The sequence below is a fragment of the Podarcis vaucheri genome (assembly GCF_965113315.1).
Source record: "Podarcis vaucheri genome assembly, chromosome: 14".
Lineage (NCBI taxonomy): Eukaryota > Metazoa > Chordata > Lepidosauria > Squamata > Lacertidae > Podarcis > Podarcis vaucheri.
The window spans coordinates 6670690-6918016 of record NC_138752.1 but is presented as its reverse complement, the minus strand read 5'-3'; the positions used below and the strand labels follow the sequence as shown (position 1 = coordinate 6918016).

The following is a 247327-nucleotide window of genomic DNA, read 5'->3' as shown; positions in this document are numbered from 1 at the left end:
GGATTATCCTGTTGGCCAATCAGGTTGCGGATTCACTTCCACCTGGAGCTGAATTGGGTGGCTCCTGTGGACGAATCAGACTGCTGCCTTCTGGATCCTATTGTTCTAGGATGAATCAGTCAGCTGCCTTCTGGATCCTATTGTTCTAGGACCAATCAGACTGCTGCATTTTGGATCCTATTCAACTCAGTTCTTAAAGAAATGGGAGTGCCTGATCACCTCATCTGTCTCCTGAGAAATCTCTATGTGGGACAAAAAGCTACAGTTAGAACTGGATATGGAACAACTGACTGGTTCAAAATTGGGAAAAGAGTACGGCAAGGCTGTATATTGTCTCCCTGCTTATTTAACTTATATGCAGAATTCATCATGCGAGAGGCTGGGCTGGATGAATCCCAAGCTGGAATTAAGATCGCTGGAAGTAATATCAACAACCTGATATGCAGATGACACAACCTTGATGGCAGAAAGTGAGGAGGAATTAAAGAACCTCTTAAGGAGGGTAAAAGAGGAGAGCGCAAAATATGGTCTGAAGCTCAACATCAAAAAAACAAAGGTCATAGCCACTGGTCCCATCACCTCCTGGCAAATAGAAGGGGAAGAAATGAAGGCAGTGAGAGATTTTACTTTCTTGGGCTCCATGATCAGTGCAGATGGTGACAGCAGTCATGAAATTAAAAGACGCCTGCTTCTTGGGAGAAAGGCGATGGCAAACCTAGACAGCATCTTAAAAAGCAGAGACATCACCTTGCCACAAAGGTCCGTATAGTTAAAGCCATGGTTTTCCCAGTAGTGATGTATGGAAGTGGACGATCAAGAAGGCTGATCGCTGAAGAATTTATGCTTTTGAATTATGGTGCTGGAGGAGACTCTTGAGAGTCCCATGGACTGCAAGAAGATCAAACACATCCATTCTTAAGGAAATTAGCCCTGAGTGCTCACTGGAAGGACAGATCCTGAAGCTGAGGCTCCAATACTTTGGCCACCTCATGAGAAGAAAAGACTCCCTGGAAAAGACCCTGATGTTGGGAAAGATGGAGGGCACAAAGAGAAGGGGATGACAGAGGACGAGATGGTTGGACAGTGTTCTCGAAGCTACAAACATGAGTCTGACCAAACATGAGTCTGTGGGAGGCAGTGGAAGACAGGAGTGTCTGGCGTGCTCTGGTCCAGGGGGTCACGAAGAGGCGGACACGACTAAACAACAACAACAGTCAACTCAGTACATAACAGCGGCCAACTTGAAGGGCTTTATAAAGGGGTGAGGTAAAAGTCATGGGGGACAAAGGCTATAGGGGACAAATAACTCGGACACACGACTGCTTTTGAGGGTGTCTCTCGCTCGTGGGCTTCCCATAATGGGCACCTGGTTGGTCCCTGTGGATGCCGGACTGAATGGCCCCTTTGGCCTAATCTAATGAGAGAGCATAATTCTCATGCTCTCTCAGAGGCACTGACTCTGCTTGCCAGTCAGGCTGAACCTGTTGAATTGCCTGCCAGGCAACTATCCAAAGCATAGGAGCCCTGCTGCCAGGAATGCCACATTCACTTGGGACTCTTCCTTTTGTGGCTGCTATCTTGTTCTACACACCCACCCAGGACACAACACTCCCTTCTGGCTTGGGGAGAGTGAAGAGAAAACAGATGAAGAGAAACCTCAATTCCCGCCGCCCCCATCCCTTGTATAAAGCGTCCCAAATGTAGCTGAATGGCTGCCTTTTGTGCCCTTAAAACTCTTGGGCTCACATTTGCAGCCTGATTCAGCTACAGGCCTCAGCTCAGTTTAACTCCCCTCTTAAAATCTGTATTATTTTAATTAAATAAACCAGCTAGTTGATGGAATTTACTCTGTTTCCTTCCCTTGCAACCTTTCTTTTCGTGCAAAGGATTTTTCAACACTGCCTCAGGAAGCTGGTTCTGGACATTTGGGCAGATGGAGTGGAGATGTCAAACTTCTGCAACACATAGATACTTATCCAAGTTTGACAATGCTTTAAAATGTCATATTTATTCATATTTTTCGTGTGAAAGCTATTCGTATACTTTACTCGAATCCAGGATTACCCACCAGATCTGCCAATCCCCAAAATTAGTTTTTTCAGAAGACCATGTTCAAGTCAGTGGAAAAGAGCTCATCACTTTGACAATTGAAGACAGGCTAATATTTTATTTTTCAGCCAGCTGATAAGGCTAGAGAAATGGCAGGAAAGGGTGGCAGCATTATTTTTTCTGAGGCTGCTTTCCATTCAGAATTGTTACATCAGGGAACAACTGTAACTTACCGTATACTTTCAACAAGTCACATATTTTCTGGGACAAGGAGTGTCTGAATGGGAGAAAGAGAAAAAGCAGCACAGATTTTTTTCTGACATAAATTCTGTTTGTTAAGGCATTCCACTCTAAAGCTTTATAACTCTTAATTTGCTCTTCATTTCAAATGGGACTATTTCACAAGCTGCTATGGTTTTCTGTAACATGCCCCTCCTGGAAACTACAGCATATAAAAGGTTAGGGTGTCAATTGAGAGATAGCCTTTCCCCCTTTTATTTATTTTTAGCTTGCTAGCTTTGTGCCTGGCGTGCTCTGGTCCATGGGGTCACGAAGAGTCGGACACGACTAAACGACTAAACAACAACAACAACAACAGCTTTGTAATGGGCAATGATGCTTAGCTGATGAGTTTAGTTGAAGATGCTTGCTTAATGGCTTCTGATCACTTGCTGTTTGTCAATGAATGCCAGTGACTGGTGACTGCTGACCTAGATGGGATGTAAATATAATAAAACATTTTAATCACATCTGGAGATAAGTTGTGGATATTATTTGGAACCACCATGCCTGCACTGAATTCTAACAAATTTCAAGCTGCAGTCTCCCTGCACTCTTCTTGCCCCCACAAAATAATCTCAGTCTCAAAAGTTGATTTTTCAGAATTATTTTACTGAGGTTCATTAAAGATACATGTCAAGAAGTACAATTAACACAAAGAAAAAACAATAAACTGAATAAAATGCAAACTATTAACTATTCAGGTGGCCAGCCCAGGGTGTAGCTATGCAGCAGTAAGGGAAAAAAGGTCAATTGCACTGGAGAAATACCTTCAATCAGCAAAGTATGGTGTGTATGATCAATAAAGCATTAATCTCTCTCAATCAACACCCACTGCTCTAATTACCCAAATTTGACCATCAATAACGACTGGCACATTTATATTGCTTTGTTTTTTGTTTTGTTTTTCTTCCTCATGAGATTTCACATAGGAAAAAGCAAGTATCATAAAAGAACTATTCAAAATAATGAAGAAAGCCAACTATTCTGTTGCTGTGGAATGGTGAGAGATGAGTGGCTGACAATGGATGCTTGTTCCTTCCAGTGTTGCTGAGCCAATATGGCTTCTTAGTATTCTGGGAAGCTGCAGGCTATAAAGCAAGCCAGATGATGACTAGGGCACAAGTGATACAAGTCTTGTTTTGACGTTGCCCAAACACCAGTTAGGGCACAGAACTGTGCTTACCATGCTGCAGTACAGGTGGCAAAGACGACACATTTTGCAAATTGCACTGCATCCTCAAATAGCCAGCCAGCGGAACACTTTCAGTCAGTCCAGAAGTTGCCAACTCCCAGTATGGGGAAGAACCCGTGTTATCCTTAAGGACCCACTAGCTATACTTTTGATGGATAAAGCCACTCTACTTTCAAGAGAACTTGACTTCGCAGTTGTTGCAGTTCCAACTGAAGTATTAAATGCCAAGCCATTCAATCAGGAAACCGTTTAAGAAATCACCAATTTCTTTGTATCAGGTAAAATGCTGTTCCTTCCATCTGTGCTAAAACTATTATTATTTATTAGTATTTTTATCCCACCCTTCCTTCCAAAGGAGCCCAGGACAGCAAATGCACAAATGATAAATAAATCTAAAAATATTCCCAATGCTAATTACACAGAAAGAAGTTGCTTACATGGACATTATGGGATGAAAGCGGGAATGCTTACAGCATCTACCAGTTTTTAATTTTGATGGACAGTTCAACTGCCTTGCTTTCATTTTCATTTATACAGACAAAATTATTTGCAAAGGGCATAGCACTGATATTTAAGAGATCTGGTCCATTTGCAGTATATTTTCCATGGCTGACATCTACACTCAGCTAACAATGGCAACTAGTGACAGAAGCAAAGTTGAATAATGGGGCAATGTATAAATGCTTATATATAGGTGCTTATGGGTCATTCCTTATATCTGAAGCTCCCTCAAAAAATTCTAACAAAGCCTGCTTTTCATTTGGAAGTGGAAAAGGCAAAGTTCTTTGGAAGAACTTAAATGGGCGAGTATCAGTTACTATACAATAAGGAGAAATAGTGCAGTGTTATTTATTTCACTAAAGGTTAGTTTTGTCATTTGTAACCTTTAATGAGTCCATGGATCCTACAGATTAGGGCTGCAAACCCTATACTCAGTTTCCTGGATACAAGCCTCACTGAACTCAATGAGACAACTTTTGAGTATGCATTTATAGTATTGTGCTGCAAGACTATAGTTGTGTGCACACTTAGTTAGGAATACATCCCTCAGACAGTAGGATTGCTCAAGATTGGGTTGTGCATAGCTGTTTTTAATTTTTTGTTAATTATCTGTAGATATTTGCTCATGCTGGTGGCCAAGACGCTGTAGAGATTTTGTCATCTCGCTTTTTGACGATGCAGTGACTTATTGATTGGTACCGTTGCCTCATCCATCACTGGCACACACTTGACTCAAAAGGTAGTGACACATTTGATTTCCTTCCACCCCCACGTTGCACAAAGGCTTAGAGCAGACTATTAAAAATAATGTACTGCCTGTATCTGAAGCAAATAATGTTGTCATCGTTACTTAAACCTTTTTGTGCACCAATCCTAAAAATGCTGACATGCCTATGTTGGTAAAATTGATGTGTCTGTACCAGAGCAAGTAGATGTAAGATGACATTGATGTGTGTTTTTTTCCTTTCTTTGTGTCATGCCCCACACTACCTCCTGTGGCACATGTAAATCACCTCCCGTAACATGCAAGCTCTTGAGTTTGTGCAAATACTCTTTATATTAATTTCTGTTTATCACATTTTTATCCCATACTTCTTTCAAGCTCAGAGCAATATATGTAGGAGGTTGTCTCATTTTATGTTCACAACAACCTCAGGGTCAGAGCTAAGGGTCTGAATATAGCCACATGCAAACACAATATGCTAGCTGCACTGTACATAAACAACCTTCAGTTATTTTGGTGGACCAAAAACAAAGACTTGAATGACTAAGATGAAATAAAGTTACTAACAGAATTAATACTTCTAAAACCACCTAGTGATCTAACCCCCACTGCTGTCAATGCATTAAATCTGTTGCTATTGCATCCTTGATAGCTGACCATCCCCTCTCTGCAAATAAAGCTCTACCTTTCTTCAAGGTAGGCTGTTCACTGTTGAACAACTCTTACAATCACACCATTCTTCCTGTTTTGTTTATCTCCTTTTTCCTGCATTTTAAGTCATTCATTTGGTTCCTACCAACTGGATCAATGGAAAACCTATTTGCTCCATCATTTATGTGAGAGCCTTTGAACTACCGGTATTTGAAGCCTCTTTTCCAGGCTCAACACACCCAACACCTTCAACCTTCCCTCACTGTGACTTAGTCTCCAAGTCCCCCTCACCATCTTTGTTGTTCTGCCATCACATTTGTTTTAATGTTGTATGCTTGTGCATTTTAAAGCCCTGCTATGTTAAAAGAAGTTTGGAAGGGTAAGATGCAAATATCCTAATAACTATCTCGTTGTACCTTTTTTTTTAAAAAAAAAACTAATTTAAAGTAACTCATCCTTGGTGATTCCTGTTTGAGTGAAAGCCAGCACAAAGAGTTGCCATCACACACACAGCCATCACACACACCTCAGGGCTGCTATGCCTTGGAGAGATTTGTGCAGACTATAAGAACCGGGTGGCGCTGTGGGGACGCTGTGTGGAGGAGCTGGGACGCGGGTGGCGCTGTGGGTAAAACCTCAGTGCCTAGGACTTGCTGATTGTATGGTCGGCGGTTTGAATCCCCGCGGCGGGGTGAGCTCCCGTCGTTTGGTCCCAGCTCCTGCCCACCTAGCAGTTTGAAAGCACCCCTAAGTGCAAGTAGATAAATAGGTACCGCTTTATAGCAGGAAGGTAAACGGCGTTTCCGTGTGCTGCGCTGGTGCTGGCTCGCCAGCTGCAGTTTCGTCACACTGGCCACGTGACCCAGAAGTGTCTTCGGACGGCGCCGGTTCACGGCCTTTAGAGCGAGATGAGCACGCAACCCTAGAGTCGGACACGACTGGCCCGTACGGGCAGGGGTACCTTTACCTTTATAAGAACCATGGCCAAACACATGCACATGCATGCTGAGTACAGCACACACACCCCAGTGATTCTTAGATAACTGTCATTCAAATACATTTTGCCTTGGACAATGGAGACAGAACATAGCCATTGTGGCTAATAGACACTGATAGCCTTATCCTCCATGAATTTGTCTAATCCTCTTTTAAAGCCATCCAATGGGATCACTACCTCTTGTGGGAACTAATTCTATAGTTTAAGTATGCACTGTGTGAAGAAGTACTTGTCTCTGTCCTAAATCTTCCTACCATGTATAATTCTATACACCTCTTATGTCTCCTCTTACTCACCTTTTTTCTAAACTAAAAAGCCCCATATGTTGCAACTTTGTCCTCCTGATAATTTTGGTTGCCCTTTTCTGAACCCTTTCCAGCTCACACAATATCCATTCTGAGGTGAAGTCACTAAAACTGTACATACTTTTATTTTCAGTTCCTTTCCTAATGATTCTTAATGTGGAGTCTGCCTTTTTTCAGCTGCTGTACAATGGATCAACATCTGTATCGGAGCATCTATTACAACCCCAGTGTTTTATTCCTGGGGGGGGGGGGGCACCACCAGTTCAGATCCTATGAGCGTATATGTGAAACTAGGATTCTTTGCCCCAGGTCCAGCCCTTTACACTTGTTTGCATTGAGTTGCATTTGTCATTTTACTTCCCGTCCCGCCAGTTAGGAGAAATCCTTTTGGAGTTCCTTGCAATCCCTTTTTGTACTTTGTCAAAAGCTTTTTGTAAGTCTAAGCACACATATTAAGCTATCAACATGCTTATTGACATTCCCAAAGGCATCTAAAGGGTTAGTGAAGAAGCAGCTGTAGTGGCGCAATAATTCTGTATTTAATATTGCTTTCCAGCCTGTAACTGGGGATCTTTTGGCCATCCAGATGTGGCTGAACAAAAACTCCAATCTTTCCTTCGCATGGTTGCTGGGGCTAATGGGAGTTGTAGTTCTGCAACACCCAGAGGGCCAAACGATTCCTTTTTGAAAATTGATGCCACTTTTTCAGGTATGGAGGCTGATCTTAAGGATAAGTTGCATGTTTTTGTTACAAAGCCAACAGGAGAAGTCGAAGCAACACAGCATCTGGTGGAGCCTCCAGGACCTGGCTATTCTGAGGGTGCCAGAAGGCTCGGGGTTGCTTTTCCTCGGCTGGCCCTCTGGAAAGAAGCGAAGCCTCCCCTTCCCGCCGAGACTCAAGACTAACTGAGGCAGCCGGTGTGCCTGAGCCGGAGTTAAAACCCCGCGCCCCTCTTGGGTGCCCTTACGCGGGGGCAAGTCCCGCTGCGCTCAGAGCGGCGCTTACTCCCAAGGAAGCCGGCTGGAGCCCAGGTCCCTGAAGCGCGCCTGCGGGAGGAAGTAGCGCCGGGGCCGCCCGCCCACCTGGGCTTCCTGGCTCCTCGGCGCCCGCTTCTTCGCTCGCTGAGGCTAGAAGAGGCGGCCGGGACCTGGCAAGGAGACGAGGCCGACCGCCGGAGAAGCAGCGCCCGCTTTCTCCCTGCTCCAGGTCTTTACCTCACAGAGACTTAAGTGAGGGCCGCTGGCCTCATTAAGGCGGCGGCGGCAGCAGCAGCACTCGTCAGGCAGAGAAGGGTTAATCGCCGCCGCGCTCTTCGCGGCGCTGCTGCTGAGGTTGCTGTTGCCGCCGCCGCCAAGCGCGGAGGGATACAGAGCAGGAACCTTGAACGTGGCGGTGCTGAGGCCCCGAAGCCCAAAAATGTCTGCCTGAGGGGAGGCCCCGCAAGTTCCGTCGAGACGGGGCGGGGGAGCAAGAAAGGCAGACCGGCAGGCGCGGGCGGGGGAAGGAAAGGGAGGCCGCGGGCGGCAGTCGACGGAGCGGCCGAGCGCGAAGAGGGCAGGAGGAAGAAAGAAAAGGAAGGACGCGCTGAGGGAGAGGAGAGCGCGCGGCATTCTCGCCCCTCCGCTCCGTCTTCCTCCGCTGCTGCTGCTTCTCTCCTGACTGACTCCGGGGCGGTGGTGACGCTGCCGCCGCCTTAGAAGGAGAAGAGCCACTTGGACCCGGGCAGCGGGGCCGGGAACCGGGTAAAGGCAGGCAGGCGTCGCGGAGGGAGGGAGGGAGGGAGCGGGAGAAGCGGGCAGGGGTGGGGACCGAGGGGAAGGGAAGCCGGTGGCGGCCGGAGGGGGCTCCCTCCCCGCTCGGAGGGAGGAGAAGCGGGGACGCGCACGGCCCGGGGCGCGCGCCTGGGCAGTATCGCGCCCGGTGCTGAGAGGCTCCGGCGCCCTTTTTTGGGAGGCGGCCGGGGCCGCGGGATGGGCGGGCAGGAGACCCCCTCTCGGCGCGGGGGCGGCAGGGCTGCTCCTCTGGCTCTTCCGCGGAGGCCGGCGGGGCTGTTCCAGGAAGAGCGGCCCCTCCGCGCCCCCAACTAGCGGCCCCTGTTCCTCCACACGCGCCGCCGCCTCCAGTTCTCTCCCCTTAAACTCCGGGTTCGTGGCGGCGCTTCGCTGGCGCGGAAGTGGCTGGCGGAGAGGTGGGCGAGAGACTTATTGTTCGCAGCCTGGTCGAGGGGAGGGAGTCGAGCGCCTGCCCGCCTTTCCATCGGCCCAGCCGCTCACTTCCCCGCTCGGCCTGCTTGGAGGACTTTGCCTCCGCTTCGTTCTTCCCCTTCTGGGCTGCTCCTGTTAGGCATCCCCTCTTGCCCGCTTCCCGAGCCCGGGCTTCCAGCTCAGCGGCGCGCCTTTCTTCCCCAAGGCGAGGATTAAATTCTATGGATGCGAACATCTCTGGGATGGAGGAGGGAGGGAGGAAAGAAACTTCCACGGAGTTGGCTCTGCTGCTGCTGCTGCTTTTGGGTGCCTTTGAGATGCGGGGGAAAGAAGAACGATCTTTGGCTTTGCGAGGGGCTGCTCAAGGCTGAGGATGCCGCCCTCCTTGTTTTGGTTAACGCGCCTCTTCCTTTCCCTTTTGTTGCCGCTTAGGACTCTTCGTAAGTGGATGAAGATGAATCCTCAGCAGCAGCGGATGGCCGCTATAGGGACAGACAAGGAACTGAGCGACCTGCTGGACTTCAGCGCGGTAGGATATTCTTCGAAGTCTTCTTATGGCTTCTCCACGGTAAAGCGGACCGAGAAGTGGGGCAGCTGCGTGCAGGGCTCGGTTGCTTCTGGCTCAGCCAAAGGGGAAACTTGGATGTAATAACTAAACTCCCGTATTGAAGGCTCTGGGTCAGTCATCTTAACTGGTTAAAATCCAGCTGACCCATAGATAGCCATTGGGTAGCTCTTCTCGTTTGTTTTCTACAGATAGCTCAAAGGGTGTTTGTTTTTTCTGTAAAAATGCAGTGTAGGTAATGGGGAGGGGGACCCCAATCAGCTTAATCCTAATCCTATTTGCTCAGAAGAGTGGGACCTGCCTTCATGTATCCATAATTAGGGTTGTAGTCTGGGTTCAATTCTGTGCATGTTTGCTCAGAAGTAAACCTCATTGAGTTGAATTGGACTTACTCTCAGGTAAGTCTGTGTAGGATTGCAGCCCTAGTATCTTTACTCCTGTTTTGCAATGTAATATTAGATTGGAAGCAAGTCATGATGTCCCACAATGTCTTACATTATTATTTTTTTAAATCAAGTGTATTTTGTGAAAGTAAAATACAGAATACTTACTTGGCTTTGCTAGGTTATCCTGCACTTGTAGTATTTTGACCAATAGACCTATTATATTGAGTAATAAACTGGATATGTTACTGACCTTAAAAATTGTACCACTAATTCTCTGTGTTATGAAACATTTTTAAGCACAGTTAATGCTATTAATTTTTCTATGAATGTATTCCCAGCTTTTTTTACATTCGAAATATACATAACTGAATTAGTTTTCATTCCATGCTGACTGAAATGCATCCACTTGTTTTGCAGATGTTTTCTCCACCTCTTAATAGTGGGAAAACTAGACCAACAACACTAGGAAGCAGCCAGTTCAGTGGATCAGGTAAGAGGCATCTGAAAAACATAAAAGTTCAAGAGCAATGCTGTTGTATTATGTTATATATAAAATCTTAATTTGTATATGACAAACTTTTGTGGATGAAATATATAGTTTTCAAGGAGTTAAAACAAATGCAGTATAAACTTTAAAAATGAGTTAGTTTTCTGCTGGAATCTCTAGTTTGTTGATGCTGTGGAATGAGTTTAAAGGTTAATTCAATTGAGAATATTGGGTTTGCAAGAAGACAGGTATTCGTGAAAATGTGGATATTCAGTTTTTTTGTCAGTAATTTGGGATTATATTATTTCTTTTGAATTTTAAAAAACTTTTAGTGATTTAAGTAACACTAACATAAATTCAGAATATTGACGTTGAAAGCCTTTTGTGTAATGTATACAAAATTAAGGCATAAAGCAAGACTAGAATAAAGTACAGCTAAATAGGGAAAACAGTGTTTCGTTTCTAGAGTTCACCTGGTCAAATTAAGTAGGAAAAGAGAGGCAAATGTATAATGTATATTGACCAGATTGAACAGATGTGTATTTATGTGTGCATAAACCATTTAAATTGGGAGATGAAGTATTTGCTGAGGAAATAAAATTTGAAATTGAGCTGTATTGAAGATAATGCTTTTCTTTTAAAATGCTGTAAATTGCAATGGCAGCAGTGCAGAGCTGTTATTCTGTGTTCCAGTGCTCCTACAACCTTGTGCCTAAAACATGTTTTCTGGCATTCTTCTCTCCTGCATATGTTACGTATACTTTCATATCCTACTTTAAATTCACAGTAGGCATAATTGAGCTGCAGATTTGAAATAGATGACTATTTTAGTTTGACCAGTGTAGAATGATATGAGATTGCATTATTGGAAAGCATTTTCGGAGAATTGTGTTGATCTGTTGTACTTGTTGTCTTTTATAGATAAGGAAAATAAGACATATTATCAAATGCTACATTATTAGTTTTGGAAGCATTGTTGTATTTTTATTTGTGTTGACTTCTAATTGTCAGGGGTAATCTAGTAAGTATTTCCATAATCTAACTGGGAATCTGAGTCTTGTCCTTCCTCACAAATCTTTGGTATTCTATCTAAACTTGAATTACCCAAGGAGATTAACTTCTGAATGGCTAAAAAACAAGCAGGTCTGTCTACTAGTTTTGAGTCTTTTAATATTGTTGCGGCAAAGTCTGAATTAAACTCTCAACAAGTATTGTTGAATGAAAAATAATATTTAGATTGCTGTTGGATCATTTTAAAAAGGTTTTGGTATATTTCATAGTAGACCCAGTGTAGACATAATGCTTCCTGGTGTCTAATCATAGTGAAGTGATTTGGAGTGCCTTGTGTGCTTGCAGTTTTCTTTGTCATGAGGGCATTTCTTCCCCTACTTCATTTAAGAAATAACTATTAATAGCATTGTATCTACATCAGTGATATTGTTAATCATAGATAAACCAAACATAACTTTCAAACTTGTAACAATGGTTATTGGACTGCTGTTGGAGAATACAGATAAAGAAACATAACTGTGTTTTAATTTTCCTGTACAGCTTGATGTGGAGTTGCAGGTATATGCCATTTTTCTTTGGGAAATGAATATGGCTGCAAACAGAAAGCTTCCCAAGGCTTTCTAATTTCCTAGAAAATATCAGCTGCAAGCAGCTGCAATTGTAGCATAGTATACACAGTTTTCTGAAGCAGAGTTATGGAAGCAGAGAATGACAATCTGTTTTTCAGCATAAATATGTGAGAGGCTTATTGTATTGAAATATATGCCATATTTATGATATAACCTTAAACATATATTTTGAGAGGTTTGTCTATAATTTCAAAATGTGTAGATTTCATGTTCACAAGTAACCCTCACGTCTGCATCCTTCATGTTAAATATTAATGTAAATCTTCTGGATCTCAGTAGTGGTTTTGTGCTTTGTGCTCAATTTGTTAAAACCTGTTACATGAACCTGAACGGAATTGTCTCTTTCAAAAACCTATAATCTAAAACTGAGACTTGACAAAATCTTCCAGTAGTTGAATTTTATGTGCATGTGAGAGACATTAATTTTTTAACTTGTTGCAAATAATTTGCAGTCACATGAAGTAAGTTAGGAATCCTGTGCACATTTATATCAGAATAAGTCCCCTCAGTGACTACTTAAAAAAGTCAACATGGAAGATTGTGGCTGTAAAATTTGCTAGAGACATTAAGGTTCAGTTATCTACAGAAAACTTTCATCATTTGTGTCTTGCTGATGGTGAAACAGTGCTGCTACTAAGAAGAGCTCTGATAGATCAGGCCAAAAGCATATCATGTCCAGCATCCTGTTCTCACAGTGGCCAACCAGATGCTTATGGGAAGCCTGCAAGCAAGACCCAAGTGAGATTCAGAGGTCTATTGCCTCGGACAGTGGAGGCAGAACATAACTACCATAGCTAGTAGACATTGACATTCATATTAATGAATTTGTTCAATCCACTTTCAAAGCCACCCAAATTGGAGGGCATGGCTACCTCTTGTGGGAGCAGATTTCATAGTATAACTCTATGCTGTGTGAAGAAATACTTTTTTGTCTCCCCTGAATCCTCCAACGTTCAACTTCATTGGATGGTTCTAGCTTCTAGTATTATGAGAGAGGGAGAAAAACTTCCAATCTGCTTTCACGACATCATACATAAACTCTATCATGCCCCCTTAATCCTCCCCCCACCACAAAACTAAAAAGCCCCAGGTGTTGTAACTTTTCGTCATGGAGTTGTTCCAGCCCCTTTATTATTTTGGTTGCCTTTTTCTGAAAAAAATCCAGCTCTAAAATAACCTTTTTTTGAGGTGAGGCAACCATAGCACAGATCACATAATACTAATTATGTTATGACTATGCTGGCTGGCTGTACATTTCCAAGCTCAATTCAAAGTGCTGGTTTTAACCCATAAAACTCATTATGGCTCAGGATCCAAATATATTCTGGAATGCCTCGCCTCTCTTCTGTTGTTTCTATAAAATGCCATTCTGTCTTTCCATGTGTCTTCACCAGTCTGGTTGATTTGTACTAAGGTCTAAAGGTCTACTGTCTGCTTGTGTGAAGCTTGCCATTTGCTTCACAGACAGTAGCTTGTATTTGACGACTGGGCTTCTTAGCTTGAATACTCAGACACTCTTACCTGGTTAGTGGGATCAATTCCAGTTTGTTTTGGAAGTACTTAGTCCCTACCTTGCTTTCAGTCTGTGTGCAGCAGGAGTGGGAGCGGCCGCCAAGACCATATAACACCGGTCTTGAAAGACCTCATTGGCTCCCAGTACGTTTCCGAGCACAATTCAAAGTGTTGGTGCTGACCTTTAAAGCCCTAAACGACCTCGGTCCAGTATATCTGAAGGAGCATCTCCATCCCCATCGTTCTGCCCGGACACTGAGGTCCAGCTCCGAGGGCCTTCTGGCGGTTCCCTCACTGCAAGAGGCCAAGTTACAGGGAACCAGGCAGAGGGCCTTCTCAGTAGTGGCGCCCGCCCTGTGGAACGCCCTCCCATCAGATGTCAAAGCGATAAACAACTACCTGACATTCAGAAGACATCTGAAGGCAGCCCTGTTCAGGGAAGTTTTTAATATGTGACATTTTAGTGTATTTTTCATCTTTGTTGGAAGCCGCCCAGAGTGGCTGGGGAAACCCAGCCAGATGGGCGGGGTACTAATAATAATAATAATAATAATAATAATAATTCTTCAGTCCCCAGGGGCTGCTGTTCTCTTGTGGCAGCTTTTAGCGGCCACTAGTCCCTCTTAAGGGGTCAGAGGCAAAAGTGGGTGGAGAAGTGGGTACAACTCTTAAGTAGGCTGCATTGCAGCCATGCAAATGTCAAAAGCCTCTAAACACCTGTAGGCATTACCACAGGTCAAAGGCACAGTCCAGCCAGGACAAAGATTTTGAAGAGGATGCAGGGCTAATGAGGGGTATGGCCCTGGGGCCAGAGCACTGTATTTGGACCCTGTGTATGAGAATTTCCTCCTTGGCATAGACACTGCCTCAATCTATAGATGATTCATTCCCAGTTGTACTTCGGGGCTTGTTACTGTTACCAAGATGTGATAATGATACACTTACTGGGATTTCGTGAATATTAGTAGCACATTCCCTTTGCAGGGAATCAGCAGTTGGATGTTGGCTTCCTGGGTTTTTGTAGGTGTGGGTTTTCTTCAAGGGGAAGGGTTTCTTACAGAGATGTGGAACAAAATGCCATCAGTATGCTCATGGCACGCAGTTGCGTCTCAGATGGCAAGTTTCTTACTTTATGGCAGATGCCATATGCATGGTTCCTATAAAAATATTGTTGCTTGTGTTTTGCTTCCTGATGTTTAATCACTGATAAATTGTTTTATGTCTTGTTAGCCCTCTTGAGCTTCTCTGAGGAAATGCAGGCTATAAGGATATATATTACATATATGTTTGTGTGCGCACACTCACGCAGGCATTGGCAGTGTATAGAAACACACTTTAATGAATGAAATCTGGGAAGAAGGCTGTAACGTTCTTTCTTGGGGGTGGGGCTAGTGACAGCTGTTCATGACGTCATAGCATTGAGGCTTGACTGTTGCAGTTGGCTTGATGGAGTGGCACTTTATACACTGTTTGGCAGCTGTATTTGATAAAGACCAGGGTATCATTGCTTTCTGCAGTATCAGTTGATGTCAGTAATGCGGATTTTTTTTTTTTGGGGGGGGTTGTTCTGCTCAGAATGAATGCATATCTGATTTAATGTTTTTATTTACCCCACTTTCCCCCCCCCCTAAATATCTATTTTTCAATTTGATTCTAAATATCTGGAAACATTTTCTAGTAGCCAAAAGTAATTGAGATACTTGTTTAGAAAATAGATAGATAGATAGTGCACTTAGTGGTTTAAGTATTGTATTCAAAGCTCTACTTAGAAATTGTTTCTGTTGGGATGTTTAGAAATATTTCAAAATGGCAATGCAGTAGTATTAGAGTTTAAGAAATATGTGAAGATGTTAAGAACGCTTAAGTTGCTGACTTAAATCATACCTGAAGAGCTAAAGACATAGATATAATATTTCTGGGAATTTTGGAATCACTGAGAAAAATATTTTTTCTGGGGGTTGAAAGCCAGAAATGTATACATTACTTTGTTAGCTAACCTTCACTAACAATATATATAACTTACCTAAAATATTCAGTTATACTAGCATATTTATGACATTTGCAGAGCAATCCTTTGCATGTTTACTCAAAAGGAAAACCTGCTCTGTTTAGTGGTGAGTGTACATAGGATTGTAGCCTCAAAAGTATAGTGTCTTGGGCTGCAATCCTGTACCCACATAGCTGGCAGTAAACTCCATTGAATTCAGTGGGGTTTACTTCTGAGTAGACATGTATAGGCTTCTTGTTAGTTTTGTAGCAGGATGTTTATGTAGTAAAAGGATGTGGGTGGCGTTGTGGTCTAAACTACTGAGCCTCTTGGGCTTTCAGATTAGAAAGTCAGCAGTTCGAATCCATGCAGTGGTGAGCTCCTGTTGCTCTGTCCTAGCTTCTGCCAACCTAGCAGTTCAAAAGCACATGACTGCAAGTAAATAAAAATTTACCACTGCAGCGGGGAGGTAAACAGCATTTCCATGTGCTCCGGCACTCGTCACGGTGTCCTGTTGCACCAGAAGCAGTTTAATCATGCCGGCCACATGACCTGGAAAGCTGTTTGTGGACAAACACCGGCTCCCTCAGCCGGAAAGCAAGATGAGCGCTGCACCCCATAGTTGTCTTTGATTGGACTTAACCATCCAAGGGTCCTTTGCCTTTATCTGTACCTATGTAATAGTAGTTTGAGAGGAGAGGTGAAAAGGTTGACCACAAGGGAAGAGCCAGGTCAGTAGAGCAGCTTTTAGAATATTCAAACTTAAATCAAAAGAAGGCAAAGATCAATTTGCAAACAGCAAAGGGATGGTAGTATAAAGATGGCAGCACTTCTAGGTATAGAGATGCATATTGGACTTGAATGTTGCATGTGTCTGTAGTAAACACAAACTGCCATGCTCTAAGGTTGTAGAGTAAAAAAGTACTCATACCATTCAGTTTGAGTAAGGAAAACATTGCTTTAAAAAGTATCTCATTTATTTTTTTAAAATGCCAAATATATATTCCCCCACCAAAATGTCATCTTTTTCAACTAGAAAATCGGGTGGGTGGGAAGGCCTAGGAAAAAAGTCCTGTTTCTCCCCACCCCGATTTCAGGGTTTACCACATTGTATGCAATCTAATATACTTAGGCAGCCATGTCTGGGCTGAGATTATTTCCTAGGTGACTTGCTGTGCCCCAGAGATTCTGCAGCAAAGTGGCAGTTGGATCATCTGGGAACTGGGAGAGAAGCATGTAACATTTTTGTCCCCTCAGCACCTCGTGCATCAGCCACTAGGGCTGAGGCAGATAGAAACATCGGCAGCAATCACCCAGTGGGAAGTGGTGGTCTGTGTGGAACTGACTTCAGCCATCAGTTCTAGGCCAGGAGATTGCAGAATGGCATTTGTTGTAACATACAGAACAAGGAGATTTAATAAAAACACACCTTTGTCTGCTGTAGTTTCTATTGTGTCAATGTTTATTTCATTATGTTTTAAATACATGGTAAGTCATCTCAAGAACTTCAGTTAGTAAGTGGGGTATACTTAATAATATAAATATAGATATATACATGCTTCCTATGAATAGTCACCTGAAACAGCTAGGCACAACTTTACTGTTCAGTTTTTCTTTTATCCATCCCTGCTACCTTCTGTGACTTTATTCATATTGTGAGTGAATTTTTAGCTCTCCGTGTTTAAATGTCAGTAAGTGGTTTTTATCTCAAGCTCCTCTGAAGAAAGGCAGGATATAAGTGTTTTAAATAAATCTGAGTGATGTGTTTGCTTGTTGTGTTAAAATGTTATGAGACATTGCATTCTAAAAGTAGGTGGAAATTCTAGCCTACAATAATTAGTTGCTGGGAGCAAATTATATTGGTGCATCATTCTTCAATTCCTAGTTACTGCCTGTGAGTAGTATCTGACAAGCAAAACATGGACTTGGCTTTTACAAGCTGAAGAAAGCACAATATTCTCTGTGTGCTACTGTAATCTTCAGATTGACAACAGGCTCACATAAATTTTCTGTTCCCTGGAAGATTGCCAAGGGTGGGCTGGCTTCTGAAGCCATCAACAAACTTCTATTATGATGGGACTTGCAAATTTTTTAAACCAGTTTTTACTCTGGGTTAAAAATGTGATTGTTGGTTTGCATTGTATCTACATAATACTTGTTTCATATTTGAATATTGTACTTATGGCTTTTTTTAGTTTAATATAATTATAAATGTTAAAGTTTGAAAATTTGCAATGGGGATTGCCTTGGAACCATAAATAATCTGTTCTATATTCATTGGAGGAAGAGAATGGGTATAATAATTATAGTAGGACAAATTCTTTGTTTATTTGGGCTTTTGAAACTTGGGTTTTGAGTTGCATCTGACACTTGAAGGAAGTACTTGAACCTGAGATTGTGTCTAATGTCATGAGGTCTCTGGGAGACCTTTAGGTGGGTCGTCATTATTTTTCTGGAGAATTCAGGAGTTGTCTTTTTAGAAAGCATTTAAAGCAGTGGTAGCTAAACTGCAGCCCTCCAGATATTGTTGGACTCCTAATTGCCATCCGTCCCAGCCATTATGGCCAATGGTCAGCGATGCTGAGAGCTGTAGTCCAGCAACATCTGGAGTGCCATTGATTAGACCAGTGTTTCCCAAACGTTTTTGGGCAACGGCACACCTGTTTACCGGAAAAAAATCTCGCGGCACACCACCATTAAAGCCCCGTCCCGTGACGTCAGCGCGCAGCGTCACGCCGGGAGGGACGCACAAAAGTGAACGTTTTTTCCCTTCCCCTTGCCGGGGTGGGAGGAGGCAGCAGAGCGAGGGACTGAGGGACGGCGGCAGCTGAGGCGGCGGCGGCTGTTGTGGTGGTGGCGGCGATAGCGGGCGGAGGAGAAGCCGTCGCCGGGAGTTGCTGCTGCTGCTGTTGCTGCTGCTGCCCGGACATGCCGGCCTCTTCCTCCTCCGCTGTCTCGCGCTCCTCCCTTTTGCGCACGCTGCCCCACCGCTCGGCACCACCACCGCGGAGCCGCCCCCGGCTCGACGCGGATCCTCGCCGCCGCCGCCTCTCGCCACCCGACTCGCCCGCCTACCTCCCACGGCACACCAGCCGGTGTCTCACGGCACACTAGTGTGCCGCGGAACACCGGTTGGGAAACACTGGATTAGACATACCTGTTTTAGAGAGATCTTGGGTTGTGCTGAATATTTCCATGGGAAAATTTAAAGAGAGTTGTAGATAAGCCAACTTGTTACCATGTCAAAAGATAAAAAAAGAGTCTGTCTGCCTCTAACCCTTGTCTTTTCTTGGTGATGAATGCTGCTTATGACTCAGCCACTACAGTGGTACCTCAGGTCTGTGCATGTGCGGGTTGCGATTCGCCGCTTCCGTGCATGCGCGTGATGTCATTTTGACCATCTGCGCATGCGCGAGCGGCGAAACCCGGAAGTAACGCGTTCCGTTACTTTCGGGTTGCTGCAGAGCGCAACCTGAAAGCGCTCAACCTGAAGCAACTTCAACCCGAGGTATGACTGTATTAGTAATTGCTTCACTCTCTAGTGTGGTGTAAGCATGCATCAGTTTCTAACTTTGAACATATTTTTTTGAAAGTTTAGTTTATCTTAGCATTTTGTGAGTGACACAATGATTTTTGGCTAACCGTAATGGTCAATTTCTTTTCTTGCAGCAAGGATGAGATAATTGATGATTTTATGACTTGAATGAATGTTTTGTATCTCTACATTTAGAAAACAAAGCTGTGGTTACAAATACAACATTCAAAAGCATAAAGGACATACTTTTGGTGAAGATGTTAACTGAATACTAAGGAAAAGAAACAAAACAAGCTTTTGTTACATTTTATAATGTGGCGCTATGTATGAGCTAACCATGCTTCTAAATGTATCCAATTTGTAGAACTTGTTAGGGTTTTACATGTTGTGGGGATGGTATGGGAGCTGTGCTGAAGAAAGAAAAGTCTTAACATTTTCTAAATAAAACAGAAAAATTTCATTATCTGCTAGGTCCAAGGGTCCCTTTTGATCATACTATCAAGCTTATCTGGATTTGTAAGCGCATTGGTTTTTTAAAGGATTTGAGTAATTTTAATATCTTTGCTGTTTTTTTGCGTAATAACCAGCCTTATATAACCAATGTGCTTGAAGTTTGATTAATACATGAATGGGTTAATGCCACAGAGTAAGCTGTCTTGCCAGGCTTAGCTAGGTCACTCCCCCTCACTTTGAGAGGAAAGTAATCAAGTCCTTTGTTCTCCTTCAGTCTACTTGAAAAGCTCAAGGTGATGTGGTATAAACTGATTGCTCCAAGTTCAGACCGCATGGCTTTTACAAGCTATTATTGAGTTCTATACCAATAATTCAGAAACTTTCACCACTGTAACCGCCTCTCTTTTCTTACTGATGTATGGAAAAGCACATGAACCTGACCTGCAAAGAGTTTGTAAGTAAATCATTTTTAACTTACATGTGGTCTTTTTCTATGCTAGAGGAAGAGGGTAATTTTGGAAAGAACTCACAAGGGCATTTTGAAAGGTCTAATGGCCTATATTTCCATGATTACCTTTGCTGCATATTTTCATAGAATTGTAGAGTTGGAAGGGACCCAAGGGTCATCTAGTCCAACCCCCTGTGATGCAGGACTCTTAGCTAAAGCATCCATGGCAGATGGCCATCCAAACTCTGTTTCAAAACGTTCAAGGAAGGAGAGACCAACACCTCTTGTAGGAGTCTGTTCCACTGTTGAACAGCTGTTACTGTCAGAAAGTTTTTCCTTTCTTGTAATTTGAAACCATTGGATAGAGTCATCTCCTCCAGAGCAGGAGAAAACAAGCATGCTCCCTCTTTCATGTGACAGTCCTTAAGATATTTGAAGATGACTATCATTTCTCCTCTCAGTCTCCTCTTGAGCCTGGAAAAGTGGAGACTTGAGAGGAGAAATGATAGTAAGTTTAGCCTGGAAAGACCCAGCTCCTTCAAGCGTTCCTCGTAAGGCTTAGTTTCCAGAGCCTTTGATCCATCTTGGTTGCCTTTCTCTGCATATGTTCCATCTTGTCAATATCCAATCTGTTCAGGTCATTTTGAATTCTGACAGTCTTCTGCAGCACTAGCTACCCCTCCCAGTTTGCTGTCATCTGCAAATTGGATGAACATCCCCTCAATTCCTTCATCCAAGTCATTTATAAAGATGTTGAACAACAATGGGCCCAGGACAGAACCCTGCAGCACCCCACTTGTCACTATTTCCCAGGATTATGAGGAACCATTAATGAGTACTTATTGGGTTTGGTCAGTCAACCAGCTACAGATCCACCTAACAGTCACCTTACTCAACCCACATTTTACCAGTTTCCTCATGAGAATATCATGGGGGAATTTGTCAAAAGCCTTACTGAAATCAAGATACACTATGTCTACAGCATTTCCCTGTTCCACCAAGTTTGTAATTCCATCAAAAGAGATCAGATTGGTTTGACATGACTTATTTTTGAGAAACCCATGCTGGGTCTTGGTAATCACAGCTTCCTTTCCTAAATGCTCACAGACTGACAGTTGGATTATCTGTTCTAGGACCTTCCATGGTATTGATGTCAATCTCACATGTCAGTAGTTCCTGGGTCTTCCTTTTTCCATTTTTTGAAGATTTGATTTTAAATCTCTGCTCAGGTTCTCTCGACAAAGAGTACTTGTCCCAAACCTGGGTATTGGCATCCAAGGAATTCTCCTTTTATGTACCTTTTTATTTTCCTTGCCAACCAACAGTTTTTGCATTTAACTTGGATTTAATTTTATCACTATTGTTGTTTTTATTCTTTTAAATCTATTTTTGCAGTATTGTAAAACATCTAGAATGTCTAATGAGACAAGTGGGTGATGTATAAACATAAAGTGCTGCTCTGCATTAAGGAAGGGGCCTGGGGAAATTAAAAGTTAGTTTCAAATGTGCTTGTTGCAGGATACCACTATTGCAATGGCATTATGAGTGTTGCTTCACAAGAATGTTGGCTCATTTTGTCAGGAAAGGAAGGCTAGAACAAAGCACACTTGAAAGTTCCCACCAACGCTCCCCGCCCCCGGGCCATCTTTTAAATTGATGTGGGAATGTCTCTCACTACACTGGTACAAGACCTCCAGAAATCTTCCTTGTATAGAGCCATATGTCATATGCAAATGCAGTAAAAATTGTTGATTAATGACCTCACCTTGAAAGTTATTTTGCAGCTCCTACTAATGGAGCTGTGATGATAAATTGAAATTGACAGCTGCCAATTTCAAGTGATAAAATTGACTGCTAAAATTTAAGATTCTTTCTTTGGAGCCTCTGAGATCAGAGATGTTTGAATATGACACTCTTTCTGGCGGCATATGCAGTGACAAGAAAAGGCTCCAAATTTAAAAAGTGCTGAATTTTGCCTGCAAAGTAAGAATCTTAGGATTGTGCTCCTAGTTTTCCTTCCTTTGCAGCCATTCACTGAACATGAATGTGATACCATACCTGGGAAATGTGGCGGAATTTCACCCCAAGCAACCTGGAAGCCCAACCTCCAATGCCTGATGGGCCTAAATAGGATTGTGGCAGTTGTGGTTGGTGAGGTGGTACAGGTAGGGTGGCATTGCTCATCTCCCTTCTGAACACTGAGTGTCTTCAGTTCATCAGAGGGAGAGCTGTGGGGAGTTCAGTGTGTTGTGACATGCTGCCAATCCAACACGTCTGTCACCATTCCTGCAGTGTAGTGAGCTTCCTGTGACTCCCTTCCAGTGACAGGCAGCAATGCTTAGTGTTCGGAAGCAACAGTGCCCTACCTGTGTGCCATACTCAGTACTACCAACCAGTGGCATGGAAGTTCCTCACCAGTGCTGTAGATGTCCCTCTTAAATTATATCTTGTAAAGACACACTTTTGAGATGTTTATGAGTTCAGGTTTATCATATCCAGTGATATCCCTAAGTTCCAGCAGATCCTGCCATAGAAGCTGGATTTTACCTTTTAGAGCCCTAAAAGGTATTGATTTAACACTGTTGCCAACCCAAGTCATCCTGTCAGTTGAGATGCTAGAGGGCCCTCAACGGATGTGATCTTGGACAGGAGCTGTTTGGGCTATAAACTGGAACTGTCTCTTCCAGCTCCTACTTTATGGGAGTCTCTCCCAGTGAAGCTTGCTGATATCTGTTCAACACTGTGAACCTTTATACAATCTTTATAAAACTGGTCAAAACTGGCTTATTTACCTTATGTTTTGTTTGTATTTAATTGTTACTGTTCTTGTTCTACAATAAAAGGGTTGGAGTTTGAGAATAATATACAGGCGGCAACCATTTTGCATAGGTGTTTTATTCTAGGGCATAGAATATTTTTTTCAGGCACCTTTTCCAGCCAGCTAATATTACCATAACGCAGAAGATTCATGTTAATACAACAATTGAGGAGTCTTTCTTCAAGTTACAATTAACCTTATATTAAACTGAAAACATGAAATTTAGACATTAATACTTCTAAACCTTGTTACAGTTAAATGTAATCAAATGAATTTATATGCTTGATCATTATTATATGCATATGTTCTTTTATAAAGTCGTGGTGTTTAAAACCTTTGCAGCCAAGTAGGCACAACAAACTGCTTGTCAGGTGGGAAAAATATTCCCAAATCAATTTCCTCTGGAAAACAGCCTTGTCCATTGTTATCTTCTGAAGTTAATGGATTAAATTCACTTTGACAGTTGGAGACATGTACCAGTGTCTTGCCTGTGGCCATGATCTAATAATCATGGATATGGTAACAAGTTGTCTAACGATTCTGTGATCAAGGTGTTGTTTGCTTTGTTTTTGACAAATGTATTCTGCTTGCAAAAATGGGATTTGGCTAATAAGAACGTATTGCTCGTTTTTTATTCTACATAAAAGAGGAGTGGTGGTGGAACTAGTCCTAAAAAAATAAAGGGATTGACTCAGTGGATTGGATCCAGATTAAGTCAGTTGTAATTGAATCCCATTGAAATCTGCTAACTTAGCCTGGATCCAGCCCAATGAGTTCTCCTTAGCTTGTTATTGGGGGATGAAGTTTAGAGGCAGAAGAAGTCTCATTTAATGACACTGTGAGCCAAGACTGACCAAAAAGTAGGTGGAAAAAATGAAAGGCATTGCACACAGTTGACCTTTTAATAGAGAGAGGGAGAGATTAATGATTTGGAAGATGCCTTTATGGTAACTTAAAAGTGGTTGAATCGTACTGGAAGTGAAGTTGGGCAACTGTCCAACTGCTTCTTGGGATTAACCACATCTGCTTCTTAGTGTGCATCTCTCATTTAATTTATAATACTTTCTTTAACAATATGAAAAAACCCCTCAAACATTTTAAGAGAATAAAAACTTATTGGTTACTTTCAAATCTGTTAATTGACCAGCTATTTTCTATAGGTATATTTTCTATAGTTTGTATAGTCAGCTTCATTTTACACAAATTCTGAAGCTGTATTGCTGTTATGGAGATGGGTGGGGTTTTTTTGCCTTTTATAAAGTAAATGTTATAGGATAGCAGGGTTTCCGTTCTGTAAATGCTTCTGTGAATTCACAAAAGCCATGGTATCTCAAAACTGAGCAAGTATGTGAGGATTGTTCATAGGTGAGAATATCAAAAGCCAGCTTTCATAATGACTTTTACTTAGTTGCAATGCTGTTCTTTTGATTAGTGATAAAATCAGTTATTGTCACTGATCTACTGTCTGTGATCCTGTGTACAGTAACACATGTGTCTGCTTTTTAAAAAAGCTGCCTCCCAGATCTCAACTGGTTTCCCCTGATGGTGAGATTCTTAAATGCTATAACTCGTATGTGAAAATTATTATATTTTGTTCTGTTTGGCTCAATAGTTGCATGGTTTCTTACATATGCTCCATAACTTGTACGGTTAACTTCTGCCCTCACTACCTGTCCCAGCTCTACTGTCTCAAGTAGAATTGTCATTGATAAACCAATAAATTAGATGACTAGTTTCAGTCTTGTCAGATAAACAGCGTTTTAGAATCTGTGGTGAGTTTCTTTTCCTATGAATACCCTAGCATGGATAATTATAGAGAGGGCATATTCAATACCTATTTTTGGTAGGTGGCGCTGCCTCTAGGTCTGTAGAAATGAAAGGATCCACCTTCAGTTATAGGTTGCATTTCCCCCCTCTTTTTCTTTTTTCTTTAATAAATTTGCATTCTAATTTTTCTTCTTTTTACACCTGTATGTATGTGATATGTTAAAAACCTTGGTGGGAAATACAAAAAATATGTGTCTGGTGAGCCACCATCTCAGCTTTCCTAATGTGAATTAAATTCTGCTATTTTAAAGAATAACATTTCCTTTTCATTATATTAGTGCTCTACATTTGTATTTGGGGCTTTTGTAGTACTGTTATTTTTCATATTGCTTCCAACTTGCTTAATCCACAGTTATTGCATAATTGTTCTTGATATTATTTTCTTCACTTGTTTTGGAAAACAAATCCCCTTACTCTAACTTGACCTTGAGAGTCACCAGTAAATAAAGTCAGTTCATAAAGCTGTTGGCAATATTATCCTGACTGTCACTTTCTCCTCATGTCTTTTGCAAAGGCCTCAGCGATTACCCTAGAATCATAGAATCATAGAATCATAGAGTTGGAAGAGACCACAAGGGCCATCGAGTCCAACCCCCTGCCAAGCAGGAAACAGTGTAACTTTATTTCATAATTCAAAATACCCTCTCCTCAAAATTGTGTTAAATGTTTTGTCATGGTTACAGTTAGACACATACTGTAATTACCGTATTTTTCAGTGTATAAGACTAGGTTTCCCCCCTAAAAAATTATATCCAAAATTTGGGGGCGTCTTATACATGGATAGATCTCCCTCCATTTTCTGAAATCAGAGTCCCCCAAAATAGGGGGTGTCTTATACATGGGGGCGTCTTATAGACGGAAAAATATGGCATATTGCTTTGCTGGTGCCTTTTCTATAAATGCAATCTACAGTAATAGTATTTACAGCTTTAGGATGAACGTATGTGGGAAATAGAATGCAATATATTTGAAATTTGACTACATCAGATGGGGATGAATGGCTTCTAGTCCTTTTAACACTAGAAAGGATTTGGCATGCACCACATTTCAGCACATCTGTCTTGGTGTCAGTGTTACTTCAACCTCACACTTGTGTTAGTTATGTATGGCACTGGAGTAGCTTTGAATTGTGTTAACTTTCTGGTGAGTTTCAGGACAAAGCCATGGTAGTAAGTAAATGTATTTTGATGAACACAGTCCTTGCACAGCTGCCTAGTCACTGTTAATGTTACCTTGTGTGGCATGCATGATTTTTATACTAAAATGCATAGGAAGCCAGTTGGAAGGTGCTCACATGACACAGAAAATACACCACAGAAGTAATAATTCAGCATTATAATAGTTAAGCTTCCGGGTTCTGAGCAGAAGCAGGAGTCCTTTTTAAAGAATGATAAGTTCTATGGGTATAAAATGTCTTTACAGTGCCACTGTTTGCTAGATCTGTTAAACTACCAGAGATATAAAGTATGGTTCTCTAGATTTAGAAATATTTATATTGTGCATTTTACAGTGTTAGCTTCCTATAATTGGTTTTAGTTGAGTACAAACCCCCATTCACATTTTTTAAAACCAACCTTTATGGAGATTTTACATGAGTTTGAAAGTAAAAATAAATTCAATAGCTGGTTTTTAAGGCAAACTCCACTACAGATGACTCTCAAGCGGTGTCCACAGCACTGCCCTATCCTGTTGTGTTGGATTAGTTTCCATTAGTAAGGTTTGAGGATGTGGACAAGGTGCTTGGATTGGTTCTTCTGGATCCTTTGCTGTCTTTTGAGGCTAAGGTGGCCTCAGTGGCATGAAATGCCTTCCATTGGCTTTGGCTGGTGGCCCAGCTTGTGCCCCTATCTGGACAGAAATAGCCTAACTACTGTTGTCTGTACTCTGGTAACCTCTAGGTTAGATTACTGCAATGTGTTATACGTAGGGCTGCCTCTGGAGACAGTTCAGAAACTTCAGCTGGTACAGCCAGGTTGCTCACCAGGACAAGATAGTTTGAGCATACAACTGCAATCCTGTTAGGCATCAGGTGAAAACATTGTTCTTCAACCAGGCTCATTAACATCCTATATCCTTTTAAATGTGTTGATGGAAGGGGGGCTATTTGTTTGCTTTGGTTTTGTTTTTATTATTATTTTGTTTTTATCTTGTGAGCAGCCCTGAGATCCACGGATGTAGGGTGGTATACAAATTTAATAAATAGTAATAATAATAAATTATAGCTAATGTTTGTTGAAACAAGCCAAAGTTAAGATTAACTAACTGTGGTTAATCAAAAATGGAAGTGAAGGTTTCTAATTTCCTCCTTCTAACTGCACTGGAAGAGGCAAGGAACAGTACATGAACCAGAGTCTTTCTGTATCTATTTTTTGTCACCATAAACCATGGGTTTAGCCAAAGCAGAGATAACACCAAAGAGTGCAGTCTGATCTATAGATTTCAATTTAGGGTTTGTGTGGCTTAAAGCTCACCATGGCTAACTGGACTTGATTGAGAGTGTATAAATATTATTACCTATATTATCAATCTTAAAATAGCCATGTAAGTAAGAGATGTCAGGATTACTTCCACTTCTTTGTTGCAATTGGACTTGCAAAAGCTAAGAATGTACAGTCGTACCTCATTTTGTAGCTGGGATCCATTCCGGAGCCCTAGCCGAAAAGGACGCAGGGCAAAGTGCCGTGTCTGCGCATGTGCATGGAGTGGTTTGCGTTTCTGTGCATGCGTGAAGCGCAATTTAGCGCTTCTGTACATGTGCGAGTGGCAAACCCGGAAGTAACTTGTTCCGGTACTTCCGGGTTTGCTGCAGACGTTCGCCGGAATGGATGCTAGACGAGGTGGATGTTCGCGGAGGCATTACCGTAGTAGCTTGCAGTGGTGCCTCGCAAGACGAAATTAATTCGTTCCGCGAGTCTTTTCGTCTTGCGATGTTTTTCGTCTTGCAAGGCATTCGTCTTGCGGGGCACCACTGTACTTAAGGCAAGGTGAAATCTAAAACGGATTCCTTGGCTCATGCTACTACTACTAATATTGCAACATTGTCTTTACTGAATAATATTACTGTGTAACATTTCCCAGTTCTGATTTCTCTACCCTAATTAATCACAAAACTACAAGTTTGTACTGAAATTTAGCATGTTTTGGTTTAAGCAAAACACATTAAAAAAATTATGATTTTCATTTATAACAAATAAACATTTCAGCAAAAAAGGAAACAATTCTTAGATATCAATCTTCAACTTCCCTCCCCCTTTCTGTGGTTCCATAAATTTGTTCTCTTTCTTTCCCCCTGCATATCCCAATTAAGTCTGTTTATTCTTTAAGCAATATGTATATTTTGCTCTACAAGTTTAGCATGGATAGCATTCTCCCTGATATGTGTGGCCTCTTCTTTCATGGAATGAAATGTTGATTAAGGTGTTTCCTTTTTAGTGTTACAGTATGCCATGTTGCAAGTTGCTGACAAAGTTACAATTTTTTTGGTCTAATGACCAAAAAACCAGCTGAGATTTAGCTCCTGTATGTATTATTGGAGAGGCCAGAAATAGGTTTCATGCAATAAGTTTCAAATCTCCTGAATAAACGACATTTCTCTCCAAGTTTAACTACCAGAAGAGATGGAGAACAAATAAAGAACCTAAGCAAGGAATTTAGTAAGAACACATCATGACTTTTTAACCAGTGGGTGGTATTCAGATAAGTTTTACTCAGAGTAAACAAACTGCAATTAATGAACATGTCTAAGGTAGAGCCATTAATTTCAGTGAGTCTGCTCAGGATAAAACTCAGTTGAATACCATCCAATGTTTTTATTCAGTTTTAAACAATTTCTCATAGAACAAAAGCACATACATGTACACTGAACAGACAGTGATCAGTCCTTTAAACAATGCAAGAACAGAAAGCTAGGGATTCAGTCCAGTCACACCACTTGGAGCTGTAAGCAAGTCCTGTCAGTCAGTACTTCCTCATGAAAATTCATATAAATACAAAGCCCAAATATCAGACAATTTTCCTTCCAGTTGCTGCTGTTGGGTTGCTTTCTCAAATGCAGCTAATGTTGAGAAATCTTCTAAGCACTGCACAGTCAGTAGTGGAGAGCATTCTTCCAGGTATTTGTCACCATCAATACATGCAGAATCCAATCTCTGCTTCTCTATCAAGTTCTGGAAGATGTGGTGGTGGATCCAATACTTTCTGAAAATTATTTTTGTTGTATTAAATGCAATCTGAGATCTGAAGAAGTTACCGTAAACTTCGCTCCAAAACACGCACTTTTTTGCTCCGAGAAAGTAAGGGAAAATGCCTGTGCGTGTTAAGGAGCGAATGCACGGATCAGAGCCATGGCTGCCGTCAGTCAGGCAAAGCGGGAGCCACTTACACGCTCTACGAGGCTCTCACTTTGCTTTCTTTAAAGCGACCTGGAGCCAGGAAGGAGGGAGGGAAGGAGAGCCATAGCAGCAAAGCCGGCAGCAGCCGCTTACACGGGAGGAGGGACAGACGCTAGCAAAGGTCTGCGCGCTCTCTAAACAGAGCAATGAGGCTGCAGAGAGACGGCAGGAAAGATAAAATTTAAGCAACCAGCAGCAAAATAAAACCAACCTCGAGCTCTGAGCCAGCGCAGTGAAAACCAGGAAGTAAAAAAAAAGGCTGGGGAGGGAATGAGGGAGAGGGGAAAACTTTGCAAATCCCCGTGTCTCAGCTGATCGGCTGGGATGGAGCAGCTTGTTTTCAGGCAGGATAGATTTGAGCATTGTCTGGGTCCTAGTGCCCCTACCGCTTTTTTGTGCTCCATTCTATTGCTGCTGGTGGCTGCTTATCATTCAGGCTGCAAGGAGGAGCACTTTTACACAGCTAATGGCGAATCCCCTGCAATCCAAGTCCTCCTCACTTGCTCAAATCTATTCCGCCTCAAAACAAGGAGCGGAAGGAAAAGGCTGCAAACTGTTAAATGGAAAAAAACCCAGGCACAGGGCAAATACCTTAAGTATACCTTTAAAGCAATAATAATAATAATAATAATAATAATAATAATAATAATAATAATAATAATAATAAATTTTATTTATATCCCGCCCTCCCCAGCCGAAGCCGGGCTCAGGGCGGCTAACAACACTAAAATAGTGCAACATTATAAAAACATCATAAGAATTAATTAAAATCAGAATTGATGGCAACCATAAACTAAAGTATTGTAAGGATTGCCAAAGGAGGGAGTCAGGCTGTGCCCCAACCAAAGGCCTGGTGGAACAGCTCTGTCTTGCAGGCCCTGCGGAAAGATGCCAAGTCCTGCAGGGCCCTTGTCTCTTGTGACAGAGCGTTCCACCAGGTTGGAGCCGCAGCCGAAAAAGCCCTGGCTCTAGTTGAGGCCAGCCTAACCTCTCTGAGGCCTGGGACCTTCAAGATGTTTTTATTTGAGGACCGTAAGTTCCTCTGTGGGGCATACCAGGAGAGGCGGTCCCGTAGATACGAGGGTCCTAGGCCGTATAGGGCTTTGAAGGTTAAAACCAGCACCTTAAACCTGATCCTGTACTCCACCGGGAGCCAGTGCAGCTGGTATAGCACCGAATGAATGTGATCTCGCAGCGAGGACCCCGTAAGGAGTCTCGCTGCGGCATTCTGCACCCGCTGGAGTTTCTGGGTCAGTCTCAAGGGCAGCCCCACGTAGAGCGAGTTACAATAATCCAGTCTGGAGGTGACCGTCGCATGGATCACAGTGGCTAGGTCAGGGCGAGAGAAGTAAGGGGTCTTTCCCTCCCTCCTCCCCGTGGAAAAGCTCCTTGTCCCTTGAGTTCTTTTCCTTCCTTCCCTCCCCACTTAAAACGTGGTTACAAAGCACGGATCCACATGGATCCTCAGGATTTTTGCATTGGGCTACCCCAAACTCACTGTCAGATCACATGTCTGTGGCCACAGCATGAACCATAAAAATCATACATCCACTGTTTCATTTAGAATATTTTTTCCTCGTTTTCCTCCTCTAAAAACTACATGCGTGTTATGGTCAGATGCGTGTTATAGAGCGAAAAATACGGTAATTGCACAGACACCAGAATATCCTTCCATTGCCACTCATGCATCGGTTATTCCAAACGTTCATTACATTCCTGTCATCCACGTAAATCAAAGTTGGTTTTGTCAAATTAGAGCTTTATATAGAAATAACAGATTTTGATCACCTCAACACATCTTTCAAAATCTCAAGTACTCAGAGTATAATTCCGTCTTCCATCTGGGTGAATGAACCACCAGCCAACTTGTTTGCATTGAATATTTGTCCTATCCCAGGGGTTTTCAACCAGTGTGCCGTGGCAGCCTGGGATGCCTTAAATGACTCATCAGGGTGTTGCGGGCAACACTAGCCTCTGTCCCTCTTTCCTTTCCTTTCCTCCCTCTGATGCCCTCTTGCATCTGCCTCCCAAAGGCTGGCACAGCTGTTTATGACAGCAGCCCTGGCTATAAGCTCCACAGGCAAATGGTGCCTCTGGGAGGCACCCCTCTTTGGGGCAAGGAGGGGCAGCTCAGAGATGGCAGCGGTAGCTTCCCGGAGGACTCCCAAGGAGAGGAGAGGAGGCTGAGGGAACACTCCACAAAGGAGGGTGTTCAAAAAGGGGTGAGGGGCTGCTGACTCTGCATGCAAGGGGTGACATAGCTGGACTCCTGAGCCCCATAGGGGTTCCGCAGAAAGAATGGAGTTGGTTAAGGGAGCTGTGGACTCAAAAAGGTTGAAAACCTCTATCCTAGCCTATCTGTGTTCTGGACACTCACAGCCTCAGATGTGTTTGATGAAGAAAGCTAGATAAGGAGCTTTAACTGGGAGGTGTTACATCACACATGGAGCTACTGTATATTAAAATTATATTATATTACTAAAAATTGTAACTGCTGTTTCATTGCATATCACCTTGAGATGATTGTAAAAGGTGATTACAGGTGAACAAAGCGAAATGTATATAATGTTGTATTTTCTTGATATGAAAAATCTGAAGACGTTCCGCTGCCACAGTCCCCCCCCCCTGCATTTTTAATCTTTTAAAATGCTAACTTGGCTGTTCTGATTTCATACATATTTAAGCCATGGTAACTCAAGCTGCTGAAGATGCTGATTCACAAATATTTCTTTATATCTGTTTCTTGAAAACTGCATGGTGTAGTCAAAACTTTATATTATACTGAAGGATACCAATATTCATTTTGTTGTGCTTAATTTCATTTTTAAATTTTTGTTATACATGTGAGCGCGCACCCCCCGTATTTATCCATGTATAAGACAACCCCTGTTTTTTTGAACCCAAAATCAAGAAATGAATATTTTAAACATCAAACAGAACAACCTTGATATTTTATTAAATATTCAAGTCACTGGCGTAGCAACCCCCGCCAGTGTCTGGGGCAGCGAGGTGGTGTGGTGCACGGGCAGCAGCGGACCATGGCCCACTAGCACCCGAGGTCACCCAACACTCGGGTTGTTGAGCTCCCCCCCCCAAAAAAAAAAATTTCTATCGTGTAACAGCAAGCTATTATGCTGCTTTGGAACACACATTTGTAAAAAAAAAAAGTCTTACTAGCTTTCTAACGAAATGCCTGAAGTAACTGATATTATAGTTTGATGTTTTGTTTACTCTTTTATGTTCTGCTCCAAGAATTGGTATCCTAATTAGAACCCAATAGGGCATGTATTCACAAAATATGTTTTTAAAAATGTGGTTCCCATTGAGATCCCAATATGAAATTTTGCAGGTAGCTCCTAGAAATAATCAATAATCCATACATTTTTGACATTTTTAATCATACTAAATTTTTAAAATCACACTTTAAAATTTAAAATTTTGTAACTTAACTTTAAAAATTAAAGTAAATCAATCATATGACATATCCCATTAAAGCCCATGAAGTTCTGAAGAGATTGGTATTTTTAGTTTTGAAATATCTCAATTATGGGCTGAGCTTTTGACATTTGTGTGTAGTCAGGCAAAGCCAAAATTGTCATTCTTTTGAATTTTCAATCCCTTATAACAGGATGAAATGAAAATTTAAATTTTTAGATTTAAACTTAGTTTTGATAATTCAGCAAGTGTACAAAATATTAAGAAAATTGGATGATGTGGTAAAAAAAACCTGGATCACTTGATATGGAATGACCCAAGCATCTTATTTTCCTCCTACCCTTTGTTTGTTTGTTTGTTTTAAGAAATGAAGGGCCAACAGTTCTTAAGGTTCAGTTATATTTTTTGGAATGGCAAAAATATAATAATTGTAATGACTGGAATTTCTTCTGTTGCTATGAGATACGTTCTATCAATGTATGTCTGTAGGACCTACTTTTATATATATTTAGAATGGCTATATTTGTCTTAGGTGATAATTACATGAAAAATTCAGAGGACAGTTCCTTTGGTGTCTGTGGTGCTAGGGCATTGCTATTATTATTATTGGTCTATGAGAACTTATGCTGTCAGGTTGTCTACTGCTGGAGAAGAGTTTCATCTTCTGTATTTATTTTATTTAAAATATTTATTTGTGACTCTCGGATGAGCTAACAAAGAATCACATAAAAATATAGTAACATCCCACAAGTCACAGCATGAAGCTAAAACAGCAGCATAGAAGAACAAAACAAACTTGAAAGGCCTGGGCAAGTAAAAACATTGTAGTGTAATGCTGAAAAGAAAGTGAAGGCTGCACCTGGCAGAACTCTGGGAACTGTGTCACACATGTAGGGTGAAAAGGCTTGTCTTTGGTCCCCCTATGCTTTTCTTTTGGATGATGTGGAGGCATGGAGCCAGGAGTTGTTGTATCCTAAAAGTTGAGGTCTGAAGGTGTCTGATATAGCTCCACCTGACTGGAAGGTGCCTTGAGAATCTTATGTATGTTCTCTCCATTTTTTGGGAAAAGGACAAATACAAGAATTCTTAGGCAGGAAGAGGAAAATTGATGTTTTGTTTGACTGACACCACTGTCTATTCTATGAACAGTGTCTCACAACTGTTTTCGCCTTAAAAGGAACTGCCGCATGCTGCACTTGTTTGTTTGCTATTTTGAATTCAGGCATCGTATTAGTCGCCTGAATGATTAAGGGATACTGCAGTGGGAGTGTTTATTAGCATTCTAATACTTTACAATTACATTGCTAATACAATTAAAGCATTGTGGCTTTGAAGTTAATTGCTTGGACACTGATTGATGCGTGTATATGTCTCCTTCCAAAAATTGCTTCCACGCGTGAATGTAATGCACTGGGAATGATGTTGGGTCTAACCAGAAAATCTCAACCTTAATGGTTATATAAATGCTTATGTAAATATTTTATAGAATTACTCAACACACACAGAGAGAAAAGGAACTAGCTTCACAGTTGCCCAACAATCTCCCACTAGTTATGTCAGAAATTTTATTACCTTTACATGAACTAGTGTTTCAAATAAATATTTGCCATCATATATAGCGGGCCTCCCCAGGGTGCTTAAACTGGTAAGCAGAAGAGCTTATTTATTGCATTTATATCCCACCTTTTCTCCAAAAAGCACATGATTCACCCCTCCTCAATACCTACAACAACCCTGTGACGCAGGTTAAGAGGCTCTGATTGGCCCAAGGTCACCCAGTGAGCTTCATGACTGAGTGGGGATTTGAACTGATCTCCCAGGTCCTGGTCCGAATCTCTTACCCCAACACCACACTGGCTCCCTAGAGTACTTCGGCTATGGGGCAGCTTTATAAATTAAGTAGGTAAATAAGTAGGGGAAAGCAAAATGTTACTTAGAGAAGAATCTGAAATATTTCCCTTGAAGCATGAATTTGTTTTTTTATGGATTGTTTAATTTTATATTTTAATGTGTTGTAAACTGCTTTGAGATTTTTTCCTTAAAATACAGTGGTGCCTCGCAAGACGAAAAGAATCCGTTCTGTGATTCTCTTCGTCTTGCGGTTTTTTCGTCTTGCGAAGCAAGCCCATTGACGGATTAGCGCTATTAGTGGCTTTTAGCGGCTTATCTGCTGATCGGATCAGCTGATAAGCGGCTTAGCGGCTTAGAAAAAGGGGGGAAGGGGGGAAAAACCAGCAGGAACTCGCAAGACATTGTCGTCTTGCGAAGCAAGCCCATAGGAAATTTGTTTTGCGAAGCACCTCCAAAATGGAAAACTCTTTCGTCTAGTGAGTTTTCCGTCTTGCGAGGCATTTGTCTTGCGGGGCACCACTGTATAAAGCAGAATAGAAATGAAATGATAAATATAAAAAAAACTTTATTGCAAAAATAGACATTCCATTGTGGCAACCGCAACCAAGGTTTAAGATCCATTTGGCCTGAGTTTCTAACACTGCCAAGGAGCATTGCGATATCAGTAAATTTGACAGCCAGGTTAAGAGAGCTGGCATGAAGTTTAGCACCAACAAAAGGGAGGGCCTTTTTAGATGCCGAGAAAGCATTTGACAATGTCTCCTGGGACTTTATCTTTAAGGTTTTGGAATATATGGGTTGTGGAAACACTTTTATAAAAGGAGTTAAGATAATATATACTGATCAGCAAAATTGATAATAAATAATGTATTGACAGAGAATTGTAAAATAACTAAAGGAGCTAGATAATGTTGCCAGCTGTCACCTTTATTGTTTATAACAGTTTTATAACTTTTGGCGCAAAGAATAAGATGTAATCAATAAATTAAAGGTATAAGGGTGGGACAGAGACAATATAAATTAATTTTGCAGATGACGTGGTGGTATCTGTAAAGGAACCAATAGAGTCAATCGCAAAAGCACTGGAAGAGATAAAAAAAAAAGGAGAAACAGCAGGTCTTAAAATTAATAAAGATAAAACAAAATTTCTGGTAAAAAATATGAATGATGAGAGTAAAAATACATTACAAAGTTTATCAGCCTTAAAGATTGAAAAGAAGACTAAATATCTGGGTGTGTGGTTAATAGCATTGCTTAAGAATGTATGTAGTTTACAGAAGAATCCCCGCTTACGCGGGGTTGCTGTTCCCAACTGCCTCATGCACAAGTGCCTTCTGTTCCCGGCCTAGACCCCTTTCGGCACTGACCAGTGTTAAAAACCCAGATATATCATCAAATCGCCAAATGGCACCTTAAACCTAGGTTACGGTTGCCACAATGGATTGTCCAGGGTCTTCCCCCACCCCCAAGAGGTTTGTTGTTGCCATTCATTTCATTTCTGTACCACTTTATATTTAAAATTACAAATCCTAAAGCAGTTTGCAACATATTAAAACATCAAATAAAACAATCCAGAATAAAACAAATTCAAGCTTCAAGGAAAATATTTCAGATCTTTCTCTAAGTGACATTTGTTTTCCCCTGGCACCAACCTGGCACCCAGAGATCTCCACGTGGTTGCAGTTGGACCTGTGCCAGACACAAAATGTGTCCGGTTAATTTCTAGCACTGACACTGAAAATGGTGTGCGTGTTGATGTCAGAAAATGCATGTGAGGTGGTTTTTCTGATCACATAGCTGTGTTAAAAGTCTGTAGGAGGGTCAGGTTGTATTACAAACTAGTGTACTACAGAGTTGGAAACAGAATTAGGTTTGCTAGAGAATCATTTTTAAAGAAGGTGACAGTTGAAAACTGGACTAGTGCAAGTGCTGCTAATTAGACATGGAGGTGGGTGTAATCACAAAATAGTACAATTTCCTAACATTTGAATGACCAAATGTAATATCTGTAATCAAATGGGGATGATAACTGCATTAAAATGACCACCTCCCTCTCCCTCTTTTAGATATTTATTAATAAACGAGTAGTTGAGTTTTTTTGTTTTGTCTGCATAATACTTAACATTCATATGGATTGTAACTCCTATATTTTTATCAGTTAGTATTACCATCACTTGAGGTTTAAACATTTACAAAGTAATATGTGTGGTATAGTATTATTATTTTTACTTTTCTTGGAAAACGTAGGATTTTGAGCCTGTGAACTCCCCTTGAATAAGGGGATGACGCCATTAAAAAATTCTATTTGTTGCTGTCTCCATCTGCTTGCAGGGAACAACTGCACCCAAGCGTCTTGGATGATATAGAAGAACTCCATGAAACAGAATAAGCAAGTAAGATATTCCCCCCTAATGTAGAGGCAATGGAACTGAAAGATGTAGCATGGCATCTAACCAGACTTCCCTGGGAGAAAAGAATGGAAAGTCATATTTTAGATCAGATGCTGTGACCCATTTTTTTAAAAAATTTTTTTTGCTAGTGCTGTCCATGAAGCTGCTGCTCAGGATATAGCTAAAGCCAAAGTCAAGAATATTTTTTTTTAAGTGCCAGCAACCCATGGAACAAGGACTTTAGATTACTTTTTCATTGGCAGAATCTTCCCCTCTCCACAATCGTGGAGGCAGTTTCTAAATAGTTTGTGATGGTACATGGTAGTGAGCTATTCAATGAAAATTTTTAAAACTCCACTAATCAGGTTAAAGTCTCCTGCAAGAACCTAAGCAGGTCTTTGGATCCTACCCAAAGTAAACTCTGTTTCATGCTTCTACTTTAGATCTAGCAAAGAGGGAATATGAGTAAAACAAATACCTACTGTTATACTCTTAGACTTTCTTATAGTGATTGCTGGCCTTCCAGGGCACTGTATCATTGCAGTGTATAAATTTTACCACCCAAATCAATTTTGCTTTATATTAATTGTCTGCTTTTCACTTGATAAAAGGATTTTTGGGAGATGGACTCTAGGAAGAAAGTTTGCCTACTGATATATATGTTAATTTTGTTTAGCTGCTGTTGGACTTTAAGATGACATGCAAGCATAAGGATTATTTTATGCTAGAACTGTGCGTTTCTGCAGATTTAGAAACTTATAAAATGTCACTTAGGTAATATTACTCTTGAGTTTTAGGTTTACTGTTACTTATTTATGCTTGAACTTACAAACAAGTACTGTGCCTGCCCAGTGAAATGCAGTGTTTCTAAATATTAATTTGTAGCATATACTCTTTATAATGTAATTTAAATAATACAGTGGTGCCCCGCAAGACGAATGCCTCGCAAGACGGAAAACCCGCTCGACGAAAGGGTTTTCCGTTTTGGAGGTGCTTCGCAAAACAAATCTCCTATGGGCTTGCTTCGCAAGACGACAATGTCTTGCGAGTTCCTGCTGGGTTTTTTTTCCTTCCTCCCCCTTTTTCTAAGCCGCTAAGCCGCTTATCAGCTGATCCGATCAGCAGATAAGCCGTTAATAGCGCTAATCCGTCAATGGGCTTGCTTCGCAAGACGAAAAAACCGCTAGACGAAGAGAATCACAGAACGGATTCTTTTCGTCTTGTGAGGCACCACTGTATGGGGAAAAATAGAATACTATATATGCTGTACATTTCTTGCTGATCTACTTATTTAATATTTAATGAAATTGTGTCACTTTTTATGGGTCATTGGTCATTTTGATTGACTTACACAGCCCTTGGATAACCTAATTTAATTCCTGTTGAAGAGAGAGTGAGGAAGGGGCTTGGATCTACTACAACTTTAAGCTGCAGCGAGGTGGGGAATAGGAAACCTATTACGGGCATTTTCTCAATAACTTTGTGTCTGCATTCTAATATAGTAAAATATTGTTCAACCATTGAATGCTGCTAGTTGTAGAGAGAATTGTAGACATGTGATTTGGGCCAGTTCCTCCTGCCCCTTCTCAGTTTCTGAGCTGACTTGCTAGAGCATGAGGTGCAATAAAAAGATTCTTTAAAGTTTTTTTGGGCAATCCTTTGTTACCATGTAAACTAATCTCGGCAGAGCATAGCAGATGTAAAAAAGTAAAGGTAAAGGGACCTGACCATTAGGTCCAGTCGTGACCGACTCTGGGGTTGCGGCACTCATCTCGCTTTATTGGCCGAGGGAGCCGGCGTACAGCTTCTGGGTCATGTGGCCAGCATAACTAAGCCACTTCTGGCGAACCAGAGCAGCGCACGGAAATGCCATTTACCTTCCCGCCGGAGCGGTACCTATTAATCTACTTGCACTTTGACGTGCTTTCGAACTGCTAGGTTGGCAAATGTACCTAAGTACTAAAATTCCCAATGAAAGTATATAGGAAAAGTGAATTACTTTGAAATATTGTCATATTTGTTAATGATGAATATATTATGCTTGAACAGGGTTTTCCTCAGAGTATTGTCTCCACATTCTGACTTATTGTGCCATCAGTTGGCAGATGGTGGGGGTGAGACTACCTACCTAAGTTGAGCCACTACCCTGCAAAAACTGCAGCCCTGGGTGTAGATTGGCCTCTCATTCCAACTCAGATCTGCTTTGGGTGCATTGTTTGTCAGTAGGGGCTTGTTCTGAAAGATGAGTTCTCTAGCTTTCTACTCCCAGGGCATACCAGAGGGCTGAAAATTACTGAAGCCATCAGTCACAGAATGGCAGTACAGGATTAGGGCCAGCAATATAATGGTAGCAGATAGAAGTGACTATTGGCACAATCAGCAAGACAGTTACTGTCGTTGGTAGGGCCTTCTCTGTGGTGATCCCCTGGCTGTTGAACTCCTTCCATTGGAGGTTTCATTGTGTCTCTTTGCAAGTGTCAAAGACATTTGGGTGAGAGGCGTCACTGAGACTTCTATTTTATCTTCACTGCAGATTGGTTATGTCTTATTTTAATGACTGAATATTGTGGTTTGAGTTGGATGTAAGTTAATGCTTATGAAATTGTCTTGATATTAAACACACACACACACACACACACACGCTCACGCACACACCTCACATATTCAAATGGGTAGACAGACACACATTCAAACAGCCTCACTGCTCTTCTGTTGATAAGTAGATGGGTGAGGTAGAGTTCCACCTGAAAGTTGGCTGCAGCCACTGATGGTACCTGAACTATAGTTCCAGAAATGCTTATCTGAGGCATCTCTTAGAGACTAATTTCCACTAAAGGGGAAACACTAAAAATGATGGGCTTTGCAGGCTGGAATGTGTGTGTATAGAGATCCATACTCTAATGTTCAGGGTGGAACTCACTTTGTCTTTGGGAAAAGAAGGTGCTTGTAGGAGCATCAGGTCTCTTGAGTTTGTTTCCTTGTGTTGGTGAGAGGAATGTGGGATTTGGACTGGCCAAGATTTATGAGTTGCCTGGGAATATAGGAAAGACTATGTCATATCAGCTAGGACTGCCAGTTTTGGTTGAGTAAGTAGGCCAAATTTAGTTTTTCATCACTGAATCAGCTTAAGATGGTAGCAACTAGGAGCATGTATTTTACTACAGTTGTCCCTCACTTCTGGAATGCTAAGGAAGTCTTAATCTCAGCCAAGTTTTCACAAAGGTTGCAAAGCTTAAATTTCACCTGGCATTTAATTCAGTAGTATGGTGTGTTCAGTTAATTGTTAGTTGAAGTGGTGTGGGAGGGGAGTAGTTCGTATACTTGCATCCTATCAGTCTCTCGGGCTAGGCAGTATTTGTATGCTGGGTCCTGATTGTATTCATTTATAGTTGTTTCCCCCACAAACATCTAATGAGGAAAGAGAGAAACTAGTGTAATTCTTACTCATTCTGCTCCATGGAGGAAATAAGCCATAGCTGTCAACGTTTCCCTTTTTTAAAGGGGAATTCCCTTATTCTGAATAGGATTCCTTGCAAGAAAAGGGAAAAGTTGACAGCTATGAAGTAAGCTGTTGCTTCTCCCCTTATTTTGTGCTGGAAGCAGCAATGAGGATGGCTGGCAACTTGTGAGAACAAATTGCCACAAATGGCTGGCAATTTGTGGGAACAAATTTACCTGTTCTTCAAGAGAGAATGGGAAGGAAAGAAGACATGGTTTCTGTCCCTTGAGTTCATAGAATCATATAATGGTAGAGTTGGAAGGGATCCTGAGGGTCATCTAGTCCAGCCCCCTGCAATGCAGGAATCTCAGCTAAAGCATCCAGGACAGATGGCTATCCAACCTCTGCTTAGAAACCTCCAAGGAAGGAGAGTCAACAGCTTCCTGACAGAGACTGTTCCACTGTCGAACAGCTCTTACTGTCAGAAAGTTTTTCCATATGTTTAGTCGGAATCTCCTTTCTTGTAACTTGAAGCCATTGGTTTGAGTCCTACTCTCCAGAGCAGGAAAAAACAAGCTTGTTCCGTCTTCCATGTGACAGCCCTTAAGATACTCATTGGGCTTCTGCAGATTTTGCCAGCAATGCCTCACCACTGCTGTTGCTCCCTCTTATTCAAAACTTAACAGGAAAGGAGGGAGGCAAACCCTCTTACACACCCACCACCCAGAAGTAAAGAAGGGGCGTATTTTCTCTCTTCCAACTGTATATTTGTCAGAAGGAACAGCAGTAATCTGTTGCTTGTACCTTCTGCGAAAGCCCACTTCAAGGCCACAAACAGGGCATGAAGGCAGCAAGCCTCCCCTGATGTGTGCCATTAGTTGGCTTGTGCCTCGGAATCTATAGGCTCCATTTTTTGCAAATAGCTATTGATAGAAATAAGAACACCATGCATTGTTTAATTGGATTAAGCTGCCAGCCTGACATGTGTTACAGAGACCTGGCTGGATGTAACTGAATTGACAAATGACTGCTTACACCTAAGATCTACCTACACCTACCTAAGCTTAAGATCTAGTGTTGAATGACAATACGCTTCTGAATACAAGTTGTTGGGAATCCTGAGTGGGAAGAATACTATGGCACACTGATTTTGCCCATAGGCATCTGGTGGTCACTGGGTGAACAGAGTATGGGACTTAAATAGTTATTTGACCTAATATAGTAGGCTTTCCCTCTTATAGGTGGTTTTGGCCCCAATGGGACCCTCATGCAACAAACGCCTAGGTTTTGAAGATAATGGAACAGTTGCAGCTGCAGGGACAGTCAGGTTTTGAACGGAAATGTATGTGCTTCGTACTTGTATCCAGTGTACTACTAGCCTGTGACCTCGTTGAGCTTGTAGATGTGATTTTTTACACTAACTGCTGTGCTTCAGATGTATTATGATTAGTGCTGTTTTGTGTGATTTTCACGATTTGTTCCACACACTCCATTTCTTATTTGCCTTGTCAGTTTTACCTCCAGATTTCAATATTGCATTAGGATATTCACTCTTGCCTTTCTCCACTGCTTTTCCAGGACCCCAACCAGGAATTGGTCCCAACATGGACCTGTTCAGGACTCGGTTCACACCTGGTTACAGGACTGAATAAACTTTGTTCATCCTGTTGAATGACTTTTACTGGGAGAAGGACAGTAAAGGGAGTATGAACCTATTGCTTCTACAATAACTTTCAGCAACTTTTGAAGCTATCAGCCATGGTATCTATACCACAGAGTTGTATTGGATGGTTGTCCCTCGGTTCCCTGAGTGTTAACTGTTACAGGGTCAGACCTGTCTCGAATGCTGTATAACATCTATATGAAGCCTTTGAGAGCAATTACTGGGAGATTTGGAGCTCTGTTTCTCTGTTACAGTTTAGTCAGTGGGGGGGGGGGCTGTGCAAGTTCTGGGCCAGTGTCTGGATACAGTGGTGGGCTGGAGGAAGGAGGCCTTGTTGGTCTTGGATCCAGGAAGTGGGTAATTTGCCTGTACTGGATCCTGTTACAGTTCCTTTGAAGGAGCAGGCATGTAGTTTGAGGGTACTCCTTGATCCAATGCTGCTACTGGAGGCTGGAGTAGCCAGGAGTGCCTTTTACCAGCTTTGGCTGATGCACCAGCTATAAACTTTCCTGGACAGGGATAGCCATGCCACTGAGATCATGGTGAGCCACAGAGACCCATGTGGTGGTAACATATAGACTGGATTACTGTAATGTACTGCATCTGGGGCTGTCCTTAAGGTTGTGTTGGAAGCTGATGCTGGTACTGATGCATAAGGCCAGAGCTGGATTCCTGAATGAAACTATGTACTGCAAGCGTATTATACCACTTCTGAAAAGAACTGCCTGTCAATTTGCTACTGGGCCAGGATTCTCATTAGTGAAACAAGTAGGTACATCACCTCCCCAATAGCATATTTAACTAATCTTGAAATAGCAAAACATGGAAGAGCTTTCACTCTGCCTCGTTGCCAGGCTCTCCCTTCAGCCATCCAGGAGGGCTGTTTTAGGAAGACACCTTATGAGGAGACAAAATGCCCCTACAGCTCTGGGCACATAGAAACAATTGAACATGTTTTTCTGCACTGCCAGTATTACACAAACATACGTGCTAGGTTTATCTTGCCAATAATACACAAATTTCCAGGACACACAGGGCAATTCTATATCTCTTTACTGCTCCAAGATATAAATCCTGATATAACATATTCAGTTGCCAGATATAGTGCTGCTATGATTGACATACGTCATAGGAGGTCTAAAATTGAAGGTTTGCTTTACATGTTTTACGTGTTTTTATCTTATGTCGGTCTACTGTAATTGAGAGAATGAGTAGTCTACTTCTGCAGTTGCCTTATTGCCTATCTAGAATGTTTTCTTTATGTATGGAGGTGCTCTTACCTTATGCTGGTCTAAGACCACAATAAAATTTTGGATTGGGCCAGGATTTATGACATGTTGATGACTTACAAAACCCTAAACCGCTTGGTTCTATGCTATCTGAGAGAATGCTTCCTCCCATATAGATCTGCAGGTGAGGCCCTTCTAGTTATCCTATCATCCCAGACCACTGGTCATTCTGACTAGAGCTGCTGAGAGCCGAGAGTCCAAAACATCTAGAGCAGGGGTTCTCGAACTTTCTATCCCCAGAACCCACTTGAGGCAGCTGAAAATTACTGAGGCTCACCAGTCAGAAATGGTGGTGCAGGAAGGAGCAGAGCCAGTCACAAAATTGTGGCAGATGTAAACACAGTTACTGACAGCACATTCTACTGTTATCTAATCCATATTTGGAAATTGCTCATCTTTTCTTGACCTAAGTACGGACATCTGCCCTTTTTGGTGCATTTCGGCATCTCTTTAGCGTTGCTGTTGGAACGGCACTAGTAACCTCGCGTTGGATTGTGGCAGCTCTGCGATTGGGTGATGGAAAATTGTCTGTCCCCAAAAGGTGCGAGTTCCTGCACCTCTTTTTGTAGAAAAAAAACCACTGCCTGGAGGTATGGTGATTCAGCCTCCCCATTTTAGGCAGGAGGTTCTAAGTGAAGAAGTGGTTTCTTTCATCACTTCTTCCTGATTCATTTCTTTCCTCTCTTATCCTATTAATTTCTATTCCCAGTTTATTATTTAATAGTAACCTTTTTTCTCACTTTTCAACACCTCTCGCCCTTTCTTCTTCACTTCAACACCCCCCCCCTTCTGTTTCCTGGCCACTTTTACTCAGCATGCAGAGAGTTGCTAGTGCTTTCATTGATCCAACCAAAAGGCGCTGGCAAGGCTGGGGAGCACAACAGGCAAATGGGTGACAGGAGAGGCAGATTGCAGCCCTGAGACCCACTGTTTGAGCATCACGACAGAGGCCACCAGAATCTCCATCCCTCAGCAGGGAAGCTGGGTCTCTACTCCGCCTAGCAAGAGGAGTAGTGTGTGCCTTAAACCTGCATAACAAAAGCAAGAGTAAAACCACCTGAATCTTATCATTTGCTGAATGGAGTGCAGTCCTTTACTCTGCAATGCCAGCTGAGAGGTGGCCGGGGCTTATGCCTTGCAGATCGGCAGGAGGAAACGGCCATTTACTTTGCAGTAAAACAGGGGTTGGCAAGGTTTATCTTGCCTGGGCCGGATCGGTCCCGCGGAGATCCCTCTGTGGGCCAGATTGCGTGCAGACGTGATTTCCAGCGCCACGGAAGCGAGTCCCCATGCTGCGTGGGCAACTCGGTTCAGGGGCAGCTCGTGGGCTGGTCAAATTACCTCTGGGGGCTGCTTCTGGCCCATGGGCCTTAGCTTGGTGACCCCTGCAGTAAAGGCTTTACTTTGCAGTAAAGTGCTGCTGCCTGCCTAGTGGGGAGGGTCTGCAAGGCCAGCTGGGCAGTACACTCTTGTGAAAAAAATATGAAACCTTTATCGCAGTCTGGAGTTCCTACTGGTAAGGGACAAAGTATCAATATTTTGCCTATCCCTACTGCTCTGGAAATCTTGGTCCAAACAGCTGTCCGGCTGGGGCAATGGGAAAATTTGATTCTCAATTCCAAAGTCTGCGTGGACTATTTCAAAATCAATTAAATATATGGTGGAGCATATTTAGCACATGGATTTTGAAATAACTCTTTGTAGTTGCAGATCTATTTGGATGTGCTGAGGTTTTTCACTGTAAAGAAGCAGATTATAATATAACATAAATAGAAGTAATTAGAGATTTTTATCAGTTGCTTCGGAATGTTGTCATTAGAGAAATATATTATGTGAAAAGAGTTGTAAAACAGATAATATGTAGGCCTCATTGCAGGAAATGTAAACAATTCTTTTAAATAATTAAGGAGCGCAATTGTTCCTGTAGTTGTCTTATGTTATAGGTAGGATTTTGAATTTTGATGCTGAAACTTTGTAAAACTGACACGAATTGTTTATTTCCTACTGTATTCCATTGCTGCTGTTGTGCTGATCACAAACCTTGAAAGTGTGGGGGAGAGGACTGTTATTATGTTGACTATTTTATTACTAGGCTGTCTGTCAGTATGCTTTTTATTATGTTTTGTCAGGTATATTTATTATGTTTTGAGAGGTATATATCCCTTAGAACATCCCAATTTCTTGCCAAGGCTTTACAAATTTGTGCAATAAAACAAAGGGGGAATGGGAAATGATTTACCTACTAAAAGTCAGGGAGTAGAAATGTAAACCACTATTAGTAGCAGTATTCTTATTACTATTTTTATGTGTGTAATGGCTATTCTCTAAACACAATAAACCGAACTATGTTATGTTGTTGGTGTTCTGTAATATGTTTTTAATGTTGTACATCGCCTTGGGATCTTTCAATAAAGGGCGGTATATACATTGAATTAATAATAATAATTTTAAGTCAGGTTTTTAAAAGGATTCAATAATTTCACATTCTGTCTTTTAAAAAGTTGATTCTTGTCTGGTCTAGCTTGAATTCATTCTGCTTAAGCAATATTGTTCTAAAGCTGCTGGAAACATTGTGAGCGGCTGGTGTAGAATTCCACTGGAACATTACATATTCCATCTACATCTATTATTAAATAACCACACTAATGATGGCTGTGGAAGCTGTCCCTCACATCACACACAAGTATTGTACGGCAGATAACAAAAATAGGGGCTATTGCTATGCACCATTTGCTTTTCCTCTGCCGCTGGTTGTTTCATGCAAGGTTGTTCATAAATCAGTCCATATTTCACACAACCCACATACCTTGATAAAAGCCTGTCAAATATATATGCATTGGTGGCCTGTCTTTCCCCACTTCCAGAACTTAAATAGTCATTATGTTGTATGAAGCCTTTGAGGAAGTAGGCAAATAGAAACCACTCTTCATGGTGCCTGAAGTGTAGGTGAGTTCAAGAATAACCTGAGACTGAGATTAAGCTCAAAAAGTTTTATTTAAACACCAGGAACAGGAATGACAAACGGGGGCACACAACCTAGTATATATACCTTAACCCAGCCTAGGCAACACAACCCCACATAGGTCATCTTGTTCTGTAACTAGCGAATCACAACACTGGTCCTTTCGCAGCAGGGGATTGGCTGCCTGTCAGCTACCAATAATCTCCTTGGAGAGTTTTAGAATCCTTCCTGTCTTTTGTTAGGCAGCTGAAGCTCCAGGAGGCATTAAGGCCTAGACCTGCAATGGTATAGACACAGCATGGATTTGGCTTACAAAGCATGAATACCAGACCCTCCAAATGCCTCTATTTTCCAGGAACGTTTCTGATTTAGAGAAGACGTCCCAGTTTCTGATTTGATCCCAGAATGTCCCGCTTTTCCTTAGGACGTCCCTATTTTCATCGCAGAAATGTTGGAGGGTATGGTATGCTACCCCTGAGGCAAGAAGAGAAGTAAATATACAACCTTTAGAAGGCATCTGAAGGCAGCCCTATATGGGGAAGTTTTTAAATGTTTAATGTTTTATTATGTTTTTATATGTGTTGAAAGCTGCCCAGAGTGGCTGGGGCAACCGAGTCAGGTAGTCAGGATATATATTAAAAAAATTGTCGTCATTGATGCCTATGACCTGCAGGAACACCTGCCAGCAGCTATGGAATGCCTGAAAGGGCTCAATGCAACCTCCTAGTTTAATGCCCTGTTCTTGGTAGCAGGGTCTGTTCACAAGCTATCCATATTTGAGTGTTCATTATTATATCTATGTATGTTCCCCTAATAAATATTATTATAAATAGAAGAATTAATCTGACTCGTTAGTTATTTGTTCTGTATTTTATGTTTTTATAGTTTTATGCTGTTTTAATCATTTTAGTATACACTGCCTTGATTTTGTTATGAGTTGACAATTCATGAATATTTTTATAAATAAAATAGTAAAATAAAAATACTGCTAGATTTTGTAAAAAGTCTGTTTCCGGATTTTGCTGAATCTTGATATTTTCATGAGTCAGTTTTCTACTTTCTGGGTACCGGGCAAGCAAATATATTTTTGTTTTGTGTTTGTTGTGGTGGTGGTGGTGGTTGTGTTATTTCTTGTTTTGTCTGAGGAAGAAAAGGGTTATATATGCCAAGAGATTGCTTTTGTCTTTGTCAGTGCCAGCCACCACACTTTCTCAGCTCCTGGATCAAGTACAGCAAAATTAATACAGCGCTGTCATCTGCAAGATGTGACAAAGTTGTAGAGGTTTTCTGCTCTGGCAAGAGTGTTGAGAAATCACACCTCGTACCTCATGCAGATGATTTACAGTTATACTGTGGCTATACCTTATGGCATTAAATTATAGCTGCCAATTAACAATAAATATGACTTCGCTTTTCAGCAGGTGATACTTCCTTGAAAGCAGTCATTCTTAGTTTGAAATTTCTCTTTCAACCTGCCTTGCTCATTTTAGAGCAATCTTAAATGAGCGTTAACATGAATATTTTGTCCTTTGTCTATGCTATTAACCCATGAGCCAACTATTTGACATATATGCAAGCTGAGAGGAAAAGAAATTTACAACAATTACCGTATTTTTCGTCCCATAGGACGCCCCGTCCCATAGGACGCACCTAGTTTTTTTGGGGGGGGAAATAAAGGAAAAAAATTTCCCCTTTATTCCCCCCCCCAAAAAAAACCAGGTCGGGGAACAGCGGGATGGCGACGCTGCGCCTCCCCGCTGTCCCCTGAGCTTGTGGGGCTGGCCAATGTCTGCCCGGCACGAGGGGCGCTCTGCTTCAGGGTGCTCCACGCGCTGGGCGGCAGGCTGCTATCCGCAGCCTAGGGAGCCCTGCGGGAACTCCCGCGGGCTCCCCAGGCTTGCTGATAGCTTCCTGAAGCCTGGAGAGCGAGAGGGGACGGTACGCACCGACCCCTCTCGCTCTCCAAGCTTCAGCGAAAGCCTGTATTCGCCCCATAGGACGCACACAGATTTCCCCTTCATTTTTGGAGGGGAAAAAGTGCGTCCTATAGGGCGAAAAATACGGTAACTTTTCTTTTTCTTAAAAAAAAGTTGTTTATTTTTCATGGTACAGAAGGTACATTTTGAGAAAACACGTGTTACAACAGTAGGCAACAATCAACTTGTCCTGATAAAATTAGACTTTTGTCACACTGTGTAATAAATTAGTCTAAAATATCACACCACATTTTCCCATGAGTGTTGGGTGGATTCCTGCCACAGTCTGAACAATTGATGTATTTAATAAACATTTGCCATGTGGATTGTGTTTGTTCTTTGCTGCTCTGACCTGACATGTTAATTTCTCAGCCAATGCTATTGACCATACTCTGGTGTACCTAGAATAGATGTTAACACCAGTTTTCCAATATCTTGCTATCTCCATATGGGCAGCTTTCAATAGAAAGACTAAGTGGTCATTGTTAGGTTAATCTTGAATGGGTTGGGTCAGTGCTTTTTTTTCTGGGGTCCCGCAGGGATATGCATACCCCTAAACATTTTGTGAATCTTTGTACTTTTGTCCATTTATTGTATTTATTTTTCCTGAGTTGAACTATAAAATGGTGATTTTCTTGAGTCAAAATGAGAGTACCCCTAAACATTTTTGTAGGAAAAAAGCACTTGGTGGGATCATAAGCCCAAGTAGTGTTAGTGCATACATGTCAATAGTTTTGTTATATATCAACCTTATTTCTTTGACGTCAGCACTCCAGAAGGGTTTGATGATGTTACAAAACCACCACATATGGAAATATGTACCTTTGACTGTGCATCCCCTCCAATACCTTAGATATCTGGGATAGCATCACTGGTTTATAGTGCCATTTATGCAAAAGTGTTCATAAGGATTCCCTGATTTTTGCAGAAACCGATTTCAGCAGGCTCCTGACCACAAAGACATCCATTTTTCATTTCGTATTTTGACTTCTAGGTCCATCTCCCACGTCATTTTTGTGTACAAAAGATTGCCATATTCTAGGTTTATTAAAGCTTTATAAATTGAGGAAGCTATGCCCTCAGAGAAAGAAGAGAGGAGCGAGGTTAACAAAGATGTGTTCTGTTGCTGTTAGGTTCCTGTTTGCCTAAGTGGAAATATCTGGATTTAACAGGAATCTTAACAGCTGATTGAAATGGTACCATGACCATTTAAGGTTTGGCATGTCAACTATGAATTGTTCTTTTCATAGAGGAATACCATTTGCAAAAAAAGGTATTTTAGCGTATAAAAGTCTGCCATCTGTTCCCAGCCATTCAATCTAAGCATTGTCCTGCTTTTTTAAAAGATAGTTGGAAGTGAAGAGTAATAAGGGGAGATATCAGAGAAGCCAATTTTTTAATTTCTGTTTTCCAAACATTCAGTGTGGTGTGGAGGAAAGGGTTTTCAATGGTATGCGTTTCAGTGAGTAAAGAGGGTAGAAATGGACATGCTCTGTATACTGGATCTGAAATTTCTATACAGTGGTACCTCTGGATGCGAATGGGATCCGTTCCGGAGCCCCATTCGTATCCAGAAGCGAACGCAACCCACATGTGCGCGGGTTGCGATTTGCCGCTTCTGCGCATGCACGTGACGTTATTTGACCGTCTATGCATGCGCAAGCGACGAAACCCAGAAGTAATGCGCTCCGTTACTTCCGGGTCGCCGCAGCGCGCAACCCGAACATACTTATCCCGAAGCTACTTCAACCCGAGGTATGACTGTATCTAGCCATGGTTTACCCTTTTGTCTGTGGATCAGTGACATCAAATGCTTTAATTGGAAGGTACTGTAATAAGTTTGGAGGTGTGGGATTCTGAACCCGCCACTTTAAACATGGATACATATAATTCAGGAGCCTGGTTGCATTTTTTGTCCTTTGTGTATGAACTTTTTTACTGAGCCCTGCCATATTTTAAATTGTTTGGGTGTAATCCTACTTGGCAGCACTTGAAAAAGAAACACTGCCCTGGAATCTTTGGATAAAGGGCAGTATATAAATTGAACAGATAACTTGAACAGCAACAACAATCATCATCATCATCAGATAACTACCTTTACAGCAGCTATGAGTCCTGACCATGATAAATGTAGGTCTTTCCAAGATCTAAGTTCTTGTCATAGCTGTAAAAGAAATGGTGTGAAGTTTGTTTTTTAAAGTTGACAGATTTTTAGTTATCTGCAGTTCCATATATTTTATTACCTTGCTGCAGATTTAAAAACCTGTCTGTTTTTGCATGATTAAATGGTCAAAGGGAGAAATACCCATATACATTATTTTTTATTTGGATTCATTGATTTTTGTCACTTTACCATAATTGCTTAGTTCTTTCATTAATACAGGTATTGCAGCTTTTGGATTAGATAGCATAATTGCTCTATCATTTGCAAAAAGGCTTATTTTATGCATTTCCTTTTTTTTACTTGCAACAATTACCTTTAATCACTAAAAGCAAACTCCTTAGTGGAGGACTGAAAGGTAAGCAATAGAAAAATCAGTGTGGATCTAGGAATTACTGTTAGCTTAACTTGTGTTCATGGTAAATTGGTGAAAAGTGCTATCCAAAGCTAAATATATATAAATAGCACCTTTCTGAGGAGAAACCAGCATAGCTTTTACAAATGGAAGATTAGCCATTTTCCTAGCTTTTAGAATTCTTCAACTGCATTGGCATATAGATAGAGAAGAGTGGTAAATATTATACACTTGGACTCCAGAAAAGAGTAGAAATAAATAGACCATTTTCACATGTAAGAATGTGGTATCAGGCTCTGTATTGAGACTGGTGCCACCTAATATTCATGAGTAAGTGGGGGTCATGCTGGACAGTGAGATAGTCAACTTTGAAGATGCTGCCAAATAATTCAGGTTGGAAAGCAGATAGAAAATAGAATCTCCAGCCTGTTCTAATAGTCATGAGAATAGCATGTTAGATTCATTGTGTATATAATGTAAAGCAAATCACATAGATGATAAAAGCCCCAGGACATCTAAATAGGGTGTGATTATTCAGGATAGAGATCACTGGAAATGGTCACCTGTGGCACTGATGAATGCAAATTTTGTTGAGGACAGATTGAGAATAAAATAGCAGATAACATAATGATCTTATACTAGTGTATGGAATACTGTGAATAGCTATGGTTGCCCATTGGGGGGAGGATGTGAATGGGTAGAGAAGTTGTATTCCTCCTTTGGGGTCTTTCTCAGTGGGGTTCAGGGATGGTAAGAGTACTTCTTCACACCACACATGTTACTAGGGAATTCACTGTAATTACACAATGACTGAGGTGAGGAATGGGTTCTAACCAGTGGGCCGCATCCTGAGCTCCCTGTTGTCCATGGACCACTTGGACAGATACGTGACTCACCTGTCAATCATCTGATGTCAACATGACATCAGGTGACTCAACTACAAACGGAAGAATCTGAAGCACATTTTTACATGCACTCCTGGTTATTTCCCCCCCTTTTGCTTCCCAGCTTGAACTCAAATTGCAAAGTAACATCCCTGCTTAAAGTGGGGCTTCGGCACGGCTGACCAGTGCCGGCTGCAAGCTCTGCTTTGGAAAGGGATTGCATGCAGGAACTCTTGAATGTAGCCAATCCCAATGGATTTTGCAGCTACTGCCAGTCAAGTGATCAGCACCATGGCAAACCTTGCTTTTAGCAGGAAAAGTTGTTGAATGCAAAGTTCTGCTTGCCAAGGAAAATTGGGAGTGCACTTTAAGGCTCTTGATCATTCTTTTGCAGCCACAACTTTAACTATCCACGCCTGTCATTACATATGATAGCAGGTGGGTGTGGCATGGGGAAAACAGCAGTTGTGGGCTACATTAGGGCCCCTGCCTGGTCTAATTAGACTTTGGGGGGGGGGACAAGTGCTTTTTCATTCTTGCAGTGTAGAATTAACTATCACAAGATGTAAGGATAGCCACTAAGTGCTTTCAGAAATAGGTCTGTTAGCCATGATAGCTAAACACAGCCTTCATTTTCAGAAGCAGTGCATCTCAGTGCCAAATGCTAGGTACAAATGGAATATGACCTTTATTGTAATGTTCTGCTTCTGAGTTTCCACCCTGTCCACCCTTAGAAAGAAGATGCTGAAATAGATAAACTATTGTTCAGTTTAACCTCCTGCGCATGAGTGTACACATTTGTCTAACTTGATTTTGTCTAAACCTGACTACAGTATTGGGCCAATGCTAAGTGGGTTTGTATAGAATTTAAAGCTATTTATATGCCATTAATAGTCCAGGAATGCCGTTGTCATACTATACTGAGGTACTGTGTTGTAGTAGTGTCTGAGTTTCCATAAAATGAACAGTGGGTACAACATAGATGTTATATGCATTAATAAGAATAAGAATAATATTTAGGAAACAATTAGCTGAAACCTGTTTAATGCAAAAAGCTTTGACCTAATCACTTACTAAAGTTTCTCAAGGAACCTTGGTAGCTAGTAGGTAAGAGGATCACATGATTTCAAAACAAATGGATAGAAGAGAAGGAAGCAAAGGACTGGTTAGGCATTTGTAACTGTCTGGTCCAAAATTGGGTGCTTTATAATTTGCTCATGAATTATTTGTAGATTAGGAAAACTAAACCAGCAAAGCTCACTGATAACAACAAACTTCATGGATAGTTAGACTATAGACCTGAGTTAGGGAATATGGTGCCATTCAGATGCTACTGAACTACAACTCCCAACACCCCTTTACTGTTGGCCATGCTGACTGGGGATGAATGGAGCTGAATTCCAACCTCATATAGAGAGCCACAAATTCCCTGCCTAGAATAATGCCTACAAACTGGGTGAGTGCATAAGAGAATAGCAGGTATAAAGCAATGCATACTGTGGGGGAAATAATTTTCCCTCTCCCTCCCCCTCTGCATAAACACACACCCTCTAACATTTCTCAAATGAAAATAGGGATGTCCTATTCAATGACGGTGATGATGATAATAATAATTATATTTTTTTAATATGTATCCGGACTACCTGACTGGTTGCCTCAGCCACTCTGGGCAGCTTTCAACACATATAAAAACATAATAAAACATTAAACATTTAAAAACTTCAGATGCCTTCTAAAGGTTGTATATTTACTTCTCTTCTTGGCTCAGGGGTCACATCCGATACTCTCCAACATTTCTCTGAAGAGGGATGTAGGGATGTCCTAAGGGAAAACGGGCCATTCTGGGATCAAATCAGAAAATGGGATGACTTCTGTAATTCCGGAACTGAGCGGTAAACGTGTGTTTTTGTGTGTGTGTGTACACACACACACACACACACAGACAGACAGAGGTGGTGATGCTTCTAACTTGACATGAAATAACCAGGAGAAAGACTTTTGGGCAGAAATGTCAGTACAGCATGTGTAGTAATGAAAAAGGCAGGCAGTAGGGAGGAATGAATGAAGAGAGAAAAGACAGCCTTTATGAATCTGGTGTGTCTATATTTACAGTGCTGTGGGTGGCTTTGGTTCTCTGTAGACGAGGATATCTAATAAGTGACATAATTGCATACCATATCCAGTGCAACTCAAATATTGCATTTTTCCGTGTAAGACAATGGTTTTAGCTAAAAAAAAAATAGTCAAAAATTGGGAGTCATCTTATACACAGATGGTGAATGCACAGGGGTTAAAAAAAACCAACACACTCTTGCTTGCCAGCCGGCCAAAAAAAACGGGATAATTTAGCTCAGGCAGCAAGCAGGCATGCACACTCTGTGGAGCCCTACAGCAAACCCGGAAGAGCAACCAAGCTGACGCGAAGCGAGCAACGAAAGAAGCAAGGCAAACCCACTAACACACACCCAATCCCAATGCTCTCATGATCCAATGCTTGCAAGCCCTCTGAGCCCAGAGAGGGGAAAGAGATACCACAAAGCAGGAGCAAGCAGACCAACGATGCACAAACACACCAACAGCTGATGGGGTGGGATGGAGGGCGCGGTGAATGAAGGGCTGGATGGGCTGCCCTGGTGTGGTAAAGCACGTATGAGCTTAGCCTCACCAGCACAAGGAGAAGTAGATCTTGGAATTAGATCTTGGAGCACACACAAACAAGCTGCACACACTGCACAGAACTGTTTTGTGGTTAAGGGGTGCTAGCCCCAGTTAAATCAGCTTGCAAACGTCCAAGGATTAAACCCAAACCAGCACCCATGCCCCTAATTCACTCACTCACCCAGCCACCCCAAAAACGACAGTCACTCTCCATACAGCACATGCAAGATTCACCAATCACTGACCCTGCACACTCCTTCCTGGGGAGCCTGGAAATAATGTGGATGTGACTGCCACCATGCAGCTGTTTAAGTTCCCTTCCTCAGTGTGGTGCTTCGAGCCATCTCTTACTGCTCAGGTTGATTGAAGGCTAGGATGCTAGCAAAGGAAAGGGAATGTGAGGTTGAGCAGGTAGGGATGTCCCCAGCTGCAAGGTTGTAAAGTCTGCAACAACAGGCGACAATCCAAGCAGAGCCAAATTAAACCAATTAAGAAAATAAACTGAGCAGCTAAATCCAGAATGTTGATTTCTCAATTTTGGGTTGAAAGAAATAGGGATCATCTTATACATGGGGGTGTCTTATACATGGAAAAATACATGTCTTATACATGGAAAAATACATGTCTTATACATGGAAAAATAGTGGTTATCACAACTGTGTAAAGCAATTCATTCGTATTTTCATGATATGCTTGTATGACAAGATACAGGCAGCCCCCCATTTATGCACGTGCAGTATGTGTGTGAGTGTATATACATGCATTGTGCCGAACCTGGAAGCAATATAAATATGTCACTAAATTGTCACTAAAAGGATGGAATGGTGGCAGAGTGTCGTTTTTTTCAGTGTGTTGCAATTATACTCTATTTCACTGATGCACATGGTGCCTCGGAATGTAATCCCTGCGTAAATGGGGGGCTGCCTGTACCTTGTCATACAAGCATATCATGAAAATACGAATGAATTGCTTTACACAGTTGTGATAACCACTAGCATAAATGGTTTTTTAAAAAGATTGGATAAATAAATGTGTGTAAGGTGGTGGTAATGAAGCAGTACAAAGCCTATTAACAATGACGGCCAGAATTCCAATTGGGTAAAATGGATGTCTATTTCTTGATTACAAACGCTGTGAATAAACAGGATGGGAATTGGTATCACAACCTGTTTCTCTTGGGTGTACTTCTTATCAATACTGAAAGATAGAAAGCGAAGAGATTTTTTTTCTATCATAACAAGCATAGAATCATAGAATTGTATAATTTGAATTGGAAGGGACATCTAGTCTAACCCCCTGCAACATCTGTGACAGGTGATCATCCAACCTCTGCTTAAAATCCTCCAGTGAAGGAGAGTCCACCACCTTGCAAGGGAGTCCATTCCACTATTGAACAGCTCTTATCATCAAAAAGTTCTTCCTGGTGTTTAGTCGGAATCTCCTTTCTTATAGCTTGAATCCTACCTTCCAGAGCAAGAGAAAAACAAGCTTGCTCTGTCTTCCATGTGATAGAATGATGGTATACATCTAATTTCCCTCAATCTTTGCATTATATTATATAGTCTGTGCTCTTTCTTTCTGCTGTTAGGTATGGGAGAACGAACGGGTGCTGCATCTTGGGGAGCAAGTGGTCAATCAAGTCCTTCATATGAACCTACAAGGGTAAGAGTATAATTTGACTACAGTTGATTATAGGCAGAAGTATGGCTAACAAAAGAGCATTTATTGTATATGCATACGGTCTGTGGTTCAGAGGTGGTACCTAAAACTAATCTATCAGCAGACAAGAAAACATTAGTAGGCAATCTTCCTGCCCATACCTGTATCTTGCAGGATTGCTTGAGTGGTGAATTGATGAACATCTTTGCACAAATTAATTATTAATTGCATTTTTAAAGAATTTCTTTAAAGAAAATGATTATTTATCATCAGTGATGGAAACCAATCTAGATATGCAGGAGATCTGGGCTCGCCCCTTCCCCCTCTCTGCAGTTACCTGAGTAAAATCTGTTCATGGAACAGCTTGCCACTTTCTGCAAAATATCCAGGTACCCAGGCAGTCACCACCCGTCTCTACATTACAGTTACAGACATTTTAAAAAGTGGCAGATCCTGTTCATGGATCTCCTGTAATGTATTTAAGATACAATAAAACTATAAAGTTTTTAACAATAGTAGCCTTTGTTAATTCCAGTTATTTTAAATATAATACAGTGTGAACATAATGCTCTACAGAATCAGTAATATAGTATGCACATTTAAAATAGTTTAATAAATGTTAAATAAAAGATCACAGTTGTTTGCTTGAGGGGAAATGATTACCTTTTTACTTTGAGTTAGGATACGTCAGGAGGGCAGGGGTGGGGAGCCTCTGGACATGAAGATGTTGTTTTAGCCCAATTGCTAATAACCCTGGCCACCATGGCGAGTGGTCAGGAATGATGAGAGTTTTAGCTTAGCAGCATATGGAGTGGCACAGGTTCTCCACCACTCCTGTAGAGCAGGGGTGGGCAACCTAAGGCCCGGGGGCCGGATCCAGCCCAATCGCCTTCTCAGTCCGGCCTGCGGACGGTCCAGGAATCAGCGTGTTTTTACATGAGTAGAATGTGTGCTTTTATTTAAAATGCATCTCTGGGTTATTTGTGGGGCATAGGAATTCGTTCTTTTCTTTTTCAAAATATAGTCCGGCCCCCCACAAGGTCTGAGGGACGGTGGACTGGCCCACAGCTGAAAAAGGTTGCTGACCCCTGCTGTAGAGTGTCCTCTATACTTCAGTGAGATCAAGAGACAAAATTGCACCAGTGGCTGAATTAGAGAGAGCTTTGCATTCCAGGGGTAGGCAAAAATTGCAAGCGCAAGGGGCGTCATATCTGACATAGGCACATCTTTTTCTTGCTTTTGTTATATTGGGCAAGACACAGTTTGAGATGCTGGCTTTGCATTGTTAAGATACAAGAGATTTTCCCCTGCCATATGGCAGATACTTGTGCATCCATTGAGCATTAGTTTAAAATGTCAGAGACTTCGGTGTGCTATGTGACAGAAGGTACTGACTGCTATAGACATGCAGATGGTCCCTGGGTGTCTTGTCTCTTCCTGTTCTAAGTTCAGTCCTTGTCTCCTCTAAAATGAATTGAGATCCTGTGAGGTTACTCCACTGTGTTAACCTTGTTGTTTATGTTGCCTTTATTTATTTATCTAACCCTCTTTTAAAGTCATTGAAATTGATGGCCATCACTGCATTGTTTGGGAGTGAATTCCACAGTTTAGTCCATTTCCTAACATTCCCTAACATGGAATTCAATATTTTCACAGCTGCTGTACCTCATTGACCATCCACTGTGATCCCAAGGTCTCATCTCTGGTCAATCACCAGCAGTTCAGACTCCCTGAACTGTGTATATGTAAAATGAGGATTTTTGCCCCGATGTCTTTTTTCTTTTTAATGTACAAACCACTTTGATATGTTTTGTAATTTAGCAGTATATAAATACTTTTATAAATACATGATCATCACTTTACACTTGAATTGAATTGAGTTTACTATTTTACTCTCCATTCACCCAGTTGGGTGAGATAAGAACATGAAGAAGAAGAGTTTGGATTTGATATCCTGCCTTTCACTCCCCTTAAGGAGTCTCAAAGCGGCTAACATTCTCCTTTCCCTTCCTCCCCCACAACAAACACTCTGTGAGGTGAGTGGGGCTGAGAAGTGTGACTGGCCCAAGGTCACCCAGCAGCTGCAGGTGGAGGAGTGGGGAAGCGAACCCGGTTCACCAGAATACAAGACTATCGCTCTTAACCACTACACCACACTGGCTCCAGCTTGCTGGCTCAGGCTGATGGCCCGTCTAGTCCAGCATCTTTTTTCTCACAGTGACTATCCGGATGCCTGTGGGAAACCCACAAGCAGAACCTGAGCACAAGAGCACTCTGCCTTCCTGTGGTTTCCAGAAACTGGTACTCAGCAGCATACTGCATACTGCTGCTGACAGTGGAGGCAGAGCGCAGCCATTGTGACTAGTAGCCACCGATAGCCTTCTCCTCCATGAATTGTCTAATCTCCTTTTAAAGCCATCCAAGTTGATAGTCATCACTGCTTTCTGTGGGAATGAACTCCGTAGCTTAACTATGTGTTGCATGAAGAAGTATATTTCCTTTTTATATGTCCTGAATCTTCCAACATTCCCCTTCATTGGATGTTCATGAGTTCTAGTGTTGTGAGTGAGGGAGAAAAACTTTTGTCTATCCACTTTCTCCATTCATGGATAATTGTATAAACATCTATCATGTCAGCTCTGACTTGCCTTTTTTGTAAACTAAAAAGTCCCAAGCACAGCATCAACCTTTCCTCATAAGAGAATGCTCCATCCCCATCATCGTTTTATTAGCCTTTTGCTGAATACTTTCCAGCAGTACAATATCCTTTTTGATGTGAGGTGACCACATCCTTTTGGAATTCCTCACAATCACTTTTTGTTTTTATATCCCTGAACAGTTTGGTGATATCAGTAAGGCTGGCTATCCCACTGCTCCTCCTAATTCCATATCTGTTATCAAAACAATTTTGTTGACTGCAGAGACACCTGGAAGGCAATTGCATTTCTTTACAGACATGTTTTCAGTTGCTTCTGAGGGCAATTAGAGTTTTGTAGTCTCTAGAGGAAAATGTGCCTAGTTTCTCTCAAGGTCCATTGTGCCAGGGTTATTCCAATGTTGCTTCTACAGTGCAATATTCAGGGACTTCATTCAAACAATTCATAAAGAATTGTTTTAGTTTGTATACTCCAGATTTGTGATTATTACTACTTTTTCACGTTCAAGACAGAATTGGTTCAGCCAGGGTGGTGGTTTGTGTGACAAAACAAGCCTGCTAATTTCTCATGTGAGGGACTGCACAGGGACCATGAAGAAAACAGGGTTGCTTACCTCTAGCTGTTCCTAGAACGAACCCTTTTCCAGTCATATGTCACACTTTCTTGCTCTATCATATGGACTCTGTCTCAGGTCCAGGTGGTAATATCTATTAAGGGTGCCTGTACTATGGAGAGGGTGAACAGAGTGTCCCTTGCTTTTGCGCAAAGCACATGGCTGAAAGCAGGGGAGCTCCAACCCTTCCTTTTAGAACTTCTGGAAGGTTCCACCTCTTGTCCATGTGCAAATGCAGCTCCATATATAGGAGTGCGAAACAAACTACCAAACACTTGAACAGTTCAGTAAGCAACCTTTTTGTTGTTGTTGTTAAGCATAATCATGAAATGCCAGACTTTTGTTTTAAAGTGAGGTACAATATGAAAAATTTTTGGGGAACAAATGTTATTTTAATTTTGCCCTAATTTTTCTGAATATTTCCTTGCTTACAGGAAAATGGTGGCCTCCTTGGAAAAAGCTCAGATCTCTCAACAGCTCTTGAGAAGCTGAAACATGAGGAGGTGGGATTTGTTTTCTCTGTAATTATTTGCGTGCATCTGGGGTTCTAAAGTGAAAAAGATGGTTCTCAAAAGTTTGAGTTGCTCAAAGGTGGGTTCAAAGTTCTAGTAGTAGAAAGGCTTGTGCAGCAGACAGCCACAGACTCTTCTCTTAGCAGCAGAAATGTATTATTGCAGCCATCTAAACTACTATGCTAAGCAGGGAAGCTGCAGAGCACAGGCAAGGGACACAGTGCACCTCTGGCTATAGACACTTCATCTCCATCCTCCTCTCTTCATAGGAAGAACTCTGGTGTACCCTGCTTTAGTCTTCTTCAAATACCAGTGTTATGTTATGTTACCAGTCCACAGATCCTTGTCAGCAGCAGGTTGCATACATCACTGGGTGTGTGCAGGATTTTGTATGCACAGCTGGGTGGGGCTGGTAGACACAGTGTAAGTTTAAAAGGGGCAGGTTGTTTCAGAAGGGACGGTATGAGTTTAGAGGAGAGGCCACAGAGCACCTGCTTTGCATACAGCAGTTTCCAGATTCTAGTTCTGGCATCTCTAGTCAAAAGGTTCAGACCACTCTCGCTCTCCAGGCTTCAGGAGAGCCCCAGCGCCAGCCCCACAAGGTCGGGGGACAGAGGGAGGCGGAACGCCGCCACCCCGCTGTCTCCCGAAGTGGTTTGGAGGCTGACGGCGGGGAGAAGAGCGCGTGCGTCTCCCTGCTGTCCCCAGACCTGATCTCAAGGCGGGCGGTGGGGAGAAGAGCGCTTCTCCCCGCTGCCTGCCCCACCAATCCGGGGACAACAGGGAGACGCAGCGAGTCTCTCTGCTGTCCCCGGACCTGATCTCAAGGCGGGCGGCAGGGAGAAGAGCGCTTCTCCCCGCTGCCTGCCCCACAAGCGCCTGGGGGGGAAATAATTTTTTTTTTCTTTATTTCCCCCCCCCAAAAACTTGATGCGTCCTATGGGCCGGTGCGTCCTATGGGGAAAAAAATACGGTAAATGTGTACACCGCACTATGCCCAAAGCCTTCAGGTTGGTTCACAACATAAATTCTAGGCTAGATGGACAAATAGTCTGAACATCAGCAAATTCTTACATTCCAAGACAAAGGCCCAAATACAGAAACTTTTAGGAACACTGAATAAATGATCCATGCTTCTTCATTTTTATTCCACATATAACAAAGTTTTCTCAGTGAAGTTTGCAAAATATCACTTTTAGAAACAACAATAAGACATGTAATGTAATAATTGGTATAATGAATTAAAACAACTCTTGAGTTGTTAAGCATGGAGGATAAAACAGTAAAGCTAAGAACATGATCTAAAATCTTGCTGGGTCTCACAAAGTCTGGAAAATAAAAAGGGTCTTGTTGGCACCAAAAAGTTAAAGGTCAATATCAACACTGATTTGTGCTTGGAAATAGTCTGGGAGCCATTATAGGGATTATAAATTTGTAGAACCCAACCCCGTTTGGTTACCTTTCGGCCATATTTGAGACCAGCTGAAATTTTTGGACCATATCCAGTCTGTTCCTTGTACAAAATACTGCAGTATTCCACACAAGAGGTTACCAGGATGTAACCAAGTGAAGCAAGGCTATACCTGGTCAGCTAGTCGTATACAGTGATACCTCGGGTTAAGTACTTAATTCGTTCCAGAGGTCTGTGCTTAACCTGAAACTGTTCTTAACCTGAAGCACCACTTTAGCTAATGGGGTCTCCCGCTGCCACCGTGCCACCGGAGCATGATTTCTGTTCTCAACCTGAAGCAAAGTTCTTAACCTGAAGCACTAGTTCTGGGTTAGCGGAGTCTGTAACCTGAAGCGTATGTAACCTGAAGCATATGTAACCCGAGGTACCACTGTAGCTGGAATATACTCCTGGAACTATGATATACAAAATGTCTGGTATCAGTTGCATGCAAGAGTCCTTTTTCACCAACTGATCTGTGGCTAAGACCTCATTCTTTACTTTACAGTTCACTAGTTTCTAACTTCAAGGCTTTACTGGCTGCAGGTTGTGCTCAGTGGAGGTGGTAGAAATGTCACCTAATGGAAAAGGCATTCTGAAGCACAGTTTTGTGGGTACAGTTCGGGTGGCTTGTGTTTTTATCAATAGTTACTTGAGAAGCCTGCCAACTGTTTCTTAGAAACAATTTCCTTCCCAATCTCCCTTATCTTAATGGCTTTCTCAGGAACTCCCTGTCCCTGAGGGGGTGCTACAGAAGGGGCTCCTGTGACTGACTGGTTTTCTTCTACACTCATCCCCCACGATGAATGCGTTCGTTTCCCAGTCTTTCCCACCCTGTGTTAGCTGTTTTTTGAGTTGTGGAACCCTCTGAGTAGAGAGCCATATGGATGTTATGTTTTGTGGAGAGCCAAGCACACTGTTCATACTACATTTACAAGCTTATTACTTTATTTTAGTAATATCTGAAGTTCATCAGTAATGGTGAGTGGGAAGGGGAATATAGACAACTATGAGCGCCTCATTTTAAATTTAGACGCTCATTTTAATGTTTTATTTCAAAGACTGTCAACCAGCTTTTGTTGATTGTTTTTAAACTTCATTTCCTCCAGGCTGTTTATAATAGCTAGGCTCCTGTCTTTATTTGCATGCTTTTCTCCCTCTCTAGCAAAGCCGATAATGCTAGTTTTAATATTGTGCATTGTTTCTCCTGTGTTAACATGCCATTGCTAACTAGGATGACTCTAGAACACAACTGTATTCTTTAGCAAAGCTTCAGCAGTATTTAGTGGCTTCAGTTAGCTATAGATGGTGATTCACTTCTCCCCACTGTTGGTGTTTTATTTTTGGTTCTTAAAAACTTGAGAGTTGTGACTTGTTACTTTGAGTCTTGCTGCGTTAATTAGATAAAAGATCAAATCATTAGAAGATTTTGCTTGATATATGGTGTACTCTGCAAGTTATTTTGTTCAGCTAGTGTCTTATAATATTCTTCTGTACTTGAATATAAAATAAACTGCAGTCAGTGACCTTGGCTAGGAGCCTCTCATTTCCTGGGCAGCTGCTGCTACTTGCTGGCTGTCTGACAGATGGGGCCAGGTCATGGATACCGGAGGACACCCTTGTAGTCATAAGCAAGTTGTAAATGTCACTAAGATTTTTTCTGAATGTCTATCACATGTGTATCGCTGATTCTGAAGTAGGTAAAGTGAGTAATCTTCTGGGGCTCCCAGAAGATAAATGCTCAGGCAGTATAGCAGAAAGTTGTGACATGCATCTATAAGCAGTTGTAGGAATCTGACAGATATTTAGCCCTTAGTTACTAGCCCTTTGGTTGAACTGACAGCAGCCTGCAAAGATAGGGAGGCCTATTTCAGCCCCATTAATGTCGTCTTGAATTCAAGCCCACAGCCTGGAAAATGATGAATGTTCAGTGATTGATGATTTCAGAGCCCTTAGGGATTCTGGGTGGTTTCTTATTGCTGCAGGCCAGAGCAATTTACTCTCTTGCTTGAGCCTGTCTTAGAAGTTGTTTAATGCTTCAATGCCAAGAGATTTAAAGAACCTGGTTATGTGACATTCTAACCAAAACATCAGTAAATATAAAAATTATGTTTCCTCCCCTTCCAAATCCTATGCCCTCAAATTCTGATCTGAGAAGAAGGTACCTCCCCACTCTTGTACAATGAAACAGAATAGCAGCAATTTGTAGATGCTTCCTGTCACCATCCCTGAAGTTATTTAACAATTTTTTTACACCACTTGATTGGAGTAAAACCTAAGCAGCTTATAAGAGATATTAAAATTACCAATAAAAAAACTTTTAAAAGCTAAAAACCTATACAATAATTACGGTAAATTAACAGTAAAAAAGATTAAAACATCTGTAACAAAGCTCTGAGCCCAGCTTTGGCTGGGGAGGGCGGAATATAAATAAAATTATTATTATTATTAATGTCTCAATAGGCTTGTCTAAACTAAAATGTTCTATGCAGGCACCAAAAATAGTACACCGACTATCAGCTATTGCACCTACTTGATGCAGATAGGCAGGGAGTTCCAAAGCAGATGTGCTGCCACACGAAAATATTTTGTTTTCTTAACAACCGTGGAACAAGTACCTGTAACAGCGCCAGTTCTGCAGATTGAAGCAGTATGTATGGGTCAGATGGCGGGGAGGAGACAGTGGGTGGGGAGGAATAAATGTGGCTAGCAAAATATGAATTACATGGACTTAGGCTTAACTGCACTTGAGGATGAGGCTTGGATTCTGTTCATATTATATTTTCTCCCTGAGTTTGAATTTGCAAAGATAGCAGGAGCAGGCCATTGGCGCTATTCCCATCCTGCCTCACTACAGGTGGTGTTGAACCACCCCTGAAGGTCTTGGTGACTGCTGCATGCTTTATAATTCCACGATTGTGGAAGTAATGTGCTGAAATAAATGTGTTTGGTGACTTCTTCTGTGGTGAGGAACAGGCTAGAAATCCCTGGGAGGTGGGGAGAGCACATGGTCCCTGGGCCCAATCCCAGAGTTTCTCTGGATGATACAGTCTTGATAGTACCATGTGCTATATATATTATAAGATTCCAAATCAACAGGTAACTTCATGTGGCTATGTGGCATTCAAAATAGTGAAATTCCTTCTCTAAATCTGTCATGATGCCATAATTTCAGCCACTGCTAATTAATTTCTAGGAACTTTTCTGCTTGTAGATGTGGCTAGACCTGAATCTCAAAATTTGCGTTCAGGACACTTTGTGAGCCTTGCAATCAAATTATTATTATTATTATTATTATTATTATTATTATTATTATTATTATTATTATTATTATTATTATTATTATCAAACCCTTTGGAGCCTCTTCTTTTGAAGTTCATTTATAGTGTTGTTTTTCTTGTACAATTAAAGGGAAAAGGGAGTTTACGAAGTGCTAAGAGGCTCAGCATTTGTGTGTTTGTTGTGATTTGCAGATTTGAAGACCAACCCACTGAAGAATGACCGACTGTATCTCTGCATTTAATTAGAAGAGTATCTTTGAACTCAATTAGTAGTGCTGCCCAATAATCTGTTAAATACTCTGTTCTTTTCCCATAGGGTTTTACAGACAGCCCTCATTATGGTGATCACTTGAATGATAGTCGATTAGGCCCCGATGAAGGATTGTCCCCGACACCTTTCATGAACTCAAATCTGATGGGTAAGTAGGTAATTATTTGTGAGTAGCCCATCAAAGCCCCTCTGGCTTTGAGATATTTTTCTTCCCATTTAGTAGATGGATAGTAGTTCCTGTAAACATAAGGTATTTGCACTTCACATTTGCTTTACAGGGCAACTTCTTAGTCTAGGGATTTTATACTGCTTTGTGAAAGAGGCCAAACCACCAACAGTAAATCTAATATGTATCTTTGTTCTGTTGCTTTGAAAAGTATTTGAATGCTTTCTATTACGCTTTATCAAAACTTGGAACTGCTTTTTCTGTTTTTCAAAGTATAGTTACATCTTGATGATTTAGTAACAGCAATTCCAGCCAAAAAAGGCACAACGAAGATGAACAAGAGCTTTCGTGAGCTAGGGTCCACTTCATCCTGTGTGTTGTGAAGATGGCTAAGAGAATGCTTAGCTGTTGGATAGGTTGTTTTCTTTGTCTTAAAATGCTGCTTTAATTGCTTTCTTTTTTGTGTGACCTAAATGTAGCAATTGCACTGATTTGTAGAATATATGTTGAGGCAAGTTGGTTTAGCTTTTTCCTGTAGCCTAGGAATTCTTCATAATGTTACTTCGTCTGCTAAACTGATGTTGTCTGGTGCATGTGACCTATTTGTGTTCTTGATGATATTGTCCTTTTAAGACACTGCCACACTAATCTAAGTAGATTACATAAATCCAAATCCTGGTGGTCTTCTGTAGATCTTTCCATTTTACCTTTGTTTTCTGCTTTAGTCTTCCACAAACAGAGAAACAAATGGCTGGGTTGCTCAAAGTACGTTCATAAGCAGAGCTGACCATCAAATGCCTGTTCCATGGCATGAAATCTTAACAGTAGCAACATTTACTCCAAAGCTAGCATCCTGTTTGGAAATCCCCCTCCCCCATTCATGGTAAGAGTGGGAGTTGTTTAAAGCCTCACAAACATCATCCCTGCTGACCTCCCCAAAGATAGAAGAACAGTGTCTAAACCAGAAGATCTTGAAGTTAGGTGAAATTCTTGATTATAATTTTGTGCTTCATACTCTGAGGAATTTACTTCCCATCATCCCTGCTACATTTGTCATACATGTCTTTTGCTACATTTATTTTCATACTCTTGCCTGGCAGCAGGTGAAATTTTTCTTTAGGCTGCTGTTCGTATTATAAGATTGTATGACAGCTTTAAGTGGAAGGCTGTATTGATGTTTATGTTTACTTTTTAATATAAATGTCATTGGAGTTGTGAGATATTCTTAGAAAGGCGGTTGATGTGTTTTACAATATTACAGCAAATTTGATGCTGGCTGCATTTCTTGTACCAGAGTCTCAGACTGTTTGAGGCTCCAGTTTTTGGTGATTTGAGCTTGATGATTTGCTCACCCTTGCTCAACTGGAGTACAACAATTGCTTTTCACAGTTCTTTAAACTATACAGTATTAGAACTGAGATAACAAACATATTTCATAATTTCTGTCCTGGCGTACAAGCACTATTAAAAACAGAGAATTATGTGTCAACGGGATATTGTTTCTGTATATCATATTCAGCCATAAGCATGTTTGCTTGAAAAGATAGCAGATTATGAATTGCCACTGTCTTTGATGATGGAGCTATTAAACACTTTAATTATCTTGTACATTGCAGGAGCTAGAAATTTTGTCTAACAAGAGTTGATAGTGATTCAGTAATGAACAATTTGCTGTGGAAAGATGCATTTTAATATTCATTTAGACATTTTAAAGTGCTTTTGTCAGAGGATGTAAAGCTGTTATGTTGAACTGAATTGTGTTCATCCCTAATTCCAGAATTAGCCTGTTTATCTTGTCAGTGTGAAAAAAGTGTTTTCTTTTCAGTTCAAGAAACACAATTGAGTTGTTCTGGTACCAGAGTGAGATAATGGCATTATATGAACTTGTAACCAGGTTGAAATGTGCTCAGGGTAATGTTGCCATATCTGGAATTTCATTGCTTTCATTAAAATAGGTACAGTACAAATGTAACTTGCCTTTCATCTGCAAGATACCAGAGCTGAGTACAATGCACAAAACCAACCGTATATTGGACAATACAAAATTACACCAACAAGGCAGTTGAAAACATGTTTTAAAAAGTCACGAGTGTTCCATAGGTTCATGGCTTCACTTTTCCTTTCATGTGAATTTCCCCACTTCCAGACCTCACCATGCTTGAATGTGCACTTGCTCCATCTCCCTCCCACATGAATTTTCCTTTCCTGTTCCCCTTTCATTGTGAACATAGGTATAGTTTTTAAAAAACCATTTTTTTAGTTTAATAAGCTGAGAGTCATTCCCCATACGCAGCTGCTATGCTCCTTCCTTTGCAGGAGTGAGCAAACAAGCAGGGAAGTCTTTAGTTAATTATAACTTTCCATTGCATTCAAACTGGGGAACTGTTGTTAATGGCTTCCAAACAAGCCAGAAAATAAAGTCAACTTTAAACCATGAGGCTCATCCATATCTTGACATATTAAATCAAAATATGATTGGCCAAATGTGGCCATTATGACTGCACTATGGCTAATGTTGACAGTGAGTACCTTTTGAACTAGGGTGGGATGAGGAAGGTCAGGCCCAGGCCTCTCCATCTAGCCTTCAAGACTTGCCCAGAACAAAAACCCTCCCCAAACCACACCCATCACCAGCCCTGCTCTTCACTCTCCGTAAATGTTTTTGCCTGGCTGGAGTGTGTTATTGAGCTATGTTAATGCCTCTTTCCTTGATAGAGAGATGTGCGTGAGTAGAAAGAAAACTTTTGCACATCTAAAATAAAGTCTCTGGTACAAAGGTAAGTGTCATATCTGTTCCACCCATGTTTGCCTTTTGTCATCGGAACCCTAAATCACCCTGCACACAGCTTACTGGGAGCAGGCATTGTGGCCTGGTGCAGCTTGTGGAAGAAGCATGCAGCCTTGGGAACCTTCTGCCCAATGCAAGCTGATATGCACAACTTGCAGCCAGTTAGAGGGTAGGAACTGGGAGCTTTGATTCAATCCCCTTGTTGTTCACCTTCCAGGGCGCATAGCTTCTAGACCAGAGAGAGAAAAGACTTCAGAGGTCTGTCCTTCCCCAGGAGCATAAAAGAGGCAGACCCACTCAGCTGATTCCACTTTGGTATTAAGGTTGAGCTTCCCACCCTGTAATGTTAACGTTGAATGTTAACGTTGTTAAATTTTGAATCAGTTTTCAGATTGTCACAGCTTTGCTTCGACAGAAGAGACATTGGGTTGGATCCTTTGAAGGGAAGTGTCATGGGAGGGGCTTGGAGGGTTTTTATCCAGAAGACCAGCTCATGACAGGGGAAGTTTGCTATAATCAGTTCATGCTGTGGGGAACCTCAGCAGTGTCCGACCCTAGCTGTTGAAAGTCAGCTCATCAACCAGCAGGCTGGTTGATCAGGTAGATACAGGCTTAATGCCTACGCCAACCCTGTTGCACTGTAAATTGTGTCTTATTTTTATCCAACCTAAAATGGTGCATGTTGTTATTGGCTGCTTGCTTGCACCCCTCACAGCTACACTGCATATGGGTCTGCAACGATGTTTTGAAGTTGGCTTGTACCACTAACCATGTGGCTCTAAAACTCACCTATCTTGATTTATGCACTTCAACATGATATTCCTAGTCTATTTACAAGTAGGCAGAATAGGACAATTAAACATTAGGCCAAGCAAACCATGAAGAGAATCAGCTTCCTGGTGGTTTGGAAGACCCAGCCTGGATCCCCGGTGGTGAGATAGGGAACATATGAGGGAGATATGCATGAAAGGGTGAGTGCTAGCTAATAATCCGGTGCAGAAATGGGTAGTTACTGATACTGTGGTGCAGGAGTGCTCCAAGATCTGCCCTGTTTCATAGAATCTGAATAGAAACAGATCCACACAAAATCCAACTCTTTTAGTCAGAACGAAGCCTACCAGCTTTTTATCCAAAATGCAATGACCTGAATGTCTTCGAGTCCTTTGCCCATTCAGATAAATAATCATGTTACTCTACATTAATACAAGGTTGCTCTGTATTAACCCTGCTTTTGTCAGGACAGATTTAACACTAGAGGAAGCTTCTGATATTTAATCTGATTCTGGAATTAGGTCATACTACAGCTTGCTTTTAAGGAATCCTTATACAGTACTTTTTGATTGAACAAGTGTGTGGCTCACACTATTGATGGGAGCATGCATACATGTGTGCTTTCTTCTGGTTGGTTGCAGTGCATCTATTTTCCATCAAAGGTTACATCTGATGGTGTCAAATTGCTAAAAGCTACGTAATTGGGTATCACATAATGTAAATGGTTAGAAATGAGTACCTTGATTTAAGGCTGTTTGACGTGAAAGAAGGGAAAAGAATATTGTGCTTTTGTAGTAGACAACAGTTGTTGGTGGATGTCGTGATGATGCAATTTGGAAGAAATGTTGAGTGGGGTGTGTGTGTGTGTGTGTGTGTGTGTGTGAATCCCTGGTGAACCAAATTACCTTCTTCTAAGAACTGCATTAATTACTCTGGCCTGCAGTTATAATTTTCTCTATCTGTGATTTGATTTACCAGTAGAAGCTGACTTTTAGCTTAATCCTGTTTTCCATTGCTGTGTAGAATAAGGGGAGGGGTTGAATTTGAGCTGGAAATGATATACTATTGTCGAGTACCTTGAGACATTTAGAAATGAAAGCCCTGGTACAACTTTTAAAAAATATTTGTTTGTTTGCTCTTGTCACACTCTGGGTCTGAATACTCTATAACTGTGATTCCTAGCTATGGTTCGCCTTTTGGACAGAAATGACTTGTCTATTATACCGCCATGCACTGCTAACTTCCAGTTTGGATTTTTGCAATATGTTTTATGTGGAGCGACCCTTGAAGATGACTTTGAAACTTCAATAGGTTCAAAATGCAGCGACCAGATTACTGACTGGGTTTCTATTTAAAATAGCTGCACTGGTTGCCAGTTTGTTTCTGGGCCCAATTCAGGGTGCTAACGTAAGTGTTTTAAGCCCTAAATGACAGAGCCCCCAGATATGAAAGATTGCCTCCTTCCCTACTGGACGCTCTTGGGTGTCGAAATCTTCAGAGGGGGCCCTATTATGAAACTCCCTCCCCACAGAGGTGCCTCTGGCTTTTTCACTAGGCAGTTTTCAGCAAAGGCTGAAGACACACCACTTTCCCCTGATGTTTGACACTTGAGATGCATCACAGCCACCTTATTTCTGCAATTTTAAGTTTTTTTAAACTGTTTTTGCATTCTGCTTGAATTGTTGTAACGCACCCTGGAGCTTTAGGGTGAAGGGCAAGAGGAGGAGCATGATGATGATGATGATAATGTAACTTTTCATATTGGTTTGTGTATAATCCCTCTCCTTTATCACTTAAAGGTAAAGGTAAAGTTACCCCTGCCCGTATGGGCCAGTCGTGTCCGACTCTGGGGTTGCGCTCCCATCTCACTTAAGAGGCTGGGGGCCAGCGCTGTCCGGAGACACTTCCGCGTCACGTGGCCAGCGTGACGAAGCTGCTCTGGTGAGCCGGCACCAGCGCAGCACACGGAAACGCCGTTTACCTTCCCACTAGAAAGCGGTACCTATTTATCTACTTGCACTTAAGAGTGCTTTCGAACTGCTAGGTGGGCAGGAGCTGGGACCGAACGACGGGAGCTCACCCCGTCACAGGGATTTGAACGGCCGACCATGCGATCGGCAAGTCCTAGGCGCTGAGGTTTTACCCACAGCGCCACCCGCGTCCCTCCTTTATCATTTAGGGTAGGTTTAATCCATTAAGGCTCCTTATTGACATCTTGCATGCTCAAACTCTGAATTTATACATTTGATCTGACTTTAAAAAGTCAAGTTACTTGCCTCTGATGAAAGGGATGACGTGGTATGGCCTAATATGCTCATATAATTTATTTCTCCCCAAGTGTTACATGAATTGAATTTTGCTCACAATGAAGACATGCTGTCATCTATTTTTCATTTTCCTTTTATGGAAACTTAATGGGTTTCAGGAAAATTAAATTACATGATAATTCAGTGCTGGTAGTGTATACAGAGCCTTTTTACCCTTGGGTTTTTATACATCTAAGAGTACGTTCAGCTTGTTTTACACACACACACACACACACACACACGTGTTTATGGTAATATTTCAGTCAGATGGCTTTAAGCGCAGTAATACCTGAAGGCTTTATACAAATGTATCTGTATATTGCAGCAGGTGTCCATTTGTGCCCCCCCCCAAGGTTCTCTCCCCCTTCCCTGTTAGCAGCTGTGGCAGTCTGAGGAACAGCAACCGCCATCAGGTGTAGGACATTATAATTCACAGGTCACAAGAAGTTGCCACGTTGATATTTCTGTCTTTGTACAAATCCTCTAAGGGGGTCATCCTCCGTGACCATCTTGCTGCTCTCAGCACTGTAGAGACACTGCCTTTGAAGTCAAGTGCAAAGAAATTGTGGAGTGAGCAGGTGTAAGGATACAGGGGTTTTTTCACTCAAGGGAGCATACAGATAATCTGAAAAGACAAGTGAAGATTTTGATCTGCCGGTTACATATGCTTAGAGAGAAAAATACCACTATGGTTTTGAAAAGTGTCCTATTTAATTTTTAAAACATAGAACTAACATTATTTTTCTTTATTTGAATATCAACAGTAAAAATGTTCAGAATGCTGCATACTATTTCAATTTCTTAAAATTAGGCCAACCTACTACAAGACTTGCAAAAACGTTTTCCTTGTTTAATATGGAGAAGCAAACCACATGAGCGCTGGTTCACATGTAACGCTCAACCAGCTGGCTTCATTTTTTTGCTTTCACTGCTATAGGGAGGGAGGAACCAAGGGATGACTGCTTGAGGTATGTGCCCTGTATGTAGTGTGAAGGGTTTTAAATATTGTTAATGCTTGTTTGAAGGTGACATATATTTTAGTGTAATACTGAGTATTAACACATAAAAAATAATTTTAATAATAACTTATTTGTACTCCGCCCATTTGACTGGGTTGCCCAAACATAATAAATCATAAAACCTAAAAAACCTAAAACCTATACAGGGCTACCTTCAGATGTCTTTTAAAGGTTATATAGTTACTCATCTCCTTGACCAGGGGTCAGCAAACCTTTTCAGCAGGGGGCCGGTCCGTTGTTCCTCAGACCTTGTGGGTGGCCAGACTATATTTTATGGAGGGGGGAATGAACAAATTCCTATGACCCACAAATAACCTAGAGATGCATTTTAAATAAAAGCACACAGTCTACTCATGTAGAAAAACCAGGCAGGCCCCACAAATAACCCAGAGATGCATTTTAAATAAAAGGACACATTCTACTCATGTAAAAACACACTGATTCCCGGACTGTCCATGGGCCAGATTTAGAAGGCAATTGGGCTGGATCTGGCCCCCAGGCCTTCGTTTGCCTACCTCTGCCTCTGCCAAGACATTTCAGAAGGATCTTATAAAGCTGGGACAACACCCAGCGAAATGACAAATGAAAACTGCAAATCAGTGCACACTAAACAGAATACCCCAGTGGAGTTCTATATTAGTTGCATTCATTCAAGGAAGATCTTGGAGTCATTTTCCATGTATCTTTCAGAAAGGCAAATCCTAGGGCTTGCTGATCAGAAGGTTGGCGGTTTGAATCCCCGCGATGGGGTGAGCTCCCGTTGTTCGGTCCCAGCTCTTGCCCACCTAGCAGTTCGAAAGCATGTCATTGAAAGTAGATAAATAGGTACCGCTCTGGCGGGAAGGTAAACGGTGTTTCCGTGTGTTGCTCTGGTTCACCAGAAGCAGCTTAGTCATGCTGGCCACATGTCTGTGGACAAATCCCGGCTCCCTTGGCCAATAAAGCGAGATGAGCGCCGCAACCCCAGAGTCGTCCATGACTGACCTAACCGTCAGGGGTACCTTTACCTTTACTTATTAGGGATTATTAGGGAAGGAATATGTAACCATGCAGAAATCATTGTCCTCTAGCCATTCCGCACTTCTAAGAGATCTTTGGAACTCCCTGCCCATTGACACCAGGCAGGTTTGCTGTACTCTTTTTCGGGACCTGCTTAAAATGTTTTTGTTAAGGCAAGTCTCTCCAGACATGTAGAAGCTACATGTGTTTTCTCTCTCTTTAGATATTGTAGATATTTTGCAGTGGCAATGTGCTGCAGCCCCCAGCCTCTCAGATGTCTTTTTGTATGGATTTGCTCGTAGAAACAAATACTGTGCTGACCTGGTACAGACTATGTCACTTCTTACATTTTAGTTCTGTAGGCAAAAACGGGAGAAGTACACTGTTTACAGTTTCTGTTTATTGTTAAAATTCAATGAAAATTTACTTTTTAAAAAACATAAAGACTAAAACTATGTTATACTAAAGACCCATTGGTGTTGTGGCAAGTTAAGAGTACTGGAGATCTTTGAGATGTCACAGCAATAATTGAAATAAGTTACAGTAAATTATTTGTTACCTTCTATAGAAGCAGCAGGCATGAATGCAGTGTGGAGATGCAGAACATGACGCTGACATAAAACTTCTTTGACATATTTTTCTGTCCATTGGAAATAAGACTGGATTAATACAAGTAACGGGTGGAAGTATTCGGAGTTTATAATCTTAGTAACCTCACGATACTTGGTATAGCCAAGTATGGTCCTAGGATTTCATGGACATAAAATTTAGGAGATAATAATTTGTTAGGGGAAGTTTTGGTGGTTAGTGAGAGGCTTCTAGTACAAAGTTGGAAAGATCAATCCAGCAATCAAACAGTGGACTAGCATCTGGGGAGAAACTTAATATATAATTGTAAAACAAAGGTGGACACTTGCCATTCTATCTGGATGAAATATGAAATATGTTCCCATTATTCTGCCTCTTGATGCCATATATGTGTTGGTCAAAAAAGGAAAACAATGTAAACCTTCTGGGGATATAAAGAGATAAAAGAGCAATCATCCAGCAGGTCTGTATAAGTACTCGCACTCCGTAGGCTGGCTGCCAGATTTTACTTTTTTATTCCCTGTCCTGCTCTGCTCTTTTGCCCCAGGAATGATTGGTCTGAATGCAAGATGCCACACAGTGGCAGTATGGGGCTACACTGACGAGTGAGAAAAGCTTTAATCAATTATCTTCGTTTATAATAATTAAAAAATGCATAGGTACTACACTAGAAAAGTTGTCAAAATAAATATTTTGCAGTAGTCTAAGGTGTTTGTGTATTCACACATTAAAATTTGCCCCTTTAGCTCCACTAGCCTAGTATTTTTTAATGGCTTCTTTGTGTGAAAATGGAATCGTATGTGGATTTTGCTCCAAAATGAATGATATTGTCACTGATCTTGGACTGAGCAAAATATCCTCCAAGGCAGAAGTTTTCAGCTTCAAGTCGCTTTCGTCTCCACTCCTTACAGTTTCAGCTCCGTGACTGTACTTCAAACTGCACTCTTATTAATATGCACAACCTAAAATGCTTTCAATAGAAGGTTATTAGAATGCTAGTTTGCATCCTTCAGTGAATGAAATGATGTGTGATTATGAAGTCATCAGGCATGGACCAGTAAGACTCGAGAGAGCCTCCCCCCTCTGAGGTCCTTAGGGTGCCATTGATTGGTGACCATGTGTTTGTGCCCGATAGACTGTGAAATGGTGTGTTGCTACACGGCTGTGTTGCACCTGCGCCCCACCAAGGTGATTGATTGGTTTGGTCATGTGGAATGTTCCCATCTGGTCTGCAGTAATGTGTTCTCCCCCACCCCCAGCAAATAGCAAGCGCTGCCTTAATAACTATAGCAAGTAGTCGCAAAAGGCTAAGGAAGATGTTCCTTTTTAAAATAGACTAGGATTTCAGGCCACACTTTCTCCCATTTCTGTGGTATGCATTTTTGGTTTTTGGTTTTAAAGAAACCAACGACAGTATGCTCACACACACTTTAGAAGGCTGAGCAATCATTTGTAAATAATAGTTGATATCAAAAATAATTTGAGGGACCCGCATCGGAGGTCTAACCCCCATTTCCACAGAACACCTCTACTGTCTGATTAATTTATTATCCTTAAAACCTCACTTTTTTTAATTGGTTGTTTTATTTATCGTTAACAATTTTGAAATCTAAATAGCAAAAAATATTATGTGGTTGTCTTAGTTTTCTCTCTCAAAGATTCATTTATAATATTGGGCAGTCTTGTTTGCTATTTCTTAATCTCAGTTTTTTCATAATTGATCTATTCATTCCATCTAATGACTAATTACATATCAGACCACTTCATCAGCAGTATTCATCACTGTAGAATGTAATAATGACATTTCAACAAAGGAAAAAATAAATATGCAAATAAGAACTCATTAACATTTGCACGAGCTGTTTGAATAATCACATTGCTTACAAGACTGTAATTAACCGAAATTGATGCTGTGTTCAGGATTTGATGGTGTGTTTTCTCAGCATTTTATTGTTACTACTCTGGGGGCTGGAACGAAGTTCTGCTCTTCTTTGAGCCTCATTTCTGACTTGATGTGATGGGTTGTGCCAGGTACCAGAGACTTTGGGGAGTTTTTAATTCATCTATGACCTACCCTCAATGCATATGAAGATATTTGATTTAAATGGCCTTATTTCTAATGAAGCACTGTTAGACTTCTGTAATTATGCAACAACTATGGGGAAGAAGGAACCATGAGAATTAGAAAGTGCTCATTTTTAACAGCATTGTTACACATACCACATTATATTGATTTAGGAGTATTATTTGCATGCAGTATATTATGCAAATACAGATTTGTTCCACAAAATGATTTTGTGTCGGGAGGCTTGAGTTTAGTGTAATTGAAAATCAGTTGCTTAGGAAAATTATAAAATATATAGTCATTTCACAGCAGTTTCACTTCTTCAGTTCTTCATTTTTGTGCTGTGTTCATGGCTTTTGCCATAGCTATTGTTTGTGTCAGGTTTTTTTTGATGACTGCAAATGCTGATTATAACAAGTTTAAGGAATTTTCTTTGTTGAATATGTACCCATGCCATATGGTTCAACACAGGACATTAACTTGACAGGGATAATACATTGTAGTATATGGAGACAATTTTGCCTGCAGCTTAACTATTACTCATTCTGGTTGGGGGCCACAAGTACAGAATTCAGTTAACATGCAGATGAATTTGCTTGACAAGAGTTGCACTTCTAATTTTTGCCATGTAATTGGAGCACACCCTCCTGTTTTAAGGTAGCACCAATAGTAAACATTGCACTCACTGAGAGGAAGAAATATACCTATCTAATAGTGGGTTAGATCAAATATAATGCCAACCCTTTACCTATGTGTTTTCCACCTTGCTTCACATGCTCAAATTTCTTTCCTTATTTTTGATTTAGTGACAAGCCTTAGTTTGTTGATGCAGTTGAACTGGACAGACTGTGTCATGCAAGCCATAGTTTGCCTCCTAATTATAGCTTACAGTCTGGTTTGCTGGCAAACAATGGTACTCACAAACCATAATTTGACCAGTTCAGATGTAAGAAGTCAGAGCACTTGAAGGCAGAGGGCAGTGCATACACACAACTTGTCACTATAGAAAAGAGCTTTCCAAACTTTTCATGTTGCTAACACACATGCATCATTTGCGACAAAGTAATTCAGTTTTACTAACAAACTAACCCCTTATAAAAGTGCGGGGAGCGTTTGGACGACACACCTACACACTGCAGCCAAAACACTAACGTGTTGTGACACACAAGTTTGGAAAGCTCTGCTATAGACTATGATTGGTTTTTTGTCTGAACTGCCCAGTAAATAAGGTAAAGCTTCTGTATATCCCTTATATACCCTTCTAAGCTTCAGTTTCTATAAATTTTAAAGCTATCCATTTCATTCAACCTAAGAAGTAGTGAAATCCTTATATTTTAGTATGTGACATGCATCAGTAAAGCCGTATATCTGAATTAGTCTTATTTTAATCCAAACTCGTGTTCAAGATAAGCAGGTTCCTGGAGATTTTGAAACATTGTGTGCAAGCACTATTGTTGAGCACCCACCATTTTTTCCATGAAGGTTTCCACAGAAATCTTGCTGAAGGAATGGAGATAGTATTCCTGGGAGATTTTGCTGTATGTATGGAAGTTAGACTAGTTTTAGCCTTTCATCAATCACTCCCAAAAACATTGGCATTTAAGAATACTGTTACTAGTTATTCCAAGTTCAACAGTCATGTGTATTCATTTATCATTGCAAACAGACGAGTTAATGCTGCATGTAAAATCCAGTAGCAAAGGGTTAGTTAGTGCCTGCTTCACCAAACAAGGCTAGATGCCAGGGGTGTCTTACCCATAGAGGCTAGTGGCACAGGGCACCAAGTTCTGGAGGGCGCCAGGGAAGAGGCAGTCTGGATGTGGCACCTCCCAGCATCAGCTCGCCACCCTCGCCTGCCTCCGCCATGCTGCCCACGCCAAAGCAGCACCACACCTGGAGCCTCCATCTGCCGTGGCAACCGCCGCGTCCAGCCTCTGCCTCTTCCCCCGCGGGAGGAGCCGTCCTCTAGCCGCTGCCCACCTCCTCCAGCCCTGCCGGCAGTGCCGTCCTCCCTTAAAAAAAGGGACAACTTTGGGAAAGGGGGGGAGCGTCGGAGGGAACTTTGCACCACGGCGCCGTATATGCTTAAGACGGCCCTGCTAGGTGCTGCTTATGGTTTTTAAAATTACTTGAATCAGGTTAAAATAAAAAAATTCCTTCCAGTAGCACCTTAAAGACCAACTAAGTTAGTTCTTGGTATGAGCTTTCGTGTGCATGCACACTTCTTCAGATACACTGAAACAGAAGTTGCCAGATCCTTCTATATAGTGAGAAGGTGGGGAGGGGTATTACTCAGAAGGGTGGTGGGAATGGGAGATTGGCAGATAGCTGAGATGAGCCTGTTGACGACTCTTAACGACTGCAATAGGTCTTACAGGAAAAGGCAAGGGGTGAGAAGGTAAAAAATGGCTTAGTCATGTATAATGAGATAAGAATCCAATGTCTTTGTTCATACCAGGTCTCTCCATGGTTTTGAGTTTGGTAATGAGTTTTTTTTTGTTTTGTTTTGTTTTTATTTTGACTATGGCAGACCAACACGGCTACCTATCTGTAACTTGAATCAGGTTGTGGACCACAGCTAGGGGTGCTGAATTAGTCCAATTCTCTTTTAAAGTCATCTAAGCTATTAGTTGTCTCTGCCTCCTGTGGACGTGAGTTCCATAGTTTAACCATGCACTACATGAAGAAGTACTTGAACAATATTGGCCCAGACTAGTATGATGTTTGAAGCTGAGTGTCCTCTACAAGCTTTTCAGAATTAAGGATGCAGAGGAGATAATGATGATAATGTTTCTACCTTTGCACTGAGCTCTTTCCCCACCCCCAAATACTTGGGACACGCCCTGCTGTGGGCCAGGCAGGAGGAAAAGGTGGTGGTGATGCCCCTGAAATGCTCCCTCTGCCCCCAAACACCTCAACAACAAGCAGGAAAAAAGATGATCGTTATTATTGTCATCAGCATGCCTCTGCACTAGACTGCACCCACAACTCTGAAACAATCCCTGCCGCAGGGTATGCAGCAGAAATGAGAAATGAGAAAATGTTCCCATATGCGACATCCCACCCAACATCTCACCCTCATATTCAACTGTGGTTTTTCCCAAACAGCTGCATGCTCCATGTACAGGCAGGCAGCAAAACAAACATAACAAGAATTGCGTCTCCCCTCCACCCCTATTTTCAAAAAATTATCTCAGGGGTCAGCAACTTTTTCGGCAGGGGGCCGGTCCACTGTCCCTCAGACCTTGTGGGGGGCCGGACTATATTTTTTTAAAAAATATGAACGAATTTCAGTGCCCCACAAATAACCCAGAGATGCATTTTTAATAAAAGCACACATTCTACTCATGTAAAAACACCAGGCAGGCCCCACAAATAACCCAGAGATGCATTTTAAATTAAAGGACGCATTCTACTCATGTAAAAACACACTGATTCCCGGACCGTCCGCGGGCCGGATATAGAAGGCAATTGGGCCGGCTCCGGCTCCCAGGCCTTAGTTTGCCTACCCATGAATTATCTCAAGTAGCTGCCTGCTGCCTATTCCATGTGGATGGCAGGCAACAAAACAAACAGGGCAATAAACAGGTGGATTCAATGACTTGAAAATAAGACAAAAACAGTTAAAGTAAACTAAAGTGAAGTAGGAAACAGTAACTCTTTAGGACGCCAGTGGTTTCTATTGTCCAGATAATTCGCTTGTCAACTACAGCTGTGATTTCATTTATTGGCTACAAACATTGACAGGCAGGAGCAGCTAAGCCAGTTCATTTTGGTTAGAAGGGCACCTATATATGGCCTAATAACTAAAAAACAGATTGGGAAGAAATGCAGTCAGCTCACAGATGCTCCACAAGAAAAATAAAACTAAATTCACTATGTAAATTATTCATGGCAAATTATTTGCTTGGCTCTTCTAGACATTTAGAGGAAATGGAATTGTGGACCTCTGAACTATCAAGCAAAGTAGAACACTAGTTATCTCTTTTGTAAAATCATCACATATAAAAGTAACCAACACACAACTAAAAGGTCAGCAAAAGGAGGGTATTCAAGTAACAATATGCTTACAATCATAATTATTTTTATTAAGCTGTGAAAAATAATTATACCTTAGTTAACATTCTGCATGTATTTAGTAACTGCTTATAAACTGCAGCAATCCAGGAACATGACCACCTGGGAAGAGAACGTAATTAAAATGATAATAGGCCCAATGAGAAGAGAGGGTATTTGCTCATCTTTGGCCCAGGGGAAGAGTACCGGTTAACAAATGCCTCAAAATGTAAACAGCACAACAAATCTTTTGAAATATTCATCCTGTTGGGAAGAAGCAGTTATGTTAAGGTGCAACATTAAGCAGAAATAAAAGCAAGGGAACATGCAATCCTACATGCCTTTTTATAGTCCGATCCTTTACTGCTAGCGAGTTTTGTTTGATTAGCATTTTCTGCACACTGGCTAGAAAAAAATAGGCTGTTCAAATTTTAAACAAGCAGGTATTGGAAAATGAAAACTATTTCAAACATTCATGTTGCACATGGTACCTGTCCAGTGTGTAATCCTCCATCCCCTCCCCCTTAGCTCAAGCAATCCATTATACTTTAGGATCTCATGCATTTTGGGGGAAAGTATGTGGTTTTCCTCTGCTCCTAGATGCTTACTGGTGTGTATGTGAAGTGGAATATGTTTAGGAGAAGACAATGAACAAAATAAAAGCACTGCTAGATCAAACCAAATGCCATCCATTGTGGCCAACCAGATATCTATGGATGCTCACATATACGGTATTATAAAATCGACATACTGTAGTATTATTTTTTCATATTGTTTCAGTAAATGAAATCATCATATATTGCATGTAAAGTGCTCAAACATTGCTTTGCTTTGTTCTGGAAGCTGTAAGACTCCAAGTCGTTTGGATGTTTAATGTTATATTCTGTATTTGCTTTGCAATCAACAGTTGAATTCTTGAAGAGTTGTGAAGCATTTTAATTCCCTCTATTTTTAAGGAAGGGCCCAAAAAAATCCAAAGATGTAGTGTGCTGAATTTCCAAGACTTGAATTTCCATTAAATTTAAGACTGGAGAGTCAGCATCAGAGTAGTTTAACAGACAGTGCCTATGGCTCTCTGATTTATACTGGCATCACTCTGCTGAAAAAAGCTTACTCTCTTACATGCAGGGATATTCTTAATTTTGGCACTGTGATAACCTGCCCAACTCTTTGTGGTACTGAGATGTGCAGCTTTAAAACGACAGGAGTGCACATTCAAAACAAAAACACAGTGTTTTGCCTCCTGATGTTACTCTTTTATTCTCTACCTCTTACAGCAACTTTGAGCAAACATTTACACATCACCCTGCAGTCCACACAATTTCATTCAAAATGTGGTAGGGTGGATGCATTCATAAATGATCTGGGATTGAGCAGTGAGAGAGTCAGATTTTAAGGTGACACTAAACTGTTTGGGATGGTGAAAATCTAAGCAGGGTGTTTCCTTATATACTTATGCCATATGTTGTGTTATAATGGTGAAATGCTAAATCAGAGGTTTTAGTATCAATGTAGTGTGTATTCATCATAGTAGGAATGGGGATCCCCCACCCTTTTTTTTTGCTTTTTTGAGGGTTGCATTTATTTTTGTCCAACCCTTTAGGGTTGTATGACAGCAGTAGAGGTGACAAAAAATGGGATGTGGTCATCCCATACACATACAAACACAGATAACTCCCTCTTCAGAATGGAGAGAGGGGTTTGCTGAAGTTCCATTCTCCACGATCCTTCCTGCTGATACAGTTCCAACAAAGCTGACTTTCCTTGCCTTTGTCAATGGGGAAGCCACTGGCAGCAGTCAGTTCTCCTCTTCTTCACAGAAGGAGCAGGCAGGTTTCCCAAGGGATGGCAGTGATTGCAAGTGGTACCTCGGGTTAAGAACTTAATTCGTTCTGGACCTGAAACTGTTCTTAACCTGAAGCACCACGCTAGCTAATGGGGCCTCCTGCTGCCGCTGCACCGCCGGAGCACAATTTCTGTTCTCGTCCCAAAGCAAGGTTCTTAACCTGAGGTAATATTTCTGGGTTAGTGGAGTCTGTAACCTGAAGCGTATGTAGTCCGAGGTACCACTGTATTCAAGACAGATCAAAGTGTTCGGCTGTCTACTTCCGCATCAGTGCTCCAACCAGCTTGGATGTTTTCCATGTGCAGGCAGAAATCACCAAGCATTGTGTTAAGATCAGAGCAGATGAGAGAGAAAGAGAGATCACTACTGCCATCCAATGCCTCCTGAAGTGTAGAGAATCAGGGTTTTCTCCCAGCACTGACAGTGCTGACCCTGCTGGATTCTGTGCAGGTGCCATTTTTTCCTTTTTTCCCCAGTGGATATGGTGCCACTGTTGCTGCCGCCACCACTGATATATGCAGGAGGGTACTGGCAAACCAGTTTAAATGATTAAGTAGACATAGTTCATGAACTCTTTAGCTGCATATTTGATTTTGTAATGGCGTTATGGGAAAGGTGTGTATTTAATATTTCTCTCTTGGAAGAGTGAGAGGGTTGGAGTGGAAGGAATATATTGGAGCAGCCTTCCCTGCCCCACCACTTGTTTGCCAGTACTCAGTGGCTGCCTGTTGCTCAGTGGAAGTTGAGGGCAGAAGGTTTTCCCAGTGTACTCTTTGTTTTATCCCCAGCTGATCCCACTTCATGAGACCACCTGGTTTCTTGGCAGTGGCTCCTGCCCTTCTTTGTATTAATGCAATGGAGATGTACCGTATTTTTCGCTCTATAACACGCACCTGACCATAACACGCACATCGTTTTTAGAGGAGGAAAACAAGGGAAAAAATATTCTGAATGAAACAGTGGACGTATCATTTTTGTGCTTCATGCTGTGGCCACAGACATGTGATCTGATGGTGAATTTGGGGTGACCCAATGCAAAAATCCTGAGAATCCCTGTGGATCCATGCTTTGTAACCACGTTTTTGCACCATTGCAGCCCCAGGCAACAGTGGGTGCGTGATTTTTTTTTGGGGGGGGACAGGCTGTAGCCATGGACATGCTATGTGCTCTGATGGTGAATTTGGGGTGACCCAATGCAAAGATCCTGAGGATCCATGTGGATCCATGCTTTGCAACCACATTTTAAGTGGGGAGGGAAGGAAAAACACAGAAGGCTAAGAATGCAGGAGAGGGCTATAACGTGAGGAAAGGAAGGCAAAAGTTTTCCCCCACCCACCCACACAAGCGTGCTCTCTCTCTCTCTCTCTCCCTCTCCCTCTCCCTCTCCCTCTCCCTCTCCCTCCCACCAGCATGACAGAAGAAAGCATTTTAACTGCATTAAGAACTATTTAGCAGCGAAACCTAAGCTTTGCCATCCCTTAAGAGGTACAGACACTGTAATCTTCCAGATCGCATGAATTTACAGGCAAAACACTGTTTAAGGATTTCATCCTTTTAAATGGAAGAAAGCATATTTGAATGCTGTGTGTCTCCAAAAACAAAAAGCAGGAAGTCAAATCAGAATTTTAAGCCGAACCTGTAATCTCTCTTCCCTTCACAAACATTGTTCCCTCCGGAGCAGGGAGAGGATAGAAGGACGGACGCTCTGCTTTTCCTCTCTTCTTGCCTGGAGGGGAGGGGCTTTCCCTGCTCTTTGTTCTGTTTGAGCAAACACAGCAAGGAAACAGAAGCGGGTGGGCAGTAAGACCCTGAGGCAGAATGCAGGAAAGCAACAGCTTCCTCTCTCACGGAGCTCCCTTCTCCCTGAAGCGCGGTTTGATTTTTGCCTCATTTTTCGGCTCCAGGGACCACACATTCGCTGCATAACACGCACAGACATTTCCCCTTCCTTTTTAGGAGAAAAAATCTGCGTGTTATAGAGCGAAAAATACGGTAAGCAGCACTGTTGTGGGGACAGGACACACTCTTCTCCTGAGATGCTTCCTGTGAGCATGGGGTGGGGGCTTGAAGTGATGCATGCTCAGCAGGAGCAGGAGTCCTTGGGTTGCCAAGGAACCCTACCTGATCTTGTTGAGTGGATCAGGACCAAGAAATCCTGGGTTCAAATTCCCACTTAGCCACAAAGTTCACTAGGTGATCTTGGCTCAGTCACTATTTCTCAGCCTCACAGGAGAACCACCCCTGAGCTCTTTGGAGAAGAAGCTAGATCAAAACAACCAGTACTTGTTATCAGTTCTTCAAACGTTGCTTACAAATCTCAAGAGCCTGGAATATAACATTGGCGGTCAGCTGCATGGAATTGCATATCCATGACCAGGAAGGCCATATGCTGCTCTAAAGATCTTTCTGGGAAGGGAGCAATTAGAGAACAAATAAATCTTTTGACCCTATAAAAATTACAAAATAGTAACTTGTATAATTCAGTTTCTAACTCCTACCTTTTACATGGGCATACACGCTTCACATATGGCATGCTGTTAAATCTCTTTTCAAAAATAGCTGGCAAGAAAATGCTGCAGGAAATTAATGCAAATGGTTTCCTATACTTTAGGAAAAGTAACAACTTAAAGTAATTAACAGTCACCTTGTGGATTCACAACACCTCCTGATCTGATGATGAGGATAATGGTGGTGGTGGTTGTTGTTGTTGTTGCTGTTGCTGTTGTTATTCTATACACTGTTTACTTGCTAAAATGGCTTCTATGTATTGAAGAACATGCCTGTCATAGAGCAGGGATGGATAATCTACGACCCTCCAGTTGTTGAATGGACTCCAAACTCCTATCAACCCCAGCCAGCATTGGGAGTTGTAGTCCAACAAAATCTAGAAGGCTCCGCATCTTAATTCCTGTTACAGAGCTCTGATGTCAAATTACATTGATCTGTTTAAGAGAAACCAGATGTTTGCATTATTGTAGGGCACTGAAGCTCTGGCTATGGCTCAAGCTTTGTTTTAAACCAGTGGGTATTGCCCCCTTGATATTGAGGGACGATTTCCAATCATCGTGAGAAAGGGAGGTCACTAACGAGGTTCAATCCTGCGGATTGTCTCACCTTTACTTTGAGTCTATGACATACAATCAAGCTAGAGCTGTGATCTCCCGGAGACTGAGTGACATTGCCAGACAAGAGGACATAGCCCAGGTAAAACCAGGGATGTTCCTAGGGGACCAGATTTATCGGACCATACCAGCCCCCTACCTTGCAGAAATTCACTATGTGGAATACCGTAGACTTCTTACAGCGGCTAGATTAAATGTCCTTGACTCTGCGATATTGTGGGGAAGGTAAAGGGGAGTACCATACGCCCAGAGAACCTGTCATTGTGCCATGGGTGTGGTTGAATCCACCGAACACATTCTCTTGACTTGCCCTTCTTATGCTGAGCTTAGACATAATTTTATAGACCCACTCCTATGTCAATCTAGCTTCCTATCCGGAGAAAACCAGGTTTTACACTTGCTGAATAACGTCACTAGAGCTATACCTTCCTTGGTGGCCAAATTTCTTTTTTTAGCTTTTAAGCGTCGCAAGATTATAATTGACTGTATTGATATGGGGCTATCTGTTTAGCCCATTTTAGTGTTGGCTAAGTTCTAAAATTTTCCTGGAGCTTTTAACTGTGTATTGACAAATGTATTTTTTTTCCTGACTGACGGTCGAATAAAAAGGTTGATGATGATGATGTAGGGCACTGAAAAAAAGAGGGTACTGCCATACCACACATACAAAATTTGTTTAACTGGAAATTCTTCTAACAACTCCTAAGAGTTTTCACACACTATCAAGTTAGAAGTACACTCTTCCAAGAGTAAAAACTGCAGACAATAAGTTCCACCCCAAAGCCAGACCTTGCCTTCTACTAAAATAGAAGTATATTCTATCCTAAGAGCTGTTGATGTCACATGTTTGGGCCGAATCATCTCAGATCTAGAATTTAGCCCTGCAGTGCTGGTTTTGCAATGAGGTTATGGGTCTAGTTGTTCTGGCCCTTGGAGTTACCTATTTCAGAGTGAATCTGTACTGCCTGGGAGCGCAAAGGCCCAACGGCAGCAGTCTGTAAATAAAGGACGTGACTATTTAATATATGTTTGTGAAGGTGTTCTCCCACAAAGTTGTAGAGATGTAGATTTCAGCTTGTCCTCTGCCGCAGCAATTTTTCAGTACTTGTAATTTAGTCTTGTGCAAATATTTTGTTTATAAACCCTGCCTGGAATATTGCATACTTTAGTCAAAGCTGTTTATCATTTGGTATAGAGCTTCTTATTTACAGGAAAGAAAATGCTGAGTGCAGTTAACATGAACAGCATGATTCACACTGCTTCAAACAATTTTGCAAGCTAGGTATTTTATTTGCTTGGTCTCTTGACAGTTGCTGGGGGCAAATTGCTTGAGCAGAAAATTGGTAACTTTCTTTTGCTTTTTTAACAGTAATGTGTCCGTTTTTCAAGTAAGCGATAGTGAAATATGTGTCAGTCTTATTAACCTCCCAAGAAACTCCAATTCTGTGTTACAAGAGGGATAGATTATCTAGGTCTCAACCCCTGCATGCCTTGCAGTCTTAAGCAGCAATTTGTAAATAACATTTTTTTTTCAATATCAAACAGCAAAAATAATTTCATACTTGGAAGGCATCAAAAGCTAGCATTTTTCATTACAGGTTTAGCAACTGTATCAAATGTATTTTTTTCAAGTTCCTCATTTTAAGCCAAAGTGTGGAAATTAATAATGGTAGTTTTTGCTTCTGATAAAAATCAGCCTTTTAAAGTATCAAACATTTGTACTTGTTTTCTTTTATGTACCCTTTATGCTGTGTTGATATATTGTTAAATCTCGACTTAGGAGGTTCTCTGCATGTAGGTAGTTCATTTTTATTTTTAATTTTATAGGAAAGACATCAGAAAGAACTCAATTTCCATTGTTTGGTCGAGAACCAGGACTCTCAGGCTGTCAGGTAAATGTTTTAGTTTTAAAACATTTCAGCAGCTTATTAGTACTAATGCTGTTAGTGTTTCTGGGCATGCAGAGGTAATGCAGATGGCTTGTGATTGTATAGGTTCTGGATATGTATGTTTGAAGTTAGTTTTCTGCTCTGCAATTCTCCCATTTTATCAATATATCAATATCATGCCTCTACGATGCTTCACCTGCAGGTCCTGATTTTCTAACCATGGTTAGGAGATTGGGGACATGCTATAAAGTCTCTTGTTGTATATCTTTCTTGCCATGGTTTGCTCTAACCTTACTATCAGTGATGTAACCATGATGTGTATCAGTTCTAAGTAGCAATGGAGGCTTGGCTCTTAGGACACATCTGGCACTGCCCTGCCAACCTCAGTCTGCCCTGAGCCAATCCCCACCTGCCCGCCTTTACAACCAATGAGGGGTGGCTCTGCCTGCCATTTGCTCTGGCTCACTTCCTGTTGGTTTTTCAGTCTTCTGCTATACTCCTCCCCCTCTGTGAAGCTACAGTCCTCCCGCTCTATCTTGTTATCTTTTTGTGCAATAGCTTTTGTAATATGTGTACAGTCATCTGTATTTTTGAATTTTAATATTGACTGAAAGCTACCTTGTGAGGGTAGTCACACTAGAAGGCAGCTTATAAATCTGTTAAATAAATATTTTATTACTATAATTATTAGAGTTTATAACTACAATTTAATATTATGGTTCAGGCAATCTGCAAGTTGTCTTGTTCTCCAATTCCACGACTGCTAGGTTTGCCTCAGAATATAAGGTTAAAAGCTTTGTTAAATGCTTCCAAAGTTTGCTTTGCAATGCTTCTGTCAACAAATGATCTGTGTTGCACATTTCAGGCACTCTCAGTTTGCAAGGCAATAGTAAGTGGCACTTCCTGAGACCTTTTGTTGTACATTGCCAAGGATCTGGAGTGAGCATGTGCAAAAAGGCATGCCTGAAAGATCCTTTTACAATATCCAAAACAGATTTGCACCACTGAAATTTCTCAGATCTGTATGTAGCAACAATATGCTTTCTGCATAAGCCCACTTACATCAATAGACAAATACATGATGCTTAGCACCAAACAGCAAAGGGAAGCGAATATCTATCTAAATAAGACTGAACAGTCCCTGAAACGAGGAGCTCAAAGTTTGCCCACACACACCCTGTGACGGACAGGGGAGACAGGGAGTGCATTTAAAAGGGCAGCAGGCAGCTACAGCTCTTCCTCTTCCTCAACCTTTGTTCTAACAGCACAGTATTCAAATGAATTGGAAAAATTAGGAGCAGTTTTTACTTTGGAGTCGTGCAGGGCGGCTTTTCTAGCCCCAAACCCTCAGTGCCAGCCAGATGATCTGCACTGTGGCTGGAGAAACGGCATTTCACTCAGGCAGCAGCAAACTTACTCAGGAGTCAGGTAGGGAAGCATTCTCACTTGTGCAGCAGCACCAGCAATTTGAATCCTGGGGTGCCTGTCAGTGTCTGTCAGTCTTCTGCGGTAGCCCAGGCTTCTGGTTTCCTGTCGGGTGCAAGCCCCATCTTTGCCAACCCGCGTTCACCCATGCTTTCCCCCTCCACCTTACGAGTGAGCAAGGGCCGCCTTCTCCCACTCCCCATCCCTCCCCTCCCCGTGCACCTGGCCACCTGTTCCTCACCTCTCCATTGCATGCCTCAGCCCAACAGATAGCCCAGAACCAGCACAGGTTGATGCTGGGGATGGCTGAGACCTGGAGTGCCACATCAAAGCCCAGTGCCATCCCTATGCCAGCTGCTGCCACTGCTACCAAGGAGTAAGTGGTGGCCCAACAGCTGCAGCAGCGGACATTTCACGTCATGTTTGTTTCATGTGAGGTGGTGCTTCGTATGCTGCCCATCTTGCCTTCACTGCGCACCCCAAGCCTCCTCGGCCCTCCACAGGCGCTTCTGGCAGCGTGGGACTGGAGCTTACAGGCAGTCAGCACCATCATACTCTGCCTCCTCCGGGATGCGATTCTTCCTCTTGCTCCTCTTCCAATTGGTGGCTTAGCCATCACATTTCAAGCAGGCACAGAAGGGAGGCAGTGAGTTCGAACAATGGCAACCTCACTGTACTCTGCTCCTTCCCAGCGCAACTTGGTTTTGCTTTGCGCAAACTCTCGCTCTCCTACCACTGGACCCACCCTCTACCCTCACGGTTTGATGACAATTTCAGAAATGGAAGAACTGCGTCCCATTTTAAATTAAAACAGGACACAGCTATTTACTTCCAAAAATGGGACGATTCCATTTTTTATGGACAGGTAGAAATCCTATACTGGACACTGTCTTTGTGTTGATCCAGCCTAGATTTGTATTACCCTTTTTAGCTGCTGCATTCCATTGCTGACTTTATGGTCTGCTAAAACCCCTAGATCCGTTTTCTGTGTGTGCTGTCAAGTCAGGTGTCATTCGTACTGTATTTGCACATCTGATTTTTCATACTTTAAATACCAAACTTTTTATTGATCCCTGTTTAAATAATTTTTGTTAGTTTGACCAGTTCTCCATCCTGTCAATATCTTAGATCATGTCTGGTGTTTGCAACGCCTCCACAATGTCCCAAGATTTGATGTCCACTGAAAATTTGATGATCATCTCCTCCACTCCATCCAAGTCATGTTATAAAGTCGTTAAATCACACCAGGCCCAGAGCAGAACTCTGAGGCACCTCCTTTAGTGCATATTTGAGGCACTTGTGACTTGGAGCAAGATTTCCTTTTCCTCAGTATCGTGAAGTGGTCACCTCCACCCAAGGTCCCCATTCCTTTCATCTCATCAACCAGTTCTTCTGGACGATGAAATTATCAGCATATCAAGAATTTATTAGACCTTTCATTCTTTACTGTTTGATTTCCAACAGATCCCATTTATTTTTAAGTGCTATGCGATCATGTACCTATCTAATGACTTGTTAGCACAATGCATTTAATGAAAACTTTCTAAGACAAACCACCAGAGAGAATCCTAATCTATCTCATTTTCTGGCAGTTGCTATTGATTACTCATTCAAGGTTCCTTTGTTTTTCACTATCTAATGATATTCTCCAGAGTGAATTCTTAACAACCTACAGATAATTGTGAGCTTATTTCTAACATTTCCATGCAGAATGAATTTGCAATATAATATAATTTCTAAATGTCATTATTCCCCATGTTTGATGTTCCCATGGTTTTATTTTTCGAAAAGTAACACATTCAACAGTTTAAAATGCAGCATTTATATCTTGTATATATTGGGTTGTATTCAATGTTAGTCCTACTCAGAGTGGACCCACTGAAATTAATAGACATGAGTAAGTCAGATCCATTAATTTTAATGGGTCTACTCTGAGTAGAACTTGGTTGGCTGCAACCCACTATATTTATATAAAGCAATGTATATCACCCTTCATTATTTATTACTTTAATGCTACTCCCTCTTTATGATTTTCCTATTTTATTGTTTTGTTGTGCTCCATTGTGGTAGCTGTTTTATGAATGGCTTGCTGTATATGCTCTTATGTATTGTATGATGCTCTATTATTGTAAGCCACTTTACACATTAAAGCAAAGAATAATGTAAGCTTATTCATCGTATTAGATTTCCTACAGCATAAAACAGGTGAAAACCGAACAAACTATATATTTTTTGAGCAATAGGAGTGACTGTACCCCTAAAACTATATCCAAATTTTGTATCCCTTGAGTCATGTGCAGAATAATGGCTAGAACAATGTTTCTTTTGGTGCTGGATGGATAGCCTTGCACCTCAGTGGATATTGTGGGTATTATACAGTGGAGGAAAAAGAAGACACAGTGTTCTTCAAATGACAGGTGTATCTTAGCCAACTCTTTGGGGTGTATACCTCATAAGGCAATTTCTTCATGCAGTGACAAAATGTGACAAAAATACAACAGAATTCTATTGGAATAGTATTAAAATAGTAGATCATTATAAATATTTGCTTAATAGAATGAATTCAGTAGTCCTGCAGTCCATAGAATAATCCTTAACACTACTCTTGAGTGGTCTGTGGCTGCAGGTTCTGTGGATTTCCAAACTCATATCCTGAGTATTTTAAATATTTAATTTATTGATAGCTTTACTTGCCTTGCCGTTTCAATTAAACGTGTTTATTTGGAAATGGATGTCAGCACCTAGGTATTTTAAAAAGTTTCTGGTCATTCATTGGTTGGTGAATAGTCGGCACAGTATTTGTGTAGTCCCTGACTTTTTTCTTTGGGTGTCTGTTGGAGGTTATTTGTGGATTAGCTAGGTATATTTGAATTAGCTTACTGCAGTGAGCGCTTATTACTGAGGACAGTAATCCAAGCAGTGCTAGTCAGTATTCCAGGAGAATTGCTTGCTATTGATTATCCTTTAGTAATTGGATGTGAGTTTAGAAGACGAGGTTCCAGCTTGCGAGAAGTCTCCAATTCAGTTTTAAGAGCATTAGGAACTAAGCTACATGTATCATGTCAGCAAACTTATCTTTTTGAAGAGACCCCAGGCACTTGATCAAGAGCGAGCCTGGTATTGATAATACAAAGCTTATTTCATAGTGTTATGATCATCCTTGGAGTATTCCATCTCTATCTGATGCCCTCAGGGTAGGATAGATCTTAAGGTTGCTTGGTTCTGCTAGGCAGAAAAATCAATGAGATGTATTAATTACATCTGTATTGATTTTGATTTGGCAAACAGAAGTACTTCAAATAAGCTGGATAAAACTTTTTCAAGTATCAGCAATAATACAGAAAAATAAATAACTCATATTTTTAGAGGAATGACTTTTTAAAACTAGCACAAACTGGCCTGAATCCTCAAAATCTAGGAAGGTGTCATGGCACTATGCTAATTTAACAGAGGAGCCATTCCCCCCCATGTAGAAGAAAACTGAGAAGGGGACAGGCGAACTATGGCAACTTTCAGGTTTTGCAGTTGCTGTTAATACATTGATTGGAGGTGTCAGCTTCAATCACTACATAAACATTGCTTCTAATTGTTAATGAGTTAAATTTATCACGTCAGTGAAATTATAGAGTCCCACACTAGGATTTATTTCTATGTTTGGATGTTTTCCCCACCCCACTAGTTTGAAATTATTTTCCTCAAATAGCTTTAAAAAGTCAATTGGAAGAGGAGTTCGGTTGTAGTTCTCAGGGTCTGAGCCCCATTGTTTGGGGTGGGGGAGCATGCACAAGGCACAGTTGACCTCTGCCCCAGGAAAATAATGTGTCACGTCATGTCTTGATGTGCTGCGTGGCGCGTTGTGCACCCACAGTCGGGGGTCCCTAACCCTTGCAGTCAAGTGACACATAAATGTTGTGAAACAAACAAATAAAATAATAAATAATTCTTAGGCTTAATAAAAAAACCAACCCCAAAAAACCACAACTAACATTTCTTTCAACAGTGATATGAGATTGAAGCTGAATACCACGGTTCTCGCTAGTCATTGGTTGATGCATTAACCACATCATTTGAGACTTAGGCCCAGTCTATGCTAATATGTTATGCTAATAGTATATTGCTTTAGCAAGGCATCACAAGCAGGAAGAAGCAGTCTTAAGCTTGTGTCACACACTTCTCCAGTCCTTTTCAAACGCAGCCGGAGATGGACTTAGCGGCTTTTACTTTCACTTTCCTTAAAAAAGACTTGGAAGCTGAGTTGTTTTGAAACTGATCAGAGTTTGTTAAAAACCAGTGGAAAGCTGCTCCCTTGGGGCAAATGAATCTCTGCCCTCAGCAAGCCCTCAGTTGTCTGCCTTCTTATTTATGGGTGCAGGCTGGCCTGTGCAGAGAGGGGGCAGCCACCCAGGTACACTTGCCCTGGGCCTCAAAGGGCTAAGTCGGTTAGGGGGCTCCACCAGGAACTGGCTGGTTTTTTGTTTGTAACTTAATTCTAACAAGACTCCAGCTCTGAGCCTCAGACAAGCTCAGCACAGGCCTGAGTGCTGGGGTGGGGTGGGGAGCCTGGCTGCCACCTTCCTCCTCTTCAGTCTCACTGTTTCCCTTGTAAAACTCAGCATGGAGGAGAATGGGAACAAAACTAGACTTAAGTAGCTCCACTTGTCACTGACTCCAGCTCTGGTGCCAGTGGGTGCACCAGTCACCATTCTTAAAAACAATAATCCTGGTCTAGGCAACACAACAGGTCAAGGATTCAGGGGGAAGGGATGAATGAATCTGCTAACATAGTCCTCCTAGGTGTGTTGGGGGGAGCGGTGGGGAGGGGAGAGTGCACAAGCCAAAGAATCATGGTGGGTTTTCCTTTCTTATACTTCATCTCTTTAAAGCAGGCATCCCCAAACTTGGCCCTCCAGTTGTTTCGGGACTACAGTTCCCATCACCCCTGACCACCGGTCCTGTTAGCTAGGGATGATGGGAGTTGTAGTTCCAAAACAGCTGGAGGGCCAAGTTTGGGGGTGCCTGCTTTAAAGCTTAGTGTGTACCGGTCCTTTAGGCACAGAGAAGGTAAAGGTAAAGGTACCCCTGCCCGTACGGGCCAGTCGTGTCCGACTCTAGGGTTGCGTGCTCATTTCGCTCTAGAAGCTGTGAGCCGGCGCCGTCCGAAGACACTTCTGGGTCACGTGGCCAGCATGACGAAGCTGCAGCTGGCGAGCCAGCACCAGCGCAGCACATGGAAACGGCGTTTACCTTCCCGCTATAAAGCGGTCCCTATTTATCTACTTGCACTTAAGAGTGCTTTCGAACTGCTAGGTGGGCAGGAGCTGGGACCAAACGATGGGAGCTCACCCCGCCGCAGGGATTCGAACTGCCGACCATACGATCGGCAAGTCCTAGGCACTGAGGTTTTACCCACAGCGCCACTCCGCGTCCCAGGCACAGAGAAAGAGACTTTTAATGTCCTACTCCTGTTGGTTTGTTTTGCAGTCAAGTCTGATTCGATCAGATATTGGGCTTGGAAGTCCAGGTCTGATGTCCTCAGGAAAAGCCGGAACATCATATTACCCATTTCCTACCACAAATCCACGACGAAGATCACTTCATGATTCATCTTCTCTTGGTGAGTCAATCATACGTTAGCTAATGCTGCTTTCCCCACATCACATTTTTAAGATTGAGAACACTCTTTTCAGGGAGATGTCCAATTATTTCCCCCAAGAAATGTGTTTAATTATAGATTATCTTCTGTGAATTTTATATTCTGTTTAACCTGGCGGCTTAGGACTCACATAAGTTGAAAGTGGGAGAGCATTGAAGTGGGCTGTAGGAGGGAGCCAGCAGCTTGGCATTGCACTTTTCCCTTTTGAGTGCAAAATTAGGTAGCATCTGCTGCCTTTTTCCTTCTGTAACTCCTCCCCAGTCATCCATTCCCCATGTAGTGTGCAATCCACCCCAAAAGAGTTGTAAGAGCAGACTGATGTCCCAGAAGCATGTACTTAAACATTCCCCAATAAGGAGGTGTTCTTTTGGGAGGTGAACTCCCACTGGTTCAACTCTTAAACTAGAATTAAATTAATTCATAATTCTTAGTGTCCTTTAAAAAAAAAAAATTTGTATTTGAATCTGGAAGATAAGTAGCTGGGCAAAAGAGTTTTATAACAGCACCTGCTGCTATTCTGCTCTTTAGGACTACATTTTTCTAGTTCTTTTCTCATTTAGGCAGCTTTTCTTCGGCAATGCTACTTACTCTGTTAATGTTACTAATGCTGCTGGTTGATAAAATTTGGCTTTTCATATGCAGATTCTCTACAGACCAAGAAAGTAAGAAAAGTGCCCCCAGGTTTGCCTTCATCTGTAAGTATTGATGGTTGTTCTATCTTTCAGTAAACAGTTACCATTGGATTGCTTTCTTTGTGTATCGGTTACAAAGAGTAAAATTGAGCAGCAATAAGTTATAAAGCAGGGATAACTAACCAGTAGTTCTCCATAAGTTGTTGGACTCAAGCTCCATCAGTCCTGACCAGTGGCCAAGCTGGCTAATGCTGATTTGAGGGCGGTTTGAAAATCTAATTAAGGCTTGCACAACATAAGCCTACCAACCAATTGTGGCCATCTCTAGAACTGTTTGCACTGCTCTTCCTCTTTCTGGAGCAGGTGACATGTTGGAATTGGTCAAGTTTTTCATCCTCTTGCAATTAGCTGGACATGTTGAACAGTCCGCTTTTACTGAGCCTGGATCTAGACACAGTAAAAAAAAATTCAGGAAAATGATTTGTAAACCTCATAGTGAGAAATCATGTTGGAGAAAGACAGGACTCCACAGCACCATCTGGTGTCACAGTGTTATAATGCATATAAAACACTTTTTTTTACTAATGTAGCTGAGTCCTGAGTCTCCCTTAACATGACCTGTTGGAAGAGGGAAAGCCTTCTGTGCTGCTGCGACCCAAGTCAGTGAGGAGAAGGAGAAAGAGTGAAAGAGAGATTGAAGGAAAATTGGAATCTAAGGAATGGAGTGAGGAGAAGGAGGAGGAAGTGAGGAACAAATGGATTGGACAAAAAGAGAAGAGTGTGCTGTGGGGTGCACAGAGAAGAAGGGACTGCAGTTGTTGAAAGATCTGTGGGCAGGAAAGCAGAAAAAAAATGACAAACTGGGATGCAGATTGCAGACCAGTCCTATGCACACACAGAGGGGAGGAGGTGGGAAGCAGGCTTCATGAAATAAAGAATGGGAAGCAGAGATGAGCGTGGATAAAGGGCTTCAAAATGACCTGTGGTCGTGCACAGAGTAAAGGGGAGTTATCAGAATGCACACACACAAAATGCAAACTTAAAATTGTGGTAGTGATTTTCTATGTGTAACTTACGATTTATCCCTCTTGAGTCATCAGTAATGCTAAAGTGGCCTTTAGGGTGAAGTGAGTGTTTTGCCCCCGGTTTAGCTACACCTTTGTAGTGCTTTTAAACATCTGATAGCAATGATTTGTAAAATATTTGTACACTTTTACCTACTTGTCCCTGTCATGCACATTTCTCTCATGGGAAGAGGGGTGGCCCAGGAACTATCTTCTGTTCATGTCTTTTGATGTTTAATTAGTCATTATGTTGCTGAACAGGAGGACAGACAGATTAATAGCTGAGAATCCTAGAAATTTACATTGGTAATAATCCCAGTGGAACTGAAGACATTAAGATTCGTAGGACATGTGCAGCTCGGCTTGCCTCAATAGGACTGTTATTAATATGCATAAATCACCAAGTCAGATGTTCCTTATGAAGCCCTTGTGGATTTTCAAGCCTTCATTAAGTCTTTTCTAACTTGAGCCTAACATCATGAATGCTTTCAAGCAACCGGTTTGTTCATCTCCCTTGCTCCAAAATGTGCCCTTTGAGAATAAAGGGCTTTAATTGGGGAGTTGGGGTTGGCGTGGCTTGGTAAAAAATCATCAATAAATGTGATAATCTAATGCTTTTTGGTTGTGTTGTGGTATTAAAAGTGTCTTATTCTGTAAAGAGAATGGTTAATATATTAATCTGTATTTAAAATCCGCATCAAATGCAGGCAGGATTTTCCTCCCATCCCTCCCTTTCAGAGCAAACAAGAAAGGAGGGAGAGATGCAGAACATGTTTCTTTGTTGTGTAAATGGAGGTGTTGGGCTTTTATTCAGCAGTACTTAACACATGGCGCAGGTGCACTTGGATGAGTCATAACTCAAAGCTGTGCAGGCTGAATAGAATGGGCTGCTGCTGTTGCAAAGGCAGGAGGAAAGCTGTGGATGCAAAATGGGCCAGATCTTTCCTTCTTTGGCATTAGTTCTGAAATGGAGCTGGTACTCTGGTTTGTTTATGCCCTCCATTGTATTTCACAAAACAACTGAACCCAAGTTTCTGTTTTCATTTTCCTTCTTCTTCCAGTGAGATGTGTGTTGGGCAGACTGAGGGGCAGCTGTGTTACGAACTTGCAGCTTACCTGGAAGCCAGCTTACAGCTGGAGAGACTCTTAACAGATTTTGCTTGCATAAGCTCACGGGCTGAATAGCTGCCCAGTAAACTCAGGGTCACAATGGCAACCTCAGGAATCTTCCCCTCCCCCATTTCAGTTCCCAAGCAGGAGCTAAAAATAGACCAGCAGTTAACATTGAATCCCCTCATTGAATGAAAGAAGGAATGAAAATACAATTAAAAACCAGTGTCAATATTTAATACAAATGATACATGTGGAAAAGAAATAGGAGGGATTTACTGAGGGATTTGTGTGTAGGCAGGGTTGGATGCAGGGACGCGGGTGGCGCTGTGGGTAAAGCCTCAGCGCCTAGGGCTTGCCGATTGAAAGGTCGGCGGTTCGAATCCCCGTGGCGGGGTGCGCTCCCGTTGCTCGGTCCCAGCGCCTGCCAACCTAACAGTTTGAAAGCACCCCCGGGTGCAAGTAGATAAATAGGGACCGCTTACTGGCGGGAAGGTAAACAGCGTTTCCGTGTGCTGCTCTGGCTTGCCAGATGCAGCTTTGTCACGCTGGCCACGTGACCTGGAAGTGTCTCCGGACAGCGCTGGCCCCCGGCCTCTTAAGTGAGATGGGTGCACAACCCTAGAGTCTGTCAAGACTGGCCCCTACGGGCAGGGGTACCTTTACCTTTTACCTAGGGTTGGATGCAAAAGGCATCTATGTAAGGAGTGGGGAACCTGGAAAGTCTTGCATTCAAAAGAGCTCCCAGACATGATCTCAGTTATCTACAGTAATGTTTCCCCTCCTTCTCCTTAACCCTTTCTGTCCCAAATGTAACTACAGTTTCATTTCTTTTTCTCCCCAAACTTCATCATGCAGCCGATCTACTCAGAAGTAAGCTCCACCAACATCAACAGTAGATATGCATAGGACTGCAGCTTTAGAAGTTTGGTCTCATGCACCTTTACTATAAAGGAAGCCTAACTGTGTTCTGTGGTGCTTACTCACCAGTAAGCATCCTGGTTTTACTTGGTGTCTCTCAATGCTGCTCCAATTGAGAACACCCAGGCTGTTCAGAGGAAAGGGAGACTTTCACATCAAGGGGCGTGTGCATTCTCAGGGTCCTTCTCAAGTCCTTTTTTCTCAATGGTTTTTGCCTAGTAAAAGTCCTGCTTTGCTATATTGAGTGTCCAGGAAAGCTGCTCTCTTGGTTACTCCATGGTCTTTTCTTTCTATGTCTGTTCTGCAAGGTAATGTTTGCCTCCTTCATGGAACTTGCATCTTCTTTCATGTGAGGCATGGGTGATGTTGTTGGTTGTTCTGCAGCTTCTTGAAGTATCAACAAGGATTGTCCAATGCCTTATTGCTAGTCAGTGCCCTAATCATTTAATTAAGGGTGGGATGAAGAAGGACTCCCCATGTAGATAAGATGGGATGAAGGGCTACTGGCCACTGACGTCATAAAGGTACTCAAGCCTTCATCTTAGCTGTGGATTTCTCCAGTGTATTTCCTAAGAGGGGGGAACCATTTAGGGCTTGGCAAATTTCCCTAGATAAGGAATTGTTGCTGCTTCAGAGAAGACAATGTCTCTGATATTCCTCAAACACGTTCAATTTAGTGGAAGCCTGGAGAGCAGATCCTTAAAAATTTAGTTGGTTCATATGAGCAAATACAGTCATTTAAGTAACAGGGTCCCAGATCATGAAGGGTTTTTTGACCCACACCACTTCCTTTTTAAGAAAGCCAAATGTTTGCCTAATACATTACTACTACTATTACTAAGCTTTCTAGGGTTCCATCTTCTATCTGCTCCATTAAAGCAGTTCTGGCTAAGGAGACAGATAATAGATGTGGAAGCTGATGGAACATTATGCAGATCGTGTTTCGGATGGTGGCTTCTAGCCAGATAACATTTGCACACAGGAATATACATAGAAGGAACTCATGTGATTAAAATAATTTCAAAAGGCCTTGGACTTTGCATCAGACTCTGGCATAAATCCTGCTGCCAGGACTTTCATCAAAGGAAAAACTTGTAGGGGGTACTCTGTTTGCTGAGTGCTGTGATGCCAAAATAAATTTGGGATGCGCAAGAGGAAGGACGCTGAGTGGCTTTTCTAGTGTCTGCCAATATCCAGTTTCCAGCAGTCTAAAATTTGTGTGTCAGTGTGCCAGGACGATCGTGTCTTTGAAGCCTGGCAGCCCCTTTTTGTATTTTCCATTTCTCTCCTCATGCCATTTGAGCATAGCACTTCCCATTGCCATGATTTCCAAAAGCCAGTAGAATGCTCTGCAAAACAAGACTTCCTGTTGCTTGCTTTAAAACTTGCTACATGATCGTTTTGATTAAAAGTACAGTATGGTATTCTGATTAGGGAGAAGGATTAGATTATACAGCCATCTGCAGGAAATTTCCGAAACTGCAGCAGTACTTTGATACCCAATGATTGTATCTTGGCATGTAACCAATGCAATGGTTTATTAAGAGGTTTTAAACAGGAAAACCTAAAGTTATAGAGTTGAGCTAGCAGAGGGATTTGTTTTCCCCTTTACGTTTTAAGATTTTATTTTAGTTGGGGTGTGTGCATTTGTAATATTTTGATGATTTTAGTTTAGTGGGGATGAGACATGATGATGGTGGCATCAGTCTGTCTTGAATATTATAGAATAAGTCAAACTGTTGGGAGAGTTTCTGCACCTGCTGTGCCTGTAGAGCCCAAGATGGGAGAGACATTATGGATAGTGAGAAAGAAGTTGATAGAGAAAAGTCTCCCGCGCCCCCATAACCCTAGAAATTAGGGACATCTGATGAATCTGAATGTTGGAATATTCAGGACAGGCAAAAGAAAGTGCTTCACTCAACACATAGGTGAACTATGGAATTAACTCGCACAAGAGGCAATGGTGACCACTAACTATTATTTGGCTGTCAGTGGTTACTAACCATGATGATTGTGTTCTCCCTTCTCTGTCAGAGGCAATGTGCTTCTGAATACTAGCTGCTGAAAATCGTTGCAGAATGCTGTTGCTCTCAGGTCTTGTTTGCGTGGTTTCCACAGACATCTGGTTGGTCACTGTGAAAACAGGATGTTGGGCTAGATGGGCAACTGGCCTGGTCCAGCAGGGCTTTACATATGCTCTTCTATTTCAGTACCATTGTATACTGGATACATGCTAATTCACTTCAGTGGGTTTTTACTTGGTTGTAGGCTTGGGCTGTTGCTGTTTCAGAGATGCTCTTTAATTTTGTTCATGGCATTTTCCAGGAAAGGGTAAGATCAAATATATTTCATTGTCTCCTGTTGCTCATTTTACACCAGACACTCAGATAGGATCTGCAGGTGTCTTTTAATAAATGGGCACCACTTAGAACAAAGTATTGGACGCCTCCCGTCCTGGGCAATATGTGGGATGGCTGCCATAGCAGCATTTCATATAATCAAGGCATCCTTCCAGACTCTACTTTGCCTCACTATCTCACACAGAACTCTCAAGCATAAGGGTTTTATAATTTAATAACTATGTTGTATGGGGGGGGGCGGCTTCATGTCATGAGAGCCTGTGAAAAGGATTTAGGACTTCTAAATGTGATGAGTAGTCAGTACTCATCACATTTGAGAGCGTTAAAATATGCTGGTGGTCTCAAGCACCCTTTAAATGAAGAGGAATGTGTTACAGTTGGCATAAAAAACATTGAAAAGAGGTGGGGAGAGAAAGAAAGTGATTTTCATATGTGGTGGCTGTTTCTTATTGTGAAAAAAAATATCAAAACAGGTATTTTAAAAATAACATGTTCACCAATTTGGTTGCTGATCCAGTTTCTGCTGTTCCTGAAAAATATGAGTGTGATGTAGCTGTTGCACAGATTAAAAGTTCACTTTAAAAGCTGTAGGTCCAAAAATGGTTTTTGTTGGGTGGCCAACACAATTACTCACATTTTGTGATCGGTAGCTTCTAGGAAACCCAAACTGCAAGGGAATCTCCGTGTGACTAAGTATTACAGCCTGCCATGTCACACAGCAGGTTGACATGCTTACACTCGAAAAAGTCTGTCAAGATTGGTAAGAACTCTTTCACCCCTGTAAAATATCTGTCAAGCCTTCATGAAGTGTACTGAGATTGCCATGGATCACTTGACTGAAAGTGTTCCTGTGAACTCTTCCAGATGGAAATTCTTACATTTGTCTGTCTTTGTCAGTCAAGTAGGTCTTAAACATTCTGTCATACTTTGACATAGAGTATATTCTTCTGAAAAACAGCTTAATCCTAGAACAGTTGCTAACCTTTGGGGGAGAGCCTGAGTAAGATCTAAAGAGAGATTTAACATATCTTGCCTGCAGAAGTATAAACACTAGAGTGACATTCTTGTAAATCAAGCCATCTTAGCCAGTGCTTTGGGAACCCAAGAGGGCCCATGTGGCCTCTGAGGGCGGACAGAGAGAGTTGCAAGCTGCTTGGCACGCCTGCGCCTGGCAGCCTGGATCCTGATGCTGTTTTGCAGCTGTTCCTCAGCCTGTTCAGTTGGCTTGTTTTTGTTTAGGTCCCCTTTAGGGCCAAGGCCTCACTAGGCAGCTTCCAACATACGAAAAGACAAAATGCTTCATCAAAACACTTAAAATATATAATTATCACAATAACAATAAACAGCATTAAGAATAGCTCTCAACAGCACAGTATCATTAACATGAGAAAAATGTTTTAGCACCAATCCAGGAAAGAGCAGCATAGTAAATTTTAGGAAGAAGCAACTTTGAAGATCTTCAACGCCAAATTGAAGGCTTGTAAAGATGGGATTTGTTGTTGTTGATGATGATGATATTGTTGCTGTTGTTGTCTTTCTTGAATGTAATTTCTCTTTTATCTACAAATGTAAGCAATACAATTAATAATGAACCTCACCAAAGAGCAACCTTTTTCAGCTGTGGGCCAGTCCACCATCCCTCAGACCATGTGGTGGGCCGGGCTATTTTTTTTTTTTTGGGGGGGGGGAAATGAACGAATTCCTATGCCCCACAAATAACCCAGAGATGCATTTTAAATAAAAGCACACATTCTACTCATGTAAAAACACGCTGATTCCCGGACTGTCTGCAGGCTGGATTGAGAAGGCGATTGGGCCGCATCCGGCCCATGGACCTTATGTTGCCTACCCCTACCATAGAGTGATCACAATGGCAGAAATCATACATCAAATGCTAATTGAAATAAAATGTTTTCGAAGACCATCCAAAAGCAGGAAGCAACAGAGCCTATTGGTTGTTTCCATGGAAGGAATTCCACAACTGTAGTGCCACCACAGAGAAAGCCCTGTCCCTACTCCATTCCAGTTAGCATGGGCTTGACAGCAGGGCCTTCAAGGCTGATCTAACAACCTATATTAAGTTTTTTAAAACAATATCCCTTTGGTCTGCATTTAATTATATTGCCATATAATATTGCCATAGAACCTGCCATATAATATAAACATTAAAATGTATACATTTCTGTTCTTGATTGTTCATAATATTCATGGTAAAATATTCACATTTCAGCTCAAAACTGTCAGTAAATCAGAACATAGAAATGACCTGAAAGAAACCACAAAATAAGGATGCAAGTTTATTTTGAACAAACTCCCCCCCCCGCAACCCCCCATCCTGCCTACACACTGTATTTGAGTCTATGTATGTTATTAATGTAAAATCAGTAAAAATAGTTTTTAAAATGTTCAGCATTTAGCTGCATTTGAGTATATTGTGTGATTCTTTGGACAGAGTCATGGGCCTAGCCAGGGGACAGCTGCTCCCCCAAATCAATTAAATCAATAAAAATACTTAACTAACTGAGGTTCTGCCCCCGCCAGCAACATGAAGGCTGCACCCCCACAACATAAATTCCTGTTTACCCAAGTTGAGAATTCTTAGTAAGACTGATATATGGTATTTATTGATTGCATTTAACCTTCCTATTTTTGTTATACCTTGCTTTATTTTTGTAAGGGTGCATTGAAATGAAATCTTAAGGTCTGAATTACATCATTCAGGGAGAAAAGAAAAGAAATATTAATTTTAATATTAACCAACATTAAAAAAATTAAGTAAAAATGTCACTAAAATGAATTGGAAAATATGTTTAAAACAGACAGCTACAAGGCCAGGCTTATTTTGTTATGTCAATTTAAATATTAATTATAGTCTGTTTTTGTATGTTCATAACTATTAGACTGATGTGTGAATTCTGTGTCCTAAAGTACCACATTTCCCCCCTCAGCTCTTTGAAAGGACATTGGATGTCCTCTGACCCTGGGCTCTAACAGGCACCTAATGATGAAGGGCTTATTGCTTTTTTTGGTCCAGGAAGCAATTAGCTGTCTAGGTCCTCCTCCTCCTTCTCCCAGCGTGTAATTCAGCATTTCAAACCAGTGAGTGGCGTATTCGTGAAAGTTGGAAGCAGCTTTAGAGAGAACCAGATGGAAGTATGGCTGGAGATGCATGAAGTTTGGTCTCTGCTGCCACAAAAGCTCTCATTTAATTAAAACAAAAAAAGATTGAATTGCTAAGGATTTACCATTGCTTCCCTTTTTGGCTCTGAAAAATGGCTTTTTTATTTGAGTGCAGTTGCAAACTACTGCCCTTTTGACTAAGGTGTAAATTCTTAAATCCTTTATGGAAGTCCTTGTTTGTTTGCATTACAACTAAAACTGGATTACTTTTGAAGGAAGATTTTACAGCATAGTTTCTAACACACGCACACCCTATTTTCCTGTATTAGATGGTTCAGTCCTATTTTGCATAAATTCTTTCTGAGTAGATGCATGTGTGCTTGTATCTGACTGAAGAATTGCTGTGTTTCATTTGGTGAATTGATGTCTTGGAGGGAAGCTGTGCTCTTAGACTGCACGCTGTGTTGTTTTTAGAGTGAACATGTATTGTGCCTATCCTGTACCTGGAATGAGCAGCAACTCTTTGATGTATTACTACAATGGAAAAACGGTAAGGGGACTTTCCTTTTGTTCTGATACTTTCCGAAGTAGTGTGGCTGGAAATGTTGTTTGTCGTCTCTGGACTGGTCTAGCAGCTAGATATACTTGTATAGACTAAAATACTTAGACTAAATTGCTTCAGTTAGTGCTTATGATCGTTGCACATAACTTGCTTTTATTTTATGCAGCTGTTCTGTTGCCTTGAGAATGTCATTATTTCACTCATGTAGCAATGCATTTGAAAATGTGAAAGGCATTATTGCTGTTTCATGCAGCAGCGAAAGAAACTGAAACCGTTCCAGTCTTCAATCTGATTCATGAAGTTGAATCCTCCTTTTTACAAAAATACTTTCTATAGCCTGTGTAAAGATGTGTAAAGTTCTGGAGCAATATGTACATTTTAGAGTTTGATAAGTATTGTGTTGTGCGTTGGTCTTTTGTCCATATGGCTATTGTGTAATGTAGACTGAACCTTCCACATTTCATAGGAGCCTTAAGTGCATTTTATGGGTTTGATGGTAATCAAAACTGATTTTAGACACCGCAGAAAACTAATCCAGTCGTGTTATGTGTCATGTAATGACTGCTGCTCACTCTGCAAAGTACTTAAAAGCTTTAGTCTTTTTTAGGATTTTACTAACGATGTACATTGGCAAATGGCATTAACTAGAAGAGATAAGTTGCAATTAATATTGAGGCATTCCTATGTTCTGCCTATACTTTCAAAGTATGGCCTCATATTTTATTGCCGTTGATTAGCAATCTGAGTGATGTGATCCTGTTTTGTTTTGTTTTGTTTTTAGTCTTTTAAAGCATAGTCAAACTTCAGTAGCATTGCAAAATGCTAAAGGTTTGGTAAATTGCCCTCTGGACTATCTAAATCATTATAAAGTGCATCTGAGTTTCAGGCAACTTTAGGGAAACTTATTTTCTTTGGTGTCAACATCCCAAGCCCTCCAAATGGGAACCTGATTCTTTTTATGTCGCCTCCTAAGTTTAAGTAGTTTTGCAGTTTTGTGTGAAGATGGTGTATGTTGGAAAGAAGTAAAATGAAGCCTGCAGTTCCCCAGAAGCAATGGGAGTCTGGCTTTCATGGAGTGTTGATTTTATTCTTTCTCTGGCTCTGAACATTCCTCTTTGTTCTGCAGCGAGGGGGAAAGCTTTGATCTTATTAAGTATTTCCAGGCTTGTAATGGATGGAAGTGCTGGTACTGTAAAGAAGCAAGCCTCAAGAATTGATAGCATCTGCTTGTTATGGTTCATGGGTGACGCTCATGAACTTGAAGAGCTAGAAATTGTATAACAATTCCATATCCTGGTGCCCCTTCTGTGTTGTGACACTTTAGCGTTTAGGCTTTATGGAAGCAACTCAAAAGGGGGTAGGAAAGAGAAAGGTTAAATCATCCTGATTCATTGGTGTATTCATATTTGTGGTGTTAAGTGGAAAATGTTGGCTTGTCTTCTCTTCTGCTCTGATTCAGGGCTTCATTCTGAAGCATGTTTTTGCCTTAATATTTGTCAAGAATAGCTAATACACTCCTAAAACCGTATCAGACTGAATCATGTCCCGCCACCTTCTTTGTAGTATTTTCCCAGTCTATAGTTAATAAAGTCTGGTTACATGTTTCAGAACTTCAAATAAATAACAGTTTTAATTGTTAAGTATCAGAAGATTCCGGCATGCAGTGAGGAACTGAAAGTTTCAGTGGCAGTGTATGATTTAGAAAAAGCTACTAGGGCTTTTTGGAGCCCATGGGAAGGCCTGCTGTTCATATCTCTAGCACTCCTTGACCTGTCCCCTTTTGATCTTTAAAGGAGGACAAAAGGTTAGCAAGTTAACTAATAGAGGCAATATAAGAACTAAACTGAAAGGGATTCTTTCAGTTATCTCTGGATAAGATGAAGGAGGCAATCCTGATAGGCTCTAATGTGTTGGGACGGAAATAAAGTAAAAGTCAGATTTTGTTTGTTAGAATGAAATAAATGTGCCTCTTTATATTTTGCTACAGATCGGTATTTAAAAATTCAACTATTCCTCCATTAAGCCATAACATATTAAAGCCTTGTGGCTTAACCATAGAGCAAGAAGTAGTTTTGAGTAGTTTAATTCTAAAATGAAAAGGCAAGTAAGGCCCCCCTCCCTGCAGACAGATGCAGTGTTAGCAATTTATCAAGCTAGTTTTCAGACAGAATTTTGTTTACATTTTGCTCTACCTATTTAAAAAGTAAGCATCCATCTTCTGGGAACAAAATGTGCATTGTGAGTGTAGGTAAGCCAGTTTACAGTAATAGGTAAAATGCTGCCACAGTGTGTTGCACTGTCTGTATCTGTTAGGCAACCTCTGTCAGATTATTTTTTCGAAAGGACTGTTGTACTGTGTAAAGAGGTCCGTGGTCTGCAGTCTCATAATAAGAGTAAGAATAAAATTTTATTTATATCCCACCCTCCCCAGCCGAAGCTGGGCTCAGAGCAGCTAACAACAGTTAAATAATACAGCATTCTAAAATAAATTCATTATAAAATCAGTTCAAATCAGATTGATGGCAACCATTGGGCTAGAGTTCTGTAAAGAATTACCAAATAATTACCAAACAGAATAACCTGTTGACATTCTGGAGACAATGGGTTGTGGTTAGAGAATAATCTCACTGTATTAATGCAGTTTTTCTTCTGTGTTGCCTTCGTTGTATGCCACTTAATTCCACTTTAACAACTGAAGTTGAGGTAATATCTTGCCCCGGCTCTGTGTTAAATATTCCCATGACAGCTGTCAAACCCTGGTGAGAGAGCAACTTTCTGCCAACTGGGCCACACACATTATAAATCTGAGAAAGTGAATCCATACACACTCTGGTGATGTACCTAACATATCAGTAAATAGGGAAGAGTTGACTGGCAAGGAGCTGCGCATCACCGTCATGGACCCACTTGTGCATTTTGGATCAGAGTCTTTTAATGATGAATGTAGGTGTTCTTTAGAGTCTGGATCTGACAATCAGACACACTGGGGTTAAATTTATATAATCAGTGGGATGGAGGGATAAAGTTTTTCTTGAACTGTAAACTGGAAAGAAGAAGTTGTTTTTGAATTGTTCCCATGAAAGGGGGGGGGCGGACCTACATATAGAAAAATAGCATGTAAAGGAAAAGAGGAGGCTGAAGATTTCTCTTTTCTGTATGCAAGGAGATTTTTAGAGAGGAGGCTGCCCCCCCCCCGAAGGCTAAAGTGGTACAGTCATGGAAGTTTGAACACTTTGACCGATTGTAAAAACTGGACCTTTGAAATTGAATTGTTTTACACCTCTCTTAGCCAAGGGTAAGGGGTGGAATCCAACATAGTAGCAAGGCAATCATTCCATCAGTGCAAGGAGTTCGGCTTGCACAACAGAATGTTCTTTCCCCCTCGCCACTCCCTGCACACCCCCTAAATCTGTTCGAGTATCACCAACCCCCTAGAACAGATCTGGAGAGAGCATGGGGTGTACATGGAGGGAGAAGAGGACAGAAAGTTTTGTCGCAGAAGCAAAACATTGTTGTGCTGATGTGACTCGTTAAGAGAATACCGCCCATGATTGATCTTAAGAACCTACAGTCATCATAGCAGATTGACTGTAAATACTTGAAATTTTGAGGGGGAAAGTTTCAGAAACCTGAAGCACCATCCTGTTCTTTCTTTTAAAAGACATAACTCCATTAATTTGATTTAAGGTAAGGCATGCTTTCAGAAAAATATTATATTAACTTTATAGGACTGTCAGCATGTGGGGAGCAGAGAAAACAATCTTCATTTTAGATTTACTAATATATTACTGGATATCTCACATTTTTTAATTATTAGTATGCCATATTCCCTCATAATTCCTTATACAGATGCAAAGTTGAAATAGGAGAAAATATCTTCATGTGTAGATTTGGGGAGGGGGAGTAAAATTTGCAGCAGCCGTATGCAATTGCTGCAAGAAATATTTGTGTCCTCTTTTATCAGTACATAACATATATAACATATAGTGCAATATTAACCATGTCTACTCACAAGTAAGTCCTAAGTGAGTGTAGTTAGTACTGCAGCCGCCTATATTTATCAAGTAACTATGGTTAACAGATTTGGAACTGGCCGGGATTAAGAACTTGGTGTGTTACAAGGCTAAAGGAACAGTAGTTTCTCAGTCCATCTGAAACAGGGAGCTATGCTTAATTAGAAATATCCTTGCTTAGTTGTGGTGAACAGAAGAGCAGAGGGTCTCAGTGTATGAGCAAAAGGTTGGTTGATTCATTCATCACCTTATGAAAATCAGATATGATTGTCTGAACTCAGCGTCTGTATTGGTTGTGTTTGGCTGACTCTAGATCACAATAAACATTTGCAAGTCAAGACTAAGAAGGGGTTCATCCAGGAATCTCCAGAAGCAAACTTGCTGGTAGCACTACACTGTTTGATTATTCTCTCTGCTGTGTTGTCTCTAGTAGATATTGTACTGAAGTAGCCCAGGAAAATGTTTCTATCTCTGCACCAGACATCTGACTTACAGATCTTTTCAAACTGATGAGACAATGTATAAATATAGATAGGACAATTCACTTTTGCTGGCCATTTACAGAATGATAGAGCTTCATTTTTTTAATGTGTTCCTTTGTCAGAAACGTTTGAGAGAAATTTCCAGAGAAACCGCCCAATTTTCTGTTCTGCTGCATGAAATATATATCCATCCCACCCCTATTTGTCAATATATACTCTAAGTACATAAGGCCAGGGCTAGTTATTTCAAAAGAACTTAATTCATTAGGTAGGCTTTACACAGCACAAATTTGAAAATATTTTTTGCTGCTTTTAAAGATGAACTTATTGGGCACAAACTTCTTTTTAAAGTACCGTATTTTTGCACTGTATTCATTTAAGAATCACTCTTTATTCTGCAGAATGCCTTTGATAAACAGAAGTGCGTTATCACTGACTGTTGCTACTTTGTTGTTTGTTCCACGAAATGCCGCTTGGATCTGGCATAGTTCAGGACTGTCAGAAATACCCATTGCCTGCCTTCTCTTGCATTACCTCAAATACATTTAGACATTGTCTGCAGCTGCAACAACATTGACTTTAAACCAATTGACCACACTAAAGAGAGGGATGAAGAAGAGAGCAGAGTCATGCTCTTGTTTTCTAAATGGCTTCAGTAGCCCTTGACCTTTCTTTAGGTATGGAGAGAGTGACTTCAGTACTTTCGTTTCAGAACATTTTCCCTGAATTTAGTCTATCTCTAATGGTAGTGTCTAAGAGTACAGAGCCTGCTTGCATTTCTTAACCAGTCCTTCCCACCTGCCTTTAACTCCCAAATGTTTGCCTGCTGGCTTCCTTTTCCCATTTTGCATTCCCAAGCCCATCTACAGGTAAAGCAAGGGGGGCACTCCATGTCCCTCTCTCTCCTGTAAGGGTGAGCATGAAACAACTTTTATTTCTTTTGAGATTTAAAGGTTTGCTTCCTCATTGTCCAGGGTTCCAGAATGGATAATTTTCAGTGAACATTTTGTATTCTTTTGTAGTTTCTTGACATCAGATAAGACAGCATTGATATCTGGTTGTTCCATATTCTTTATATGTGAAGGTGCTGAATATTTAATATTTTCCTTCCAAATAATTTACCTGGCATTCCAGCTATTTGCTGCACTGCATGCTTGAGGTGCTTTCCTAATTCATTAAAAAAAAAAAATTCTTAATGCTGTGCCTGCTAAATACAAAGTCATGCATGATGGGTTCATTGGATTTGTAATTATTCCAAGGAATACGATGCATGTGGCAGAGCTTAACTTGACTGTTGTGGTCTGACAAAGACAATAAAGTGTGTGTGTGTGTGTGTGTGTGTGTGTGAGAGAGAGAGAGAGAGAGAGAGAGAGAGAGAGAGAGAAGTGTGTGCGTCACTCTTTCTTACATACCCATTTATTAGGGTAAGAGATGCTAAGCACTTCCGAGCTTGTAGGGATGCCTGGGAGGTCAGGCTAGCTGTTTATTGCGGGCTGGAAAGCCTGGTCAGCTTTCTGTAAACAAAAAAGATGGGCTATCTCAACCTACCAGAGGAGGGTTTAAACATTGTTTTATGTTGTCTTGGGCTCTGAGATATGCTTTGCTGCAATCCACAGACTTCGAGAGCTGTGAGTGTAGAGCCTTGTGCACAGCCTCTGAAAGGGGTAAGAGAGACATGATTTTCAGAAGGTGTGTCATTGCTCACAAAGGTTTTGAATAGTTTACCATTTTGAAAGTACTCCAAACACTTAAAGAGCATGCTACCCCCTGAAGGCCCCTCTGTTTATCAGCAGCCTCTCTCTGTGTGTGCTTGAGTAAAAAAGATTTGGCATTTCTTCTGAAAAATTCTGAGGCTTGGGCGTTTCCAGATGTCTGGATGAGGGAGCCATCAAACTGGGAAGTGGCTTTTGAGAATGTCTTTTCATTAAATTTCAGGGTTCAGAGTCATACATCTTATTAATAATGTACTGCAGCAAAGATTTATTTAACAAGAGTTATATATCGCTGGATTTTCAACACATCTAAACAGTTTACAAAAAACCAATGTAAAATGTATATTTAAAATACAGATAAACTCAAAAGTTGCAAACAACTTCACCTAAAATTTTGAAAAGTAAAACCAGCAGTTTTTTTTTTAAAAATATATGCATCAAAATTAAATTTCTGAGTAGACATGCCTAAAGAAAAACTTTTGCAGCAGGTGTTGATAGCAATATAGTGAGGCTTCCTGCCTAGTATCAGTTGGCAGCTTGGCACCCTTGCGTGTTTAAATCAGGCTGAATTGTACCCAGTCGTTCCTTTTCTGAGTCCTGGTCTAAGTGCTCTAGAAATGGAATCAGAAGATGGGAGGCAAAAAAAGAACGAATAAAGCTTAGAGGGAAATGGTTGTATTATTAATGGTCCATGAGGAGGTGAGAGCAGAACTTTAAGAGCAAGGCTTTGGATCTGTTCACCTGAGCCTAATTTGTGCTGGATTGGGTCCTATGCCTTGATTCTATTTAAAGTGAAGCATCTGCCTATATTTAAAGTCTAAAATACCTTCATTGTCAAGTTGCAATTATAAGCGCTGATCTGTTTACTCATAGGCTGCCTAATCTCACTATCCCGGTAATTCTTTTTTGTTCTTGTATTTTTAAATTTTTGTTTCTAGTAACAAAAAATAAAACCTGCTTTTAGCTTGTGAGGTGGGGCGGGGGTGAGCTGGCAGTCATCTGCAGGTGATCAAATGACTTAAGAGACCTGGTTTTAATTTGTGGGCTGTTCTGACTGTAACAAAGGAAAGCTCGCTCTTTTTTGTGGAATTGGCAGACTTTTTCACCACATCTGGAATTAATGAAGCCTTTTGAGACCACATCACTTGTGTTCTGCCGCAAGAATTCTTTGATCTTCGGAATCCAGACTGGAAGAAATGCAGCTTGATATCACTGCAGCTATGTTTTTGGAAGCTATACTTAAGATACTGGATCACAGCAAAACTATATAAAGTTGTGTGCCTGCACTAGAACACTTCTGGTCCTTTTTGAAAGGACCCTTTTCCTCCACTTTTTATTATAAAAGTGGTCTGCATTATATTGCTGTCACAGATTTCTTGCAGATAATTTTTTTTCTTTTCAGTTTCTCCTTGCACTGATTATTAAACTGAGCTTCAGACTTGCTCACATGAATTGTTGAGCATTTTCCCAGTGCAGTTTCAAAGTAGCGTGTTTTTATCACTGTTGGCGTTAATACAATAATATTCATCTCCATTTCTGCATTCTGTAAGTCTTATTGAAGGAACTGCAGTACATGCTAAAATGTTTGGGATTCAACTTGTAAATTAAGTATTCTCTGTCTGCCTGGTGTCTTTGGATTCTGAAGATTTAAAATTGGGCATTTGGTTACTAAGTATGTGTGGGTGTATACAATCCATGCTATGAATGTACTAGTGTACTTCCTGTAAATTGCAGCAAACTGTACTGTACAAAATTAAATCTGTCAGGCTCTCCACTGCAGATAAAAAAATCAGAGTTTTTTTAATTGCTTTTAAAAGTTGGTGGCTTCTGTCACCCTCCTCTTCCAAGTGCACAAAACAGCTTTGAGATCGGTTGACTACTGTGTAGAATGTTCAGTTGTGCAGTTCCTTTTTATTACTTTTATAACAGTAAAACAAGCAGAAGATCTTACATAGTCTTTTAAAGAAGACAGTAACTAAGATGACTGTGTTATTATTGTCAGCTCTCATTTATCCAACAAGGGAAAATCATTCTTTCCAAAGTCAGAATGGTGATCCATAGCTGTGAGGGGAGGGATAGGGGAGGGCAGCCCTGTCAGGGGGGTTGCAGGTTGTTCTTTGCGTTATTGCCATTCGCAGGCTGGATGCAGAGAGACTCTTGGATTACGTGATGCAGAAACCACAGGCAAACAGACTGCGTGGCACACTTGGAAATAAGCAGGAAAGTCCATGGGTGGATTTGACAGTCTCCAGTTTGATCACAGCAGCTCATCAGATGTAGACTAAACCCCAAAATTTAGCAGTTGTTACTGTTTCAACAGCCATTACATAGGATTATTTCCCCCCCCCCCCGACAATTTCTTGAAAAGTAAAAAATATTTACAACTCCTTAAAAATAAAAAGGAAGTACAGTAATTACTATTCAATTACATTACGTAAATTATATAAGAATAATGGGGATTGGTATCAAGAAAGGAAACGTGGATTATAGTTAAAGTGAAGGCAGCTGTGATTAAGGTTCAGTCGGCATTGGATAATTTTGATCATATATATTGTGATGTTTATGTTGATTTTTTCTGTGAACTGCCCTGAGACCTCCGGGTATATCATCATCATCATCATCTTTTTGTTCTCTAGTAGGAAGATGTAGTTAATATGATATATTGATATTTCATTGTGAAATAAATTAATAGAATGTTAATGAATTAATCTTCTAAGAAATAGTTTTGTTTTGATGTATCAGGTTATGTATTACTTGAGCTTGCCAAATATTGACTTCTTAAATGCAGGTAGGAAAAAGTAATTGGAATTGTGAGATGTCATTAGTAGCCTTCATTGTGAATATTTATTGCATTTCAAAGCACAGCACATTTTAAGAATCTATCAGAATGAGATAATAACGTTAAGCTATACATGCCAGATTTTGAAGTGGTTTGAGCTCCTCGAATAGTAGGCAACTGAGTGATTCATGTAAGTTGTATGTAAGAGAACAAAAACATGTAGTACATGTGCACACACAATAATTAAAAGTTTTTGTAGAATACATTTTGGACTAGATTTGAAATTGCAGCACTAATTACTATACACCTTGTAAGCAAAATATCTTCACTTTATACGACACAGTTGTTCACTTGTTGACTGCAGTTGAAAGTATCCTGGCTGATTCTCAAATGATAATGTTGCTCATTGTATTAGCATGAAATATTTAAAGCATGACATTCTGAAGTAGTAGGCCGTGCGTGTGTGTTTGTAGCCTTTCCAGACTTGTAAGAATTTGCTTGTTGCTTGTTGAAATTCTGTTTTACTTGCAGAAGTGTGGTGTATTGCAGGAGCAAATAGAAAATGAATTTATTTACAAATTACACTGCTGCAATGAAGAAGTGGGGTGCGGTAGTGAATTTATGTGTGGAGGGATTTTGAGCTTAGAAGATTCAGAGTAATTTCTTTGTTGTTTTTAGATGATTCTGGAAGTTTAGCAATATGAAAGTAAGACAATGTAGCAGAAATTAACTTGGATGCAAACAACAACATGACAGATTTAGAATGCTGAATTTCCTTGGAAAATCATAACTTTGCCTCTTAAAAAGGGAAAGATTACTACTCTTAAACAGTAAAACAACTAAAATGAAATAAAATGTTATACAATTTGAATAAAATAGTGTAAACCAAAATCAGCTTAAATTCTGAATTTCCCTAGAAAAACACATCATTCTCTCGAGAATTTTGATTGGTTGTCTATAGAACATGATACAACATGTAAAATTTATATTGTCCATGTGAGCTTTGTGCTATTCTGATACTCAGAACAAATTACTGGGCTTAGATTTCTTCTCTTGTGTTTTGTACCTGGCTCTGGTTTTTGGACTTCATAAGTCTAAAAAGAAAAGAAGAAGAAGAAGAAGAAGAAGAAGAAGAAGAAGAAGAGTTTGGATTTGATATCCCGCCTTTCACTCCCCTTCAGGAGTCTCAAAGCGGCTAACATTCTCCTTTCCCTTCCTCCCCCACAACAAACACACAACAAAGACCCAAGAAGCTTGAAATCCACTCACTCTGATTACACATGTACTCTTTTGAATAGTTGTAGAGGGGTAGCCACTTTAATGTGGTGCAACAATAGGTTTATGACACCTTAGACTAGATAATTTATCATGGCATCTGATGTAGTAGAAGATGGTCCATTAAAGTTTATCCTTTGATACTCTATATTTTTACCTGACTCCTGGAATTGTAACTTGAGCAAACAATGAACAAATTCAATGCCTCTAATTCAAATATTGTTTAGGGAGCCTGCTGTCTGTTCTTCCTTTTTCTTTTTTAATTTAAGTAATTGCTCATGTTTGGACTTTTATCAGGTTGCCTCTTTGAATTAGTACCCTGGAGGGGTGGGGGAGATGGCTGTGCGGAGCTAAGCCTGCTCACTATCACTTTCTAACTTCCAGGAAAGGTATTTGCAACTGAGGAATTAAGTTTTAGCTTCAGAGCTGGCTGTGCTTGTTCAATTATCCTGTGTTCCACTGGAACCTTTATTGTCACTTTTAACAATTACATGTTTATCTTTCCTTTCCCTTCCATTTTATTGGTTTAGGTATATGCGCCATCTAATTCAGATGACTTTAACAGAGAATCTCCAAATTACCCATCTCCTAAACCACCAAGCAGTATGTTTGCTAGCACTTTCTTTTTGCAAGGTAAGATGTTGTGAACTGAGCAACTTTTTAAAAGACTAGCATAGCAAGTAAACAAATATTATTGGGTGAGATTAGAATTTGGGGAGGGAGAAAACGTTCATACATTATAGGAGAGTTTGTGGGAAATGAAAATGTGCTATTGCTTTTTCCTGGTTCATTTTCATTATGCTAATCTTATGTTAAGTATATGCTTCGATTTCATAGGTCATGTCATTTCAGGGCCCATTTCTTCTATATCAGATTATAATTTCATGTTTTGGTTAAGAGCCTAAAAACAGCCTAGTTATCATTCCTATTGCATAGCTGACCCCTGTGCAGGTGCTGGTGAAGTCTGTAGTATCATCTGCTCACAACACAAGCTCAGACACATGCCAATTGCTTAGCAAGAATAGCAAAACTCCATCAGCAGTGACAGCCACTCCCACAAAAAGCATAGCAAATTTGCATCTACCAGCCAATAACATCACCCACAAACCTCTCTCCTACCAAATGTGAAATGACAGCCGTACACCCAGAGGACTGACACACACTCCATACCTTTCTCTTGTCCTATGCAAAGGCAATCTTCCCTTTCCCTCCCCAGGGTCCTTGGCTAAGATTTATTTATTCAGTAAATGTTTAACCTTTCTTTCAATAAAATGTTCCCAAGTTGGTGAACAGCTATGATAAAATTAATACAACAAAGAAGAAAAAAGAATGGAGACAAGTAGCAACTGCAGGCTCTGAGCTGCAGATTCATCCATTCTGAATGAAAAAAGGTTACAAGGCTTGCTTAAGCAGACCCGTCTCCTGGCTCTGACAGATTCCTTGTGGGGAGATGGTTCAGTGGGTTCCGAGTTTAGTAGGAAAAGCCCTCAGGACCACTGCCACTAATACTACAGTAGGCACTTGCAGTAAACTGCTGTCACTAGACCTCCCATGGGTGACAGTGAAGAGGTTACATAATTGAGAAGGTCCTTCCAGACCCAGCTTGAAAGCAGAAGACCAGCACAATTTGGTTCGGAAACAGGCAACAAATGGAGCTTATGTGAAATTGACATTCTGAATTCTGTTCAGACAGCAATAGCAACCTGTCTACTAGTTACACTTTCTGAATGTTTCTCCATTTGCCTCACATAGAGCCTGTTGCTATACTCTAAACAGGAGGTTGTAGCGACATACATCACAGTTATGAGTTCCCTCTCTTCTTGCCATAGCTATGTTTTTGGATTAGGGTTGACTGAGTGGTGCAGAGAGCTGATTGGCCAGGGAACAGGAGATTGACAGGAGTGCCTCTAAATACAAGGAAGCATAAAATATGTGTGGGACAGAAAAGAGTGTGTGGCTTTGAGATTTTGAGGATTTTTTTAAAAAACTGACTTTTTCAGTGAGAGGGCTGTGTCCCAGTAGCCCCAGTGGACCAGCCTCCACTGACTCGGAATAAAATTTAGCTAGGGTATAAAATGTACATGACATGAGCAATGAAGTGCCGGTACAGCATGTGCTGTTTTACTAATCTAAGATCATTCTTTTTCTATTTTGTTTTTATTACAAATAAAGATGGGACTCACAGTGCTTCAGACCTTTGGAGCCCTTCCAATGGAATGAGCCAGGCTGCCTTTGGTGGGATGCTAGAAAGTTCCTCCTCTCACATGTCACAGTCCAGCAGCTATGGCAGTCGACACACACATGACCGCTTGGTAAGACATTAACTCTTGATCTTTCAGTTTGGACAGTTGAAACACAGTTGTTAAAGTTTACTATCCTTTAAGAGACTGGTTTTGCTGGACTATGGGTATAAGTAAATTGTCATTTAAACCTTTAGCTGATTGATCTATGATAGCCAAGCATGAACAAATTTTAATCTGCACAAAAGGACAAAGGTGTACACTTTTTAAAAAGCTCCTTAGGTCCTTGTATGTTGCTGTAATACAGAATGGAAAAGGAAAAACTAACAGGATATTGAGTAAGTGTATTGAATGAATATAATTCTATGTTATGGAGGTTGGTGTTGTACATACGGTATTATTTATGGGTTTTGATGTTTTCCATACTGAATTTCATTTTTAATATTGTACATACTCCTATTTTGCTATTTCTTTGTAAACCGATTTGTGATCTTTTCTTATTAAAAGCAGCATATAAATACTTGAAATAAATAAAATAAATAATAAAATAGTTTAATCTTGGGGGAAGCTCTTGTTTGTTAATATTGTAAGTTTACTCTCACTTTCTTCAGTCTTCCTGCACATTCTTATCCTGGGTGATGGCAATTTGTCTGAGGAGCCTGTAACTCATAATAAAATAGACAGGAAGCAGTGGCTTACATTCTACCAAGAGTTTTCACATTAAAGGGATGTAAGCAGTGATATCCCCCATTAATTTTATATTTACAGTGGTACCTTTGGATACGAATGGGCTGTGACTATCCAATAAGTTATCTTGAAGTTCTAATAGAACAGGAAACATCACTTTGGGTCTTATAGGAAATTATAGTTCCGCAGAACATGAATGAGATTACATAAGCCCTAGGTTTGTGCCTTACCCTCCTTGACAGGAAGAGGAGGAGATTGGAAGCTTTTGCTTACAGTTTTAATATAACCTCAGCTTCCTCTTATATCAAGGCGGTTTGTTAGGGCATGCCAGGCTCAAGCCATAGTTTTGGATCCTGGTTGTTTTTATACCACAGTTCCCAAAATTAAGGCATAAGCTTCAGTCACCCTCATGTAGCCATTTCACTCCTCATTTTGTGTGAGTAGTAAAACAACCCAGAAAGTTGCAGTTCACCATATTCTCCCATTATGTCCTGGCTGGGAACTGTGGTTAATGGCTTTCAAACAAGCTGGGAGACAGAAGCCAACTTTAAACCATAAGATTTTTATAATCTGAATTCAACCAGTGAGGAGCTGGGGTTAATTTACAGCCAGAAGTGGAAACTTCTAGACTTCACCTCATAGCTTAGGAAGGGGTGGGAACCACATAACCGTAAGGCTCATTCACTTAGCAGGAAGCATTGTATCTGAATTGTCTCTCAATCCATCTGTGGCTGTTAGCCCTAATAGCTAAGAATAGAATCTTGATAATCATGACACATTTCTAGCTGCTCCTGAGCTAGATAAACTTTGGTCTGTTGTAGATATACAGTTCTGACATTCTTAACTTGCATGTTCTGGTTTACTTTTTATTTTGTTAATAATAACTAAGGTACATATTTTGGTTGTGATCCCCATTTTCTGCTTTTTCCTAGAGCTATCCCCCACATTCAGTCTCACCATCAGATATAAACGCCAGCCTTCCTCCAATGTCTAGCTTCCACCGAGGCAGTACCAGCAGTTCGTCGTATGTTGCCTCACACACTCCACCTGTCAATGGATCAGATAACAACAACATACTGGGTGAGATTTTTTGAATCCCTAAAGCATCATGGGAAGATTATGACTAATCTAGAACTCTGTATGTCCATGCTGATGCTGTTTAATGGTCCATGTGGAGTGTAAAAGTGAATGTGTCATTTCACAAGCTTTTGTTGCATCGTTTGGGGTCACAGCATTGTCAGTGCTGACTGCTGGAATTTTGCCTGAAGAGATGGTTCCAGGGCAGGATGGGTGGGTGGATATATTTGGTAGTGTGGAGTACTTTTTAGTGCTGGGCAAATTATTATACAAAGTGAGAACTGGGCTTCCAATTCATTACTTTGTTTTTCACCGAGAGAGCCCAGCCAAAATTTATTCTCTCTCCCCCCCCCCCACTAATGGATTCATTCAAGAATCTAGTGTATCATTCTTAAAGGTGAGGAAACTCTGACAGTATTGTTTAATTGATGTGGGCATTATTTCTAAAGTACAGACAACTGCATATTTAAGCGGGGGTTTCGTTCCAGACTACTGCACATTTAAGTGAAATCACATATATTTGAAACACCATCGAAAAAGCCTGCATTCCACGCCTTTTTGTTACGTTTTTGTGATGTTTTGGGGTCACTTCCTGGTTCGGCGTGCTGCATGTGTGCACAGTTGCCCTCATATCAGACACTCCTAAAACAGTGGCTGCCTGTACCCAATCTGGAGGATTTTTTTTTTTGTAATGTCAGATTGTAGACCAACTTGGTGAATACACTTGTTTTATTACAGAACTTCTGTGAGAAATGCATTAAAATGTTTATTTTAAATGGTGCTGAAGGCAGCTCGAGTAGATTTAATGAAGGAGTCAGAGACCTCTTTGGGGTGTATTGCAGGTCTCATTGTTGAACTCACAAGCAGTGTGTTGGTTGCTAGATAATCTGGTGGTGGGAGATTCTGAGATTCCCAAACAGTAATTTATACACACACATTCCCCAAAGGTGATTTACACAAAGGGTTTCTTTGTCAGCAACATTCTTTACAGCTTCATTCTGAAATGCTGTGCAGTTCTCAGCTATTAACAGTCTGGTGTTGAACAACAACTGCAGTGGAGGTTAAGTTACTCCTCTTCTCCTTTGGCAATCCCTCGTAGCTGAGTAAGATTGTCTTCCATGAATACAGTCTTGACAGTGAGTCCGTAAGTGACTGTGGAGGCCAATTCTGGATCCACACGTCCTTCCACAGTGGGGATATGGGTTTCTGGGTGGGAGTTGATCACCGTGAGGGTTTGCCAAACATGCCTTCCTCCTAGCTCATTTCTCCTTTTCACCCTGAGTTCGTGCTTCTTCAAAGTCCATGACACCTTTAGTAAAGGCTGTTCTCCAATTGGAGTGCTTACAGGCCAGTGTGGCTTGCCAATCAGAAGGTCAGCAGTTCGAATCCCTGCGATGGGGTGAGCTCCCGTTGTTCAGTCCCAGCTCCTTCCCACCTAGCAGTTCGAAAGCACGTTAAAGTGCAAGTAGATAAATAGGCACCGCTCCAACAGGAAGGTAAACGGTGTTTCCGTGCACTGCTCTGGTTTGCCAGAAGCGGTTTAGTCATGCTGGCCACATGACCTGGAAGCTGTCTGTGGACAAATGCCGGCTCCCTCGGCCTATAGAGCAAGATGAGTGCCACAACCCCAGAGTCGTCTGTGGCTGGACCTAACGGTCTGGGGTACCTTTACATTTATATTACATTTTTAGATTTCGCCTGAGAGCATCTTTAAACCTCTTTTGTTGACCACCGGCATTATGCTTTCCATTCTAAAATTGGGAGTAGAGTAGTTGGAAGACAATAATTAGGTATCTGAACAACATGACCAGTCCTATGAAGTTGATGTTGAAGAATCATTGCTTCATCACTGGCAATCTTTGCTTCTTCCAGTACACTGACATTAATTTGCCTGTCTTTCCAAGTGATGTTACTCAGATGGTATTATGTCTACAGTTCCAATCTCCTGGAAATTTTAATCTGATTGAGCATGCAATGCTATTGGACAGTGTTCACTACATGGTCCTAGTACTACTTACAAGTATAAAGCATTAAAAGGTATATTGTCTACAATGCTGCATTTGGGAGGAAAATGTTGCAAAGACTGACTCCTAATAATTGGAAAAATGTAGCTTTCTAGCTGTCTAAAGGAGTGAGTATATTCCCGATATGAAGACTGCACCACTGGGAAAAGGGAAGATTGGTCTTGCATTTGAATTTCTGTTCTCAGTAGAATCAGGATGGTGGAGGCCACCTGATCCCCCATAACAGTGAATATAATACCCAAGTTGAACTGACCTGGCTCTGGGTTATAGGCTAACTATCTAAGAGTCATGGGGATGGCCATATGTCCTATCCTCTTCTTGGTTTTTCACTTGCTGACAGTCTGGTGGCTTTTATAACTATTCTAAAGTTTGTCAATCCTATTGGGGTTTTGTGTATAGGTAAGGAAAGCTCTCCATATCTTCTCTTGGTATTTACAGCCTAAACCTACCTAACACAACTAAGATGAGGTATGTTCCCAAATATTAAGACTCCCACACCCCTGTACCACTGAGAAGAGCAATTCACCAGTGAATCCAATTTTCCCTTATGGTCTTCCCCATATTTTTCCTTTTTAAATCATAGTAATCCTTTTGAAAGAGCATGAGTATTAAATAGCAGCATACCACAATTATCTTCTGCATTAAATCAACATTCACATTGTTTTTTCTTTACAGTCAACAGAGGCAATGCTGCCGGAAGCTCACAGACTGGGGATGCTCTTGGAAAAGCCTTGGCATCTGTAAGCAATACTATCTGAAGCACTTTCTGGAATAATTTAAGCTGCATGCAAGTTCTTGTCCTTTTGTTTATATCAGGCATATGCGTTGAATATTAGACTGCCGCCATCTCTGTTGTCCTTCCTCTTCCAGCAAGCATTTGAAGTGGATATCTTTCGTATTCTGCATTTGTATTGAAATTGTTTATATTTGTTTTTCTTGTTTTATCTCCTGTTGTTTGCTGTCCTAGGCTCCAGTTAGCTATTTTGACAGAGGCCATTTTTGCTTGGGTTGGTCAGAATTTGATCCCTGCCCAGCTACTAGTTTGGCTAACAAGGCCCTTGGGGGGGGGAATGGGAGAGAGTAGGCCAAGTTCCTAACCCAAACCCCCAATGTAACCTTAGCTTGTATGGTTAGGCAGTTGGACAGAGGACAGTAGGTGGCAGGGGTGTAGATTTATTGTGTTTGGATGAAAGAAGAAGTATATGTAACTGAAGGGTGGACTTCAGTTGTCATGGTAACTTAGGTCTCCCATCCTGTGCTGTTCTTGGTAGGTCATTCCATAAACCATTTCTGTCATAGCTGATGGTGATGCATTCCATCTCCTCCAACAGTTCATGCTAAAGTCTGCACACTTGGAATTCTGGTATTTCTCCACCTGCTCCCACTGACCCAAACAGTGTCATGCAAGTTACAGATAGGTAGCCGTGTTGGTCTGCCATAGTCAAAATAAAAAAATTCCTTCCAGTAGCACCTAAAAGACCAACTAAGTTAGTTCTTGGTATGAGCTTTCGTGTGCATGCACACTTCTTCAGATACACTTCTTCAGATCATGCAAGCTATACTTCAGGAAGCAGATAGTAATATAAAGGGATCACGGTGTGTTTGTTCTGGAGTTTTCTTTTTAACCTGGTTCATAGCACTATGAACTGTTGCTGAAGTAGTTAAATCTTCTTGAAATTGTGAACCTGCTTCTTTTTACTAGCTTTTGAATATTGTTAGTAGCAACAAAAAGCGTGTCTAATTGTAAAATTCGGGTGGTGTGCATCATTTCAAAAACACAAGCCTTTCATGTGTGAATCATCAGAAGATACAACATTCTCCCTCAGTTTAAGTATTAAAGACCATACAGACCACTATGTGATTAAACATGTAAGGCCAGATAATACGTTTGCAAAGGTTCTTTTATTTTAGGTCTAAGCCTGGATAATTGTGGTCTTAATCTCAGAGTAGGCAAGAAAGAGAATTGTACATGAAAGTATTTACACAAAGTTCCCAAAGCCCAACGGATTATACATTGGTTTGGATAATGAACCAGTGTAGATAGAAAGCAAAGAAAATCTGGGTATTTGTGCCATTTGTAATGTGTTTCCCTGAACATTTGCCAAACAATAACCTTTTTAAGATTGTGCCCATGGAGGGTTATATGGCAGGAGAAACATCTGGTTTATTTCAGTGCTTAATGCCAAATCAAAACACTTGGTCTTTAATTTAAAGGAGATCAAAGTGGAGAGCTGTTTAACTTTGTTGATTATATCAAATCTCTTTGTCAGAACCTGTGTTTTGATTCCTACCTCCAAACCAGGGGGGAACAGCCTTTGTGCTGCTTAGATAGCTAAATGGCCAGTAGTCCTTGAACAAAGGAGGAGAAAATGTTTGGAAGTTGACTTTTCCAAGTAATTCCTGAATGGCCTTTGTTGCTTGAGGCCCAGTGACATTAGCATGACAAAGCTTAACTGAAATGTACTCTGTTTTAAAACAGTGTGCTAACAGCTCCAAGGCTTGGTGCTGCAGGCTGTCAGTTGTTTAGGCTTTGTGTGGAGGGCTTTTCATTTGGCCAGGCATATTGGCATCCCACTGGTTAGAATGGACCATGACTAATCAAAAGAGGGCTCTTATTTGTTGCAAGAAAAAACGTGTTAGAGGCAGAATGCCCCAGAAAATTCTTCCTCATTGGTCATCAGCAGCAAGAGTAGCAGCCCTCACTTGCATAAGAAATACTGGTCTCTTTTAACTGTGGGCTTTTAAAAATACACATTTTCTTTCTTCTATTTTTTTAAAAGCATCATGTCTTATCCGATTGTGATTATATTAGGCTTTGTTCTGCCTTCCCAAGTTTCTTAGATGCTTATTAGAAAGACTATAAAGTGAGTATTATGCATCTGAAACTTACAGGGCACTATGCACTAAGACAGAGATAAGAACCAAGATATGAAAGCTAGGAGCTAAATGGCACCTTAAACCTAGTTTTTGGGCGCAACAATGGAATGTCTATGTGCGCTTTTTTAATAACAAGAATACAAAGCTGAAAATGAATGAACTGCAGCTAAAATATTATGTTCATTTTTCACATGGTCTGGTCCTTTGCAAAATGCGCCTAGAACAATGGGAGTTTGGAACACTGGCACTAGAAAATTCTGACTCTGTCTCAGTGAATGAGGGCTATGGTGCAACTTAACAACTCTGGTTATTCACTTCATTGTGCTAGATCAGTTGCACGCTAGGGCTGGGCGATATATCAATACATGCTTTCTAACCATCTTATTTCCTTCAAAAATGTTCAAACAGAAACTATGACCTTGTATGTACTGACAGTTTGCTAATGTATAATAATTAGTTCAAATTACTGCATTTGTGCCTTTTCTCCTTTAGATTTATTCGCCTGACCACACTAGCAGTAGTTTCCCTTCGAATCCTTCAACACCTGTTGGATCACCATCACCTCTCACAGGTAAGGTCACCTCTCACAGCTAGGCCTGGGTGATATATCGCCCAGGACCAGTATGAGGAGCAGACTGCAATGTCAGCTTCACTCAGCTATATCGCTGGTGAAACCACCGCCGCTCCTGAGTCCCTCTGCTAGCAATGCCCACTGGAGGAAGTCAAGACTCTTGACTCCTCACGCTGAGTGTAACCGCCATCCCACTCTGCCCTCATACAGTGTGATACAGCTTGTTCCTCCCTCTGCATCTTTAAACTATCAGCTGAGGAACGTGAAGCTGTCCTTGCCTGAGCTGAACAGATTTACGGAGCCCCCATCTGCATGGGCTGGCGACTGGGTGGGGGCCCCGTGAAACTGCTCAGCTGGTTGCCGCTCCCCTCAGCTGAGCAGTTCAAAGAGCCCCCAGCCCAGCACTGGATCGTGTGCAAGCGGGGAGAACACTGAGATTGCCTCAGCTGGGGATCAGGAGCCCTTCTGCACCCCAGTTGAGCCATGCAAACAAGCTGCTTTGTCCCAGGCACTGGGGTGAAACTGCCTCAGCTCCTGCAGGGAGAGCCGCAGCAGTTTCACCCGGCACCTTGTGGGCAGAGGCCAATGCAGCTTGTTTTTTCAACATTGCGGTCTATCTCCAGACCGTGATGTTTGGCTGGTGAAATACTGAGATGTTGAAAAGTTGATATCACCCAGCCCTGCTCACAGTTTTTAGTTAATGTCTTCCTTATTAGATTACCTATTTTACTCTTTATTGTATTCTGCATATCCTTCTTAAGGATGGGTATATGTTTATTTCTTAAAAGAAATTTGGATGTTGCAGTCTGGTTTCACAGAGATACACTGTCTGCCAAATTTCCAACAGGCTGTCAGCTAATTTGGTTTCTCTGCTGATATCACAGCCATAGACGCAAGCTTGACAAGGAGAGCCCAGAGCTCTGCCATGCTGTAAGGGGCCCAGTCATAACTTACCACCATGGGGCCATTGCAACAACCTTGCATTTTAGGGTTCTGGTTTCACCCTCGGTAGTTTGACTTGATAGATTCTATGCTGATGGAGTTTTTTGTTTGTATGATTTGTTCTTTCACAGTTTTCCTAATCTTAATTAAATGAAGCAAAATCAAGATATAACTGTCACAATGGCCGTTTTTGATAATAGAAACACCTACATTTTAAAGACCTTGGGGCTACAGTGCTAAACACACTTAGTTGAGGGTAAACATCATTTAATTCAATGGGATTTACCTTTGAGTCAGCATGGATTAGGATAGTATAGTTAGCTACTTTTTAGTTCATTGGCTGCTTAAAATTGCTGTATAATGAAGTAACTTACAAAAATCAAAAATTATCTTCAACTTAGTCCTACTCAGAGTAGACTCATTGAAATTAACCTAATTTAGTCATGTTCTGTGCATCTACCCTGGGTAGGACTAACACTTAGTACTACTCCTGTTTGAATTTAGAGGCATTTCAGGAAAACCTTGCATAAACAACACAAGATGGTGATATTGCTTTTAATAACGCTGCACAAACCTTGAGTTTCCTTTTGAAAAAGTGTTTCTGTGAAATGTGTGTGTGTGTTTAATTTCTATTCCTTGCTGCTGTGTTCTGGAAAGGGAAGAGAGAATGCTGTGGGTGTTACATTATTGTGCCCTTAAAACAAAATCCTCTAAAGGAGTTTTGTGAATTGCTTGTAAGAACGGGTTGAGTGTTGTCTAGTGTGGAGAGGTACTTTTGGCAGCTGCATCATTCTTAGCGGATACTATTGCTTCCATTGATACTAGGGCCTCAGCTGCCAAGTAAATGTTGAACAGCTGTTCAACACACAGAGAATACTTATGAAAGCCCAATTTACTTAAATTTGTTATTTAACAAGGAATTAGAACTAATGGCAAGATGATGTAACTCTTAAAGTATATAGTCTGTACGATTTATACAAAAAACTTTATAGCAATCTCTGTATTGCATTTGCTGCTTGGTGAAATGTCCACACAAAATAGCTGATGTCTGTTATGCTGAAGCCTAACAATAATCCTGATCTATTATAGGTGTGGAGTGTAATAGCTTACTTTACTCTTCTTATATTGCCTGTCTTTCCCCCCAAATGGTGTTATGGCTATAAAAATGAGGCAGTAATTAAACAAGTTGGACAGAGGATAGAATCCCTCTTGTTGAGAAGTTTTCCAGGGTCTGGGTAGAAAATGTTTTTGTTTCATTTATTCAGAAGGATTATTCAGTTGCTGAGTCCTGAGAATTCTATAGCATCCTCCTTAACTCTGCTTCCAGCCACCACTAAGAAAGAGGGTGCAAGGGGGAGTCTTTTGACAAGGCTAATTTCTACATAGGATTCCCGTTTTCAGCAGAGTCATAACTTTTCTGATGTAATATGTTGGCTTTGAGTGCTGCGTTCATTTAAAATAATTCATGCTATTTAAAGGAACTCCTGATTTCATGCCAATCTGATCTTATTCCATGTTAGGCTCTCAGGAGGTTATTTCATCTGCCTCGATTTAGGGTCATAGCAAATAGTATCCAGCATTTGGGAAACATCACTAGATGTTCAGTTGCTAACTACTAGAATATTCATTGCTTCCCCATCTGCTTTTATTATTTTATTGTAAACTGCCCTAAGATTTCCCCCCTACCTCTCGATGGGCAGCATCCATTGTTTTAAGTAAATAAGTAAATAACATTTGTGTTGGCGCGTATTTGTCTCTCTTGGGAGACTACCATACTATCTAGGAAACGCCTAGCATCTGTGATAGAATTCTAGGACATAGGAAGCTGCGTCATACAGAATTAGACCACTAGGCCACGAAACAGAATTGGGCCAAAATCAGGCCGCAACAGAGTATCCACAGAAGGAATTTATGCATAATAAAGACCCGGTGTCCACTAACATGAGCACTTTGCATCCACCTATTGAAATCATAGAACGGCTGGATAGCCCGCCTTACAAAGACGATAGGCGACCGACACACAAAGCGACAAACCCTAAAAGTACGTTAGCTAATAATTGACAAAGACTCGATTGTGATAAAGCCAATCTTAAATTTTTATCATGGAACATTGCTGGTTGGCTTAATAAGGCGACTGACCAATCATTTGTCAACTTTATTCAAGAGCATGATATAGTCTTCCTGCAAGAGACATGGCTAACAGGGAATTTAGAGGTAAATGGTTTTGCCTCATTTTCGCTCGCAGGTTCACCAAGCAACAAAGGGGGACGAGCTACAGTATTGTGTACTCAAACCAGCAACAGCTCTCCATGGTTTCAGGAAGGAGCATTTCCAAGCTCTACCTGGAGATCCCATTGGGGACCTTGTACCAGCAAAGCACGTGCTCTGCCACTGAACTACAGTCCTTCCCAAAGCTCAAGTTTTAGAAGCTAAGAAGTCTTGTGTTACAAATGATGTGGAACTTCACTTTGCTACAGTAAATTGCCTTTTTTGTTTCCTGTTTCTCCTGCCTGCATCAGAATTTCTTCTGGTTGATTTTGACAGGTGCCAGTCAGTGGTCAAGGACTGGAGGACAAGCCCCTTCCTCTCCAAACTATGAAAATTCTCTGCACTCTTTGGTAAGAATTATTTAAAGCTAGTTATGACTTCATTGCCAAAAGATACCACTTTAATTTTAATAAATTCTACAGTCCTTAAAGGAAGCAGTAGTACAGCATTACAAATTGATTTTTTGCTAACAAAAATGGCTGTCTTTAAATGAACAATACCAAATATGTAGGGTGGGTCTTTGGCCATCTGTTTGCTGGGCATCAAGCTTCTGTATTAAAGACAGCTTATGTGATAGTCTTGTTAGAAATTATGCTACCTTTTTGTAACCCATCAGCAAATTCATGCAAGAAAAAAGGTGTGCAAATACTTCACAATTTAAAAAAAAAATTCTCGCATTTTTTGTTTTTGTCTTCAGTGTTTGACTATGAAACTGTCATAACAATGGAACTAGTGGTGCAGCAGTAAAACTGCTAGCACATTTGCAAAGCTAAGCAGGGTCTGGTATGGTTTCAAATTGGATGGGGAACTGTGTGTTGAGATTCCTGCATTGCAGGGGATTAGACTAGATGATGACCCTTGGAGTTCCTTCCAATTCTACTATTCTGTGTTTCTATGAAAAGTATTAAAATATGTCTTGCTCATCTTGCTACAAAAAAGTATGATAGCTCTTTATTTAGGAAATAAGGGCTTGATAATTTGATATGGAAATTGGTATAGAGATGATTGATTCTAACTTTCCTTCGCTGTTGCTGTGACTTCCATCTCTGATATTTCTTTAACACCTGCCGTATCTACAGAGCACTTATCGCAACAAGAATAATATAGAGTTGGACATGGATAATCAAAGTGATTAGGTGACGAGAACAACTTTCATATGAGAAAAAGTTGCATTTAGAGTTTTTTGGTTTAGAAAAGAAGGCAAATGCCATGGTAAACAAAAAAAGTAAAGAAAGTGGCTGTTGAGGTTTTTCTCCCTCCCTCTTGAAACTAGAATCCAGGGTCATCCAATAAAGCTGAATAGTGGAAGATGCAAAGAGGAAGCACTAGTTTGCACAACACAATGTTAAACTATGGAATTTGCTACCACACAATGTGGTAATGGCCATCAACTTGAATGGCTTTAAAAGGGACTAGACATATTAATGGAGGATAAAACTGTTGGTGGCTACAAGTCATGATGGCACATTTTATCTCCAAGATCAGAGGCAGCATACTTCTGAATACTAGTTGGGGAATAACATCAGGAGAAGTTTATTGCTCCCTTGCCTGCCTGGAGATTCCCATAAGCCTCTGCTTAGCCCTGTGAGAAACAGATTGCTAGAATGAGTAGGGCTTTTTTCTCATCTGTTCTTCTGTGTTGTGTGCTACATAGAAATGGCACATAGCCTTTGGTTGGGATTCTGAGGACATTCACTTGCAGGCAACCAGTAGTCAAGTATAGCTGGAAGTAAAGTGGTACCTCGGGTTAAGAACTTAATTCGTTCTGGAGGTCCGTTCTTAACCTGAAGCACCACTTTAGCTAATGGGGCCTCCCACTGCTGCCGCGCGATTTCTGTTCTTATCCTGAAGCAAAGTTCTTAACCCGAGGTACTATTTCTGGGTTAGCGGAGTCTGTAACCTGAAGCGCCTGTAACCCGAGGTACCACTGTACCATTTCCTAATGGGGGGGTGGAACAAAGACCTACAATGATAAAAAATAATAATAACATTTTCCATGCAACTAACAAATAAGAGTATTCTGTTACTGCCATACATTTACTAATAAATGTAAGCAGTATGTGGAAATTAGGTTTCCAATGTTACTACAATATTCAGTATTTTATCTTCTCATTTCTCAGTATAATTTAAATCTTTGTTGAATTAACTTAACTAACCACTGAGGCTGTCACACATACTAGCTGTTGATCTCACCTCTTTAAAATTACTTAACCTGTGCTTTGCTTCTTGTTCTGTCTTGACTTTGCCAGAAAAATCGAGTTGAGCAACAACTTCACGAGCATTTGCAAGATGCTATGTCATTCTTAAAGGATGTCTGTGAGGTACTATTTCTCTTTAGGTGGTGCCTTTTTATTTTTCCAGTTAACACTACTTACAGATTATTTCCTAAAGTAGCAGTAAATACCATATAGTATAGTATGGTAACCTTTGCCAACCAGCTGCCCTTCAGATATTTTGGACTAGAACGCCTATCAGTCCTAGCCATCTTGGGAAATTGGTGCTCCAAAACATGTGGAGGGTGCTACTTTGGTGAAAGCTGTAGATAACACATTTCCTTCAACCATTTTGTTATGTCACTTTGTAGAGAGTTTCCAAGGTTAAGCTGATTTTTGTCTACTCTGTTTAAATAAACAATAAACCTTAGTTAAGGACAGTAAAATTGCCATAGTCAGTGCAGTGGCTAGAGTGTTGGTTTTCGATACAGAAAATCTAGATTCAAAATCCCCACACTGCCACAAAATTCACTTAGCCTAATGCAAGTTACTATTTCAGCCTCACCTACTTTACAGAATGGTAGTTTTGAAATACTGTTCTGAGCTGTTTGGGAAAGTGATAAATTGAAATAAGAAATACAAACTTCCTTTTTTTAAAAAAAGGGGGGGGGAGAAATCCAAATTTCCTTTTGGTATGTAAATTGTATTTGGATTGAGCTCAGACTAATTTCTAAAATGTTTGCTTTATCAAATATCAAATGAGGTGGGTTTTAGGGCTAAAGGACTGTGAGTTGTCTTAAGGACGGTTTTTGATCTTTGTAGCTTAGTTAGGAGGGAGTTTGTAGGGGGGGTAGGATTTGTACCTGGGTCTTCAGTATTTTATTTACTCCACCAGTCATTTGCTGACTAAAAGGCCAACATTTGACTGAAAAGGCCAACATTTCATTTCAGCAAAATTATGCAGCAATTTTATTTTTAAATCCAAATTGGGATTTTGACATTTTTGCTGGTTTTTCTTTCTTCAAGTTGCATCCTAAAATATCAAATAGCATTAATCTTACAAATAACCGAATGTTGAAAAACATCCTTTTCTTTTTTTAGACAGAAGTAATTCCACATCCTCTCCAATCAGCTACCGGCCCCCACTACCCACCTATTTGTTTAGAGTGCTGCTTAGCTGCGTTTGAAATCCTTTTGATATTGCATTTCACTTGCCTTTCATGTCTTCCATTGTAGAAAGCATGACAGTATATAATGGATTTAGCAGATGTGTACAATAAATGACCTTTGTGCTCCTTCTAAATCCTAACAGCAGTCCCGGATGGAGGATCGCTTGGACAGACTCGATGATGCCATCAATGTGCTGAGGAGCCATGCGGTGGGGCCTTCAACGAGCCTGCCGAGCGCCCATGGAGAGATACATAGTTTACTGGGATCTTCCCACAATGGGCCAGTTAGTAGTTTGAACTCAAATTATGGAGCATCCAGCCTTGTAACCACCAGTCGGCAAGCCTCAATAGTAAGTAGCTATTTAATCTACTGAATGTGTTAAACTGACTGACTCTTGATTTAATTTTTAGTAGAACTGAAGCTTGAAAATTTGATGTTATAAATTAGTAACATCTGTCAGAAACCAAACTAGTGATAGTGGTTGTGGAAGAAGAAATGGCAGCCTGATGCATCTGCTGGTAGTTCCCATTTGGGAGGAATGTAGAGGGTGGGGAAGGGAGGGCAGAAAGAGGGGAACAGCTAAAGTGGTTCGCCTGGTGAACGCTCCGTAAAATCCTGCTGCTTTGACCGATACAGAAACCGGAGACTTTTGCTAATAGTACTTGAGCTTATACATATGATTTTTCCAGATGTTTAATAATTGGCAGGCCATGTTCTGCTTGAAGTAGCAAACATGGAGATTGAACTGGGAAAGCAGTCAAGGAGGATGGAATTGGTCTCAAGTGTTCTGGGTTGCAAAAATGGTTATAAAATGCAACCAGCTTCTAGTAACAGATGCTGGCAAACAAGCCTGGAAAGAAGCTGCTGGTATGTGAAACCAGGTTGTGCCCAAACTCAGAATGTAAATGTAATGACTTTGAGCACAGCTGTAGTTTATGTAACAATGGGAAAGCAAAGTCCGTAGACTAATCTTCTCCCTCATCCCCAGAAGAGAGAAATATCTCACTGTCATTAATACATATATGAATCATTCTACATAAATGGATTTAAGACAGCCATGAATCAGAGTCAGACGCTGAAATCATTGTGTAAGAAAATGATACCGCAGATTTGCTTCTGTTCATTTCTCCCCTCAAACAGTTTAGGTTGGCTTGTTTACTGCATGATTTTCAAAGCTGCTGGCTATTCTGAGAATGTTTCCTTTTAAACAGGTTCACAGCTGGGTATTTCTTAATGAAGGCAGGATTTCACCTCCCATCAAAGTAGTTGGTGAAGGGGTACAATATATAAAACAGATTGACTTTCACTTCCATTTATATTAATACTGTTAAGCATCAAGGAGACTAGTTGGTTTCCTGTTAATCCCCCTCCTCCCGTGGCATGTTTGGCTTCAGGTATTCATAGAATTTCATGATAGACATTATCAGCAGGCTAAGTTTTTATGATTCTAGAGTTGGAAATTTATGACTCTAGAGTTGGAAGGGCCCTTAAGGATCATCTAGTCCAAACCCCTGTGATGCAGAAATCTCAACAAAAGCATCTTTGGCAGATGGCCATCCAGCCTCTGTTTAAAAACCTCCAAGGAAAGAGAGACCACAAACACCCAAGGCAGACCATTCCACTGTCAGAACAGCTCTTACTGTCAGAAACTTACACATCAACACTGGTTTCCTTAGATGCCTCCCAATATTCTTCCTTGTTGGAATTGTCTGCATTTGGGCCTTCAATATTTCAACTTGAAGAAGCTCCCATCCATTTTGGACTCTCTTTTCTGACCATGGGATCTCATCCAGTAGTTCCTTAAGCTTTTGAAATTGGGCCTTCTTGAAGTCCAGAGTGCATGCAACTACACTCAGCTTTTCCTTGCCTCTGTATCACGAAACCCAGGAGGACATGATCACTTCCTCTCAAGTTTCCCAGTACAGTGGTACCTTGGTTTATGAACTTAATCTGTTCCAGAAGTCCATTCTTAAACCAAAACGGTTCTTAAACTGAGGCGTGCTTTCCCTAATGAGGCCTCCCGCCGCTGGTGCCCTCCCACCATTTGGATTCCGTTCTTAGACCGAGGTAGAGTTCTCAAACCGGGACACTATTTCCAGTTTTGCGGAGTTTGTCCACCTTCTGGGAAATGAAATTGAAAGCAAGGCAATGGAGGAATTTGTCAGTCCTTACATTCTTGGCAGTGTTTGAGTTCCAACAGTATTGGGGAAGTTGAAGTCTCTCATGACCACAGTATTTCTCCTTTTTGAATGTTTGGTAATCTGCTCTAGAAAGGCATCACCCAAGACTTGAGTCTGGCTTGGCGGTCTGTAGCAGACACCCACAGTAAGGCCACTGTTGTTTCTCTTTCCTACAGTTTTTACCCATATTCTCTTAATCTGCTTTCCATGCTCCAGGTCATGGATCTATTCACAAGTGTACACATCCTTTACATGTAATGCCATTCCTCCCTCCTTCCTGTATGATTGCCTTGAAACTAGAATGCCTTTGTTATTCATGCATTTTGGTGCAGAGAGAAGCTATAATGAAGAAGGAAATAAAGTTGTGTGTGTGTGTGTGTGTGTGTGTGTGTAAACCGAACACTTCACACTGGAAAAGTAGGTTAAATGGGGGACTTGGTTTTGAGTTTATGAAACTCACTGACCAGGCTTATATGGGAAGTAAAAGACTGTTCTTAATCTTATGCAAGGCTCTGGGTATATTCTCGCCTTCCACTTTGCCCCTCTCTGCATATATCCTAAGAGTTTGTTTCTTCTGGTACCCCTAACTGGATTCCTTTTTGTTTCTATTGGTCCATGTTGTCCTGGCCATTTGTAGAAAGGATATTGAGATTTTCTGGAACTCAGCCAGCTGTGTATCCATTCATTGCAGATGTGCTCTGGTGGAACAAACTAACCACTGAAATACAGAAGAAGAGAGAGAAGCTGCATTTGTTGTGGTCAGCAAAGAGCAAAATGTCAAACTCTGATATTCTTGTGGCTATCAGGCTTCTTACCCTTGACAATTAAATTTTAATACTCTTCTAACTTGATCTTCTTGGACTGCTACCAAAATCCTAATTCGGATGATTTTTCTTAAAGAAAAGGTGTCTTTGTGGAGTACCAGTAAGTGTTTGCCATATTCGCAAACACTTTGCATCCCTCTTCTGCGGTGTTTGGGCATCATGGCTGCCACCTGCATCCTTCAATCTGCACACAGTGCTTAGTGATGCTGTTTGTTCAGCTTGTTTCTTTCTGTTATTGTTTTCTCTTTCCTATTCCCTTGCATGGTTCTGTTTTTGTGTTTTGATTTTTAGGGTTGAGGAGTTATTTCTGCTCTGCCAGTTTGATCTGGAGGGGCAAGATGACTCCTCCCCCTGGAAGAGGCAAAAGACTCTTAGGTCCCTGCCTATCAAATCCAGTAGGAAGTGGCATACTCAAGATAAAATGTCTTCCAACCTAATCTGCAAATAGAAATAGTAAGAACCAATTTCATTTTTTTGAACTACATATTGGGTGTAGAGATTGTGATTTATGTAGAAGATGCAGTCATGGTCTGTGTATATCACTGGAAACTTGTCCTGAATCCCCATTTAATTCAGAAATGATGGGCTCTACATCATAGGTACTAAGGGAGAAACAGACTGGTGGGTCTGGTATAGGCTTGTCTTCAGTGGTGAGATAGAAAATGTGCTCAGATTTGTTGGGCTGGCTGACTAGTGCAAGTAGACATGCTAATATTGGTGAACATTACGAGTATAGCTCTTAATCAAATATAACATTATGAAAGTAATAATGTTATAAGGCCAAACCTCCTTACCCCTCTCATCACCTCTGAAGCACCAGGGAGGAAGAGCTAAGGTTTTCTCATTCTAGCTTGCTCTTTAAGAAGAAACTGTGGAGGGTTCACCAGTCGGATATGGAGGCATCATCCACAGCTGAGCAGTCTGAATCCCTTGGCCTGAGTGAAGGATGGGTGCCTAGTAGTTTCTTCTCCATATAATTTCTGTTGATGGAATTCTGACTGCTCTCAGCCGATAGAATGCATAGGACAAAGCCTTCTATGCTGGCTGGGTCTGAAAGGAGTTGCAGTTCTAAACATCTGGAGAACACTATTTTGGGGAAGATCATGTATGTTGACTGAAGCACTGGTGAAGTAGGAAAGTTTGCCCTTCTGAGTAAACCTTGGCCAAAAAAAGTTCATTAAGATTTAGCAATATATTTTGGACATCCCATTGCAGCTCATTTTAACTTCTTAACTCTTAGAAAAAATAATTAAATTTCCTTGAAAATGTCCTTGGCAGAAGAAACAAGGAAATGAGTAATGTAAGTCTTATTTTTTATGACTTGCATAACCAGGCATGGTTTTATTGTAACACTTGCTTAAGTTTTCTGCCAGCTTTAAAAAAAACCATTTCCTGCATCTCTGCTTAATTGTTGTTTTGGTGTGTTCTGTTGTGCTGGCTGTTACACTTTCCCTGCTCTTTACTCAATGATCATTTTAAATCTTAAAAGCAACCCACCATTTTGCGTTTTGTTTCATGTTTGGAAGCATACATTACTGTTAGATTCCATTGTGCTTTTTGGGAGAAGCCTGGCATTGGCATGAACTACAATAACTTTAAGCTAAAGTAGGGAGCAGAGTCCTTCACTAGCTCTCTTGCCAGACATGTTGAGCACTTTCAAGTAAGTTGGCTGTCTCTCTATTCTTTGACGTATTTCCTTTTGTACTCGGTACTCAATAACAAGTTAGAGTCCTATTTTGCAAGCTGCTTGGACATGCTGTACTTTTCTCGGTCCGCTGCAAGAAATATAGTGCAGGGGTTGCCAGTGCAGCACCCACAGGTGCTAGCGCTCCTGCTGGTGTTTCGTGTCACACCTGATAAGGTTTCAGTAAATATCCCCTCAAAAATCTGTGATGCCTGGGAGATAGTTGGTTCTGTATTCTGGATCCTTGTGTTCATAGGCTTGGCTTGGCCTACATGGAAGTGCCCCCTTAAATGGGCCCTCATTTTGTTGGATGCCAGGATTGTTTTCAACAGGGGAGTTGTCCTCTGCTCTCTCTTTTTGTCACCTTGATCAGATGTGAAACCTTCTGGTTTCAGTGTCAGTTACTTTAGGATTGCTACATTAGAGTGAGAGCTGAGTAATCCAGACTAAGTTTGCTCTAAACTATGGCTTAGTGTGATGTCTAAACACTGCCAGTATTGTTGCAAAGTTTACATTCTGGACAGGTTTTGAAATTCCAGAAATTAATATTTCCTGAATTATCTTATTAAGAAAGTAACTGTTTGAATTCAGTTGATGATCTAATGGGGTTTAGTTCATCAACCTGAGAACTCATGTAAGTTGATTTGATATTGTACTTGGTTAACATGCCTGGGCGGTTCAGTTGGTAGAGCATGGTGCTGAGAATGCCAAGCTTGCAAGTTTGATCCCCGCATGGGACAGCTGCATATTCCTGCTTTGCAGGGGGCTGGACTAGATGATCCTTAGCATCGCTTCCAACTCTACAACTCTATGATTCTATGTCTTACATTGCTGTGTAATGACATTCCTGGCAAAATATTTAATCTAAATTATTTTCTTGAGTCCCCTACCATATGTTCCGAGAAGTTCAACTTCACTTTCAAAGTTTCCAGACTGTTTTCTGAATCTAACATTTGATCTGTCTGTCATTGTTGGATTAGTCTTAGATTTTAACATTATCAAGAATCTGGTAGCTGCTAGGTTTGGACATCGCTTGAGGAATAAAAATTTAATAATATTTTGTAGCTACTTTGCCCCTAAGACTTCTCATGATTAGCAGCTTGAATGTTATTTGGATTTGAGCATAACTAGAATAAAGATATACAAAACTTCTAGGGCAGAATTTAACAAAGTTTTATCTTTAACCCGGAGAGTTTCACACTTTCTTCATATAGAAACTTGTTTGTATTTCTATTTCTATCTGGTGACTATTGATATTCTTGTGAAACTTTACACTAAGAGCATCTAGAAAATATTTGACTAGTGTGCATCTGTCTTTGTGGAAGAATATTGCATTTGGAAAGTAACACAACAAATCAGGATGAATTGGAGTTCACAGGAAACAGTAAATTAAAGCATGAACTTGCATAAGGGTATTTATCTCTGTCTCAGTAAAACCCACACTAAATGTTAAAGAGAAAAGCTGCATTAATTACTCAAGAGGGATTCAAAGCTCAGCAGTTTACTAGGCTTGAAGGATTTATTGAAAAGCAGGGGTTCTCATGTGTAACTGTGGGCAATAAACCTATTTAATTAAAGGCTTAATCTTTTAGCTGCTGTTCTCTGCTATTTATTCCTATAAAAAAGCTTCATCTCTATAGTAGTGCTTGATTGCATGCCCCCCCCCTTTCAGGTTTGCATTTGTTGTTCCTTCTCCCATGAATACGTGTGTTAAAGGGGGGAGGGGGGGGCCTTTGACCTGCCAAAGCATAGGCCTTCCAGTGCCAGCAGCCAAGGGTTCATTGTGAAGCATGTCATCAATCCTGGCAGCAAATCAGCAAAAAATGTATGATATTGACACTGATGTTGCAAGAAGGGATCTCTCACGAGGGGTGAGGAGACAAACTCTTACAACCCAACTCTCAACCCTTGAGATATGTTACAACCTTTAGAAGACCTCTGAAGGCAGTGCTTAATATTGAATGCTTTTAATGTTTAATTATGCTTTTGTATATGCTGGATTCTGCCTATACAACCCCATCAGATGGGTGGGGTACAAATAATAATGTTTGTTGTTGCAAGGCCAGGTTGCTCACCGGAGCGAGACGGTTTGAGCATATTACACCAATCCTGGTCGACAGCACTGGCTCCCAATTATTTTCCGGGCCCAATTCAAAGTGCTGGTTTTGACCTATAAAGCCTTAAACTGCTCAGGACCACAATACCTCAAGGACCGCCTCTTTCCATATGAACCCACCTCCTCCAAGAGAGATCCAGAGGGTGGCAACACGAGAACAAGCCTTTTCGGCAGTGGCTCCCCGTCTATGGAATTCTCTCCCCAGGGAGGTTCGCCTGGAGCCTTCATTATACACCTCTTTAACCAGGCCTTTGGTTTATTTGATTGACATCCTATGCCCTTTTAATATGTGTTTGGGGGGAGTGTTGTTGGGTGGTGGTTGTTTTTATTTTGATTAAGTACCTTGTGGTTTTATATTCTGAGACCTGCAGGTATAGGGTGGTATATACCATATTTTTCGCTCTATAAGATGCATCAGACCACAAGACGCACCTAGTTTTTGGAGGAGGAAAACATGAAAAAAAAAATCTGAATCTCAGAAGCCAGAACAGCAAGAGGGATTGCTACGCAGTGAAAGCAGCAATCCCTCTTGCTGTTCTGGCTTCTGGGATAGCTGCACAACCTGCATTCGCTCCATAAGACGCACACACATTTCCCCTTACTTTTTAGGAGGGAAAAAGTCAGTCTTATCGAGCAAAAAATACGGTAAATTCTAATAAGACTAGGACCTTGGCTGTGTGAAGTGATATTATTTCCCTTCCCATTTACGGTACTTTTAACTTCACTTCTCTTGAATCTTCTTCAATTAATGGTAGAAGCATTGTGTCATAGGAGGGGAGCCATAACTCTGCATTGGCAGCATGAGCATAAGAACATCAGAAGCACCTGCTAGATCAGGCTAATGGCCCATCTAGGCCAACCAAATGCTTGTGGAAAAACTGCAAGGAGGATTCAAGCACAACAGCACTCTCCTTCTCTTGTGGTTTCCAGCAGCTGGCATTCAGAAACATTATTGTCTCTGCCTGTGAAGGCAGAGCATAGCCATAATGGCTAGTAGCTACTGATAGCTTTGTCCTCCATGAATTTATCTAATCCTCTTTTAAAGCCATTTAATTGGGTGACCATCACTACCTCTTGTTGTGTAAATTCAATAGCAGATTAACTATGCAGTATGTGAAGAAGTACTTTCTTCTGTCCCAAATCTTCCAATATTCAGCTTTATTGAATGCACACAAGTTCTAGTGCTATGCAAGAATAAAAACTTTTCTTCTTCCTTCTCCATGCCATACATAATTCATAAATGCCTATCATGTAACCTCTTATTTGCCTTTTCTCTGGGCTGAAGAGCCCAAAATGCTGCCATGTTTCCTCACAGGGAGTTGTAATCCCTTTATCATTTTGTTGCCCTTTTCTGAACATTTCCCAACTACAATATTGTTTGTGAAATGAGGTGACTGCAACTGTACAAAGTATTCCAAATTCAATTCTTTTCTTAACTCCAGCGTGGAATTTGCCTTTTTCACAGCTGCTGTACACTGGGTCAACATCTTTGTTGAGCTATCTACTTTCACTCCAAGGCCTCATTCCTGGTCAGTCACTGCGAGTTCAGATCCCATTATGTTGTTTGTGCAATTATGATCTGCCCCCCCCCCCCATTACATACATCCCTTTACACTAGTTTACATTGAAGATTCCATTTTACTGCCCATTTGTGACGTTTGGATATGTCCTTTCGGAGCTCTTCACAATCACTTTTTGTTTTATTGGAACAATTTAGGATCATCAGCAAACATAACCACCTCACTACTCATTCCCTGTTCCGCCAGTTGAAGAACCTGTGTCAGCAGTGCTAGGAGCCACTGCCACTGAGAAAGGCCTTGGGTTGACTGCTTCTATTGCCTGACTGATTATCTGTGATTGTGCTTTTTTTGTCCTAGGTCAGTGCGCACCGAGAAGACAGCCTCAGTGGCAATCATTCGGGATTGTCCAGTGCCCTTTCTGCTCAGAATTCTGAACTAAACCACAAAGCACAAGAAAGCTACAGAGGTAAGACGAGTACAGAGGTAAGATGAATTCCAGCTGGATTTTTCCTAACCCAGGACTCTGGGTGACTAGTCCATCTAAGCATCCTAATCTACAAACCTGCCTGTATTTAATTGTCCCTTCATGAACGAGAAATATACTGTAGCTGGAGAAATCCTTGTGATATGCAGTAAAATTCTTCATGTAAACCCCACTGATTCCTCTCCCTAAAAACTTGTATTTGGGTTGCTGTTTGTTGTGATCCCAGGCATGCTTTGGCAATGTTTGTATACCTGTCTTAAACAGCAATGGGAAACATTTTTGCCCCGGTAAGCCATATCTTGTATCTTCTCCCCACCCCACCTGTGCAGGCCATCTTTGACAAGTAGACAGGACCTGTCAAAGCATAACCCATGTGCAGAGTTTACTAAGCACCCAGCAACCAGGTGATTGTTGGGTGCTTCAGAATTGCTGCACAAGGTGCTTTGCAAAGCCTCTAGTTCAGAGCTTTCCAAACCTTTCATGTTGGTGACACTTTTTAGACATGCTTCATTTCGCGCACAGTGATTCAGTTTTAGTAGCAAACCGGAGGTTAAACTAACCCCTTATAAGAGCATTCATACGACACACCTACACATTGCAGCCGACACACTAACGGGTCATGACACACAGTTTGGAAAGCTCTGCTCTAGTTGGTGTTTGGGCAGTGCTGAGCACAATAACTGCAAAGTACTTTGCATATACTTCTCAATCAGTAATAAGCTTCCCAAAAGTCTAACAACCAGTTGATTGTGGGATGCCTCTTTTAACCCCACCGCTACCTGCTCCACACCTGACATCCTGTATGATATCAGGTGTAGGGCACATGGGCATGGCTTGGCCAAAATGGCCTTGGGGGCCAAATGGGGAGTTTAGTTAGGCTAAATTTGATGTGCATGCTGTAAGTTCCCCACTTCTGCTTAAGTGCGCGTGCGCACACACACACATGGCCATGTGGATGCAAGTTAGTAAATTAATGTAGCATATCCCACAATAGTTGTCTGTCTTTCCTTCCAAACTGCATGTGTCAGCCTATCTACTAAAGGGGATTAAATCTGCACAATCACTTTTGGAGATAGTTTTCCACCTGCAGAAGTCGTTCCCTATAAACTGAAATGGACTTGTGTAGCACTTCCTGTTTTTAAAAATAATGTTTATACAGTAACAAGCTAAACTGAAACCCCAGCCTTGGCAGAACACACCCATTCATAGCAGGTACCTTTAAGAGCACTTTCAGTTCTCAGCTGAAACAAGCTAAGGCATGAGAAGTTTTGCTGGCCTGAATGGATGGATTCCCTCCTTTTTTCCTTTAGGTCACACAGTAAAATGAGCAGTACCACAGATGGCTTCTTTGAGTAGGTCTTATGCACAGAGGGGGTAGAATGCGTCATTTTCTGGACCAGTTGGAACTTACAGCCACAGTGCACAACGACTGCCCATTCTGGTCCCTGATTTATTCATATGGTGTTTGCCAGCAGTTCTCCAAATGGTCTCTTAAAATGATATTTCTTTGAATGGCATCTTATAAATCCACAGCACAGTGATTTGGGTTGTGGGTCCTGCAGTTTCAGCCTGCAGTAATCATTTATTAGGTACATCACAAAAAAGTTTTATTCTCTCAATGTTTCTCATAGACAGTAGGGCACTATGGAGAGGTTATATCCCCTTAAGGATCACTTAATACGAGTCTGCTGCAGGAGGCGGTGCATATGGACCTGTGCCATGTATTTCAGGTTCTCAAGAGTAGGAATATGAGGAAATGAGAACCATTCATGTTGCACTGAAAAGGGTTTGGGATGAGAGCCACACTTAGTTCCACTTGAGACATGCACACAATGCTAGCAGGGCAAGGCGACTGGAATCTGGAAAAGTTCCTGCCTCCCCCTCCCAAAGCAATTTGTTTTTGTCTTTGCAGGGAGAATTCTTATTGCCCAGGGCTTTACATGATCACTTATTTGAAGCCAAAACGGGGGCAAGACAGAAGTATCCAGCAGAGTTCCTAGAGGCTCTTTTTCTCACTTCAGAATTGTTGTGAACTGGTCCTGGTCTTTTGTGACACTTGCTGAAATAAGCACGGTCTTAAATTTCTTCTGTTCTGGCATGGACCTCTAATTTATGGTAGACAGCAATTACATTTCAAAGGTTTTCTGGAATTGTGAGAGATTCTTAAATGAAAACTGTAAGTTTTGGGGGTTTTTTATCAAGAAAAAAGTCTAATGGGTGACATGTTGAGCAGCCAATAAAAGCATCAGTGTTGGAGGAGTTCAAGTGAAAAAACAAACTGTTTTTATCTGTCATATTAAATTACATCATCTTCCCCACAAAACACAAATGCACCCAACCCATCAAGTAGCTATTTCAGACAGCTAATGGACTCAACATTAGAGCCTCCCACATTGTCACCTTGAAACACTTATGTTTAGTTTGGAGCAAAAGAAGGGAGGGATTTCTAATACTACCGTATGACCTTCCTCCTGATCTTCGTTCCTTCTTCAACATTTTCCTATGTCTTCTCTATCTGGGTGGGAGCCACTTGCTACCCATTTTCTTAGCCAGGTTGTCTTTGGACAAACATAAGGGAAGTGGTGGTTTTCTTATTGCCAGTTACACTCTGTTGTGTTTGCATGCAGTGCTGTCATCTGGGTTGCCGAACCACTCCGTAGCATTAGGTCCGGCTGAGATCAAGTCAGAGCACAAGGAGAAAGATGAAAACACACATGAACCTGCCTCCTCTGATGATATGAAATCTGATGATGAGTCCTCCCAAAAGGATATCAAAATCTCATCAAGAGGAAGAACAAGGTATAGCAGCCCACTCCTCAGAGGTCAGGTTCTCTGTCCGTACCCTCTGCCTGGGGTGAGAAAAAGTCTTAGAGTGATTTGGGGGGCATAATCAAAAAGAGCATATATGATTTCAGGTGTCAGTTCAGTGTACAAATAATGGAAAGTTCAATATGGAAGTTTCCCCCCAGTGTCTTCTAAGGCTCAGTAGTTCCTGCAAACTGTCAGGCTCATTCCAGGCAGTGCCCTTAAGACCTTTATTGTCCCCTCATAATAAGGTCCACTATTTCTGGTACACCACAAAGGATGACAGGCACTTCACATGGAGAAGTGGGCAGCTTTCCAAGTCAGGAGTGAGTTGCCAGGTGTGGGTATTTTTTGCTCTTCCTGATAAGCTGCCATTCTTAAGTAAGCTCTGAGTCTTTATTGTGTATACCTTCCATCCTGAACTGATCATGTGAGCTGCGTGGACCTCTGAAAGATCTGCTTCTGGTTTGGAGGAAATGACTAGTAAGGCAAAAAGAAGGATCACTTCAGCAAATTCCCCTTGGCGGCAGTAATTTCTCTTGTTAATTACTTTGGGGTGAACTTGCTTACAACTTGCTTGCATAAACTAAGATAATAATAATAATAAATAAGCCAGGTGCTCACAGATCTCAACTCTGGCAACATTTTTGGAACACTGTCTTCAGGTTGCCATAACCTCACTGACAGGTTACACTATTCATGCAATTGTTCTGTTTGTGTGAGAGACAGGTTGGCCAAAAGTAGCCAAAGCGGGGTGGGGGGTGGGGTTAGAGTGAGAAATTAGGGCTCATTGTTCTGGTTTGCAGAGGCCAATTTTTTGCATGGAAGACTCTTGAAAAGGAGGAATGCAGGCAGCAGTAAAAAGTTCTGTGATATGATATGAACAGGGATGATTGCCAGGGTGCTTACTCCAGGCACTTTACCTGCCTGTGTTTCAACAGCAGCACTAACGAAGATGAGGACTTAAATCCGGAACAAAAGCTGGAGCGGGAGCGAGAGAGGCGGATGGCCAACAACGCTCGTGAGCGCTTGCGGGTCCGAGATATTAACGAAGCATTCAAAGAGCTGGGCCGGATGTGTCAACTTCATCTGAAGAGTGAGAAACCTCAGACCAAGCTGCTTATTCTTCACCAGGCTGTGGCAGTCATCCTCAGTCTCGAGCAGCAAGTCAGAGGTGAGCTTGGCTGGGCGGAACGTGTGTCTCTTCTTTCCCTCTTTGTCCCAGTTTTTGTGTTGCCTTCTTCATCCCTGTTTGAATGTCATTCATTAAGCCATGTTCTAATTTGCATCTAAGAGGGATAGGGATGAAGAAGGAGGGCAGGCCATGTTGCCTTGTGGGCAAGAGGTGGCAGTGGCAGGACCTTTCTGCACAGTGCTGTGTGAAGTGGGTGTGATGCACTCAGGATACACCACCTATCCATTCATGCTGGGTGGTGCAATTCCACAGTATCATGGGTGGGGGCCAGCTCTGTTGTGTATAAACTTAGGATGGCCAGACCTAACCCTTTTTGAGTTCCAGCATATTTAGTGGGAGAGCTGAGCATGTATAACTTTTAAGAGTTCCTTTTTTCAGTAAGATTCAACATAAACGCACTCAGATTTTATTGCTTTTTAACAAAAGGGCCCAGGCTACTGTATCTGCTTCTCCCCCAAACCGCATCCCGTCCCCCAGAAATATCACAGAGGCAAGAAAATGCCCATGTATCACATTCTGCTTAATATTGTTGTAAACCGCTTAGAGATTTCTTTAACAATGAAGTGGTATATAAATTTTTAAAATAAATAAATCACAGTTCAGCACAGGCACCTGGACCCTCTGGGGTTTGCATGGTGCTGCTTGGGACAGAGCGCAGTAACTTTAAGCCAAGGCCAGCAGCCCCCTGCCTCAGCTCCCCTTCTCTATAAGCATGTGGTAGCATTTTATCAGTTATGATTGGGGCTCTTTTTCAGGAAAAAGGGGGTACAGTGCCATGCTGGGGGCGGGGCAGCATGTATTTTCTTCTCTATTAGTGTTATACTATTTATGTACTGTGTGTTTTGTATAATTGTTTTGCTTTTATAATTCAATTTATGTTTACCATAAAGTCTTTGTAGGCCTATTTGTGATTTTTTTGGTTTGTGTACCTCATTCTTCCTTCAAACTGTGTGCTAGGGCTTCAACAGGCACTTGCCATGCAGTCACTCTGTGGTGATTTTCTGTCTGGGCTTATTTCACTGTTACTGCAGGCATGAAATCAGTAAACGTAAGTTAACGTAAGGTCAGTTCTTATTCCCAGGCAGGAGTAGCTGGCAGAACAGGGTGGGGCAGCATTGCTGACCTGGCTGCCCAATGCAGAGGTCGCTGCTGGTAACCTGAGGGGGGGCGAGGTGCAGAACATGGCCCTGGGATTATCTGATTGGCTCTGCAGCTATGCCCCCACAACACTGACCTCCCTGCTCCCTTAGCTCCTGGCAGCAACCTCCATGCTGGGAAGGCAGGTGAGCAGCACTGTTGTGCCAGCCACCACTGTTCCCACGATGCAGGCAGGCAATTTTAGATTTTGATCTGCTTCCCCAAGGCAAGCTAGGAGCTTCATGACTGGACTGAGAATTTAAGCTTGCTCTCTCAGGTCCAAGTCCTCCCTAACCTCTGGGTGTTTGGCTATATCTACAAACTGAAATACTAAAGCTGAATAAAGAAAGCAAAGGATAGATGCAACTGAAAATACATTGATAATCTTCGCTAATGATCATGAATTCAGCTTGTGCGGTGTTTGCAGTGCGGGTTCATAAGGAGGAGGATCCACTGCGTGCCTGGAGCTCTGCGCAAGGAAGGGCTGTCCCCCTGTCTTCCGTGTCAGGAATGTTCCTGCTGAGCTCTGTGTGCACACCAGTGCCCTGAGTGCTTTAAATCCTAACCATAGGCGATAATTTTTTATTTAAATTACATTCTGTCAAGTCCATTTATCATAATCCTTGTGGGGCTTGCCTGACTTTGAGGGGGCACCAGCTGCCACTGGAAGCAGAGTTAACCCTTAGCAACAAATCCATATCCATGTCAACCTTGAAAAGTCCTCTCTTGAGGTTGGGTTATAAAATAAGCACAGTTCTTTATAATCACATTCTCCTGTCGAACTGGAGCGACTGTTGACCTCTCATATGCAACTCCTTTTATATCTGTGTCAAAGAAATGATGAGACGGACATCAGAGCCACACCATCGCCCACTAAAGAGGATGCGATTCTCCCTCCCTTGCTTATTTCTCCCTGTGGGCCGCCTGGACACAGCTGTGTTTTGTATTGTGCTTTCTCATTTGATGCATTTCCAGGGTGTACATATAAATGTCTTCGAGATGCAGAAGGTGTCAACATTAATATCTGCTCAGTGGTCTAAATCACCAAGTGACATCTCATCTGTTCTGTTGGCTTATGCCAGCAACTTGGGCCTCATTTTGTATTCTTTTTTCCTGTTACGTTGTAAGAAAACAAGGATGAGTGTGTTTATCTTGGAAGTGACGGAATTAACAGCTGAACATGGAAATGGAAAATTCAATAGCAGTATTTTTATCAATGGCTTAGATCAGGCTTCCCCAACCTGGTGCCCTCACACAGCTGTGCTGGTTGGGATTTATGGAAGTTGTAGTCTCAAACATATTTGAGGGCACAAAGTTGAGGATGGCCGACTTGAATGAACAGGTGAACGGAATCCTTAGCAGATTTGTAAATGAGAAATGAAACTGGGAGGAATCAGTAATATCTCAGAAAACAGGAATCGCCTAGCCTATCAGCTAAGATCAAGTGTCGAAAACAGTCCTGATCTTGACAAAATGGAAATCTGAGCCAAAACTAACAAAATGAAATTCAACAGAACCAAATGCAAACTTCTGCATTTAGACAAAAATCAATAAAATACACAGATATATAGATTGGAGAATATCTTGACACTGGTACAGTGGTACCTCGGGTTACATACACTTCAGGTTACATACGCTTCAGGTTACACACTCCACTAAGCCAGAAATAGTGCTTCAGGTTAAGAACTTTGCTTCAGGATAAGAACAGAAATTGGGCTCCGGCGGTGTGGCGGCAGCAGGAGGCCCCATTAGCTAAAGTGGTCCTTCAGGTTAAGAACAGTTTCAGGTTAAGAACGGACCTCAGGAACGAATTAAGTAGTTAACCCGAGGTATAACCCGAACGAATTAAGTACTTAACCACTGTATATCTGAAAGGGTTATTGAGGTTTTAATCAATCACAAGCTGCACATGAGTCACTAGTGTGATACAGATGCAAAAAAAGCTAATGTGAATTTAAGCTTCATTAGCAAAACTATAAAATATATAATCAAAATTAAAACAACAACCCAGTAACACGTCACAATGTCTCCATTGTGTTTTGGAGTATCTTATGAAAAATGTTTAACATGGTGTTGTTTGTTTTATTAAATACTCTTTTAAAAGTTTTTAGTTGTGACTTGTACTGCCTCAGGGACCAGCTGAAACCATATTTGGGGTATAAATGTGAGAAACAGTAAATCAACATGGTCCTTCTGTTTTGCATCATGAGTTTCCACACCAGAATCAGATGCCACTAGGAATGTGCAGAGCTTCTGTGGAAACTTCCCAGGCTATCTCTGAACTCTTGGTGGACTGCTGGTTCTCTATCTGGTTGTTCTCTATCTGGTTGCACAAAACTGTTGTTTTGTGCAAAATTGGTGAATCATAAAAGAATGTATTTCAAAGGTGGCTTTGGTGAAAGATCGTTATACAAGCTGCCTTGCAATGCCTTGGCTCAGAAAGATGGCATATCTAGATTAAAATAAATAAACATCTGTAAGAACTATCTGTGGAGTTCAGCATGCTTGATAATGCCAGGTAGATAGATCTTTGGTTTGCTTCCATATTGAGAACTAGTCGCCAATCAAAACCATACCTTTCATGCATTAACAGAGGTGGTGTTTTTTATGTTACTCTTAGAGAGGAACCTAAACCCAAAAGCAGCCTGCCTTAAGAGAAGGGAAGAAGAAAAAGTTTCTGCCGTATCGGCAGAGCCACCAGCATCACATCCAGGGAGCCATCCTGGACTTAGTGAAACTACCAACCCTATGGGTCATATGTAAACACCAGCCAGGTAAGTGAAACATTTCACATCTGTGTGAGTTAAAAAAAAAGCTCTTTTGAATATCCAGAATTGAAATTTGGGTGTAGGACACAGGACATAGTTAAAGTATGAAAATGATTTGACTACTCTTTGTGCTTTGTGCTGTTGCCATGAGACCCAGATCTAGTTGTTGTTTTCAAATGCTATAGTGGTGCCCCGCAAGACGAATGCCTCGCAAGACGGAAAACTCGCTAGATGAAAGAGTTTTCCGTTTTGGAGGTGCTTCGCAAAACGAATTTCCTATGGGCTTGCTTCGCAAGACGACAATGTCTTGCGAATTCCTGCTGTGTTTTTCCCCTCCCCCCCTTTCTAAGCCGCTTATCAGCTGATCCATCAGCAGATAAGCCGCTAAAAGCCGCTAATAGCGCTAATCCGTCAATGGGCTTGCTTCGCAAGACGAAAAAACCGCTAGACGAAGAGAACGGATTCTTTTCATCTTGCGAGGCACCACTGTATAAAGTCCTTTACCATTTTACCACATCTAATATAGTTTTGTTAAAATGAATAGCAGTACTCAACAAAAACCTTTAGGACTTGCCATTACTAAAAATCTACTGAGAGCTCACCTTAAGAAGCACCGGATTGTCAGCCTATGTAGGTGTTTGCATAAGTCACTTGTACCACTTTTTAGCAGGGAGAGATGAGAGATGCAACTAAAAACAATCACAAAAAAACCAATTCTGTAGAAGAAGCATCCAAGTGAGCTCCCTGATTGGCCCTCATGACTTGATGTAGCTGTTTTGTTATTATGGCATCCTTCACTTTCCCCCTTGCTACTTCAGTTTTGCACAAAAGTAGCTGAGTGCCAAGCATTTTGTCACCTGGCTCTTTGCTTTGTGGGTAAGTGCTTTGCACAGATGCCAGCTCCTCCCTGTGTTTTGTGCTACTGTAAAACTCACTGTGAGGATTAACCACAAAGTGTGTATATATTGTGAAGACAGAACAGTTTTGAAGAGGGTAGACCAAGGCTAATACTCTGTCCATGCAAACTAGACTGATTGCTTGGTATAGGAATGGTCTCTGTTGTGTGCCTGACTTGGTTACAGCAGGTGGTCCATCCAGTTTTGAGGGGGTCATCTGCATTTAGACCAGTAGCTGGTAATGCAAATGGGCTCTTGGGCATATTTTCTCCATGAGCTTGTCATGACAGAGAGATTCTTCTGAGTACAGTGGTGCCCCGCAAGACGAATGCCTCGCAAGACGGAAAACTCGCTAGACGAAAGAGTTTTCCGTTTTGGAGGTGCTTCGCAAAACGAATCTCCTATGGGCTTGCTTCGCAAGACGACAATGTCTTGCGAGTTCCTGCTGGTCCCCCCCCCTTTTTCTAAGCCGCTAAGCCGCTTATCAGCTGATCCGATAAGCCGCTAAAAGCAGCTAAAAGCCTCTAATAGCGCTCCGCTAATCCTTCAATGGGCTTGCTTCGCAAGACGAAAAAAACCGCTAGACGAAAAGAATCACAGAACGGATTATTTTCGTCTTGTGAGGCACCACTGTGGAGTGTTTTCCTTTGCACAGTTGATGCTTTGGTGCTGACTTTGCTCTCCCTCCACACAGAATGGAAGCAAGTCAAGCCATTTCAGCTCCTACTTGATCTATTGGCTAGTGCAATAGACCAATTTCTATGCGGGGCAGATCCACACTATACATTTAAAGCACATTCAGTGCACTTTCAAAGCACATGACTTTCCCCCCAAATCATGGGAGCTGTAGTTTAAGTTCACAGGATTTGGGGGGGGGGCTAAATGTGTGTTGGATAGGATTTTAATGTTTAGTGTAGATCTGCCTCTAGCTTCTTGGATGGGGCCATTGGGCCTCAGTGCTAAGGGATAAACTGCTTCAAGAGAAACAGAATCTGATCTTCCACATAAAACGGGATGCTGTCCTACATGGCTTGCTGGAGCTGAGACTGGTCTTTCGGCCAGCTGCAGATCAGCCAGGCTTTGCTGGTGAAAACAGTAACTATTAGTAGATTTAGCAGACATTCATGGTGCCATCATCATTTGCTAATATCTTCTATGATTTTCACACCAGAATTCCAGAATCATGGGGAGGAAACCTAGAAGGTGACCTGCTTTTCTTCACAAGGACACAGACTCAAAACTGAACGAAGACACATCTGATAGGAGACACAAGAAACCCAAACGCAATTATATGGTTAAAGTAACTGGTGACCAACTGCAACAGGGTGATGATGCCAACAGCATCTCCTCCTGATAGAATTTCAGCACCAGAAATATTCTGTGCATCTCCTCCTCCTCCTCCTCCTCCTTGTCCTCTTGCAAGCAGCATGCCGCTCCAGCACAATCAGAGACTCTTTGATTCCTCCACTCGCTGTGGAAGTTGCCTTGTGCCTAAACTGAATTGACAAATGCATTGTAACTACAAATTGTTATTTATTTGTAATGGAACTGTGAAGGTCTACATATGAAGGGAAATGTTAAGCTGTTCAAAGCTGATGGGAGTTCAGCTGAGAGGTTGGTGTTAAGAGAGCAAAACTACAAAAACTTCTAACCCTTCACATTCCCAGCATACTTGTGAATGTCTTAAAAGAAAGAAGGGACAAGGGCTTCTGTCATTCTTCCCATTCCTTTGGCTGTTTGGTGCATGTTTTCCTTAGTATGTCTTTTTATTTTTAAATGCTTGCCAGCCCTCTCAGGCACAGTTCCTTATTGCAAAAGTGTTCACGTTCCAAGTGCAAGGCATGAACCATACTATGGTCACAGCACTCTTGGAATGAAAAGAAGTGATGTACTATTGATTTCTCAAACCCTTTAGACAGTTGGGGTTCCTAGTATAACTTACAATGTGAACTGTAAATTGGGGGGGGGGACAACCAACTTAGAACTGCTTTGTTTTCTAAGCAGTAAGTATAAGTAAATGGTTGTAAGCATAAAATATATTAAAATGCAAAGGAGACTTACTTACCTGTTGTAAAGTCTGGTGAGCAGTCCGATCTGAAGTTTGTTGTGGCAGGAGTAGGGTGAGTGGATCTGACCACTGGGATACAAGAGCAACAGCCAGTCTGTCCTTACACATTAGCTTAAAAATTATCATCTAGTTTACCTGCAAAGAAGGTTGGGATGGGATCCTGTCAACTTCTTGCAGAACATATTTGTCCTAAAAAATAAGCTGCCCCAGCAATCTCAGAATATGCTGCAGCTTGACCTGAATGGTCCTTAAGTCTTCCCTTCTTGCTCCCTCTTTTGGGGATATCCCAGCTCTTTTGAACTTTCATAAAAGCTGTCTTCCACTGTAGCACCCCAGAGTGTGGCAGAGAGGAAGGGACAATCAAAACACAACTTTCTTAACTCTCTTCCTGGTTGCCATCTGCTTGTACTCACTAAAGAAATAGATCAACTAGCCATTTGAATAATCTCACCGCATTTGAAAGAACAAAAACGTTGCTACAACAGGCTTAAGAATTTTAGATCATGTCTTAGATGGTTCCTAGAAAATCAACTGGTTTGTGAAGTGACTGACTGGATTATTTATCAGTTCTCCAGTAACACCTGATCCAACTTCTGTGGCCTTGTTCTTCATTTCAGTGCTTCTTGTCTCAATGAACTTCTGCTTATGATGACATGTGAAAGTGCTCATCTGCCACTGCCTGACCTTTTTCCTTCCAAGCTTGTTGTCTCTTGGCTGTATTAGACTTTGTGGTATGCCCAGAAGCTCTCCTTCATAAAATAGAAAGAGAGAGAGAGAGAGAAAAAGAAAACATTTGGCTTATTTTTCACTGTAGCTAGTCTTTTATACAATAATCTTGTAAGAAAGTGTCTTGAATTCTAAATATTACTCTTTCTAGATTTTTGAAATCAAAAAAGTTTTCAGTAAAAAAAATTTCTTACTTTATTTTACTATATTAGGTAGTAAAAAATGTAGGGTTATTTACCGTAACCTGTCCATTAATACCATAAATTTACAATAGCATTGTAAGAGCATAGTAGGGTTCTAGCATACTGTGTAGTACCTTATGGAGTATTGTAAGAGCTACTTGTCCGAGATGAATTGCTTCTCATCTTGTTACCCGGTTTCCATTGTTGGTTTATTGAAAATTTGTACCCTGTGTCAAATTTCAGGATGTTACTGATAAACTTTTTCAACCAGCAGAAAGTTCAACATTTTTTCTGTCAAATGTAACAGAAAACACTATGTATATAACATTTATGTAGCAATAAATGTGCCATCTTTTTTTTAAAAAAGCCTTTGTAAATCAGTTATTTTAACACTTTTCTTATGCTATTGTGTGTTTGATTTATAAGAAAAAGAAAGAAAGAAAGAAAGAAAGAAAGAAAGAAAGAAAGAAAGAAAGAGAAATTGGTCTTACCCTGAATTTTTCTGTTTACTGGGAATGATTGATAACATTCCTCAAAGGGACATTCCTCCTCCTAGAAGGAACAGGCAGGGTCCACTGAAGCTTTCTGCCTCCTCCCCAGGGGCAGACGTTATGCCTCACATCAGATTGCCTAGCAGAACGGACAGCTTGACCCCACACCAACATTTCAACTTTAACTCTGCCATTGACTGAAACCTAGCAGTTGAGAAACAGTACTGAACAGCAAAAGAGAAACCAACGCTAAACAGAGAAGCATAAGAAGGGCTTATCCACAGCAAAGTAGAACAGATACCCCCCCAAATGAATGGAACATACACTGACAGGCAAAACTCCTAACCATATGTATGGCTGTGGCAAGAGTCAAAACCCACACCCCTCAGCTTGCCAACAGAAGAAGGAGAGGTGGGTGGAATGTAATTCATCATTCTCAGTAAACAGAATTCATGGTAAGACCAATTTCCACTTTTACCTAAGAATGATGAATGATGGAGGGCATTCATCATGGGGATGTAAGAGCAGTCTCAAGTGTGGGCTTGACACAATACAGGAAAGATCCTAGAACAGATAATTCAACAGACTATGAGCACTTAGATAAGGATGCTGTGATTACTAAAACTCACCATGGGTAGATTCTCAGAATCCTGGAGAGGCTGCACCTTCATAGGCACATACCTCCACATGTGGTGGGAATGCCCCAAAGTTCAATCCTTTTGGATATCAGAGCTGCATGAAACAATAGCAAAACACATAATAGACGTAACTCCAGAACTAACCTTATTAAATATCTTCCAGAACAACAATGTACACACAGATGACAAGGAACTCATAAGTTGCTTACTCTTCAGCAGCAAGAAACACTAGACACTGGAAAGACCTATCAGGAGTGAACATAGACCACTGGTACCAAAATGTATGGGAAACTGCCTACTAGAAAAGGTAACTAGCAAATTTAAATTAGCACAGGGACAAGCAGAAAGGATGCCTTCACCCTGGTGTGGTTCCCCTTAATCAGATACCCAACACAACAGGACAATGACATATCTCCCCCCCAAAAAACACAACAACACACACCTACAAATCAATATGGCTAACCTGACCCCCAACAACCTCCCCCCCACTTTAAATATTTTTTTCAGCTCATTATGTATCATTTCCCAATATTCCTCAGCTACTCTACAGCAGTGTTTCCCAACCGGTGTTCCGCGGCACACGAGTGTGCCGTGAGCCGTTGCCTCGTGTGCCGCGAGATGCCTGGAGGGAGGCGGGCGAGTCGGGCGGCGAGAGGCGGGGCGGCGGCGGCGAGGAGAGGCCGCGCCTCCTGCTGCTGCCTGGCGCTCCTCCTCGCAGCCGGCAGCGCTGCCTGGGCGCCTCCGCGCGACTCTGCCTCGCTGGGTTTGGTCTCCCAGCAGAGACGGGTCACACGCGCACCTCCCTCCCTCCCTCAGCCTGCGCGGAGGGAGAGCCAGAGAGAGGCATCGCTCCTGCGCGGCGGGAGAGGGAGCAGCCGGAGCGATGCCCCAAACGAAGGCTCCGAGGAGGATTGAGCGCAGCTGAGAGAAGCCTTTCGAGGAGCTGCCGTGTCCCCTGGAAACCCCCTTCCCAGCTCTGCCTGCCTGCCTGCCCAAAGCTTGGAGGTTCCCCGGCAAGGGGGAGGGAAAAAACTTTCACTTTTGTGCGTCCCTCCCGGCGTGACGCTGCACGCTGACGTCACGGGGCGGGGCTTTAATGGTGGTGTGCCGCGAGATTTTTTTTCAGTAAACAGGTGTGCCGTTGCCCAAAAACGTTTGGGAAACACTGCTCTACAGGTCCACCACATATGATAAAAGGTTGGATTGGGCCCCAATCTCACTGAAATATGAGCAAAAGCATTTGAGATTAAGGTGGGTGAGAATCTTAGAAAGAAGCACAGATGTAGAGCCAGCTCTCTGAAATGTTCTGTAGCAACAGCAACTAGCCAGAGAGCATAGCTGAATCCTGGAACAGTTAAAAGCTTAGCTTTTCTATTTTATGTGCTTTTTCATTGCATGAATCAGGAAAGGCAAAGGTTGGCCAGAAGAAACAGGCTCTGGAGCAGCAGAAATGTGCAGCCCCCTTCCTCACCCCTCTCATAGCAAAAAGCCACCTCCATCAAAGGACAGCAAGCAGAACTCATTTAGCAACTATTAAGAACCACAAAGTTCTTGACGATGAAAAATATCCCTGCATTCTTGGCTTCTCTATGGTGGGTATCAAAAGATGTAAGCACCACCAGGGAGCCTGTTCTGAGGTACTTTGTAGCTAGCTAGAACGGTTGCTATGAGGGTGCCAAAAGAAAGTCATATAGTAATAATAAAAATAATTTATTAGCAACAATTACAATATGCAAGAAAAACAAAACCTTGAGAAATGAAATTGCCTGCATCCTTCGATTATCAGTCAACTCCAGAGGGCCTTCTAGAAGCTACACTTCTTTGCTCAAAGCTTCCCAGAACTTCTCAACCCTGGGGCCTCCCGGAGCTGCTTGCAGAGTGGGGAATGGAACTCTTATTGTGCTCAGAAACACCCATATTCAGCCCATGTCTTGTTACTTACTGCTGAATATAATGTGGGCCCTCGCACATATGAGGCTGGAGCGTCTCAGAAAGAGCAGGCAGGCAGGGGGGAGGGAACGCTGAGTGCATAGCACTGCACACATTGGAAACTCCAATGCGGTCACCATAAGCAGAGATGCTTCTGTTTTTTAAGATATATCAGAATTTGGACTTAAGAAACAGGCATGTTCTGGAAGAAGGAGACAAGTTAACCTGCTAAATGAATCAGCCACTGAGTGCCAAGGTCTCTATCTGGAGAATATTTTTGTCGTAATTGGATTGGTATGTGGTAGAGAGAAGCCTTTGTTTTCTCTTTATATATTCACTATGCTGTTTTATGATTTGGCAGCTCTTCACCGAAGAAAAAATTAGCTACTAATGGATTGTAATTATTAATGGATTGCAATTATTAATGGACTGCAAGAGGGAATCAGCAAGAACTTTATAATGCTTATGGATTAACTGAAAGACTGGAATTGTGTGGAAAATATTGGGATGTTCTGTGGCAATGCCCTCTTACGGAGAACTCTAACTTTGATTTATTATGGTGTTGGCGAGATATCAGCTTGTTATCGGATGGGAAAGTATTCAAAGAAAACTCTGGAAATCTGCCCGGAGTAATGGCCATTTGCCAGACGTCAGACCACTTTCGGTTTTGAGAAAAGCAAGATGGCGAACGGTCACTACGCAGTAAAATTGAGTCCTTGGAGTGGGGGGCGGGGAGGAATGCCAAAAATGATTGATTGCAACAAGAAAGGAAAGTCAAACATTAAAAAAAAAACATTCCACACAAAAAGTTACCAGATATAAACTCCTCTTGCAAATTAAAGGATATGGAACAATTTAAAACGAACGAAAGTCAACACATCAGTGGCTGTTAAAATGAAGGATCAACATCGGAACTGTATTATTTGGATTAAATAAGTGGATTGGAGCAGGAATTGGAGCAGTCCTAAAAAACTAAAATCAGAACATGGGAAGTCAACCAAAATGTTTAATTTGGAATCTGACAATTGGCTTCTTTAATTGAATTATGATTTGGTATTGTATTAATGTGGTCTATATTGGATTGTTATTAATGAAAATCTAATAAAAATTATTATACAAAAAAGAAAAAAGGAAGAGGAGGCAGGCAGCTTGGCTTGGTGGGCGCTGCACCGATAGAGCACCCTCTCTGCCCACCTGCTCTAAGACCACAGGAAGGATGAGGAGGAAGTGGGGCCAGAGGGCTACCTTCCCAGACAGCTTGTTTGCCTTAGAACTTGTTTATTTTGCAAGGGTATCTGAAATTCTGCCACATTGTCAGCTCTAGATTTCGATGGGCCTTTCAGAATACACCCTCCCTCTGTGAATCTACCTCCTCACTGTAAGGGGAGCTCCTGCTGGGGTCTGGCCCCCTGGGAGATGCCCACTTATGCCAAGCCTTGGGGCATCCTGTTCCCACTGGTGATTGATTTACACCCTGTGAACCTGCCACCAGCTCTAGTATGGAGGGTTAAAGAATACCGATGATGTTTGATCTTCTCCCTGTCGCTCTCTTCAAATGACTGTTGCTTGTTATTTCACAACAGATTTTAATGTAAACAGACAAGCTCCTGATTACTAATGAGAATGACTTGGGGGGGGGGAGCCTCAGTGGAAAGAAGTGGCTTTAAATTAAAAGAACGGTGAACTGATTCAGACAATGAAGAAGCTGCAGGGAGCCTTGAAGTCAATGGGACAGTGTAGTTCTGGAATTCTGATCCTAGCAACATAGCATCCAAAGCAATAGCTTAGAATGGAGGAGGGCAGTTCTCAGCCTTCACAGCTGTTCTGTAGGGAATAAGGAAGACCTTTTCCTGAGCCACTGTTTGTAAAACAGCACAGGGTGTACATACCAAAAAGGGGGGGGGGACAGCATTCTACAGAATCAGGTACCAACTGTATATATTTTCAGCTGTGCTGCTAGCTTTTACTAACATCCCCACAAGCCAGAACAAGACCACCAGGTTAAAACCTACAGGTAGCCATATTCAGCAGATCACAGGACCCATTGCAGGATGGGGCAAGCTGCCCTAGAGCTGGCTCTGAGCTTGTTGGATTCTGGAGCTGGTGATGAGGCCAGCTACTGCTCGAGCCCTTCTCCACTTGGAAATATGAGACATAAAGAGGGGCTATTCTTAATACTTAACTGACTGACCAACTGCGTTGCAGATAACTCGGTTCTTCCCTCCCTCAACATAATGCCTGTCCGCCCCCGCCCCCAATCCTGGCTACGCCCTTGTTATCCCAGGGAGGAGAGTCCTCTTGTGTCAAATAGCAGCTTTACGAAGGTGGGGGTAATATTCTCTGGGACTCAAGTAGAGGAGGAATCCGTTCAAAACCCTCTGCATGTGCCATTATCTCGATCTCTTCCTGCTTTTCTTTTTTTTAAAAAAAAGACACAAGTGATGTGAAACCATTTGCTAAACGACAGAGAAGACTGGTTACATTATGCAGCAGGAGCTATTGGTCACAAAATGGAAGGCCACACTTTTGTGGTGTAGTGGTTAAGAGCAATAGACTTGTAATCTGGGGAACTGGGTTCGCGTCTCCGCTCCTCCACATGCAGCTGCTGGGTGACCTTGGGCCAGTCACACTTCTCTGAAGTCTATCAGCCCCACTCACCTCACAGAGTGTTTGTTGTGGGGGAGGAAGGGAAAGGAGAATGTTAGCCGCTTTGAGACTCCTTCGGGTAGTGATAAAGCGGGATATCAAATCCAAACTCCTCTTCTTCTTCTTGTTATGTCACCTGTGTGGATGGAGAGCTAAAGGACTCAGACATTCCTGTGTGCTTTGACAGGCTTCTATGTCAAAAGTGAGAATCGGATTCATGTGCTAGAAGAAAAAACTCCTTTTCCATTATGGGGTATCCAAGAGCCTGTTATAGAGTCCTTATGTGGGTTCCCTATTGATAGGAGAAAATAACAGAGGCCAACCAGAGTATGGTATATTGAGAAGCAAATCGGCTAGTAAGCCTGATCTTTATTAACTGTTGCAACAGGGTCCCTACTCCCCACACGCAGGAGGGCGGGCTGAACCCAGAACAATGGTGCGCAAGCCCTTATATAGACTTTTGAAACTGCCCACCCTGTAGCCCAAGACCCCCCCCCCCAAAAAAAAACTTCATACATAGGGTACATCACAGAAGGAGGTGATCTACAGCAGAGGAGACCTGATAATGGTCACTGGTTACATTACCTGGGCGGTCTGGCCATTCTTTTGTGATGGTTGAATGCTTTAGTTCCTGAATTCAAGTCGCAGGCTCACCCTTTTCATGCACAAATACGCCCTTAAGACAGGATTTGTAAGCAAAAAGACAATGGGAAGGCTGAGCCCATTTGCCTCCCTTACTGCAGAAGAATATCTGAGGTCAATTTGGGAGAGCCAAAATGGCTTCGGGATTGCTCTCTTGTACTATTTCAGACACGTGGTTTATATACTCAGGTATGTGTGTTTGCCTTGTGCGTTTATGAACATTTATTCTATATCTGAGACCTTAGAATTCTTATAACACATGACACCAAAAAGCCAGTGCCAACACTGTGTGTGTGTGTGTGTGTGTGTGTGTGTGCACGCGCGCGCATGTCCTCTTTTTCCAGGACATGTCCTCTTTTTCATGGGTATGTAAAATGAGAGTCATGATGGTGATCCATAGTTAAAAGCAGAAGTTGGCAAATGTGTCCTCTTTTTTGCTCTTCAAAATATTGCAACCCTAGACTGTGTGTGTGTGAGAGAGAGAGACAAAGAGAGAAATTCCTTCTGGGACTTCCAGATCCTGTCAGCTTCTCTGCTTAACAACTGCAAAATTAATTCTGCTTTTGCTTTTGCTGTGTTCCCCTGGGAAAGCATTTATGATTGCACATTTCTCAAAGCAACAGGCAAATAGCTCCCCCACTTTTTTTGTTTCTTCCAGCAGGCGGCTTGATAAATACCCACCTGCCTAAGCTGCTCCCCAAAGTTGCTTTGATTTCTGGCCTTCAGTCGGGAGTCTCCCTTTCCTGCCAGAGTCTTTGGACTCCCCCTTACATCACTACAGAAGCCATGATGAAAGTCTGAAATCTCAATCAAAGGCTTAAGGAAATAATAATCCACTGTTGCCCTAATTCTTCCTGGCAAACATATCAGTCTGACAAGAACTGGCATTAAACTTTTACTTATTTTTCTGGCCTAAAATGCTTTTCCTAATTAGGGGAGTGGGAGGGGGTTTCTTCATCCTTAACTCCCTGGCCTCCCCACTAGGCAGGGACGGGAAATGCCCCTTCCTGCAATGGGAACTCCTTGTGACAACTTCGCCTTTGAATTTCTTTTTGCACAGCCCTGGGTGAAGCACTTTCCCACCCACCAGGGTTGGAGGAGCCCCAACAGCAGAACAAAAGGATGGCCATGGCTTTCCCCTCTCAGTCCTTGACTGCCAATTGAATAAAATATGGGGGGGGCGGGCAGGTAAGCCCCACCCTGCATAACTAATCACATGACACGGTGCACACACCACTTGAATGTCTTTTTTTTATAAAAAAAGATATTTATTGAAAGTTTTTAAAATATAGCAAAAAATGAAAAATAAACATACAAAATAAAAAACAATTAAAAACACACATTAATTTTCAATAACATAACTTCTGTACACTTATTTCCTCAGACCTCCTCACACCTCCCCTCCCTGTATTCCAATTCAGTTTGTTAGTTCAGCAAATCCTTACCATTAAACTTTTACCCATTTGTGAATTTTTTTTTCATGTCTCGTAAAGCATTACAGCTGGAAACCACTTAGTTTCTATCCAACATACTTCTAACATTCATTAATTTTACAATATTTCTTTAAATAGTCTTTAAATTTCTTCCAGTCTTCTTTCACCGACTCTTCTCCCTGGTCTCGGATTCTGCCAGTCATTTCAGCCAATTCCATGTAGTCGATCACCTTCATCTGACATTCTTCCAGAGTGGGTAGATCTTGTGTCTTCCAATACTTAGCGATGAGTATTCTTGCTGCTGTATGAGTATTCTTGCTGCTGTACACACCACTTGAATGTCAATGCCCATCAACTGAGGGGGGAACCTGCCCCCCTCAAATATTTTATTGGTGTGATTCAATATCCCTCGGCCCCTGGGAGTTGGTTCCTATGGTTCTTGACGTTCATACTGTGGCAATTCCTATTGATTGTTCTGTCAGTATGTGAGTCTGTGATAGGCTTTAGAGAAGCCTTCCCAACCCGATGACCTCCAAGCTGATATTTGACTTCCCAGCTCCCATCAGTTCCAGGCACCCAAAAGTCAAGGAAGAATGAGAAGTCCCAGAGACTCTGCTTCCAGGGTTAATCCCTATACGTTTACTCCAAAGTAAATCTCATTATGTTCAGTGGGAGTTTCTCCAAGGTATGTGTGACCAGGAGTGCAGCTTTAGTTTCCATTAGTTTCCTTTGAATGATAGATGGCTGGAGAGTTATCAAGGGTTTATTATGTTTTCTTTATTTCAAAGTGTCTAATCAGAGTTTACTGAAAAGGGGATCAAACTGAAAAACAGGCATTGAGGTTTCCAGCAATCAATTTCGGGAGCAGTCACTTAAGGGACCCCCCCCTTCCACTCCCTCACACAAACATACACACCGAGTCCAGAGCACTGTTTGTGTGATGAATCAGCAGTTCAAGTAACATCTTACTCAACCATTATGAGTAACATTAAGCGTTTTTGGGCATCAAAGTAGGCAAAACCACTCACGATAGTATCACGCTTCTTATAATAAACTATTTCAAAAACTTGGGCAGTGAATTACCAGAGCTCCTATCACTAACTGACTTATCTGCTTCCTTGGTTCTTAAAAAAAAAAAGACACCCCACCTTTCCACTATAAAATGCCACTCAAGGTGATTAGCAACATCCGCTCCCTAAAAGAAATCAAAATAAAACAATTTAAAGCCCAAAATAGTGTGGCAGATAACTAAAACATCAGAGTGCATAAAAAGCACCCAGGCTAATAAAAAGCCTGCCTAAAGAAAATTTAGGTAAACTTTCAAGTTTGCTGTTTGACAGAACATGTTGCTTTGAGTGGTGAGGAAGAGTCTTCACTAAAATGCTTTGTTTCACATGGTGCATTCTAAATACCTGGGAGATTTGCTTATATTTGTTCCTGCTCTCCCCATGGGAGCATCAGGTGACAACTCTACCATTCTATGATTCTATGACAGACTTTTCTGATTAGTAACTTTGGCCGTAGTTGGCAAGAGGCCACAGGAAGGTGAGGGGGAGCTGACAGACAAGACTTGCGGGTGGCGGCAGGATGAGGCCGAAGGGTGCAAAATTGGCTCCCAGCCCCAGCGTTCCCCGGGGGCTCCTGACTTGGTCCCCAGGAATCAACTGCATGCACTCTGAAAAGGCAACATGTTTCCTTAAGGCTGGCTGCCGCCTTGCTCACGAGCCCTTCTGGCCCGACTGTGGCAGACACTTTGAAGGAACTGGCTTTGAGCTCCACACCAGACAAAGGAGCCATTGACAAGGGCCCAAACCTGCTCTCTCACACCTGCTTCATCAAACTGTAGCATTTTCAGCACTGTGGAAAACAATAAGCTCTTATCCAGCTCCACTGTGGCCTTGCAGCTAAAAATATTCTGCCTTTAAACCCTCCTTTTACTTGCTAGACAGAAACATTGGTTTTCTCACAAGATAACATTTGGGGTTTGGCAGACAAACGCAAGCGAACACAAGCCAGCTCCTGAAAAGTTCCCAGGGTATTTTTAGGAACAAAGATGGGTGGTTACATTTACCCAGTTCCAATGTAGAAGTGCAGGCGGTTCTTTAAAGAAGGAAGAACAACAACACCTTTGCCCTGTTGCTGCCTCTCCTGGTGAGAAAGAATCGCCCCAGTGGCTGCTGGAATATTATTCTCTGAAGAGCAACCACTGAAAAACTCCTAAAAACTGCCAGGGTCGACTCTCTGTGCATAGCAATTGGAATGAATTCCAGTTCAACTCAATGGGCTGGATTCCCCAGAAATGGGATTATTAGACTAATGTGGGCATAGCTCCAACGCAGCCTCCATCTCCCAGCTTGCCACATTATGCTCCAAACTGGAAGTGAAAGAAACAATGCTGAAATCGCAGACAGCAGGCTTTCTTCCAACAGCTGTTTTGCTGTTGCAAGAAAGAGATGTCAGAGATGGGATGGCTTCAGTCTTGCTGGGGTGACTTAATCTACCAGGCCAAGAAACTTCACATATTGCAGGGATTAAATAATTCAGGGTTTTGCATTCACAAAACTGCAAAATCAGACAACATGGAAACTAAAGTTTTTGGATCGTAATCTCTTCATAAGCACAAGTGAAAACAGGATTTTATTTTATTTTTAATTGCCCCATATTAAACAGGGGTTACACAGTGGATGATGGTCCACTAAGGCAACAGGCGCACAGCCCTCTCACATAACACGTTACGCATTTTAAAAATAAATTCTCCCCAACCCCAAAAAATCAACATCACACATTCTTTCATGTTCAAAACACATTTTATACTTCTACTTGAATTCAGAGAAGCTCTGCAAGCATTTCTGTCAATGCGGTCTCTGTAACACTCAAACTATCCTAATCCTAAATTATAGATATGGCAAATAATAATAGTAGTAGTAGTAGTAGTAGTAATAATAATAATAATAATAATAATAATAATAATAATAATAATAATATATTTATACCCCGCCCATCTGGCTGAGTTTCCCCAGCCACTCTGGGCGGCTTCCAATCAAGTGTTAAAAACAATAAAGCATTAAATATTAAAAACTTCCCTAAACAGGGCTGCCTTCAGATGTCTTTTAAAGAGAAGGATAGACCCTCCCATATGTCTCTGAGCAGTTATTGTGAAGTTAAAAAGACCGTAAAACCCTCCAGCTAACTTAAAATGCTTTTACAAAAGTAGCTTGGTGCCAGTGGCGTAGCGTGGGGGGTGCAGGGGGGCCCAGCCGCACCGGGCGCAACATCTGGGGGTTAGGGTTAGGGGGCGCAAATCCACGGGTTAGGGGGCGCAAATTACTTGCCTTGTCCCGGGTGCTGACAACCCACGCTACGCCACTGCTTGGTGCAGATGATAGTTCAGATGAGAATTCAGTGCGCACAGCTTGGGTGTGCAGCACAGGAACATGGGTTGCATCCTGCCTACACACCCTGCCCAAGCAAGCTTGTCCTAGCAAACAGCCATACATTGGATTTGCCAGGGACACCTGCATAAAGTCTGCTGTTTGTAGACCTGAATATCCTTGGTTGTGTCTCAGATTCTTTTTTCTTTGATTTTTAGGTTAGGCTTCTTTCATGATTTCAAACCTGGCTTCCCTCCCCAATTCAAAACTGGGTCATGAGTATTACCTCTCTTCTAAGGAACTTAAGGTAGTATTCATGGTCTCCTTTCCCCTTGTTATTATCCTGTGTCTGAGAGACCGTGAGAGGCCCAAGGTCAACCATAAGCTTCATGGCTGATTGTAACCCTGGTCTCCCAGGTCCTCCACTTAAAAACTCTCCAGCTTATTCCAGTGAATAAGAAAAGGGAATAAGTTGGGGAAAGGGAATAATCTTTTCCCATGTCTGGATATTTAGGACCCCTTCTAACAGTTCTGTGTGGCCCTTTTAACACTAACCAATTCAGGCTGCAGTCCTGTACATATCTATCAGGGAGCAATCCCCATGGAATTCAGTGGGGCTTACTTCTGAATAAAGTACAGATTATTTGGCTTGTGTTCACACTGGAAATGGTGGCAGCAGGGACCCCCAAACGGAAACTGTCCATTGGAAGAGGGTAGGGAGAAAACAGAAGCAGGGGGGGCCACACAATTTTTATCCCAGCACAGAAACAACTCTGATAGCAGGGGGCCCTTCTGAACCAAAGTAAGACACTTTTAAATTTAGCTGGGTGCTAGCTATTTGCAAAATTGTATTTGTTAAATGCCCACAGTAGCTTTCCAAAGGAGGAGGAGGAGGAGGAGAAAACCAAACTTGGCCACATGCCCGTGACCTCCTAGCAACCCCACTGGGTCTCGTGGGCACCAGCTGCCATTGAATTACGTATGTAATTTTCCCTGGCTTTATGTTGGCGCTGATTAATGCATTGAATTTGAGAAAGGGATTAAAAATGGACTTTCCCACCAGATGGCAGTGTTGCATCACTTCACTGCTGTACAACCCCTAAAACTGACAAAGTTTGAGGTCTGGCCATGCTAATTGCCATGAGGTCATCATAGAACAGGGGTCAGCAACCTTTTTCAGCCCTCAGACCATGTGGTGGGCTGGACTATATTTTGTGGGGGGAAATGAACGAATTCCTCTGCCCCAGAAATAACCCAGAGATGCATTTTAAATAAAAGCACACATTCTACTCATGTAAAAACACGCTGATTCCCAGACCATCCGCGGGCCGGATTTAGGTGGTGATTGGGTTGGATCCAGCCCCCGGGCCTTAGTTTGCCTACCCCTGTCATAGAATCATAGAATTGTAGCGTTGGAAGGGACCACGAGGGTCTTTATTCTAGTCCACCCCCCCCCCCGCTATGCAGTAATATTTTTGCCCAATGTGGGGCTCAAACTCACCACTCTGAGATTAAGAATCTCATGCTCTTACTGACTGATCAGTATAGAAGCTTTTTGAAAGAGGCACATTTTCTCTTCCAGAGAGACAGGTCCGTTGGGAAGTTCTTTCTCAACTAACTGTAGTTGTGTTGAAAATCCCAGAGATATCAGGAATTCAGCAAAGTGTTGTCTGCACATTTCAAGGTGCACATTTCAGTGTGCAAAGCATTTAGCACTTTTTAATCATCTCTCAGCTATGTTCAAGGGTGCCAACTTGAATAAAATATTGGTAAGCCCCACACCACATAACTAATCACATGGCACAGCACAGCACACAGCAGCACAGTAATACCCATAAACTTGGGGGGTGGTCCTCCCAAATATTTTATTGGGGGGGTGAAGGGACCTTGGCCCCTAGGAACTGGCTCTTATGGCTGTGTTAGCCTACTCCAGGAAAAAGAACATCACCACACAAAGATCTAATGATATACAGTGCATATTTTGCCTGAGACTTAGCAGCATCAGTAAACATGTTAGTCTCTGAGCTGCCACAAGACACTTGGTTTTCCCCATCACTCCTTATTACCTAGGCCAGCCTGCACCAACCTGCTGCACCCCAGAAGCTTTGGACTCTGGACCGTTGTGCTAACTGGGGCTGATTGGAGTTGATAGCCAAAATATCTGGAGGGCACCAGGTTGGCAAAGGATGGCCTAGACTCTTCTGTTACTACTGCCTGTCAAGTCAAGGATAAAGAATCGATATAGATATAAGAATATAAGGATAGAGAATCGATATAAATAAGTGTGCATGCTATATATGACAAGATAACAGTCTGCTATTAAGAAGAAATCAATGCCTAATTTGAAAGGGTGGCTGAAACAGGCTAACAATTTGGCCATCTGCTGCAAAACATTTAAATTGCAGCTTTCTATTGCCATTCCTCTTTTGATTCAGCTCTGTGAACCCACTGGGGCAGAACACAGCAAAAGATACTTCAGAGCTCTTGTGAAAGCCACATATTTGCAAAAAACCACAACCTCTTGTAAACAGCATTTGCAACAGGCACTGCCTTTCCGGTAAAGGAGCATTTATCTATGTGATAATGGAAGAAATACTCATTTTGTATTATTACTCAGGTAATCCACTCATTTAGCAAAACAAAAAAAAAAAAATGTGGTGATTACAATAGTAAGGTAAAGGTAAAGGTACCCCTGCCCGAACGGGCCAGTCTTGACAGACTCTGGGGTTTGTGCGCCCATCTCACATCTATAGGCCGGGGGCCAGCGCTGTCCGGAGACACTTCCGGGTCACGTGGCCAGCGTGACAAAGCTGCATCTGGCGAGCCAGCGCAGCACACGGAACGCCGTTTACCTTCCCGCTGGTAAGCGGTACCTATTTATCTACTTGCACCCGGGGGTGCTTTCGAACTGCTAGGTTGGCAGGCGCTGGGACCGAGCAGCGGGAGCGCACCCCGCCGTGGGGATTCGAACCGCCGACCTTTCGATCGGCAAGCCCTAGGCGCTGAGGCTTTAACCCACAGCGCCACCCGCGTCCCTACGATTACAATAGTAGTAGTTGTTAATGTTCCACAGGAAGGGCAGAGCCATGAACTTCTGGGAAGCTTCTGGGACAGTTTCAATAGGAAGACAGTGAATGGGGGGAAAGAGGAACTATCAGAGGCATTGATAGGACAGACTGGAACAAGGTAATCTGTGTTGCACAAAGGCCTTGACCAGGGAGTTGGGCAACCAACTCCACCTGCTATGGGGGCCACACTGTGCCCTTCCGAGTCTGAAACAGCAGTTCTTTCTCTGCTGGGGATAATCTGCTTTTTGAAACTCAAGAGACCTTTGTGGTCTTTGGAACACCATGTTGGGTTTGGAAAGTGTGATTTGGAGGATGTCTGCCTCAGCCCTTTGACCATCTTGCCCAACTGGAAGACTGTCTTCTGAATGAGAAACTCTGCCAGTTGGGAAGCAATTAAACCATTTCCGTTACAAGGTTAATTACAGGCTCAGGGGATAATAATAGCTTATTTTCTTTCCTAACTCTACAGCTGAACGTGACTCAAGGAACCAGACGAAAAGGTGTGGCTCAAATTCCATTTCACTGGGTGGCCCCAGCTTGGCCAACGATGTATGTGTCTTAGCAGGGCTGTCCCATCCAGGGCAAATCACGCTCCCCACTTGCCTTCATAAGCCTAGAAAGGGAGAGGGTGGAGAACCTAATGGGGGGAGGCAGCAGGGCCCCACTTTTCTCTCCACTGAGGTGGAAACGGATACCCAATTAATTTTTTAAGATGACTGCAATGAGTGTTAACCATACTACTTATTGTTTATATGACTTTTTATGTTTCAAGCACTACAATTGTATTGTAGTCAGCTCTGTAAGACACGCCAGGATTGTTGTTGGGGGGGGGGTGCGGAAACTGAGTAGTGGTAGCTTTCCTAAGATGACCATTGACCCAATGCTCCATTTGGAGGATGCTTGTATTTACCAAAAATCTCCTCCTGAATGAGTTCCCTTGGCATTTGAAAATTTCTGCTCCAAATTTCATTGCGTGTGGATGCTGGACAGACCTCCTCTGGGCTCAGGGCCTTGTCTGTTCCAGGCAGTCCATATGCTCTGGAACGTCCACCTATGGGGAGTCCCGGCTGCCTCTTCCTTGTGTTCTTAAAGTCTTTGGAAATTGCTGATTAAGATCTTTAACCAGCTGCAGCCTGCTGGGTTGTTGTTTTTGATCGCACTGCTGCTTCACTGCTCAGTAGCTTGGTTTTAATGTTTGGTATCATTTTGCTGAAAGTTTTGTTAGCTGCCTGTTCCAGTGTGTGAGCAGCTGTGGAATTTGATGAGCAGTGGTAGCAGAGCTTTTTTCCTGAAAGTACTCTAGGGTACGCAGTACCAGCACTGAGTGGTACGTGAATTTTTTTTTTTAATTAAAATGTAAAATAACCCCATCTCACATGATTACATGTTAGGGTGAAAACCACATCCTTCTGTGCTGTATATATCCCACTGCACAGTCGACTTGCCCGATCTCTGTGTGTTTCTGTGGCAGACTTGCACAGACTGCACCATGGGTAGGCAAACTAAGGCCCGGGGACCGGATCCGGCCCAATTGCCACCTCAGTCCAGCTCACGGATGGTCCGGGAATCAGCGTGTTTTTACATGAGTAGAGTATGTCCTTTTATTTAAAATGCATCTCTGGGTTATTTGTGGGGCATAGGAATTCGTTCAATTCCCCCCCCCCCCAAATAGCCCTGCCTCCCACAAGGTCTGAGGGACAGCGAACTGGCCCCCTGCTGAAAAAGTTTGCTGACCCCTGGACTACACCAAACCTATAGCTCCCCACTCCTCCATTTCTGCCACCTGAGGCAGGCAGCCAAGGCAGGAGGATGGCTAAGCCCTCCTGGCAGCTCCATTTGGCGCTTGCCACCTTGTGAAGACCAGTCAGGGCGGCAGATTGGGAGGCAGAGAGACGCAGCCAAAAAGGGCACCCTCCACCTACAAGTTCCAACCTGCCCCTTTGCATCTCCCCTTTGTTTCTGCAGGAGACCTTCGCAGTGGGTCATGTCCCACCTTGATGCGTGTTGCCGTTTTGGATTTTCCACACTCCTGGACTGAAGGTTTGTTCTCAGCGGGATCACAGAGTGCCCATTTTGTGTAAGCTTGCTTCCAGCCAACAACTGAATTTTATAAATTAGGACCCTGGGGTTCTCTCTGATTTTCTGTGGAATGTAGTAGCAAATCTTGCACACAATTTAATCCAAGTAATTTAGGAAATTAAAATTTTGGGAAGGAGGCTGAATGGGGAAGGAGACCGTCGTTGGAACCCCCACTCCCCACAACGTTGAGAGGGAGCAGCTAAACTTCCTCCATCTTCATGCTTCTCCTTGTTCATTTCATTTCCTCTTGGGTCTCACCAGATTAGTGGTTGCATTCATGCCACCTTGAGATTTGTTTGATTATTGTTCTCATTTGACTCCATTTATAACTTATTTTTGGCCTGTCTTACTGATATTTGGGTAGAATAATAAACTGTTTCGTGGCAGTGATGTCCCTGTGCATCTGATTAAGAATGAACACAAAGGGCCTTGCAAAATGCAGGTTATAAGAACCAGAAGACAAGCTTTATTTCAGACAGCAAATATGACTCAGGCACCCAACAGACCCCTCCAGATCAGGAAAGCTGCATTTCGTGGAGTGGTTGGGAGAAGAGCAGAGGATGTGGGGTGAAGCTGAATCCTTTATTTGCCCACTATTTCCTTGCTGCAAATTGTTCCCGCTGGAATTGGCATTTTGATACACAGAGGTGTAAAATCCAAAATGGCAGGTCCCCAATTGACAGGGGGCGTGGCTGGCCAGAAATTGAACCGCCCTGAGACCCAAGAGGAAGCCCAAGGAGATCCATTCATTTATGATTACAGTTTTAATTTAATAATAATAATAATAATAATAATAATAATAATAATAATAATAATAATAATTTTATTATTTATACCCCGCCCATCTGGCTGGGCCTCCCCAGCCACTCTGGGCGGCTTCCAAAAGAATATTAAAATACTGTGATACATCAAACATTAAAAGCTTCCCTAAACAGGGCTGCCTTCAGATGTCTTCTAAAAGCCTGGTAGTTGTTGTTCTCTTTGACATCTGGTGGGAGGGCGTTCCACAGGGAGGGCACCACTACCGAGAAGGCCCTCTGCCTGGTTCCCTGTAACTTGGCTTCTCGCAGTGAGGGAATTTATATTTATATCTTTATCCTCCAACTGGACATGGGCTGTAGCTCAGTGCTAATACATCTAATGTATGCATTTTAGTGTCTTCCAAAACAGCTCCCACACAGAACGCCTGAGGGTCATGCAACCCTGATGGGGCCAGGATCAGGTTCTTAGGCAAGGTCGCCCATCAGCATTTCCTTGGGTTTCGCCCCACCTCATTCATAGTCTTCATTGTTGTAAAGGCTTTTCTTCTAATCCTCTTTTTACGCCTAAGGGAGACTCCTTGCCCTGCTTCCCTGCTTCTTATTGACTCTTGATTTGTTTCCTGAGGCTCGCAGGACTTGCGTCTGTCACTCTCCAGCCAGGCCCTCCTCTGCAATTCTGGGAACACCTTGGGCGACTTACATATATTCTAGGATCGCAGGGTTGGCTATCCAGACAATCTGGAACCTCGCGGCTTCGTTTTAGCGAGAGGAGGCAGGCCGCCTTCTGCGAGGGACAACACCCCCCCCCTTTAGAATCTGGTTCAGTTAAAGCAGAAGGAATCTTTGCCAGTTCTCCCATCGCGGGAGGGAGGCAGGTTATCCCTCCCCCATCTTCAGGTGGGCTGTTGATTGATTGGGAATATTGCTCCCTCGCCCCCTTTGTGGGTTTCAAAGCCCATCAAAGGTCGGCTTACAAATCAGGCATCGGGCCATTAAAAGCGGAGAGCAGAGCGTGGGCTAGGAGCCTTGGATTTTTATAGTACTAAAATCAGCCTCGCCCTTTGGGCATTGGGGAGGCTTCGCCTGCAGTCTCGAGATTCCGTGAAGACAAATTCGGGCCCCGCCAAGCTCTTCGCTGCTATACCCGCCCTAGACATAGGTTTCAAAAATCGAAGATTGGGAAGGGGACGGAGCTGGTAAGAGACCCGGGAAGAAACTCTCTTCCTCCACTTTGCCTTGGCTTGGGCAAGCGCCATCTCCCCTCCAGAAGGAAGCGCCTCCTGCCTCCCCCCGGCTTCCCTCGGCGGGCGGGCGCTCTGCACATGCTCGCGGAGCCTCTTTCTCAGCGGCGCGGGGCTTCCTTCTCTGGATGTGGTTTCGGGCGCCCGCGAGCATGTGCAGAGGGCCGCGGAGAGCGCGGGCGGACGGCCTTTCCCCTGCGCGACTCCGCCTCCGCCCGGGGTGGCTCCCCGTCTCGGGTCCCTCCCCCGAGGGCCGGGAGGAGGCGGGCAGTCGCGCTCGGCCGTGCCTGGCTCGGAGGACCAGCCTCCCTCGACGGGGCGCTCGCGGGGAGGAAGGAGCGCGGCGCCGGCGCTGTCGCCGACTGGACGGCCGGCCGGGATCGCGCAGGGGGGATCGGCGCTCTGCACGTGCTCCGGGGCCGGCCGGCCGCTGCGGGGAGACTTCCCGCACCGCTTTCTGAAGTACGGGCGACGCAGCCTCCTCCGCGAAGGGCTCGGCGCCGTCGGAAGAGCCCTGCGCGGCCCCGAAGCTTGCGCGGCGCCCCTTGCAGCTTCCCGGGAGGAAGAGGAGGGTCTCTGGACCCCTGGAGGGGAGCAGCCCTGTCCAGGTGAGGGCGCGGGAATCCCGCATAGCCAGGGCATAGTGGAGGGACCGATCCACCGGGAGGCTCTGTCTTTCACAGTTCCCATTCATTTAAAGGGGAGTCTGCCCTCGGGGTTTCCATCTCCTCTTTGAGTCCCGCTTGGATTTTCCACCTGCGGTACCAACATCTTGGCCGAGGCCTGCCCTGCCCCCAGACTAAAACTTCCCAGCATCCAGATACCACTCGGACACTTCTTGCAGGATCATTCCCCAGCTGGCCTCTCCCCCTCCTCTTTTGCCTTGTCAGAATAAATGCCACTTTAGGATTTCACTGCCTACCAGCAGGAAGGGCAGAATTACTACATGTTTAAAATTATGAGGCATGGCAGCTAAATAAATTAGGGTAGGTCAGCCTCCAGATGTTGCCGGACTTCAACTCCCACCTGCCCCAGCTAGCACAATCAAAGGAGTCCAGCAACATCTGGTCGCTCCCCCTCCCCCAAGTTGGGGAAGGCTGGAATAGAGTGGTGAGGCAGTGATGGTCCCCAGCTTGGATGACTTTCAAAGGGGTTTAGGCAGATTTGTTGAGGGCAAGGCTATCAGCAGCTGCTGGCCCAGGCGGCTTTGTTGCGCCTCTGTGAGTAATGCCAGTTACCAGGATCCACAAGTGGGAAGAGTTGCTGTTGCCCTCGTGGCCTGTTGGGCGCTTCCCTGTTGGCCACTGTGAGAGCAGAACGCTGCACTAGATGGCCTGATCTAGCAGATTCTTCTTACATTCCTACTGTGCCCTGAGGGTCAGCCTGGCTCCCAAAATCCACAAGGATCAGGCCTTGTGGCAACGCTGCTTTCCTTCAGAGGTCCTCAAGTGCCTCCCAACGAATGGATGCGGTTTGTTGGTTTGTTTGTTTGTTTTTATTGATTTTTCATTTTCTACATGAATGGATGCTGTTTGGACATCTCAGCAATGGGCAAAGGCATCTCTGTGAGTGGGGAATCATGTTCTTGCACCCATTAGGTTGTTCTTCTCTGACATTTGTCTGTTACGGCCCATGGATTCATGGGCTTCTGGAACCCAGGAGCAGCAGGAGGCCGGTGACACTGGAGGAGGAAAAGGAGGAGAGAAGCTTAGGGTGGGTTAGGATCCTGTACTGTGCAAGAAGGGCTTCTCTCTTCCACACTCTTTAGTGAATTCACTGGACACAATCATCTTTCATTATTTGCCCTTCCCTTTATTTTTTCCTTCTTCTATCTTATTTTCTAGTCCTTGGAACCTCTGTAGTTTGTCCTTAGCAATCAGGATACTTCTTTCCTTGCGGTGGTTTCATCTGAGATCAGATAGTCCCTAGAAGTTAATTTCTGCAAATGCTACTACTGCACAATAAATGTGGGTGGATGTGAAAACTTTGCAAAGAGGCTTAGGCATGACTCCCGCTGTGCAGGAGCGAAAGACCAGGCACTCATTAAGAATTCCCTGTACAGTAAAATAGTATACTGCACCTCTCTACTGAGAAGTAAGTCTCCTTGTGTTTAATGGGGCAGCCTAAGCTTTGGTTTTGGGTTGGCACTGAGGGGAAGAATTTTCATGCCTTTAACATAAATTCAGCTGGTTAAACCTTTTCTAGTAACAAAATACAGTTATGGGGAAAGCTCCACCATGACTCCACTCTCTAATTTTGTGTTATGCTTGGCTGCCCTATGGCAACCATGTTGTGTTATGCCATGCACCAATGACAGCCATTTTATGACTGGCGCCCACAGCACATTCTCAAAATTTGAAGTGTGCCCACTGGTCCAAAAATGTTTGTGAACCCTGATCTGCTGGGAGACATGTGGAGCAGCATCAGCTGACGCTTGGTTTGCTACAGTCAGTGATATTTTTCCCAATAGTCCCATTCTTATTTTCTATTTTTTAAAATTCTTTTTGGAGTCTCTCGCTCCCCTCAGACCATTGAAAGGTTTGTCCTCTATAAAGAGGCATTTCCTCTGATGGCATGTCTGCTCCTGTGGCCATTTGTAGAGCCAGGGATGATAAAACAGTGTGCTGGTTCTGGGGTGGTTGATGTGTCACAGAGAACTTCAATTTTTGTACAATGTCTGTTGATGTCATCTGGGATAAGCAGAGAGGTAGACAGTTTAATGATGGGCCACACATCTGTAGCTGGTAGGGAAGGTAAAATTAAGTTTCTTAAACAACTTTGGGAGCTCTCAGACAGTCACTATTTTGGGGTGGGATTCAATTGAATATTGCCAAATACAGGCACTATTAAATTTGGAGTTTTTGCACAAGCTCTATTCTCTCCCAAATCTGACTTCTTACAATAAGGATAACGATGCACTGGAAAGTTTGGGGTAACATTTTCTTGGCACTACATTGTCAAACTTCCTCTCAAGCAAATCAGAATAAACGCTCAATAAATACCCACAAACTTTGTGCAAAGAAGTTGTCTGGAAGCGACCTTCCTGTTAAGTGTGATGTTTAAGCGCTGTTCCAGGAGAGGAGACAAGAGGGGTGAGCATCCCATTGTTGACTGACAGCAGAGGGAGGGAGACGAATAAAGAACCAAACAGGTTCAGGTCAGCAGCATGTTCACCATCCACTCTGTTCAGGTTTTCACTATTGTTTTTCCACCACTCTATTCCTGACTTTTCATGATGGGCTGCGAGAACCATCTGCCCACCCTCTTCCCTGGTTGCAAATCAGCCTAGGACAGCAGGCTTAAAACTCCCTGTGCTTTTTCCTTGTCTGTTGTGGGACTGCTTTGTCCCATGCTTTGGGGAAACTTCACTCATTTCATTCTGAGCAGTAGCTGTATCGGGAAAGGACTGCCTTAGCTCAGCAGTGCAGAAGGCCTCAGGTTAAATCCAGGTAGGGCTGGGGATGTTGCCCTTCTGGAACCCTGGAGAGCTGCTGCCATGACTGTGCTGCATGGACCAAGGCAATGGCATCTCAGACAGAAAAATATCTTAGGCTGACTCTTGAGCTGTAGACATCTTGGGTTGAATGCAATCTGTAGGATCTGTGTAATGTGGAGAGCATCCTTTCTGGGAACGTGTTGAGGAGGCCCTGCAACTCTGAATGTTCTTCCCAATTCTGTTTGGCACAGTACTGAACAGGACTCATTGATGCTGGTGCCTTCCCATCTGGGCAATCTCTTGGGTCTTTGACTGTACAACCCCCTTACATGTCTACTCTGCCGGAAGTCTCCTTGGGGAGGAATTCCAGGGCAGGGCTGAAGCCACTAAAAGAGAGTAAAACTGCCCTTCTCTTCCTAAGGCTTTGGAGGGCTGCTAAAGAGTTTGCTGGTGTCAGTCTCCAACTGCTGACTTTAAGGTTATGTATTTTTATTGTTGCTTTGTTGAGGTTGTTAATGGCTTACTGGCTATGTGGTAAGCTTCAGTCTTGATTCTCATCTGTGCCATCCTCTTCAGCCAAACAGTGACATAAACATCTGAAAAATAAAAAATCAGTAATATGTCCAGACTCCTGAGTGGAGGTGGGCCAGGACATTTCTTTTGTGTGTGTGTCCTGTTTCCCTTTTTAAGTTGCCTGTACTTCTGTGGCTTGTTCTCCTTTTAATTTAAGTAATGTTACTACTGTCTTTTAAACCATTGCTCTTTGTGCTGATTGTCAGTTTAAATTTTTGGAGAATATGCCAAATGGTCCTATTTGAAGCAAGGGGTCTGAGAACAGAGTGAAATGTATGGTTTCCTCATGTTGATGTCTGTGCACTTGGGAGAAGACATGGTCCCCAGCCCTATCTTGCCTCAACTGCAGAGGGATCTTCTGGTGTTTGCATACTGTTAGGCTAGAACTTGGAGGCGGCAAGGGGTTGGTTAAAAGTTGAGACTGGAGACTAAAATGTCTTGGGGCTGCGTGTGGAAAGAACAGGACTCCTGTCCGTTGTGCTGGCTCTGGCAGTGGACGTGGGACTGTTTTGGGTTGGGCACGCTGGGAAAAAGGAAGGAAACTTTATTTTCCTGATGTGATTTTGACACCACCATTAATGTCTCTTTTGTCTGAATAACTCATATTGGGTTGAGATGCATGTTATGCATGCAAATAAATGAATGAATGTGTAAGGCTAGGATTCAGGACATGTTTGTGTTTGCTTTTCCATTGTAACCAGAAGCATTTCTTGTTCAGCTGTGAGGCGATGACGAGTGCAGTGATCTCTAAGGCTATTTTGCGACACATAAAACAAGTCCTTGGTTCTTTCTGGATTTGCTGGTTTACCTGGAGGCTGTGCAGCTGGTCTGGGGAGGGGGTATTTCAGGTTTCGGGGTGAATGCAGCTCTCCCAGCCCCCCCAACAGGCTCTCAGACGCCTTCCTCAGGCTATGCCCCTCAACGGGACACGCTAGTCTCTAGCACTGCTTTGCACCTTCCTTAAGTCATTTTGCCTGGCTGAAATGTGTTCTTGATTTATGGTAATACCACTTGCTTGCCTGGACCCAGAGGAGAGAGAGAGTGTGCGTAGCAAAAACACACTTTTGCATGGCTGGAATGTGGCCTCTTTCAGGAAAGAAAGAGTTACGTCCATTGCTATCTGGTCCTGCCAAATTGCCCTGATATGCAGCTGCCAGAAGGTTCCCCATAAAGCAATCCAGCTGGATAAAAGTTCCCCATTCCTGCTTCAGAAAAACAGGTTCTGGTATATTTATTTCTTCTACTACATTACTATGCTTTTCTGCAAGGAGCTTACAGGTTCCCCACATCCACCCACAGCACCCATTATATCTTCACAGCAACTCTGTAAGGTAGGATAGGCTGAAAAACAGCAACTCACCCAAGATCACCCACCCACAGAATTTCACATGCTTGTGTGTCTTGAGTCCAGTGGGTCTCTCTGGCCTCGGCTCATCTTCCCTCTCCCTGATCATAGAACAATGTAAGGTGGAAACTTTTGTCCACATTTGCTTGTGGAAAAGCAGATATAGCTATGTTGTTTCTCCTGGAGTTTTGATTTCTTTAATGTATGCTTGTTTGATAAGCAACCTTTGAAATAAACCTCACATGTGAGAAAGGGCTGCAGTTAAGCCACCTGATGTTGGAAAAGGCCTGACATTTTTGGGTCTCAGGATGGAAATGTTGGCAGGGTTTGAACTGACCTGTCATTATCACAATGTTAGGGTAGCAGATGGAAAGGGAAGCATCTCTTTCAGAACTCCCGTAAAAACATGCATAGGGCTTGGGGGAGCAAATCCTGACCATCTTTTGTCTGAGGCTGTAGTATTAAGGAGAAAAGTCTCTCTCTGTGTGTGTGTGTGTGTGTGTGTGTTGACTTTGAGCAGCAAAAATTGAGACTTGCAAATAATTAAATTGCTGTGGGTTAGGCTGTCAGGAGCTGCTCCCCTGGCAAGCCCTCTGTTGCTGCTTGTAGTGGATTTAGACCACGCAGGTGGCGCTACAGTCTAAACCACTGAGCCTCTTGGGCTTGCTGATCAGAAGGTCGGTGGTTCAAATCCCTGTGACAAGTAGATAAATAGGTACCGCTCTGGTGGGAAAGTAAACAGTGTTTTCTTACGCTGCTCTGTTCACCAGAAGCGACTTAGTCATGCTGGCTACATGACCTGGAAGCTGTCTGTGGACAAACTCTGGCTCCCTTGGCCAGTAAAGTAAGATGAGCGCCGCAATCCCAGAGTTGTCCGCAACTGGACCTAACGGTCAGGGGTCCCTTTACCTTTACTTAGGCTGTCAGGAGGTGCTGCCCTGGCAAGCCCTCTGTTGCTGCTTGTCAGAGAATTGGAGGGCACTTTCTTTCCATCTTAGTCTAGCATGAGAAGAACTGTTCTCCACCTTCCTTAGGGGTTGGGCTGAAAAGGCCATGGAACTAGGCTGAGCTAGTGCAGAAAGTTTATAAAAACTGGGCACAACATGCTTGATTGCAGAAATGTGTGGCTTGTTGTGGGTGGTGTGTGTGTGTGTGTGTGTGTGTGTTGATTTGCTAACCGAGCATTAACATTTAACGTTAATGTTAAACTTTGACAAGTAGCTGAAACCTTACTACACATTAGCATGTTAAAGCGTCATTCCTTCAAGCTCCGGTGTTTGCTGCAAAAGCAGGGACAGCTGCACCATCTCCTTGGCTTCTAAATTCATTTAATTATTGCAGTGTTGGCTTTTGTGAGCTACTGGATGTATACACCTGCACTGTAGAAGATCCGTCAAGATCTCCAAGATCCTGGAGGTGTGCGGGAGGGCTGGTCAAGTGGGAGCTCCTGGAGGATGGCACCAGAAATAATGAGTGCAAAGTTTGTTTTTAATTCACACTTGTACTCTGGCATGTCCTGTGTGCTGAGAAATGGGGGCCAGGCTGGGAGGGAGGTCTGGGTGAATGTAACTCAGAAGGGAAACAAGAAGAAAACTTTGGCTCACCCCTTGCAAAAGGAAAAAAGAAAAAGCTGGTAGTTGTAGTTGGGGAAACTTTTTCTTGTGCCATTGTTTTGTACCTGTGACCCTTGCCCCCTCCCCCGAGGAGCCTGTTCTGTCCAACTTTCACTGTGAGCCACTCTTGGCTGCGTCTCCATTGTCTCTCCCACATGGAAGTGATGTCAGAGCACAGATGTTTCCATCTCCAGGTTTTTCTCTAGGTAGTCAGGCACTACAGTGACTCAGGGGTCAGTCATTGGTTTTCCAGCTGGGCCCCTTGCAGCCCTGCTGGAACCTTGGAGGAGACCAGAGTCTGATAGGACCCTGGAACAAAACCAAACTCTGCAATAGGCTTAGATTACAGCTGGGGTCTGGAGGGTATCCCAACGATTGCCTCTTTCTCCTTCCAAAATTCTGAGGGAAAGTTTGTTTGGGCTTCAGTAGAGGCTTCTGTCTTGGGGCTAGGGGTGTGTGTGTGTGAGTGAGTGAGTGAGTGAGTGAGAGAGATTTGGTAGAAAAATAGGGAAAAGTTTCACTCCATCTCTCTGCACACCGTAATCCCAATCCTGCTCAGGAGATCCCCGTGTCTCCTATTTAAAGAATCTGAAATTTCCACATTAAATGCAAATTTAATCTATCGCCTGGAAGGGGTGAAGGGTGCCTCAAGTAGCTAGATGACCTCTTCTGTGGTCTGGAATATGATGCTTACCAGTGAATCAAATCAGGAGCGTCCAGTGTCTGCCCACAGAACTGATAACTAAGGTGGTTCTGCCCACAGAACTGATAACTGATAACTTTTATAACACCTCCCCTTCTTTCCTTCTGTTTCCCCCTCATTAATGGCAACAAGAATAAATTGTGGTTCTTGCACAAATGGGAATCAAGCACTTGGTGGCCTGACCTGTCCCAGAGGGCTGTCGTGAGGTGCGGGTGCTGCTCTGGGTGGGGTACGAAGATGATAAATATCCATTCTGATTATTTGAAAATACCCATCTTTTCCAGAAAGGCAGCTTTTGACCAGCTCAGTTTCTTTGGTTCACTTCTCCTAGCCCCTTTGTGGGGAAGGGTATCACCATGACTCCGACTTATCTGCATCAGGTACAGATGGTTTGGAGCAGGTGCTGCTTTGGTGGGAGGTGGGCTTACCCCCCCCCCCAATACTATGCTATTCTTCTCTTTCTCTTTGATTCCACCTCTTCCTTACCAGAGTATGGAACAGAAAGCTCCCCCCACAAAAAAGTTAGCTTGGCTGGAGTGTTGTCATGCATGAAGGTGAATTGTTTGTGGAGCTGCTCCAAGGGCACAGCGACTTGCCTGCTCCAGGAAGCCCTCCTTTTGGATCCCTCCCTCTGGCCCCTTTGCTGCACTGCAAGAGTTGTTTACCCAACAGCTGCTGGGAGCAAAAAGTGCCCTTGGAGAACAGAAGTTTGAAAGGCACGGAAATTCACCCTCCTGTAGAGCCCCGGGAGCTCCGGCCTCTTTCTTGGTGCTGGCAAAGGATCCCTACCCTCCTCAAAAACCCCAGCGCTCTGGAGTGTGTGAACTGGCTCAAATGAGGTTTGGAAGTCATTCAGAGACAAGAGTACATGTTGCTGGGACAAAGTGCTCTGCACCCTCAAGAAATGCAACAAAAATGCAAAATACAATCATTAATATTTTCTAACTGGAAGATTGCAGAGTTTGCCCCAGGATGAGGAAGAGCAGAAATGGGATGGAGGCTGCCTGCCCCAGTGGGTTGGTTTGGGGCACCACTAATAGCAGAAATCTAGGATCTGAGCCTCAGAGAAGGAACTCTGTGCTCCCTCAAAGGAATTATCCCCACAGATAGAAAATGATCCTCCTGCTTGGAAAGCTAGGCTGAAACTCTTCTCTGTGATAGGTAGGGATATGTATAGATTTTCATGGGAATTCTTTCAAACTTTGCACCATGAAAAATAGGTGTCTGTCAACCTGTGGGTCCCCAGATGTTGTTGGACTACAACTCCCATCATCCCTGAGCTCTGGCCTTGCTAGCTAGGGGTGATGCGAGTTGTAGTTTAACAATATCTGGGGACCCACAGGTTGAGAAAGTCTGGTTTATAGGATCTTTTGACTTGAAAGAAGCTGTTGTCCTTCCCCAGTAGACGAGATCACCTGAGCTGGAGGGGGGGGGGATCCAGGGCTAGTGGAGGAGCACATGGGGCTCACCCCATCCCACATGCAGAATCCCACCAGACAGGCAGGTGAAGCTTTTATTCACCACAATATCTGAGGTGAGCAGGCTGCCTTAGGGAACCCAGAAGGGTTGGGGTTTTGCCACCCTCCAAGCAGTACCTGTTGCCTGAGGCTACAGGCTCACCCTACCCAATGGTAGGACTGACGCTGGAGGAGGTGAACCCCAATTAAGAAGCTGTATCAGGGTCAGCAACCTTTTTCAGCCCTGGGCCAGTCCACTGTCCCTCAGACCATGTGGTGGGCCGGACTATATTCTGAAAAAAATATGAACGAATTCCTATGCCTCACAAATAACCCAGAGATGCATTTTAAATGAAAGTACATGCTCTACTCTTAAAAAAACACCAGGCTGGCCCCACAAATAACCCAGAGGTGCATTTTAAATAAAAGGACACATTCTATTCATGTAAAAATGCGCTGATTCCTGGACTGCCCATGGGCCAGATTGAGAAGGCGATTGGGCTGCATCTGGCCCCCAGGCCTTAGGTTGCCTACACCTGAGCTATATGTCCTGCTTCATTCCCCCAGTGGCTGATAACAGCTGGGTTGGGGGAAGAGTTCAAAACAGGAAAAGGGGAGGTGGGGGGGGAGAGTCAAATAACTACCCTGTGCTGAACTGAACCTATCCCTCCCAGCACCCCCCCTCCCAGGCTTGTGGAAAACAGCACACCTCTGTCAGGCCCTGAAGTGATGCCCAGATAATTGAGCTCTTTGGCTAGACAGGAGCTCAGAAAGCTGCAGGCACCCCCCCGCCCCGCCCGCGCAATCTGTCTGATTCTTTATTTTGTATCTTCTGAGCTAAGGCTGGTGAGGGTGGGGGGGGGAGGTGCCTGGCTCTTGCTGACCAACAGCTTGTAGGCACTGAACTGTGGACCCAGTGTGTCGGCGGTCCTTTGCTTTTGATGGATAGTGTTGCACTGAAAGTCCAAAGGCTCTTCTGGCAAATTTTAGAGAGGAAAACAAACAAAGGGGGACAGCGGAAGTTGACTTTGTTCAAAGGCTTGTTTGTCTGCATGCTACATGCTTGCAACCACCCTCCTCTAAGTAAACCCCCCATTGTATGCCTGGGTTGGCTAGAGGTGGCCTGCAGGGCTTTGCCCAGCAGTTTGGAGCAGTTTCCTGATTCTCCTGATGTTCTCGGGATCTGCATGCCGGCCGTGACTCAGAGGGAAGCCTTTAGAACCCGCAAGGAAAGGGTTGTTGCGTTATTCCTGGAAGTAAGAGTTTATTCTACTCTAGCAGGAATGGAATGTATATTGGTTAAAATTTACTTTACCATAAAAATTGGAGATAATTTGCCTTCAGTATAAATATTTACAAACTGCTCATGTAAGTTGTCAGGATTTTCTGGGTTGTAAGCAACAGCGGTGACTAAAAGACAGAAATGCAAACAAGGTATTCAGTTTGAATGTCAACTCCTCTATACCAGGCATAGGCAAACTCCAGCCCGCCAAATGTTTGGGACTACAATTCCCATCATCCCTGACCACTGGTCCTGTTATCTAGGGATGATGGGAATTGTAGTCCCAAACATCTGGAGGGCCGGAGTTTGCCTAGGGCTGCTCTATACGCTCTCCAGCTAGCCTTAAGCCAGGGGTCAGCAAACTTTTTCAGCAGTGGCTGGTCCACTGTCTCTCTCAAATCTTGGGGGGGACGACTATATTTTTTTGGGGGGAAATGAATGAATTCCTATGTCCCACAAATAACCCAGAGATGCATTTTAAATAAAAGGACACATTCTACTCATGTAAAAACACGCTGATTCCTGGACCGTCCACGGGCCAGATTGAGAAGGCAATTGGGCTGGATCTGGCCCTCGGGCCTTAGTTTGCCTACCCATGCCTTAAGCCTTAACATACCCTCCCTCCCGATCTGCAATATAGGATAGTGTTAACTTTCTTTATACAGTTGTTGTTAATGGTCACACGAAGATATCATGTTTGTTAAATACTTTGAACACTCAAAAGTACTGTTTCCATGCTAAGTATCACCAATATTCACGATGATGATATTATTAGCAACATTAAAGTCTCACAAATAAACCAGGTTCCACTGATATAATAGCCCAGAACTAACCAATAAGAATAAGAGGAGAGTTGTCGAGCAATACCAGTATGACTTCAAAATGCTGCTTTTCAGTCCAAAGCTCCCCAAAGTAGTGAACAGCAGATTAAAGCAACAGAATATAATATAAAACGCCATAACTTGCAACAAAATAGGGCTCCACAAAGGCCTTATCAAGCTCAAGGATGAAAGAAGATTCTCAGCAACTACATCCACACACTTAGAAACCTGAACAGACAATGAGAAATATTTTAAGTTTTTTTTAAAAAAAAGCTTTCACCAACTAGAAAAATTCCTTGAATAATTTCTAATTTGGCTGAAGATGGTACAATTTACAAGAAATATAATAGTAGCAATATTTAAAGAAACTATTCAGTAAAAAAGCTTTCAGACAATGAGAAGGAAAGAAAAATAGGTAAAATGTGACAGAGAGAAGACAATGTCTGTGTATTCTTTGCTAGGAATCAGACAGCATTAGAAGAACTGAAAAATGAACAAGCAGGGATATAGACAATCCCAGCTCAACTCCTAAAACAAGCAGGCAGAGACTTAAAAATACACCTGTTAGTACCGCTCCCTCAAAATGAGGCAAATATTCTGAAGCCACACTTCAGAAATATTGTCACAGCCTTTGCCAACCTGGTGCCCTCCTGCATCAGCCCTAGCCAACTAAGTTACAGAGCATTTATTGACAGGAGCAGGCTATGATGACAGAAGAAGAATACGTATATTGTTAAAAGAAAACAGGAAGCTGAACCAAAAGCCAAAATACTCACAGAGGCTTGTCAGGTGAGCTTTGTCTCCGGTATTATGTTTACAGTGGATGCAATTCAGAAAATGAAGTTAAGTGGCAGATAATGGAGGAAGACCAACAACAAACTAACAAACTAGATAAAGGTAAAGGACTCCTGACAGTTAAGTCCAGTCGCAAGAGACTCTGGGGTTGTGACGCTCATTTCGCTTTACTAGCCAAGGGAGCCGATTTTTGTCTGCAGATAGTTTTTCTGGGTCATGTGGCCAGCATGACTAAGCTGCTTCTGGCGAAACCAGAGCAGCACACAGAAATGCTGTTTACCTTCCCACTGGAGTGGTACCTATTTATCTACTTGCACTTTTTGGGGTGCTTTGAAACTGCTAGGTTGGCAGGAGCTGGGACTGAGCAATGGGAGCTCACCCTGTCGCGGTGATTTGAACCACTGACCTTCCGATCAGCAAGCCCTAGTCTCAGTGGTTTAGACCACAGTGCCAAACTAACTGGGAAGCAATATAACATGGAAGACTTGGGTGCAAGATAAATATGGCATAACACAGTGGTTCCTGTGGTACCATCCCTTTTGGTATGGTAACCCACAAGTCTTCCACAATGCTTACTATGGCGACCCATTGGCGTATTGTCACATGGGGTTTGGACCACAGGCCTTTGGCAGCAGTCAGTTTCGTGTATTTTAACTGCAACTTTGCCCATTCTCTAACATTACTTGAGGCAACCTGGCAAAAAATCTGCTTACCACTTATTAAAGTGGAGTTTGTTGGACTATTTATAGCACTTACAGAGCTATTCGGTTTTGTTCATGGGAATGTAAGAACACCAAACATCTGATTCCAGGATTTTACTTAATAAGCTATAAAAAATTATTCTAAAAACGCACGGCTACGTGAGCAGATATAATGAACTTCAAATCACCCCTGGATTAACTATTGACTAACCTTGGCAGCAAATACAGTAATGGTTTGCCACAGGGTGCTTGTGCAGGGAGGTGTTTTGAGTGATGGTTGCAATTTGCCTCTGATGCACATTGGAGGTGAGCTGTGGTGGTCACTGGGGGTGACTTCCTGCGTGAGCACCTTGTGGTGGCCCATCACTGGATCAGAGCAGTTCCCAAAGTGTTAAAATGCAAACCTTTCTGACTTTCAGTTACAAGTGTCAAAACAGCATTATAAAATGAGAACTAAACAAAAAGTTGAAAGGTATTCATCAAAGCAGTTTAGGGCGACAAGCAGTATTTATTTTGGGTTTGCTCTGTGCTTTTTTTCTAAAAACATTTTTTTAGGGGTACTCTCATTTTCCTACTCCTATTGAAACTCTGCCCCTCAATGAGGCTAAACTTAGATTCACGAAATGTTTAGGGTATGCGTCCTCCTGCGTCCCCCCAGAAAAAAGCACTGGGTTTGCTGCTTAGAAAGCCCAGAACCGTTTTGCTGGTTGTGACCTACGGACTGGGAAACACTGATATAACTGAGATTTTATAAAAGGAAGACCCATGGATGAGGAGAATAAATTTACTTATTATATATATGTGCATATGTATGTATGTATGTATGTATGTATGTATGTATGTATGGCTCAGTGTAGAATGTGACCTGGGAAGATTTGAAATGAAAGTGGATGGAGAACTATTGGATAGAACTGGAGAGGACAAAGACTGATGCGAAGTGTGACGAGGAAGCCATCACGTATGAAGGAGGCAGGTCCAGGGTCAAGTCTGGGTGTGACTAACCTTCTCTGCCCCAAAGCCTGCATTGAAGGTTGGCCAATGTTCTGAGGGTTGCATTCCATTTGCAGGCGCACACACAAACCCACTCACCACAGCTAAAGCACACATGAACTCACCCAGTTACAGATAGGTAGCCGTGTTGGTCTGCCATAGTCAAAATAAAAAAATTCCTTCCAGTAGCACCTTAAAGACCAACTAAGTTAGTTAGACCTGGTCTGAACAAAGACATTGGATTCTTATCTCATTATACATGACTAAGCCATTTTTTACCTTCTCACCCCTTGCCTTTTCCTGTAAGACCTATTGCAGTCGTTAAGAGTCGTCAACAGGCTCATCTCAGCTATCTGCCAATCTCCCATTCCCACCACCCTTCTGCGTAATACCCCTCCCCACCTTCTCACTATATAGAAGGATCTGGCAACTTCTGTTTCAGTGTATCTGAAGAAGTGTGCATGCACACGAATGCTCATACCAAGAACTAACTTAGTTGGTCTTTAAAGTGCTACTGGAAGGAATTTTTTTATATGAACTCACCCAGGCAGACCATACACAACCCCCACCCCACAGAGGAACAGAGGAAGCAACAGCCTTAGGCACTTCAGACCATTGGCCCATTCCAGTTTAGGGTTGGTGATGCTGACTGGCAGCCGCCGTCCAGGGTTCAGCTGCAACTCTTTTTCCCTTGCAGGTTGTTCATTGGCAGGGGAAGAGTGTTGCTTCCAAGGGATTCTTCTTCAAGGTTGGCCCCAAAGAGTACACTGGGAGTTTCAGGGGTGGGGAAGCAGTTGCTGCTGGGGTTGGGTGCAGCAGCGGCTTCTGCAGGCCTGAGCCCCCCCGGGTGATGTCATTTTTCCTTGGGTCTCTTTGTGCTTAACACAGCCTTGGCTGCATATTTAAACATCTGACTGCCCGGAGGAATGAGTTAAAAAGGAGACTCTGGTCGGAGGCCAGTTTCCCAGAGAATGGAATGATAATTAAGGAAGCAAGGACTGTAATAATGCTGGGAGGGCGGCAAAAGCATCCAAGAAGGAAGGCATACAATGCACAGAAAGCGACTGGGGGGGGGAGAGAAGCACCCCTGTTTATAATTGGGTTTTGATAGGGATGGTAGAGTAGCAAGTGAATGAGTTGAGTGTATGTAATTGTGCAAATGAGGCCACTGCCTAGGAGGCCTCCCTATGGGGCACCCGCCTTGCACTGGATAATGCCAGCTTGCACTGGTTATGCACCACACAAACAGAATCCTGGCTCCCATGAGGGGCACATGAATGGGGCCCAGTTCATACAGTCCATGGCAGGGTGGGAACTGCTTCCAAGCAGTGGCGTAGCATGGGGGGTGCAGGGGGGCCGGCCGCACCGGGCGCAACACCTGGGGGTTAGGGTTAGGGGGCGCAAATCCACGGGTTAGGGGGCGCAAATTACTTGCCTTGCCCCGGGTGCTGACAACCCACGCTACGCCACAGCTTCCAAGTGGCATCTTTGGATGGGGGACCACATCTGAGACAGGGGTGACTGAAGGCTGTGGCCCCTTCCCACCCCCCAGCCATGGAGCTGGGTCCGAAGCAAGTGGAGCATCCTAGCGTCTTATGTTTTAACTGCATTTTAAAGCATTTTCCCCCTTTTAAATGCTGTTGCATCAGAAATCCATCTGGGATGCCTTCCGTATTGAAACAGAGCAGTAATTATCTCGTTGGGAGTCCCGCCTTACGGAGACACAAGGTTTTCTGGAGTCTTGGCTGGAGGAAAACTTAGTAAAACAAGCCAGAGCCTCCTGTGGAGAAAAGGGCTGGTTGTTATCAGATATTTGGACACAAACCAGCTATTGTGCTTGAAAGCGCAAACTGCATATAGAGGCACCGAAGGCTCCTGGCTCTCAGTGGTAGCTCAACCATCGTTGCTTTGCCATTGTTTCCACAAAGGCTGCTTTGATGTTCAAGAAAGAACTCAAAAAAGTGAATCACATGTTTCTACCATAGTCTAGTTTGGGGCTCTGCATCAATGGGGCAAGAAAACACTGAGGAGGAAAAAGAGGAAACGGGGCCTTACCTGTTAATTGTACCTTTTAGACCAGCTTTTTCCCAACCTGAAGCCCTCCAGAAATTTTGGACTACAGCTCTCATCAGTTCCAGGGACTCCGGTGGTGCTGTGGTCTAAACCACAGAGCCTAGGGCTTGCTGATCAGAAGGTCGGCAGTTCAAATCCCTGTGATGGGGTGAGCTCCCGTTGCTCGGTCCCTGCTCCTGCCAACCTAGCAGTTCGAAAGCACGTCAAAGTGCAAGTAGATAAATAGGTATTGCTCTGGCAGGAAGGTAAACGGCATTTCTGTGTGCTGCTCTGGTTCGCCAGAAGCGGCTTAGTCATGCTGGCCACATGACCTGGAAACTGTCTGTGGACAAATGCTGGCTCCCTTGGCCTATAGAGCGAGATGAGCGCTGCAACCCGCAAAGTTGTCCATGACTGGACCTAACGGTCAGGGATCCCTTTACCTTTCTCATCAGTTCCAGCCAGCAGGCTTAGACTGGCAAAACAGAGACTCCATACCTGGGAACAGATCAGACTATTTGAGAAAGCCACATGCAATCTTCTCGTACAAAGTGGCTCAAGATGCAACTGGACCTAAAGGGGGATTGTGGGCCTCTCTGATTAGCTGATTGGCTAGACCTGCAAAGGTCCCTGCGCAGCCCTTGACAGCCCTTGACAAGCTGACTAGGTAGCCCTTGTGCCTTTGCCTAATTTCAAACTTTGTGGGTCACCTGATGTGATTGACAGATGAGCTGCCCTGGCCGCCTGTCACACTTGGCCCACTGGGATGGGGTGGGGGAGATAAAAGATCCAGCCCACCAGCAAGGCTCAGTTCCCCATCTCTTATCTAGCCTCACATGTTTACCTGAAGGAGGATGCAGATGGGGAGTCTAGAGAAAGAAAGTCATGCTGGAGATCAGGAAGTGTCTCCCCCTGTTTTATTTCTGTAGCAACACTTGCCCTAGTTTACATAACAAAGGAGATAGTTAATAGACAAGACCAGGGCTATTCAAAATGAAACCATTTTGGTCACTTTAAAGATAAAGTAAAGAACCCCTGACAGTTAACTCCAGTCGCGGATGACTCTGGGGTTGCAGTGCTCCTCTCGCTTTACAGGACCAGGACGAGGGAGCCGGCGTTTGTCTGCAGACAGTTTTTCCGAGTCATATGGCCAGCATGACTAAGCCGCTTCTGGTGCAACGGAACACCGAAACCAGAGCAGCTCACGGAAACGCCGTTTACCTTCCCGACGGAGTGGTACCTGTTTATCTACTTGCACTTTTTGGCGTGCTTTTGAACTGCTAGGTTGGCAGGAGCTGGGACCGAGCAATGAGAGCTCGCCTCATTGCGGTGATTCAAACCGCCGACCTTCTGATTGGCAAGCCCAAGAGGCTCAGCGTTTAGACCACAGCACCACCAGCCACCAGCTTTTCACTTTAGCCATCAGCTTTTCTGCAGACCCCAGTCTTACATCTAAAGACCTATAAGAGCCTCCTGAGATGACATCCAGGCTAGCTCCTCAAAATGACAAAAATATTGTTCTTGTTTTTTTAATTGTTTTTTATTTTTATTTTATGGGCCAGATAAAAATTGCTAAGATGTGAAACAGAAGAGTCTGTGCCATTAGTTAGAGCAGGGGCTGTCCACCTGGTCCCTACCGCCCACTAGTGGGTGTTTCAGGATTCTAGGTGGGCGGTAGGGAGTTCTACAGCACAAGCTGAATTCTCCTTCCATCGAGGACTGGTGGGCAAGTAAGGAAATTTTAGCATTAAGAAAGATGCATTAGTGGGCGGTAGGTATAAAAAGTTTGACTACCCCTGAGTTAGAGAAAGGCAGGCCATGAAGGAAGAGCTTAGGGTTCAGAAAGGAGGGTTGGAAGAGGCAGCTCAAAGGAGGGAGCTTTGATTTGAGTGGCTGGGGAAACCCAGCCAGATGGGTGGGGTATAAATAACATCATTGTGATTATTATTATTGAAACAACCAGCTGTACCTTAGCCAGCAGGCGCACCAGGACTGGGAAGGACGCTGCCCCTTGAAGCGTTCCTGGCAGCCAGTCGGGAATGGACTGGGCTGGTGATACGGCAGACTCACTGCTGGCTTCTTATAAAAATGAATTGCCTGCTCTTTAAAAAATGTTATTTTGGACACTTATTCTCATGTGGGTAATGATAAAAACCATCTAAAAGACACAGTGTAAAAAGCAATACTATAGGCAGCAAAATAGCAGATCAAACCCTTTCAGCCCCCAAACCAGCCATTTGCAGTCTAATTAAAACCATCACCAAAATGTTTAGGCAAATGAGAAGCTTAAACTGGTGCCAGAAACTGAGTAACCCGGGTGTCAGGCGTGTCTCCCATGGGAAGGCATTCCACAATGGAATGTTAATATTTAAGAAGTGATAATGTATGAATTAATATCTACCTGCCTGCTGTCTTTCCTTAGCCTAGCCTTTCATTTGCTGAATGCTAAATGTTGGGAGATGGATTAACACTCCTTAATGAAGCTTCTTGTAGCCCATTAGCCTAAAGGAATATTCTCTGCAGCAGGTGATGGTGTGCTGCTTTAGATTTTGTGGCTCAAAGGCTCTCTGTTTTCCTGGAGGAGAGACAAGGATGGTTCCAGGTACAAGGTCCATGGGCTGCATTGTGTGGCTTTGCAGCAGAGTCAGGAAGGGGCCCTGGCCTCTAACATGGCAATCAGACCTCTTTTGTGAAAGGAGCATTGCTCTTTTGGACCTGATATTCTCATTTGGGTAGTTTGTTGAGCTTGTTCATTTTTTTTTCCTGGAGGAAGATCGATGGTTCTTGTACTTGGTTCTACTGCCAGTGTTCCCTAATCTGCCTCTCCTGTTCTCAGAATCTGGAATCCAGTGCCAAAATGGCTCATACCCAACATTCCAAGTGTGAGACTCATGATGGGCATTTCTATAAAGACATTTCCTTCTGCTGGGTCTGAATGGGACCTGTTCAGGTTCCGTTTGGAGGGATAGCGAATTGTGTCTACTCCCTCGAGAGCAGCGACTTCAAACAGACATTGCTAGCCTCTTGAGATTCAGTAATGGAGTTGAATGTGGGTTTGTGCAATTCTGGGACCTTTTTCAGAGCAGGTGCAGCTGTGGCAAGTGAATTAGCTGATACTGAAGCTTTTGGGTTTTACTGTGTCTGTGCCATATTAGCATAGAGGAAAGAGAATAAGGAAAATAAGCAGAGATATTTCCCTCCTTTTCTTTGAAGTGTTACCGTTGAAGTGGCTAGCAAGAAGAAGTTCCTACTTCATGCTAGCCATTAAAAATGGTAACCCTTCTTTGCAAGATTGCTTGCATTTCTGATTCAGAGCTAGAGGCTGTATTTCAACTGGCTGGAGTTGCTAAAGCCGAATGTGTTTTAGAAAGTTGAATCTATGAAGTAAGGACAAATTGACTCAAGGAAACTATGGATAGTCAAGCTGATTCCAGTAAACTGGTTACTGTGTTGCATACTGCTCCTCTTTGGTGGGGTACAGTAACTGATCAGCAATTCATTTTTGGATTTTCCTATGGGGCTGTCATGATGAACTTCTGAATTCCAAATTTACAACTAACCTGCTAAGATTTAGTACCCAAGAATCTAGTAGCCATTGGTGGACCTCTTCTCTGGTGTTAATTGGTCTACTCCTTTTTCTAAACAAACAAACAAACAAACAAACAAACAAACAAACAAACAACCAAGAACAACACTCAATCTAAGCTTGTAGCCATCCTTACATCCTGTGGCACAGTGAATTAATTCTAAACTGCAGGAAGAAAATGTTCCTTTCCTTTTTGGAGGCTGTGAGATCTAGGATTGTGAGGCGGTGGTGAAGTTTTCTTGTAAACCAGGCATGTCCAACAGGTAGATTGTGATCTACCGGTAGATAACTAGACGTCTGTGGTAGATCACTGGTAGATCACTGGCTCCCCCGCAAAGAAGCTCAACAACTTTGGCTCCCCTAAAAAAAGATCAACTTTGACCTGAACCCCCCAAAATAGGGCTTTCCTTCCTAAGAAAAGCTCAACAGCCTTGACCTGAACCCCCGAAAAGGGGGTAGATCACTGCCAGTTTTAAACTCTGTGAGTAGATTGCAGTCTCTTGGGAGTTGGCCACCCCTGCTGTAAACCAGCGTAGTAATTATATCAGGATTCAATATAAATAACCATTATAAAAATACTGTGGAAATTGCATGTTGGTGAACTGGCAAGGTTGTTTCCAACCCAATGATTGGTGTAATTGAAAATACAGTTGCTCTATATTCACTAGAATTGGGTTTTTTGCTTTTGTTTTGAGTCCAGCCATGTTTGCAATTTTTTGAAATTCCGGGGGAGCTTTACCACAATGGAGGCTGGACTAGAGAAATCAGCCTGGCTACCTGGGGAAAAGGAAACAGATGAGATGGGCCAGAAAGAGACCACTTAGTAACTTAGTAAACTCAAACAATGAACGAGCTTTGTGCCTGCACATACAGTCTCTTCCCTCCTCAGTGTGCTATGATTAAGCCTGGAAGTCTTTAGTTAAGCATCATTTCCTGCTCATTCCAAACTGGAAAACTATATTAGACTCAGACCAAGCCAAGACCTCAGTCCATGGTTTGAAGTTAGTTTAAGACCCTGGCTTCTTCCAGACATGGCAACCTGTCTCTAGGTTTAGGTTCAGTGGGAATCTGTAGTTAATTAAAGACTTCCTGACTTAACACAGCATGACAGGACGGGACAGTGCAAGGATGGGGAGCATATACAAAGGGTGAACCAGATTGCTTGAACTGGGCTAGACAACAGGTTTGAGGGGGAAAGGAACTTAGAAGCAGAATGTCCTGAACCCCAATGTACATGGAGGTAAGTCCCACTGGAGTACACAGTTCCCAAGGGAAATGGTAGAGAGTAGTCAGACAGTCCAAGAGGTCAAAGACCAGGCCAAGTCCAAAGTCAAACAGTTAGGCCAGGCTCCCGCCTCTGCAGCAGATCCAGGGTCAGAAAACCTGCGGTCAGAAAACCTGTGGTCAGAAAACCTGTGGTCAGTCCCGAAGTCACAGTCCAGTGGAGCTTCTGAAGCAGCCAAGCCGTGGTCTATCAACATGGAAAGCTGAGCAGACACAGATTCTCTGCCTTGCTTCCCTTTTATCCTTCCAATTTTGACACATCTGGGTTTGCTCTAGCTGAGCAACTGTGTCTCTGCACTCGACAAGGCATGTGATCCTCACCGAATCCAGCTGTGTGACCACAAACTTTCTCCCAGACCTACTGATCCCTGTGATCCCCACCTGGTCAACTAGTGAGCTGGGTTGTGTTCCCTTGCCTGCCTCAGTTTCCTAGAGCGCCCTTCCCGCTGTTTTCAGCGCCTCAGAGCCCGCCATGTCTGTGGAGACGGGGCTGTCTCTGGTTTTGCTGATATGTTCCCCCTCTCCTGGCTCCTGTGAACTGTCAGCTGCCCCCACGCCATGTCCTGTGCGTACCTCCTAAGTCCCCAAGCTCCCCTTCCCCATCTTCTTCTTGCCTTGGTGTGTACCAGTCGTGGCTACAGCCCTTGCCAGGATCCTGTTCCCCTTCCTCTATGTCCTGCCAGTTCATGTCACAGAAGGAGGCCAGGGCTGAAGACAGGCAGGCTCAGGGGACCAGCCAGGTAGAAGTATAGGAAGCAGCCTGACACTGAGTCAGACCACTGGCCCAGATAGTTCAGTGCTGCCTAAGCTAACAAGCTGGGAGTGGCTCCCCAGGGTTTCAGGCAGGATTCTTTTCCCCGGTTCTGCCCAGGAATGCCATGTCAGGGATTGAACTTGAGACCTTTTGCATGCAAAGCAGTTGCTCTACTGCTCAGCTCTGCCCCTTCTCCAAGAGCTGATGACCAGAGTGAAAACAGCAGCAGAAGCTTCTTTGGGTGGGAGCTACTTGAGGCTGCAGCCAGGGAGTCCAGGAAAATTCAAACAATTTAGGCAGTGCTGAAGTGGATGTCTTCAGCATGGAGCTCTTTGATCGTTGGCCACAGAGCTGATAGTGCGTTTCTTGTTTTGCATTTAGGTTCCCTTTAGGGGTGGGTTGGACTTTACAGTCATTTCGGGATTGCTCTGGAGAAGCTTGAGTGTGGTGCCGGCTGCCTCTCCAGTCTGACCTGCTGCCTGGAAAGACCTGCTTGCATAAGTTGCGAAATATCAGAATGTGATTGAAGTTCATTTGTAGAGAGAACAGATCACATTCCTGGGAGTGCAGTGCAAGCCTCTGTGTGGGAGGAACCTGGGCAGGGCTCAGCAACAAGTACAGGATGTGGCAATTTTCTGTGGGGTCTGGTACAGGGTGGATTTGACATAAATTGCCTCTGGCTTAGCACTGGCCAGAGTCAAGCTGGAAATTCTACAGAAGACACATGGTCTCCCAAAGCCCATGAGTTTCTTCTAATGAAACTCTTTATTTTTCCATTTGAATGCTGTATAACAATTAATAATACTAATAAAAATACACATGGATACAGTGGTGGAGCAACATGCTGCAGCCCCTGGAGTGGAAAACAGGGGGCGTGGCACGTTGCCCATGGGGGCGTGGCGCGTGGCTGGGGTTGCGAGGCATGCAGCGTGTGTCCGGGGGGGGGCAGCCGTGATAGCACCCTTTCCCCAAATAGTGCCCGGGGAGGTATGCTCCCCTGCCCCCCTTCACATGCCAGTGCATGGATACAGCTGTAAATCACAGGTATATAATGCTAAACTCTCTCATTAATAGACTCGGCAGATCGGCCAGGGAGGGACTGTATAGTGGGATCTGTTAGGTCTTCCTAATAGAAGAACAGTAGAAAAGAACCTGAAAGACACCTCAGTGCTGCTACAAGTGCAACATCTGTTGTTCATTTGGGCTTTGCTGTACAGTATCTTCCTTCTAGTAAGTTGGAAGGGAAGACATTAAACCTTGCCAAACAGGAAGTCTTGCTATATTCAGGGATAATTTACTGTCCCGAGTGTGGCATTCTGTCTTTGCAGGAGAGGCTTGGTAACCTCAGTGGCTGTGAGGAATGGGGTCCTGTGCAGGTCCTTGGAGCTCTTTGAAAACTATATCCCAAACCCGCCAACCATTGATTTGGTCCCTTCAGATCCATAGCTAGCTGGTAAGAGGACGATTCTTTCAAGGAAAAGAAGCCACAAGTGGCTATGACTCTATTAAAGGGGGAGGGGTCCTTAACCCCTTCCACACAGCCCATTTTTCTGATGAAAACTGCCCTCCCTGTCCATCTTTCCCCACCCCAGGGATGAATGCAAAGGAGGGGGCCTGGATCTGCCGGGGGGGGGGCATCAAGGACAGGGGCAGTGGGGCATTCTGCCTGCAGTTGCAGAAACTTCTTGGTTCCTTCCCTTCCAGCCAGCTCCATGATTTGTGACAGTCAATCACATAAATGTACCAGCCAAGGGATCTCATTCTGCACCATCCTGTTCCCCACTCTCCTCTGTGGAGCTCTTTCCCCAAATACGTCTCCCCAGAAGTACCGTATGAAGCAGCTGAAACTTTGCCTAAGGGGCTCTTTTCCCTGAAGTAGCCTATTTTAGTTCTTTGCTTTTGGGACAGCAATGGATCCCCCCCCCCCTTTCTAAATCCATTCAGCCAGGTAGAAAAATGTAAGGAAAGAACTGTAACCGCATCTTCCCTCCCTCTTTTTAAGATGTTGGCTGCCTGCAACAGGGCCTCTGAAACATTCGCAGCTGGGTTTCAGTACTTGAGAAAATTGGATTTGAATGCTGATTCTGACACAGCTGATCCCAAGCGAGCAGCTGATAAAACAGATTTTTAAGAGCTACTTAAATGCAGCGGCGTAGTGTGAGTTCTCAGCACCCGGGGCAACGCAAGTAATTTGCGCCCCCTAACCCGGGGCAAGGCAAGTAATTTGCGCCCCCCCTAACCCGCGAGTTGCCGCTGGCGCTGCCGCCCAAACGACGCCCTTGCCCGGAGGAGGAGGGGGGCAGAGAGGCGAGGAAAATGCAGCTGCCCAGCAGCTGCAGCAGCACCGGCGGAGGCGGGGCTGTGAAGAGGGGCTGCCTGGTGCGTCCTCCGCGGCGAGCGCTGAGAGCCACTGCCTGCCGGGCGCCTTCAGCCCGGACGCGCGCACAGCTCGGCAGTTCCGCGAGACATGCGGCTCCGCTACAGCCTGCGCCCGAGGCTCTTCGGCGACTCCGGAGGCAGCGAGCGCGCCCCCCCCAGATGTTGCGCCCGGTGCGGCCGGCACCCCTGGCACCCCCCACGCTACGCCACTGCTTAAATGCTCCATCTTGTGCAAGTTTTTTCTACATATAAGCAGTTCCAGGAGCAAACCGTGCTCCCAGGGCAGCCACTGTGTGATGTTCCTTCTGACCTGCAGTTTTCCAGCCAGCAAAGTAGTAGCTGGGTTGGCTTGGATCGGCCTGACTGATGTAGTGCCTGGACTGACCTGGGGAGAAAGGAAGTTCTTTCTGTTTGGAAGATGAGCCAGAGACAGTACTTCCTTGCTAGATTCGGGGATTAAAAAATGATACCTTTTGGCCATAATGCAAGTCAGTGCCAGTTACTGGTTATTCAAAGTGTCTCCAGAACTAGTAGAATATATTCTGCAACTCCCTTAGAGTATCAGTCTTTTTAGTTTATTTATGGTCTGAGTTTCTATGGATTTATATCCACTTTCCTTCAAATATGGTTAATAAAAAAGAATAATTCATATTCTAAATATTAAAATATCCAAATATTGTTGCGCATAATATGAATAAAATGCAAGAGCAGCAGCAGAATCAGTAAAATATACCAGAAGCTGGCAAAACCTCCAGTCACAATAACAGAGTGAATACTCTTATGGGCCAATGGGATGCCAGTGGATGGCTTAGAGAGCAGTACAGAACAGCTTCCCCCAACCTGGAGACCTCCATATGTTTTGGACTGCACTGGTTGGGGTAGATGGGAGCCATAGTCCAAAATATCTGGAAGGTACCAAATTAGGTAGGGAATGTTAGTATAGCTCCTTAACAAAAAGGTGCCAGGTGGACAGACCAAGGGAGGGAGTGTCATGGCAGGCATTCTCCAGTTTCCCACCTGGCAGACCTCTAAGCACCTGGAGAAACGTCTGAGGGAAATCTTAATTGCCAATGAGGTTCATGTGGAGAAATGCAGTTGTTTGATCAGAGGGTGATGAGCCTTGGATGTGGCCCTCCAGTCTTCTCTGTCTGGCCCTCAGAGTTCTGCTCCTTGCTATACCTCTGCGTAGGGCTTCTCTGCATCCTCCTCAAGAGCTTTTGTCTGGATAGAATGTTTCTTCGCACTGTGATTGTGCCTGGTGCTTACCTGGATGGAGGGATGTGGCCGTCCGCATGTGGAAACGCTCTGACTTTTCCTGTAAAGAAATGGGCAATATTGTTGCTGCCCCCGCTTCTGCCTCCAGCCCCCCACACCACTGGCGTGTCGCTCCTAGAAGGTTGCCAATGTGGCCTTTGTGCTGCAAAGGGTCCCCCTGCCCTGCTTTAGATCTTGCTACATCCACCTGTTTTGGATTGCTATCCCTCATTTCCTGAGCGGTGAGAAGTCCAGGGTTTTGTTTTCTTTGGCGCCGAGAGAACAGTGGAAACTGAAGTGTCTTTGTATTATTTACAGCTAGTGAGCTTGCAAAAAGATAGGATTCCCAGAGCCCCCCCAAGCCTGCGTTAGATTCCCAGAGCCCCTAAGCTTGTGCCGGTTTCTAGTCAGCTCCATCAGAACTCTCTACTCTCTTTAAATTCAAGGTGCAAAACTGGTTCCAGGCCATTGCTCTGCCCTCCCGGAGGGTGCCACCTTCTCAAACATTTACAAAACCCAGCTGTTGCATCAAATACAATCAGCTTACAAAAAGGCAGCCTGTGACTTCCTTGGCCTGAATTCAGACTTTCCAGGTGAAAGGGTTTTTTTTTTTTTGCTCCGTCAAATTTGGCATAGTATGAAACAGTGGATGTGTTGTCCTGCTAGGCAGAGAACATCAAAAGTGTTTCTTGCCCCCCACTTCCTAAATTGCAGCTGACTGTTTTTAGTGCCAGAAGATCCTGGGAGTTGCATTATTGGCCTCCAAAGTGTTCAGGCGCATTACTGACAGGAGAGGAAGCAATTTGTTCCAACTAATTTATGAGGAATAAGCTGCCACCTGCCGATCAGGGGCATGTTGCTGCAATGCCAGATTTAGGGTGGTATGGGCAGTCCCCCCCCCCAGTGTGCCAAGCTGTGGGGGGCACAAAATCAAGAAGACCCATAATAGAAAAGATCCATTTGGGGGCACCAAATTTTGGCTTCGCACAGGGCGCCATTACGAAAGACTACCAAAGTCTGCCCCTGGCTGCTGTCCCAGGGATGATTTATCTGTTTTGCAAAGTGGACAGGTTTCTGGAATGTCAAAATAATTCCAAGGAAGAGAGAAGCTTTGTTTGGTTGCAAAATCCTGTGCAGAGGCACTTCTTTTCTTCAACGAGCCCCAGATTGGTTTTGTGCATTTGAAGAACATTTGCTGCAACCTTAATGGTTTCTGTTTCATTTCTGACAAGACTGGCTGTATTAATAGCTGGAATGTGATACATTATTTGGACCAGATGCCTTTGGGCTTGGAAAAATTCTTTGATCCCAAAGATGTCCCTGGTGAAACAGCTTCTTCCTCCCCACTTTAGGATGTGATTGTTAAGAAAACAGTACGTGAGCCAGTGTAAAATTGAACTGAGTCCAACTACTATTCCTATCTTTTTATTATTTGATGGGACCATACAAAGTGGCTGTGCCTGTTTGTATCTGATTGGAAGTGGTCCATGTCAATAAAAATGCAGCCGTAGATAACTTAAGAACCGTACATTAATCTGCGTTAGGCATGCCCTCAAGATTTACAACACAACACAGTGCAAAATAATTTGGCTACTTTATGCTCTTACCACTCAAAATTGATATTGTTATGCCTCTATTTTATTTGCGAAACTATTTAAAAGGCATCAGCACACTGAACAACGATAAATAAATTTCCCCTCTAAATTAACACATTGCTGAAATTTAGGGCAAATTAAAACAGAAGGCCATGTTTTTAAAAAGGAAAATTCCACAGCCATTGGATGAAAAGCTCAAGCTCCCAATTCAGTTTTCAGCGTTTAAAATATATTTGATACAGATGCCAATGCTTGTGCGCCTGTGTTGTGTGTAATAAAAGGAGGTTGGAGGTGGGGGAAACAACTCCCAAACAGATTCAAAATCTCCCTATAATGTCTCACTGGCCAGATTCCAGAAGATGATTATTTCTATTGCAACAAAAGCCATTTCTAGCACCTTAAAGAATAACAGATTCATGACATAATCATATTCACAGTCTCATAGAATTGTAGGGTTGGAAGGGACCATGAGGGTCAACTAGTCCAACAAGGCAGGAATCTTTTGCCCAACGTGGGCATGTTTACTTAAGTCTTATGCTCAGGTGAGTGTGAATTGAGTTGCAACCTTACTCTATAGCATTGACTTTCACAGGAAGCAGTGGCGTAGCGTGGGTTGTCAGCACCCGGGGCAAGGCAAGTAATTTGCGCCCCCTAACCCGTGGATTTGCGCCCCCTAACCAGTGGATTTGCACCCCCTAACCCTAACCCCCAGATGTTGCGCCCGGTGCGGCCGGCCCCCCCTGCACCCCCCACGCTACGCCACTGATAGGAAGAGCTCACTTTGATCTGTAGCATTAATTACCGGTAGATGCTGAAGGTTCAGGATGGGTGTTGCTTTAAAATGTTAGAAATGGAGAATTCTCTTTATTCTGGTCTTACTGGCTGTTGCTTTAATAGTATTATGATGTCACCCCCCCATACCCAGCCAATATAAATTATACATTGTTTCTTTTTTACAATCTTGCTTCAAAATCTGTCAAAATGGACAGAACATTTTGTGGATATCCAAGGGTGCTGGATCTGTCTGACTGCGATTAGATTGGAGGCACCGTTTCCGGTGTTGTCTTCTCTCATAATACCTGGAAGTTGGAGATCTTGTGGGAGATGTGATTGTGCAGAACAAACAAAGGGAAGCTGGAAGTGTGGGGAAGTTCTGGGGAACTGAGAAATGGAGGCTGGGAGCAGCAAATGTCATTTCCTGCAGTTGTTCGTTGTCCACCTGTGTTTTCCTGTGCATTTTTGAGTTTCTGCTCTTCATTCTGCAGCTGGGACAGGGCATGATGCTTGGCGTGTTCTGCTCTGAGCTTGGCCACATGGTCTTCTCAGTGACGACTGTTGGGAAGCAGCAGCTGTGTCCTGGTTCCTCACCCTTCTGAAGCCTGATATGGGCAAAAGTTGAGTTGCCCTTTGGCCACTCTTGCCCCAAGGTGGTCTTTGATCAAGTGCCAAGAAGTGAGACCTGCATGGTGCCACAGAAGCACATTGGTCACAGGAAGGGCCTTTTACCATTTTGTGCCACACGTAGTTGCTACAGCTTTACTTTCATGGCCAGCTGACACTCCTGTCAGGCTTGGGATGCGGAGTTAGGAGGTCACCAACTAGAAGAAGCGGAAAAGCCAACTTTTGTTCATGGAGCTCTAGAATGTGTTCATGGCAAAATGGAATAAGGCTGTAAGTGCACATCCAGCAGGAAGTGGGATCCTTCTTTCGGACTTGTATTGCTTGAGAAGTGCAGCAGGTTTGCATGTGTGAATGGTTAAACTTTTCATCATACGTGAAGTTGATGGGCTAAAGCTAGGTTGGTGAAGGCAGCGTTACCTGACTTAGGGAAGGAGATTTCAGCTTGGAAACATGAGTGGACTCTCTGTATGGTTTGGTTTGGGCTTGCTTCTTCATGAAGAGGGGAGGAAGTGGGGCATTTGGAAGCTGGGAAGAGGATCTGGGCCTAGGGCATCTGAGGGGACTTTCTCTCTCAACATGTTCCCTCCACAGACTGAGAGTCCACCTGGGGAAGCCCTTCTCAGGTTAGGCCAGTGGCCTTTGCACTCATGGTATTGTCCAGGAGTGGCTAACCCACAGTTTGGAAACCTGATCCAGCACCCATTTATTCTGGCCCACCAAGACTCTATTAATTTTGGCAGCACTGGCAAAGAATAATGTAGTAGTAGTAGTAGTAGTAGTAGTAATGGCATCACAGTGAGGTAGGCAAAGGCTAGTGCCCTGATGACGCAGAGTGAAAATTGCTTCCTTCTGGGTCCTTGGATTGATTATTTGCTGAGCAGAGGAGGGGTCCACCACTCAGCTGACATGCATGGATCACAAAGTATGCATTAGAATTCCTGAGATGAGGAAGCTGTGTGTGCCTTTAAGAGTTTGTGAGAGAGGCTGTGGGGTGGTTATACCCACTGCCAGCATCCAGCCCTTGGAGGTTTAGCCAAGGGTGAAGGCAGCACTCAGGCCAATGATGGTTGGGCAGTCCTCGTGTTTCCCTTTGGAACTCCCTGCTTGAGGAGATCGGCCAGCCTTGTTCTTCTCACTTCCCACTCCAGCCCATTTCTGTTCAAGGACTGAACTTCCTTTTAACCACTGTATGTAGTGGATGCATTTTGGATTTTCCTCTGCAGATGCCCAATTGTCTTGGATCAACCCCATATGTCAGTGAAGAAAATGATGGTATGATGAAGATGAAAGTGGCTCATTTCCTCTACTCACGTATCTGTTTCTTTTCTCTTTGCAGTGCTTAAACCCATGTGAAGAATGGAGTCCTATGTGGGCAGCTTCAGGCACATGCAGCAGCAGCAGCAGCAGCAGCAGCAGCAGCAGCAGCAGGAGGAGGAGGACTGTGGGATCCACTTCAAGTTTGCAAGCAATGTGCCTCTAAAGGCAAAGAGTGCACTGAATGCAAAGGACGGGTCCTATGGAGTCAGCATCCGGGTCCAAGGGATTGACGGGCATCCATACATTGTGCTCAACAATGCAGAGGGATGTTTGCCTGACAGTCACGTAGCACCTGCAAATGGTCCACAGGTTGCAACCGAGACACCTGATAGGTCAGTGCTGGACTCCAGTTCTGCTCCTGAACTGGGGAAGAAAACTGGCGAAGAAAGACAGTGTTTGGGAACTTACAGCACATTGCCAAATAAGTTTAAAAGCCTGCAGGCCAGTGTGGATGAGGGAGAGAGCAGCACCTTGCATTTCAAGGCTGGGTTTGCCCAGTCGTCCAGTCTGTTGAACTTCCAGAGGCATCCTGAGCTTCTGCAGCCCTATGATCCTGAAAAGAACATCCTGAATTTGGAAGGCTTTGAGGCTCCCCCATCCAGTAAATCCAAATCTCTTGCAGATGAAGAGAAACCAGACAGCAAATGTTGGAGCTCACCATTGAAGGTTGCTTCATTAGATAAAATGACCCTCCAGTGTGTAGAACTGGCCAAGCCCAAACCAAAAACTGTGAATTTGACCATGCCTGCAGTAGGGTCAGACCAAAGCAAGCCGGAATTGGAATGCCCCAGTGTTGTTGACATGCCCAATGGAATGCATGGATCACGTTCTTCTAGTGATGGATCTCCATCTGCTATAAGTCCACCCACCTATCAGGAAACAAGGAAATGCAGACCTGATCTCCTTCCTTTCCGCAGGCAAGATTCAGCAGGATCAGTCCTGAATGGCTCACGGCGGTCGTCATCATCATCAACTACCCCAACTTCTGTTGCTTCCCTGTACAAGTTCTTCCTTGATGACCAAGAGTATGCCATCTATGCTGACAATGTTAACAGGCATGAAAACAGAAGGTATATCCCATTTTTGCCTGGGACTGGTCGCGATATTGACACTGGTTCAATTCCTGCAGTTGATCAGCTCATTGAAAAGTTTGACCGGAAGATGGGTCCTCAGAGAAGAGGCAGGCTGGGAATCAGAAGCAGGATTCACCCAGATGACCGTAAGCGGTCAAGGAGTGTCGACAGTGCCCTTCCCTGTGGGCTCAAGGTGAATTCCAGTTGTTCAGATGAATTTAGTCAAAGTTCGGCAACGTCATCCAAGCATTTACTACAGCCCTCTAAGGGTTGCCTTCAGAAGGTGTTCTCTTCAGATCAGAAGTCAGTGTCTTTTGGGGATCAGGTTTCTCCTCGGTCTGTGGGCAAACTCCAGGCAGCAGCAACAGCAGCAGCAAGAGATTCTCCCAGCAAGCATTTCAACTCTTTGCAATATCACAAGCAAAGTAAAATAGTCAGCGAGAGTTCGGCTTATAAATCATCCACACTTCCAGGCCAGACCAAGAAAAGTGAAAATAAAATGGTGACTTCCACTCTCTTGTTACCAAACCGTATTGCGACTCCGAAACTGCCTGCGAAAACATTTGCTTCTGCTTCAGCTGCTCAGGTATGTTTGCCAGAGTGTGATCTGTTGACATGATCCAGTGACAGGATGCTGTGCTACAGAGATGCAATTTTGGACATATGTATGAAAGAGCTGGTTATCCCTGCACCTTGTGGCCTCAGCCACTCGGAGGTGAGGTTGTTGAATGGAAAACTTAGAGACACAGAAAGGGGGAGTTCAGCTAAGCAGCTTCCATGCTCTGGGGAGGTAGTGCGGGGTGGTGATGGCAAGTTAAGACATATTTAGGAATAATTCACATTTTTGGATTTTGAGCCATTACCTTTTTGAAGGCAAAGTATCAAATAAACAGAGCTCTCCGGACACAGAAGTCCATTTCCCCTCCTGACTTTGGCATCAAGGCAGTCATTTGCAAATCCTCTTCTCTGCAACTTTGCAAATATTCCTGCCGCACACCTCTCAGACCATCCTATAGCACTGTTTTGGGCTCACCCTGCTTGTGGCACAGAGGCTGTTCTGTCTGAAGCCGAAGGCTTTCCTTGCAAGGGATATGACTGATACCTGGCTTTGTCTTTCCAGGTCACTCCTGATCTGCTGAAGGGCCAACAGGAACTTGCACAGCAAAGCAACGAGGAAACAGCTAAGCAGATTCTCTACAACTATCTCAAGGAAGGGTTAGTGGGCTTGCACAAACTTGTAGCTTGTGGAAATGGCATTACGTTGAGGACTTGAGCAGATGAATATTTGATATTTGGGACTGATATGGTGGCTGTCTCCAATTAATACATTACACCCCCCCTCCCGATTTTCAGTCCTTAAAGCAACCTTGAGGTCTAGGTAGGCATCTCTGATTTACTGCCAGGAGGTACAATTCCACTCTGATCTTAACGTACTAACATCTGTGGCTGAGTGTCTTTTCATAAGATGGTCACTGTAGGAATTGGGGGCTTTCAGGTGACTGTGAGACATCTCAGTCATTGCCTTGCTGGCTGACGTTTGTTCATGTTTCAGAAGCAGCGAAAATGATGATGCAACGAAGAGGAAAGTCAACTTGGTATTTGAGAAAATCCAGACTCTAAAGTCCAGAGCAGCGGGGAACTCACAGGTAAAGTACACAAGGAAAACAAGGCTCTCTCTCTCTTCAACTTTCTTGTGTTTATCCACATCCCTCACCTTGTTGTGTGAAGAAAAAAGATTAGGGCTCCTCTTGGCAACCCTGAGGCTTGAGCACCCACTCTGATTTGCTTCCAGTCTTTATTGTTCTGATTTGTTTACAGGGCAGTTACCGTATTTTTCGCTCCATAGGGCGCACCTGACCATAGGGTGCACCTAGTTTTTAGAGGAGGAAAATATGGAAAAAAATATTCTGAATCAAATGTTGCACTAAACTCTTTAAAGCAGAAAAGCGGGCGGCTCCTGTCCGCTTTGCTGCTTTAAACTGAGCCTCAGAGGAGGGTAGGAAGGGGAACCATGGCTTATCTAAGTCCAGTTAATAATGCTGAGCCTGACTTATGGCCATCGAGATTAGCCTGGCCGTCTCAGTGGAAATCTGGGGAGGCTGGGGTGGACTTTCCAGTGGTCAAAGTGTGGTTGTGTCTTCCTGCCCGGCATCTATTTCCTGCCCTCTTTCCCTCCTGCACCCCCGCACCCTGCTTCAAGGGAAGGAAGCGGAGCCATGGATCCTCTGCTCGCAACTGCAGTGGATTCCCTCCACTTTGAAGCAGGAAGGTGGGAGGGGAACTTCTTACATGAGTGTAAGCTGCTCCCCTCCCACATTGCCGCTTCAAAGGGAGCCCAGGAGGAGGAAATCTGCTGCAGTCACAAGCAGTGGAGGATCCATGGTCCCTTTCCTTCCCTCCTCCATGATTGCTTTGAAGCAGGAAAGTAGGAGAGGAGCTGCTTACACAAGTGTAAGCTGCTCCCCTCCCACTTTGCTGCTTCAAAGGGAGCCCAGGAGGAGGGAATCTGCTGCATTTGCCAGCAGAGGATCCATGGTCCCCTTCCTTCCCTCCTCCGTAGTTGCTTTGAAGCAGGAAAGTGGGAGAGGAGCTGCTTACACGAGTGTAAGCTGCTCCCCTCCCACATTGCCGCTTCAAAGGGAGCCCGGGAGGAGGGAATCCGCTGCAGCTTCCCCCACCTCCCGCAGAAGCCATGCGCTCTTTAAAGGGGCTGCGCGGCTTCTCCTGGCTTTTCTGGGAGGTGGGGGGATTCCCCCACCTCGTAGAAAAGCTCGCAGGAGCCGCGCAGCCTTTAAAGAGTGTGCCGCTCTTGGGGGCTTTTCCCCCAGGAGGGAGAAGGGACTGATGCGGCCAGTCAGTCCCTTCTCCCTCCTGGAGAAAAGCCCGCAAGAGCGCACGAAGATTGTGTGCGGCTCTTGAGGGCTTTTCCCACCTGCCTTCCCCCTGCATTCGCTCCATAGGACGCACACACATTTTCCCTTGCTTTTTAGGAGGGAAAAAGTGCGTCCTATGGTGCGAAAAATATGGTAGATGGCAATGAGTGTTGATCCTGCAGTCATCCTGATTTACTTGCAGGATGTTTGCATGCCTTTCCCTTAAATATCTCTTCATGTTTCCATGCATTTTCCTGTCACTTTCAAACTACAAAGTCCATTTCTTTTTTTAAAAGTGGATTTTTCATGCTAGGGTGACAGAGCAATTTAATCTACTTTAACTGAGCAAATCAAAAGTTCTGGAATGTGCATCCATCCTGCAAAAGCGTGACAGTCTGAATTCCTCCTCACTCTATAAGATCTAGTAACTTGGCAGGGATTCTGCTATTTGGATCTCTGTCCTTTTTCAGCATGTAAACTCCAGAGAATAATGAAGCTTCAGACCATGCCAAGCTCCATAAGTGTGTTGGCGCACTGTTAAGCTGGCAAGCTGTGCTTTGTAACTGTTACACACACTTTTTATGCCTGTTCTTTGTTTTATGTAGATATCAATGGTTAGCTGAGCAATATCAGGTTCAAATGTTAGTTTCAAATTTAGGCTGAACTCCATTGAAGTAAAAACATGATCCAAAGGTCCATTCACATGTGATCCTGCCTTATGTTAAGTATGATATTAATACAGGAAATCCTTCTGCTAATTGGTACTCAGCGTTGAAGATGAAAAGGGATGCTGTGAGGTGAAACGGGGGAGGGGTGATGTTATGTATTCAGTGGTCTATGTTCACCTGAGCTCGAGTCTGGACTAAGGATCCTGAGCCCCTGCGTTCTGATTCGATACACGCTATCCAATCACGTAGCATTAGGGTTTGGGCTACTGGCATTGGCTCTTAAGCTCTGAGTTACGATTCACTGCTTGCGGGGCTTAGACAGCCAATCACGTTGAGAGTGGGTGTGGCCCAGGCCTCCAGAAATATAGTTGCTTTGCCCTTCTTATGTCCCTGATCCTTTTGAGCTGAACTTCAGCCTCAGTCATGACTGAACCCACCTACACTTCATGGGAAGTGAAATATACTCAGAGTCGCAAAGTGATTTCATGCTCTTTATTCAGCTCATAGTGGTGAGGAGGAATGAATGGAAGTCCCCTCACAGTATCTGCTTTATATACATTATTTACACAATGGGCTGCACATGATTGGCTAATTCCGGAATTCTACTGTAAGCCAATCAGGTTGTGGATTCACTTCTATCTGGAGCAGGATTGGGTGGTTCCTGCCAACCAATCATACTGCTGCATTGTTCTAGGACCAATCAGACTGCTGCAATTTGGATCCTATTGTTCTAGGACCAATCAGACTGCTTCAGTTTGGATCCTATTCAACTCAGTACATAACAGGAAGCCCCTCCCTTTGACCATTAGGACTAGGGCTGGGCCTGCGTGGGGTCCTTGAGATGTTGCTCAGTGAGACCCCCTGAGTTTAGCTCTTGCAACGGATTCAGAACCTGGATGGAAAATGAGTGAAATCTGCTGGTGAAAACAAAAGCAAAACCGAATGGACAATTTTGTTTCAGGCCTAGTTTAAGAGGGTCGGCTTCGGCCTGAGGGGGTCCCTTGGCAAAGGGGCTCCTTGTTTGCTTATTCACTTGTCTACTTTATATACCACCTTTTCCTCCAAGTAGTTCAAGGTGATTTACATGGTTCTTGCCCTCCCTGTTTTGTCCTCACAACAACCCTGTGAGGGGTTAGGCTGAGAAATGGTGACTGGCTCAAGGTCACTCAGCTTCATGGTTGAGTCAGGATTTGAACCCGGATCTCCCAGCTCGTAGCCCAGTGCTCTAACCATTACACCACACTGGCTCTGAGTTGGACCCAGTGGGCTTACCTAGGAATGGTGGGTAGCACCAATGTGAGTGGTCCTTCTCTGTGGTGCACACAAAGGACAGGACTCCCTGGTGACACGTGTTCCGCCCCCCTACAATACATTATTTAGATATAGTACAGTGATGCTCCTTCAGGGACAGTGTGGGATAATCAGAACTGCTCTAAACTGAGGCATTGGCTCTTTTAGAACAAAACAATCTATAGATTTTTCAGAGCAAGCATGTGTTCTTTGACTGTAGGCCTCTGATACGTCTGCTTCAGTCAAGGCGTTGATGGAACAGACAAAGGAGCTGGAAAAGGAGGTTTCTGATCTACAGAGGAGGCTGGATTTGGAAGTCAAGGTAGGTTCCCATCCACCCTGTTGTTGCATCAGCGCTGTGCGCTGCACATTGCTCTGCTTTCTCAGGGAAAAGCAAAATTGTTTGCATGGGCAGGGACTGTCAGGGCAGCTTCGCCTTTGCATCAGAGTGCCCTTCTTTGGGGAGCCCATACCTCTATGTTGGGCCTAGGCTCTGTTCCCCACCCTGGGCCAGGTAGTACCCTGTCTGCCTGAAAGCTGGTGCTGGCCTAGTTGGACCTCTCAGAATACAGAAGCTGCCTAAGCTGGTGGGGGCTGGCTGTGGATGTGGCCCCCAGCCCTGAAACTAGGGCTGCTGCTGGTGCTGAGCCCAGCTGCTGGGTACAGTGAATTTCTGCAAACATTACTATTTAAAAAGGGGGACACCTCTTATTACAGTAACTCAATGTAGTGCCTACCCCTTTTCTCAAAAAGGCAGCATTCTTTCCGAAAAGGGCCTGCCCCAGCCTCTTTCCGGCATCTTGTCTTTCTGATCTCCCCCCGTTTGCAGAACCAACAGAACATTACAGATGAAAGAGATGCAGTGAAGGCAGAGTTGAGAGTGCTCCAGCAGCAGCTGGAAAAGACCATAGAAGATAAAGACACCTTTCGGAAGCAGCTGGAGGAGAGCGAGAAAGACCTCAGGCAGCACATTGAAGAGTGAGTTTTGTGCAGGAGGACTTGCCTGCCTGCCTGCCTGCCTGCCTGCCTGCTGGGGTGAATAGTGGGGCATGATTGTCCGCCCTCTTGGGAATCACCCCGTCAGCCCACAGATCCCATCTTAATCTCCCTCCCTCCTTTGCAGCCTTCCATCAGGAGCCTGATAGGGATCCTGGCTTAGGGGCACAATGTTCATGCCCTTTTACGGTTTCAGTCCATTTCCCTCAAAAGCCACCCTCCAGACTTTGCTTCTTTGCGGCTCTCTTGCTCCTCTCCCTGCCTGCCTCTGCTCTGCGCCAGGAGTGGGGAACCTGGGAGGGGGGAGCAGCGGCGTAGCGTGAGTTGTCAGCACCCGGGGCAAGACAAGTAATTTGCGCCCCCTAACCCGGGGCAAGGCAAGTAATTTGCGCCCCCCCAACCCCTAACCTGCCGCGTCAGGTGATCTGAGGCGAGTTGCCGCTGGCGCTGCTGCCCAAACGACGCCGCTTGCCCGGAGGAGGAGGGGGGCAGAGAGGCGAGGAAAATGCAACATGGCTCAGCAGCTGCGGCAGCAGCGGTGGAGGCGGGGCTGTGAGGAGGGGCTGCCTGGCGCGTCCTCCGCGGCCCTGATGCGCGGGGACCACGGCGAGTGCTGAGAGCCGCTGCCTGCCGGACGCCTTCAGCCCGGACGCGCGCACAGCTCGTCAGTTCCGCGAGACATGGGGCTGTGCTACAGCCTGCTCCCGAGGCTCTTCGGCGACTCCGGAGGCAGCGAGCGCGCCCCCCCAGATGTTGTGCCCGGTGCGGCCGGCCCCCCTTGCACCCCCCACGCTACGCCACTGGGGGGGAGATGTTGCCAGGAACCCCAACTAGCACGGCCAATGGTCAGGGATAAGGGCAAAGGGAGAAGCTGAGCACTGACTGCAATTCTTTTCCAGAAATGATGAAAAAAGGTAGTGGCCAGAACAGAGGAAAACATCCCAGAAACACAGTTTGGTTTCACCAGATGTTTTTCTCTTACTGCCAAAACTGTGGCTCAGGCATTCCTCCATTGCTATGTTTGTGTAGGAGCTCCCCCCCCCAAACTACACCAGCAGCCTCGGTTTCCCTCTGTTCTCACCAGAAACTCTCCCAAATAAACCAGCCTTGAACCTTTTCCTGTGACTCTGGAGAGAGTTGGCTGAGAGTGTCTTCTTGGGTGGGGAGTTCCCAAGGCAAGAAGTTGGGAGGTCGCGAGCACCATGAAGGCCCCAACTTTCCATTTGCCATTACCTGAAAGGAGGGGACCCCTTTGGCCTTCCTCAGAAATCAAGAATATATACATGAAACAATACATGACCGAATATAGGTAGAAAACATGATTCCGTTTCCCTTACTGAGGCTTTTTCAAGTGAAAATGGAGCAGGAGCAACAGCAGACGGAGATCCGGGACTTGCAGGACCAACTCTCTGAGATGCACGACGAGCTGGACAACGCGAAGCACGCTGAGGATGGCGAAAGGGAGATGCTCCTTGGGGTGAGTCGTGAGGGAGGCAGAATGCGACCTGGGGGAGGGGCCGTGGTTCTTTTTAGAAGAAGGGGCAGGAAGCAGCAGGCCTTCTGCTGTGTTGGAAATAGCGACTGTGGTAGTCCAGGCCTGAGGGAAGTGTTCTCCTATCCAAGGTCCCTGAGGTGAATTGGTGGCACCAGGGCAAAGGGTTCAGTTTAAGGGCCAAACAAGAAGGGATGTTGGAAGATAGCAACTTTTTCCTGATCACTGACCAAGCAGTGAGACACTGCTTTTCATCCCATAGAACAGGTGGAGAGGGGAATTCTTGTCCCCAGTACAGTGGTGCCCTGCAAGACGAATGCCTCGCAAGACGGAAAACTCACTAGACGAAAGAGTTTTCCGTTTTGGAGGTGCTTCGCAAAACAAATTTCCTATGGGCTTGCTTCGCAAGACGACAATGTCTTGCGAGTTCCTGCTGGTTTTTTTTCCTTCCCCCCACTTTTTCTAAGCCGCTAAGCCGCTTATCAACTGATCTGATCAGCAGATAAGCCACTAAAAGCTGCTAAAAGCCGCTAAGAGCGCTAATCCGCTAATCCTTCAATGGGCTTGCTTTGCAAGACAAAAAAACCGCTAGACGAAGAGAATCACAGAACGGATTCTTTTCGTCTTGTGAGGCACCACTGTATCTTTTTCCTCTGTGTGGAGCCAGTGTGGTGTAGTGGTTAAGAGCGGTAGACTTGTAATCTGGTGAACTGGGTTTGCGTCTCCGCTCCTCCACCTGCAGCTGCTGGGTGACCTTGGGCTAGTCACACTTCTTTGAAGTCTCTCAGCCCCACTCACCTCACAGAGTGTTTGTTGTGGGGGAGGAAGGGAAAGGAGAATGTTAGCCGCTTTGAGACTCCTTAAAGGGAGTGAAAGACGGGATATCAAATCCAAACTCCTCTTCTTCTTCTTCTTCTTCTTCTTCTTCTTCTTCTTCTTCTTCTTCTTAGCGAGAAACAGCTGGGGTGATTTGGGTTGCGAGAATGTTTAAGCACTCTCCTTCCTGCAGCTTCTGCCTGCTGCTACAGTCATATTCAAGGCCTTTTAAGCCTGTGTTAAGGTTACAAAATCTTCAGAAGACTGTGTTTCATCTTATTGTGCCCTGAGCTGGAGTTGGGTAAGGAGATGGATTTGAGCCAAAGCCAAAAATGCCTCTGTTTGGGCAAAGGGAGGAAATCTGGGCTCCTGGGCTCTGTATCAAGCCTGGCCCATCCAGAGAGTTCTTGCTGCCTGCCAGTGATAGAGGCTGAGGCTTGGGGTGGTGGCCTGTCCCATTTCGCCACCTGAAAATCTACATTGACAACAGGTGGGGGAATCAAATCGAGCTAGCTCAGTGGTTGAAGTGGGACTCAAAGGCCACCGTGGGGAGGAAAGAGGCCCGCTCTGAATCAGGCTGAGTGGGTGCAGAGTCCACAGAGGACAGCCCCTGCCATTTCGTCTCTAGGGATGGGAGGAGACCAGCAGACCTCCTACTTGCTGAGAGGTTGCTGTAGAGGTGGTATGGGGGGATGGGTTACTGCTGAGGAGGAGGAGGCAGATTTGGCCTCTAATAAGGGCACCATCACTGCCACTGTGGTGGCAGTGGCAGATGGTGCATTTCTTGAAGGCTGGACCTGTGGATCCTGCCGCCTGAGGCATTTGCCTCACCTTGCCTCTTGGGTGGGCCAGCCCTGCTGATGCTCTTCACTTATATCCTCTTCTGTGGCTGAAGAGGACTCTGCGGCCTGAGCACCAACAGTTTCAGGTAACTCTTCAAGCTAGGACTTGGTGCTGAGTTTCTGAGGGCCTTGGAAATGACCCTTCTGCTCTCAGTGGTTTTGACCTCTCTTTTTAAGCAGTGCTGGCTACAAGTCTCTTCTTTTTTTTATTGGTGCAGGAGCTAATGCAGCTGAAGCAGGATCTTCAGGCCATCCTGAGGGTCAAAGAACAGCAGGAAGACATCCTGAGGAAGCGAGAGCGTGAACTGACAGCCTTGAAGGGGGCCCTGAAGGAAGAAGTGTCCAGCCACGACCAGGAGATAGACCAGCTCAAAGAGCAACACAGCCAGGAACTCCAGACCCTGAGAGAGAGCTTGGAAGAAGTTACAGAGGTTAGTGGGGTGCAGAGCCAGACTTAACATTCAGCCAAGGCTGTTGTTCATTGGGAGACCCTGGAGGTGAACAACTGGTTTGCTGGAGCAGGGACTAGCCAGCAGCTAGCAGGGGACTCACCCAGCCCAGGACTCTGCTTCTCTTTGAGCCAGGTTGCTGTGCTGGGGTGGCTTTCATCCTGGGGTTCCCTATCATCCGGTTACTCCCCTGCCCCTGCTTGAAATGAGCCTCTCCCTGCTCCCTGGGCCTGGTCACTCCTGTCCTGCTGACACCCTTGGAGTCACCTGGGGAGCGGCTGGGGCCATGTCCCTGAGACATGTATTACAATATCTGTCTTTGCCGTTCTCGGTTCCTGGGCTGACACCCTTCCTTCCAGGGTGGGCATTGAACCCAGCTGGACAGGAAGGACTATGAGGGGGCAAGAAAGGCTTTCTGGACTTTTCTTGTGTTCTTTTGGTTCTGATATCTGGCTTGCCCCCTGGCCCCTAATTCCTGGCTCACCTCAGACCCAGCCATGACATTTGAGTGAGGCCCAGTTCCAAAGTACAGAAATCCTTCTTTAGACAGCATGTAATAAACTTTTGGGCTTCAGGATGTGTCTGGGACGTTTAGATGGCTCCCTGAAAGCGAAGGGACAGAATTGGGAGCAGGGCAGGTGTTCCAACAGCTGTGAGCTGAATGGAGCCTCCATTTGCAGAGGAAGTCTTATCTCTGAAACTGGATACTGACCACATTGTGGAGGGCAGGGTAGGGGTGGGGGGCACCAGAACATGGCCCTAGAGAGACTTTTGTCCGGTTGAGCAAGAGGAGTCTTATAGAGCAGTTGCAGCCAGAACAGAGGCGGCTGCCCGTGGTCTCAGACAGCTCCCTGCTTTAGTGCTCAGAAGCCCAAGGCTCTTCCCTGTACCTCCACTTCCCTTAATAGGAACTGGGGGAGCAGGGGTAGAAAATTGGGGTTCAGACTCAGGAGGAGGATGTAGACTGGTGGGGAGGAGTGAAGAAGGCTTTTGAAATGGAGCAAGACGATCTCCTGGCAATTATGGGATGCTCTCCTGTCCTGACTTAGGTCCTTTTTAGGGTCCCATAAGCCCTCCTGGGGGGGGGAGAGGATCAGAGTCCAGAGGCAGAGCCCCCGAGTTGCATGCATAAGGTTCAATCCCAGGGAACCTGGAAAGCGCTGCTACTTGGGAGACTGGACTCACCTAGCTGGAGAAATTAAGTGGCGTGGTGGAAGGCTGTCCCCATGTTCTTCCCTTCTCCTTTGGTGGATTTGTGCTGGCCCAGGATTTGTTTTTTTGTTTTGTTTTGTTCCTGTAGCTGTTGCTAAGGAGTGCAGAGAGGACAGAACTGTGCACCCCCCCCACTTGCCTGCTGCCCTCTGCTGGTGCAGTGAAGGGTACTGTGCTATTGCCCGCTTTGATATAAGATTTAAGTGCCCACCACAGGCACTTCTCTGTTGTAAAGGGGGAACCTAAGGTGTCAAAATGTATTCCCAGCCCTGGGAATGAAGCAGTTTCATACATCCTGGTGGATTGTACCCTAAATGGGGGCCACATTTGTCTGCCCCCCCTACTTTGCCACACTGAGTGGCACATATAAGCCACTCAATTGTTGCTTCCTGGCCAACTGGACAAAAATGGAATAAACATTTGCCTCCCATTTCAGATACTTTGCTCTGTTTATTTGCTGCATGTTCGGAATGTAAAAGCCAACCTGCATCCTGTAGCAGAACTTCTTTGGCCTCCACAGAGCATCCTTGTGAAGCTGAGTCCATGCACATGTAAAAATCTATTTAATGGTCTTGGCAAGTCATTAGACAAAGCCTGCAAGGCACAGATTATCCCTTTAAACACTTTGTGGAAACTCAAAGGCTCTGATGCCGTCATCCTTCCCCTCCCCGGTCAGTCCCTTTAATCTTGAGTCTGCTAGATTCATTCAGTTTTTAATCTGACCAGACCACATTTTCCATTGTGAATATCATATTGCAGTAATAACAATAAGATATGTTAACACAGGCAGCACTTGTTTGCTTCCTGCCTGTGGCTTAGGCATAGGCCACCAATGTTTTGGGTGAATTTCACCAGCAATCTTCAGTAGCAAGAGCTGGTGGGAAGGAGCCAGTTCTGTTGACAATTTGACCCTTTTCCTGTTGCTTCCACAGCCACCCCCTGCTCTGCCATGCATATATGGGTGAGGGGGCAGGGGGTTGGCCCTTCACTGCGTCCCATTCCAGCATTCTACCTCTCTGATGTATTCTTTGTGCATTACATAGTTCACATGTCCCCAGCCTGGTGCCCTTTAGCTGTTGTGAACTGCAACTTTCATCAGCCCCAGGATTATACAGTTGCACTGGCTGAAGTGGTGGGAATTTGGAAATAACGAGAGCACCAGGTTGGGGACGGCTGGTATTGTTGACTGTCCCTGCTTTTTACACAATGATTTCACTTGATTTTTCTGGTTGCGTGGTGGAAATGGTGACTTATCAGAACTGAGCAGTTCTCCTACTCAAGCCTACTTAAATCTGCCTTGTGGGTGGGTGGATATTGGAAGTAAAAGGAGTTCCTTTAGATGTTTTGTTGTTTATTTGTTGCATTTCTAAACCATCCTTCATTCAAACAAATTCCAGGTCAGTTTACAAAATGAGTAACATTTAAATTATGAATAGAAGAGTAAAAGAGCAGTTTAAAATAATGAGACAAAATACAGCAGCAGGCATAATCTGCCTGGATTCCAAAACCTGATCTGAGACTGATCAGTTCCACCAAAAGCAAGTCTGCTTGAAGGAGGACATTTTAACTTGGTACCTGAAGGCCTGATCAGTGCTGATCACACCTCTAGTGCAGGGAATTCTGTAGTCAAGTTGCTGCTGCAGAGAAGCCCCTGAATACAGATAACTGCATATCCCAATGGGATGTTCTGCTTGATTGTCAGTAATTGGCTGAGAGATCTGGCAAATATATGTTAATATTAGCAGTTAAAAAACACACACCATGTGGTTAAAAAAACCTAACATTCTGCACGGAAGGGTAATCATGTGGTTCTTATTGTTTGTCAAGCTGACATTATTTATATCTGGAAGTTTCATTTGAGCCACTTTGTTAAAACCCTCCCATGTTAATTCTTTTGGCCTAACTGAACTTTATATAACCAGCTTACTGTTTGGCAGAGGTGTCAAAATCTTCTGCTGTTCTGTTATTTCCATTTATTTGAACTGAATCGTCTGTTTGCCTTTCTGTGTTTGGGTTTTTAAAAATCATTTTCTTATCTACTTGGCTGCAGCACTAATTACAGCCATAAAGGCCCCATGAAGCAGCAGTGCATAGCACAATGTGGCACTTCCTGGCCAGAGGCCATGTGATGTGATTTCCCTCTGCTGTTGAATTTTTGGTGCTATGAAGGGGTGCAGAGAGAGATTGGGCCGGCCCATGAGGAAGTTCTCTAGCACAAACCCCACTGACGTGAACATGAGATGGAAAAAGAGCTTGGCTGTACTCTTGCATATTCATTCCAGTGGGGCTTGTGCAGGAGAATTTCCCAGTGCTCTGTGTTGTACAGTAATTGATTTAAGAAGTGAGTTGGTCTGTCTTGGGCACCAAAACGTTTTCATGCTGCCCCTGGTATCAGGTGTAATACATGCCACACTGCCTTAGTTCTCAAAGCTTGGCCCAGTTCTGCTGCAGTCTAGTCTCGCTCTTTTCCTAAGGCTGTCTAGAAGCAAGCAGAATACTTCTGTCTGATGGTGTCACATCTGAAACAGGGAAACCTATATTGGTATGGCGGGAGCTTCAGGGTTTCCCTGTTTAAAGCCTAACAAGTCCACAGGTTGAGGCCCTGAGGGAAAACAATCCACCCCTCTAGCGAGACCCAGGCCATTGCTGGGAACGTGAGTTAATCTTCTACTCGATTGGTATGACCTTGGCTGTGCTGGAGAGCCAAGCAAACAGAGTGTGGCAGAAGCAATGTACGGCTAAGAGGATAACACAGCCCTGAAATAACCACTTGTTGATAGGTTAATCCTTTTCCTGCTCTGGCTGCTTGTAGCCACGTTAGGCTGTGTTTATGCTGTGAATGAAGTGGCTTGTTTAGTGTGAACTGTACGTGGTAATCAAAGATAGGAGTGACACACTCTGTTATTAACCCAGGAACAAGGCTCTGGAATCCTCTTTTGACTCAAACTGCACACAGAGCAAGCCATCACTCAATAGCTGCAGCATCTAGCAATGACTAAAGGAGATTAGGCAAATTCATGGACAAAGAGAAAGCTAGTTGTGGCTCCATTGGACCCTCCATATCCAGAGGCTGGATGTACTGCTAAATATACCAGTTTCCAGTCGCCCCTGCTCTCCCCAGCTCCTCTCTTCCCAGGGACGTCTTATGCCCCTTGACTGAAAACAACAACATCCCCAAATTAAAAAACACACAAGTTAAAAAGCAGTTAGAAACAATTAAAACATTTTAAACAATTAGGGCACTAATAACAGCAACATAATCCCTCCTAACAGTGACAACGCCCCCCCTCAAACAATTCCCCAACCCAAGAGTCTGTTCAGCCACCTCAGCTTTGGTAGCTGGAGTCAGTCAGGGCGTCAGCCTCCCATGGCAGGTGGAAAAGGCCTGCAAGGCAGGGAGCAGGTCTTACAGCCAAGATGTGAACGGATTGCACCAAAGGCTCAATGTCCAATGCCAAGTGATGTGAACAGTCTGCCTGTGACACTTGGTCTGTGGTGATGGTCCATAACACAGACAAACCATCACATGATGTTGTAGCCCCTCAAGTGATGGGCAGGTTTGTTCCCACAGCAAGCCCACGCTAGAGGTATTCATTTTTTTCATATTTGTAGGCAAAGCGTGAAGATGGTGGCATGGAGTTGAGGCGAAAGTAGTGTTTGACGTTGCACACATTCCCCCCACTTGGGTGGGGAAATTTCTGAAATCCAGAAAAGCTGTTATTCCAGCACACGTGTTATCTCCAAAAGTTTTGTGTCAGGCCAGGTTTTGTTGCCAAGTCAGAAAATGGGTTGGGGGTGGGGACTTTGAAATGAGTGACAGGAACTGAGCTAACCCAAGGTATTTTTATGCCCATGTTGCCTCTTTTGGAATTAACACAGATCATGATTACTTGGATATTTTACCTGTTGAAGTCTCCCTAAAGTGATTCTGTGCTACAGAAGCCTCCTGCCATTGGTGGAAATGTCTAATGAGTCAGACTTGCCTGTCTCCTAGTTTTCAGCTTTTAATGGCATCCCAAATGGAGAAGCCTTCAATTTAGAGTTCAAATTTAAGTTTAGATGTTAGATTAGAAGCCTTCAGAAGGAAGTCCAGTGATCTTCCTTTCAACTAAACCCTAATTCTGAGTGATAAACTACCAAGGTAAAATGGGTTAATCCAGCCCCCACTGTCTGTTATTAGCATGTCTTTTGATAATTAGGCTAAGTATACAATAATCTCTCAGGCGATGTACGCACCCAATTCCTTCTAGGATTTTAGCATTGAGAGTCAGAATTCAGATCCATTATCTTGGGGCTGCTACATCACTGTATCCCTGGAAGGGAGTTGACCTATAACTTAGGTGGGTCACAACTGAGGTGTTGGAAGATAAGTCACTGGGTCTCCTTCAGCATTGTGTCCAGTTATCCTTTGACCCAAAGGAGGAAAGGTTATTTACTATAAGAACTGCTTTGAGAGTTAAAGCAAAACAAACAAAATCCAGCCTTATTTTCCACCTTCATTTGTTGATGCAGTTTTTCGCCCCACTGTCTTTAAGCTAAGCAAACTCTCTAAACTGCTGTTGTGTGGCCAGACTGCTGGCTTGACCTGTGGGGCAGGGGTTGTTTTCCCAACCCACAATATGCTTGTTTTTTAAACTGTCCAGACGGTGATATTCTTATATCCAGTTAAGATAACCAGCTTATTCCACATTCAGCACTAAGTCTTTTCTGTAAATTCATCAGCAGGATTGCAGGGCAACTCCTGGGCCCATCCAAGATGGCCAGAAACTGAAAATCTGCTTTGAACTTGGCTTCCTTCTGACATGAAGGGAATGTTGTGAGTCACACTTAGCTGTGTAGTTAAATGGGCCTCCTGAGCTGCAAGGACTTAGCTGTACTTTAGCAACAGAATCCTAGAATTACAGAGTTGGGACCCCAAGGTTCATCTAGTTCAGCCCCTGCAATGCAGGAATCTCAGCTATACTTCCATGACAGATAGCCATCCAGCCTCTGCTTAAAAACCTCCAAGGAAGGAGAGTCCACAACCTCCCTAGGGAGTCAATTTTTGAGCCATGTTGCAGATCTGCCCAGATTGATTTGTGCACTTGAGGGGGAGGGTGCAGTAGCAGCTAGAGTTGTGCTTCTGACACATTGGAAAGCGGCATTTTGGAAGCAGGAGAGGAAGAATTTGTATTGGAGAGACTTGGATCTGTTTTGGTCACCAAAGTGGATAGCTTTCTTGGTTGCTGTGCTAGCCCATTGAGCAGCATGTGCCTCTTAGGCTGCACTGCAGAACTGGTGCCCCGGCAGATATTGCCCCCCACTAGGGAGTCTTGTGGGCTCCTTCTGCAATTGCACCATCCATGGTACCTTTTATGTAGTGGACCTGGAATGGGGTGTGTGTGTGTGAGGAGATGCTGGGAAGCTGGCTTTGGCTATAGGCCCAGGTGGCCAGAAATGCCTAGTTCTGCCCTGTGTGCTTCTCGTGTACATTTTATGTTTATGTATTTTGTTAAAATATTTCTAGCAGAAAGATTGAAACAGTAGCAAAATATAAAAATGGAAGCAAGACAACATTGTTACTTAAAAATAACAGCTGAATTGAGTAATTAAAGGATGAATAGGCCAGGTACTTTCCCTAGGGCCAGCAAAAGTGCTGGGTATACATTTGTAAAAAGGGAGTTTAACGGGGGGCCACCACTAAGGAGGCTCTTCTCTTTCTTAACTCCCAGGTCACTGAAGTAGAAGCACATGTAGGAGAAAATTTGAAGTTGACCTGCCAAGCTGGTACCCTCCAGATGTTGTTGGACTACAACTCCCATTGACCCTAGCCAACATAGCCAGTGATTGTGGATGATGGGAATTGTAGTCCAATAAATATGGAGGGCACCAGCTTCGGCAGACGCATCAACTTGGTCATTTTTATCTCCTTTTTGCAGATGGAGTGGGTGGGGGCTGAGCAGAGGTGCAGTGCAGTAATTTAAGGCTCTGGTCTTATTAGGGCTTCTGTCTTTAGAGGACAATGTGTTGTGCTTGGCTGATGTCTCAATGTGGCAAGCCAGCCCTGCGGTGCTCAGAGCCTTCCTGCCGTGTGGGGCCCAAAGCCTCTGCCCTCTAGTGTGGCACCAATGACACTGGGGGTGAAAGGGCAGCAATTTGCCACAGGCAGCCTGACAAGTTTGTGGCTGAGCCAGCATTTGGCCTGGGGGTTTCCCACCTCCCCATCTTCTCCTTCTCAGTGTACTGCTGGCTGACTTCTGTACAGATTGGCATCAGCTCCTGGGGTGGGAGGTTGTGTCGTCCCAGGTGCCTTCCTAAGAAATACTTGCTGCATTTAGCTATATGCAACCAAGCCTAACAAAATTGCCACTTGCCGTTGGCTGTGCTAAAAGAAACCCACCCTTCAAACCAGTGCAGTGCGTTGCTCTTTTTGTGGCAAACCAGCCAGGCCATGTGCCCCCCTCCCATGCCTTCTTGGCACACACTGAGTGTTGCAAGGAATTAGTCTCAGAAGTGAAGAGCTCAGGTTCAAGGCCAGGCCGGCCGGCTGGCCACTGAAGGCTCTTTTTTAAGTGGGTTTTTTCCACCTAGGTTCTTGAGATATTCTCAGCCTATCTGGATAAGTGAGCAGGTGATTTTGGCCTTTGCCTGCAGGAATCTTGCACAGCCGGTTCTGTGGCTTGTATTCTGTGCTTTGTGTTAAATCAAGTAATCACGTTTTAACCCTTGGGAGAGCCGCTGTGAATCACAAATGAAGGAGGGCAGAGCGTGGTGGGGTGGGGTTACAGTAAAACAAAGTTAGTCCAGCACAGGCATCTAACTCCAAACTTTGTGTAGCCTTTAAACACTCTGCTGTTGGTTTGGGGGCATCTGGAACAAATCGATGTTGTCAACCTGGCTTAACCTGGCTGCTTCTGTATCCCAAGGCTGTGTATCTCTGTGTGTTTGAGTAGGGCAGGGGGGAGTAGGGAGAGGATATGGTGTTCCTTACACAGTGCTTCCCCCATGTGCAATTCTTGTTATACGTAACCCAAGTTGTTAGGAAATAACAGTGCCTTTGGGCAGATCCAGAAGCTATCTGTTTCTCAGGTACGGAACACCGGTCAAGTGAGACCCCCAGGATCTGGCCACACCACAAATCCCCCCGCTTCACTCCAGCAGCTGAATCTTTTCTTAGCCTAGATTTGGGATTATTAGCAGCACTTTTGAGGCTTTCAGGACCATTAAATAAATAAATAAACCATTAAATCTCTTTAAAAATGTCATCTGCTTTTGTTTCAAAAAATCGTGCTATCTCTTTTTTTCCCCCATTAGTTTTTATTGAAGATGTTCTTGTTTTACAAAATTGACAAATACACAAGGGAAAGTACATATAGCATCTCCATTTTTGATTCATAGAGTCTTTTTCATGGTTCGTTAATGTTCAGTATGAGACACTAATGTCATAGGCATCTTATGGTTGGAGGAAGAGATGGGTAGGCCCAATATTTATGTATTTATCTTCATTGGCATTGCGAGGGGTTGGAGGGCCTAGGGCTTGGTTGGTTGCATTCAGTTGGTTGCAGTGTGGCTTCTTTATATGTGGGGGTGGTTGTTTGGTCAGGTTAGCCATATTGGTTTGTATGTTATTGTGGGGGGTAGGTTGTTGTCTTGTTGTGCTGTGTATGTGATGAAGAGGAACCACATTGGGATGAAGGCGTCTTCCTTTGCTGGTCCCCATGCTAGTTTAAGTATGTTGGCTAAGTTCTCCAGTAGGGCAGTTTCCCATACATTTTGGTTCCAGTGGTCTATGTTTGTTCCTGATAGGTCTTTCCAGGGTCTACTTATGATGTTTCTAACTGCTGAGAGTAAGTGGCTCATGAGTTCCTTGTGTACATTTGCATTGTTGTCCTGGAAGTTATTTAATAGAGTTACTTCTACAGTGGTACCTCCGGTTACGAACTTAATTTGTTCTGGAGGTCCGTTCTCAACCTGAAACCGCTCGTAACATGAGGCGCACTTTCGCTAATGGCGCCTCCCGCTGTTGTGCTGCTGGCATGTGACTTCCACTCGCATCCCAGGGCACCCTCCCAGTTTGGTGTCATCTGCAGATTTGATGAGCATCCCCTCAATTCCTTCATCCAAGTCATAAAGACATTCAGTTCAGTTTATTGTGTTTACATTGCACACATAAAAATAAGAAGAAGAATACTGCTGCTTATAGTGGCTTACATTTCTACTCCCCGACCTTTATAGGATAAATGATTTCCTATTCCTCATTTAAGTTTTATTACACAAATTTGTAAAGCCTTGGCAAAAAAATTGTTCTAAAGGATATATACTTCTCTACATCAGACAACAAAAATCAAGCCTTTGCAAGAGACGTACCTCCCTTCTGCGATCTTAACAATGGGTGGATGTAATTATTTCTAAGATCGTTATAAAATGGGCATCCAAGGAGTACACGAGTTATGTCTTTGACTGACACAGAGTTTCAGCTGCAAACTCTATCCTTCTTAGGAACTCCTTTATGTTAGCCCATTTTTATAAAGACATTGAACTACAACGGGCCCAGGACAGAACCCTGTATCACTTTTCCCCCAGGATGATGAGGAACCATCAATGAGTACTCAGTCAACCAACTACAAATCCACCTAGCAGTTACCTCGTTCAGCCCACATTTCTTCCAGCTGTGGGAGATGAGGCAGGTGCACAGACCAGATTGAGGCTGTTGGGATCCTTAGGAGGCGGTTTCCATATACACTGACCAGATCTTTCAAGTAGAGTCCATGTATTGAAATAGGTGGTACATTTGGAAAAAGAGAGCATTATAAAATCCTGCAGTCCTTTGATATATAGAGCAGGAGGTGTCTTCTCTGTCTAATGTGAAACGTAAGACTGAAATGGCAGCTGCCAGAGTATTAGCTGCAGCAAGATAATCCTCCAGTTCTGTAACATCTTTATTGGTTCCAATCCTGGGACTGTCTCCACCCACAAATTTTCTACCTGGACTCTTCAATGGACACCAGAGGTCCTTCCTTCTCTTTCTTCCACCACCTGAGGTCCTGTGGGTGGGCACACGAGACATGTCTTTGTGCCAGAACTGTGGGACGTCTTCGGAATGAGGCCTATCCTGCTCCATTGAGGCTACTGCAAGGAAGACTGTTTGAGGGAGGTGCCCTGTTAACAAGGATTCTGTATTCAGCTATTACTGTATTCAGGACTCGGCTGTGCTGCATTTTCCTCCTTGTCCCATATTTCCCTCATATTCTTTTTTTGTTTGTACAGTTAGCTTCTTTTTTAAATGGAAAGCTTGGGTAGAGATATTGGTTGAAGACTAGATCATCTCTATGGATTTAACAATATAATAAATAATAATAAATTTTATTTATATCCCGCCCTCCCCAGCCGAAGCCGGGCTCAGAGCGGCTAACAACAGTAAAATGATAAAACATTCTAAAATCATTTCATTCTAAAATTAATTCCAATCAAATTAATGGCAACCATTGGGCTAGAAACTATTTCTTGTTTTAAACCCTATAATAATCAGCAGATATTGAGAGTGATCAGTGAGGAGTTGGTTAATGCACAGTTGCAAAGTATTAATTTGAAATATTACATCCCCACATCCCCGCCATTCAGTCTTGAGCTATGAACAACATAATCTCCCTCAGCTTTCACTTTCATGTGCATAATGGGATTCCTTTAGAAAAGTTTGGTCTGAGGGTGACAGGATGGTGGCAGTGGGACAAATCCCTCTTAAAAACATTTTGTACTGCAATGCATGGGAGAACTGGTTAAAGGGCAGCTCATTTGAGCGAAAGTGTAACCTTTGCATAGCTGCCAAGGTCGTCGGAGACCTGTGGCGGTTGGTGACTAAGTGCCGGTCACACAGCTTTGGGTAGCCTTCAACAGCTTTTACTCGTACACCCCCTTCCCCCCTTCCTTCCAGCCTCGTGATTCTAAATAACATGGGGGGGGCATAAATCCTTGGAATAGGTTCTCATAGCATGGCTCTTTACTGGTGAGCTCTGGGGAGCCGAAAGGGGCAGATGAATTGGCATCGAGGAGCTGATAAACATTAGGGAGAGCAGGCAGCAGCCCAAAGTCATTCCCCATCCAAAAGGGTTCAGTTTTGTACAAAGGACGTTGGGGATGGAGAGCTCTCTCTCTCTCTCTCTCTCTCTCTCTCTCTCTCTCTCTCTCTCTCTCACACACACACACACACACACACACACACACACCTCCCTTCTCTGCTCTGTTTCAATTAATCCAATTTAAAATGCTCAATAGAAAGTAAGACAGAGTTTGGAAAGACTGGTGCTTCCAATACCATCTCTGTGCCAACTTCTCCCAATGGCCCTTGCCTTCTCTGGCTAGAAAACTGCCACCGGCATCTTTGTATGGAGCCACATGGCAGAATGCACGTCCAAAGAACCTTGTGAAAGCCCCTCTGAGAGTTACTTCTTTCCCCCGTTTCTCTCTCTCCCACTACCACATGGGAGTTGCAAAGCCATGCTGCCCGCATGACAAGAGCCTGTGTGCCAGGTTGATGGCGCTGGAAGTTGCACTTGAGTTGTCCCTAAAGGTGGGTGTGACCAGCCCTTGGAGGGTTATGGGAGACCTCAGCCTTGCATTCACTGAGTTCTGTGGCTCAGCAGGTCCTTTCAGTGTGAGGCCAAAGGAAAGGCAGGCCCCTCTCTGGAGTGTTTGCTAATGAGCAGAAAACTCTCGGCTCTCCTTTGTGAGAACTTGGAACAAACCTGCGCAGCCATAGCAGAGGCAGACCCACCTGATCTGTCTATCTTGCTAGCTATCTGCTAGCTAAAGCCTTTCTAACAAATCATGCAATTTAAAAAAATGACATTCAATCTGATAGGCACGTTACAGTGGGGAAAAGGAAGGAGGAGTAGAAAAGCAAAATAGGCAAATCTGTGTAGCAACTCTTAGAAAGTATTAGATGATGGAGTGGCAGGCTGCCAATGGGAACAGTTCTGGGAAGGGAGGAGTCAAATGGCCAGTGGTGCTAGCCAAGCCAGTGGAACAGGCCCTTGCATCAGAGGCTGGCAAGAATCCAGAGTCTATTCTAACCTAAGAGAATCATAAGAGAGAATCATAGAGTTGGAAGGGACCAAGAGTCATCTAGTCCAACCCCCTGCAATGCTGGAATCTCAGCTAAAGCATCCATGACAGGTGGCCATCCAGCCTCTGCTAAAAAACCAAGGAAGGAGAGCCATCATACCTGTCAATTAATCCCAGTTCTTCAACCCCAGCTCCATTCCCAGTGTCCATTGTGCGTTTTTGGTTAGAGAGAATGGCCAGGGAAGCTGTTTTAGTGCTGTCCATTGAACCATTCCTGTTAAATTCTGCCTTTCCACACTGTGGGATCCAGTGATGTCCAAAGCTGTTGCCCTCTGGTATATTCTTCCTAGTAGACTTGCAGCAAACCAGAGTTGAAAAGAGAAACCATATACAGTGGCACCTCGGGTTACATATGCTTCAGGTTACACACTCCGCTAACCCAGAAATAGTGCTTCAGGTTAAGAACTTTGTTTCAGGATGAGAACAGAAATCGTGCTCCGGCGGGGTGGTAGCAGCAGGAGGCCCCATTAGCTAAAGTGGTGCTTCAGGTTAAGAACAGTTTCATGTTAAGAACGGACCTCCGGAATGAATTAAGCACTTAACCCGAAGTACCACTGTATTTAGAAGACAGACTGTGTGAGCCCCAAAGCCACTTCCTTCACTGCCTCTCCCTGTTCACGGCATTCCTGCTTTGATGTTGGTTCTCTAAGATATCATGCGATGGTCTCCTTCTCCTCCATGGCAGATGGTTCAAATGATGAATCCCAGGTGGGAAGCATGGACTCTCCTGGTTCATATCTGCCTAGTCTGAGTTCCTGCTGATGCAAATCTGCTGGTGGAGGATCTTCTATAACAGTATTTGTTCCTTTTTTTAAGTGTTTGTTAAGATGGAATTGCATTTAAAGGCTCAGGACACCCTCCTTGGCCATCTGCTAACTCCAAGCCCGTGTGTTAAGCAAATACATCAACAAAGTCCATCAGGCAACAGATGGAGCCTCTGCCAGCAACCTGCTGAGATGGTTCAACAGCTTCCTGATTTCTACTTTGTAATGACCCAGCATATCCTCTCCTCCCCACTCGCAAATGCTTAAGTTGCCTCTTTTTTGAGCAAATTGGTCAGACCATCTAAATTCACCAGCAAACAGGACTTTGGCTTCTGCCACTTTAAATCCAGAGCAATTCTCCCCCCTCCAGTCTCCATTTACAACCCTATGAAGTAACGGTAGCTGGACATGAAGCCACATACTTTGAGGTTCAAGATGCCAATGTTGACCATCTCTTCAGATACAGGCCAGTGTGACTTTCCAATGGAGGCACATTCTATACACTGTGTGTGTGTGTGTGTGTGTGTGTGTGTGTGTGTGTATGTGGTGAGTCTTCTCAGAGCTGCCGTCTTCTGACCCATGTCATGTGTTGTGTTCCTAGAAAATGGGCTCCCTGTCCAGTGCCAAGGCTGCGGCCGAAAATATGCAGAGGACAGCAGAAGTTCAAGTGGCCAAGATGGTGGAGCAGAGCCAGGAGTTGGAAGGAGCCATTGCAGAGCTGGAGAAGCAAAGCAAAGAACTCCAGCAGGAGCTGGAGAGGATGAGAGGAGAAGGAGGGAAAAGGGAGGAAGTAATAAAGAGCTATGAGGTGAGCATTGATGCATAACCCACAGCCAGCATGTGTGGTTTTTTTATATCCTATTTATTAAGTCTCCAAAAATGTTTCAAAGCATTTGTCATCATATACAATTTTTTTTTAACATCTAAAGTTTCTTCTGGACTTCCCATCCCTCATTACCTGATGCTTGTTTTTTTTAATTCCTTTTTATTCGTTGTTTTATAACAGATATATTTTTTTATTATCTAAACCCCACTAAAAACACTAAAACTACCTAGTCATCATGTTGGGCTGCTTGGGCAAATGAAAAAATCTGCCCATCATCCAAATACACTAATCCACTGCTTAGTCACAGCCAACATGTTTAGAAGCCAAAATAATCCTGTGGCTTTGAATGTTCAGCTGTAGCAAAGGCACAAGTGGAAGGGTTTAGGGTGACCTTTGCCGGTCTGGAGCCTCTAGATGTTTCAAACTACAACTCCCATCAGCCCCAGCCAGTAACAAGGGGCTGGGCAGAGTAAGGAAGGTGAAGTCTGAACAAGATGGTTTCTTCTTTATTTGCTTTATTTTGTAAATACTGTACAGAAGTCACCCTTCTGCATAAGAGTGTCAGGTTGAACACCCTTCTGCATAAGAGTGTCATGCCAACACAATCATAATAACTAAAATCACCCTTGAAGATACACACTTTAAAATTAACTTCGTGCTGCTATTGCCTTCACACACACACACACACACACACGGTGAAATTCACCTTTTACTCAGTGTAGACCCACTGAATATAATTAAGTTAGGCCCATTAATTTCAGTGGGTCTGCCCTGAGTAAAACTTAGTTGAATATCACTCCCTGGTTTTTTAAAGTATTGTGGATTGTATATTTATTTGATTTTGTTTCTACGGGGATATACGCTCAGTATTTATCACTCCTGTTATACAAAAATCTCCAAATGGGTCCGAACTTCAATGTCTAAAACTCCTGGTAGAGGACAAGGATCTACAGATCACGCTAAGGAGGACCAAATTCTGTGCGACTGCCATAAAACTTAGGGAACAAGCTGTACTACCAAAGTGATTAAGGTTTTAAATGACAATTTTAGGTTATATTTTAGTGATCAAGATTTAATATATATATTTTTAACTGCCACTATATCTGAATTGTCTCTGTTATACCCAATGGCAATTCAATGTATTCCTGTTGTGTTTTATGTTTTTCCTGATATTGTAAGTGAGCCGGAATTGGTTTGTGACCGTAATAATAAATTCATTTGATTTTTAAATTGTGAACTGCCCAAAGGACACCATGGATTAGGCAGAATAAAAATGCCTACAAAAATAAATAGAATGAAAGCAAAGTAACAAAAGTAGTGGACCATAACCAAGGAAGGGCATAAAAACTCTAAAACTACCTAGTCATCATGTTGGGCTGCCTGGGCAAATAACTCAGATGACATCACCACTGACTCCAGGAAAGCTTCTCATAGAAAAATTCCAAATATGTGGTGCCTTTAACCCCCACCCTCCCACTTGACTTCTGCTGGGGCAGGCGGTGTCAAGGGAGGGTTTCAAAGGATGTGAGTAAGATAAATGGGGATGGGCTGTAGCTCTGTATGCAGATGACCCTCAGCTCGATCTCTGCTGACATCTCCAGGTGGGGCCAGGGACCCCGGAGAGCCTCTGCTGGCCCGTGTAAACAGTACTAAGCTAGGTGGACCAATGGCATGACTTGGCATCAGGCAGCTCCGCGTACAGCTGCAATAGCAGGGTTCAGAGGGCAATCCCTTGGCCCTCGTGGAGCATGCAGGGAGGGTGGTGAGGCCCTAAGCCCACTTATTAATAATAATAATAATAATAATAATAATAATAATAATAATAATTTATTATTTTTACCCCGCCCATCTGGCTGGGTTTCCCCAGCCACTCTGGGCAGCTTCTAACAAAATATTAAAATACAATAGTGTGTCAGACATTAAAAGCTTCCCTAAACAGGGCTGCCTTCACTTGGTTTGAGGAGCTGGGTAAATATAAGAGCAGAATTGGTGCCACAAGAAAGAGAGCCAAACTAGGTGAATATGTAGACTCATTGTACGGGAGCAGAAGTTTTGGAGTTCCAAAATGGGCAGAAGTTTGAAATGTTGTATCTTTGGGAGAAACACCATGGGGAGAATGCTTCCTCAGTTTTTTCAAAGATAACCTTGTCTTTTATGGCAGAAAGAGAAGCAGCACTTGGAAGAGGCTCTGGCACGTCTGGCAGAGGAAAGGCAGGCACTGGCACTGACCAAAACCGCTTTGGAAGCCCAGCTGGAGGATGCACAGGTAAAGGAAAACCCGACCCTCAGGCTTGCATCAGGCCTGCTCTGTCCCCTTTTGCCCTCCCGGCAGAGTCTTTGGGCTTCCATGTCCTCTGGCCTTTACTGGTGTCCCTGGTGGTGTCACCAGCAAGATTGCTTTCCTGCCACAGTTGTTGAACATCAGCATCGTATTTTGCTTTCTAAGTTTGTATCCCTTCGACTTGCTTTGCAGCATTCTAAGCTGTCATTTTCTTCCCACGAAGCTGGCATGCTTCTCATGGAACGGTGAGCAGCAGATCAACAGAACTGCTGCCGAGACCTGCTGGTTCAGGGGACTTTGAAACGGGCTGGATCTGTTGCCACCACTACTCCAACATCATCTCATTGGTAGTCTGACCTACAGGCAGAGCACACATTTTTTATTCTCCAGCACTTAATGCTTTTGCCATGCAGCCTCCATCTCTGTCAGATCTGAGTTGGTGTTGGTTGTTTTTCAAGGATTTGTAAACAAATGGTGAAGTTAAATGAGCTGTGAAAGATGGATTCATGGGGCTGCAGGAGTGTTTTGGAATGGAGCAGGGTTGGCAGATTTAGTTTAAAAACACACAGAGAAAAACACAGTGGTAGCTTTTAACATCATCTTGTGTTCTGGTTAAGTGCTACATTGCCTGCTAGGCTCTTTTTCTTCAGGATTCAAAGATCATGCTACTTTTTGCACCCTGTTCTCCTATTTAAATCCTGGTGTGAAACTTTTCAGCTATAAGAACTCCCTTTTATACTAGGGTAAAGGACGCGGGTGGCGCTGGGTTCTAAACCACTGAGCCTCTTGGGCTTGCCGATCAGAAGGTTGGTGGTTTGAATCCCCGTGACGGGGTGAGCTCCTGTTGCTCAGTCCCTGCTCCTGCCAACCTAGCAGTTCGAAAGCACATCAAAGTGCAAGTAGATAAATAGGTACCACTCCAGCAGGAAGGTAAACGGCGTTTCCGTGCACTGCTCTGGTTTGCCAGAAGCAGCTTAGTCATGCTGGCCACATGACCTGGAAAACTGTCTGCGGACAAACATCAGCTCCCTTTGCCAGTAAAGTGAGATGAGCGCCACAACCCCAGAGTCATCCACGATTGGACCTAATGGTCAGGGGTCCCTTTACCTTTAAAGACATAAGAGTGACCCCTCCTAGCTTTACTTGTGCTGCTGAGGAGTCTCATTTGCCCCATGCTTGGTGTGAACACTGGGGTGGGGGGAAACCTAAACAATCAGATTCAGAATATGAACTGTACACATTGAGCAGGGTGAGGTTTTTAGGTGCAGGTGTGTGCAGTACATGAACCCACATTTACATAAATGCCCTTGATCCACCATTGTCCGTTTTGTACACTGAATTTGCACTTCCCTGGTGCTCAGCACAGTCAAATGCTAGGTGTGCTTCTGGGCATGATTTGTGCTTGGCGGTACTTTACTTACAATGTAACCTCTGTATTTAACCTTTAAAATACTGATTGTGCCCACAGAGCAACATTAAAAGCCCAGGTCCCTGTGCCAGGGAACTTAAATCAGAGGACCCCTTCTCTGATTTTATTTTATTTTTTAAGTTTCTTGTTACAGCAGGGATTCCCCCCCCCCATTTGTTCTCATTTCTTGGAAGAATGTTAAGTGCATGGGATCCAAAAAATTGCAAGAGAGCATCTCACGCGGTGGCTTTTTTTCATGGCTGCAGAAGGACGTCAGCCGGCTGAACCAGGAGCTGCAACAGTTAACTGACCGGCTGAAAGATGAAGCTAACCAGAAGGATCAGTTAAAGAGGATGAAGAGTGAATTAGAGAATGAGAGGTGGCAACTGGACAAGACTATTGAGAAGTTACACAAGGAGGTACGAGCTGGCTGGAGATTAAATATCAAGGGCAGGGGGAGAGAAAATAAAAGACCAAATTGTACAAAAGGGTTGGAGAGAAAGAGAGAAAGAGGTACAAATGAAAGTGAAATGTGAACTTTGCACTTAATGTTTGGGACCCAGGGAAGATCAATAGGCGCTTTTAGAGCAGGAGTTGTAGCTGGGCAGGAGCACAGACATCTATCCCAAGCCCAAAACTGCAGGAAACGGACAGCACTTCACCTGGGGCCTGAAATGTCAGCAAACCTGGTGATTTATTTCCAGCAAAACTTAAGAACAACACATTTGTTGCTGGTTTTTTTTTTTTTAACCCAGTGGCCTCGGGGCTGGCTGCAGCAAGCACAGCCAAAGAAACACGCCTATGCCAGCTCTTAAAAGGGCAGCATAGATTAAACATGAATTAGTCAGAATGACTGCCCCTTCTCTCTCCTCGCCCCAGCTTTTCATTCCAACCCACAGCCCTTCTTTGCTGCTCCTTTCCTTGATATAATTACTTACGGGTTCATTTTTTAAATGTTTAGAACCACTTTTCTGCTTGTATGCTGAAGGTAGTGTTCAGTGTAACCATAAGAGTTATCTTTAAAAATGCAAAATGAACTATTATTATATTAGCCATTTCATGAAGCCAGACGAGACCATTGTCTCAGGCCTTCTCCTGGATCACTCACTCGCCCTCTTCATTGCCAACCAGCACTCCTGGAACTGCCACTAGCATGCTCACCCACCAGTGCTGAGAGCCAGGCCAAGTCCCCACGGTTTAAGTAGCCACCGTGCCTCTACAAACACTATCCAAAGACCTTATAGCAGAGGTGGGGAGCCTGGTGCCCTCCAAGATGCTTTTGGACTGCGGCTCCCATCATCCTTGACCATTGGCCATGCTGGCTGCCGGGGCTGATGGATGTTGGGGCTCCAGCAGCATCTGGACAACCAGAGAAGTTCCCCACCCACCTTTCACTTTAGATCGTAATTTGTGAGCAACACAAGCTGAGAAACCACCAGTCTGTGATTTGCAATTTGGCCTTCTGTGTTCAGCCTAAAGCAGGGGTCCCCAAACTAAGGCCTGTGGGCCGGATAAAGCCCGAGGGACTCGTTTATCTGGCCCACAGTGACCCCCGCTGCCTGCTCTTACCAGCGCAGCTGCCCACTTCTGGGTCGGAGGAGCACTGGAAATAGCTTGTGTTCATGCGCATGCATTGTGCGCATGCACGTTATTTCCATTGCACATCTGGGTCGGAGGAGGCCCGTGCACATGCGCACAAGCTATTTCCGGTGCTCCTCCTACCCGGAGGTGCACCAGAAATAGCTTGTGCGCACGCATATGGGCACGTGCTCCCCCGCCCTCCGGCCCACTGCCGCGTGATTGTCACTGGAGACACCAGACCGAGGCATGGTAAGTTTGCTGACCCGTGGCCTAAAGCTTTTGGATATGCCATTTCGTAGTTGGAGGGATGATGGGAACCTGCTTTGGGTATCTTTTGATTGCTTCCTGTTTCTTGCTAATGCTTCCTTTCCTTTTTTTGCTAGATGGCAGAAATCATTGAGGTTTCACGAACATCGACGCTGGAGCTCCAAAACCAGCTTGATGAATACAAGGAGAAGAATCGCCGGGAGCTTTCCGAGACACACAGGCAGCTGAAAGACAAAAACCTGGAGCTGGAAAAGGCCCACTTGGCGTCCCTCAAGATGCAGGAGGAGGTAATGGCTCCTCAGCCTGGAAAAATCATCCTGATTCTCTGGGACAATGTGGACTTTTGCTTTGGGGGGGGGGCAGAGAGAGAGAAAGAGAAATCCCAATCTCACCTGAGTTAGCTCCATCCAAGTCCTTGCCAGCAAGTGTCCTGTTCTGGTCTCCCATGGTCAAGAGAGAGGTAAGAACAGACACATTGGGCAAGCTTCAGTGTTTTACAAAAATTTGAGAACTTATCAATGGAGGATATAAAAGAATATGGCCTCTTCATCTTTGAAAAGGGGCTATTTTCTATGTTATGATTTACACAGGAACCTCCCTGGGCAAAGTGGTCCAACAAGAAACCTGTATTCCAGCATGATTCAGTAACTGACTGTAAATCCTATAATGAGTTTAAAGGGTCACTGATCATGTAAACAAGCTCCAGGAAGAAGGGAGGGTTTGGCTTGCTGTCCAGGGTTACTGAGTTATTATCTAAGGCTTGCTAAACTAGGAGATGGTTTCGTTAGAATGTTTTTTATCCCATCCCACACCTATCTCCCCAAAAAGCCATTGGCATGCTGCCATCTTGTGGCTGGAAGAAAATCATGCAAGATCACCAATACAAAGAGTTAAGAAGTGCAAGTTCTGACTTAACAGACTTTGCTCATGAAAGAGCCTGGACTTTTAAAAAAGTCTCTGCGTGAGTGATTCCACGTGGAAACATTACATGGAGATTGTTAATCTGCACACTATATCTAGAGCTGTATCCGTGAACAGGATCTTACAGAAATCTAAGATTCTGAATCTGGAAGTGGTATTGTACTAAAATCATCTTTTTCCACATGAGGTGCTCACAAAGTCACCCAAGAAAGTCCACGAGCACAGAACACACCTCCAAAGGCAATTTGTACAAAGCTGTGCTCCTCTTTTGGCTTGCCTAATGAGCCACAACTTCCAGATATCTTGTTCCTTTGCATAAACTGCTAGATCTTCATTTGCTTTGCCTCTCTTGCTTCCATGTTCCTGTTTCCTTTAGACAACCTTCCTCAACCCAGTCCCCTTGAGATGCGTTGGAGGTTTTTAAGTTGGATGGCCATCTGCCATGGATGCTTTAGTTGGGATTCCTGCATTGCAGGGGGTTGGACTAGGTGTCCCTTCCAACTCTATGATTCTGTGACTACAACTCCCATCAGTCCTAGCATCATACAGCTGTACCGGATGAGGGTGATGGGAGTTGTAGTCAAGAACATCTGGTAGATACCGGTTTGGGGAAGGTTGTCCCAGGAGGCTGAGGTCAGTTTTTTTACTTGCTGATCTGGGCAATGCCCACACAAATGTGGCCACAGATTCCTGATATTGAGAAAATAGAGTTGCCTTATTTGGTATTTCTTTCTGTAACCAGTTCCTTTCTTTTCAACAACCACTTTCTTCTTCTCAAACTGGAGTGGGTACCCCAAAATGGTTAAGCTGCTTTCAGTGTTGGCTAGACAGGTGAATTTTCACAAGACACCTCCCAAATGGGATTGCTTGCTACACTAGGCCAGGATTCCTGCACAGGGCAAGGTGGTTTGTTCAAGGGGTGGGCAGTTAGCCTTATGGGGATCCACTGCCCCTTCTCACCTTTGAATCAGGCTTGGAGGGAAGTCAGTCTTATAATAGCAGATGGGCCCATGAATCTGTTCTTGGAAAATGCAAGGTGGGTTCACTTTGCCCTATAAGTTTCTCTGTCTGCAACAGACCAGACTAGTGATTGCCTCCTACCCAGGGGGCTCTTTAGCCCACAATTTCTTCTTCTTCTTTCAGATGCATTTTATGGAAAAGGAATTACGAGATCACCAGAGAGCTCAAGATGAGGCTATTACCAAAACACAGCTTCTGGAACAGACTTTGAAAGCCATGGAATATGAACTGGAGGCCAAAAATCACTTGAAAGAAGATAGAGCAAGACAGGACAAGATCATGGAGGTAGATGAGATGAGTGGGGTGGAGGGTGGGAGAGAGCTGAGTCACCTTTTCAGACACCACCAGGATGATGAACATGGGGAAGGGGACTGACTCCAGCTCCAGCTCCAGCTCCTTTCCATAAGCATCACCAGAGGCCAGTGAGGTTTGGTTTGATTGGCTCTCTCGCTTGTCTCACACAAGACTATTTAGCTGCCTGGCCTTTGCTTACATGTTTCCTTCCTCCCTTCTCTCTGGAGAGGGAAAGACATGTTGCCCAGATGTGATCAGCTGGCTATTTGAACTGGAGCAGGCCATCCCTGGCACTGGGAGACAGAGCACCCACAGAAACATACCCTACACACAGACAGAGTTGCAAGGGTTCTGGGAGCGCATGTTTCAAATCTCACCCTGCTCCATTCACACTCCATCAAATGTTGCCCCTCTAAGTGCCCGTTGAGGTTGCTGGTACATTCAGTCCAGCCCACCATCTGCCACATTCCCACACCTCCTTTCAAAGACTGTTTCCAAGGCAGTATTACAAAAAGATGACAATATAAAACAAAAAGGAATTGTAAAATGGTAGTAGAATCATAAAACAGCAGCTAAGCTATGTTTTGGCACTCACGGCTCTGCTGGAGTATTTAGAAGCCCCTCAAGGCATCACCGACCCCTTTTCCAGGAAGGGGAACTGTGAAAACTGCCCTTGGTCTGGGAAAAGCTGCCCACCTTGTGGGCTGTGTCAGATGTGGAGCTCTGGTTTTCCGGGGTTCTTCATGTGATGCTGCCCTCATGGCTGAGGGGAATGAAACTCTGGTTGCCCTAAGGAACTGCCCCAGAGATTTTTTGGGGGGATTTCACATCTAATTGCTGATTCCTTTAAGCTTGAGAGATGTTGAATGATGATCAACGCAAGCCAGAGATGGGCGCCTGTGACCTTTTAGTTAATGTTGGACTATAATTGCCAGAATCTCTGGCCATAGATCATTCTTGTTGGGGCTGATGAGAGTTGGAGCCCAATAAACCTTTGGTGACCCACAGGTTCCTCATTCCTGAGATAAACACTTGGGAGCGCAGTCCTCATCAGTGCTTTCCCCCCTGTTGCTCCATGCCAGTATGCAGCACCAGCACTGTTTTCCAACAGCTTAAAGCAGGAGAGCAATGACTGGGGGCTGCTCAGTCCTCTGCACCTTGGAAGTGTTTCCAAGATCCCTTTTCCCTGCTTCCCACTTACTCCAGTTTCTTAGCATTGCCAGTGTCAAACATCATAGTTGTCATTGCTGTCGTCATCATGGCAGTTTATTCAGCCAATCCCATCTCCAGAATTTAACCTCCACCCTGGCTGTTCTGTGAGTCCACTGCCTCTTCTGCCCACTCTGATTTGACCAATGAGAGAGACTGTAATATGGAAGGTGACTGACAGCTGGTTCCTGGGCGGGTGGGGAGCAGTGACTGGCAACTCTGCAAGCCATTGGGGGCATGATTTGCAAAGGCGGGAAGCGCCAGCAGCCAATGAGCTTTGAGAACAGAAAGGAAGGGGTTGAGGGAAAGAAGCCATGCAGGGAAGGCACTTCCGGTGCCTCGTCCCACCGCACAGGTGTCGTTTCCCTCTCCTCTTCCCGCCTCAACGCCTGTCTCCTCATGTGGCTGTGTCGCCAGTGGAGGTGCTGCAGCTGCTGTAGGGGCACATATAGGACTTCGCCTCTTTTGGGAGCAAGGCTGGCGCGCCTTTGAGTGGTACGGTGAGTACCAGCACCATTTTCCTGGTAAAAAACACTGGTCCTCACCCAGTTTCTAGTCCTGAATTCTTATCTTCCAGAGTTTGCCTTGGTCACCCACTGCTACTCCTTCTTCCCACTCTCAGCCACTGAGCCAATGTTGTGTCCTCTCTTTTAGTACAAGATGTCCCAGCTGGAACTCGAGCTTGAAGAGGAGCGGAACAATTCAGACATCTTGTCTGAAAGGATCAGCAGGTGCAGAGAGCAGGTACCTGAACAGGGGGAATTCTCCACTGGGCAGCTCTGGCTGGAGGGAGCACATTAAGATTCCTGACAATCCTCTGGAGTTCTCTAATTGGGCCCAGCCCACCAGCCACTACTGAGCTGCGTTTCTAGCGATTCCATTCACATTCTCCTCCAGACAGCATACAAGACGATTGCCCTGTGTCATCCTTGCAGCTTCTCTGTGTGGCAGGTGGCACTGGGAGAGTAGGACTGGCCTAGGGTGAGTTTGGGGGCCGTGCCAGGAATGTGAGTCCAGCATTCTGTCAGCAGCATTAGCTGGCAATGAATCCCTCCGTTTCTTGTTGGTTTGAATTGGGCATGTACAAGCCTTCTCTTCTTCCTTCCTCTCTCCTGCTTAAAAGTTATTTGTATCTATGCAGCATTTTGTGGAGCTAGGGCAAGGGGACCCTTATTGGACCCACAGACCATGCCAGTGTTCAGTGGGGATGCTGCAGCCCATTCTGTGCCCAGGATCATGGAGTGGAGGTAGCCTTCAAGGGATGTAGCTGTAGTTTTTAATCAGACGTTTTAAAGGAAATGTAAACCACCAACTTTCTGACCAGCAGCATATTATGTAAGTTGGGAGGCGGGGTGTTGGGTCAGGGCAAAATAGGTGTTCGTCCCAAAGGCTCTGGAGCCCCTAATTTTATACGAGCTACAAAGTTTTCCTTGTTCTGAGACAATACTAGGATGGCCAAAGGATGGATTCCCAGGAGACTATTTCAGGGTCTGCTAAACATTCACAATAAAGCAAGGACTAATAATGGGTTTGTTTTGGTCAACATCGTTGATTAAGGGTGCCAACTGACCCAGCCCGGTTTGCCCCTGTGCCTTTAACAAAGGTTTGGGCTGTGGCGATGTGCAGGTGTCATTTCCATGGCATGGATGAAGCTAAATGTTGTTACCACTTGCTAATTGCTGCTGAAGTGACAGCAGCAGGGGCTGACTGAAAAGTTGGCAAACCTTTGGGTGACCCAGGAAACTCCCCTCCCCCATTGCTGGCAAGCTCTCTTAATATGAAGTTAATGGAGACTAATCTGTAGCGTGATCGGCATTAAATAGAAAATATTGCCTAAGTTTTATGGGGCATTTAACTCCTTAAATTGCTGTTCGTCATGATTGAGAAGCTGCACGTTTCTGCTTTGAAGTTAATGGCAGCTCTTCCAGCTCAGCAGGTGAGAGTTGCAGCTTCTTCATAGCCCCATCCTTCAGGTGGCTTTGAGAGGAAAGAAATAATTGAAATGCGATTGTGGGACTCCAGGGCCCTGGATTGTGTTCCCTGGATTATGCCCACTGTATTGCTGGGGTGTAAGGAGGAGAAGGGAACATGCGGCTTGCTTTTGCAAAAATGTAAGGAGATGGTAGAACCAGTTGTGTCTCTGTATCCTTTTGTTTAGTCAGTCCCTGTGGAACGCCCTCCCATCAGATGTCAAAGAGATAAATAATTACCTGACATTCAGAAGACATCTTAAGGCAGCCCTGTTCAGGGAAGTTTTTAATATGTAACGCTGTACTGTTTTTAACACTGATTGGGAGCCGCCCAGAGTGGCTGGGGAGACTCAGCCAGATGGGCGGGGTATAAATAATAAATTATTATTATTATTATAAAGGGACGCCACCCAGAATCAATGCTGAGGATGACACTATCAGCAGGAACAAAATCCTGTGTTATTATTTGCAAAGCTTGCAGGGGTGACTTGAACCCGAGGCCAGCTGTGGATATGAGAGAGCCTTCTTTGGCAATGCCACTGTGCCAGTGGCCAGCATTCAACAGCAGCCCTTCTTCCTTTACTGCCTGGATGCATTCTCGTCCTGCAGCAACTAACAACTAGGGCCGGGGGACGGACGACCAAAGAAATAAAGCTGACTGAATTAATTGACTCTGGAGCAGCTTCTCTTGAGGGGCCTGTTTCCATAGCAATGGCACAGTAAATGAGCAAAGGATGAAGTTACATTGGCAGGGCTGTCATTCACTTCTTTTGGCAAAGCAGTCCCAGTGGATGCTGCACACCTGCTCCTCACTTGGCGCAGGTGCGTGGAGCAGGCAGATGAAAATGTGGGAAGTGCTGGCTTTTTTTTTTGGCCAGAGAGGCATCCATGCTTTCATTAGTTCCCTTTATTGAGCAGCTGAGTGTTTCTGCTGAGTCAGGCGGCCCAGGAACAGGGAGGGCTGAGGCTTTATTTTCTCCTGGCTTTCCCCTCTTGAGGACTAGTGAGACATGTGTGTGTCCAGTGGGAGACGGGAGACAGCGGCTGCAGCCGTCTTTAGGCTATTATTAGAAATCAAATTACTTTTCTCCTTGACAACGAACTCCGCAGCTGCGCCTTGTCCAGAAACAGACCCAAAGCACCAAGCTCTCTAATAAAGGCCCCTTGGACCGGACGTGCTTGCTCTTCAATGGGCCTCCCTTCCAGCTGGAGCAGCTGCCACCTGAAGCCGTGCAGTTAATGCTTGTGCTTGTCATAGAATTAGAACATCTTTGATGCACTGGGAGGGAGAAGATAAAAAATTCAGAAGAGCACAGTAGGCCCATGTCTCTTCTGTCCTAGTGGCCAAGATGTGCCAGTCTGGGGCTACCAGGAACCTGCCCCTAAATCAAAGGTAGGCAAACTAAGGCCTGGGGGCCGGATCCGGCCCAATCGCCTTCTAAATCCGGCCTGCAGACGGTCCAGGAATCAGCGTGTTTTTACATGAATAGAATGTGTGCTTTTATTTAAAATGCATCTCTGGGTTATTTGTGGGGCATAGGAATTCGTTCATATTCCCCCCCCAAAAAAAATATAGTCTGGCCCCCCACATGGTCTGAGGGACAGTGGACCGGCCCCCTGCTGAAAAGGTTTGCTGACCCCTGCCTAGATCCTTCACTAAATTTGATCTTCTCCACCGATCTTCTTTCCTTAAAAAATGTTTAGGGGTACTCTCATTTTGACTCAAGAAAGTCACCATTCAGTAGTGCAAATTGGGGGAAAATAAATAAAGTAAATGGACAAAAGTACAAAGAACATGCATTACCTCATATTACACAGCTGACAGCTCGCAGTAACGCTCACTTCCGTCTGAGACTCAGGAAACACCAGGAAAGGAAAGGAAGCCGCTGTTGGAGGTGGTAACACCGAAACTGACCAATCACCGTGCTAGATTCCAACTCCTACTTCACACATTAAACGCTCGCTTCCGCGTGAGACTCGGGAAACACCGTGACAGGAAATGAGGCCGACATCGGGGGTAGCAACGAAACTGACGATTCACCGTGCTAGAGAAGAAACTAATTTTTAAAACATTTTTCGTTTCTTCTCCCGTTAGATTCACAAAATGTTTAGGGGTATGCGTACCCCCCCCAAAGCACTTTCTCCACCAAGGAAGAACAAGACCCTCCCGTGGCCCACAGCTCAGTTAACACCCCTTGAGAGCCGCGCCAAGGGTTGCAATTCAGAGAAGCCCAGTAAACCCTGAGGAGACCCCTGCTTCAGACCCCCCAGCATTGGGCCCAGTGAGATTGGCAACACAGGCAGCCCTTGGGGAAATGTCCACCAATAGACAATTCTGTGTTGACCCTTCTACACAGAAGCATCCTTCAACCACCACAGCAGCAGCATCCATCACCTCAGTGCCCCTTGCTGTCCTACATCCATCTCTAATGTGAGACCCAGGGATGGCCGCCCACATTTTTCACAGCCTCTGAGCACACAGAGGACACAATAGCTCAGTGTCTGGAACCTCACTGTGACCAGCTACATCCAAGCCCACTGACAAACATCATCCATTTAAAAGCTGCATCTTTAATTAGTTGCTCATTAATTCCCCCCTCCCCTTCAGAATTTTCTTTCATTTTGTCTGGGCCTCCTGAAGCAATTATAGCAGAGTTTTCTGCATGACCCCAATAAAAGGGCCTTGTAAAAGATGAAAATAGGGATGGTGGGCACTCCATAACAAGATCTTCCAATGGCCAGACGACAACATTGGTTTCAGAAGTTCATGGTACTTGGGGTGTGTATGTGTGGGCATATGGAGTGCATATGTTGCCATTTGGAATTTGGTGCATGTTGGGATGGACACTTCGTAGGGAACTGACCCTGTGTCTTGGATATGATGCCAGACTGAACCTTCCACTAGGATCCTCTTTTACCACATTTTCCTATAAAATGGCACTGGTATATTTGGCTAGTATCTCATTCCACCTCTCTCTCGGTGTTTGTGTGGCTGTGTTTTTTACCCTCAGAAAATGACTTTGCTTTCCCAAGCTCTACTTCCCCCACTTCATGCCCCTTCTTGACCCCCCTTCTGTGGCTAAGCTCCTTTGCCAGCCCCCTTTGTCTTCACCCAAACCCACCATTGGTCTTTGCCCTCCCCACTGCTCCCTTGGGTCAGAAATAGCTCCCTTCTTTCAGAAGCAGCTTTACACCGGGCCAGACTATTAGTTCGTCTCAGCACTGCCCACTTTGACTGGTAGGGAGGCTCTCTCTAGTGGTGGCACATGCAGAGAAAAGTCCCATGCGCATTACCTGCAACCTGAGCTTAGTTTACTGGAGATGCTTCTGGAGATTAACCTGGGACCTCTTCCAAAATATGTCCTGGGCTACATTGAGCTACAGTTTCTCCTTTCCTCCCATCTGGCTTCTTTTTCCACAAGGCAGTCCCTGAGCAAGCCTGATGCTCCTTTCTTTCCCATCCTCGTCCATCCTCATACAGTGGTACCTCGGGTTACATACACTTCAGGTTACAGACTCTGCTAACCCAGAAATAGTACCTCGGGTTAAGAACAGAAATTGTGCTAAAATGGTGCTTCAGGTTAAGAACAGTTTCAGGTTAAGAACGGACCTCCAGAACGAATTAAATTCTTAACCTGAGGTACCACTGTACTAATATTCATGCTGCCCTTCCTGCCACTTGTGCCCTTTCTGCCCATTTCAGACTGGAAATGCCCTTAGCTGTGGCCAAGTGGGTGACTACTAGCTATGACGGTTGTGTACTATTTTCAGGATCAGAGGCAAGGCCAGCTGCTGAGTACAGTGGTACCTCAGGTTAAGAACTTAATTTGTTCTGGAGGTCCATTCTTAACCTGAAACTGTTCTTAACCTGAAGCACCACTTTAGCTAATGGGGCCTCCCGCTGCCATCGTGCGATTTCTGTTCTCATCCTGAAGTGAAGTTCTTAACCCGAGGTACTATTTCTGGGTTAGTGGAGTTTGTAACCTGAAGCGTCTGTAACCTGAGGTACCACTGTATCAGACCTGGGGACATGCTGTTGCCCTTGTGCCTTGCTGGTGGGCTTTCAGGAAGCCCCTAGTTCACCCCTGTGGGAAGCTGGACTGGATAGGCCCGCTTGGGTCTGACCCACCTGCAGGTCTCTTTTTAGTGCCTGCAATTCTACGGCATTGCCTGGAGCTGTAGAGGAGAGTGTTAAGACGTATTGTTAGGTTGCTACCATTTGGAGGTTTCAGCCTTTTTTCTTTTCTTTTTTGCTTATCACCTACAGATTGAGCAAATGCGGAGTGAGCTGCTTCAGGAAAGGGCTGCGAGGCAAGACTTGGAATGTGACAAGATTTCGCTGGAGAGACAGGCAAGGATTCCGGCTTGTTTTGTGCTCAGGCTTGGGGTGTTTGATGCCAGGACCGGACAATGGGAAATATGGATGTTAGCAAGCAGTGCCCCAGACTGTGTACTGAGTGCACTCCCAGTGCCATGGAGTGGCCAGAGCGTGGCTCAGCCTCCCCCAGCCTAGATCCCTTCAGATAGTTTGGGCTGCCACACCCACAACTTGTACTCCCAGAATCTTATGGCTGTGCTGGCCAGGGCTGCTGGGTGTTGCCCAAAACAGCTGAAGGGCATCAGGTTGGGGAAGGCTTGCCTAGGCCCACACCTTCAGGGTTAAGGAGCAGGGCTGCCTCCTAGCAGGTTTGGACACCAGAGCCTCTTCTCTTGGAAATTACACAGGAAAAACCACCCATGGCCATCCCAGCTTAAACACTTCAGGAGCAGAGTGCCACCTAGTGGTGGACACATGTCTTAGCTGTCCAAAGCTAAAGGCTCAGCCAGACGTCCTTTTGTCCACGTTACCAGGCACAGGTCCAGGCTTTGAAGCTCTGTGCCCGAGCGGTTTCTTTTTGGGCCCAGCGCTTTCCCTGCGTTTGCCTGCTGAATTGGAGAAAATGGCAATCGAGTTTTCTGCGGATTGTCCTTTTGTTCCAGTTCAGTGGTAAAACATGGGTTTTCATGAGGAAAGCGCTGAGACAAAAACAAAAACAGAAAATGCTTGGACAAAGAGCTTTAAAGTGCAGATCTGTGCCTGAAAAGTGCGGCAGTATCTGAAATGTGGATGATCCCTACGTGTGTCTTTTTCCTTCTCCAAAGGATCCACTATTTTCTTTGTGTTTGTGTAGCTTCAGCATAGAAGGCAACTCCTAGGGCCCTTCCGCCCCCCTAAAGTATTTGACTTCCCCCCCAGGTTGATGGCCATTGCCATTCAAATAGGGTTTGTGTGCACTGTGTATTGTGATTGATTATGTGAGGTGGGGCTTAGCTAGCCCCCCCCCAATATTTTATTCAAGTCGGCACCCGTGATCTTCAGCAAGACTTTCACTACATGTTGTGAAATGCAGAAACTTCACGTCTATAACTTCCATATCCACAACAGTTTCTGCCAGCCAGTAAAAGCCACCAAAAGAGGTGGGTCTTTAAGGCCCATTTCAAAATATAAAGGGGTGAACTTTCCCTGATTTCCCGTGGGACTGAATTTCACAAATGTGGGGTCACTCAAGAGAAGGGCCTGTTCCGTGTGCCCAGCAACCTAAGCAGGGCCTGTGAAGCAGATTGTTAGGCATAGGCAGGTTGATCTGAATTGTTGATCCTTTCTGAGGAATCTTAAGGGCTTTCAGGGTTATCACAGCACTTTGCATCAGACCTGGAAGGTACGAAGGTCAGATCTGAGCAGTGGGCCACAATCCCTTCAGAGGTTTCCATTAATCAAAATGAGAGACTCTTCTGACAGAGTGGGACTCATATTAACTGGGGAGAAGAGATGGATGCCATTCCCCAGTCAAAGGTCTAGGGCATGCAGCTGTCCAGGCCCCGTGCTGCATTGCTGATTTGTCCACAGACTTATCTGCTCAATAAGCTCTGCATATTCTTACTCTAGAACAAAGACCTGAAAAGCCGGATCTTTCACCTTGAAGGTTCTTACCAGTCCAGCAAGGAAGGGCTTCTGGTTCAGATGGAAACCAGGATCATGGAACTGGAGGAGCGGCTGGAGAATGAAGAGAGGTAAAGCAGACTGCAAGACCACCCAGGGAACACCATGTCCCAGTCAGATATTCATATACCGTATTTTTTGCTCTATAGGACTCACTTTTTCCCTCCTAAAAAGTAAGGGGAAATGTGTGTGCGTCTTATGGAGCGAATGCAGGCTGTGCAGCTATCCCAGAAGCCAGAACAGCAAGAGGGACTGCTGCTTTCACTGCACAGCAATCCCTCTTGCTGTTCTGGCTTCTGAGATTCAGAATATTTTTTTCTTCTTTTCCTCCTCCAAAAACTAGGTGCGTCTTGTGGCCTGGTGCATCTTATAGAGCGAAAAATGCGGTATTTTAAGAGTCGCAAAAGGCCTCTCATCTAAATACTGGAGACCCACCACCTCTGTTAGCTTAAAAAAGAATTGAACCTATTTCAAAATTTGTACTGCTTACAATATTTCAGATCAATACAAAGTTTATAATCCATCCATCCAATAAAAATAACACAACAGCAGAGCCACATATAAGAAGAACAGGTAGTAGAAGCAGACCATCCATACTTACTGGCAGTGGACATCAGAATATCTCATGCTGGAGACACACCATACGGAAGGGCTGTTGTCTCCATGCCCCGGTTGGCAGACTTCCCACCTTCCCACTTGTCTAGACAGGCCTTTGATATAGAAGTGTTCCAGGTCTTCCTTACCCTTAAAAGGTAAAGGGACCCCTGACTGTTAAGTCCAGTTGTGGACGACTCTGGGGTTGCGACGCTCATCTCACTTTATTTGCCGAGGGAGCTGGCATACAGCTTCCAGGTCATGTGGCCAGCATGACTAAGCCGCTTCTGGCGAACCAGAGCAGCACACAGAAACACCATTTACCTTCCTGCTGATGTGCTTTTGAACTGCTAGGTTGGCAGGAGCAGAGACTGAGCAATGGGAGCTCATCCCGTTGCGGGGATTCAAACCGCCAACCTTCTGACTGGCAAGTCCTAGGCTCTGTGGTTTAACCCACAGCACCACCCACGTCCCTTACCCTTAGAGACATATAATTCATGGGTTATTTTCTCTGCAATAGCCAGTCAACATATTTTTCTTCCACAATGAAAGGTTTTAAGTCCAGTAATATATTTCATTTCTGGGCCAAAGAAGTTCTTATTGTATCCGGCATCCATATAAGAAGTTAACTCGATCTGAAAATTGCTGTTTGATCATCCCATAAGTTCAAAATGACAAGTTGTGGGGAAGCTTGGATGGAGTATTTTTTTAAAGAAAAAATTCTTCAAAAACACCACTCCAAAATTTGGATGTCAGGGGCATTCCCACAAAAATGGGAAAACGTCCCTCTGCTACTGGAGCTGCACCAACAGCCCTGTGGGGCAACTGATGTCATGTGAGAAAGCTGGCCAGGAGTACGATGCTGCCTTGTAGAATTTTTAAGGAACATCCCCTTACACAAGCTGAGGTTGATTTATAGGGCTTAAGTACCCATGTTGCATTCTCCTCTGAGTCATCTATTTTCAATTGTAGGTCCTTCTCCCAGGTAAGTGGAACATTTTTTGGTTCTTACCTTGCTGTCTGTGAGTATGCCCTTCTCTTTTCCTAGGGATCGAGCTAACCTCCAGCTGAGTAACCGCCGGCTTGAAAAGAAAGTTAAAGAGGTCATGATGCAAGTGGATGATGAGCATCTCTCTCTGACAGATCAGAAGGACCAGGTAAGGAAGGAAAGCATCTCTTGGGCTAATGTAGTTACCAAGGATTTGTCCCCCAAATTTACTTTTATTAAGTTTATAGCTCACCCTTCATCTTGGGACTGTGAGCCGCCCCAGGAACTCACTAAAGACACTAAAACCATCACAAATATCACACAATATGAACTGGCTTCCATTTTTAAGAAAAAAAGATGCTGGTAATCACCGTGAAGTTGTTACATTAAGTGCCACACTTTTAGCATTTTGGGGGTGTGTGTGCCAGTACTGCATACCCTTCAGTACTCCCAGAAAAAAGCACCGAGTACACCTCTGCTTTTTCTTGTTTGTGGAATCCAATGCCTTCTGTTGCTCTAAAGCAGGGATTTGCCCACATGGTGTCCTTCAGAGGCTGGGACTCCCATCAAGTCCAGCCAGCCCAGCCAGTGATGATGTTGATGATGGGAGTTGCAGTCCAGCAGCATCTGATATGCTCCACTTTAGTGACCCCTTTATTTTCCAAAGGGTAAAATGCATACATTCATACATACTCGGTCAAAGGGATCCCATGGAGGGTTGGTCACTTCTGGAGCAGGTCCTTCATCGGGATCCAATTTCCAACCTCTGGCAAAGGCTTTGAGCTTAAGCTTTCCTCTGACCATAAAAATAGCATTTCCCATGATTACTCCGTTGCTCACATAGGCTCCATGCCCTCCATCAAGGGTTGCTGAGGGTGACTGACCCCTTGGCCTGCCAAGCTCTAACTGGCCCCTTTCTTCTTATTTCTCAGCTGAGCTTGCGTTTGAAAGCAATGAAACGCCAGGTGGAGGGAGCAGAAGAAGAAATAGATAGGCTTGAGAGCACCAAGAAAAAGCTTCAGAGGGAGCTGGAAGAGCAAGTTGACTTGAATGACCAACTGCAAGGACAGCTGAATGCAATCAAAAAGGAACTCAGGTGGGAAAGGAGGAGCCTTGGGACCCAGAAAGGTTTTCATCAACCCTTCCCAAGATCTGGAAAGTCACTGCTCCACTTGCCACATTGGCTCCTTGCTCATGGGTTGTATGACCCAACTCATTCTCCTCATTCTGGATCTAAGAATCTTTGTTTGGAAACCTTAACCAAGCTGATCGTCCCTGCCCCTTCAAATTTATAATTTTGGGGTTCCATGGCACTTTGGATTGGATTTCCCCCTACCCTAACATTCAGCCCTCTGCTGGGAACTAGTTTAAAATGTCCAAATTTGGAGCTTTCCCTCAAATTCCTTCCAGAAAAAATGTAGGACTTATGTGTCATGCCAGAACCTTCACTGCTGAGTTTCCAAGGAGCTTATTTTTCTGTAAACATTTGGAGAAAGAGGAACTTTGCAGAAAGGGGCACATGCCCAAGATTGCAGTGCTCATCCTGGTGTTTCCCCCCAGGGCTGTGGAGAAGACAGTTGCACCCATTTTCCTAGCCTTGTAGGCATTGGATTGGCTCATTCAAATCAACCAGCGTCTTTAAAATACATCATGAAAGCAGTCCAAATGTTGACAGCCAGCTTATAAAGCCACACTAACATGTTTATATATTTTTGCTTTAGCAGGCACAAAAAGACCTCCAGTAAAATGCTGAATGACCTTGAAGATGACGACGACGACTTCAGCACTGATGGGGAGAGCCTTTATGAAGCACCTTCAGGATTTAAATTCTTAAAGGACGATGATATCAAAAGCTAAAAATTCAGCTGTTCCATGAGTTGTGGATGTTCAGTCTTCATTGTTGAAAAGCAATGAGCTACGGACTCTGGAAGCCAATGGCTGCAGGAATATTGGTGCTGGTTGCCATTTATGTCTCTCTCCACAGTGTGCCATTTGCAGACTTGAGATATTTCAGAAATAAACAGCCTAAAACACAAAGGATTTGCTTTCCAAACCCAAAGCTGCCTGCAGCCATAGAGAGTACACCACTAAATTAGGATGACGTTTCTCAGCAGAAATAGGATGGTTGCTAAAATTGTGTCCTAAGGAGCCAGCGCCTTCTGTTTCTAAGGATGGTTAAACTGCATCCATCTGACATGGATGCTAGAGGGTTTTTTTAAAGAGAGAAAAAGGGTATTTAACTGATGTAACTAGAGGAAACTGTATAGAATGTACATATTTTAAATTAGATGTTTTAATTGATCACACTATAGCTATTTTTGTAAAGCTTCCTGTTTTTATAGAGCACATGCAAAGTACTGAAATCTCTGCTGAAATATCATACTGTTTTTCAGCTTGAAAAAGCCTTACATTCCAAGTATTCAGCAAGCAAGGTTTTAGGTCTCCAAGCAAGCAAGACTCTGTGGGAGGGTTAGAAAAGCTTTTATTCACAGGGCTCATAGAACATAAAGAGCAAGTTTTGAGCCAGAAGCAATTGATGCAGCTATTCCAGTTCCCAGTCCTTGGTTTTCAGGAGTGTGCGGATGCACTCACTGTGTCTTTCATACTGATCCTGCCGTTTCAGTGAAGGAAGAGAATTTTGGGAGCTAGGTCTGCATCCCAGGAGCAATGACCTCCACAGGAATGAGCTCCCATGGATCTCGGCAAGGCTTTCCTGACATATGGAAGTACAGCAGTTTGTGGTGCCTTGAGCTTCTCTCACATCTAAATCCTCTGCTGTTCATGAAAAATGAGTTGAGAAAAAACGGTTCTCCTCTGGATTTGCAACTTATTTTTTTCCACAACAAAGCCCCCCTATTTTCAATTGGTCTGTTTCATTCTGACCCAGCAAAGCCCTTGAGAGCAAAAGAACCAGGTGATTTCCTGCTACAGCCAGGTACAGAATCCCCGACTCTTTACTCCAGCTCTAGTGCACTCCCACTTCTGGTGTTTTAGGCTGGGTACACATGATGTTAGCCACTATCTATATGAGTCTTAGAGTTTTTGCCCAAACTGATATACTGTTGTTTGATGCATTTCCCTCAAACCGGCTTCCATCCCGATTCCGAAAACTTAAGCTGCAGTTAAGTTGAGGTGTGTACATTTGAGACAGTCATTGTGCATGTGCAGATGACACCTTCATGAATAGGATTTTCTGGGGAGGGGAGAAGGGGTTGTAGGCACAGAAAACCAAACAGGTAATGTGCATTAGGTGAAGACACCTCCATCCTGTCTCTGGTGTGCACAGCAACATGCAAATGCAACTTGAAACACATGGGGTTGGGGGAAACAACCTCATTGTGTTTTAAGCTACTAATGTGTACATGGGCAGTCTTGGACCAGAAGCTAAAACAAGCCACTTTGTTCTAAATGGTTTACCAAATCTACTGTTGTGGACTACAAAGAACTGCACAAGCAGCATATAAGGAACAGCTATCCCACCCCGACTTTGCATTATATCTACAGGCTTTTATAAACATGCTTTTGTGTACACTGGGGAGGCTAACCTGTGGCCCTTCTGATGATGTTAGACTACAGCTCCCCTCACCATTCTTGACCATTGGCTATGCTAACTGGAGCTAATGGGAGCTGCAGTCCCACATCGTCAGGAGGGGAACAGATTAGCGAGGATTAAACACACACACACAGGTTTTATTGCAATACCATATTGCCATCTATGCAGCTTTGGTATTCTACAAAAGGAAGCATCCTGATTCATCAAACTGCTATACTGATGAATGCTGAATTGCATGAGAATTATGTTAATTATAGTAGGTGGCCAACTTTGAGGAGTTAATCAGTTTTGGAAATCCATTGCTCAAGATGTTGAGAATGAACTCGAGTTGAATGCTGCCTAGTTAGCAACAAAATGTCTCAAGTGTACTTGGGATTTTAAGTAACTTTGGTTATAATAACAATGAAAATCGTGGAAGCAAAAAAATGTGCATATGGGTCCACAGTAGCACTGTTAAGGGAACAAAGATACCAATTAAAAATGAAGGGTAAGAAACCATTCCTGATGAAGGAAACTTTGCTTCTGTATTGGAACAGGTAGAGCAGTGTTTGTGTGGCTTGAGTCTTGCATAAAAGCAATTAAGCCTCCATAATGCCTCCCATTGTGCATACATTAATAAATTCCCCACAACCCCCAAATTGGCAGTACCCTTTAATAGGAGAAGAAGCCTTAGATGAGTTGCGGGGCTATAAGGAAAGTGAGCAGGGGAGGACATCAGTCTGTGAAGTTTGTTTGATCATCTAAGCAAAATCAAATCCAGGCACTGAAGAAATGGCAGCTCCTGGGCACCAAATGAGTCATTTGGAGTGCTGCCGCAGCCGCTGACTTTGTAGCCTGACGTTCATGCTAAGAGTTCCTAGGGGCAGGTAGAGGCTTCGAGAGAACTGGAATTGGGGTGTCACGGAGGTCTGAAAGAATCTGAAAGCACCCAAGTGGCTTTCCTGTGGAAGTTTGATTGGCAGAATAGTCTGGTCCATCTTACAGGGCAGCAGCTGTAGGGAATGGAAGGGGAATTCTAGGTACAGTCGGAGCACCAGCTTTGTATGCAGAAGGGGCCCGGTTCAATCCCTAACTCCGCCATATGAACACAGAATAGCGCTGCTGCTTTGGGCCAAAAATGCCCTTCCAGTCCGGCATCCTGCTCTCATGGGGATAAACCAGATGCCTATTATGGGAAGCCCACAAGTGGGACCTGAGCACAACAGCACTTTCCCCGCCTGTGATTCCCAGCAAGTGGAATTCAGAGGCACTCTGCTTCCCACAGTGGAGGGAGAACCATGAACCATTGCCTTATCATCCACGAATTTGTTCAATCCTCCTTTAAAGCCATCCAAGTTAGTGACTCTCCTTACCTCTTCTGTGAGTGAATTCCATAGTTTAACTATGCACTGTGTAAAGAACTTTCAAAATACTTGTTATGGGTATTTCAGGTATGCTGGGGGGAAAACCCACCTGAGATGTTGGAGAACCACTACCCATCAGAGTAGATCATACTAAGCTAGATGATACTCAATATGAGGCAACTATTTCTGTTCAATTAGGGAGGTTATACTGTGCAAATCCCTTGAAAACAAATCTGAATTGTGGTTCCTGCCAATGTTCTTTTCAGTCCTCTCTCTCCGTTCCAGCCCATCAGCATCAATGAGAGGATTGTCACTAATATCTGTAGGAGGCAGATTGCACCATACTCTGGCAGCATTTTTAGAAGGGAAAAAGAAACTGGAAGTCTATTGTGTTGACAATCAATAGAGGCTACCTCTTGTGGTTTTATGTTTTTTCTGAAACTATCACATAGACATTATTTTACACTGGTGTTCAGCTGTCCTTCCAGAAATATAGGGCAGAATCTACCAGGAGGTTCCCTTCCAAAGTCCCTGTTCATGTCAAGGATTCATGCAATAGAAATTTCCTTGTGGACTCTGCCCATAAACTGATTCACTCAAGCCATTTGTGTGTGGGGAGGTGGGAAATCAAATAATTCTGGCAGCTACCTCCAGATATGCTTAAACTGTAAAGGACTAGTCATTCTGAAATAAAATTACATTGGCTAAATATCATCCAATTTTGGAGTCTCTTTGTGCAGTTCCAACACCCTCTTTCTCAAGAGTAGAGGCACCTGGTGGACAGTGGTAGCCCAAACAGAGTTGGATCTCGAACATTGTTAAGGGTGGGAGAGTGGAAGACAGTTCAGTGGGAACTTTTATATAAGCAACATGGAAATGGGTCAACAGGAACAGGCCTAATGGATGAATAACATTCCCTCCATCTCTTCACAATGAGAGAATGGAAGCATCCTGGGGGTTCCTGCGCTTTTCCCTTCCCTTTTTAGTATTAAGCATGTTGCCATGTTATGCCTGCACTGAGATTAACAAAAATGGTGGTAACCTTTTAATCCAGTAGCCTTGAGTATCCCCAGAAAATAGCACTGCATAAAACAGTATGTCCTGTGTCAAAGGAGAGGTTTAGTACAGTCAAACCTCAGTTTTCGAACGTCTTGGATGCCAAACAATTTGGAAGCTGAATGCTGAAAACTCGGAAGTGAATGCTTCCGTTTTCGAATGACTTCTGAGGTGCATTTTTCATTTTTTCCCATTGACTTTGCTGCCAGCCCTTTGATCCTGTTTTCGAATGTTTCGGAAGTCAAACGGACTTCTGGAACGGATTACGTTTGAAAACCAAGGCTCCACTGTAGTACAGTGGTACCTCAGGTTAAGTACTTAATTCGTTCTGGAGGGCCGTACTTAACCTGAAACTGTTCTTAACCTGAAGCACCACTTTAGCTAATGGGGCCTCCTGCTGCTGCCGTGCCGCCGGAGCACAATTTCTATTCTCATCCTGAAGCAAAGCTCTTAACCTGAAGCACTATTTCTGGGTTAGCGGAGTCTGTAACCTGAAGCGTATGTAACCCGAGGTACCACTGTAGTTAAAATGTGACAAAAGTGGAGAGGGGGATTGATGAGGCCTTTCAAAATGAGACCCACTTAATGGACCATCTTTTTTCATGTGATGTTTGGTTCCTTTTTTCTCTCATGTGGCATACCTGTGCTTGCAGATTGGTAGGAGGTAACATGGCAACTGAGATAGTTGTGCGACTACAGCAGTTGGCTGGCAAGCTGTTGTGAGAACAAGAGAACATAATTCCTGGCCAAAGAAAATGTGAAAAGGGGGGAGAGGGGAAAAAAGGAATATAAAACAATACGATGCAAAACATTGTTTCCAACTAAGTCAGCCTCAGAATATGCCTACTGTATTGAGCTTAAAACAGTCACGTCCATCGATTCCAGGCGGTGTATTCTGGGTATGACCCACTATGCAACATATCACTGAGTATAAAGTAAGTGATTTTATTTTAAAACAATGTCTTGAAATAAGGATACTTGACTTC

General features: G+C 43.5%; 2 protein-coding genes and 1 long non-coding RNA gene across 23 annotated transcripts; 2 read left to right on the top strand and 1 right to left on the bottom strand.

The window, feature by feature from the left end:
• Positions 1 to 6446: 6446 nt before the first annotated feature.
• Positions 6447 to 150204, top strand: TCF12 (transcription factor 12). 18 transcript variants are annotated; one of them, XM_082198458.1, is made up of 22 exons: positions 6447 to 7908; positions 9339 to 9435; positions 10275 to 10347; positions 55607 to 55680; positions 59382 to 59450; positions 64507 to 64609; positions 86015 to 86079; positions 92983 to 93115; positions 93797 to 93849; positions 113715 to 113817; positions 115357 to 115496; positions 117044 to 117191; positions 119888 to 119952; positions 122582 to 122660; positions 126147 to 126220; positions 128120 to 128191; positions 129396 to 129602; positions 137935 to 138043; positions 140689 to 140860; positions 141811 to 142040; positions 145819 to 145972; positions 148034 to 150204. In XM_082198458.1, exons 2-21 carry the CDS (start codon positions 9355 to 9357, stop codon positions 145959 to 145961), a joined length of 2193 nt encoding a protein of 730 aa, XP_082054584.1. In that variant the 5' UTR covers positions 6447 to 7908; positions 9339 to 9354; the 3' UTR covers positions 145962 to 145972; positions 148034 to 150204. The 18 variants fall into 18 exon arrangements, with proteins under 18 accessions (XP_082054584.1, XP_082054591.1, XP_082054586.1 ...); XM_082198465.1 differs by having other exon boundaries at positions 6450 to 7908; positions 141808 to 142040; XM_082198460.1 differs by having other exon boundaries at positions 6450 to 7908; positions 9339 to 9474; positions 141808 to 142040.
• On the bottom strand, positions 150018 to 151059 carry LOC309518535. 3 transcript variants are annotated; one of them, XR_014213450.1, is made up of 3 exons: positions 150959 to 151059; positions 150330 to 150533; positions 150018 to 150129 (listed from the first exon to the last, which is right to left on the bottom strand). It is a non-coding gene; the product is annotated as an uncharacterized lncRNA (long non-coding RNA). The 3 variants fall into 3 exon arrangements; XR_014213451.1 differs by having other exon boundaries at positions 150330 to 150468; XR_014213452.1 differs by having other exon boundaries at positions 150330 to 150390.
• A 14212-nt stretch (positions 151060 to 165271) lies between these two features.
• CGNL1 (cingulin like 1) lies at positions 165272 to 245999 on the top strand. Of its 2 annotated transcripts, XM_082198310.1 has the most exons (20): positions 165272 to 165383; positions 166022 to 166096; positions 197495 to 199134; positions 199669 to 199763; positions 200101 to 200194; positions 203600 to 203701; positions 204209 to 204357; positions 205717 to 205852; positions 207744 to 207956; positions 221652 to 221858; positions 224038 to 224142; positions 225832 to 225984; positions 227530 to 227700; positions 229478 to 229639; positions 231512 to 231601; positions 237095 to 237178; positions 238754 to 238878; positions 240450 to 240558; positions 241322 to 241485; positions 242111 to 245999. In XM_082198310.1, exons 3-20 carry the CDS (start codon positions 197515 to 197517, stop codon positions 242244 to 242246), a joined length of 3915 nt encoding a protein of 1304 aa, XP_082054436.1. In that variant the 5' UTR covers positions 165272 to 165383; positions 166022 to 166096; positions 197495 to 197514; the 3' UTR covers positions 242247 to 245999. The 2 variants fall into 2 exon arrangements, with proteins under 2 accessions (XP_082054436.1, XP_082054437.1); XM_082198311.1 differs by lacking the exons at positions 165272 to 165383; positions 166022 to 166096 and adding an exon at positions 168619 to 168745.
• Positions 246000 to 247327: the final 1328 nt, after the last annotated feature.

What these genes read in the sequence shown, in the direction of transcription:
- TCF12 (XM_082198460.1), top strand. Translation starts at nt 9,355, where the DNA reads ATGAAGATGAATCCTCAGCAGCAGCGGATGGCCGCTATAGGGACAGAC. An exon ending in GACACACACATGACCGCTTG is followed by an intron (nt 115,497 to 117,043) that starts GTAAGACATTAA and finishes GCTTTTTCCTAG; the next exon opens with AGCTATCCCCCACATTCAGT. An exon ending in CCAGTCGGCAAGCCTCAATA is followed by an intron (nt 129,603 to 137,934) that starts GTAAGTAGCTAT and finishes TTTTTGTCCTAG; the next exon opens with GTCAGTGCGCACCGAGAAGA.
- CGNL1 (XM_082198310.1), top strand. Translation starts at nt 197,515, where the DNA reads ATGGAGTCCTATGTGGGCAGCTTCAGGCACATGCAGCAGCAGCAGCAG. An exon ending in CTCAGGCAGCACATTGAAGA is followed by an intron (nt 204,358 to 205,716) that starts GTGAGTTTTGTG and finishes TCCCTTACTGAG; the next exon opens with GCTTTTTCAAGTGAAAATGG. An exon ending in TCAGCAGGTGCAGAGAGCAG is followed by an intron (nt 231,602 to 237,094) that starts GTACCTGAACAG and finishes TATCACCTACAG; the next exon opens with ATTGAGCAAATGCGGAGTGA.